Source organism: Camelus dromedarius, chromosome 3 (assembly GCF_036321535.1).
Source record: "Camelus dromedarius isolate mCamDro1 chromosome 3, mCamDro1.pat, whole genome shotgun sequence".
In the NCBI taxonomy this organism is placed as follows: Eukaryota; Metazoa; Chordata; class Mammalia; order Artiodactyla; family Camelidae; genus Camelus; species Camelus dromedarius.
The window spans coordinates 75,671,818-75,960,175 of NC_087438.1; the positions used below are offsets into that span (position 1 = coordinate 75,671,818).

Genomic DNA, 288,358 nt, shown 5'->3' on the forward strand with positions numbered 1-288,358 from the left:
ACAAATATAATGATATATTTCTGAACACTTGATGCCTTTTCAGACAGATGTAAATGTCTGTTCTGATGCCACCACTACCTGAAATCAGGTAGTATATCCTTCAAAATTGTTATTTTTGAAAATAATTTTGGCTATTATAGGTCTTTTGCATTTCCATATAAATTTTAAGACCAGCTTGTTATTTTCTATAAGAAAGCCTGATGGGATTTTTATAGAGATTGAATTGAATTATAGCTCAATTTAGGGAGAATTGTCGTTTTAAAAAATGTCTGGTCTTCCTGTTCTCTAATATGGTGTGTCTCTCAGTTTATATAAATCTTAACAGTTTTCTCTGAGCAATATTTTATAGTTTTCAGTGTACAGGTTTTACACTTTTTTTGTTAGAAATTTTCCTAAATTAAATCCTTTTGATGTTATTTTGAATGTAATTTTCTTGATTGGCCTTTTGGATTTTTCTTTCCTGTTATACAGAAATGTAATATGCACTGATGTTGTGTTTTAATTATCTTCTTAAATTTGGTAATGAGCTCTAGTGGATTTGGAGTGAATTCTTTAGAGTATTATGCATAAGGATCATGTTCCTTGCTAATAAAGACAGTTTTAGTTCTTCCTTTTCAAAATATGTGCCTACAATACATGATTTGACCTCTGAAACCTCCCCGTGTCATCTCTGTCCACTCTACTCTTCATTCGTTACTTTCTGGCCACACTGACCTTTATTTCTGAAAGGCTCATCTCCCCTGATTTCTGTCTTAGGGCATTTGCACATGTTATTCCTTTTTTCCTGCAACATTCTTCACCCAAATATTTCATGGTTGCCTCCCTTCATCATTTTCATCCTTTACATCTCAAGTCAAAAATAATCACTTCAAAGTTTTCTTCCCTGCCATCCTGAGAAAAACTCCCACCTCTGTAACTCTTCTGTATCATTCTGTCAACTATTTCATTCAGAACATTTACAACCCCACAATAATCTTTTTACACATATATTTTGTTTCCCAACCCTCAACTTGAATGTAATTTCCTTAAAGGTAGTGGCCTTGTCTGTCTTTTCCACTGCTCAGTTTCAGTGCTTAGGTTAGTGCCTGCCTCATAGTAAGTGTACTTGTTTTTTCTTTTTCTTTTTGCTGTATGATTCACAAAAGAAAGAGAAAACTGTAAAGTATGCAAACAAAAGCTAGTCAAGAGAGTGACTTTCCTATGTTAGTTATTGCTATAAAATGGACTGGAAATTATCACAGGGATTAACGGTTCTAAAGGGAAGAAAGGGCACTAAATAAAGGTAACTTGACACATTTTGATTATGTGTTGGAGCTTTGAAACACTACAGGATATAATAGTGTACTCATGCATGTCCAGGGGACTGTCTGTCACACCTTGGAGTTTGAGGAAGGAATGTTGAGTTACATCTGTGCAGGCTCTTTCTGTGAGTTAGTTTGGGAATTAAGAGTACAAACTCTTGATCTGGAAGTTTCTGTAAAGCCCAGATCAGCTCATGACCTATGGCCCTGTGACTTGATCTTTGCCCACTATCTCCTGGCTGCTCAGCCTGAAGCTCAGAGTATCACCATCGTGGGATAAGATGCTGCAGGGCTAATGGTGCTGACACAGAGCCGCAGGGACCACTCTGGCACACCGTAGCATCCATTGCTGGGCCAGCCAGATTATTTACTAGTTTCCTTGGTGTCATTGTCTTGACAAGTAACTCTGGGAATTCAGTGCATTTTTTCCCCTTCAGCTAGATGCCGCCAGAATATTTGACTCTCTGGATGTGTCAGGCAGGCTCTGTAATTAAATGGCTCAGCATTTCTGTTTGTCAGGGTGATATAAAATAAGGGGGAAAAACGTTTGCTTTGTGAAGCCCTGCCATAAAGCCTTCAGGAAGGATTATACATCATCAGGCCTTTGGCTCCCAAAGGAAAATGCTCTGAAAGACAAAACATCTTCAGTGTCAATTTTCAACCAGGAGAAAAGTGAATGAAATGAAGTTTGACATATGGAACAGTTTTCATAAGTTGTTTCAAATGTGAGTCACAGGAAAGTTCACTTTGAGGATATGGTGGAAGATCAGCTGAGATGCTTCTAATAACTTGAATGGAGCCCAGAGCCAACTTACCTTTCTGTGCTCACAGGCCCCGCCATGGACTACGCTCAGTCAGGGAGGGACAGGACCCATTAGTCGTTCGTAATTGCAGTTTGTACTTGTGTCTTACGGTTGCTTTTGTAGAGAGGGAGGCTGAAACTAGCTTGGAAAACAGTTAGGAAGACTGTCTCTTCCTTCATTTACCTAAGCCCATCACTTGAAAATAGTCCTTTCACCAAATACTTCCATCTACGCATAAGTTTTTTAAAAATCCTCCCACACCAGCAATTTTCATATATACAGCTAAAAATATATGAGATATAACCACCACAATTGCATCTTCCAGTTGTATTAGAAATTCAGCCTATAAAATTAACACTAACACACTGTGATGACACATAGTTACTGCACAAACCAAAGATTTAAGAAGAGTGTATTTCTTAGAAACTTTGATCATATATATACATGTTTGGGTGTTAAGAAGTTAATATGCTTAAGATGCAATCTCATAAAGTATCCATAGTTGGCTAGCCTCCATTCTAGATTAAGTATACAGCCTAGAAGAGTTATTTCCAATTCATTATTTAAGGGAATGAGGATTTTCTAAGCCTTTACCATGCATTTCTTTGTGTAGTTATCAACTAAACGAATACACCCTCTTCCTCATTGCCTTAATGCCCAGTTTCCTTAAACATATGGTAATATGTAGATTTATTTCTGTTGTCTTACAGTTCATGGAAAGTTAAACTAAAAGAGACCATAAACCAGAATAGTAGCTCTCACTCCTGACTCACAACCTCAGCAAAAGCGAAAAATGAGTGCATCAGTCTTACCTTGGAGAGGGATGGCTAGGAGCTGGAAAGGCAAAATTTCTTCTAATATGTTGGACATAAGAAAATAAAAGGGAAATTTTCATTTCCTATTTATGAACATCTGTCACTGTCCCCTCCCCCAATGTCTGAGCCATTACAGCAAGTACAGTAATGGACTGTACTTCCTTTCTGGATTGATGTCTTGTCAGCCTGAGATTCAGAGAGAATAGCTTGTCCTCTAGCAGAGACCAGCCTATCAAAGGGAGCAGCAAGAAACATGCAAACATGCAGAAGTGGATTGGTTTCTTCCCTGAGTTCCCTGCACTCCACTTCCTGGAGCTTTTCCTGTAGTATCTAGGGCAATTCTGTGTGAGAGCTTCTGTGGTTGTGTTTCAGCCTCCCACATGGCCCAAATGCCAATCCTTAGTGGATTTAAAACACCAGGCTCTTTAGTATTAGTCATGCTGATCAATTTTAATTGAAAAAGAGAAAGCACATGTTTTCCACAGTATGGCACAAGGTACATCCATTAAGAGAGCTGCTGATAGGGAGGCAAGAACAGAAGCAGTTCCTACATATTTCTCTCCTAAGAAGCTTTTCCCCTTTTGATGGAGTTTATATTCTGCAAAGAATAGGCATGGAGTGCTGAGGGAGAAGGGGGGTCACTTGTCTGCTGGCCACCCAGGTTGTGGACGTGAAGAGGATGCCACAGCCATATGAGGCTCCCTGGCGCACCCCTTAGGAGAAGTCAGGTTGTTGGACCACACCTTCCTTGTGCCTGTAAAGACTAAATGGCAGTGGTGGGATTTGAAGCCAGGTTTGCTTAGATCAGTCGTAGTTGTACAGGGTGACTGCTGAGCTTGAATCCTCTTTTCCTTCAGAATTACCTTGCAGTTTCTCCGGGAAATTTAATTCGTTCATGTGGCTTCTCTGGTAGAAAAAGAAAAAATTCTGATCAGCAGCTAATCATTTATCTAGACAGTTTCTTTCCAAATTCTCAGAGCTCTATCTAAAGTTTTTTTTTCCTCCTATGAATTTACTATTTAAAAATAAGCAAATGAATTTAAAAAAAATATAAGAATCCTCTCATCTTGAGTTTTGGTTTTGGTATTTGTAAAGCCCAACTATTTCTTTTGTTGTTGTTTTGCTTTAGTAACAACTTTGTTGATACATAATTCACACACAAGGAAATCTACTCTTTAAAAATGTACATTTCCGTGGTTTTTAGTATATTCACAGAGTTGTGTTAATCATCACTACTATCTAATTCTAGAACGTTTTCATCATCCTCCAAAGAAGTTCCATCCCATTAGCAGTCTCTCCCCATTTGTCTTACCCCCAGTCCCTGGCAACCACTAATATACTTTCTGACTGAATTCTGGACACTATATAAATTTAATCATAAAATTTGGGCCTTCTGTGTCTGGCTTCTGTCATATACTATATTTTCAAAGTTTATCCATATTGTAGCAGATATCAGTACTTCATTTCTTTCATATGACCAAATAATATTCCCTATATCACATTTTTATCCATTTTTCAGTTGATGGACATTTAGGTTGTTTCCATTTTTTGGATATTCTGGATAATATGAACATTTGTGTACAAGTTTTTTTATGGACATTTTCTTAGGTATATACCTAGAAATGGGATTCTGGGTCATCTAATTCTGTGTTTAAATTTTGCAGAAAATGCCAAACCATTTTCTGAAGTAACTGTACCATTTGCTATTTCAACCAATAATATATAAGGGTTTCAATTTCTTCACATCCTCATCAATATATTTATTGTTTATCTTCTTAATTATGGTCATACTAGTTACTAGTGGGTATGAAGAGGCATCTCATTGCAGTTTTGATTTGCAGTTCCCTAATGACTAATGATTTTGAGCATTTTTACTGAAGTATAGTTGATGTACAATATTATATAAGTTACAGGTGTACAACATAGTGATTCACAATTTTCAAAGGTTGTACTCCATTTATAGTTATAAAATATTGGCTATATTCTCTGTGTTGTACAATATATCCTTGTAGCTTATTTATTTATGCATAGTAGTTTATACCTCTTAATCCTCTACTCCTATCTTGCCCCTCCTGCCTTCCCATTCTATAAGTCCCTTTCTTTTTTGTTATATCCACTGGTTTATTTTATTTTTTTAGATTCCACATACAAGTGATATCATACAATATTTGTCTTTCTCTGTCTGACTTGCTTCACTTAGCATAAATACCCTCCAAGTCCATCCATGTTGTTGCAAATTGCAAAATTTCGTTCTTTTTTATGACTGAATAGTATTCCACTGTGTGTGTGCTTGTGTGCATGTATGCACGTGTGTATATCACATCTTCTTTAGCTATTCATCTTTTGGTGGACACTTAGGTTGCTCCCATATCTTAGCAGTTGTAAATAATTCTGCTATGAACGTTGGGGTGTAGTTTTGAACATCTTTTCATGTGCTTATTGGACATTTGTATATTTTTTGGGGAGAAACAACTATTAAATTATTTGCCCATTTTAAATTTGGATTATTTATCTTTATGTGGGGGTTGTCAAAATTATAAACTCTGAATAAAAGTGTCTTATCAGGTATATGACATGCAAATGTTTTCTCCCACTTCTTGGGCTGTCTTTTCACTTTCTTGATGGTGTTCTTTGAAGCGCAAAAGTTGTTGGTTTTTTTTAAGTTGAACTTACCTGTTTTTAATTTTGTTGCTTGTGATTTTAGTGTCTTATCTAAGAAAGCTTTTTTTAAATCCAAAATCACAAAGTTTACATTTATGTTTTTTCCTAAGAGTTTTTATAGTTTTAACTCTTCCACTTAGGTCTGTGATCCATTTTGAGTTAATTTCTCTATACGGTATCTGGTGGGAGTGTAATTTTGCTTGCTTGCTTTTTGCATATAGATATCTAGTAGATCCAGCATCATTTGTTAAAAGGATTATGCTTTCTCCACTGAATTGTGTTGATACCCTTGTCAAAAATCATTTGACCATAAAAGTAAGAGCTTATTTTTGGTATAAAACTATTTCTTACCCTCTTATCTTCCGAAAACATCTTGATTTTGGAGTTAAAAGTTCAACATGCCTATTCTGAAAATCGCAAACCACGTTCTCTGGACAAGACATTGTTTACTTCTGGCTCTCAAGTCTTATTAGTTTGGATTCTCCCAGAAGTAGATTCTAAGACCAGAATCTAAGTGTGAGTTGCTTACTTAGGAGGTGTAGGAAACCCTGGTTGACAGTGGAAAAGAGATACATACGTAGAGGAAAAGAAGATAGTAATGAATGTATTATTAAGTTATCCTCCAGAATGGACAACTGGAGCCCAATCTTAAGGGGAAACAGTAAGAAGTGACCAAAACACTCTTCTAAGTTACGCTACCTAAGACCTAAGGGACCTCTGGTATTTTATAAAACTCCTGATCGATGCTTCTGAAGGTGTTAGTTCTCTGGAGCTTCCAGCCTGTCTGCATACAAGAAGAGTGGCTCTCTGCAGTGATGAGTAAGGTTTTAGGCACAGAGATACGGGCAGTGGCAGTTAGAAGAGGCTGGGGCACACCAAACAGTAAAGTCAGAGGGATATGGGAAAGACATTTGCAGTGTCTGCTACATGACCAAAGGAGAGGTTTCCTTTCTCAGGGGGTGCTTAAAACTCAGGCGCTACCCAAACACCCTCAGCCTTTACCCCAAGCACCAGTTTCCGAAGGCAGCCAGAAGAAACCTGAAGCAAGAGAAAAATACCAAGATATTACACTTGTAGCAATATACCATTCAGAGCTGATATGCTGGAGAAAATAAAACTTAATTCAAATGCAATGCAGCAGGAGGGTAAACCACTTTTATATTTGAGGTTATTGTTTTAGTCAGGAGTCCGATTGCAAGCAGCAAAAACTAAATTTGCTTAAACAAAAGCTAACTCTATTGGCTCATATAATTGAACTATAGAGAAAGCAGGAGGCAGCTGGCCTTTGGGACATCTGGAACGAGGACCTCAGATACAATTATGATTCTCTGTCTTTACAATGTGGCTTTTTAAATCTTCAGCTCCTCTAAGCAGAAGGAACATGGTTTTCGGCTTCTCTTGGCCACTTCCTTTTAGCTACCCAATTGGAAAGAAATGGGCACTTCTCTGGCAACTACAATTTAAAACGTTGCCAGGGCGTGCCACAATTTGACTTGCTTGATAACATATCCTGTGCTAACCACTCTGTTCGGAAGGATGTTGCTCTGCCTTGGTTCATGATCACACCGTGTGGCCAGCCGTAAAGGCTGTTATTAGCGAAGAGATGTAAAGATGGGCAGTTGGAGCAAAGAACCAGTGATCTCTGGGTCCGGTTGGGGGAGTGCAGGGATGAGGGCAGAATCAAGGGCCACACAAAAACAAAAAGGAGATAAAAAAACTTCTTCTCGTCCCCTGAATCCTTTGTGTACTTCTGTAATGTTCCGTGAACCTCAGCTCATCGTGGGATATTATTTCAAGGGCTTATAGTGAAACTCCTTCTTCTTGCAATTCCCATCTTCCCTTGGACGTAACCTATCAAATCACTGCTCCTATAAGGTTACATCACGCTGTGGGATAGCTGATTTCTTTTATTGTATAATTGCAAGGAGGTAATAAAAAATCCAAACCAATCTTAGGTATTTTTCTCTTTTTTTAGTTCCTCTAATATTAGTTCATTAGAAAAAGAAAAAGAAGTTACAAATTTCAGCGCTGCCTAGTTACCTAGTTCAACTGTTTTAGAAATAAGTGAGTGATGTCAAATTTCAAATAATCAGTCTTCAGCAAAGATTAAAATGAGAAAGAGTTTTAAAATGCTTGGGAAGTACTGAAGTGCTTTCTGTATTGTTTCCAAATAATTATCACCATTTGTATCCCTGAGGAATCCCCCAGCCTTCAACAAGATCCACCAACCTTTTCTGGGAAGGGAGAGCTGGGGTTCTTTGCTTGTGTGGGAGCAGTGTCTTTAGGCAAGATAAGTAAGAACACTGAACAGCGGATGTGACAAACATAGCAAGTAGTTACATGCTAATTCAGGCTGTCACCTTTAATTAGGACTTGAGTTCTGCTGTCTTCCGTCTTTGGAAATAAGCACTCATGATCAAAGAGCTACCTTCTTTAAATAATTTAAATAGGTATCCATTCTCATTAAGGTAGATATTGAATATTGGATATGAAAATGACTGCTTCTCTTTTTTTTTAACCTTTAGATGTGATGGCTGGCACTTAATTGAATAGGTCCCTGTACAGAAGGAAAGGGCATCTGGCTGTGTCCCTCTTTAGGGCTGAGGATCAAGCACACAGTCCGTTGGAGGCCTTCTGTGATCCCAGCACCTCCCTGGGTTGGAGCAGGTGGGAGGGAGCCTCTTTCAGAGTCGCCTGGTGGGCTACCATACGGGTCTCAACAGCTGCCAGAGGGCAAGCCAATCTGGTTCTGCTCTTCTGAGAAGGAGATATTTCCCTCCCTGACCCAAAACAAGAGCGGACTGGAATGCAGCAAAGTGAGGAATCCTTAGACATATCCTCAAAATTTCATGAAAAGGTCCCTGCTCAAAAGATAAAGTATTCAGCCTATACAGAGACCTGAATGTAGCCCATGTCTACCACTAGGAGCAATAAGCCTGCCCTGTTCTGCCTTTTCAGGGTGGGTAAGCATGCTCGTAAGAAAAGTCTGGCGAAGAACCATTAGGCTGCAAGATTTCAGCCATCCCAGAATTCTTCTGAGTTCCCTCTAGCTTTCCGCTTCATTATATCATTTCCCCTCTCCTCTCTGCTGTCTTCCACCTTCTCCTTTCCTCCCCGATCCCCAGGCCAGTAGAATATAGGAGATGTCACCAACAAATCAACTCACAATTACATTGAGAAGAAAGTTAGAGAGACAGAGAGAAAGTGATGAAAGAGCGACTGGATAGCATAGAGCAGATTTCACTTAATTATGTTTCCTGTTTCCATAGGCCTACAGGCTTCCCCCCAGGCTTCTGGTGGGAAAAGCCATGCTATTTTCCTTCCTCCTCCTCCTCCTCCTTCTTTTTAAATCTTTACAGATCCTGGTTAAATTCACCAGTCCAAGGTTGATTTCATTTATCTAACATAACATTGAAATGGAAAGGACAGATGAAATTTCACTGCCACTCATTTTACAGATGGACTCCATTAATCAATAAAAATATCCATTAAAATCCATAAAAATCAATCTAGGATAACGCCCTTCGGTATGCGTATGAAAACCCGTCAGCATCCTGAGGCCCAGCTCCCACTCACTCTATCAGATTGGCATCTTGTCCCTTCTGTACTATATGCCTTGCTCAGTACCTCCTTGGGTCTACAAGTCAGACTCTTGCTCTGATCAACTTGTGGCCCACCCATCACCAGTTGGACTTTTGGAACTTCCTCTGAGATGGGCTTTGATCATTGTCTTCTGGCTTCATGCACTGAACATATGGGCTAGAGTCACTACATCTTTCAATCACAGGTTCCAAGTCCAGGTCACCTTCTTCATTTCCTTACTCGACTTTTACTTCCATAGCAGAAGGATCTTACACAAAGCAGGTGGAGACCATGTAAACAATAGTTTGGTTAAAGGAAAATAAAAATAAATAGAAGCCAAGACTCCTATGCAGTGATAGTTGAGATAGTGCACGGAGAACATGGATGGGGCAGGCAAAGACAGAGGATGGTCTACAGGGTGAAGATGAGCAAGGGGTTTTAGGGGTGACTGAGGGTGGCTGCTGTCACACCGAATGAGTCAGAGGGCAGTGTGAGCTTAATCATGATGGAGGAGAGCACTGCCAAAGAGATGATGGAAGAAGTCTCAAAGTAGAAGAGTGTTCAACATCAGAAACATTTTAAAAAGATTTTCCAGATATCTGGGAGGTTGGGATAAAGTATGATTGGGCTTGAGATTTTCCTAACACCAACAGAGACCAAACCAATATGTGGCTGAACAAAGAACTCATACATCCGTGGCCACAGGATGATGAGTTTGAAAACATTCTCTTTTGAAACAAACCCAAGACATTTGATAACTTGGGATGCAAAGTTTACGTAAAAATAAAAGTAAAGTTTGTTCTAACAATGGCATTGAATTCTGAAATGAAGCTCAGCAGCAATAAAAATTCAGCATCAGTTGCACACAAACATACTGCATGACTTTGCATTAGAATAAGCCTTTCAGGGGACTGGATGTACTATAAATTGAGCAAGAATCAGGCTCTTTTTGAAATGCTGATATCAGACAGGTATCAAGATTACCATGTTTCTCCTGGAGCTGAGGAAGACAGTGACAATAGAAACAAATGGGCCACTGGCCACTGCGAAGAAGCTCGGGTTCATCCTTTCCGTTGCCAGAGTGAAATTCATAATAAAATGCCAACAAAAGTAAAGATGAAGTCAGACGTGTCCCTAGCAGAGTAAGCATCTGCTAAGATGATCCTATCCCCCCAAAAACACTGACAATCCTGGTACATGTGTATATCTGTCAGGGAAGGATTCATCCTGTGAGGGAAAAGGACTGACTGGTGCAAAATCTGATCTCCTGTCCTTGCAGTAACTTTAAGAAATAAAAGATGACTGTGTCTTCCCTGACTGTTCCCACAGCCAACTGAGCTTTTTATGTCTAAACTGCTCTGTCTGTTCCTCACTTTCCTTGCTACCTCCCTCTCCCATATCCCATGACTATTACATCTCTGTGAAACATCAGAAGAGGAGAATGGAAACTGTAGGGTTTAAATGATACCATCTCTCTGCAGGAGATTCCTGCCCAATAGAAGAAATGATCAGTTATTTGGCTAAAAGAGTTTTTTCTAATCCTGAAATTGAGAAGGTTTGGGAGACATCATAGCCCGCCACCTCATACACTTTGTAGAGTGATCCTTTATTACTGGTCTCTGAGGATGGAGCAATCTTAGCTTGGTGTTGCATTCCAGCCCCAAATCAGATCTGCTGCACAGAGATTCTGAGCTGAATCCGTCATATCAGATGTTATTGCATTCTCTTTACACCCCACATGCTCTTTGGTCTCTGAGGAAACTTTTGCATTGGACAGGACCAAATGACGGGTGATGAGGCCAAGGAAGCATTGAGATATGCCCTTGGGAATGCCTCACCCCTACGACACAGGAAAGCCAAATTACCTCTGTGGATATCAAAACCTGGTTACATATAGTGTGACCAAACTTCCATCTACTCTGCTGGCCTCAAAACTCTGAATTCCTCTTAAAATACACTGTTTTGATCATGTGATATTTTAATAATAATGATCTTGGGTGATAATAATGTGGTAGCACAAAGACCATGTCCTTGACTAAAGCAGAGAATTTGAACGCTGGCAGTGCTCTCCTTTCTAAAGATTCAGCTGTCATTTTCATATTAACAGTTTCAAAGAACTGGCCACAATTCTCCCCAGCTCCACTAGAGCACACACACCATGGGCATTCATTGCCTCCGACAGGAGCTGGAACCCATGGAATGTCTTCCAGACACTGCTGTGCTTGAAGACCTTTTGCTTGTTTATTAGCTTGTGTATATGTAGCACTCGATGCTTGCTTTATTTTATTCCCTCTGTTTTGCAATAAACTGTCATAGCAGGGATGGCCTTTTTTTTTTTTTTTTTTTTTTTTTTTGCTGCGTTTCTTGTACGTATGCCCTGAGGCTAACGAGCACGGGCCCATCTGATGAATATGGTGAGATTACTGTGTCACATGCTGCTGGAGAAAGCCTGGTACATGCCTCTTAGCAAAGCAGTCTGAGGCTCCCGTATGATTGTGTGTGTGTGTGTGTGTGTGTGTGTGTGTGTGTGTCTGGGACAGAGAGAGAGAGAGGATGTATCTGTGGGATGTATCCTGCATTCATTCATTCATTCATTCATTCATTCATGCAACAGATATTTACTAAGCCAATACATCAGGTGCTAAGAATTAAAGGAGCAGGGGGAAAAAGTGACTATCCATGCCCTTATAGAGCTTATCATCTAATTGGAAAGAAAGATGTCACTCTATTAATAACAGATAAAAGATAGGCAGTATCATTTACTTAGGCAGTGGAAGGGAGATACAGTGTGCTAGAGAATGCTCACATCTTAGGTTAAATGATAATAATGAAACAAATTTGGTTCCAGGTTTTGGAAAGAAAAGTTTAAACTATGTGCTCAAGCATACCTAGGAATATTGTACACATTATATTTTCTTGATAGGAGTAGAATCTGTTGACTCAGTAAGAGTTAGATGAAATTGTTTTTGTCAGAGGAAGCACATGTCTGGATCATCAAGACATTTAAAGGTTAAGTCAAGATAAAAGTGTGCAAATGGTGCTGCTCTTATAATCACAACAGCAGAGGAATTGCTGAGGTGGGGATTGCAGGAGTTTGGGCTGGGGTAGACAAATACATCAAAGTGTGTGAAGGGCTTGGTGGATGGATGAAAGAAACATGCAGAGCTTGCAGGCATGAGGATAGATCGAGCTTGGTGCGTGTCACTGTGTCTGCTCCATAGGCATCATATGGCCTGGACATCACTAGACTAACTGGAGGAATGGTAAAGACCACACAGGGCCTCGTCTGCTCCACGGTCAGCCTTCTTGATGCTTCTGTAGGAGGAACTCCTGATACTGAGAGGTGGCAGAGGTCATTCTCCCAGTGGTGTTATTGAATGAGTTGGGGCCACCTGATGTTTCACTTGCTCTTCTGACCCCCAGCCTCCCAAAAGAGGACTGAGTCAGCACGCTGCGTGGCAGGAGAGGAATGGATACATAGATTCAGAAGCCAAAATCTTGATCAGTGAGCCAATGAGCAGAAATAACAGGACAAGTTGAAGAAGTCCATCACATTTTTAAAAGGAAACACATACGTGATTTTGTGGACTGAATACAATAGAGGTGGCAGTTCCCAGCATCTCAGGAATATGAAGTGCCGTCTTAGTTAGTTCAAGCTGCTTTAACAAAATACCACAGACTGGGTGGCTTAAACAACAGACATTTATTTCTCACACTCCTGGAGGCTGGGAAATCCAAGATCAAGGTGCCAGCTGATTCAGCTCTTGTGAGAACCTGCTTCCTGACTTGCATCTAACTGCCTTTTCACCGTGTCCGCACATAATGGAGAGAGACAGGGAGAGTTCTAGTCTTCCTTCCTCTTTTTATGAGGCCACTAGTCTGCCCTGTGGGCCCTACACGTGTGACCTCATCTAAACCTAATTACTTCCCTACGACCCCATCTCCAAATTAGGTGGCTTCAGCCTATGCATTTTGGGGGACACACCATTCTGTCCATAACAACTGCATTCAATACTTTCATTTCAATGACCTGACATGGAGTCACTCTGTCAGCATAATTATTGTATTTATGTATCTGTGTCTAGAAAAGACTGTTTGTTGACCCCCAATACCACATTTTTTTCTCTTTCAGTGACAGTGGAATACCTAATCTTTAGAGGTGAGCTGCTGAATTTCCACTTATCTGGTGATTTTCTAGATGGTTTTCTCTTATTGATTTCTAGTTAATTCTGTTACAGCCTAAGAACATACTTTGAGTAATTTCAACTCTTTAAATTTATTGAGGTTTGTTTACAGTGCAGAACACAGTCTATTTTGAGAAATGTTCCACATGTGCTTCAGAGAATGTGCATCCTGCTGTAATGGAGTGAAATGCTCTTGAAATGTTGATTAGGTGAAGTTGGTTGATAGTATTCTTCAGATCCTCTCTCTGTCCTCACTGATTCTCTTAACTCCTTGGTCTGTCAACTGCTGAAAGAGAAGTACTGAAGGATTTAACTGGGGTTCTGGATTTGTTTTTTTTTTCTTCTTTCAGAAGGATTTAACTGTGGTTCTGGATTTGTCTTTTTCCTCCTTTCAGTTTCATCAGATTTTGCCTCATCTATTTTGTAGCTTTGTTACTAGGTATATAAATATTCAATTCCCCTTGAAGTATTGACTTCTTTGTCATTATGTAATATATCTCTTGATTCTGGGTAATATTCTTTTCTCTGCTGCTATTAATATAGCTACTTGAGCTTTCCTTTTACCCTGTTTTTTATAACTAAAATTGACTTACCGGAGACAGCATATAATTATAACTTGCTTCTTTTAAATCCAGTGTAACATTTTTTAACTGTTAATTGGTGTTTTTAGGCAGTTTACACTTAATGTAATTATTGGTATGTTTGGATTAAAGACTACTATCCACCTACCTGTTTTTTATTTGTTACATCTGTTCTTTGTTCTTTTTCCTTCTTTTTCTGTCTTTTTAATTTTTAATATTTTGCTATTTTAACACCACTATTAGCTTATCATTTACACCCTTTTTAAATATTTTAGTGGTTGCCCTAGAATTTATGATATACATCAAATAATTTATTAACACTTCACAGTATTGAAAGGCCCTTACAATAATATATTCTCAATTCCTTCCTTTCATTTTGTGTGCTATTGTCATATATTTTACTTTTACATATGCTATAAACACATAGTATATTTTTATTTTTGCTTTAGGCTGCCATTTCTTTGTTATGACCAATTAAAAAATAAGACAGTGATCTTTATACTTAACTACATCTACTGTATTTCCAGTGCACTTTATTCCTTGGTGTAGACCTCAGTTCTGTTGGGTGTCACATTCCTTCCACCTGAAGAACTTCCTTCACATTTCTTTTAGTGTTAATCTTCTTGTCATCAATTCTCTCATTTTTTGTATGTTTCAGAAAAAATCTTTATTTCTTTTTTGCTTTTGAAAGATGTTTTCATGTAGAATTTAGATGTGGAATTCTGAGATGACAGGATGTTTTTTTTAGTTTCATCACTTGTCTCTCCATTTCCTTTTGGTTTGAATGGTTTTTCGTGAAAAGCCTATAATTATACATATTTTTTCCTTCAAAGGTAATGTATCTTTTATCTCTGGTCACCTTCAAGATTCTCTTTGTTTTTGGTTTTCAGCAATCTGAGTATAATGTGCCTTGGTGTTTGTTTGCCTCCTTTCTTATTTATTAGTTTTATTTTTGTATTCATCCTGCTTGTGGTTCCCTCAGCTAAATTTCTTGGATCTGTCATTTTGTGCCTGTCATTAATTTTGGGAAATTCTCAATTAGAAAATTCTCAGTATTTGTTTAAATATTTCTTGTGTTCTATCGCCACTTTTTGCTTTATGTTTCAGTTTGAGCAATTTATACTGACTCATGTTCAAGTTGACTGTTTCTTTCCTCAGCTGTAGTGAGTCTACCAATGAAACCACTGAAGGAGTTCTTTGTGACTCTTCTCATATCTAATAGTTCTGCTTATTTTTTATATTTTCTATCATTACTGAATCACTATTCTGATCTGTTCACTTTTTCCTCTAGAGCTTTTCCTGTATTGATGCTATTCATTTTAAATTCATTATTAGATATTTCCAACATCCATATCATATCTGAATCTAGTTCTGTTGGTTGCTTTGTCTCTTGACAGTGGGCTGTTTTTTTGTGTGTTTTTGTATGCCCCAGGATTTTTTGTTGAAAGATGGAGCTGGCCATCTTCTGTGGGACAGTAGAGTGTAAGGTATAAAAACGTTTAGGGCTGGAAATAGACGGATGTCTCCTTCTGCTAGGCTGATTGTGGTGCATGTCTCGTGTGTGGTGGGACTGGTGAGGTCGTTGTTATGCATTTAACTGGATTTTAGAGCTGTTGCTATGAGTACTCTCAGTATACGATAGGCTTTAAATCATCTAGGATTACTTTTTTTTTATATTGAAGTATAGTCAGTTACAATGTGTCCATTTCCGATGTACAGCAAAATGTCCTGGTCATCTATATATATACATGTATTCATTTTCATATTCTTTTTCATTAAAGATTATTACAAGATGTTGAATACAGTTCCCTGTGCTATACAGAAGAAATTTGTTTTTTTAATCTATTTTTATATATAGTGGTTAACATTTGCAAACCTCAAAATCCCAAATTTATCCCTTTGCACCCCCTTTCCCTGGTAACCATAAGATTGTTTACTATGTCTGCGAGTCTGTTTCTGTTTTGTAGATAAGTTCCATTAGTGTCCCTTTTTTTTTTTTTTTCTTTTTCTTTTTTAGATTCCACATATGAGTGATCTCGTATGATATTTTTCTTACTATTTCCGGCTTACTTCACTTAGAATGACAATCTCCAGGTCCATCCATGTTCCTGCAAATGGCATTTTATTCTTTTTTATGGCAGAGTAGTATTCTATTGTATAAATATAACCCTTCTTTATCCAGTCATTTGACATTTAGGTTACTTCCATGTCTTGGCTAGTGTATACAGTGCTGCAGTTTTCTCCTAGGGCAGTCTACACAGGCAATAGAAATAAAAGGAAAAATAAACAAATGGGACCTAATTAAACTTACAAGCTTTTGCACAGCAAAGGAAACCGTAAGTAAAACAAAATGACAACCTACAGAATGGGAGAAAATATTTGCAAATGATGTGACTGACAAAGGTTTAATTTCCAGAATATATAAACAGCTCATACAACTTAACAGAAAAAGAAACAACCCAATCCAAAAATGGGCAAACAAGCAATTCTTCAGTGAAAACATACAAATGGCCAGTAGGTACATGAAAAAATGCTCAAAATTGCTAGTCATCAGAGAAATGCAAATCAAAACTACAGTGAGGTATCACCTCACTCCAATCAGAATGGCCATCATTTAAAAAGTCCACAAAGGATAAATGCTGGAGAGGGTGTGGAGAAAAGGGAACCCTCCTACACTGCTGGTGGGAATGCAGTTTGGTGCAGCCATTATGGATTACTTTCTATTGAGCAAGTGGGCTGGTTCACCGGAGGGCTTTTCTTCAATGTCCCTCATACCCTCAATTTTAAGTCTTCCTTTTGTGCTGTGCTTCAGAAAGGGTCTCTCTGCATGTTCTTGCCCCTCTTGAAGCAGCAGATCACTGTTACTTGTTCCTCAATGCTTGTGAGGCTGGTGGGGGTTTGGGTGTGTGACACTTTCTGTTGTTTTTTGTTCAAGTCTCAGTCATACGGGCTCTGTGTTCCTGAGTCTTGTGGGAAGGTCTTTCTCAGTGATTCTACTCCACTCTCAGCTATAGGCCTGGGCCCAGTAAGTGTTTCCATCCTTCTTTCCAGTGTAAAAGCTTTTCCTTCCTTCCCTTCCTCCAGGATCAGTGGGTTTTTATCAGAGCCCTACGGGCCTCAAGTTTGGCTTCCCTCCCTGAGCTGTTTAAGCCTCTTGTTTCGTAGGAGGTATAGGGGAGGATGATCTGTGCTTGTCCTCCAGTGTCATTGCTGCTTCGGGCCTGCATCACAAGAAGCACATTTTAGGGTTCTTGCTGGTCTTTCCTGCGAGCATCTGATTCTTTGCAGAGCAGCCTGTGAGGAGTGCAAGTTCTCCCGTGTGTGTGTCCTCCTATATTCTTCTGCCAGCCTGCAGCTGGCCTTTAGCAATTCATTAAAATATTAAGTGGAAGTCGTACCTGTGACAGCATCTATCCCAGGTAAGCAAGTGCTGCTGCCCTCGCTCTTCTTCGATGTGCTTTTCTTAGATTTCAGTGTTAGTTAGTAATCATCAGTTCTCTGCTGGGCTCAAGAAAAGTTATGGATATTCAGATTCTTTGGCTTTTCTGCTGCTGCTGTGGCTGCTGTTGTTTTAAGTGCAGGGAGTGATGCTCGTTGTAACGTTCCACATCTTGAGCAGAAACTGAAAGCCCCAGAATTCACAATAGTTAGCTGTGCCCAGCTGGAATCAAGGCTCCATTTCCTGGCCTCTCTCATGGCTAGATCTGGCCAGTTGTGTATTATAAGAAAGCAGTGCAACTTCCAGCAAATATCATTAAAATGGGAGGGAGCCTGCTCTTCTCCTTGCTGTTCCCTGTTCTGCTGATTCAAATGCAGGCATGAGATCTGGAGCTGATGGAACCATCCCGCACCATGAAGTGAATTTAGGGAAAGAGGACACAGCTGGTAGCACTGCAGGATAGAAGAATCCTTACATAAGCACTGGGCTACCTATGTGAATATTCACCTGAGAGGGAAAAAATAAGTAAAGTAACTTCTAATGTGTTTAATTTACTGGGCATTGTCTTTCATTGCCAAACCTTATTCTAACTTACACATTGTATAAGCATTCGTATCAGTGATGACCAGTTGACATCAAGATGAGGCAAGTTTTCAGGTACCAATCTGCTGGCTAGCATAGCTGATGCAGTGGACTTGTCTCCCTCTCCATCCTCCCTCCTTTAGCATCCAGTACCTGACTTAGGGGCTTACATATCACTGGTGCTCAGAAAATATTCAACAGTGAAAAATGCAAGGATAGCATCTGACTGTGACTTCTCCAGACTACAAATCTCCCATGATATTTTTGCTGTATTCTTTTATATAATCATGATTTATAAGCACCTTTTCACCTGTACCATTTAACCCCAGTATCAATCTTTAGTCAGAGAGGTACATAATTAACAGAATGAATGATTTTCTTTTTCCTTTTGTTTTTCCCTCTCGGGGATGTAAGGAGAGCTGAAAAGCTAAGACCATGTCTGTAGGAGAGAGGAAAGTGAGGATGAGGGAAGTGAAAAATTCACAACTGAAAAAATGGCCTCTGATAACTAAGAAGTGGCTCCAAGTCATCTCCTGCAGTAACTCTTTTTAACTCTTTGATTCTGATTGAGTGTTGGGCCATAAAAGTGCTCTTGGAAGAAATATTTCCTTTTCTTCCCCAGAAAGCTCCTAGCTTCCAGCTATTTATATATCCCATGCTGAAGAGGAAAAGAGTAAGATAATTCTGCAGTCTGTTACTGGACCACAGAGCAGATGCTTGGCACTCCTACCAAGTAGCCAGATGTGCCCTGAGAGCACTGGTGTCATCTTGGGTGAACTCTGAGCTCCTCCAGACCAGAATCTATGCCATCTGTTTAAATTTCAAATGTCATATCATAAAGAACATAATATGTAAGACGTTTCTTACACCTCTAGCTGCTGTTACTGAAAAAATACCAGAAATTAATAACTTGAGGGATTTCACTGGAATTGAAGAAAACTGTACTGAGAAAAACATCTCTCATGTAAGAAGCAAAGAAAAGGCATGTTTCTCTTGTCTGTGTATTATTAGAACTCGTCTGCCCTCCTCAGCACATCAGCACTAATGATGCTGAAGTCCCTGAAAGATAATTGCCTTGAGTCATTTTCTAGCCACAGAGAAGGTAAGATTAATAAAGAACATTTGTTATAATTTTGCAACCAATTTATATAATGGAACTCATAATAAATAACCACATTTAACACAAGCATTTATCAAAGCCAATTTACACATCAATTTGTTCACTACATGTTAAACCAACCATTTATAAGAATAAGCTGGTTTCTTTTTGTGTCCCCTTTTCTCTCTATTCCAGTAAAAACATTGTTAGACATGGTAATTTTTTTTGGCTTTTATAGAAGCAACATTGATAGTGATATATGTTGACTTCTCAGCTGTTGCTACATGATGTATAATTTTGCATAGCATGTTGCTTCTGTCTGGACTAAGAGGAAATTATTGTTTTAAAAATATAAAACCACTATTGATAATCTGTTCTTCTCTCAGTAACTTGTCGCCTCAGGTGAATACAGGTCACCACACGAGATTTCCATGGACTGTCCCTTAATTATTTACAGAAAAGGGGACAGACAGGTGCAGTCTAGTGAATGAAATTCACAAATTATCTCCAAGCATCTTATTAAAACCATTTTCAAATTACCTTATTCCCAAGCTTTAACCAACATTATCACCTAGCCCTTTTTTTTTAAATTAAATTATAGTTGATTTACAATATTGTTTAAGTTTCAGGTGTACAACAACATAGTGATTCAGTTTTTTTTCCATGTTATATTCTATCCTAGGTTATTATAAGATACTGGGTACACTTCTCTGTGTTATGCAGTAAATCCTTGTTGCTTATCAGTTTTATGTGTAGTGGTTTATATTTGTTAATCCCATACTCCTAATTTGTCCCTCCCTCCCCTTCAGTAATCATAGTTTTGTTTTCTGCCTGTGAATCTTTCTGTTTTGTATATAGATTTTTTTTTTTTAGATTTCACATATAAGTGATATTATACTATATTTGTCTTTCTCTTATTTCACTAAGCGTAATATTCTCTAGGTCCATCTATGTTGCTGAAGATGGCAATATTTCATTCTTTTTTATGGCTAAGTATTCCACTGTATATATAAACCACATCTTAATCCAGTTGTCTATTGATGGACACTTGCATTGCTGCCATATCTTGGCTTTTGTAAATAGCACTGCTGTGAACATTGGGGTGCATGTATCTTTTCAAATTAGAGGGTTTTTTGTTTTTGTTTTTGTTTTTTTCTGGATATATACCCAGGAGTAGAATTTCTTATGGTACTTATCTTTTTAGTTTTTTAAGGAACCTCCATACTGTTTTTATAGTGGCTGTATCAATTTACATTCCTACTAACAGTGTATGAGGTTTCTCTTTTCCCCACATCTTCACCAACACTTGTTATTTGTAAACTTTTTGATGATGGCCATTCTGACAGGTGTGAAGTGATACCTCATCATGGTTTTGATGTACATTTCTCTAATAATTAGTGATGTTGAGCATCTTTTCAGGTGCCTGTTGGCCGTTTGTATGTCTTTGGAAAAATAGCTGTTCAACTCTTCTGCTCGTTTTTGATTGGGTTGATTGCTTTTTGTTATTGAGTTGTATGAGCTGTTTATATAGTTTGGAAATTAATCCCTTGTTTGTCACATCATTTGCAAATATTTTCTCCCACTCTGTAGGTTGTCTTTCCATTTTGTTTATGATTTCCATTGCTATGCAAAAGCTTTTAAGTTTAATTAGGTCCCATTTGTTTATTTTTGCTTTTATTTCACCTCGCCCTTTTATTTATCCACCAACTACTGCTAGGATAAGATGGCACTCACTCATGTGTATCCTAGGAAATGCTGCCTTACACAGTTACTAACAAAGCTCTGTAGAAAAAAAAAAATGGATCTTACACTGACACTGAAAAATTGAAGTCAGAATAGTTGCTAATATATTAACAACCTTCTACAAGAAAAGACCAAGGTCATAAATGGTTGGTGGTTACCACTGTTGTAGGCTGAATAATGCCCCCCTTAAGATGTCCGTATCATAATTCCAGGAGCCAATGAATATGTTTCCTTACATAGCAAAAGGGAACTGGTAGATGCAATTACAGTAAGGCTCTTAAGATGAGGAGATTATCCTAATTTATCTAAGTGGACCTAGTAGAATCACAAGGGTCTTTATGAGGAAGAGAGAGGATGGTCAGAGTTAGAGAAATGAAGATATGCTAATAGAAGGAGCAGTGGGAGTGATGCAGGGTCATGACTCGAGGAATGTATAGAAGCTAGAAAAGGCAAGAAAACAGATTTTCCCCTCAGGGCTTCAGAAGGAATGGAGTCCAGCAAACAACGTGATTCTATTCCCCTGAGACTGATTTTGGACTTCTCATTCCCAGCAGTATAAGATAATAAATTTGTGTTGTTTTGAGTCACTAAAATTTTGTAATTTGTTAAAATGGCAAGACACTAGTGCACCCATGAAGCCAGAATAAGCATTTATGAAAATTTCCTTATAGAACATAGAGACATCTTTTTAAGAAAAATGAAGAAAATAGAAAATTAAGAAATATTTACATTAGTGAAAAATTATTTGAAAAATGCAAAGATGACTTTGTATAACCAAGAGGTCATGTCAGTTTTTCTTTTGTATAATTCATGTTTCTTAATGGACAAAAATTTGCAAGAACACACACATAAAACAAAAGAATGCCCATCTGCAAAAGCAACCATACTATACTTGCATTCCCCTTGAACAAGGACTGTGTATCTTTGCTCAGATGTGCTGAATAGTCCTGTGATATCAGTCCATCAGGTAGAAACTTACGGAGGGATATAAAGGGTACTTGGGATCAAAGTCCCTGCTTGAAGAACATATTTGATGAGGTTTCTGGGAACTGATACTGTCATTATAAAGATGGCAGCCACACTAAGGGTAATATGTGATTGAACTCTCTTTCCTTCTACCCCTTGTTTTTCAACCTTGGAAATTTATTCATACCATGTATGTTACCATGTGTAAAGCCTAAATATTCAGTAAGTCTTCTCTGAATGACTCTGCTTTGGGAACATGCTTTCCTAAGAGATAAAATGCTAGCCTTTAAGAAACAGAATGCAATAAATTGTACTCTAATTTACAACCTGAATATGCCTTATAATGTCACATTTTGCCTTTTGCTTATCGCTCTGGCTCTCACAGTATGAAATACAGTTTACTTCTTGCCCTCTTTGCTAAGATTTTCATGTATGTTAGTCTTATTTCCTTCCAAAGAGGTCAAGTTCCTTAAAGATACAGACCATGTGTTCTGAGTCCTTAAGAATCCCTCTATAAACATATGATTTGTTAAAAATAGAGTATTTTATTTAAACCAAAGTTATCTCTGTGCTTTTGTCTGAGACAGGTCATTAATTGTTCTTTCAGGCTAATGATACTGAGGTTAAGTGGCTGAAACAAATACCATTTTCAGGATTAAGTTTCACAGGTTCTTTTTCTTCTGGATTTATATTAATTATTTTGACTTTATCTCTCAGAAAAGGATTTTACTGTATTAAACAATAACTAATTCTAAAAGTAAGTCTTATTCTCCCTTGAAAAGGAATGGATGTGTTTTGTTCTTGATCCTTATTTACATATTATTATGACATAAAACTGACGTGTTGGCTTCGGACACCTTTCTGGCACAGTAGCATCTGACCTCGCGTCACAGAGTCCAGAGGTCCGTGAAGGGGCTGTGTGCAGGTTCTGTAGGTGCCAGGACAGCTGCAGGCGTGAGGGTGTGAGCAGAAGCTACAGCTGGTGCCACAGAGCCCACAGCCTCCCTTGCTTCTTGCTCAGGACAGAACTGTCCAGGCCGCTTCACAGTCCGTGAGCCCTGATGCCCCACACCTGTTCCCCCGGTTAAGCTTGGTTGTGAGCTCTACGCTTAATGAGATTGCAAAACGTACAAGATGTGAGTCTCAGAATGTGTCCAGATACTGAAAAGGCCAGATCTGTGTATCCACGTGGCTACATTAAAGAAATCTGCAATAATTCCTTAATCTCTCTTCAGACCTTTAAATATGAGATTTCTTCCCAATACATATAAGTTCTCGAGTGAGCAATAGCTATAGTCACTAGGGTGTTGTCTGGGGACACAGCAAGGATATAAACTACCTACTTCACTGACCAGGAATAAATAAACGCATAAATCAGTCATAAAAATAGGAGCAAAAGCTGCGTGGTTCCCGTGTTGGCAGCTGGGATAGAGGCCTCGGCACGGCAGGAGCAGCGGCGTCTCTGTCGCCCATCGCGCAGGGTGAACATGGGTTTTATTTCCATAGGCTCGGACTAAAGATTGTTTCCTTAGCCCTCCAAGGATTCTGTGAACTACCTGCACCCTTTAATTAATCCCATTCTGCTTAATCTAGCAGCTTCCATGATCTGCCATGAAGACTCCTAACTAACACACCATTTAATCCAGGGGGAAAAAAGCTTACACAGCACAAAGAGAGGGAGGACCACTACAGGACCGCTACACCACTTCTTCTGAGCTCAGCCATTAATTCTGTTGTCAGCAGGAGTAAAGATACTTCCTGAGGAAGGGATAAAGCTGAGTTCTTGTAATATGAGCAGTGGTGACATGCAAATGAGAATACCTCTTCAGAGCATTTCACCTCCTGTTTGTTAACTTTGCTCCAAACCTGTTTAAAAACTTCTGTAAAATAAGCTTTAAAAAAAAAAAGCCTACAGAAAATATGCTTGATCTTTTTGGGAGACAATGAGGTCACAGAAAATCCAAAATATTTTTACTGACTGACTTTAAAAAAAAATGTTTATGATGGAATAGGATAGATTTTGTAAAGAAAATAAGGGGGCATGAAGAAGAGAAACGGTTACCTTAAGTCCCTTCTGTCTCAACCCCACTTAGAGCAATAAAACAACATATTACCCACAGATATTGCTTTCTCCTCTCAGGACTGACTTACGCTTTGCCAAAATTCCCTTTATTTGCCTCTTTTCTTGAGCATTACTCAGACTTCTCTGTGCTGTACAGGATGGCCATCCGTCTGCACGACGGTCCTTGTCGGCCTCAGGAACGCAGGCCACCCTCCAGCAGTTTGATATTCACAGCCAACCACTCATGGCTTCATCGCTGCCTCCTCCTTCAGGCCGTCCCAAAGATAATGCCCCTTGTGTGTCCAGGCCTTGTCAGGCCGTGTCCACTTCCATCTCAACACCCACTTTATCCCTCTTCCAGTGTCAGTTGGAACGCATTCCTGCTCATCTGAAAGGCAGCCCCATGCTGTCGTGCAGCTGTCTGCCCCTCCCCTCATTCCTCAGATTCCCCCCTTCCCTCTTCCTCACAGTTCGCTGGAGTGGGACGGCAGGCTCTGGAGCATTTCCATCAGCCCCTAAATCAGTCCATATCAACACATGAAACATAGTGTTCTTTTTGAGCAAGTGCAGACTCAAGACAAATTCCCTGGTCGCCCTTTCTGACCAGATGGCTACCCCAACGACCTTTCTAGATATTCTAAAGCCACTACGGAACTGTGTGCACACGCCCGATCTGAGAGTCAGTCTCTTCTTCCCAAACTCCCCACATTCGGTGACACTGACATTTGTTCAGTGCACCTTCACCAGATGGCTTTCTGTAAAAACCACTAAGTTGTGTACTTTGTTGGTGAGGAAGCAGGAACACACACAAGAAATAATCCTGACCTCAAGTCCCTGGCATGGCCCTCTACAAAGGGAAATCTTTTTTTTTTTTTAATTGAAGTACAGTCAGTTGCAATATGTCAGTTTCTGGTGTACTGCACAATGTCCCAGTCATGCATATACATACATATATTCATTTTCATATTCTTTTCCATTAAAAGTTATTACAAACTATTGAACATAGTTCCCTGTGGTATACAGAAGAAACTTTTTAAAATCTGTTTTTATATATAGTGGCTAACATTTGTAAATCTCAAACTCCCAAGTTTATCCTTTCCCATTCCCTTTCCCCAGTAACCATAAGATTGTTCACTGTGCAAGTCAGTTTGTGTTTTGTAGGTAAGTTCATTAGTGTCCTTTGCTTTCAGATTCCACATATGAGTGATATCATATGGTATTTTTCTTTCTTTTTCTGGCTTACTTCACTTAGAATGACAATCTCTAGGTCCATCCATGTTGCTGCAAATGGCATTGTTTTATTCTATTGTATAAGTGTACCACATCTTTATCCAGTCATCTGTGGATGGACACTTAGGTTGCTTCCATGTCTTGGCTACTGTAAATTGTGCTGCTATGAACATTGGGGTGCATGTATCTTTTCAAATTAGAGTTTACAAAGGAAAATCTTTTTATGTGCCTACGACTTGACTTCCTTAGCCCTGTGCTACCATATGTGTTTAAATGTTAACTGTCATATTTAGAACAATTCCCCACTCAACTGTCAGCTCTCACACATTCCACCTCAGGTCAGCATAGGTGAATGGAAAATGCACAGTTTGTAATCAGCCAACTTAAGATCAAATTCAGACAGTTCTACCTATAAAATGTGCAATATTAAACCAATAATTTAACATCTTTGTATCTCAGTTTTCTCAAATATAAAAGCAAAAGTGACATGTCATGATTTAGCTGACATTTTGATGTGAGAGTTAAAATTTAAATGAGCAATGAACATGTTACCTGCCACACTACCATGATATGCTCACATAAATATTATTTTTCTGTATTAATAAGAAATCAGATTTACTCGGAGCTGGGATATTTCACTTAGGTAATAGAAGCCTGGAAACATAGGGTTAATCATGATGAAAAACAGATCAAACACACATCCTGCTCAGTGCATCAACAAGGAAGTAAAGTCAAGCAAGCAAATTCTTCCACTTTCAGGTTGTATATTCCCGGTATTTAGATTAATTAGGCTTACTTTAAATATGGGCACGCAGGATGCCTGAGGTACAAGAAATGAACCGCTTTAAACAAATAAATACTGTAGTGGCATTGATTAGAATAAAAATTTCCAAGAAGTAGCAGAATCTACTTCCTTAGAAACACTTAGACCTATGTGGCATATCTTTTGAGAAGATCACTGTTTATCATACAGTTGATTTCGTGCTCTATTATTTTGTTTTCTCAATTATTTTAATCTGGCCCCCAAGTAAGACTGGATTGTTTCCTTCTTCTCTGTAATCATTAGTGTACAGGATTTACTCTGTCATTTCACCTCCCACTTCCAGTCCTTTTCCTAAAAGCACTGTATGTCAAAAACCACTTCTGCCTTAGTGTCTGGGAGACTCGTGTCACAGTAGAAAAATGCCCAGTCTGTCGCTGCCATTGGGTGCAAATGAGGCTGATATGTTTTAGAAACTACCTGTCCAAAGCCACTGTAGTTTGACTAATGGATCTGAACAGTGATGTCAATCTTACTCTCTTCTTTGAAGATGCTCAGTGGCAAAACAGTGGTTCATTTTTCTAGGGAATACGGGTAGTAAAATGCAGTTATCTAAAAGCAGTTTGACATGGATACAACATTCTTTTCTCAGCTTCGGGTACTCCAAGTTCTGGGAGGAATAAACTTCATAAATTTGGAGTATGAATATTTACTCTTTAAAAATGTGTTTCTAATATCTCTAATGAGATGATCAAACCACTTACTGACCCAGATATGACTCACTTGTCTGGCCTAGCCAAGTGCCTCAGAATGCCCTCCAGAGCTGTCAGCACCGGAAGAGTTTTCCTTTCTCTCTGCTTCTTCTCCATCTCTTGCTGAGCCCCTTAGGATCCACAGGCCACCCTCCGGGGGATTTATTCCATGACTGTATTGTCTTGCTCTAGTTTAGAGTTTATTTTGTTTGCCTACATGTTGTGCACAGTTAGTGTTTCACATGCCTGGAATCTCTATCAATGATTACAACCCGGCTTCTAGTACAGCCCAGGAACAGAATGCATACTTGTTTTCCTGGCCTGACCCAATGTTTTTTAAAATCAAATGAGTTGCCAGTAGATAATAAGCAGATGACTATACATTTAAGAGAAACAGCAATAATTCTCACTACTTTTTAAGAAATCAGGAATGTTGCCTCAGGTAAAGGGCATACGTCCTCCAGTCCCTGAGTCTTTGTGATCCTATTGCTTCCCTGAAAAAGAGGGTGAGTTTCAGTTGTCACTCATCCCTGCACTGGCCTTGGTGTTTGCCTTAAGAGTCCAGCAGCATGTCTCTGGACATATGTCTGTATGAGAGGTGGAAAGCTGAAGAGGAGCGGGCTAGCTTATTTCTTGGCAGAAGCGAGGGTGTATCGGGTGCCCCAGCCATTTGCATCATTGCTCAGCCCCTACGATGTTTCAGTTTGTAATCCCAGTTCTGAACCCTTCAGGACTTAGGACACCAGACTTGCCTTACTAATCCATCACTTTCTCCACATGGAAGGCTGCAGGTGCTGCTTGAGACTGCTTCCTCACTAAATCGTTTCCATCTTACTGCAGTCTCTACCCAAACCTCTACCTAAACAGCTCTTCCAGTACTTCAGTCTCAATAATAAAATAATGTTTGTGCTCTCAGGAAAGCAATGGCCTGCTAATGGAGTAGCTAATTACTCTTAAATTTACCTACCACCTCCCTCACTTGGTGCAGTTGTATGAGTTGGTTTCGTTAGTTGCAAACAACACAAACGAAGCCTGGGAAACTTAACTAAAAGGGGATGCATTAGAAGGGTCTGAGATGGTACTGTAATTTCTAAGAGGACTGAAGAGAACCAGGCCTTGGCAGAGTAGGAACAGTTACAGGTCAGGCGAGTTGGGTGACAGGAGTGAGTGACAGTTTTATCAACTTGCTGCTGACAAGTCACATCTATCCATTAACTCAAGACTCAAAGTTCAGATGTCCAGATGGCCTTAAGTGAATGACACTTGTCCCGAAGGAAGGTCAGTGTACCCTGATTGACAGTTACACCAAAACTACAAACAGAAGTGAAAGGTAACTTTGCAAAAGAAAATCCAAAGGCCTATGACCAGAAGAAAAAGAGAATGGTTGCCAAAAATACAGAAGCCCACTATGGGATCTGTTCAATGTAATCTAGCAGATCACTTCTGACGTCTTTAAATTCTGCAGTGCTTTGATATAAAGAAATACAAGATGACTCACTTCGTGCTTTTGACACATTCTCTACAGATTGCCTTCATCAATATAAAGGCACATACTGTCGACTCCTTACAAAGGTTGTGAGGCCCTTGTAAAAATAGAGAGGGGTCAGTCTTTGTATTTCAATACCAGAGAAAATTTTAAGTAATAAATCTCTTACACCGTGAGCAGAATTAGAAAGTCTACTTAGACTACCATAAGGTAGAGAAACAGATCTAAGTGTTAAAATAGTTTTGAGAGTTTTCCCCTATTGTGAATGGTCCTCTTTATCGTCACTCTCAGCTAGATAAAAGCTACTAATCTACGGTGGCCTGGAGATAGAGCAGTCATTTTCCCGTCAGGATTTTCTGGGATAACTGAGGATGCCCCATATTCTTATTTTGATCTGTGTAGCTTCAGCTATCCATAGATTGTCAGAAGCTAAAACGATTGCGTGGCAGAGAGCTGCCAGGGACCATTCATAGCTCAGGAGATTTAAAACTGATATCAGAGGATGTCTAGAGCTTGTGAGCTGCAGACCTGCTACAAAGACTTGTTAAAAGCAGAGGAATTATTTATGCCAGAGGGAAGAATTACAATAGGAACACATTGGGATTTGAGCTAATGCATTCAAAACTGAGTTGAATTTCATATGTTCTAGGAACCCCTATTTCTTAATATAATTCAAAAGCCTTTGAAAAACAGTAAACTGGAGATATTTAGTGTGCAGCTTGGGCCTGTCAGGGAGGGCTGAAGAGATCTCTAAGCTAATTTTCAGTCGTGTGTGGAGAGGGGAGTGAGGAGGGAAGGTGTGGGAACAGGGAAGGTGCTGATCAGGGCCCTGCTATACCTTTAGGAAAATTCTCTAACTGGGAGAGAGGAGAGGTAAAGAAGAATCAGGTACAAACCCAAACAGGGATGTGGCTTGTGGGCGAAGTGAAGGATTTTTCCATGAGGTTTCCTTCTGATTCAGCACTCTGAGCACAACCTCGCCTTTCTCTCCCCACCTCTATCTCCTGCACTCCCTGTGGGCCGCCGATCCTCCCTCACCCCTCCACTATCTTGCCATCTTTATATTTCAAACCTAGAACACAGCAAACTTTAATACATGAATTTAACTTTAGCATCTGAATTTGCTAGAGGCTTAACTTATAATATACCACAAAATCGTTTTTCTTTCTCTATTATCGTCCCAAATACTTTGCCTCCAACATGGCAGAGTGCCTTCCTTGCTTTCTGACTCTTCTCTGTCTTGTCATGACCTCCTCCCCTTGTCTCTATTTCTGTGTCTTGAGTGAAACAAGAGGGATAGGAGGTGGTAGAGAGGTGAAAGGTGGTGGAGTGAGAGAAACAATGTCTGATGCAGATTCCATGTCGGATTTATCTATGTCTATCTTAATTTCTCCTTGATTTAAAAAAAATTGCATTCTGAAGTGTCTTAATTCTTTCAGGAGAGATCTCAGCATGTGAGCTGTAGAGCTTATTCAGTTCGGGGGAACTTTTATGAATAATATAAAACTGGGAATACAAATTTAAGTTCAAAGGTGAACATTTAATTGGCTTCTACTTCCAGTTTATATGGAGAATAACAAAAAGCAAAATCCTTCCAAATCATAGTAAGAACAGCATCAACAAAGTGAATTAAGTAAATATCATTTTCCAAGGGGATAATGAAGACTACTAGATACCACAGAGGCTTGATGAACTGAATTCTAGGGAAGACAGGGCTGTCCAGTTGGACAGGGTAGCAGCTTCTCCACGTGGGCTGGTTCTCGGTCTGCCTGTGGGTGGGTGGAGATCTGGGCCTGCTGTAGATGAAGAAACTCTTCAGGAGCAAATCAAAAATGGCTGAGTTTAGATGATACTGAGATGGTAGATATATTTAAGCCTAAATGAGTTCAAACAAAAAATAGATTGCTCAGTCACATAAGTTTCCCTACTTAAATATTACCATGAAATCAGCCATGGCCGAGGGGCCATTAAGCAGAGAAAAATCCCATATTCTCTTGTTACTTAGATCCCAGAGGACTGCTGAAGTTGAATCCAAAAGTGAAACAACAGTATCTTAAATTGAAACTCAACCTTCTCCTAGCTCATATACGGGCCAGTAAAAAAAGGCAGTGGTGACACAGAAAAAACAGGGGTAGGGCTGATCAATCATCACCAAAGCTGTGCTGTAGCACCAGTACAGTTTGACTCTACAAAGATTCTGAACGCCAGCACCCTCACCTTAACTGCCAAACTGGGCAGTGATTTGCATCCTCTGGCACATTTTTATATTGTTATTTTATATGCAATATTCATAATATAATAAAACATTGTATGTGATAAAGTAGGAAAATACGTCTCATTACCAAGAGAAAAACATCAACATAAATAGACACTAGAATTAAGTTTCAGAACTTAACACATGAAAACTATGTTAACAAACTTACAGAGAAAGATGAATAAAATGATTAAAGAGATGAAATAAGATTTGAGAAGTGGAAATTCTAAAATAAAAAGAATCAAATTTCTAAAATTGAAATTTATAATACCTGAAAACAAAATTTCATTGTATGGGCATTAAAGCAAGTTGGACAGTATTGAAGAAAGACTCACTAAACTTAAAGACGGAAGATTTCTAACTGAAGGACACAGTGAAGAAAAAAGGTAGAAAAAATAAATAGAGCATTTGTAACTTCTGGGAATTATCAGGCTGTCTAATAGTATGCATTTGGAGTCCCAAAAGTAGAAAAATGAAAGAATGAGGCAGAAAACATGTTTTATCAATAGTGGCTAAGATTTTTAAAATTTTAACAAAAAAATATCAGTCTACAGATTGTAAAGCTTAACAAACTCCAAGTATCATGCCCCAGGTAGAATAAAGAAAACTGTATCAAGGCATTAGCATAGTCAACTTGTTGAAAGCCAAAAACAGAGACAGTCTTAAAGGAGAGAGGGAAAAACACATTATATACAAAGGAATAACTCTAAGAATAACGGATGACTTCTCCTCAGAAACACTGCGAGCCAAAAGATGGCAGCATGACTGGTTCATCCAAGTATTGGTAAAGACGTAGAGCAAACAGAATCCTCATACATCACTGGGGTAGGTGTAAAAATGATTCACCAACTATGGAAAATCTTTGAGTTTTTCTTGTATAGTCCAATTTTTATTTATCTGTGACCTAGACATTATACCAGTTATCTACCTGGAGAAATGAAAGTATCTGCCCACAAAATGATCAATAGGGGAATGGATAAATAAACCTTGATATGATCGTATAACATGTAGAGCAGAAACATGAGAAACTGAGTCATTTAAATAACTCACATAGGCCAGCTGAACCCCAGATGACCTTCAGCTACATGCACATGACAAAAGACTGGTTTCAAAGCACTGAGTTTTGGGATGATGTTATGCAACTTTATTTTAGCAATAGCTAACCGATAAACTCGGTAACAAAATGTTGCACTAACTTCATCTACTTGTACCTATCTTTTTATTAAGATCCATAATTCACCTTGTTGTTACTTTGCAAACAAACATGAAGTTGTAGGTGTTCTTCCAATAATGAACCTTTGTTTCACTAACATCCAGTTTATGCCCTGCTGTGATGTTCCTGTGTCTTCCTGCACACAAGTTTACTTGTTTTGGTGCCAAATCACAGTGCAGTCTTTTTGAAGACATTTTAACTAGCAGTGCAACTAAACTTGTACAGAGCCAACAGTGCACGTAAATGAAGAGAGGTTGGTGGTGAAGAGTTACGATCAAGTTTGTGCACGCACAGGCACAGACAACCATGCTTGGCTGATGGCCATTGTAAAGTCCCATCAATTATGGGAAAAATTCCAATTTCAAGGTGTTAAAATGTAAAATAAATGTGCTTCTTAAAATCAGTGGGAAATGGTACATCTCCAGTCACGACATTCACAGCCTGAGTTGCTAATGCTGGAGTTGGGTTTCTCTTTCTGGAAGAGGTTCGTTCTTTTCAAAATGCCAGATTTTAAGAAAAGCTTTAGACATAACCTCCTATGTCACTTCCATCCTTCCATCTGTTGAATAGCTTTTAGCTCCTGCTATGTATTCTTTCTCTGTCAGGGTTGGGACGGCCTCTAACTTTGGATGATTTTGCTCTCTAGTTGTAATTGAGGGTTTGGAATCAGTTTCTGGTGTACGTTGCCACCCATAGATGCAAGCAAGAAGTGCTCTTACTCTGGGCTTCAGATATGAGCAAATACTGCCCTGGTGCTCTGGCCAAGGTCTTCTTTACAGAGCAAGGAATTGATTGGGCTAAAGAGACGTGTCCACCTAAAGCCTAAGCGCCTTCCCCAAGTTTACTTGGCTTCAGGTACTGGGAGGGTGGCCCGTGTAGCTGATGTCTGCAACTCTTGGCCTGAGGAGTGGGCAAGGGTGTCTGTTTACAAGAGCATAGATAGAGCTGGATGATGCGGCTGACGAAATGCATGTGCATTAGGTCTCTTGCCATGCATGTCAGAGACAGATGGTAGGAAGAAAAGGTGCGGGTGAGAGGCTAGGGACACAGCCTACTTTCCCTGCCCCACCAGATTCCAGCATGGAACTCCATGCCAATTCTAAATTTGAGCCTTGCCTTCCAGTTCATTGCAAAGGTGTAGGTTTCAAACCAAAGGGATAATAAAAATAAAATCATAAATTAAAATTAAAAAACTTTTATTTAAATTTATTAGCTTGATTTGTATCATTTAAACGTTTATGCAGATGGCATATGGACCTTCGGTTGTCTTCTTCTGCCAAGTCCCACAAATACTAGGTGTAGGCATGCAGATTAGAAATACTGGAGGACTCCATAAATAGTGGAATAAAACACTCACACTACAGACTTGATTTACAAAAAAAATCAGCTTTTTAAAAATATACTTGATCTTCTGGGTTTCCCCTAACCCATATTCAGTTAGGTGGCAAAAGATGGAAGCTTTAGAATTTCCATGTGAAGGTGGGCGACTTAGTTTCTTTAGGCAGTGTTGACAAACAAATGTTTGATCACTCTCCTCACATTCCCTTTCAATAATAATAACAACAACGATGAAGACCTTTTTGAGGGCTATGTGTCAAGTGTTGTGTGAGGATTTTCAGTGTACAAACTCATTTAATCCTCAAAGTGAGGTGGGTATTATCATGACTCCATCTTGAGTGCAATTAAGATACAGAAAGGGTAGTTAACTTGTTCAAATTTGCACAGCTGGAAGGTAGAGAAATAAGAAATAAAAACCAAGGTAGACTGGCTTCAGAGTTCATATTCTTTCTTTATCATGGTGCGGTTCTGCTTGTCTCAGGTGGTATCTGTAGGTCCTGTTTCCTGGGACATTATATTAGCATCCTTCCTGAAACTCTCTCAGCCTACAGGAGCTTCCCCACCCCTAGCCTTCCGCACACAGGATAGAGGGTGAGACTCTGCGGTCTCAGTCCATCCGTCCAGCCACTTCCCTTGCAGATGCCACCCTGGATGAAAGGGATGAGGCGTTTTCCTGAAGGGCTGCGTCACCCGTGTCCTGCTGGTCTACCCCAGGGCAGCTTGTCCGGGTGCTCCCGGCTGTTTCCCTACCCCTCTTGGATGTTTATGTCAGGACACATCCCCAGAGAGGAAACAAGGACACATGTATTGGACCTCTCTTCATATCAGTGCTTCTCTTTTCTCTCTTCCAACTTTTCCAGAGTTCAGTGGTATGTCTACTTTCTTCATTTTTCTGTCAATAAGAGGCATCCCCTTTGTTTCCCCTTTTGATATGATATTCACCACCTCCTCCCTTTTTAGAATATAAATATATTTTTTAATTGTGGTAGAATACATGTAGCATAAAATTCACCATCTTAATCAGTTTTAAGTGTACTTTTCAGGAGTATTAAGTATATTCACATTGTTCAACCAATCTCAAGAATTTTTTCATCTTAAAAAACTAAAACACAGTAAACAGCAGCTCCCCATTTCTCCCTCCCCTCAGGCCCTGGCAACTACCATTCTACTTTTGTTTCTATAAATTCAATTACTTTTTTACCTCATATAAGTGGAATCATGTAGTATTTTTTTTTTTACTTTTTTAAATTGAAGTATAGTCAGTTTACAATGTTGTGTCAATTTCTGATGTACAGCACAATTCTTCAGTCATACATGAATATACACACATTTGTTTCATATTCTTTTTTGCCATAAGCTACTATAAGATATCAAATATAGTGCCCTGTGCTACACAGTATAAACTTGTTTATCTATTTTATATATACCAGTCAGTATCTGCAAATCTCAAACTCCCAATTTATCCCTTCCTTCCCCCTTCCCCCTGGTAACCATAAGTTTGTTTTCCATGTCAGTGAGTCTGTTTCTGTTTTAAAAATAAGTTCGTCTTCATTTTTTTTAGATTCCACTTATGAGTGATATCATATGGTATTTTTCTTTCTTTTTCTTTCTTTTTCTTTTTGTAACTGAGTTATTTCACTTGGAACAATATGCTTAAGATTCATCCATGTTGTAGCATATGACAGAATTCTCTTCCCTTTTAATGCTGAATACTATTCCATTGTATGTATAATCCACATTCATTTATTCATTTGTCAGTAGACACTTGGGTTGCTTCCACTTTTTGGCCATTGTGAATAATTCTGGTATAAATATGAGTGTGCCCCCTTCCCTCTGAGTACCATAATATTTAAATGATGATAAAGGTATATGATACATGGGGTGGGGTGATAAAATCCACAATCTATATCAGTTGAATACTTTCAAAACATTATTTCTGTTACATCTTGTGTCCCATCTCCTTCGTGCTTTGATATCAGAGCTCCTCAGAGCTTTGATCTCACAGACACAGAAATAAGTTGTCAAACACATCCACTCAGTTTTCAAGGATATTAGTTCATACATGAGAAAGATTGGTATTTGTCAATTCTTCCCACAGGGGAATATGATTTTAACATTAAAAACAGAAGTCAATAGAGGAACTAATTACTTTGGATGCTGGAGACATTGTTTTACACTACTTCTTACAGCAGGAAATAATTGGGAATTCAACCCTGAACAATCCCATCTCTTGAAAATACTGTTAGAGGAAAGCTACTGCCAAATCTAATCAAGCCTATTTTCCTTGCCTTTGATATGGCAGCTACAGAGTGAATGGAAACCACTGAAACACCTTCATGAACACGCTGTAAGAGTGCCCTATTTCAACTTCCACATCTCTGCTTGGGTTGAAGCTATCATGGCCATTGACAGGTCGAATATATGCTTCCCTTACTGAGAAGAAAAAATCAAGTCTGCTGTATCAGCTTAAGGGTGAAAATAAGTGGCCAAACTCTCTTTTTTGGACAGAGCAAAAATAACAGGGAGAACATCTTTCTGTAACATAAAGTTAGGTGTGTTTTTATTTACAATTCATCCTTTTCCAACAAAATGTTAACACAGCTGAGTAAATATTAAGACATTTTTGTTGTTTGATTTTTCTTTTCACAAGTTAGTTCTCAGACTTCCCATAAATCTCTAGATGTTTCCAGTGGAAAGACACTTAGGTCCATCCTTGTTTTATGTTGTAAGGAATCTAAAGTGTTGAGTTTAAGTTGAAGTCCTTTCAGCTCCTGAATCACAGTTTCATAATTTGTTAAGTACTTATCAAAGCATATTAAACTTTTGGTAAATTTAATATCTACTTCAAAAGGAAGAAATCACTACATTTTTAAATATAACTCTCAAAGCATTACAGATTAGGCTGAGTTATTTGTTTGTCTGATAGTCCCCCTACAATAATTTCCCATCACTCTCAGTAAAATTCCAAACCTGGAACCATGGCTGTCATAGTTCCACTTGATCTGGCTTGAATTTTCCTAATCTCATCTCCTTCCTATCCCTCTGGGGTCTATTCCTCTACAGCCTCCTGAACACTTGCTTTTCTTTGAACAGATTCAGTTCACCCCAATCACACCCAGATAGGATGCTACCCTGTAGTAATGTATTAACTCCAAAGATCTCAAATTCTTAAAACTTTTTAAAGGCTTTGTCTTCTTGGGTCCATCATTTTTATTAAGGGATTCAAGGGTGAAAGAGGACTTAATATCTTGAACATTGTTAATTATTTTTCTGAAGGGGGAAAAAAAAGCACTGTAAGTTTTCAAGCCAGTGAGTACATACTTCAACCAGAAGTGACACACATCATTCTCTTTCACAATTCATTGGTCATTTGCCATATGGCCCACCACAACACAACTGTGCCAGAAAAGTATAATGTTCCTGGAAGAGGGAAGAAGCATAAATACTTGGCAGAAAGAATAAAGGCTAAATAAAAAGTATGAATTACCCCAGGTACTTTGCATTTGCTGGAATCACTGCCTGGAACGCTCTTTCTGCAGAAAGTCAGATGGCTCCGTCTCTCTTCATTCCAATTTTTCTGAAATCCCTAGACAGATCATCCCTAATGACCCTTCCACCCTTCCTAAAACATTCCTTCCCTCGTCACTTTCTCTTTATCTGCTTTATTTTTATCCCTCACTTACCCCTATCGGAAACTACATTTTTGTTACTGGTTTATGCACACAGATACACATATTATTGTTTTTAATACGTTGAATGCTGTATTTTCTGTCATGTTCATTGATTCATTGATATATCCACAGTGCTTAAAAGAGTATCTGGAACTCAGCAGGTAGTTAATAAATATTAGTTGAATAAATGAGTGAATATATCAGATTGGAGAATAGCAGTTTAGACCATCTGTCTCTCCATCTATCTCTATGTGTTGGAACTTTCTGTTTCATATAAATGTTGCAAGGATTCAAATTTAGTTTCATGCAACATTTTAATATGAAGTTAGTTCCTGAAGTTTTATAAATCCACTTGGATCTTCTTCATGAGGCTCCCTCTACTGGTTATCTTGGGGCAGGGCAAAGATGAAGCTCAGTCTAGCTTAGTTTTTAAATTATCAAAATCTAGGAAATCAAGAGATCACTTAAACGTTAACTTGTTTCTTTGGGATAACGGCTTTGCAATACAGCTGCCTATCCCTCGCCCGACTGTCATTTCCAGGATGGCGTGTGACTTGTCTGGGGGAGGGAGGGATGGCCTGTGCAAGGCAGCAGAGGGAAGACTGTCCTTAAACCTTCCCAGTGTCCTCTGGATTCTCCCCGACCTCAACTGCAGAATGGATGAACTGCTGTGCTTTCTGCATTAATGTGCCCTGATGTCGATCTTATCCTCTCTGGCAATTGGGATATGTGTGCTAACACCGGAGACCTGGCTTCCCATCTCACCTCATGACTGCTTGAGTCATTGGAAATGGCTGCATCCAACACCTCTCCCTTCAGCTGACTGACTTACCAGTTCCCTCAGCAGTGCAGGAGTCAATGCTACTAACGTGAGGTGTGCAGGCTCCTTATCTATCTGGATGTGTATAACCACCCCCATCCCTTGAGATAAGGGGTGAGGGTATCAGGTACCTTTAAATCTGTTCCTTTTAACTCTTACTCTCCACACAGTCTCTGCTTAGAGTAGGTTGGACCTTTTCTTCAAGACCCTCCTTTCCTCTCCTCTAGGGCCATAAGTGATCCTAGTGATCATGCTGGAGCATATATTCTTTGGAAGGAATTCTATTACATGTGTCCTCTAGCCATTGCTTTTGATTAGGAGGCTTCTGATTGGAAAGCCACATGAAACATTCGAGCCGGAGATGAGCAGGATTCAATATATTTGTATAATATCGAAAATATGCCATTACTTGTAATAACCTTAAAAATTCATTTTCTAAAGGCTTTAGTGTGCTCACAAAAATAATTTATACGTAAGGAATAGATAAAACAGACTCTTTTAATGAACCTGAAGTCAGGTAACCTGTGAAGTGTTATGTTTTCTAGATAGTCAGGATGATGATTCTTTCTTGCAGCACTCCCCCCCACCCCGACTCCAGTATTATAAGTACTGGCTTTGATGTCAGTTTCAATGGAGCTAAACTACATTCTATTTTATTTTGTATGTGTTACGTACGCCGTGCAAGCCTTCTGAATGTATAATAGCCATGTAAAGCATTGCAACCTGAGCACAGCAGCGTGTGCGTGAAGGCATGCTCCCTCACTCCTGGTACACAAGCCAGCTTCTCTAAAAGTGAGCTCGTTATTTCTATAGAAAGACCTTAAGGATGCCTCAATATCATTTATTCATCCATTCAGTTATTCCAGAAACACGTGTTGAGAGCTTATTGTGGACTAGACACTGTTTTAAGTTCTGAGCAATACACCATTGAGTCAGTACAACAGTTTTGCTCTTAAGTTTAGTCTCATTCTGTTTGTCATCCTTGAGACTTGTCATTTTCAATCTTAACTAAACATGCTGACACAATGGCAGACGCACTGTAGTACAGTGCTTAAGAACACAGTCTGGGAGTCAGATAGGTCAGGTTCAAAAAGGCCTACTTACTAGCTGTGCAACTTTAAACAAATTAATTAACCTCTCTTAGTCTTAGTTCCTCATCTACAAGATGATAATGGTACACATGCCCAGAGTTGCAAAAAACATTATCATTAAATTAGAAGCATTACACAGTATTTAGACCATAGTAAGGCATCAGAGTTCAATATATTTGGCTTTTAATGTCATCATCATCATCATCATCATCATCATCGTCATCATCGTCATCATCGTCATCATCATCATCTGTCATCATCACCATCACCAAGTCCACTTGCCTGCCTATTGTTTTCTTCTTTAAAATTGTTGCCATGTTATTCATTTATCCAGAGTGATCTTAAGGAGGCAGGTGAACAGGAAATACACGCTTTAGGATCATAGGGAGAGGTAAGGAAATAACAAGACAGCCTATGTAAATACCTACTTCACTTCCCAAATGTTCTTTTGCCATCCCTAGAGGAAGAGACATGTCTGCATCTAGAACCCTGGCATTATTACTCAATTTCACTTTTCAATGGCTTTTTTTTGTCTGTTTTGTTTTGGGGGGGTTTTTTAGTATACATACATATTTTTTTATTGAAGTATAGTCAGTTTACAATGTTGTGTCAATTTCTGGTGTCCAGCATAATGCTTCAGTCATACATAAACATAGATATAGTCATTTTCATATTCTTCTTCACCGTAAGATACAAGATATTGAATATAGTTCCCCATGCTATACAGTATAAACTTGTTTTTATATATCAGTGACATGTTTTAAATAAAGCCATCAGTGCTCTTGTGAGGTAAGGTGGTAAAAATTCCACACATTGTATCGATGTAGAAGTGTTACAGACGTAAGAGTAGGAGCTGAGTTAAAATCCTAGGTTTGCCTTTTGAATTTGGGGGCTTTATAGCTAGCTGCAACTATTACCAAAATCCTTTTTAAAAACTGATATTCTCCAAGATTCAAACACTAAGTGACAAATACAACATGTCAGTGAAATAGACTCAGGGAATAGGGGAAACCCTCCATTTGTCTGAATTGAATGACTCTGCAAAGGATACAGAAATAGCACAACCAAAACCTTTCCCACTGGCTACACCCCCCTTCCCAGGCAAGATTTATTCTTACCAAACCACCACAACCATAACTATATGGAGGGATGAACACAGAGTAGCACTTATTCTGCACTCCTGAATGGTTATGAAAAACAGTCATGATTTCATATACATTTCATAAATTGTCAAACTTCTTAAGAACTTTAACTTTTCAATTCTTTTGAGAGCTCATCTCAAGCTGCACAATCAATTCAACTTTATACACTTCCATTTTTCCTTCTATACTTTTAGTATATATTCATAAATGGCATTATATGTTTGGACAGAGAGAACCTCAGAATGGTATCATGGTATCACAGGCAGAAGTCCAAGTTGGGGCCCTGAGGAATATTCCTGATTGCTTCTGTCTCACCAGATCTCTGAGGGACCGTGGTGTGGTGCTTAAGAGCCCACAGACCTTCATCCTTCAGTGACATTTTGGCACATTACATAACTTCTAAAAGCCTCCATTTCCTCATGATTCAACAGAAATAATTGTACCTATGTCATAGTTTTGTTGTATTGAATGAACTAATGAATATCTCACGGTTAGCTCAGTGAACTGCACGTGCTCAGTTTTCTCATCTCTAACAGAGCATTAGTTTATTAATTCTAAGATCTCTTCTAGCACCAACATCTTCTGAGCTACTTAACTCCTCCTACCTCCCATCCTCATGAGTCAGGGCTCTGTGTTGGCTGCAAGGGTTGTAATTGGCTTTCAAGTTCTTCTTCAAGGGACTTCAAACATTATTATTTGGTAACTAATGAATAACTAGGTTTAAGTTTTCTTTTCACCCTCCTCCCTAAACCAGGTGTGGGGAATGCTTGACAGTTGTTTAACTTAGTTGAAAGACATTTTCAGAGCATTATATTTCTCTTTCTTTGGCTTTTGGCCAGACTGGGCGTACAAGGAAGCTATCTATGGTCAGTCTTCCTGAGAATTTAGCATTTTTTAAAATTCAGTTTTTCAATGAAATAAAGCTAAGAGTGTCCTTAAAAAGAACCTAGAGTGTAAATAACCAAAGCATCACTGGATTTCTACTCCAACGACGATGTATTTTAAAAGTTGCTCTGGTGATGCTAAAATGCTTAACCTCTATCTTGCTCATTAATTCATAAGAGAATCTGCCTTTTCCAAAATAGTCAACTTGGGAGATTTCGCTAAAAGTTGGATACCACAAGGATCATCCAACTAAAAAATGCTTTGGAAAGGCATTTCTTTTTGTTTATTTTTGGCTTTCCAATGAAGCAAGAATAAAAAAATAACTAGGCACTAGGTATTATGTAAATAGGTCCCTTAGCTAGAATGATTGGAGGGAAAAGTCAGCTCAAATAACATTAAAGCCAAATTATCCTTGAAATCTATGTCACTATGAAAAATGCATGTAGCTCAAAAGTAACCAAATCATCAACAAAATTTGCAAAACTGTATAAATATATGAATTTATGTTATAGAAGATGATAATTTAAAATGAGTTTTGCTCTAAGTTTCCAAACACATATTGCATGTCAGAGAAAATGGCTGGAATTATTATAAGGAGACTTATAAGCACTTTGTCTCAAGTGGCCATCCCAAGGCTGGGAAGTGCAGTGTGGGCTGAATATATTACTAGGCATGCCTTTGCTATATAGGCATCGGCAGAGCAGGTTTTCATGACTTATCATTGTTTATATTTAGCCCATGGGGAAGGTGATAAATGCCATCGATTATTCACATACAAAACAAACAGGGCTGCTCTTGTTCATGTTGCCACTTCAGCAAATGGAGGCGTAAGAGGGAATAAAGAGGCTTCGTCAGATTGGGATGATGTTAATTGAGAGTCACCGGGTGACCAAAAGCGAGAGCTTACTGTGTGTGCAGCTGGACAAAATTTGAAAGCAACCCAAAAGCAGTCACTAAGAAATTCACTTTGAAATGTTGAAGTCAAGTTTATCGAAGTATAGAGCTGTTATTCTCAGCCAGGAGCGATTTTTGTTCCCCAGGGTACTTTTTGTCATCAGGACTCATAGGGGAGGACAAGGGGCGGGGCTGCAACTGGCATCTAGGGTTAGAGACCAGAAGTGCTGTTAAACAGCTTTAAATGCACAGAATTCCCACCCACTCATATTAAATAACTTATCCAGCCCAAAATATTGAAAGTGCTACTGTAGTAAAATGCTGCTATAGACCCTTGTGGTATAAACTTAGTGGGATGTGGTATAAACTTAGATGGGAAGAAGGAACTGTATTTACTAATTAAGCACTTTTAAGCAATATAAGAATTTATAGGTGACAGTTATTTTCTTTGGATTTTTCTAAATTGAAGTATAGTTGATTTACAATATTGTGTTAGTTTCAGGTATACAGCAAAGTGATTCAGTTTTTTATATGTGTGTGTGTGTGTATGTTTTAGATTATTTCCTATTGTAGCTTGTTACAAGATACTGAATATAGTTCCTTGTGCTATACAGTAGATCCATTTTGCTTATCTAGTTTATATATAGTAGTCTGTATCTGTTAATTCCATACTCCTAATTTACCCCTCCCCCTTCCCTTTCCACTTGATAGACATGTTTGTTTTCTATGTCCTTGAGTTTGCTTCTGTTTTATATATAAATTGGCATTTTTTTAGATTCCACATATCAGTGATATCATATAGTGTCTTTCTCTGACTTCACTAAGTATGATATTATCTAGGCCCATCCATGGTGCTGCAAATGACAATATTTCATCTTTTTTATGCTTGAGTAATATTCCATTGTATATATAATTGTATATCACTTCTTAAAGCCAGTCATCATTGATGGGCACTTGGGTTGTTTCCATGTAAATAGTGCTGCTACAAACACTGGGGAGCATGTGTCTTTTAGAATTAGAGTTTTTATCTTTTATGGATATATACCCAGCAGTGGGATCGCTGGATCATATGGTAGCTCTATTTTTAGTTTTTTAAGCAACCTCCATACTGTTTTCCATAGTGGATGCACCATTTTACATTCTCACCAACAGTGTGGGAGGGTATCCTTTTCTCCACACCTTTTCCAGCATTCATTATTTGTAGATTTTTTGATGATAACCTTTCTGACCAGTGTGAGGTGGTACCTCATTGTGGTTTTGATTTGCATTTCTCTAATAATTAGAAATGTTAAGCATCTTTTCATATGCCTACTGGCCATCTGTATGTCTTCTTTGGAGAAATGTCTATTTGGGTCTTCTGCCCATTTTTGATTGGGCTGTTTGTTTTTTGGATATTGAGTTACATGAGCTGTTTGTATATTTTGGATGTCAGCCCCTTGTCGGTTGCATCGTTAGCAAATATTTTCTCCCATTCCATAGGTTGTCTTTTTGTTGATGGTTTCCTTCACTGTGCAAAAGCTTTTAAGTTTGATTATGTTCCATTTGTTTATTTTTGCTTTTCTTTTACCTTGGGAGACTGATCTAAGGATATATTGCTATGGTTTCTGTCAGAGAATGTTTTGCTTATGTTCCCTGCTAGGAGTTTGTCATGTCTTATATTTAGGACTTCAAACCATTTTATTTTTGTATATGGTGTGAGGGAGTGTTCTAATTTCATTCATTTACCTGCAGCTGTCCAGCTTTCCCAACACTATTTGCCAAAGAGACTGTCTTTTCTCCATTATGTATGGTTCTTTTTTTCCCATTTTTCTTTCTGTCTGTTGTTCTGATTAGGTGATTTCCATTACTCTTTCTTCCAGATCACTTATTCGTTCTTCTGTGTCATTTAGTGTGCTGTTCATTGCTTCTAGACAGGTTTTTAATCTCAGCAATTGAGTTTTCTAAATTTGATTGGTTCCTTTTTATAGTTGCTAGTACCTTGTTACAGTGAACTGCATTTCTATTGATAATCTTAATTCCTTTAGCATTTTTATTACCTCCTTTTTGAACTCGGAATCTAGTAGACTGGTGAGGTCTGCTTCATTATTTGTTCTTTCAGGGGATTTCTTGTTCTTTTCAATAGTAGTTTCTCTGCTTTTTCATTTTTCTTCAGTTTCTCTTTATTAATGTAGGAGAAAAATTTATCTACTGTGGTCTTGAAGGAGTGTTTTTTGTGAAGTGTCCCTGTGTAGACGGTGTGAGTCTAGTATTTCTGGTGCGAAGGTTGGCTTTGGTATGGGTGCCAGCCTTGTCTTTCCTCGGAGTGTGCCAGCCGTTACCCACTGGTTGGGCATGTGATTGGTGCTGCAGTGTCCAGAGCCAACACCGGAAGTGGGCGGAGCCTCCTCTGCTCTGTGGCTGTCACTGTCCTGTCAGGGGTGGGGTCTGCTCCCCAGTTGTTGAAGTAAAAGCCCTGAGGATCAGGTTCAGTCAGGCTCCATTGCCCTTGAGAGCTTGCCCTACCCCAAAGGAGGTGACCACTGATGCAAGTGAGGCCTGTGTGGTCATAGTGAACCTCTGTGCCACCTGTGGTGCAGGTGTCTGCAGTTCTGCACAAAAGCAGCCCAAGGCTGTGTCCCTCTCTCCGCTGAGTTCATCCCAGTCCCAGTGCTAGGGTCTAGTGAGGAGCAGGCTGGGCTGGGGTGCTGTGCCTGCAGAAATCGCAGCGGCTGTGCTACTGTCTGGGACCTGGGCTTCCTCTGTGGCAGATCTCTCCCAGGATTTGTCCACCCCAGATCTGGCTCCACGCTGAAGTGTGAAGTGGTCAGAGCTGGAGTGTTCCTGCTGGGAAATGAACAGCTGCATAGTCCTGCCTGAGGCCTGTCCACCCAAGACTCAGTACCCAGCTGCTCTGTTTCTGTGGTGCTACTTGGTGCATACATTGACAGTTTCTGCCATGGCCGCCCTCTCCCCCCGCTATGTGTGCACTGACAGTGGGCTCTGCACTCTCCCCCACCCACCCACAACCCAGGCTCTCCAGTCTGTCTCCACACAGCTAGATTGAGTCTTCTCCCTGGGACTGTCTGCCTGAGATTCAGCACTCAGCCACTGTGTGCCCTTGTGGCACTACTGTGTGCACGCTCCAATGTCGGTTGGTTAGATCAGGCACCCCTGTGTGTGTGCTGACTCTGCAGTTTGGCCAGGATCACACCCCAGGCACCTCAGTCTGTCTCTGCACAGCTAGACTGATTCTCTGCCCTGATCTTGTGCCAGGCTGCGGTGTAGAGCAAGAGGGGCTGGGTGTTTGCCCCTCTGAATCGGGGAGTACGGTGAGGCATCGGTCTCTCCCGGCCTTGATTGTTAGCAACCAGCACACATGCACTCCTTGAGACTAGAGTCTAGACTTCTCTATCCCCTCCATCTGTCCCAGCAGATTCCCCAGGGGGCAAGGGTGCTCCCCAGCGCAGGGGTCTGCCCATGTGACCTTCTCTCCCTTACACATCCCTCCCAGTGGTGCCAGTCTTGCCTGATCCCTTTTTGTTTTATTTTTTTCTGTCCTACTGAGTTACGTAGAGGTCGTTCTTACAGCTTTGGTTGTCAGGAGATCTTCTGTCAGTCTCCAGCTGGTGTTCTTGAGAACTGGCCCACACGTAGAGGTGTCTTTGATGTGTTTGTGGCAGTGGGGTGAGCTCTGTGTTCTCCTACTCTGCCACTGTCATCCTTGTCCTCTTCGGATTTTTTGATTTGTAAACTTTTTTAAAATTAGAAAAATCACTTAAAATGAACTAGCAGACAGTTAAAATCTTATGTCCCAGAGGATTTTTTCCAGTAAGAACAGAAGTATCAACTACTTGAATTGTAATTGCTGACCATTGCTACAGAGTTTCTAAAATTGTCCTGAGTTACTTTTTAAATTGTCTATTACCTCTGCATACCCCTTTCCCCAAAATGCCTACTTACTAATGTCAAAATAAGGATATTTGTTTTGGGTATTTTCTTAAACTGTTTTTTCATCATGCCCCAGAACCCTTTGTGAATCTTTTGACTTTACTTTTTAAAATTACACTAAAAGAAGTGCTTATTTTTATGTTTCTGTTACTTAGAATTTACTATTTTTCTTTTCTCTTTCCTCCCCTAATATATGGCTTTTAATTTCTAATACCCTAGTGAAACTAGCTAAAATTCTTATAAATATTTCATTCGCAATAAGGTAAAAGGGCTGTGAGTTAGTTTGTGTGATAAAGAATTTGCTTTGGTGGTTGCTAGGGGAAATCCTTTCGAGAATTTATAATAAATGGATACAGGAAGACCTAGATTTGTTCTTTTAAAATAAAAGTAAGCAAAGAGCACAGAGTAGCATAGAAACGAGGTTTAGATAGGAAGAAATTCGGACCTGAGATAGGCTAACACTTCCAAATAGTAGACTCAGTTAAAGATGAATTAAGAGCTGCAAGAGCTGGAAAGGATAAATAGACGTGGAGTACCTCTCTCACTTTCCTTCTTCTCTTTCACTTAAAGTGGGACGACTAAGAAAATAAATGACTAAGGCTGAACAACATGAGAGGAGATGAAAAGAATCCACCTGGTGCCCAACCCAACCTGAGACTCATAGAACCCTTTGTGAATGTTGGGGTGAAATACTGAGAGTAAATTACAAAGGGTACCAGTTGAGTTTGTGTTAAATTGAGTACTTATTGAAAGAATTAAGGGTTAATTACAAAGATAAACTGTAGTAAAAGTGTCTTTCTAAGCCACTGACATTAAGTGTAAAAGGGAATGCATGCAGAAAAAGCAGAAAGGAGGGCCTAAAATGCAGAAGAGAAGAAGTGAGGGATAACTTTTATTGCTAGGTCTAGTATGTCTTAGGCATTGAGCTGCACACCTTTCCAGTTATTTAACGAGTGGGCTTCAGCTCCAAACTCACCCCTCGGCTCTCTGCCCTGTGAGCTGGGGACAGGCGCACTCCAGGGAGACTTCCAGGATGGTCAAGGAGGAGCTTGACTCTTCCTGTTGTCTCGCTCCTCCTGGTAGCCTGGTTTCAGCAACAGTTTGTTCCAGTGTCCTTTTTGCCCTGTGCTTCCACTTTATTGTGCCGCATCAGAGGTATCAGCAGGAGCTGGGCAGTGCCGCCCCTCAGAGGTCTGAGTCCCACTGCGGGGTGCCTCCTCCTCGCTTCCAGGTTCTGGCAATCCAACCCCCTCTCTCTGATCCTCTGGCCCTAGAGGTGGTAGCAGTTTCCTGTTTCTTTGTTATTTCTGTGTTCCCTTTTCATTTTCTTAGTTCTCTAACACCTTTAAAAACAAGTCCTTATACTAAATTCTCTGTTAAAATGACGTATTTCTGTTTTTCTGATTAGCTTCCGATAGCACTCTACATACATTGTAAATTACATATTTATTTTTTATAAACGAGTAACTGAAGCTCAGATAGATTCAGTAACATGCTAGCTGTTTCACAGTTGCCAGGAGGCACAGCCAGAATATGAACCCAGAGCTACAAGCCCCAGTCTGTGCTGATGCTCCAGGACATAGGAGGAAAACCATGATAGAAGTGTGCTGACAAATTTTAAGAATTTTAAAGGATAACTTAAGAATAAAAAAATTTAGAGAACAGTTTGAGAATAAATGTATCTATCTAGTTGATTAGTCAGAATCCTTATACCTTTATTCATACGCATATTCTTAAATTTACATATTCTTCATGTATTTATTCAAGGGTATACGTATATTCTTTTTTGGCTCCTTTCCAAATCTCCACTACTATGACACGTAAAGTATTATTTTTTTAAAAAGGTATTAATCCATAAGGAGAACAGATAATAGCACACTGGAAATACTAAGAAAATTGTGGAAGTTAGAAATTAGGTGAACAAGTGGGAACAGGAAAAAAAAAAAAAGCAGAACAGGAAAAAAATTTTAAAAGCTAAGTCTGCAGTGGGGAAGCCTTAAGACAGACCATTCCTTGCCTCATGATACCAGAATAGTTCTGAAATTGGAAGAATGTGAGTTTCTAAAGAGTGGTTCTGAAACAGTAGGATTTGTTAAAATTCTTACAAGTAGCAATTAGATCTCCAGAGTTCCTTCCCCACCACTATACAGCCCAGTGGTTCCATCTCTCTACAACCCAGAAGAAAGATGATGACTTTAAAAGGCAGTCAGGGTTTGGTAAGGCTGAGAATAGCACGGATGGAAGGGTGGTGGAAAATTGAGACCGCAGTGGGTAGAAGTGAGGGACTTCTGGGGGGACAGTAAATAGTTGATGGAGGAAGATTTTGGATGGAATCAGGTTGAGAGAAAAGGGATTAGCTGGCATTCTAGGGGAGACATTTCTTTTCACAAGTGAGGAAAGCAAAGATACATGAAGGTATTTGGCAAGCTACACTGGGAAATACTATTTCTGGGAACTTAACATATTCTTTGTATGAGGAGACAAGGATGAGTCAAAAGGTTTGGGAGGGCTGGCATAAAGTTGAATCAGCTCTATGGGGAATCAAAAGAGAAACACCCTTCTCTCCTCCCACTTTTCTACCATACGTTATTGTAATCTTAAAGAATGGTACTGTAAATTCACATAAGCTAGGTCAAAAACATGTGACCCAGGTGTCAAATTTAACCCAAAACTATGTGACTTTTAAAAAAACCAGTTGCTAACATTTTGAAATTTAGCAACTTTAAAAAAAAAAAAAAAAGATTGAGGTCTTTTTGAAAGACTGATGACCCTATAATACTGGACATACATTGTAGAGAGGAGCTGAGTGATGCCAGTTTCTTAGGTGGAGTAAGTACTGTATAGCCCCGTCACTAACTTATGGTACCTTTCAGACCTGGTAGTCATTTGAGTTTGACATCCTGAATGAGTACCTGTCTCTTGAGTGTCACCAAGTCACCTGTGCAAAATTGAGGTGTGGTTATCGTTTTTAGAAAGAGTGTAAGGCATCGTAAGAACCCCACCCCAATACTGTAACCCATGCGTTGAGAGTGTCAGAAGAAGTGCCTTTTAAAAAGTGACTCCTGCCTGGATGAACCCCTCCAGTAAGTGCTAGTTATACCTGCCAGGACCAGGCAAATCCATTCTCATAAACTCAACTGGCAAAGTAAAATCACTGTCACCCAGAAGGCTTCTTTGGTATCTGTTAAAGATTAACTCATTCTGAGATGACTGGCTTGTTCAGATTCATTTATATACAGAATTAATCAAATTCAACCTTCTGACACATGGTTTGATTTGGCACAGATTGGCTACGAAATACAAATCGAAGCAGGTGCCTTACTTACTTCATTTGTATACTAGCTATTATAGGAGTAGCCATTGATGCTCATTCCACTTTCAAGAAATAATTCTTATTTGTGACTCATTAATAATTTGCAATTAATTTCCATCTAACTGTCCAATGACTGTCAATGCTCTGAGAATCATTAAGTATGTGTATGATCACAAGTTAAGAGTCAATTAGGAAAAGCTCTAGCCATGTTATTGGAAAATGTTTAACTAGTAAAATACTTCACTCAAATGTTAAGTGCTGTTAATTTAGGACTGAGATCCGACTATTAAAGAAACTGCACCAGGATAAACTCCTCTGTAAGAAATGGCTTCCAGTTAATTAAGAATTTTTTCCTAACCTGAAGCTATCTTGGTCTCTTCCGTGCAGTGAATTTCTGGCATATAGATTCAGTTTTGAGGAGTCATTTTCTTTTCTAATGAAACTACTTCAGTCCTAGGAGGAAGCTCATAGGGTTTGGTTTGCTTATGCAGTTTCTCCTCTCTTCTCTTCATGATTTCTCTGAAGTGGGCTTTCTCCTGTAACTCTTTACGTTTACGTTCTTCCGCCTCACATATTGCATCTTCATTCTGTCGGATCTTTAGCTCTTCCTGCCACTGTTACAGGGAGAAAGCGTCATTTACATATGGTTTTCCCTGAAAAAACTATCAGTTTAGCTCTTCAAAATGCAGATCCTTATATCCAATTATTCTCTTAGTTTTTCGCACAGATATGCCTCAGGAATTTATCTACCGTACTGGAAAAGTATATAAGCCATCTATTAGAAAGGGTACAAGACCCACAAAAAACAGAATTCCTTCTTAGAATTTTTAATAATAATAAACCAACAATCCAAAACAAGAGATTAAATATCAAACAAAAACATAATAAAATCATCTTCACTTTAAAATTTCCAGTTAAACTTTAAAGACATAAGAAATACAAGTTACCTGCACTTACCTTGAGAACATTTCTACACACAATTACTCATATAAGTTTCACTTCTCAGAAGCCATTCTGACATGAAAACTCCAGAAAATTGAGGCAAAACATCAAGAACATTCCAGCATAGGCTGAAATTCATGCCTTCGCTTAGTCTTCAAGTTTTGATACTCACCTGTGACATACAATTTTTTCTAATATAATAAACTAAATAATAATGTCAATTGTTTGACAAAATTACTAATCTTATGTTATAGCATTAAAGCAGTAGTTGGTGTAATAATAACAGTATCTATAAACAAAGACACTAACCTTCCTTTTGTAAGCAATCTCCGTGTACCTCATGATATTGATCTTCACATTGTCAAAAGTCAACAGAGTATTAATTCTTAAGAACTCTCAGTGAAGTAGAATTCTTTGGTTTCCTCAACACCAAGCATTAGAGCAATAATGGGGCATCAGACTGTGAATGACCAGGAGGCAGTTCTTCCTCGTCTCCTCCTTTGTTAGAACTTGGCGTGGCTGGGATCCACCATAATGTTATGATCCCTCTTTTTCTTAGCCCCAGAAGAATGTAAGCTTTTCTTTCTCATTTTTGTCTCTATTGACTATGACAGATTCAATTTGGATAGAGCATTGTCTTGAACTTACTTTTATTTCCAATTATTATCATCAACTGTGGCAGCTAGGAGGATGCAGACATGCTTACAGTTGATGGGAAACAGAAGCACCATACTGCTCTGTTCAGCCCATTCACTCAGGGACCCGTCATCATGTGATGGAATACCAGCAGTGTAGGAGGTACCTTAATATCTGCTGAACAGTGAGGTATCTGCCCTATTCCTCCCATATCATGGCCATGATAAAATTCAACTGACTTAGCAGGACAGTTCAAACTGTAGCTGTGTGTATTTGTTTTTTGTTAATTCTACAGGTTCCACCTTCCCACCTCCATTCAGGTTAGGGATTATAAACTAAGAAATTGAGCAACTATGGAGAATTGACAGGAAAAGTGTTTTTGAAATCCAGAGATTTAGTTCTGTGTTGACACTCAGTCATTTACTAACTTTAAAATCTTGGACAAGTAACTAAATTGTAAACCTACATTCTTCTTATTGGTAAATGTTTTACAGCATTGTTGTGAGATTAAATTAACCAGTGTAAGAGCATTTTGTAAAGTGTGAGATGTAAGTAAAAAGCACTATAGCTACCTCAAAGGAAATGGTATATACATTAATACTTCTTAAAATTTGACATTCAGAGAAACTTCCATAAACCTTCCCAAATCAGTACTACCAAACTGCTAACTATTTGATCACGTGATTTGGATCCTATACATTCTCAAACATATTTTCAGAAAGGATTCCTTTACCTGTCTCTAGCTACACTACAAGCAGATTGATGGCAGTGTTACTTAGATACTGCTTGGACCCTTGGAAAGAGGAAAAGATGATGGTTTTTAGGAGCCATTTCCTGACCTCCTCTCTATCATTCAAAATTAAGGTCCTCTGCCTCTTTAGGCGGATGTGTTTACAAAGTGATTAAAGTCTTTCTAATCTTTCAAGGGTAAAAGGGTAAAAAGTGGAGTGGCAAGTCAAAAGATTGTTGTTCTGTTATTAAAACTACGCTCTGTGTGTGTGTGTATGTGTATACACATTGGTCACCTGCTATATTCTGTAATCTATTCTAGATAGTTTAGTTGAAGTGAATAGTAAAATAGATGCTGCAGTTATGAACCATTTAGAAGTTTTGATAATGCCCTGTACATATGATATACTGGTTTAGCAAACTTTATTAATGAATAAAGTAACAATACTATAGCTCTCATTTGGGATTCCAGGGTATCATTCAATCTCCAAACCCCAATTCTTGTGGCTATTACTGTATTGGCTTAAATATTAACTGTGTGATAAATAACTGTTTAATGGGGTCAATAAATAAAATAATAACATCTTTCTCAAACTATCACTAATTAAAAGGAATGTGAAAAAATAATCATGGGAATATAAACACAATTGACAAATAGTACTGAACTGTTGATAACAGTAATTTAAACACATTCTATGTGCTACTGAATCCATATTGCATTCAAATTAAAAACAGAAAGTAAGTACTTTCTCTCCTACTCCAGCTCTGCCCCTAAAAAGAAGTGGTCATAAAATGACTTGGCAAGAAACCACTGAGTAAACATAGCTCAACAGATTAACTTATGTTAAGTAAATGGCCTTGTATTGCCACTGCTTGTTTAACTCATACCAAGAACAAAATGATTAAAGTCTTACTAATATTTCAAGGGTAAAGAATGGTCACTGAAAATTGAGCCAAAAGATTTTTGTTCAGTTATTAAAACTACACTACAGAAGAAATCAGTGTTCAATATCAGATTCTTGTCATAAGAAATCAGTACTAATTCGGGGAACAGGATAAGGCTTGTAGTTTACAAATGACAGAAAGCCACATTTTCTGTAACCCAGCGGAGGCAGTGAGGGGTACAGATAGTACAGTGAGGCATAGTCAAGTTTAGCAATGCCCAGGCAGGGCTCTGCTTCTGAGTTCCCATGTGTTCTTGTTTTGTTCTCAGAACTACACTTTCTGATTCAAAATGCCTTTAAAGAACAAAGCTTTTGCTGCTCGTTTAAGAAAGTCACTTACGTGATGATCAATGATTCTTGCCAACTCTTTATCCGCCCTGGTGAAAAAATCTGGATATTGGAACAAGGGGAGTTCTGGCACAGAAGAATGTTCCCTTCAAAAGAGAACAAGAATGGATCCAATATTAGGTATAGATATTCTTTCTTCCTGGAATATAAAGATTTGCAAATCATCATCATTAAGCATTTTGATTCTATATTGTTGATAAATAAGGTCACATTGAATATAAATACATTGACAAGTATGGGGGCCTAGAACTTTGACATATCTTTTGAAGGACACAATCCAATGCACGACAGATGACAAAGCAGGAACAAAAACTGAGATTAAGAAAACAAATGACTCACTTGGGGAAAAGCACATAGACTGAGAAGGATGGAACCTAGAATATAGTTGAGGGAAGAGTAGGCAACTCATTTATTAACTCATTCATTCATTTGCTCATTTATTGCAAGATGAATGTTATTATAAGGACTGAGAGGGAAAAAAATGTTTTTTAACTTAGATACTGCAGTCCAGAAGTTCAAAGTTCACATAGGAGAGAGACATGTAAACAAACATCTACAGTACACTGGAAAAACTGCTGTAAAATAGTAAGATAGGGTTCTATGGAGTACAAAGGTGGGAGCTGGCATCATTTAACTTAGTCTGAGTGAGTAAGAGAAAATTTCCTGAATGGTTGTCCCAACTGGATGATTGTGGATTGAAGAAAAGGCACACTTAGGACATGTTCAGTTTCTTTAATATAGCAAAGATAAATGTACAGAGATATTTATAAATAGGTGCCCCCCCAAACCCAAAAAACAAAGAAATACCATTATTTATACATAGCTATGGTTTTTCAAGTCTTCAAGCTCTTCTGAGGACATGAAGTATGGAGTGAGCATCCCTTTAGGAGGTACTTCCCGGGAGCACGTGGATGCCCACATTCTTTAATCCTGTATCTCTGACCTAATCAGCTCATCAGGCAGTGGTTGCCAGGGGGACGGGGGGTGGGAAAATACTGCTCTTGTCTCAGGAAGACTACAGTAATCTTTGGAATTACCCAATGAGGGAAATATACTATATTTAAACAAACCACAAAACTGTGTCCTTATTTAGCAATTGAATGACTTGACCCTTTATCCCACTTTTTTTCTTTTGAGAGAAAGAAATTGAACACCCACAGACTTATTGGCTGGCATTTTCTCTAGCATACTTTATTTTCATTTGGGGGGTTCAGGATGGATATATGATCCTCAGAGATGTCAGGGATATATGACCTTTCACTGATTCCAAACTTAACTTGTTCCAAATAATTGTATATTTTTTTTTTTCCTTTTGGAAGTTTAAAGCTTCATTATTTAGCTACTGGAATACTCTTTAACCAACTTCCTTCCTCAAAGACTTTCTGAGCTCCACTGCAATTTCTTCTTTTTATTTCACCTTTATTGAGATACAACTGGCATATAAAACTGTATAAGTTTAAGGTGTACAACATAATAATTTAATATAGGTATATGTTACAAAATGATGACCACAGTAAGTCTAATTAATACCTTCATCACTTCACGTAACTACCAATTCTGTGTGTGTGTGTGTGTGTGTGTGTCTGATGAAAACATTGAAGATCTACTCTCTTGACAATGTTCAAGTATTTAATACAGTATTGTTGACTATAGTCACCATGCTATACATTAGATCCTCAGAACTTTACTGGAAGTTTGTACCCTTTGACCAACATGTCCCCCTTTCCTTTGCCTCAACCCCTGGCAACCACAAACCTACTCTGATTCTGAGTCCTGCTTTTTAAGATTCCATATATAAATGAAGTGATAGAATATTTGTCTTTCTCTGTCTGACTTAACTGACCAAGCATAATATTCTTTAGCTTTATCCACGTTGCTGCAAATAGCAATATTTCATTCCTTTTTATGGTTGAGTACTATTCTCTTGCATGTATGTCACATTTCTTTATCCATTCATTTGTTGATGGACACTTAGTTTGTTTCCATATCTTGGCTATTGTAAATGATACTGCAATAAACAAGAGGATGCAGTTATATTTTTGAGATACTTAATTTCATTTCCTTTGGTTTTATTCCCAGAAGTAGAATTGTTGGACCATATAGTAGTTCTGCTTTGAATTTTTGCAGAACCTCCATACTATTTTCCACAGTGGCTTCACCTATTTACATTTCCACCAACAGTGCACAAAGGTTCCCTTTTCTCCACATCCTTGCAAACACCGTCATTTGTTATCCTTTTGATAATAGCCATTATGACAGGTGTGAGGTAACATCTCATTGTGGTTTTGATTTGTATTTCCCTGATGATTAGTGATACTGAGCACTTTTTTTTGTACCTGTTGGCCATTTGTATGTCTTCTTTGGGAAATGTCTATTCAGGTCCTTTGCCCATTTTATATTTTAAATATTTGGATTTTTACTATTTATTGTTTACATATTTTAATATTAACTTCTTGTCACATAAATGGTTTGAGAATATTTTTTCCCATTCCATAGGTGGCCTTTTCCTGTTTGGACTGTTTCTTTTACTGTGCAGAAGCGTTTTAGTTTGTACTCACAAGTTGCTGATTTTTGCTTTTGTTGCCTGTGCTTTTGGTTTCAACTCCAAAAAAAATCACTGCTAAGACCAACGTCAAGATGCTTTTTTCCCTATGTTTTCCTCCAGAAGTTTTATAGTTTCAGTTCTTATATTTAAGTCTTTAATCCATTTCAAGTTAACTTTTGTGAGCGGTGTAAGACAGGGGTCAGATTTCAGTTTTCCCAGCACCAATTATTGAAGACATTATGCTTTCCCCAGTGAGTATTCTTGGCCCCCTTGTCAAATATTAGTTAACCATATATGCTTGAATTTATTTGTGGTCTCTTGATTCTGTTCCATTTTTCTATATGTCTGTTTTATGCCAGTACCATTCTGTTTTGATTACTTTCATTACTATAGCTTTGTTATATAGTTTGAAATTGGGAAGTGTAATGACTCCAGCTTTGTTCTCAGGATTGCTTTGACTAATTGAGGTCTTCTGTGATTTCATACAAACTTGGATTTCTATTTCTGTGAAATATGTCATTGAAATATTAATAGGGCTTACACTGAATCTTTAAATCACTTTAGGTAGTAGGGACATTTTACCAATATTAAAATCTTCTGATCCATGAGCAAAGATTATCTTTACATCTCTTCCTGTCTTCTTCAACTTCTTTCAATTCCTTACAGTTAACCAGTGTACAGAACCTTCACCTCCTTAAATTTATTCCTAAGAATTTTATTGTTTTTGATGATATTGTAAATGGGATTGTTTTCTTTAAGTTAGATCATTGTCAGTGCCTAGAAATGCAACTGATTTCTGAGTGTTGATTTTTTATCCTGCAACTTTACTCAATTCATGTATTAGTTTTAATAGCTGGTGGAGTATTTTGGATTTCCTATATGTAAAATCACGTCATTTTCAAAACAGTGACAATTTAAGTACTTCCTTTCTGACTGGAAAACATTAATTTCTTTCTATTGCCTAACTGCTCTCACTAGAACTTCCAGTACTATGTTGAGTACAAGCAGCAAAAAGGGGCAACTTTGCCTTATTTCTAATCTTAGAGGAGAAGCTTTCAAACTTTCACCATTGAGTATAATGTTAGCTTTGTTATGTTGAAATATGTTCCTTCTATACCCATTTCGTTGAGAATTCTTACCATGAAAATATAAAAAATTGAATTTTGTCAAATACTTTTTCTGCATCTACTGAGATGATCACATGGTTTTAATCTTTCATCCTATTAATGTGGTATATCGCATTTATTGATTTATGTATATTGAAACATCCTTGTATTCAAGGGATGAATTCCACTTGATCAAGGTATATGATCCTTTTACTTGCTAGGTTTTTAAAATTTTTATTTCTTAACTTTTAAATTAAAAATTTATTGAAGTATAGGTGATATATAATATTGTATTAGTAACAGGTGTATAATATAGTGATTCACAATTTTTAAAGGTCATACTCCATTTATACTTATTATAAAATATTGGCTACATGTCCTCTTCTGTATAATATATCCTTGTAGCTTATTTTATATATAATAGTTTGTACCTTGTAATTCCCTCCCCCACCTCTACCTTACCCTTTCTCCTTCCCTCTCCCTGCTGATAAATAGTAGTTTGTTCTGTACATCTGTGAGTCCATTTCTGTTTTGTTATATTCACTAGTTTGTTGCATTTTTTTAGATCCCACATGTAAGTGATATCATAAAGTATTTGACTTTCTCTGTGATTTATTTTGCTTAGTATAATATCCATCAGGTCCATCCATGCTGCAAATGGCAAATTTTCATTCTTTTTTATAGCTGAATAGTATTCCATAGTACATATATACTACATCTTTTTTATCCATCCATGTGTTGATGAACATTTAGGTGGCTTCTGTATCTTGGCAATTGTAAATAATGCTGCAAAAGCATTGGGATGCATGTATATTTTTGAATTTGTGTTTTGGGGTTTTTTTGTGTGTGTTTTTTTGTTTTTGGATACACCTAGGAGTGGAATTGCTGGGTCATATAGTTGTATTTTTAGTTTTTTGAGAAACCTCCATATTGTTTTCCACAGTTAACAGTATCAACTGACATTCCACATTGTAGCAGGGCTCCCATTCTCCACATGCCTGCCAACATTTGTTATTTGTGTTCTTTCTGATGATAGCCATTCCAACAGGTGTGAGATCATGTGTCATTGTGGTTTTGATTTGCATTTTCCAGATGATTAGGGCTGTTGAGCATCTTTTCTTGTGACTGTTGACCATCTGAATGTCCTTTTTGGAAAAATGTCTGTTCAGAGCTTCTCAATTTTTAATTGAATTTTTTTTTTGATGTTGAGTTGTATGAGCTATTTTATATATATTGCAGGTTAAACCCTTATCAGTCATACCATTTGCAAATATTTTCTCCCATTCAGTAGGTTGTCTTTTGATGAGCAAAATTTTTAAGTTTAAATAGGTCCCATTTATTAATTTTGCTTTTATTTCCTTTGCTTTAGGAGAAAGATACAAAAAGAAGTTACTGTAATTTATGTCAAAGACAGTTCTGCTTATGTTTTGCTCTAGGAAATTTATGGTTCCCAGTCTTACATTTAGGTCTTTAATCCACTTTGAGTTATTTTTGTATATGGCATTAGAGAGTGTTCTAACTTCATTCTTTTATATGAAGCTGTCTAGTTCTCCCAGCACCAATTATTGAAGAGACTGTCTTTTCTCCATTGTGTATACATGCCTCCTTTGTCATAGAATAATTACCATAAGTTTGTGGACATTTCTGTCCTATTTCATTGATCTATGTGTCTGGTTTTATGCCAGCACTGTACTGTTTTGATAACTGTCAGGGAGCCTGAGTCCTCCAGCTCTGTTCTCCTTTCTCAAGACTGTTTTGGCTCTTCGGGTTCTTCTGTGTTTCCATACACATTTTAAAATTATTTGTTCTAGTTCTGTCAAAAATGCCAATAGTATTTTGAGAGGGATTACACTGAATCTGTGTATTGCCTTGGGCAGTATGGCCATTTAAAAAATATTAATTCTTCCAATCCAAAAACATGGTTTATCTGTCCATCTGTTTGTGTTGACTTCAGTTTCTTTCATCAGTGTTTTGTAGTTTTCTGAGTACAGTTTTTTTCCCTCCTCAGGTGGGTTTATTCCTCAGTATTTAATTCTTTTTGATGTGATGATAAATGGAATTACTTCCTTAATTTCTCTTTCTGATACTTTGCTGTTAGTGTATAGACATGCAACAGACTTCTTTATGTTACTTTTGTGTTTTGTAACTTCACTGAATTCATTAATAAGCCCTAGTCATTTTCTGGTGGCATCTTTAGGATTCTCTATGTATAGTATCATGTCATCTGCAAACAGTGACAATTTTACTCCTTTCCTTCCAATTTAGATTCCTTTTATTTCTTTTTCTTCTCTGATTGCTATGACTAGGACTTCTAATACTGTGTTGAATAAAAGTGGCAAGAGTGGGCATCCTTATCTTGTTCTTGATCTTAGAGGAAGTACTTTCAGCTTTTCACCAGTGAATATGATGTTAGCTGTGGTCTTAATTTTGTCCATTCAGCTACTCTGTGTGTTTTGTTTGGAGCATTTAGTCCATTTACATTTAAGGTAATTATTGAGATGTATACTCTTATTACATTCAATACTGTGTTAAATAGAAGTGGCAAGAGTGGGCATCCCTGTCTTGTTCTTGATCTTAGAGGAAATACTTTCAGCTTTTCATGATTGAGTATGATGTTAGCTGTGGCTTTGTCATATATGGCTTTTAATATATTGAGGTATTTTTCCTCTATGCCCACTTTCTGGAGAGTTTTCAATATAAATGGATGCTGAATTTTATCAAAAGCTTTTTCTACATCTATTGAGATGAACATATGGGTTTTATTCTTAAATTTGTTAATGTGGTATATCACATTGATTTGCAGATACTGCAAAATTCTTGCATCCCTGGGACAAATCCCACTTGATCATGTTGTCTGAGCCTTTTAATGTATTGTTGGATTCAATTTGCTAATATTTTGTTGAGGATTTTTGTATCTCTATTCATCAGTGATACTGGCCTGTAATTTTCTTTTTTGTGTGTGATATCGTTATCTGGTTTTGGTATCAGGGTGAGGGTGGCCTCATAGAATGAATTCAGAAGTGTTTCCTCCTCTGCAATTTTTTTTGGAATAGTTTGAGAAAGATAGGGTGAAACTCTTCTCTAAATGTTAGGTAGAATTCTGTGAAGCCATCTGGTCCTGGACTTTTATTTGTTTGGAGTTTTTAAATTACCAATTCAATTTCATTACTGGTAATTAGTCTGCTCATATTTTCTGTTTCTTCCTGGTTCAATCTTGGGAGATTATGCCTTTCTAAGAATTTGTCCATTTCTTCTAGGTTGTCCATTTTATCAACACATACTTGTTCATAATAATCTCTTATGATTGTATTTTGTGATGTCAGTTATAGCTTCTTTTTCATTTCTGATTTTATTAATTTGGGCCCTCTCCCTTTTTTTTCATAACAAGTCTGGCTAAACATTTATGAATTTTGCCTATCTTTTCAAAGAACCAGTTTTTGCTTCATTTGTCTTCTCTATTATTTTCTTAGTCTCTGTTTCATTTATTTTTGCTCCAGTCTTTATGGTTTCTTCCTGAGGTATGCTTGGATGCATAATTTCCTACCTTTACTGTATGTTTCCATTTACCAATGAGCTTTTTCTTTTCATAATTTTCATGGTTCTAGCTGTCGTCCTTTCTTTTTTGTTCAAAAGTGTTTCTTTAACAATTGTTATAAAGCTGGTTTAGTGGTGCTGAACCCTTTTAACTTTTGCTTGTTAGAAAACCTTTTAATCTCTCCATCAGATTTGAATGAGAACCTTGCTGGGGAGAGTATTCTTGGTTGTAGTTTTTTTTTTCCCCTTTTATTACTTTAAATATATCATGCCAGTCTGTTCTGGCCTATTGAGCTTCTGCTAAAAATTCATCTGATAGCCTTATGGGAGTTCCCTGTATGTTATTTGTTACTTTTACCTTGCTGCTTTTAATATTCTCTCTTTACCTTTATTTTTTGCCATTTTAATTACAGTGTTTCTTGATGTGTTCCTCTTTGGATTAATTGTGTATTGGACTCTCTGTGCTTGCTGGAATTGGATCACCGTTTCCTTTCCCTGGTTAGGGAACTTTTCATTCTTCATCTCTGGTCATTCTTTATATTGTCTAACTCTTTGTTAAAAACTTCTAACTTCTTGCTCTGTGCATCCATCCTTCTCCCGAGTTCTTTGATCATCTTTACTATCACTACCCTGAAATCTTTCTTGAGTAGACTGCCTACCTCCAGTTCACTTAGTTCTTCTTCTGGGGTTTTATCTTGTTCCTTTATCTTTATCTTGAACATATTCCTCTGTCACCTCACTTTGGCTCAGTTGCTGTTTGTATTTTTAAGTATCTGGTAGGTTAGTTATATTTCCTGACCATAGAGAACTGGCCTTCTGCAGAAGATGTCCTGTGCATCCCAGCAGCACACACTCCTCTTTTACCTGACCTAGATGCTCTAGGGGTTCTCTCTATGAGGGCTACATGGGTCCTTCTGTTGTGGTGGGCTGATATGTGGGCAGTCTGGTAGGGTTGGTTGGTTCCTGGTCCAGTTGGTTGCCAGGCACAGCCTTGTGCAGAGGCTGCCAACCACTGGTTCATAGGGCTGGGTCACAAGACAGCTGGCTGTAAAACACCAGAGGGCAAGTGCTGGCTCACTGGTGAAGTGGGTGAAGTCAGGGTCCAGGAGACTCAGGGCTATTGCCTGCCCACGGTGGGTGAAGCCATGTCCTGGGGTTAGTACTGGACTACTGGTAGGTAGAGCTGGACCCTGGAATCTGGTTGAAGAGCCCAGAGATCTCAGAGCTGGTGTCAAATTGCTGTTGGGGGTGCTGCAGTTGGATGTGGAGTCTGGCACTGGTGCCTACAGGCTGTTGGGTAGGGCCAGGTGTTGGTGCTGATGAGCTAGATGGAGGATTCCACAATGGTGTCCACCAGCACCAATGTCCATATGGTAGAAGGAGCTCCTAAGAATGGCTGCTGCCAGTATGTCTGTCCTCAGGGTGAACTGCAGTTGCCTCCTCCTTCTCCAGAAGATTCTCCAAACCAGAAGGTAGATCTGCCCCAGGCTCCCATCAAACTACTGTTTTTGCGCTGGGTCCTGGAGTTTGTGTGATTTTGTGTGTGCCCTTTAAGAGTGAAGTCTTCATTTCCTCCAGTCCATTTGGACTCCTGAAATTAAGCCCCCTGACCTTCAAAGCCAAATGATCTGGGGGGCTCGTCTCCCAGGTGTAGGACCCACCTGCTGGGTAGCCCAACTTGGGGCTCAGAACTCACTCCTACGGGAGAACCTCTGCAAAGTAATTATTCTCTGGTTTGTGGATCACCCACACAGGGATATGGGATTTGACTATACTGCAAGTTCCCTCTTCCTATCCATCTTATTGTGATTTCTTCTTTATGTTTTCAGCTGTAGAAGATCTTTTCTGGTAGGTTCCAGTCTTTTTCATCAATGGTGGTTCTGCAAATATGATTTTGGCATGCTCACGAGGGGAAGTGAGCTCAGGGTCTTCCTACTCTGCCATCTTGGCCCAGTTCCTTTCACTCTGATGTTGAATTTGGTTTGCTAATATTTTGTTGAGAATTTTTGCATCTGTACTCATCAGGGTAAGTAGCCTGTACTTCTCTCTTCTTGTAGCATCCTTATGAGTTTGGTATCAGGGTAATGCTGGTGTCATAAAATGAGTTTGAGAATATTCTCTCCTTTTCAGTCTTTTAGAAGGGTTTAAGAAGGAATGGAATTAATTCTTAAAGTTTTGCTAGAATTTGCACCAATTTACATTCCCACTAACAGTGTACAAAAGGGTAAATTTTCTCCACATTCTTGGTAACATTTGTTATTTGTGTTGTTTTTGTTGATGGCCATTCTGGCAGGTGTGAGATGATGTCTCATTGTGATTTTGATTTGCATTTCCCTAATATTAGTGATGTTAAGCAACTTTTCATGTTCCTGTTGGCCATCTGCATCTCGTCTTTTGGAAAAATGTCTCTTCAATTCTTCTGCCCATATTTTCAATGGGTTGGTTGGTTGCTTGCTTGCTTTTTAATTGAAGTACAGTCGATTAAAAGTGTGAAAAAAAAATTTGTGTAGAATTAACCAGTGAAGTCATTTAGTCTTGGGATTTTCTTTGCTGGGAGTTTTTGATTTTTTGATTACTAATCCGTCACATTGCTTGTTATTCATCTGTTTAGATTTTATGTTTCTTCATGATTCATTCTTGGTAGGTTTAATGATTCTAGGGAATGTATCCATTTCTTCTAGTTTATCCAATTTGTTGGCATAATTGTTCATAGTAGCCTTTTATGATTCTTTGTATTTCTGTGCTATCTATCATAATGGCTTTTCTTATTTTATTTGAGTATTCTCTTTTTCTCCCCCCTTGGGAAATCTAGATAAAGATTTGTCAATTTTATCTCTTTCAAAAAGTAGCTCTTAGTTTCATTGATCTTTCCTAGTGTTTTCCCATCTCTGTTTCATCTATTTCTACTCTGATCTTTGTTATTTCCTTGCTTCTGCTAAATCTAGCCTTTTTGTTGTTTTTTTCTAGCTTGAACTATAAAGTTAGGTTGTTTGAGTTTTTTTTCTTAATATAGATGCTAATGACTATAACCTTTTGGAGATGCTTTTGCTGAATCATATAAATTTTGGTATGCTGTGTTTCCATTTTAATTTGTTTCAAGGCATTTAAAAACTTTTCATTTGATTTTTTTCATTTTTCATTCAGAAGAATGTTGTTTAATTTGTGAATTTCCAGTTTTTCTCTTGTTATTGATTTCTAGTTTTAATACACTGTTTTTAGAAAAGTACTTGGTAGGATTCCAATTCTCCTAAATTTGCTGAGACCTTTTTGTGGCCTAATATATGATCTATCCTGGAGAATGTTCCATGTGTACTTGAGAAAAACGTGTATTCTGTTTTTGTTGGTTGGAATGTTTATATAAAGTCCATTTGGTATAGAGTGTAATAAGTTCAGTGTTTCTTTTTATGTTCCAGAATGTTCTATCCATTGTTGAAAGTGAGATATTGAAGTTTCCTATTATTATTGTATGGTCAGTTTTTCCCTTCAGATCTGTTAGCATTTGCTTAATATATTTTGGCGTTCCAATGTTGGGTGCATGTATATTTACAATAGTTATATCCTTTTGATAAACTGACCCCTTTGTCATTATATAATGACCTTCTATGTCTCTTGTTACAGTTTTTGACTTAAAGTCTGTTTTTTTAAAAGTAAGTATAGCTATCCTTGTTTTCTTTTTTATTTCATTCCATGGAATATCTTTTTCTATTACTTTGAGTTTTTATATATCCTTAGAACTGAAGTGAGTCTCTTCTAAGCAGCATATGGTTAAGTCTTTTGTTGTTGTTGTTTAATCCACTCAACTACTCCATATTTTTTGATAGGAGAATTTAGTACATTTACTTTTAAAGCAACTATTTTGGGGTAGGTATGTTCTAATTCCGCCTTTTATTGTTCTTGGCTGCTTAGTAGTTCCTTTGCTCTTTTCCTCCCCTCTTGCTATCTTTCTTTGTGAATCAAGGCTTTTCTGTATTGGTATGCTTTGATTCACTTCTCTTGCTTTGTGGTTACCATGAGACTTGTATAAAACATCTTATTAATATAGTAGTCAATTTTAAGCTGATGACAACCTAACTTTGATTGCATATAAAGTTATATCTTAAATAGAACTATTAATACTTCTGTAGCATTTTTCCCAATTTCATTTTAATCCAGTATTCTTAAGAAACATGAATCATTCTGGAAACTAAAAGTTTCATATCCTTAGGGACACATTTAACCATAACTTTCACACTCAGAACCCCACCTGGGCAGATTTAATCTGTCATACATTTTTAAAGCAGGAGGTTAAAAAAATAAATAATTTTCTGGGCACACGAATGGAAAATTTTTATCTCAATTATGTTAATAATGAGATAAATAATGTTAATTTTCCATTTTGGAAGGGTGATTGGCTCAAGCAGCAAATCATAACTGAGTGTGCTTGGAACATTATTTTAATTTTCTTTTACCATAATTAGCTTGCCCAAATCATACAGCCTCAAGATCATAGCTTCCTGTAAGGAACAAGATTTAAAAGCACAGATATTTATTAAAAAGTTGTCCAAAGGGTTTAAAAAATAAAAAAAAAACTTACACCAAATAAATCTCCTTGGCTTATTTTAAGAAAGAATTGTTCTCAACTTGATTATTACCATTACCATTACTTGATCCCACATTAAAAATATCAATCTATTTAACTGCTATTGTTTTCTAGTTCCTGAATGTTAACACATTCTATGAATACAGTCTGCTCAGTGAGAGTTAAAAAATTGTTCTGCTCTCATCCTTCCAACATCTTCAGCCTGGGCAGTGATCCCATTTCTTCCTGGCATGAAGAACTGCCAGTCAAGAAGGCTCCAGGGTCCTTGGGCTTCTGCCATTCCCAGTGATCCCGTCTGTTTCAGACATCAGTTTCTACTGTTTCAGTCTCATTTTTCCTTGTCAGCCAGACTATTGATTTAGTGATTCCCATATACAGTGGCATGCTGGAAAGTTTCAGGTGTTGCTTTCACATTGACTAGAGCTTACCGAACAACTAAGGAACTCAAAGTCAAGGCTTTTTGAATTTTAACTTCTTTTCAATCAGTGAATTAAAATTTCATGGCATGTTCACGGAAACATTTCTTCATTTGCAGATACAAATTTTTGCAGTCCTGAGCCAAGGATGGTCCTCTGCTACCCTAGCATTGTAGATACATCTTCTACTTTATCTACAATCTCCTAAATCAATTCAGTCATTAGAGTCTAGAGTCTTTTCATTAATCTCATTTTAGACACTTATGGTTATCACAACAGGATTGTGATGTGATTGAAAGATGCCAAAAGACATAGTAAAAGGAAATTAAGTTCAAGGGCAGTTTGTAGAAACTTACGGATATGGTTTCACAAAGCAGGAGGAAATATAACATGCACCCAAGGCAGAGGTATAGTTCTAAGAAGACCTCTAAAACAAAACTGGAAGGGTAAATATGAGTTAGTGTACTTAGTGAGAATAGTTTCCTATAACTTAACTGAGCACTTGTATCAAGGAGCCCATTTAGGGACACAGGATGGATGGAGAACAAGTGATAACTTCTGTTTTGAGCATGTTGGATATAGGTATCTTCTTCATACACCAGCTGGAGCCTGTTAGGCCTGCTGTATCACTGTCATCCTGGGAATCCTCCTGGTTACTCTTCTCTGTTGGGAACAGTGTTTTCTGAACCCACTGTTTTCTACTTCTTTTTCTTGATTTATTCCTTCATTTGGGGAACGACTCTTAAAGAAGACATGATGAATAGAAAGTAAATAATTTGAAAATGTCTTTATTCTACCCTTACATTTAATAAATTGAGGCAGAGGTATATTCATATGTCATTTATTATCTGGACCATACTCGAGTTGAAGAACAGCATAGATTGAGATAAATTTTATATGAAACCTTATTACCTATTTTCCCAATGTTATAAACCAGATATATTTAAATACCAATGGACGTTTATGAGTCTAGAGTAGATCTTGTCCTGCAGTGCATTAAGGAATTACTCCACTGCCTTCTTGTGTCTGATGCTGGGTTTTGTGGCATCTGATGCCATCCTGATACTGAGGTACTTGTGTAGCCTGTTTTTCCTCTCAGGAGCTGAATTATTTAAGGTATGTATTGCTAATTTTCTTAATAGACAAATGCTGAAGTCAGAATTAACAAAACAAATGCTTATTTCTTTCTCACATAAAGTCGGATACAGTTCATCAGTACATCTGGTGACCCAGGAATTCAGGCTCTTTCCATCTTGTAATGCCACCATCTCAACATGTGGCTTTCAAGTTAACTTTGACAGAGGAAGAAAGACTTGGGAGGAAAGACACGAGTTTTTGATTGCTTTGGCTCAGAAGTGTCATATCACTTCTGCTCATGATACTTGGCAAAAAAATACATAATTCTAACCCCAGGGTTTCTAAACTTTGACCATATTGACATTTGGACTAGATACTACTATGCTGTGGCGTGTTGTCCTGTATATTGTAGGATATTCAGCAACATGCCTGGCTTTTGCCCACTAGATGGCAGTATCACCCCCGACTTAAACAGCCAAAAGTTATTAATATTGCCGAGAGGCAAAATCATTCCTGCTTAAGAACCACTAATCTAACTGCAAGGGTGTCCTGAGAAAAACAAAGAAATACATTAAATATTTTATGATTGTTAATGGTTCTCTGTTACAGGAAGTTTGAAGTTTCTGTTTTCCTTAGTTCTTCGATTTTCACAATGAATTATGTGGTAGACAGATTTCCAGGATGGCTCCCAATAGTCCCCACCTCCTAGTACTCATGCCTTGTGTATTTCTATCTTCTTAAGTATGGGCTGGCCCATGACTTTCTTCTGACCAACAGAATATGACAAAGGTAATGGGATATCATCATTTCCGTGATTAGGTGTGACTTCTGTCTTGTTAGCAAACACTCTCTCTTGCCTACTTGGCATTTATGCTTTGGTAAGCCAAGTTGCCATGCTGGAGAAGTCTACAAGGCAAGTGACTAAGGATGGTCTATGTCCAAAAGCCAGCAAGTTTTTGAAATTCTAGTCTAATAACCCACAAGGTTAAATCCTGCCTAATTTGTGAGTAATCTTGGAAGTGGACTCTTCCCCCAGTTTGCCTTCAGATGAGCCACTAGTCTTGGCCAACACCTTGATTGCAGCCTTGCGAGCAACTCTAAAGCAATGAGCCCAGGTAAGTTATGTCTGGAATCCTGACTCCATGAAACTGTGAGATGATAAATACATTTTTTTTGTTGTTGCTACATTTCATTTATTACATAGCAATGGATAACTAATACAAACTGCCTTTGGTAGGTCTTTTTAAATTTACTTTTCAGCACTGTTTGGGCCCCTTAAACGTATAAATGTGTCTTTAGTTCTTCAAATTAAAAAAAAAAAAATCACTGATAAGTAATTCCCCTTTGTCTTCTTTGTTTGCTCCTCCACTCCCAGGATTCCCTTTATTCAAATGTTAGGCCTCCAGAACTGTGCCTCTAATTTTCTTACCTTCTTGTTCCCATTTTATTCCTCTTTGTCTTTCCTCCTTCAACTTTATCTTCCAAACCTTCTGTTGAATTTTTAGCTTCCACTATTATCTTTTTAATTTCTGCAAACTTTTTCTCTTTCATATGATTCCTTTTTTATAGCTTCCCTTTTTCATGGATGGAAAATTTTTCATTTATTTCTCAGGATATAATTGTTATAGATTTTTTTTTAACTTTTCTTCTATCCTTCTGCACTGTTTCAGTTTTCTCTGAGTGACTTTTACATTTTATTTTGGTCCCTGTCTAGTGGGGTCTTTTTTCAAATATTTGGTATATCTTATATCTCTATTCATATTTTAACAGCTTTACTGAGGTACAGTTAGCAATAAAAGCTGCATCTGTTTTGGCATACACATACACCCATGGAACCACGATTATATTCAAGAAAATTAACATAACCCATCATTCTCCAAATTTCCCTCATACCCTCTTTCTCAATTTTTCATGTTTAATAGCAAACACAGTAAAAAGGCAAAGGGAAGCTAGGGGTAGGTTGCTGGGGGCTTGTTGGTTACTGGCCCTCATCATGGAGTATTGGGTAGTGCTTATAATAGTTACATGTTACTACAGATTACCCCTAAATTGGCAGCTTAAAACAACAAAATTCATTATCTCGCAGTTTTTCTGGGTCAGGAATTTGGGCCTGGCCTTTGGCTCAGGGTCTCTCGAAAGGCTGAAATCAAGGGGTTGGCAGAGGCTGCAGACATTTCACTGGGGGAGGATCTACTTTCAAGCTCATTCATGTGAGTCACAAGTCTCAGTCCTTGCTGGCTGTAGTTTCTTGCCACTCAAGCCTCGCGTTGGGACAACATGGCGGCTGACTTCCCTCAGAGCTAGTGAGAGAGAGTCTCCAGGACAGAAGCCACTGTCTCTTTGTAATCTAATCTTAGAAGTGGCATCCCCTCACTTCAGCCATATTCTATTCATTAAAAGTGAATCACAAAGTCCAGCCCACACTCAAAAAGAAGGGAGTACACAGGGCCTGAATATCTAGAAGCAGGGATCATTGGAGGCCTTCTTAGGGGCTACCTCGCACAATTATGGAGATATTTCCTTGGGGAACCCCCAAACATCAGTATCTATAGGTCTTTCCTTACATTCCAGACAGAGACATTGGACAGTCTCCTACTGGGGTGTGTCACTCTGGCTTCCAGGGAGAGGAGGAAAAGGGGGAAAGTGGAAGCAAAGGAGATGGAAAATAGGGGCTCTGAATTTGCACTGCATGAAGACATTACCTTCATTCAGTACAACATCCCTGCAGTCTTTGAAAGCTTTTAGGCAGTGAAATAGTATAATCAGAATTTTGTTTCAAAAGTATTACTCTGACAGTTGTGCAGATTGAACAAGAAATACTTAATGATGTGGGACCATTTCAAGAGTTATTGAAACAGAATAGTGACAGAGAATATGAAAGATTGGAAGAGTTATCTTACCAGAGGAGCAATTGATTGTCATGGCAACTATACAGATTTGGGAGTGGGCTAATGGGGAAGTATAAGATACCATGTCTTTTCTGCTTCTGAACTGTTGCTGGTTAGAGGACAGAATGGCATAGGACTTCAGGCTGGAGGCTAAACTACTGAGAATGCCTAAATATTAATATCCCACTACTGTTTTATTCCAGAAGTTCTCAACTATGATTTGTTGACATGCTAGCATGATTCCATAATCGTGAGGTATATTACAAATTGTTGTTAATAATAGCTAAGGACCAAACTCTGGAAATTATTCATACTTTTAAAATATTCTGGTGCTAGGTTTGCAGTATCCCTACAATAACACTCTTGTCCATTATAATACATTCTTGATTGGGATTTGATCAGTGGAGCATGCTGAAAAGTAGAACATAACCCAGAATCTGCAGGTATTATGAAGCAATCTTTAGTAATATAGGAGTCATTGGAACTGGATTTCAAAATGGAATTAGGGACCCACCAGTACTCTTCCAACAGAAATGGATGAAATGCTCACATGAAAGCAAACAGTCCTCATTCTGTAATGATTTGTTCCCAAGATTTTTGCCAACCATCAACACAAGTCCTGGTTCCTGTAGCACTTAGAAGGCCACTTTTCCCTTCCCCATATCGGGTCTCCCAAACATATAGTTAGTTTCTAGAGGTCATAAAAAGTACTTTTAAAATGATGGGCAGACATTATATTGTATCCTACAAAGATTACTTACTACAAGTGAAATTCTGCTGCGAGAGGAGGAGAATCTTGCCGATTTAGGAAGGGCCCTGTTTTCCAAACAGCCTGAGAATAGTAGCACTGTTTACAGATCTGAGATCCAGGAAGAATGGATAGAAAAATAATCTTTTCACATTCCAGTATAGCCACGTTAGATAAAAGCCTGCCAGACACTGGGAACCACACTAGGCATTATGGTTATCAGTGTGCTACCAAGCTGTGGATCTTAGGGCTTCCACTGTTGTGCACATGTACAGAGAGGGACACAAGGGCAATCTGTAAATCCTGTCTGTTGGCAATCACCAGTCCTACATGGAGCTCTCTTCAACCCATGGAAGGTATATGAGAACTTCCGAAAGAATCTCGGAATTATTGAAAGGCAACAAGAATGATACATCATCCCATATCCAGAAGAAAACAGGCTTAAATAAATTATTTGCTGCAGGAATCTGAAAGGAGACATAGAAAACTACTTGGCACTCAAAAGGATACAAGATCTAATATCTATAAAATAAGAGCTGAAAGTTGTAAGAATAGAAAAGTCAGAAAGAAAAAGTGTGAGATGAGGAGGAATGGTATGAAAACATAAAGTGCCACTGCAAAATACTGATACACAGAAAAAGCAGTTACAAAATGAAACAGATGTTATAAAAAAAATACATCAGTGTTATATAATTCACCAGCTAATTGGTTATTGTCAATTCAAGATTTCCAAAGGGGAAAATATAAAATGAAAATAGATAACTGAAGTGGAATAAATAAAATGTTATTCAACCCAAGAATTACCGATTTTAAAACTCAGAAAAATTGGAATATCTATTATTCAAAGATATGACCATGGAAAACTATTATGAAGCTGATAAATGGTCTAAGTATGTGTATTGAAGTGATTTTCCATAGTAGTTAAAAAAATAAAATTTTTGAGACTCAAGAAAAAAAAAATAAACTGCAAGGATAAAAGCAAAATTCTACAAATATTGAGACAGAAAAACAAGTAAATGTAAGTAAAACCAGCCTTGGATTTCTCCCCTGCAACATAAAAATGGCAGAAGAATTGATTTTGCTCCCCCAGATTTTTAATTATTAAGAATAAATTCCTCCTTTATACTTCCTATACTTTATACTTTCTGTAAAGTATTTAAATTAGGGGATTAATTATGGTGGGAACTCAATGTTTGGTAGTGCTTTTAACCAAAATAGAGAGCAAGAATGAGTAATAGTATTGAGAGAAAGCCATTAGACTCAAAACTCTTAGAGGACAATGATCTTTTAAGTCGTTCCAGAGACTGACATCTAGCCAAGGACTAGCCCTGAACATTGAATCAAACTAAACATAAATTTATTCTAAATAATTGTTTTAAACTTTGTTAGGAAAGTAACAAAAAATAGGTAAAAAATAGGATCTTGCTTAAAGAGCAAATAATATATTTAATAAATTTAATAGTATTATATAGATCCTAAACTACATTATAGTTTTAAAATATGAGAATGGAGTGAAAAGAAGTAAAAATGTGTCATACTCTCCCTTTTATATAGAGTGGGGAAATGATCAAAAGGAGGATATGATGCAAAACATTTTATTATTGATTTTGATCATCTTTGACAAAATTTTTTTGAGAAATGTGTAATTAGAATACATGCCTTACTAATCACTGGGGTAAATCAAAATAGGAATACAATTCTAAATTTAAAAAAAAACAGTAAAAACAGTCGTACAAAAACCACATATAAAACAAAGAGAGAAGACACATAAATTGTAATAAAAGTAAATGCCACTAATTCCCTAGAAGCCAAAGGACAAATTAAACTAAATATAGCTTACAAGAGACTGTTGAAACAAAATGATATTAAACTTAAAAGACAAAAGGAATGAAAATGATTTGTTAGGAAAAATCAAACATTAAAGTATCAGGAGTTGCACCACAATTTTCAGATAAAATAGAATTTCAGACAAAAATCATTAAACAGTTCTAAGAGGGTAATTTTATATCGACAAATGGTGCATTTGACAACTGATGCATTTTCCACTGACTACTTCCATATATTTAAAATAAATGAAAGGAAATATGCCAAATTCAACAGCAATTATTTCAAGGAGATATGATCATAGACGATTTGTACTTCCATAATACGTACTGTTGTGTTTTCATGTCCATAAAATTTTAGAATCAAAAGTGAATGAAGGAAAACCATCTATAGAATAAAAAATACGTAATTGGTTTTTAACCTCTAATTGTGAAATAAAAATGTTTCTTTGTTCTTAACACGTCGCTGAATATGCCTAAGTACCCCCTTTTAAAATTGCTCTGTTGTTTCTGAGGCACTTTTTCTTTTCAATTCTCCTCTTCCCTCTGTGGTTGTGCCTTCTTGAATTTTCCTCCCCTCTACCCATAGGGATTGTTCCACAGTCTTCTCTACTTGCTGTCACTTCGTTCATTGTAATGATGTAGATTCAATTACTGCCTTTCCCTGGGAGGTTTTTCCTACCTCCATACCCTTCTCCCACCTCTGCAGCTACTTGGTGGGCATCTTCACCTGAACATCTTTGTGACACCAAAAACTTGCTATATCTAAAACTGAAGTAGTTTTTTTCCTTCGTCATTAATTAAATGAATATTGATGGAGCACCTACTATGTGCTCATCTCTGTATGACGCTCTGGGATTACAAAGCAGATTCTTGCCTTCAAAAGGGTAATAATCTAATGAATCCTTCTAAAATGTGTCCCTCTTTGTTCTCTATTTTGGTAAATGCACTACTGTCTAGACTCAACATCTCTGGCTTATTGTACTTGGTTGGTTGGTTAGTTAGTTAGTTAGTGAGTTACTTTACTCTTCTCCCTCATTTGCTTCCCACATCCAAGTAACTGCTTGAAGCTGTGTTTTCAGTTTTCTGCCTAGTCTTCATCTCTACTGTCTACTCTCTGGTCATGTTTTATAACTCTCAACTGAACTTTTGAAACAGCCTCCTAAATTATCTTATTACCTCCAAATCTCTATACTTTGGTGCATCATATAACCTATTGCTAGTTCAGTCTTGCTGAAAAGTAGGTCTCTTGGATTCATCCTCACTCTTCCAGGTTTAGCACAAGTGCAGATAAATTGTGGAAATTAATCAAAATATTTAACAACTGAGTAACATGAGCACCAGCCAATCAGAACAGGCATCAGATAGCTCCTAACTGATCAGAACAAATGCTAGATGTAAGCAACCAAATACAACTATATCAGTGCTTTCCATCATTCCTGGGTCTACCCATCCCTACCCCATAGTCAGATGTGTTCTTGGGGCAGAGACTCCACTGTATTGTCTCAGACACACAGACCACATTTCCATTTCCATTAGTTCTCATCCATGGAGTAAATATGAACCTTTGGAGCTCAGTGAGTTAGGTGAATATGCCTCCCTCGATTATCCTCACACATACAAGTGACTCAGAGGACCCAGGGGAGGGTAAAACTGCAAAATGAAAGGAACCTAGGTCCTGAATGACCACAAAGTATGCCATCAGAGAAGAAACACCGTATTTGGCTGTGATGGGACAAGAAATAAACACTTACTGTGTTAAGCCACTGCTAACTCTGGATTTGTTTCTGGAGCTAGAATTACCCTATGATATCATTTTCTCCTCCACTTGCTTAGCACTCTGTAATTGTCTATAAGAGAAGCATTCAACCTGTAATTCATATGCTTTTTACTTACTCACCTACGTCTTCCCTTAAACTCAAAACTCCTTGAGAACTAGGACACTCCCCTTAATTTTATCTCTAGAACATAGCATATTTTCCTGAAGTTAAATACACCCTAAAATTATGCCTTTGAGATGTTGCTTTTGTGACTAAGTCCTGTTGTTTTATGATGTGTTCCAATAGCCCTAACACTTTGATGGTTCCTCACAGCATAAAAAGGGAAGTTGGGTGGGTTTTGCAGTGGCCCCATCATCTGGCCACAGCAGTCATATTTTACTTTATCTTGCACTTCTTCCTTGTTTAGTGTCTAAATCTTCCCTAGTCACTGGTTTTCAGAAATTTCCAAAATCCTCTGCTTCAATGAATTTGTTTATACTGTTTTTTTCACATAGAATTCTTTTTTTTTTTTCCCATGTGCAAAATCTATTTCCTTCTTAAGGCCTAACTTAAGTGACTTACTATCAATTAATTTCCTAATTCCTTCCAGCAAGAGGTTTTCTTCCCCTTCTAAGAACTCGTACAGTCCTTTACTTTCCTGACAATCTTAAGTATGAATAATAAATACTCTAAGTATTTATAAACAGCATTTATTGTACATTTGGTATTTTAAAAGCTCAGTAATGTAATATATTTCCAGGTATGAGATCTTTTTCTAAATACAAAAAGAACTATAATCATTATCTCCTTATAGTTCAGCAGTTTACTTAAGGGAAAATTTGTTTACAAGCAAGTGCTAAAATAGAGAAATTCCAATGGCTATTTTTGTTGACTCTGGCTAAAATAGCACAGCGTGTTCTAGCAAACTATCATAGACCCTTACTCAGTTTAGATTGCCTTTTTTTTTTTAACCTCTCACTTCTAAGTAGATCTGCCTACAGAATCTTGGCTTTAAGAAATAACCTGGTACAACCTTTAGAATTGTCTTAGGACAGCAATTGTGCATCTTGCCACAAAAATATTCAGTATACTTTAAAGAAATACAATAAAATATTGTTTGAAGTGATTTTATAGCAATCACTTCACATGGTAAACAAAGTACTAATTAGACATTAGGTGGGACAGAATGTATTTTGTACCACAGACAACTGGAGCAATTTTTGACTAGTTAGCTGGTTGAACTCTTCCACCCTCTTAGTTTCACCTCAGTGCCCTTCTCAGTTTTGAAAAGTACAGCACAGGACACTTTTATTTGCAGAACCCATCCAGATTGCTTAAATTTCCCTGGGATTGATTTTGCAGCATCTCAAGTACAGGGAGTAGTCGGTTCCGTGTGCACACAGAAAAACCTTGAATTGATTTAAAATGAACCAGGTCAGTGTAGATCAATTTAGGCCACGACAACCCATGAAGAGATGCAAATTAGGATTCTCCTACTGAGACTGAATTTAGATTCCTTCAAATCTTCTCTGAGCAAATTCTGAAAATGTGTCTTAAAAGGGACAGCTATAAAAATCTCAAGATTCCTGTAGCAATTTGAATAAAAGCAAATGGAGGAAAGGGCAGAGGATGAAAAGATATTTCAGCAAAGGAATTTCCCAGTATACAGCCTAGTGTTTTTATTTTCTGTATTAATCTATTTAGGAGGAAAGACATTTGTAAGAACAAATAGAGGAGCAATCTACAAATGACTTTATGCCAAATGAGCTTGTCAATCATAACTTCTCCTGCAAAAGTGATAAAGGGCAGTGTTCAATTCCAAATATAATGTAAAGCATTGTACCTGAATTCATGCATATACTCTTTTCAGTGTGTGAGGTGCTTAAAAGACAGCCTTTTAGTGAAGCACCTGGAAAATCAGAAAGTAATAGCTAATCCATGTAGCCACTGCACCAAAAACTAGAGCTGATTTTGAGGGTCACATTCCTATCACATAGTGATTGATGTCATGAGAAAATGCTGTGCGTTGTCAACAGTTTCATCTTAGAGTGTGGAAAATGACTTTACAACTTCTTTCCATCTACTTCCTTGCAGCACAAGGAGCTGTATCCTATAATGTGTTACCAAAGAGAAGTGGATTCCCCGTTCTGACGACCTCAGGAATAAGGTACCTGACCTTAAATCTCTACTGTTTAACTTTAGAACTATTAGGTAATAAGGTGCTCATTCAGAGCAAATTCACTGGCAGAATGTTTTCAGTTTGAGTGGAACTAGAGATTACCCAAGGTAAGGACATTAGCTGGCTCTGCCACTACCTACCTGGGTGTGATACAGCCTCTCGGGGCTTCAGTTCCCTTGTCTCAGCCTCTCATTTGAGCCTCTATTTCCTTGTCTGAACTAACTAAGTGGTGGTTTCCTCATCTGAGTTATTCATTGTAGTCAGCCTGCTCAATTCTTTTACCATTTCACTTCATAACAATCAAAGCTCAAGTTTAATTCTATAAGCCAAGAAATTAAGGCCAGTGTTATATAAAACATAAACTCCTTAGGCAGTGTGACATAGACTTCAGAACAAAGCGTATTACCAGGGCTAGAAACAGCAGTGTAAAATGATGGAAAAATCACTGAGAATAAAAAGCAATCCTAAATGTGTGTGGACCTAAAAACTGTGCTTGAGAATACATGAAGCAAAAAATAATGGAACTGAAAAGAGAAATAGACAAATCCATAATTTGGATTTGAAGTATATATACATAATATTTGGATACTTCAACAGTTCTCTTTCAGCAATTAATATAACAAGTAGACAGAAAATCAATAAGGGTATCAGAGCCTGAAACAGCCCTATCAGTCAACTTTGAGTAATTAACATTATAGAACATTCCAACTAACAGCAGAATATGAATTATTTTCAAGTACACATGGATTATTCACAAGATAGACAGTATTCTGAGCCATAAATTAAATCATAACATATTTAAGATAATAAAAATCGTAAGACATTTATTCTAAGACTGTAAACAAAAGCTTAAATTAGAAGAGTAACAAAGATATCTGGAAAAGCTCCAAATGCTAGGAATTGAACCATATACTTCTAAATAATGCATGAGTCAAAGAGGAAGTCACATAAGAAATTAGAAAATATTTTAAATTGAAAAAAATAAAAATAAAAACAAGATGTGTGGAATGCAGTTAAAGCAGTGCTTAGAGGGAAATGTCTAACATTAAATATTTATATTTGAAAGCAAAGAAAGTCTCAAATTGATGATCTGAGTTTCCACTTTAAGAAACTGATAAAAGAAAAGCGAATTAAGCCCTAAGAGGTAAAGTATAATAATATAGGCTCAGTAATCAATGAAATTAAAAGCAGATATGGTAACAGAGTAAATGGAAACCAAATGCTTGTTCTTTGCAAAGATCAGTAAAAATGATAAACCTCTAGCCACACTCACTAAACAAAAATTAAAACACAAATGGAAGATACAAATTAGTAACATCAGAGTGAAAATGGAAACCATTGCAGACCCTATAACCATTAAAAAGATAATAATAAAATATTACAATATAATGCCCATAAATTCAACAGCTTAGATGCAAAAGGCAAATTCTTTTAAAGGCACAAGCTATCAAAGTATATTCAAGAAGAAACGAATATAACATGACTACTCTAATAAATATAAAGGAATCGAATTCATAGTTAAATTCCTCCCAAGAAAGAAAATACCAAGCCCAATGAATTCTAATTAATTCTCCCAAACTTTTAAGGAAGAAATAATGCCCGTTCTGCACAAACTCTTCACAAAAGTAACACTTCCCAATTCCTATTACAGCTCTGTGGTGGTGAGCCTGGCTATGTCCCCCAACTCATGTGGGGTGCTTTTACTCCTTGGCACCCTCACGCCAGCTGAACCTGTGAATGTCTCTGCCATGCTGAGCCTCACTCACTCTTCATTTCTTTTACAGTTTTGATTTATGAATATGCTTTCTTGCTTTTTTGTATGACTATAAATTTTTAATTTTAAAACCTATTTTTATATCCCTCCTATGTGTTTAGAGCAGTTAGGGATGATGGCATGCTCTGGGGCTTAAAATATGAACTAACTGTAGCTTGCTTAGAAGTCTTATATGTAGAAGACTCAACATGAATATTTGCTTAACTGACTTGCATAAAGTTTCATCTAATATGAAACAATACAGTTACAGTCTACTGACTTCTTTTTTCCCCCTTTGTCTTATGTTTTGCATCCAATCAAAATTAGTATCTTTTTGAGGGTAATACAGTTAATTTAGGGGATGATCGTCAGTCCCCTTTGAGGAGACAAAACCACTTGATGGCATTCGCAGAAACTGATCTAGGCACATTTCTTTTCCAGCCTTGTTATTTTGTTTAAATACGTACCTGTAGGAAGTATTGATATTAAAGACCACACTTTATGCTATCGCCTTGGAAATCTCAACTTTCCCCTACTCTCAACTGTGTCAGTAGCATTTTTTTTCTCCTGATCAAGGTAGAACTCTCTTTAGACTACATGAACCAATTCTTATTTGCACTGAAGTTTTATTCTTTGATCCATTAGCAGGCTGAAGTCTCTTAAGGTCAAACGTGCAGAGAGCTTTAAAACACATAGCACTGAGTTTGATCTTAAAAATACAAAATCAAAGGTTTTTAAATCTTAGGAATAAGTCCTACCTTTGCCTGGTATTAGTGAGTTAAAAATATTACCAGCTTATGACTACCGGCCATTGATATTAAAAATAAGTAGCTGTGAAATGGGACTCCCAAATACTTCTCAGAGTACTTGATTTCTTAATGGTTTCTAAATACCACTTTCCACTAAAAGAAAACAAAGTTCCTTGAAGAAATGTTTGACTTTAGAATTGGGGCAGGAAAAATGTAAAATGAGAGCATTTTACAAAAGGTTGGGACGTATCAAAATGACACAGGAGCCTGACTGAAGGGACTCCCATTGGCAGTATATGAGACCAAGTAAGTCATGAGAAGAATAGATTAAAACTGATTGAAAAAATAAGAATCAATGAAACCACAGTGAAATAAGTAAACAAGGAAGAAGGGAAAGCATTTTTGGAAAAATGTTTACTCAAATGTAGTTGAAATGATAAAGGTAGAAAAATCACAATTTTGCAACCATCATAGTTATGCAAGAAATATCAATGGATTCTGAAACTAGTGGGTAAAAGTTTAATGAGAAATAAGACATTTAGATAGTATCAAAATATTTTCCCATAAATTAACTAATTACTAATGAATATAGCATAACTCTCTGGTGAAGAAAGACACTCTCTTAACCAAGAGATGAAAATCACTAATAATCGAATAAACTAATACCATCCTTGAGATGATACAGCGAGGAGACGAGGAAAACACATCACTGCTGTGCTATTCTTGTCGAAGATAAATAACCTGAATCTAATCATGAGGAAAAATTAAACTCAGGTTGAATTTGGTTTTTTAACAATATAATTTCCTGTAGTCTGTAAAACGGTAAGATAAAGAAACAAAGAATGGCTCCAGACGAAATGAGACAAGAGAGACGTGACAGTCAAATGCAATGTGTGATCAGGGACTGGATCCTGGATCTAGGGGGAAAAATAGCTATGAAAGAATTATCAGGACAGTTGGAAAAATCTGAATATGAACTTTGAATTATAAAATAACATATCAGTTTCAATTTCTTGATTTTGATAATTGTTCTATGTTTATATAATGGAATATTCTTGTTTGGGGAAATACACTGAAGTATTTAGGGATAAAGGGGCATGATGTCTGAAATTTACTCTCAAATGGTTTAATAAAAATGTGTATGTGTGCGAACAGACTGATGGATAAATAGATGGAGGTTGAATGATAAATGCAGCAAAATGCTAATAGTTTGTTATTCTGGAAAAAGGGTATATGGGGGCCCTTTGTACTACTCTTGTAGGTTTTTTTTTATATTTGAAATTATATCATTACAAAAATTTAACCCCCAAAATATTTGCACTAGATATTTTAAAAATTATCTTTAAGGTCACTTTGCCACTTAAGACACACATGCACACAAATGCTACTATACATACCATAATTGCATGTTTATTAGATATCTTAAACTTTGTATATCCCAAGCATGTTACTTTTGCCTGTTTAGTCCTATCTTTTCCTTTGATCTCATTCTAAATCTTTCTTATTTTAGTTAAATGACAAAATTCTTCCTGTTGCTGAGGTCACATACACAAGACTTACTCCTAAGACCCTTTCCCCCCAAGTTTTCTGCATCTCCAATTCATTAGTATGTACTGTTGTTCCTACTTTTTACACTCTTCTCTAACTCCAGGACTCCTTCCCTCTCCAGACCCACTGTTGCATTTCACCTGCTCTCCAGTCCTTCCCTCCCCCATGACCTCCCTGAATCTCCACTTGCCTCCATGTTCCCCATCCACTCTGGCCTTCCTTCTGCCCCTTACACAGGCCAGGGCCTGTGTGCTTGCTACCCAAAATCATCATCATCCAGGGACTCAACAGCTGTCTCTCTTAATCATCCAGGTCTCAGCTCAAACCTTTCCTCCTCTGAGAAGCCTTTCCTGGCCATCCTACAAAGGAAGGAAGTCACAGTCTGCCTAACTTTTCAGGCCATTACTTGAACTTTATTCATAGCACTTATCATACACTGAACTTTTGAGAATATAGCTATTTTTATCCCCCCATTAAAAGAGTCATAAAGAAGGGACATGCCTGTTCAGTCACTATCGGCAGAGTACTACAATGCCAGCCAAGTTGTAATGCCCAATAAATATTTATCAAACGAGTGAAAAATGAACATAAGCTACACAAGAAATACAGTCTTATAATGTTTCTACTAAATAATGATATCTCACTGTTCACTGCTTGAGTCAGCACCTTGAGACTGTTGATGCTGGCTGAAAAGTAAAGGAGAGAAGAGCAAGGGGCCAACTGCAAGACAGGGGGAGCCACCAAGTGACCGACTAAGTCTGGGATCTGGACTTACGCTGCTAGTTTGCTCAAAACGCCGTTAATTGGCAGGTGGCTGCAAACGGAAGAATGCCACAAATACAATGGATGCCTGGGAGTCTAGCTCTGCTAGCATATGGTATGACCTTTAAGCTCAAATGTATTCAGGTGTACCACAAAGCACCAGTCAGAGGATATACGATTCTCATATTTAAAAAACATCATCTTTATATAACAAGAAAAATCATTCCATACAAAAAGAACAAAAGACAAACTGAGATCATATGAATCACCACAGCATTTGGAAACACCTGGGAATGAAACTTATATATACCATGAACTTACTGTGTGTTATACATCATAAACCTACTATAAAATTCCTTGCTTCCAGATAACTAAACTGCAGATGTTTGCCCAGGACCTTGAGATGGCAAATGAAAAGCAGAGCGTGCTAATGCCTGCCCTGGTACCGCTCATGCAGGACGCCAGCCAAAGCCTGGGACTGGCTTCCCTAAGTCAGTAAGTACATCTTTATAAGCCTGAAGAAAACTGAGGCTATCTGACAAATCACACAAGAAAAGCACTACCAAAAGCCAAAGATTTTCAATGTAGATGCAGAGTGAAAAGCTGTCTTGTCTTTCTGAGACTGCATTAGCACACTGTCAAATGAATATACTAAGAGACAAAGACAGGGAAAACCAGGTCAAGAAGATCAGCCTGCTGGGGAAGCTGTCTTGATAAAATACTGTTATCAGTGAGGCATCAAACAGGAAGTTCCTCGGAGCTGTGGTTATGTCCAGCTTTCTATTTGTCACTGGGACCTCTACCTGACAAAGCTGTCACATTCAACTTCTGAAGCCATTCCATCAGTGTCGTCTGGGATTGGTGGTTAACATCAAAGACAAGGGTGGTCTGGAACCCCATCCCTTTACCCGCCCTGAAGTCAGGCTGCCTAATAGTTTAGATGGGCCCAGGTTCACTATCAGAGTCTGAACATACCAGAATATTATTTTCTTATTCTCCCTAGTGTACCATTAATTTAATTTAATTTAAGACTTCAATTTTAATCTTCTGTCTAGACTATCATCTTATTATTTTGGTACACAAACATTTAAATTGTGCTTTTGCAATCTGACAATTCTAAAAATTTAACACATGTATACAACCACTAATTTAGGACCTTGAACTATATAAACAAAAAAATGTGCCCAACCGTGTATCTACAAGTGTACTCATCACTGCATTGTTAATAAAAGTAAAACATTTGGAAACTAAATGACCAACAATAGAGAACCCATTAAATTAGCTATGACTCCTGTATGCAATATGTACTCAATACTATCTATTGATTACAAAAACTAAGAGTTCACTTATTGACTTTCCCCCTGAATACTTCCTGAGTATCTGCCATGCATCACCTTCTGCTCTAGTAGTGGAATACAGCAAAGAATAGGACAGAAGATCCCTGCTCTCATGACATTTTCATTATAGAGAGATTTAATGAGTTGGCAAAAAAAAACCCCAAAAACTTCACATTATATAAATAACTGAAGAGAGCAGATTACAAAATTATAAGTACAAACTAATCTCAAGTATGTAGAATAAAAAGCTATTTATTTACAATTTAAATACTGCTATTTGAATAGAAGGGCATTTGTGGAGAGACTGGGTATTGCCTGAGAAAACCCAGTAACTCCCCTTACAGACTCCCATGATTTTATTACCCCTGTACTTCTGAGACAGAGCGAGTTGTATCAATGCATGCAAGTAGATCACTCTCTAATATAACTCTTACAGACCAAATTTTTAAAAATAGATTAACAAAAATAGAATGCCATGATACTGACTTATAGAAAGAACTAATTTAGCAACATGATCTCTCCTTTTGTCAATCCCACACAGGAAATCAGTTTTTTGTTTGTTTGTTTTTGTTTTTTACATATGACTACAAAAGATCAGAGCAAAGGGAAATAGGTGAGAGCTGGTTTCTGCAATGCTCACTTTTCTCTTGTTCCACTGCTGATTGGCCTTGTAAATTTTACACATTATTTAGATGAGTTTATTCACTCAATAGAGTGAAATAACTTGACTGAATGGGGATCTTTTGGTATGTAACATGTATACATACATCTAGGTTTTTTAACATATAAGTATAGTTGATTTACAACATCGTGTTAGTTTCAGGTGTACAGCATAATGATTCAGTTATTCATATATATCTTCTTTTTCTGATTCTTTATCATTACAGGTTATTACAAGATAACAAATATAGTCCCCAGTGTGATACGGTAGGTCCTTGTTGTTTATCTCTTTTATATATAGTAGTGTGTATCTGCTAATCCCAAACTCCTAATTTATCCCTCTCCTCCACCTCTTTCCCTTTTGGTAACTAGAGGTTGTTTGTTTGTTTTTTTTTTTTAATCTCTGTGAGTCTATTTCTGGTTTGTAAAGAAGCTCGTTTATCAATTTTTTTTAGATTGCACATAGAAATGATATATTTTTCTTTCTCTGTCTGACTTATTTCACTTAATATGATTATCTCTAGGTCTGTCCATATTATGGCAAATGGCATTATTTCATTCTGTTTTAATGGCTATGTAATATTCCATTCTACATATATACCACATCTTCTTTATCCGTTCATCTGTTGATGGACATTTATGTTGCTTTTATGTCTTGGCTATTGTAAATAGTGCTGCTATGAATATTCGGGTGTATATATCTTTTCAATTTAAGAGTTTTGTCCAGATACATGCCCAGAAGTGGTACTGCTGAATCATATGGTAAGTCTATTTTTAGTTTTTTTTTAAGGAACCTCCATACTGTTTTCCATAGTGGCTGCACCGGTTTACATTCCCACCAATGGTGTAGGAGCATTCTCGTTTCTCCTCACCCTCTCGAGCATTTATTATTTGTAGACATTTTAATGATGGCCATTCTGACTGGTGTGAGGTGATACCTTATTGTGGTTTTGATTTGCATTTCTCTAATAATTAGTGATGTTGAACATCTTTTCATGTGCTGGTTGGCCATCTGTATGTCTTCTTTCAAGAAATGTCCATTTAAGTCTTCTCATTTTTTAATTGGGTTGTTTGTTTTTTTGATATTAAGCTGTTTGTATATTTGGGAAATTAATACCTTGTCGATCTCATTGTTTGCAAATATTTTCTCCCAATCCATATGTTGTCTTTTCATTTCACTTATGGTTTCCTTCTCTATGCAAAAGCTTTGAAGTTTAATTAGGTCTAACTGGCTTATTTGTGCTTTTATTTCCATTACTCTTGGAGATTGGGAAAAAAAATACTGCTGTGATTTATTTCAAAGAGTGTTCTGCCTATGTTTTGGTGTAAGAATTTTATGGTTTCCACTCTTAAATGTAGGTCTCCAATCCATTTTGAGTTTATTTTTGTATATGGTGTTAGAGAATGTTATTCTTTTACAGGTAGCTGTTTTTCCAGCACTATTTATTGAAGAGACTGTCTTTTCTCCATTGTATATTCTTGCCTCCTTTGTCATAGATTTATTGACCATAGTTCATGGGTTTATTTCTGGGCTCTCTATTCTGTTCGAGTCATCAATGGGTATGTTTTTGTGCCAGTACCATACTGTTTGGATTACTGTAGCTTTGTAGTATAGTCTGAAGTCAGGGCACATGATTCCTCAAATTCTGTTCTTTCTCAAGACCATTTTGGCTAGTTTGGGTCTTTTGGGCTTCCATACAAATTTTTTAATTATTTGTTCTAGTTCTGTGAAAAATGCTACTGGTATTTTGATAGGGATGGCATTGAATCCATAGATTGCCTTGGGTAGTATGGTCATTTTAATAATATAGAGTCTTCCAGTCCAAGAACATGGTTTACCTTTCTGTCTGTCTGTGTCACCTTCAATTTCTTTCATCAGTGTCTTACAGTTTTCAGAGTATCCGTTTTTTGCCTCCTTAGGTAGGTTTATTCCTAGGTATTTTATTCTTTTTGATGCAAGGGTAAAAGGGATTATTTCCTTTATTTCTCTTTCTGATACATTGTTGTTCATGTATAGAAATGCAACAGATTTCTGTATATTAACTTTGTATCCTGCAACTTTACCAAATTCATTGATAAGCGCTAGCAGTTTTCTCACAAGATCTTTAGGATTTTGTATGTACAGTATCATGTCATCTACAAACAGTGACAGTTTTACTTCTTCCTTTCCAATTTGGAATGTTAATTTTGGTGTGACATAATTGAACCCACAATAAATTACTGCCTTAAATAAATGTGTAACTTTAAATATAAATGTAAAAAAACCTAGTAATTAATGATATTCATTATGAACAAGGATATAATAATGTGAAATGAAACATTAGCAAATCTATTTGAATAATATACAAAACCCATAATATATCATAGTCATAAGGACATAAAACCAGGAATACACATCAAGCAATTTGATTTACCTATTTAACAGAATAAAGAAAAACCATTTACTGTTGATAGATGCATGAATGTATTTGATAAAATCCAAGATCTTTTCAAAATAAAGAAACTTAGTAAATTAGGAATAGGAGTCAGTTCTAAACTTAATAAAGATAATTTTTGAAACCCACAGCTAGTATTATGCTTAATGGTGATTTATTGACACCTCTATCTATTAGACTGGGAATGATTCTGGAAATGCACACTACCATAACTTCTATTCAACTATAAACTGGAGGTCCTGGCCAGTGTGATGAGAAGAGACAGGTACGTAAAACACCTAAGTGCTGGGATGGAGGAAAGAAAAAAACATTATTATCCTCAGTGACTTCTGGACATAGAAGTCTAAGAGATCTACAGATGAATTTTTAGACTTAATAGCTATATTTAGCTAGACTGCTGTATAGAGCATTAATGTACAAAAGCACTGTCATTTCTTTGTAATAAGAATAAATAACAAATGTATTGAAAACATAACATCTACAAAACATTAAAAAATCAAATGTCTAGAAATAATGCTAACAAAAAATATTTTAAGTCTTTTATACTGTATATTATCTGAAATTAAGGAACATCTCAGTAAATTCAGGCATACACTATGCTCATTCTGAAATTAACTCCCATATTCAACATTCATAAACTGATGCTAAGATTTGTGTGAAAATTAAAAGGGCCTAAGGAGCCTCAGGCATTGTTGAAGTAGAAGATCAAGTCTTTTAATCAAGATTTACTACACAGTTACAGAAATTAAGAGGATGATATTAAAGAGTAGAAGTAGACTGATGGAATGAAACACAGTCCAGAAAAATATCCACCTATAAAGTTATTTGATTTATGACAAAAGTGACCCTGTAGTGCATTGAGGAAAGGCTTTCTTTTTTCTTTTCAATAACTGGGTTGGATCCATTGGATATATAAAGAAGAAAAATTTCAATACTTGGGGCACCATTCACAAAATTCCACCCCTTACAGATTGTAGTTTTTAATATGAATGCTTCCTCCTAAGTAAGATGAAGTAACAGGCCTTTATTTATGCTCCTGTCTGAAAAACTGTTTTTTAAAACAGGAAAAAAAATATATGTGTATATCTACAGATAGAGAATTTTTAAAACATGGACATCAAACTGTGATGGACAGCAATCCCCAAAGATGGGAAACAGATGTGGTCCAAATGTCCTAACTTACTGTCCAGGGAAAGTCAGCAAATTGTGTACGAAGGGAGAATCCAGACAGAACTCAGCAATTTCCTGAATTGAGATGGAGTTGGTTGTCCAAGGGAGCCAAAGTGGTTAGAGGTTGTAAGGCAAGATAGCAGAGAGGAGAGAGGTTAATAGACACAGAACTCCGGAGATCTCCAGAGGGCCCCAGTCAGCTGAGTACTGATCAGCACATGCTTTTGAAGGCACTATTAAGATCTGGGAAAACAACTGCTGGAAAAAATTAGAGAAAACAATCCCCAGTGCTCATAGAGGACCAGAAACAGTCCACTTCCAGCCAAAGTGAAAATCCTTATATTTCATGAGTTAGAGTCCTTAGGATTTTGCCTTAGTGGTGGGATATAATTAGCCCTAGATTAAATGCAGCCCTGGTCTTGACTAACAAAGCTTAAAATTGAGACTCAAAAGGATCAAACTCTAAATAATTTAACTAGGTACCAGAGCAAGATTTAACAAGGTAAAATTCAATTTCAAATTTTAAAAAAAAAATTATGAGGCATGTAAACAAGCAGGAAAATATGTCCCATTCTGAGAAAAATCAATCAAAGCTGATGCAATCATGACATAGGTTATAGAATGAGCAGATAAGGATATTAAAATACTTATAACTGTATTCTATATATTCAACCCTGTGGAAGAAAGACTGAACATACTGCAGAGAAACCTGGAAAGTATAAAAAAGACCCAAATGAAGCTTCTAGAGATAAAAAGTAAAGTGCCTAATATGAAAAAGAAATTTTCTGGGATTAATGGGAGAACAAATATTTCAAAAGAAAATATTAGTAAACTTTAAGATATACCAATAGAAACTGAAAACTGAAACACAGGGGGGAAAAGACAGAATAAGATGAACAAAGGATTAGTACCCTAGAAAATTTCCAATGGCTAAATGTGCATATTGTTGGAATCTCCGAAGAAAAAGAGAAATAGGGGGAAACAAAAAAAAATGAAGAAATAATGGCCAGGTTTTTTTGAAGATTGCTTAAAACTACCAATCCAGAGATCTAATAAGCTCAACTAACCCTAAGCAAAGAAACATACAGAAAATTTCACCCAGGCATATCATAATAAAATTACTGCACAGAGGTGACAGAAAAAAAATTACAAGCAAAGAAAAAATATACAGTATGTACAAAGAGGCAAAGATAACAATAACAGATTTTACCTATAATTATATAGCACTAGCAAGACAGAAAATAATGGAAGACAGAAGACCATAGAGCAATATTGTTAATACTGAAATAAAAAAACCAGAAAACAAAACCCTATCAATATAGAACTCTTTACCCACAGAAAATCTCTTTAAAAATTTAAGGCAAAGTAAACACTTTTTCAAATTTATAAAAATTTAATGAATTCATTATCAGCAGGCTTGCATATTTTACATCATAAGAAACGTAAAAGGAAGTCCTTTAGGTAAAAGGAACAGGATGGCAGACAGAGATCTGGATTACACAAACACATGCAGAGGACCAGAAATTGAAGCCACCCGGGTAAGTGTAAAATGTTTCATTTTCATTTTATTTAAATCACTACAACAGCCTCTGCCTCCTTTCACTATCCCACCTGCATGGCGGGAACTGCAGCAAGTATTGATTGTGTTTCTTTTATGTAAATTCAGTATTTACAGTCAAAAATTGTAACATACGTTGGATGATTTACAGCCAGTGTAGAAGTAAAATTCATGACAAGAATAACACACAGGCCAGGATGGGATAAATAGAAGTTTAGTGTTCTTATACTACCATAAGCCCTGGAAAGTTGACTGTGTTACGCTGAAGATGTATACTGTGACCCATATAGCCATCCCATAAATTACATAATAAAGAGTAATAGCTAATAAGTCAACAAAGGACATAAAATCAATCATAGAACTGTTCAGTTAATTCAAAAGTAAGCACAAAAAGAACAAAAAGAAATAGAAAACAAATAGAAAGATGGTATAATTAAACCAAATCAAATAAATAACTCTATTCAATGTATATGGTCTGCACACCCCAATTCCATGGCAAAGATTGACAGATTGGCTAGAAAGAAAGACTCAAGTCCAAGCTGTCTACAAAAAACCTACCCCTAACCACAAGCAGGTTAAAAGTAGGACAGAAAACCATATGCCCTGCCAACACTAATCTTATAACCTGCTAACATTCATCAAAAGAATGCTGGAGTGGCTACATAAATGGCCAATTGTGGGGGCAGCCATAGCGAGGCTGCTTGTGACTTGGCACAAAGATCATGAGCCATCCTAACGTCTAGACAGAAGCCAGCATGAGACGGGGGGGGGGGGGGGGGTGACAGACATGAAGTCATCAACCATATTCTTTCTCTCCTTCCTTTCATTACTTCCCCTTCATGGCTGCACCTGCAGCAAGCAGTAATTGTGTTTTTATCTTTTGTTGTAACAAACATTATACGTGGGCTACTGTTTACAGAGTATTCATCCTGATGGGGCAGGATGCTCAGAAGAGAGGCGCAAGAGGCCATTTTCTCCACGGCCACATCTAGTCTGGCTGTACCCAGCCCGCTCTGTGGAACAATTACCCAAACAACAGAATGCTGGCTTTTCCCAGGTTATTACCTGTGTATAACATCTAACATGTACTCTTTCAACAGCAGAGAGAGAGGCTATTGTTACAATTTTTGTTGTAATTAAATTACTTTATCTTCTTGATTATCAGAAGGCCTAGTTATCAGATCAAAGGATGCATGAGAGCAAGTTTCTTAGAAGCAAGGTGTTTTTATTTAGAAAATGCATTTCAAGATGATGTGACCTTTTATTTTATAGCCTAAAATAAGACTGAAATTGTTAAAATGAAATTAGCTCGAGATAAAGAATTATTTTTCTCTAGAAGTGTTGTTGAGTAGATAAATGCTTTCATTATAGGCACTATTTCATTTAATCCTTTTGATGGAATACAAAAGGCAGACAGAATTACTCTTAATTTCATATAAAGAAACAGGCTCTGAGTAAACAGGTCCATTGCTTAAACACACATAGCTACTAAGTGACTGAACTAAAACTGGAACTGAAATTTTTCAATAACAAAATATTATTAATGCTGTATTTGCAGCTACCTCATGACATATGTTGCTAATGAATTTAACCTGAACAATTGACCTTTAAGTGAAAATTATTTTAAAAATTATAATCTCTCTAAATTTGAAGGAGAGTAATGAGAAAAATGTTGGCTTATTCAGTATTGACTTTAATGTCAGAACCAGGGTCTACATCTAACTGTCAAATTGACTATTTTATTTTTCCAGACATGTTAACCTAATTGAGTTGCCATCCATTAAATTTAATCAGAAGCACTGGGGAAAACATTTTTCATTCTTGTAAAGACTGAAATCACAATTCAGTGGCTCACTGTTTCAAACATATTTGTTCTAGTGTGGTATGTCTCCTGTTTTTCAAAATAATATAAAGTACCTCAAATTGTAATTACTTGTATCCTTAAAGGATTAATTTTGGCCAGGACTTGCATTTAACTCTATTAATAAATCAATTAGAATGCTTGTTGACCATTTATTTTTTAGATCAATGCAGATCAAGTTGGATATAACATAAGAACTACCGATTTAAAAGAGTAAGGAGATAATGAAGAAAAATTAACTTTAACAATGGAGAGTAATAAAATGATCAGTACCAGTATACAAACCATATAAAACATCATATTTTAGGTCTAAACTACAGAGCATGATCCAGGTGCTATAAGGTTTCTGAGTTGGAAAACTTTGGTGGGGGCAAGGATATCCAGGAAACAGTATGAACTCCAAAAATTACTATTCCAATGGACATTACTCAGGCAACAAGGCAAATAAGAGTATTTTATCCTTGGATAGAGAGATTCCTTGTAGAGGTCTGTCGACTGAAATAAATGCGCAGCCTAGAAGTTAAGAGTTATGTTTTATTTGGCAGGAGGAAGCCCAGATGACAGCCTCTCAGATCGCCCTGAGGGACTGCTCCGAAGAGGTAGGGGAGGAGCTAGGATATACAGGAGCTTTACAACAAAGACCAGGTAGTTGGAACAATAAAAGATTGCTTGCTATCTAAAGAAAACCAGGCATCTCAAGTTAAAGAATTTAGTGCTTTTCTATGTATGGGAGGAAGCAAACATTTGGGCTCACTGAATTCATTCCTTTGACACTTGTCAAAGCTATCTAGGGCCAGTATCCTGTCCTTTCTTATTCCGAGTCCCCTCAGAGTGCACCATTGTGAGTGGCTGCAGAGGCTGGGCTGCAGGCCTGTCCTCACTGGGGGGTGGCGGCAGCTGCTGCTGACTTGGTTTCAGCATTCTTTGTTTACTGATATGGTTGCAGTATTTTCATTCACATTGCAGTATTTTGGTTCATAGGTCCATTGTATGTCAAGATCCACTCTACTTCTCTGCTCACAATAAAGGGACTCCTCACAGGTAAGTCACTTAGTGAGATAAAATATTAGTCTAATAGTAGAGCACAGACTGGTTTTATTATCAGGATGAAAGATGATGATGGCTTGAACTTGGAATTAACAGTGGAGGTGGAGAAATAGGGATGTTTTCTAGTATATTTCATAAGCAGGGCTTATAAGAGTGCTCCCAAATTGAATGTAGTCCTGAGGAGAAGACTTGGAGAGGAAAAACAACATCTGTTATTTAGTTCTCTTGTTTATTTGACAAATGCAAGTTTCCTAGCTTCAAATAACAAAGACCTTCCTGTGTTTATTTCTTCATTTTCTCCCTCCATTTGGTTTACAATAAAACTGTTAATTACTATTAGCAGTTAAGACCAGAGACAAAGTTTTAAATATCTTGTAGCTAAGGAAGCTACAGAACAGAAAAGTCAGGATTTGGACTATACTTGAAAAGTGGAGAATAAAAAAGGAGGAAAGACTCAGCCAGTACAAGCCCTCTTCAGTCTGAAATATGTGACAAAATAAAATTCATAAAACCTAAAGTTAATTTTAAATAATTTTAATGTACTTGTAAAAATCAATATAGAAATGTTAAAAATAAATCTGTAGAAAAAAATTAAGATTGTTAGGAAATTAATTCCATTTCTGCTAACTTTTGCTGTGAATCTAAAACTGCTCTAAAAAATAGTGTTTTTAAAAAATTAATGTGACCCTGAATCTAAACAGTTTAAATTTTAAAAATTGCAAATAGAATAGGTAATAGATACTTTATGAAGGCTAGCTATTTTAAGTATTTATTATTTGGCAGGAACTATTTTAAATACTTAAAACTCTTAGTAATAATAACCCATTTTAAATACGTCCTTTAAAAAATTAAAAAACATTTTAAATACTGAAAAAGTGTTTTTAAATCATTTTAAAATGGTTTAAAAAGTAAAGAAAATAGTAAGATATGGAACATACTTCATGTTGGTTACTTAGCTTTTTGGGTCTCTCCCATTTATACATGTTATTAAACTTTGATTTTCTCCTGTTAATCTGTCTCATGTCATTTAATCCTTAGACTAGCCAGAAGAACCTAGGAAGGCTGAGGAAAATTTCTTCCTCTCCAAGAACTGGCGACAAGGATGGGATTCACCTTTACTGGTCGGATGCTACTTGCCCCAGGGATGCTGCAGGTAAGGGATCCTGAGACACCTGACAAAAGCTGGCAGAAGGTGAGAATTCTTACCATGTTAGTCTCCCGGATCTCTGCTTGCAGGGTATGTTGAAAATAAGAGTGTTAAGAGTCTTTTTTCTCTTCTCTAAATTTAGATTAGCAGGAGAACATATTTGTAGGGCTAGCTCTTAGACTCAGCAACTCTTAGGAAATTTGGCAGGGTACTCTTGGTTTGTTGCTCCTTTTCCTCCCAGAGACGTTAATGTTTCCCTTTGTCTCTGTCTACTGTATCATTTGTCATAAGAAGGAAATTCCATAGGGAAACATGCAGGCACAGATCTTAAAAGTCTGCTGTCTGAGCCAGCCCTGCAGACTGGTGAGTTTGTGGGCCTCAGAAGACCAGTTTGCTGTGGATTAACATAACAGAAGGTAAAAGCTATTGCTAAGGGATAGCATGGAAACCATAAATGCACCATGGGTGGGCAGAGATGGAGCATTTAAGGGTCATTAGGGCACTCCCCACCTCAAAAAGACACCCATGAAAGGATATGTTGGTCACAGAACAAATTAGATCACACTAGGTCACCCACCAACCTGAAGAAAATTTCCAATTAATGAGCTACTCTGTAAAGCAACACACAATCCCCAACCCCACAGGACACCCCTCTTAGGTATTAGTTTGGCTACAAGAAACCCAAGGCATAATTAAAACTGTTAATGTGTATGTAAGAAAAAACTAGATGCGGTTTTTCCCTTCTGTCTTGTTATGTGTCCTGAGGACTTGGCTTGTTGACCAATGAGAATACTCTCTCTGGTCTCCACCATCCAGAAGGTACACATACCAGTATGTATTTGCCTGTCGGTCAGATAGACTGGGATCCTAAGCTGAGTGACCTTTGGCTGTGCCAGGTCTCAGGGGTCGTCTCAGCCTTCATTGCTTCTGCCTGTCCACTGAGGGCCTTTACTTTCTTAGACTATCACTGGGTGTGAACTTTCTGGGTCTTGTGAGGGCTGCATCCTTTGCCCTCTCTTGTGGGGATGCCTCTCGCTCTTACTCATTTGAGTTCCTGTTAAGATCCTACTTGTCAATAGCCAGATGATGGAACTTTTGAATTGGAAAAACTTCTGAACTGGCAAAATTTTAGAGAATTCTCACCATAAACAATTTTACCGATTTTAATTGGTATGCAGAAGCCCCAAATGTCTTTTAAATTCCAAAATAACTTCACTTAGGGATTAGTTGGCATGGCTTTTGAAAAATTAAAGATATAAAAGTCACCTCTAACAAAAGACTGTAAGATTCACATGACTCCAACTGCTCTACTCTATCCTCTTTTATTTGAGAGCTCATTCTAGTACTCCTGTTTCAACTGCCTTTATGCTCTGAAGAGATGCTTAAACCACGGCTTTTCATAATGGAACCACCTGAGGCTATAACTGATCATCTTCAGGTCAAAGGCCAAACTAAGGGCCATAAGTAAACAACTTAAACCCAGGAAGGATTCTCAGAGTTTTTGTACATGGATTGCCTGTTGAAACTAGTAAATAGATAAGAAAATAAACTGAGGGGCCACAAGACCTGACAGACCATAGAGGTGATATGTAGAGCATGATAGGGGAAAAGGCTTTAAAAAAATTCCTAAGCTAAATGTGTCGAGTGGGAAAGAAAAACAAAGCAGCACAGGTGGATGCATATGTCAATCCTTTGATTTCATTTAGGTGGCAACCAGTTCTTTAGAATTAAAAACAGCCTATTTTGTGTTTTACAAATCTAAAGTACCAGATTTGTGGCTCCAGAAACAATTCAAAGCCCACCAATGTTTTTTTTACCATTCCCAAAACCTCCTCTATTTATCTTAAAAGTCTTAAAAGTTGTTTTTTTAATATGGCCTTAGGGGACCTAAAGTTCTGTTGTTGTTTTTTTTAAGAGGAACTTGCATTTCCCTCTCTTTGCCTTAGAGATGTAAATGTTCTACCATTTTCATTGTCTTCTCTACAACTCTTATCTTGGCCATCTCTTTAAAATGCAAGTTTTAGGAGGTTCCTTTTAGTTAGAAGAAAAAACAAAAAGGGGAAAGATCATTGGAACTTGACTTGTTAAGGATAAATAGAAATCTTCAGTGTATTCTCCACAGATACTAGTGGAAAAGGTTTAGCCATCTGAACATATGACCTTCACTTGTTTCAACTACTGAGAACCCAATTTGAATCTAACTTCCTTTGTGACTGGTTTTTGTATTGTCATACCTGATTCATGGCTGAAATGGGAGCTATGAGGTCTCTGTTTGCATCTGTTTCTGCTTTTATGTGTCTACATATGTGTTATAGATATGCAGTATTTTCTACCTTAAGGTGATATTAATAAAATTAACCTGTAAAAGAGCTCTATTTAGTTGGCTAAAAGAAAATTAAGCACTTACATAAATTATCAGAAATATGTAATAGAAACTAACCCAAATGAATTTCAGATTGAAATTCATTATCTGGGAAAATATTCAGTATTTAAGTTCGTTGACTTAATTAACATAGACATGTCTTTAGAGTTATCAGCATTAAGTATAACTCCTTTATTGTAACTAGGTTTACTGAAAGTCAAATAAGTTCATGTTATCTCAGTTATAAAATCTGTCAGCCAGAAAAATAGCTTGGGATGATGGCTGAGTTTGTTTAATGTCTCATGAATTTACCATAAATAATCTAAACATATTTGTTGCTAACAAGTGATTTAGATAGAAAAAAGTGGGATAAGACTAAAAATAACTTCCAAAATATTTTGGTAATTTAAAACTTTAGATTTTTGCCAAGTTAAGTTAAATGATGGGAATTCACTGAATGTCTAGATCATTGCCCAAATAAAATAAAATACTGAGACATTAATTGCTAAATAAGTCTAAGTTTACTTACTTTTGTCTTCTTATTATCAAAAAAACTAAGGATATTTGGGTTTATTAGAAATATGTCTTGTACACATTGTAAAAAATTATGCTATAAGGAAATATGTTTTTAGAAATTATGTATTCATAAGTTTGCCAATCAAACAATACTGGTATATGCTCTTGGATTGTTAGAATCAATATTGTTAAAATAGTCATACTGCCCAAGGCAATCTACAGCTTTAATGCGATCTCTATCAAATTACCCAGGACATTTTTCACAGAACTAGAATAAACAATCCTAAAATTTATATGGAATCATAAAAGACCCAGAATTGCCAAAGCAATATTGAGGAAAAAGAACAGAGCTGGAGGAATAACCCTCTCAGACTTCAGACAGTACTACAGAGGTATAGTAATCAAAAACAGCATGATATTGGCATAAAAACAGACTTATGGATCAATGTAACAGAATAGAATGCCCAGAAATAAATCCACAGACCTATGGTCAATTAATCTTTGACAAAGGAGGCAAGGATATACAATGCAAAAAAGACAGTCTCTTCAGCAAGTGGTCTTGGGATAACTGGACAGCTGCATGTAAATTAATGAAGTTAGAACACTCCCTCATACCATACACAAAAATAAACCCCAAATGGCTTGAAGACTTATATATAAGACAAGACACGATAAATCTCCTAGAAGAAAACATAGGCAAAACATTCCGACATAAATCTTAGCAGTGTTCTCCTAGGGCAGTCTACCAAGGCAACTGAAATAAGAGCAAAAATAAACAAATGGGACCTAATTAAATTTAAAAGCTTTTGCACACCAAAGGAAACCATAAGCAAAACAAAACAACAACCTACAGAATGAGAGAAAATATTTGCAAATGATGTGACTGACAGAGGCTTAATTTCCAGAATATATAACCAGCTCATACAACTTAATAACAAAAAAAAAACCAAAAACCCCAAAAAACCCAATCCAAAAAGGAGTAGTAGACCTAAACAAGCAATCCTCCAATGAAGACATACAAATGGCCAATAGACACATGAAAAAATGCTCAATATCACTAATTATCAGAGAAATGCAAATCAAAACTACAATGAGGTATCACCTCACACCAGTCAGAGTGTCCATTATTCAAAAGTCCACAAATGCTAAGTTCTGGAGAGGACGTGGAGAAAAGGGAACCCTCCTACACTGTTGGTGGGAATGTAGTTTAGCATAGCCATTATGGAAAACAGTATGCAGATTTCTCAAAAGACTAAAAACAGACCTACCATGTGACCCAGGAATCCCACTCCTGGGTATGTATCTGGAGGGAACTCTAATTCAAAAAGATACATGCACTGCAACGTTCATAGCAGCACTATATACAATAGCCAAGACATAGAAGCAACCTAAATGTCCATTGACAGGTGACTGGATAAAGAAGCTGTGGTATATTTATACAATGGAATACTACTCAGCCATAAAAAAGAATGAACCAATGCCATTTGCAGCAACATGGATGGACCTAGAGATCGTCATTCTAAGTGAAGTAAGCCAGAAAGATGAAAGAAAAATACCATATACTGTCACTAATATGTGGAAAGGAACGAAGGAAGGAAGGAAGGGAGAGACACAGAGAGAGAGAGAAAAGAAAAGGAAAGGGAAGAAAGAAAGGAAGGGAAGGGAAGGAAGGAAGGAAGACAGACAGACAGACAGACACTATGAACTCATCTACAAAACAGAAATAGACTTGCAGACATAGTAAACAATCTTATGGTTACTGGGGAAAGAGGGTGGGAAGGGATAAATTTGGGAGTTAGAGATTTACAAATGTTAACCACTATATATAAACATAGATTTTAAAAAGTTTCTTCTGTATACCACAGGGAACTATGTTCAATACCTTGTAATAACCTTTAATGGAAAAGAATATGAAAACAAATAAATGCACGTATATGCATGACTGGGACATTGTGCTGTACAACAGAAGTTGACACATTGTAAATGACTATACTTCAGTTTAAAAAATAATACTGGTATAACAGCAGCTTACAGTTGGTTATGACTTTGTTTTCACCAGAAATTAATATTTCTAAGACTTAATAATTCTAATTAATGTATGTAATTAAAACTACTAAAACTAATATAAGAAAGAATGGAAGTGCATTTTAAGAGAAAAGAACACTTTTGTCCCAAAAAGTTTAAAAAAGGAAGCTATGTAGGTTTGGAAAAAAAGAATATTGAGAAAAGAGTTATGCATGGTCAAGATGGCAAAGATTGGAATGAATTTAATTGAGTGAATGAATTTTAGTATCAAAAGTAAGGTGGTGAGAAGCTAGAATTTTTCTCTGTTGAGAGGACAAAGTTTTCTTGAACAATTTGATAACAATCTGCCTTTGATAACAGAGTGTAAAAGTTCCTTTACCTTTTAAGTCGTGTTTTGTAACTTTCTATCTTTGCCTTTGAAGTCTTTTGTCACTATAGTTGCATGGATAATTTAAGTGTTATTTCACAGTGACCTATGATCCTTTTTGACCACGTGCATTAAACCTGTTTGATATTTTTGACACAAAATCAAATTCTAAATGAAGTCTTACTGATATGGAAATAACTTTGAGGTTTTACAAAGGGTCCCTGGAACACTTCAAGATATTTATTTTCTCTCCCTACTAAAGATATGTTAACTAATTAGGTTTATCTGGTTAAATGTTATTGGAAGATTGTCAAATCTGTGATAACAGATTTTCTTAGGTTATATTGTATGAGTAAATGTTATAATATAAATGCTCTAGAAATTACATGGAATTTCTGAAATTCAGTTGTGTCCTGGTATAATGTTTTCAGGCATATTTCCAGTTATTTTCTTAAAATGTTATATGCCATAGATATAACCAAATTTCCTTGTCAACTGCCTTATATTCAGATCTTCAACCATGTCATCTGAAGTCTTTTGTCATTTACAGAGAGCTATTTATTTTACTTTAAGGGTTTTGCAAAAATGTTTCATCTTCAAGAAGATACAGAACTTTCTGATAAATATAGTCTGTGATAACTTTTAGAACATACCACTGAACTGGGTATAAAATTACAGAATCCAATGGAAAACCTGATGGCTTCATAAAGCTTCAGAGAAATAGAAGATAAAAGTCAACAAGAATTAGTTACATAGGACTGAAGGAACTAATGAATATGATTATAATTTTTATGAATTTTTGTCTATAACATTACTGGCTTCTTAATCTTTGTTTTCCATATATAAGAAAACCTTTCCTCTTAAGCTAACTATGATTTACAGCAATATGGTAAATTATACCTTTGTAAGCAGAATTCACACATTTCTTTTTCTCCCTACCTGATCCCTCCAGAATTCGGAAACTCTTGGGAAGTATTCTTATTTTCATGGCAGTATAGTTATTTACATAAGTTCACTAAGATTTACTCTCCTCGTAACAGGACACAATTGAAAACACTGGTTACATTACTAAAGCTTTGACTAGAATATCATATTTGAGAATGTGCATGGACTCAGATATGATCAGACACCTTTAAGGAACTAAAATTATCTTTATGAAAGAGCCAGAAATCCTCTTGAAAAAGGTGAGAAAGGAATATCACTTCCTGGAAGGTACAGGAACCTCAGTAAATTTGGGGGACATCAAGAAAAGGAATACATACGCCCACATCGATAGATACTACAGGTGAGTCTGATGACAAATTCTTGGTGTGGCTTCCTGGGCTCAAAAAGGCATTTAAAAGTTCAGTCTGGAGATTCTTCATGAAAAATTCGAGCAAAACAGATTCAATAAAAGCATAAACGGTCAGTTGCTATTTGTGCTGGACTTATGAAATTTTACAGGCTAAGTTTAATAAAACTAAACTTATTTTGCAAACAAATTAAGTCTCAATTTGGCCACCTTTGGTAGAAATGGAGGTGATCTTAGAAAAAACAATTGTGTTTCAGCAGAAACTTAATACACAGTTATGAATAGCAGATTGTAGTTCTGTTAATTGTCTTTGAGTTTCTCTTTTGTAAGAAACATTTACATTTCGAAGGAAAGTCTCCTTTGCTGAACCTGGAAGAGGAGGATGACCATATCTCTAAAAACTCTAATTGTGACTCACATACATCACAACTTTACTTTGTTTACTATGCTTTTCCTGGAACCTCACATAACTGACTCTCCCCAACCTCAACATCCTTCTTTGTCTTCGGCTGAGAATGCTATTTAAGGTAGGGACTTCAGCCATTTTGGTGAGTTACTCAGTTTTCTGGATCTTTCTCATGTATACATGTTCTAAACTTTTGTTTGACTTTCTGCTGTTTAAAAAAAATGTGTGAAATGGGAAAAATATAAAATGTAAAAATAGGCTGTTTTATTAAACTATACTGGAAAAGAAAATAACACAAAAATTGGGAGAAATAGGAAGCAAAAAATATGGTAAAATATGCAATCATTGTAAAAAGTGGTATTGCCAGTATTGATAAAAGATGGGGTAGAATTCAAGGCAATATTTACCAGTAATGCAAGGTAAATTTATAGTAAGAAAATTATCAATGTAAGTAGTGCCTTCTGAGGGCATACAAGTTCCCTATAAAGAAGGAACTACTAACTCTCCCCAGTTTAGATCCTTCCCTAGAGTCTTCTAGCATTGAACAAAACCAATCATGGTTTAGAAGAACCAAGACAAAAGTAATAAAGAAGCCAATTCCAGGAGAACAGCCAAGATAATGGAATAGAAAGCCCTGAAACTCACCTTTTCTAATGGACAACCAAATTAGAACCATTGATGAAAAATAAACAAGAACCTTCAAGAAAAGATCATCTACAGCTAAAGACACAAAGAAGGAACCAAAATAAGATTTTAAAAGTTAAGACTCACAATATAGTCAAGTCCCATAAACCGAGCAGAAACCCCAAACTGGAGAAACAGAGCTCATACAACTCAACATCAAAAAATCAGACAACCCAATTGAAAAATGGGGAGAAGACCTGAATAGACATACCACCTGCACTTGAAAAGATGCTCAACATCATTAATCATCAGAGAAGTGCAAATTAAAACCAAAATGAGATATCACCTCACACCTGTCAGAATGGCTATCATGAAAAAGGCCACAAATTACAACTGTTGGAGAGAATATCGAAAAAAGGGAACCCTGCTGCACTATTGGTGGGAATGTAAATTGGTGCAGCCACTCTGGAAAACGTTAAGGAGGTTTCTTAAAAAACAAACTAGAAGTACCATATGACCCAGCAATTCCACTCCCCAGTATATGTCCAAAAAAAAAGAAAACACTCATTCAAAAAGACACATGCACTCCAATATTCATAGAAGCATTATTTACAATTGATAGGATATGGAAAGTACACGGCCATCAACAGATGAGTGGATATAGAAGAGATGCACATGCACACACACACAGGAGAACACTACTCAGCCATAAAAAAGAACGGAATGTTGCCATTTACAACATGAATGGACTTGGAGGAAATTATACTAAGTGAAATAAGTCAGAGAAAGACAAATGCTTTATGATATACTTATATGTGGAATCTAAAAAATAAAACTGGTGAATATAACAAAAAAGAAACAGACTCCCAATTATAGAAAACAAAGTATTGGTTACCCATGGAGGGGGGGGCAAGATAAGAGTAGGAGCTTAAGAATTACAAATTATTATGTATAACATAAATAAGCTACAAGGATATATTGGACAACACAGAGAATATAGCCAATGTTTTGTAATAACTTTAAATGGAATACAACCTTTTAAAAATTGTAATCAGTATGTTGTACACCTGTAATTCACATGATATTGTACATCAACTATAATTCTATAAAATAATTTATAACTCTAATAAGTGAGAAATTTTATCATCTCAATATATTAAAAACATCAAATTATTCAGTCCCAAGATAAATGCGTTTTAAACTCTAATCAAACTATGAGGTGAGGAGGTCTTCTTTAACTTAGGAAACTATACTAGCCCAAAACCTGCAGCAGAAAATACAAACAGAGAGACTTTAGAAGAATCTCTTTTTGATTCAGAGAAAAAGGTAAAGATGCTCATTAGTACCACTTTTTTCCAAGATTACCTGGATACCCTAGTCTAGACACAAGTAAGAAGTAAGCACACAAATAGTACTGTTATTCACAGGTTCCATGATGCATACACAGACATTTAAGTGAATCTACAACCTATCGAGACTATTAAGAGTTTAAATTTTTTTATGGAAAACAAGAGCAACATAGAATGATCAATATTTTATGCAGTATCCAGCAAGAAGTGTTGTAAGAAATTTATATCATTTCATGAAGGATGAAAGGAAAGAAAAAGTAAATGAAATGAAAACAATCATGGAGATCACCAATATTCCCAGCTGATCAATAAATCCATTACAATTCAAATAAAATTTCCAACAAGACTATTTGTAGAATTGGACAGATTGATCCTAAAATCTATTCAAGCAAAGAATCCAAAATACATAAGACATGTTGTTCGTGAAGAACTAGAGAAGGGGATTTGTCCTGTTATACTCAAAGACTCATCATAAAGCTATAATCATTAAAGCAGTGAGTATTTCTGAAAGAAGCAGAAAAGCAAAGGACTGAGCAGATAAACAGACTGTATGAATCTAGAATGACAGACATAGCATTACAAATCTGTTCCAAAGAATAGACTATTCAATAAAATGATGCCAAGATGATTTGCATTCCTTTAAGGAAAAATGATAAAAATAGATCTCTTATACTATGCACAAAAATAAAATATTCCAGATGGGTTATATACCAAAATGTGAAAAACAAAACTGTGGAAATTTCTCAAGAAGATATAGGAGAATATTCTTAGGGTATCAAGATAGGGAAGGATTTTTTTTAATAAGATACACATGTGCAGAATATTTTAAGAAAATTATAAATCAAATACAGTAAACTTAAAAACTTAAAAATAGGCATTTGAATTTAAATTTTAAAAATCAAATAAATGAAAAAAATTCAAAAAGTAGGAAAAATGGCACAGTGTAATGATCAGCTATTTCACTGAAGAGGATTCGAAATAACCTATTAAGAGTTGCACAACTGAAGAAGGAGTAAGAGAATGCAAAGCAGAGCAACACTGGGACACCATTTCACACACTGAGAAACAAATTTTAATCTCTTTCAACTAACTTTTGGCAAAAAAAATTTGGAATAGCATGAATTTTTACATGTCATTCTATAAATTATACGATTACTTTATAAAACAATTTGGCAGTAGCTAGTAAAGCTTAATAACGCACATTTGTATGACTCAACAATTCCTTTTCTAGGTATGATCTTATTCTGGGAAGTTCTTAACTCATGTTCCCAAGGAAACATGAGCTAGAAAATTCATTCTAACATTGATTAGGATTCAGAAATTAAAAAGTTGGAATTACCTAATTGTCCATGTGTAACACAAGAGATGATTTCAGGTTTAGTCATATATTTGTATACTACACAGCAGTTAAAATGAATGAACTAGATCTATAACCATCAACATAGGTTGGTCTAAAATGTATAATGCTGGGGAAAAAAACAATTGCCACATTACCAAATTTCAAAAACACAATGTTGAGTAAAAAGGCATGTTGCAAATACATAGACATATTGGAAATATTTTAATAAAAATTTTAAACCCTAAAACAAAGGAAGTAGTTTGCTTATTGATATATTATACCTAGAATAATTATAGACATTTGTACATGAATGATACCCTGAAATATTATAGTGGTTACTTCTGCAGAAAGAAGGTAAATGGATGGAGGTGTCAGAATGGACTTGCAACTATATTTTTTTTGTTAAAAAACAGATAAAGAGAAAAAAAGAATATGAATAAAGAGAATAAAATGTGGAAAGAGTTCACATCTCTTCAATGTGGGTACCTGGCTGTGCACATCCTATTATTTTTGTTACTTGGTTCATGTTTGGCAATTTTTACATCTTTAATTATATTTAGACTTAAGACTTAAATGTGAATATAACCATATAAAGGTAAGAAGGCTATTCTAATTTCGACACCAAGGAAAATAATAAACATGGGATAATTATGATTCATTTGACCACAGAAAAATTGAAAATTAAATGTTTTATGGCTAACACGACAAAAAAAATTTAAATATACAGCTGACCCTTGAACAACATAGGTTTGAATTGCATGGATCCACTTACACATAGATTTTTTTTCAGCAGTAAATACAATACTACATGATTCTGCAGTTGGTTGAGTCCTCATATGCAGAACCGAGGATATGGAGGAACCATGTATGGGGAGTACTGACTATAAGTTATACCTGATTTTTGACATCCAGGAGGGTCAGTGCCCCTACCCCGCCTTGTTCAAGGGTCAAATGTAAATGATTATCAGGGGAATATAATATCAATACACGGGACAAAGTGTTAAAATTCTTAACATATCAAAAGAATTATGAATCAATTGAGAAAAGATACACAGATAGACTTTCTTTCTAAAAAAGGGCCAAAAAATGGTAAACTGTGGCCAATAAAATTAGAAAATAAAAACAGAGACAAATCAATTAGCAAAAACATTACACCCACAACTCAATAGTAACCAAAGATATGCCAATTATCACATTAAAATTAGAAAGCATCTAACCAAAAAAAGTTAATAATGTTGTGCATGAGAAGTTAATAATGCAGAGTGTGTGGGGAATGGCACATGATTCTCTACTGGTGGGAAGGATAAACTGGTAAAGGTTTCTGAGTGATGGTATAGAAGTACGACGTCAACAACTACTACAACACGTGTCCCTCTGACTACAAATCCATGCTTACACACTCTTATTCTAAGTAATAAGAAAAGATGTTCACTAATTACTCATTACAACAGTATTAACAGTATTTCAGCAAACACTAAACATGTATAAATTCAAGATAATATAAATGGCCAACAACAGGGAAATAGTTAAATCATATGGGTTATTTTGAAGTAATTACAAATGATGCTGCAGAAAAAAAAATTTGTTTACTATACATTGATGAGGAAAAAGCTGTAAAACTCTTACATGCTCTGTCAAATATAGTCCCATTTTGTATGTGTATAAACTTACGGTGTGTACAACTCATTATGCACATTTACTGGTGTCTCGTATATGGCTTACGTGTGGGTATTTGCACATACAATGTTGAAAGAGCAGAATTACACAGTGTATACGCAAGGTAACACTTCCACCTCCTCCAGGTTCTCCTTTCTAAGTGGTTTGTATTTGTTTCTAGTTGTTTCCTATATCTTGGATGAAATCTAGATCAGGCCAGATCTAGTTTACGATCACTGTAGAAAAATATTTTGTCACTTTTATTATAATTCAATTTGAATCATTAAAACATCCAGTCATGTGTAATGGACAAAATTCATTTTAGATTACTGTTTCTACACTTCTTTAGCTTGGAAACAGTGATATTGACAGAGGACATGAATGACTTCTTTTTTCTCAAAAACTCTTCTGCCTGTCATCCCTGACTTCTGATCTTCCCAGGGTAGGAGGGAAGGAATTTGGTGAAGTGGGGAGAAGTGAAGTCAGAAAGGATTTCCATTACCTAGGACTATTTTGATGTGGCATTGTTGCCCTCTGAGCCTAGCACATGTCATAAATATGTTTCCTGGAGATTCCCAAAAGGCAGCAACATTAATGTGAGCAGTGTCTCCTCTAGCTGGCCCTTACTTCTCCCTGCAGCTGTTGCCTTCCTGCATTCCACTATTCTGTCTGCTACTAATGTTTCTCACTCCTGAACAGCCCATATTTTGACCATGAAAAACCCTCAACTATTCTTTTGGCCTGACACATTTCAAAAGGTGCTGAGTATTTCACATGAGCCACTTCCCCTCACTATGACACCAAAGCACACCGCTCAGGTTTCTATGTATGGCTTCCTGCAAAGCTAGAGGCAAAGTAGACTCTCTCCTGAGAGGGAAGACACAGAGCACAGCCCTCTCCAAAGGAAATCTGTCCCTTAAACTCTTCATGAAAGAATGCTTATCATTTGCCTGTTGGCCATCCATATGGATATATGTCTTCATTGGAGAAATGTGTGTTTAGGTCTTCTGCCCACTTTTTGATTGTGTTGTTTGGTTTTTTGTTATTGAGTTGCATGAGCTGTTTGTATATTCTGGAATTTAAGTCCTAGTTAAAACTGCTCAATATTGCTAATTATCAGAGAAATGTAAAACCACGAGGTATTACCTCACACCAGTCAGAATGGCCATCATTCTTCTCCCCACTTCACCAAATTCCTTCCCTTCTACCTTGAGAAGATCAGAAGTCAGAGATGACAGGCAGAAGAGTTTTTGGAGAAAAAAGAAGTCATTAATGTCCTCTGTCATTATCACTGTTTCCAAGCTAAAGAAGTGTAGAAACATTAATCTAAAATGAATTTTGTCCATTACACAAATGATAAATGCTGGAGAGGGTGTGGAAAAAAGGGAACCCTCCTACATTGTAGATGGGAATGTAATTTGGTACAGCCACTATAGAAAACAGTAATGGAGAGTCTTAAAAACTAAAAATAGAGTTACCATATGATCCGGCAATCCTAGTCCTGGGCATATATCCAGAGAAAAGTCCAATTCAAAAAGATACATGCACCCTACTGTTCATAGCAGCACTGTTTACAATAGCCAAGATATTGAAGCAACCTAAATGTCCATCAACAGATGGATAAACAAGATGTGGTGTGTACGTGTGTGTATATGTATGTATATGTATACACACACACACACACAATAGAATACTACTCAGACATAAAAAGGAATGAAATAATGCCATTTTTCGACCTAGAGATTATCATACTAAGTGAAGTAAGCCAGAAAGAGAAAGGCAAATACTATATGGTATCACTTATATGTGGAATCAAAAATATGACACAAACTAACTTATTTGTGAAAAGGAAAATGACTCAGAGACATAGAAAACAAACTTACAGTTACCAAAGGGGAAAGAAAGAGGGTAGGGAAGGGATAAATAAGGAGTTTGGGATTAGCAGATACAAACTACTATATATATAAAATAGATAAACAACAAAGTCCTACGATACAGCACCATATTCAATATCTTATAATAACCTATAATGAAAAAGAATGTGTGTAGGTATATATACGTGTGTGTGTGTATATATATGACTTAATCACTATGTTGTACACCAGAAACTAGCACAACATTAAAAATCAACCATACTTCAATAAAAAAAATTTTTTTTTAACTAGAGGAAAAAAAGGAGGAATGCTTAGTAATGATTGTTGGCTAATGTAATCAAATGCTTCCTTTAGCAATTCATCACTAAGTCCTGCATGTAGTTCACTTTAGCATGTACATCCTTTTGGAGACTTGCTGAATCTGAGATACATATAGACGCATATTCACATTTATGTGGTTTTAACATACACACGTATTTAAGTGTACACTAAATGTTGGGAAGTTTATTTAACAAATGTTCTCACTAAGAAGTAGAATTACAGTGACTCTTCTGGTGTCTTTCTACTTACCTATATTCTCTCATTTTCCCATAAATATGTTACTTGGGTATTTTAAATTTTTCTTGTTAAGCTTAGAATATAGGTGTTTTTTGGTGCTAGGTAAAAGATTCCTAAAGATTGAGGACAAATTTATGCTCAGAGAACCACGCTGCAGAAAGTGAATAATATAAACACATCTCTCCTGGCTTGTGAACCCAAGCTACTGAGTATTTACAGTCTAGTTGGAACTAATGTCAAATGTTCATAGCTCTTCCTTTGCCTCTGAAACTCAGATAGGCAACTAGATAGATGTTTAATGAGAAAGTATGTACAAAACCCCACCTGGATTTCAAGACAGTATAATTTTATTTCCTCTCTATTTTCTGCTCAATGGTTTTGGCTGGTAGCCATGTAATAAAATCTTTCTTATCTGTTTGGCAGTCATATTTTAAGAGCCAGTTTTATGTACACTGAAGAATGATATTCCTAGGGTGTCTTTTGTCATAATTGAGAGTTTTCTCATCAGCAATAATCTCAGATATAAAATGTCTAAGTCACAGCTCTAAGTGAGTAAGTGACTTGCAGATTATTTCACGCATCCATCCATCCATCCAAGTATCCATTTATTTCCCTCATATTTATAGAGTGCCTAGGTCCTGTGCTAAGTCTGAAGTATAACACATACTTATATGAAACAAGGTCTCTTTTCTCAAGGAACTTATTCCTTGTAGGGAAGACAAAACCAAGGACTGAAGGAATTTAATACACATAGAAATACTTTATCAACGTAAGATTATAGCACAATGATATAGTAGGGGTTGTAGTCCAAGATTTAGAAGAATAAAAATGACAGAGCCCTGGGGGAAGGGTATAGCTCAGTGGTAAAGTGTGTACTTAGAATGCACGAGGTCCTGGGTTCAATCCCCAGCACCTCTGTCAAATCAATAAATCAACAAATAATGCGATTACCACCCCCCAATAACAAACCAAAAAAAATGAGTCCTTTCAACACATGATTTTTTTCGCACTTATTAAAAGATCATGTATTACTATGACTTTATTACTAACTTTCTAGCTACTGTTGTGCAACCCATTTCACCCCTCAATGCTTCAGTTTTCTTTTTATGTATAATATTAAAATTCAAAGGAAATCGTATTAGTATGTGTTATGCACTGAATTTTGTCACCAAAATTCATATATTGAAGCCCTAACCCCTAGAATTTCCCAATGTGACTGTATCTGGAGATAGAGGCTTTAAAGAGGTAAATGAAGTTGAAAGAGGTCATACAGGTGGGCCCTAATCCAATCTGACTGGTGTCCTTTTAGGAGAGAAAATGTGAACACACAAAGAGACATCAGACATAGAAGTCCATGGGAAGTCAGTTAGAAGACAATCATCTACAAGCCAAGGCGAGACACTTTAGGAGAAACCATACCTTGCTGACACCTTAACCTTGGACTTGTAGCCCAAGACTTGGACTGCCCCCCTAGTGTGTGGTATTTTGTTATGGCAGCCCTATGCAGTATGTGATCCTAAAAAATAGAGTTCATAATAAAAGTACCATAAAAATGGATTTGGGATTAATACAGAAGAAATATTAATGTAATGATTCCAGACCTTCTCGCACAAAGAATTGACACAGTGGACTGCCTGTGTTGTAATGAACAACCTAATGACAAGGGTATGACAACAGTAACGCAAGAGTACCCCGACTCCGCTAGCATCTCCCACATGGCATTCTCACCCCACCTTGGCCATTATGATTTTTTTTTTCCTTACTGGCCTGAGGGATATATGTGCTTGATGATTTGAATTTTTAGGAAAAATAATAGCTTTTTCAGTTAACTTACTTCTTGTATTTTGAAGATGAAGCTTTCAATTTTCAGATTTCTGGGACTTACAGCACCAAGAGAAAGAATGGTAACACAGATGGCCTTAGAAATACAAAATTCTCTTATTTTAAGATAGTCAACAAATAAAACAAAAAGATGTCTTTTCAGATCTACCTTTGGGAATTAACTGTAATAGTTTGGCTTCATTTTAAAAGCTGGAAAAAGTTCTCAAAGCAAATCTGAGTCCTCTTTCAAATGTTAAGGAACAGGTATTTCTAAATGAAACATAATATTCTAAACACATTCAGTGGAATGCATCCAACTATTTTGGCATTAATGTGTTTTCTAGAGAAGAAAACAAGCAATGAGTTTTCGTTTTCCATTGGGAATAATGCTTGGTTTCGCTTAGATGGTTGAGCTTCCATAAGAAACCCCAGCCTGTCTTTGCTGTACTGTAGCAGTCCTTAGAAACATGGAATGATGCCGTAGTCTAAGGGCATCACCTGCTATTCGATAATCATTACTCAAAGTAGCAAAGCTAGTTTTGTAAATGACTTAGTAAAGCATTCCCAGTTCAACTTTCTTTGTGTCATTGTGGTTTTTTGCTCAGATAATTATATGTAATTATTATGTTCTGTCTGTCAGCAAATTGAAATGTGGAACTATAATATTAACAAGATTATTACACAAACCTTTTGGGGTATGTCAGTCATACTGTCCTTCTATTGTTATATTAACTATTACATTCTTAAGAAAAACCAACCTCCAGCTGGTCAGAAATCTCTATTTCCCCTCAACCTGAAAGTTAAGTTTCCTGAAACATCTGTATTTTCTTTGATAAACTGCATTCAAGAACATAACAATTTCATAATGATGATAAACCACTGTCAATTTACTACATCAACATACATCAAATGAATTGATTAAATCTACATGCTCATTTTGTTTAACAGAAATACAATCACTGCAGTAAAACACTGGGGATTAATGTCTTCTACTCTGAAAAAAGTAAGTCTTGCCTTTGGCTTGGTATTTTATGAAGCAGCAGGAGACCATTATCCTGTGACAACATTTTATTTCATTGACATCTGAAATATTTTCTTAATATCCTTTACATTTATGTTCCATTCAGAATGAGGGGATTAGAATAGGTATTATTATAGTAGAAAGGCATTCATTATTACATTCTAAATAGCACTACCACGGCACATGTCTCAGCCATAAGAATCTCTTGGCGAGCATTGCATCTTTTATCCTTATGTATTCAAAGCAAAGCTGACTGTCTCCCATGCTATGAATTTTTCCTGTGTTAATCATCAACGTCGATACACTTTTGCTGCTATATAGTGCCCACTTCAATTTACATATTATGGAAATCAACCTGATAACTGAAATGTTAATGCAATATTAAAAAGAGAAAGTTTTCTAACTCTAAGCCAAAATAATAACCATAAATTCACATTCTTATTCCACTTTAAAACAGATTCCTTCCCTCGTTTCAAAACCACTGTCCTCAGCACTTTTCCACACACTGAATTCTAAGGATCTGCCTATGCGTGTAAAATACTGAACTACAATAATTATCCATATACCTCAAACTAAGAGAAACACAACTTCATCTGAAATGTCTAGGCAACTGAGGCCACTTTTTTGATTTGAGTTATCCAGAAAATGACTTCAGTTCTCTACCACGTTTTGCATGTGTATATACAGAAGCAGATACAAGGTAAATTAGACATAATATATAGATTTAGAGTGTTAAATGTGAAGTGGAAGACAGATATAAGACCTGTGAAAATTCACTTGCGGGCCTCAGTGTTGAAAGTCGGCATGCACAGCAAAGCAAGTTATCATAGTTTAAGATGTTAATATCATACGGCAACGTTTTGAATTTACTGAGCTTTAAAGGTGCAGAAGTTGCCTTGTTTGTGTTAGGTCACTGCTGTAACTACAATTCAGCTGGCTAATGAAATGGTAAACACTGTTTTGTCTATGCATTGTTATAGAAGTAGAAATGTTTTGATTAAGAGTACATGAAGATAATGGGCTTTTATTTTTTTTTTCTTCTTCTCTTTGTGCTTTAAGAATAAGGTAGTGAAAAGCCATGGATTGATATCCTTGGTTGAGACTTAAGTGTCAGTGAGTCTATGGTTAGGTCTACAAGACCATGCTAGAACTAGAAATTCTGGAAAAAACTGTTCATTGACTCCAAATATACCATGGCCAATCCATATGGCTTTATGACTTCCCCTTTCCCCTAAAATATCCAAGAACTCATGAGTCAGCAATTCCTTTAAAGCCTGAGGTATTTGTTTAACTGATTTTTTTTAATTAAAAATTGTTTTGCCTACCTGCTCCTGTCAAAATACATTTTGATATAACTTGCAATAGAGGTAGGAAAACATTTTCTTTTAGCCATATACTCTAAATATCTTTCCATGTCAAACCAATGAAATTATAACATGAAAATATAGAAAATAGTGCATATCATAATTATACAACTTGACGAATTATCACTAAGTGAATGCCTTCTATTAAACAATATCCATATCAAGAAATAAAACATCTAAACAACAGAAGACACTTCAGCCCCTTTCCTAGTCATTAATCCCTTCCCAAATATAACCTTTATTCCACACTGTAACACTGCAGATTAGTTATGATTCCTTTTGAACTTTCTATAACTGGCAGTATAAAGTACAGAAACTTTGTGTCTCAATTCTTTAACTCAGTATTATTTTGCATAATTGTATTCCTTTCACTTTTTTTCATTATATAGCATTTGATGACTAATGACTATACCACAGCATATTTGATCTACTCTCAGTACATATTTTGGATTTTTCCAGTTGTTCACTAATTTTTATGTAATAGTCTCTATTTCACACAGTTATTCATTTAATACATCAGTTTCAAAATATAGTTGTTCTGCCAGTATTTGCTAAGGTACTACTGAACACAACTCAATTTCTGTGTATACTGAAGTGCTCTATCCCAAAATTCAGTACTTTTTGGTAAAGGAGTCACCTAAATTTATAGCCACGTGTATTAGGCACGTATTATACAAATATTTAAATTGAACATAATTTTGAAATATATAATTCTTTTCAGCTGAGAAGAAAAATATATAATCCTAGTTCTTCTTCCCTAAATCTGTTCAATTAGTAGTATTAATACTAGTTCCTTTCCATATATTACTTTAAACTTTCATCCTAAAATGGCTACTTATTTTTTCTGTATTCTTTTTCTTTTAATTCTCAGTGACACTTATGGTTTGTTTTATATCCTATAAAAATAAAAATTGGAAGCTAAAGCTATTCAGCATTCCTCACATAAATAGCAATGAAAGAAAAAGAAAACGTCCATATTCTCCATGAAAGAAATCATCCCAGAGACTAAACAATGAATTACCAGTCTGTTTTTTTTTTAATACTCCATTCTTATTCGAATAGTCTACCAGCATATTTTTGTCATTCTTTATTTCTATCTAAATGCAAGCTTCTGAGCAACTCAACCTACTAGCGTGAAGAACTTAGAGGTACTTTTCCTCCAAAGAAGTTAGTGTGAGATAATGAAAATGACGAATAGTTGGAGAGTTCATTGTAAGCTACTGACCACACCGAAGTAGAAGGTTTAAGTTTTGTTTTGTTCACTTGTTTTTTGAGAGAGTACAATCTTATGGTTACTGGGGGAAAGTGGGTGGGAAGGGATAAATCTGGGAGTTTGAGGCTTGCAAATGTTAATCACGGTGTATAAAAATAGATAAAAAAACAAATTTCTTCTGCATAGCATATGGAACTATATTTAATATACTTATAATAACCTTTAACACAAAAGAATATGAAAATGAATATATATATATATATACATATATATATACATGACTGGGACATTATGCTGTACATCAGAAATTGACACATTGTAACTGACTGTACTTCAATAAAATAAATAAAATTTAAAAAAAAAAGAGAGTGCATGGGAAGAGATTCGTCCTGATTTCCGATTTTTCCTAAGGCCTATAATACTCTTACTGCAGTAGGAGTTGTTTCTCATTCCTTTTCTTTGGTATTAATGGGCTCTGCTTGAACTGCTTCTCTGGAGTATGGTACAAGGTGGTGGCGGGGGAGGCAGAAACTCAAAGAGGTTCCCATCTTACACCATAGGAAAGAGATATGGAGAGTGAGAGTAGAGAGGGTCAACTTTTCCTGTCATCACCAAAAATAGTTGTCTATTGAACTAAAAAATTTCATTTCCTACTTGTATTGTAAAATAAAAATAAGTATCAACCTATTTTACAAGAGCATATACCCTAAGAAGTATCTTTCTCTAGCACTGAAAACTAGTTAGTAGTGGCAGATTAATGAAGTTTATTTTGAATTCAAATTCCTGTTTCTTTGATTTATATTTGTTTTATACTTTAAATGAGAGTATTATATATCATTTTTTGTCTTATGTAACTAATTAATATGCATTTGCTGTTATCTTAATTACTAATAAGTAACTCACAGTTATCTGATAAAAACACCTGTTCTAAATGGGCACGTGGGAATCAACTTAAGCAACATTAACAGTGAATCTTAGACCTTGTATTTCTATGCAAAATTATACATTCTTCCTTCATGTGATTTCATCTGTGGCTTTAAAGTATAATACCAGTATCTGTTTCTAGAAATTCACTAGGACTTTCTATTTTACTTATGATGTAAGCTTTCCAGTGTTAAATCCATTATATTATATATGGATGATAAAATGAATTTCCAGATTATTGTTTCATTGAGAAGGCCACTATCATATAGGGAAAAGCAACAGAAGTCAGACAATCAAATTCCATTTTTAGACCTGTTACCATAAAGCTGAATATTTTTAGACAAAAAACACTTGTTTTTGGGCTATAGATTCTATATTTAAAATTAAGATATGACCAGTGGTCTATGATGATATCACTAAGAACAGTCTCTCTCCTCCCTCTTTCTTACCAAGTCCATGAAAATATATAATACGTCCACATGCATACATATACACACACAACAAATATATAATATTAGATCTGGAAAACAAAAGAGGGTGGATTTTGACCAGTTTATGAACTGTGAAAAGTAGACATTAACAGATTGAAGCAGAAAACCACAGCTCTAAATTATGAGAATATCTTTTCTATTTTCCCCCAGAAGATGGAACTTGCAGCAGGTGCTAGTGCATATGAAGAATGGACTTGGAAGCAATCCTCTGAATGATCCCTTGGAATTCTACATCTAGGTGCGTGACAATAATAGCACAAAACGGAAGAAAAAATGGAGCTATAGAAGAGCAAACTTTTGTATACTGTTGAAATTAAGTTGTGAACTAAATATGAACTAAATTTTTATGTTATATTAATTATAACCCCAGGGCACCCAATGAGAAAATAATTTTAACAAAAGAGTAAAAGAAATTCAAAGGGAATTAAAATAGTGCACTAGAAAAATATCTACTTAACACAAAAGGCAATAACAGAGGAACAAAAAAAGACAAGACATATAGAAAACATTGAAAAATGGCAGATGAAATTCCTACCTTATCAGTAATTGTATTAAATATAAATGGATCAAACATTCCAAACAAAGCCAAAGACTGAGAGAATACTTTTTAAAACATTGATCTGCTATCATAAGAGACATATTTTAGATTCAAAGACTTACACAAATTTAAAGAGATACACCATGCAAACAGCAGTCAAAATATACTAATATGAAATTAATAGATTTTTAAGATAAAAATGCTACTGGAGGAAAAAATGACCTTTAATAATCATAAAAATGTCAACCTATCAAGAAGATACAACAATTATGAACATACACAGCAAATAAGAGACCCTAAAATACATGAAGCAAAAGCTGACAACTGAAATGTGTAATAGTTCAATAGTAGAAGAAACTTCAATACCCCATCTTCTATAATACAAAAACAACTAGACAGGAGGACTTGACCAATACTATAAACCAAACAGTATAACAATGTCAAGAATAGGAGAACACCCGTTTTTCTCAAGTATACACAGACTGTTATGATAAATCATACGATTGGCCATAAAACAGGTCTCAATACATTACAAAAAAAGATTGAAATTATACAAAATATCTTCTTTACACACAGTGGAATGAAATTAGTTATCAGTAAAGGAGAAATTTGGGATATTCACTTATATGTAGACTTCACCAATACATTCATAAATAAGCAACTGGGATGAGAACAAATAATAAGGGAAATTGGAAAATACTTTGTGATGAATTAAAATTAAAATACAACCATACCAAAAAGATTTTTTAAAAAAGAAAAGTCTCAAATCAATAACCTAACCTTCTGTCTTACATGAAACTAAAAAAAGTAGAGCAAACCTAAAGCCAGGAGAAAGAAGGAAATAAAATTAGAGAGGAAATAAATGAAATAGAGAATAGAAAAACAATACAGAAAACTAGTAGAACCAAAAGCTGGCTCTTGGGAAGATCAACAAAAACGATTTTCCTTTGGCTATACTGACTGAGTAAAAAGAAAAAAGATGCAAAGTTTCAAAATCAAGATGAAAGAGAAGACATTACTACTGACCTTACAGAAATAAAAAAATTTACAAGGAAATACTATGAACCGTCATATGCCAATAAAACAGATAACCTGGTAGAAATGGACCTAGAAATCTCCAACTACTGAAAATGACAAGAAGAAAAGAAAATGTGAATAAACGTATATGACAAGGAGAGACTGAATTAGTAAAAACAGCAACAAAATCTTATAAAAATGCCTAGCACCAGATGGCTTTACTGATGAATTCTACCAAATGTTTACAGAAGAGTTAACATCAATATTTCATAAACTCTTTAAAAATGGAAAGGAACATTATTCTATGAGGCCGATATTATTCTCATGCCAAAACCACACAAAGAAATGACAATAAAAGAACATGACAGAACAATATCCCTAGTGAACACAGACATAAAATTCCCAAGCAAAACACTAGCAAATCAAATTCAGCAAAACACAAGTAAATGGAATATGAGAGCATTTAGAAAAATATAACATAATGACCAGTTTGCAGTTATGCCAGGAATGCTAGTGTTGTGTAAACATAAATAACAAATCAAAAAAGAAAAAAAATGATGATATTTCAATAGTGGAGAAAATACTTTGATAAAATTAAATAATTTTTCACAATAAGTCATAGTTAACTATGAATTAAAGATTGTTTTGTATTTTCAGAAATCATATTTACCAAAAACTTATAGCAACTATCATCCTAATGGTGAGAGTTTCAAAACAGTTCCATTAAATTTGGAAACAAGACACTACTACTGCTTCTATTCAAAATTTAATGTAGCATCTAAAAGTGCAGTGAGTCAAAACAAAAACAAATAAATCTCTAAGGGTCTGAAAGGAAAGTTTTAAAAATCTCATTAGTTATAAATTTCACAGAAAACACTATAGAGAGAGATATTATTGAGACAGTTTAGAAAATTGGCTAGGTATAAAATAGTTATAGCCAAACATATTTATTCCTATACACTTGTAACTATTAGGAGACATAATTTTTCTTTAAAAAAAATTTTAAAGCCACCACTTATTAGTTAGAAATAAAATAATATGATGTAAGAGTTTTGCCTCAAAATAATCTGGGGTTGGTGGAAAAGAATGGGTGGAATGATACATAACACAAGACTTACCATAATTAAGGGTTGTTGAGGCTAGAGCTTGTATAAAAGAGGATTAATTGTATCATTCTCTTACTTTTCTATATGTCAAATTTTTCACAATAAATGTTTATAAAAATATTCATAATGCTAAAAACATTCTAGAATTAAATCCAACAAAAGATGAAGTAATATTTAGACAGGAAATTCCAAAACTTTTTGAGAATTATTTGGAAAGCCCTAATTAAATGAAATGCTATAGTGTGTTCATAGAGGGGAAACTGAGTATCACAAAGGACAAGAATAGCCATTTCAGAAGAGGTTATCCAATAGAAATAAATATATAAAGATAAATTAAAATTAAACCCATTTAAAATTACTACAGTGAACTGTTCATCCAGTAGATTGCCCAAAATAAAGAAATCTGATAGTAGTAAGTGTTGGTGAGAATGTGAACCAGTGGGGAGTCTTACAACTACTGGTGAGAGTACAAATCAGTACAACCACTTGGGGAGCAGGGAGGGAAAGAGTATTATCTTGAAAATTACACATGCACATATCCTATGACCCAGCAATCCCTCTCCTAGTTATATCCCAGAAAAACAGTACCACATGTGCACCAGGAGCCAGTAAAAAACGTTCATAGCAGCTTTGTTTGCAATAACAAAAATTAAAAAGAAGAAATCCTGAAAGCTTATTGACAGAAACATTGAAAATTATATGATGGCATATTCCCACAATGAAAATACTATACTTCTGTGAAAATAAATGAATTACTGTAGTTACAAAAAACATGAGTGGATCCGTGAACTATAATATTGAACAAAAAATTAACCAGTCCTAAATACTACATATTGTAAGGAAATTTTTTATAAATCATAAAATCAAGCTAAATTATATTATGGAAACATATGCATGTTATAAATATTTTCACAAAAACAAGTGAAGGATAAATACAAAATTCAGGACAGTGGTGACCTGTGAGGTCAGGCAGGTGGATGGGACTGTGAATAAGAAGCACACATCATAATGCTTAGATTTGAAGTTATACAGGAGGCCCATGGATATTTAGTATTTTAATTAAACTTCATAACTTACACTTACATTGCACATTATTTTTTCACATATCAAATATTATATTTAAAATTTAAAGCTTAGAAAAGCTAAGGAATTTCAACGATCATAGCAAAAGTGACAGAGAGATCTGTGGTTTAAACTAGGTGAGGCTTATCTTATATAATGTCAACACACGTCTATCATCTATTCCACTGGTTCTCAAATTTGGATGCAAAATGAAACCACTTAAAGGGTTTTAAAGAATAGTGATATCTGGAGTTAACCTCTGCTCGAACTGGAATATGGCCTTGACATTAGGATTTTTAAATGTTCTCCCAGTTAATTCCACATGCAATAAAATACAAACACTGCTCGTATCAAATAATATTAATGCCCCAGAGATTATCTCATTTGGTTGAAAGAACAAAATAAAAATGCACATATTGATTAAATAAAAATTACATTTAGCCTAAATATCCTACCTTGTATGAAGGAAATGCTGAAATAAAAAATAAGGCTTTGCAGATACAAAAATATAATTTTCCAACTCAAAAATCTAGATGAGGCCAAAATATTTATTAGTATAACCATTATAGTAATAAATGCAATATAAAATTAAATAAAATACTTAACTCTGGGAAATAAATACATTGTTGAAATACTATGAGAATAAATAAAATGAACGTCATTAACTTAATGCCACATTTGTAACCATTATATTTACTAGCACCAAAGTAAAAGTGATGTGGTCTTTTTGGAAGAGTGATGACTCTTATTAAGTATCAACTGGAGGAAATAAATACTTGTTAAATTTTTAAAAAGGACAAATGCATGTTCTTTTTGCTAGTAAAGAAATAGTGAGTTGTAAGTATAATGTCAACAAAGATAAAAGAGAACTTAAACTTTTCAAGCACAGAGGGGGCTATCCTTTTGGCATTATTTTTCAAGTTAGATATGGTTATCTGAAACTTAATTCTGTGATTTTTTTAAAGTAAAATTGCACTCAAAACCACAAATATACAACAAAAAATTTTTTACACACAAACTGCTATTGGAAACTTGGAGGTTTTGCTTAAAACTTTTAATCATTTTGATAGTTTTATTTTGTAGTTCATTGTAGGAAGATTTTCATTCTTCATGTGCTAAAAATTAGGTGAGTATATTAAATTTACCTATAGTATACAATATTTAAGCTCTTTAGCAATTCAAAATGATAGTGAATGCAGTTTTATTTCATTAAAAAGAGCTACTTTTTTTGTATCAGGCTCTGAACAAAGAAGGTGCAAATAATTTTAATGAATTGCACTTATTAATATTGTTACTCATCTAGAGTTTTGGATTAGACAAGTGTACAAGCAAGTTTCATATATGCAAAGCTTTAGGTTTTTACTTAAGTGTTACACTTTTAGAAATTGATTTAGGATGCCATCATGTGGTATAATGACTATGTTCAAAAGGCAAATGTATACTGGAGTAGAATATATGTCTATTATAGCAGTGCTATAATGTTCTTAATAAAATTTAATTCCGCTTAAGAATTGATGAAAGAATAGGTAGTTCATATTATAGGATAAATTCTGTTCTTTCACAACCAGGATACCTTCTTGTCCATCAGGCTCATAGGGAAAATAGATGACTATAAAATCAAAATCTCATGAACAAAAGAGGCTGACATAATATTCCCCATTTCCAAATTTAAGTGATTGGATGAAGCCATCAGATAATCCCAATTTCAGAGAAAAGATATTTTTATCTGTTTGGCTCTAAAGAATATGATTCTATGTCACTCAGCCACCCTAAGAAAAAGAAAGAACACAGAGGAAGAAACAGAAAAAAATGCATCTTTTGATACTGAATAGAGAAGTAACTTGTCCTAAATCTATTGAGTGTAGTATCTTTGGTGGAAAGAGAAACATGTAAGTTTGGATTCCTGAGATCTGGCCATTAGCTTTCTGATTGATCATTTTTACCTCACAGGGCCTTAGTTTCGTCATCTATCAAATAAAAGGATTTGGACTGGATATCTCTCTGAGGTCCTCCAAATCAATAATCCTCCTACAATTTCACTTTCCCTCACACTTTTAAAAAGCTTATGTATCATTGCCAAAATACAGAAGCAACCTAAGTGTCCATCAACAGATGAATGGATAAAGCAGATGGGATATATATATGTACACACACACACACACACACACACACACACACACACACACACAGTGGACTACTACTCAGCCATAAAAAATGAAAATTTGCCATTTGCAGCAACATGAATGGACTTGGAAGGCATTATGCTAAGTTAGGTAAGTCAGATAAAGACAAATACTATATAATATCACTTATATGTGAAATCTAAAAAATACAACAAACTAGTGAATATAACAAAAAAAAAAAGAAGCAGACTCACAGACTCAGTCTGTCTTCTGTCCTGTCTGTGGTTACCAGGGGTGGGAGACTGGGAGGTACAAACTATTGGGTAAAAGACAGGCTCAAGGATGTATTGTACAATATGGGGAATATAGCCAATATTTTGTAATAACTATAAATGGAAAGTAACCTTTAAAAATTGTATACAAAATTGAAAATTAAAAAGAATAAAAAATAAGAAAAAAATCTTATGTATCAACACCAACCATAAATTGATAAAATAAAATTGAAAACCTAAAGAATAAACAAAGGAAAGACATTGGGAACTGAAGCACAACTCCCAGTGTACAAAGGTAGTAAAATTAAGTCATAAAATGTTTCCTAAGACTATAAACATATAGACTTCATATAAGGGGAAGATGAACAATGGCGACTGGAAGACTCAGCAGCTTTGTGTGGACATGAAACATGAATTGAGCATAAGAAAATGGGATCTGGGTAGACTTGCCTGGGGGAGCGTTCTAAGTGAGTGAGGGAGAATAAGCAAATGTAAGAAGAGCCAATCGTGGAAACAAGCAAGCAATTAAAGACACAAGCGCTGTGCACACTAATTGCTATGGATTGCATGTGTGTGTCCTCCCAAAATTCACATGTTGAAATCCCCAAGGGGATGGAATTTGCAGATGGACCTTCGAGAGGTGGTTAGATCACAAGGGCAGAGCCCTCATGAATGGGATGTGTTCTCTTAGCAAGAGGCCTGGTCCTTTCTGCCACGTGGGACACAGTGAGAACCCGGCTGGCTACGAAGCAGGAAGCAGGCCCTCACTAGTCATCGAATCTTCCAGCACCTGGATCTTGGGCTTTCCAGCTTCCAGAATCAAGAGAAATAAATGTTTGTTGTTTAAGCCACCCAGTCTCTATGGTATTCTGTCATAGCAGCCCAAACTAAGACACTAATCAAACATGTTTGACTTGACCTGAAGGATATTTTAATAATCAGGAAGTTTTATATAGAAATTCATGTTTTCAACTTCTCTTAGACGTGAAAGATCTGGCAACACTGGCCCATGGATCCCTGTATCATAACAGCCTGTAAGGTTGTTTTAGATAATGCATGCTTTCCTCAGTCTGCTTCATTCTCTCAAGCTCTCTAATGTTTCTGCATGCTGGCCTGCTTTACATATTTATGTTATTTTCCTAGGCCTGCAGGCGTTACTTTGTTGAGTATGCAACCCCTGGATACAGAGTCATATAAGTCACAGTGGAGGCAATAAGAACAAAGGACAGTTAGAAAATAAGTGAAGAGTGGGTACTTTTGGTGTTTAACAACAATTTAAATGTATCTATTTTATGAAACCTAAGTTAAAGACTCTTGAAATAAGCATGGGAAATTATGTAGGGTATAAATAAAATAAGGTATACCCACATCTGGAAGCTTTTATACTCCCTAATCTTATCAAATGAATTTCATATTAAAGCAAGAAGAAAACAATAATGTCTGCTTTACTCAATAAACTATTCCCTGTAGCCACATCATCTGATTCAACATAAGAATAAAGAAGCCAATGATGGAACTGATTTAAAAAAAAAAAAAAAGGGTGATCATCTCACAGCACAGAGTTTGTGCATATCAAGATCATATGACTTGCTAAGCCTTATGTGGCTCAGAACCTACTTCAGCTGTTTTCATAAGGGAGACTTAATATTCAAAAAAAATAATCATTTTTCCAATTCCAGTATTGGGAATAAGGCAGTAGTTTAATTTGAATTACTCTCCCAAAGGTGACAAACTGGATAAAACTTAAAAACCAATGATTTATAGGCACTAGAGAGCAACCAAAAGTAGGCAAACTGAAGGGAGTTCAACTTTTGAAAGAAGAGGAATGCAACTGGGTGACCAAAACATCATGAGGCTTCTCTTAAGGGCACACTCCAGTCTTCCCAGATTCAGAATAGCTAATGCTCAAGCAGAAACCTTTGGGTGTATTGCTTTAGGTGTCAGAGGATGGAGTTTGAGGCTCCAGAGTGGCTGGAAAATAACAGAGGAAATGCCAGGAACAGGGTACCATAAAGGACAAAACCAGAAAAGCTGTACATAAACCTCTCTCCAGTACTTGGATGACGTACGAACTGTATACAAAAATAAAAACTCTTAGGGGGGAGGGTATAGCTCAAGTGGTAGAGCATATGCTTAGCATGCACAAGGTCCTGGGTTCAATACCCAGTAACTCCTGTAAAAATAAATAAATAGACCTAATTAACCCCCCCATAAACAAACAAACAAACAAACAAACTCTTCAGAGGAAGTTGCCAGAATCCAGGGCCTCTACAATGTCCTTCCATTCTATATGAAGTGGTACAATACTGAGACACCGATACACTGAAGAGGCATATTATACCTTAAACAACCATTAAATAATGTGAAATAAAATAGGAGTGAGACCCAAAAAGGCCAATAGATGGTATAAAGTGGAATAATAAAACATATGTCATTAACCCAAAATAAGGCAGGAAAGGAAGACCAGAGAAGGGGAGGGCAAGATGTAGCACATAAGAAACAAATAGAAAAATTTGTAGCTTTAAATCTAACTATATCAATATTTTACATTAAATTTATTTTTTATGTAGTTTTTTAAATGTTTTTATTTTATTTTTTTGTTTTACCTTTGTAGGGAAGGTAATTAGGTTAATTTATTTTTAATGGAGGTACTGGGGATTGAACCCAGGACCTCGTGCATGCTAAGCATGCACTCTACCACTGAGCTATACCCTCCCCCCTACATTAAACTTAAATGGATGAAAGATTCCAATTAAAAGAAAAAGAATGTTGAACTAGAATTTTTTTTAAAAAGGACCTAACCATATGTTGTATATGAGAGATATATTTTAAGTTAAAAAACAGATAAGGTAAAAGGAAAAGAGTAGGGAAAATACAGACACATAAATCATGAAAAAGGTAAGCACTAAAAGAAAATAATGTGATATAATAATATCAGTGTAGATTTTCAGACAAGGGTAATTAACCAGAAGTAAAGAGGGATATTTCATAATATTAAAAGGGTCAATTCCTCAGGAAACATGAAAATGATAAATGTGTGTATGCTTAACAGGAGATTTAATCAACATAAAGCAAACTTTTACAATAAAATGGTGATATAGCCAAATCATCAAGTATACTTGGAGGTTTTTACACACCTCTCTCAATAGATAGAACTAAAAAGATAGTGAAAAAATTTAGTAAAGAAAAGGAAGATTCTAATTATATTACTAACGTCTTTGACCAAATTTGTCATTTATAGAACACTACACACAACTGCAAAATTTCTACTAGTTTCAAGAGCACCTGGAGCATTCTCTAATATGGATCAAGTGCTCAACCAAGTCTCATTAAATTTTTAAAAATTTAAATTTTACAAAGTGTGACCTCTGTTAACAATGGAATTAAATTTTATATGAATAAAAATGATAGTTATAAACTCTCCACATATTTGGAAATTAAAAAGCATAGTTCTAAATACCCATGATTCAAAGAAGAAATCACAAGAACAAGAAGAAAATACTTTGCAGTAAGTTATAATAAAAACGTAACACCTCATCTCAAACACAAATATAGAGGAAATTTGTAGCTTTTAAGACATTTCTTGGAAAAGAGTTTTTAAAATCAAGGATCGAAGTTTCCACCTTAAAAGGCTAAAAAAAAAAAAAAGAGACAAAGTAAATAGAAGGAAGGAAAAATAAAAGAGAAAATAGACAATAATCTAAGAAAAACGCAACAACTAGGGGATTATGACACCAAATAGGCACAAAGAGTACTTCGAAGGACAAAGGGTAGGCTAGAGTACAAACTATATTTAACCTTGAGGACAGCAGACTCAAGCCCCATCAAGGGGCTGAAAAGGCCACATGCGGAGCTGAAACTTCCAGATAAATGATGCTGTGACAATGTAAGGATTTCTAGACATATAAATAGTTCTTTCACAGTGCAAACAACTTTGACCACTTTTCTAAATCCTTATCAACTGGTCAAAATGCAAGATATGGAATGTGTGCTTTGTTTGCAAATCTTTCTTCATCTGTTTTATAGAAATATGCATTTTATTTCTGGAATAAATTTACTCATTGTACCCTACTTAATTCCCCCTAAAGAAGGAGACATTCTTCCCACTGTTTCCAGGGTCTCAAATGCACAAATGGGTGTGATAAGTCACCCCAAACACCTTTTACTTGCTTACAATGGAACAGAAAAGCAACTACCTTCTGTTGTCCTCTGCTGCCTCAAATAAAAATGCTGAAGAAGCACTTGAGCTAAAAATAAATCATAATTAAAGCATTAAACTCTTTGAAGATAAAATATTGACATCTAATTAATTAGCTTCTGTTTGTAAAGGTATTGCGAGAGAAAAGCAGAATGTAAATACTAATTAGTCTTAGTATAATTAACCACGGTACTCCTTTATCCTTGCGATGTTACAGAACCCTGAAGAGGGAATTATGAAGACATTTTAAGTATAATCAAGGACAAAAACTTTTGAGTGCCTCCATTACAAAGTTATAGGATAACTTTCAAGAGAGAAGTTTATTTCAGGCAGGTGTAGCCTTAGGATGAATGTAGCACAGGAATTCTCATGGTGGATGTAATTTAGGGAAAGAAAGGCCTTCCAGATCCCAAACAGCCCCTCATGACTTGGCTCTATTCCTGGAATTTTCCCCATTAAAAATTCATTCTGTAGGGTCAATAGCTTTGGGGCCTCCATGAAATTTTCAGTAAGTGTTGGAAAGAAAAAGCCCCATAAGACATTGTAAACTAACATCTCAAAAATCACTTGTTGGAGCTAACAAAATACCTAAGAGGTGGTTGTGGGAAATGAGCACCATCAGGATGGGAAAAGAGAGCTACCATATTTAACCAACTGGCTTAGGTCTAATCTGCACCGAGACTGTTGTAGGGAAGTAAATTTTGTTTAATTCAGTTCTGTTTTTAACAGAGGTGTACTGAATTATTCTACAGCTAGTAGAATAGTCTGAGAGCTGAAGTATAAAAAGTATAATATAAAATAACCTTTAGAAGTGAAATCACTATCAAAATAGGAATTTTCCTTGCTTATTGCTTGAAATGTGATACAGAAGAGATGACTGCCACAGCAGTGCACGATGTAATGTCACTGTCAGCATGGCGAGCATCACAGGTGGAAACACATAAAAGGGTCTAGGATGTAAATTATTTCCAATTTTTTTGGTTTGTATGTATGTATATATATGTGTGTTTTATTTTGCTTTTGCTATAAACTCCCTACAGAGTGTGTACATGTATGATTTTTAAACAAATTAAATGCATGCAGATATCTACATTAAAGCAAAATACCTAAAATTAAAGACCAATTTCCAGAGTCTGACCTTTCAGGTTTATCATAATTTAAAAATATCAGATCGTTTCATAAATACTATTCTATCTTATCGTTATTCCAATTCCACTGAATGAATTGATCAAATGTTGCCCTCATCAGGCCAGAAATGGTTTACCAGCGAATTTCTGCAGTCACCAGGGGCTGAAACCATAGCCGAATAATACAGCTATACATGCAAACTGAAATCCTAGTCAGTGATTGGGAGGAATAGGTCCCAACAATGGAATTTTCAATAGACATTGAGTATAAACCTAAGTCATTTTCAAGACCAGTTATAAACCTTGAAAAGAAGATAAAAGGAGCAGGAGAAATGTCAGTTTGATTCAGCCTTCGCCTTCAGACCATAATCTGTTCTCAGAGTAAACTGGCTTTGTTACTCCTCTGGTTAAAACCTTCCAATGACTCTCCTTTGCACTAGAATAAAACTGGAATTCCTTATCTGGACTTACAGCCCTGTAAGGTCTGGCCTCAATGACAACTTCACCTCCTCCCACTGTCCCCGAACTCACTACTCTGCAGCCACACTGACCACCTTTAGTTACCACACCTGGTGAGTCCTTTCCTTTCTCTGGGTTTTGCGCTCACCGCGCCCTCTGCCTATACTCTTTCACAAGGCAAGATATAAAAGTGACTTTAGATGGTGCCATTTTAATTGTTGTGGACTTTTAAACTAGTTTTCATCTTATATGGACAGTTTACTATCCTCTATTAAAACTTTACTTTGAGATGCAGAGCTACAGAAGACCAATCAGAAAAAAAAAAAAATAGAGCACATTTTAATACAGATTTTTGAGCAGAGGAAAAATGCTTCCTTGTAAGTTTGAAATGCTGGACTTTCAAAAAGAGATGTTGATGCCGGGGTAGGGGAGAACACAGCTGTACCATCGAAGACAATAGAAAAACTGCCACATAAATATGAGTAGGCACTAATTTTCATTCAAGAATTTCCAAAGATTTTACCTCAAGAAACTTAAGAAAATTTTAGTCACTTTCTGTCCATGTGCCCTTAGAAAAGAGTCTGTTTCAACCATTAGAGTTGAAAATTCTCTCTATGAAAACTATGGAAGCTTTTCAAATATGGAAGAAACAATAGGTCTGTGGTACACCCAGATGCTCTCGAACAGGCATGCTTAGAGTCACATAATTACCGAAAAACCATTCTCTTTGTTATTCCACTAAAGTGTTTGAGCAGGGGGAGGGAAGTGATAATGAGGAACCCAAAAATGAGAGGTGGAAAGACCCACTTGGTGCGACAATGCTGCCTACTTGCATGATCAGATCAGACTTGACTGTCCTTATCATTAAAATACAGAAGATGCTTTTTGTCCTGGGCTGGTTTCACCCTCAATGACTCCCTGATGGTAACTTGTTTCCTCCCAAAACAGTGCCAACCATAGTAACTTGTGGTGGTCCCAGTTACACAAAAGGACTAGAAGTGCACTTTCTATCACACCTTACAGACACCAGTGGATATTAAATTGACCGATTTTTTCTCACCAACGTTATATTGTTGTGGTGGTGGTGGTTTTGGTTCCGGTACAAGCCTGTTTTTCCCTCAGATTGCTGCCTAGTTATTTAAAATATCGACTTAAACTTGAAAATAATAATATATTTTATGATCAGTTTTACCCCTCATCATTTTAGTTGCCGATAGAATCTAAACACAAGTGGTCTAAGAAAGCAGTATTAAGGGTGACTGTCCACACACTGGAGGGAAAGTATGCGGGTTACCCCTCTGTTGTGACTCACCAAGACAGCAAACAGGATCATTCATGTCCTAAAGGGAAGTTCAGGGGTCTGAACTGCCCACTTTGGCCGTCAGCGTCAATCAAAGTCACCGCCCTCTTGTCCAGTTCTCATTCATGCAGTAACATAGAGCCACAATTAAAAGGGAGAGATACGGAACGGCTTTCTGACAGTGAGGCTTGCTCAGCAACAGAGCACGTGAACACAGAACAATCTCCATTTCCAACAACCCGAGTCACCGTTAGGTTAGAGGCATCCCTGACTGTCGAAAGGAGAGAACGAAAGTGCCTTCTTGAGAGCTCTTTTAGCGCTTCCGTTTCTTTAAGTATATTCTTTCCTAAACATAGAGTGTTCTGTCTGTATATCCTCCCCCCAAATAATTATATGCTGTTCTTTCATATCTTCCAGCTGAGTGACCCGCACCTGCGGGCCTATCACTTTTACTCCTGAGTATGTCTGCCCTAGTGGCAACCAAACTCGGAAACAGAAGGCTAAAGGGACTGCTTCCTGAGCAGGAGTGAAAGGTTTTACAGTAACACTACTGCTCACCATTCCAATCTGGGCCAGTGCCGACGGATAATCTAGCATCACGAATTTAGAGATTTTCCTGACGTTGGGATTATCAATAGAGTAGTTTGAACGGAGCAGGAAAGGGGGAAGAGGGAACTTGTGTACAATTTTATTCGACTTTTTCTTTTCTCTGCATGCACTTGTCACATCCTCTCTCCCTGCTGGATATCAGTATGCTTAACATGTGGTTGATCTTTTGGCTAGCTGTGTTTAGACGTCTGTGTGACAGCAAAGTGCTCTGTGATGACTGAGGACAGCTGGGGGGAACTGAGAGGTGTTGGGAGCTTCTGAAAGGAAGCAGAGCGCCTTGCTGGTAGACTCAAGACGCCCAGGCCCATTCAGCTGCTTCTGCTGCTGCTCCCGCACCTCCTCCACCTGCACCGCCCCTGCTGTGATCCACTGAGATGCTGAAAATAAAGCTGGGAAGCAGGCAGCCTGGGTTAATCCAAATCACATGTGACTAAAATGCCTCAGAGGCCAATATGATGCAGATATTTAAAAAGAGGCGCTGGACCTTGTTCCCAGGGGGGATGAATGACCCTGTCTGAGCCCATGTGTCCCGTCCCAGCTCCTCTCTCCAAACCAGATCTGGTGCTGTCAGGTGCGCTGTCTGAGTGCCAAATGGAATTCACTGTTTACTGTCCTTCCCATATTTTATCTGTGAACAGAGGGTGAACATTATAAGAGAAAGACCCAGAGGCATTTGGGAATTTGTGAGGATGAGTATGTCAAATCTTTTCTAAATGCTTGGCCTTTAGTGGGGGGCTCCTGAACCTCACTGCTGGCTGCCACCTGTGCTATTTATAGTTCAGCAAGAAAAGAAGCTGGTGAAAGTATTACATGCGACATTTTTTTTTTTCCTATGATTCACTTATCACAAGCTCTCCATGCTAGATGTCACTATGGTGGTTGATCTGTCAGCCAGCTGGGTGACAATACTGGTTTGCTTGTATAAATGGTTTAGTAAAATTGCAATGTTAAAGATAGGCTTTTTCCTTTAACTAGCTTGATGTAGTTAAGGAAAAAACAAAAAATAGAAACAGAAAGGGGACCATCCGACATTAGTTCTAGTTCGACAAGACTCAGGTTAGTGAACTATAGCAGAGAATTTAATGACGTTATCACTTCAGGTATGATGGATGCTTAGCAATTACTGATCTTATATTACAGTGACAGAGCTGGCTTCAAAAGTGGGAGCTGTTTGGAATGACAAATGGATCTGACAATTTATTAAAGATAGGAGACATGATTAGTGTTGGCTATAGATGTATCCTTTTAAGAAGGAAGTGGAAGATGAAAGAAAAAAGAAATGGAAAGGGAATTTATAAGGTGAAAATTAAGTTTAGGGAAGAAAAATATATGCAGCACACACCCAATTTATAAACAAAGGCAGGAATTCTACAAACGTAGCAGTAAGGCAGTTTGGAGATAATGAAGACATGCATGCAACAGATGTGTCACACAGTTTTCACACATTCATGGCACCATCTCTCATTCTCCTGATTGAATCCTGCATCACGCCCTCCTTGCAGTCATGGCTCTCCCCCCCGGGGGTCCCACACTGCAGGACAGCAGGGGCCTATTCGGAGGCCTCTGATTTCACTGCAGTCCTTGGCATGAACACTTTCACAGTCTGGTTAACTTGTTTGGGCTGAGTTTCATCTTCTCCAGTGAAAACGGAGGACATGAAATGTGGGACCTAAAAGTGTATGGGGAGAACTGAATCTCCTAATTGTGTATCTTTGAGCATTGTTTACTGGATAAACCGAGAGAAAAGACACACTGTGCTGTTGCTAATGACGTAAGTATAGCATTAACGCATCTTATCTTTAAAAAAAAATTGGAAAGACACAAAAATTTGAAAAAGCCTGTAAGCCTATGAAGTAAACAGAAAGTCCACTAAGATTTTCTTCCAAGTGGTAATCTACCTTCATAATTTCTTGGTATTTTGATACATGCAAATATTTCATCAGCAGACAGAAATCCATTTCTGCTGTGTGTACACAGATACACATATTATAGACTGTATTACTGCCCTTCCTGACCACTGCACCTTCTCTACGAGCTTAGAAAGCTCCGTGCATTGGTTTGGCACTTCACTTTTTTTTTCATTAGGTGGGGACTGCAAGGTCTTTGGAAGTTACATCATATATCGACAACTCCGCAGTTCTCTTCTCGCCTCACTTACACTGATTGTGTAGTGAGCAGAAAGTGCTGCTCAGAGGTTCTCAAAGAGGGAGACTCTGTCACTGCGTGGGTACATTATTTTGGAAATTCTCCCTTATCGATCCTTGAAATCAACAGCTCCATATACTCAAAATTTTTTTAAGTATACTATATAGTAATTAGTATATCACAATTTTTCATAGATTTTTCTCAAGTTGTTCTAAATTCTGGATTTTCTCCAACCTCCCTGGCTATACCTGAGGTTTGGTTTGCTGTTTATTTTGCTATCACCCTTTTCCTTCCAGAAAATAATGGTGGTATTCCTCAAAATTCCACCCCAGGTCTGCCTCTCTTCTCATGTGAAGTGCTTTACCAAAGCAGTGTTGCTTATGCCCATGACATTAGTCATCACTCTCGTTCGGTGACTGAGCCTAGACTTTGTTCCTGAATAACACAGCTGTGAAACTCACTGCCTACTTGACCTCTCCACTTAAAGAACTCACAGCACTACTTCAAATTCAGCATCTGCCCCTACCCCCAACCACACCTTATTCTCCCTGATCACTCCATGTGTCAGTGAATCGCACCACTCTGACAAATTGCTCAACCTGGAAAAGACATTTTCCTCCCCACACCTCTTGTCACTGTCCCCAGTCTAATCATCAACAAATTCTATTGCTTTTCCTTCCAAATCTTACGCAAATCCATCTGCCTCCTTTCCATTTCTATTGCTGCCAATCTTGCACATCTATACTGCAATCGCATTCTATGTGCTTTCCCAACAGAACGAAGTCAGCGATGGCAACAGTGAAAATCATGATATATAATAATAATTAAAGTATTATATTGATCAATAATACAGCAACATATTTATTATATAACATGTATAATTATACTACCATGTGTTTATTAATACAATAATAATAAACACCTTTGTGCTTACTCTGTGCCTGGTACCATAAGTACTTTTAGTTGACTGCTTCATTGATTTCTCATAAGCACCCAACAAGAAAACTGCCATCATTACCCCATTTTATAGACAAAGACATTTAAGATTTTGAGCAGTTAAGTGACCTACCCAAGGTTCATCACAACCATGATCATATCACAACCTCCAACACATACCACACACAATCACCACTCCTCACTCCACCACATAACACACATTCAATGCCTTCTTGTGGCTTCTAAGATAAAGTTGAAAACTCTGACCAATTCTCCAGCTTCATTCCCCTGTGGGAAGTGACCCAGCTACAGCACTATTCTCGTAGCTCCTCAAATGTTTCATGATTTATTGCACCAGGGGGAGCTTTGCACACCCTGTGCCCCTCTGCTTAGCATTAGTTATTCAATAATCATTTATTAAATGCCTAAAATAGGTCAGGCATTAAATTGTATTGAATAAATGAATATATGAAGAAACAGAAAACTATGGGTGTGGAGCCCCAAATGTCTTCATGGTGGAAAATTGATATTCTGGGGGCACAAGCAGCAGTTCAGAGCAAGAGATAGTTAATTACCCTTTTAAGCATGGTTTACTTGTCTTTGTATTCCTTGTGCCTAACACAGTGCCTGCAAAGAGAGGCGTATAGTTAATGCTTACTGAAGGAATACACTGCCTGTACTAGGAGTTGTTTTCTCTCTACCTTTTAAATCCATACCAAGAGACAGCCCAGGAAGGCCTGGTTAGTTGGGGAGCAACATTTGCTCTGACAGGTGGACATAAAGCACCTGCCCTGGGTACTAAGGTTTTCAGATTCATTCGCCTGATCAAGTACTTGATCCTATCAAGGGGACATTTAGAAATAGGGAGAGATTAAGCCCTTTAACTGATTGACTTCATATTTTCTGAGAACCTAGAAAGCGGGGAGACGATTTCAATTTGATTAATGTCATATCCAGTTTACATTCTAATTAAGGCAGGTAATAAACACTTGTCAACCACTGCAAGTGCATTTCATCACAAGCCAAACAACATTGCTCTTTTCTTTGAAAAAGCAAAGTGAATATGAAATACAAAACACACAAAAAAATGGAGATTTTGTTTTTGTTTTCTGTTGCACAACTTTTGCCTTCCCATAGAGCTGTCATTCTTATTCTAGTTGATCTGTATTCGAAACATAGAACGTTTTTACATCTCACTCCATTTATTTTAAAACCTGTGCCATTTTTAAGATTCTGCATCATGTTATTTACTGTGAGTAGAGAACTCCTAGGGTTCATGATTGTGTTGAAGCCAGACACCTGTCTTATAAGCATAAAGCCACTGCAGTGAAAGTGGCAGCTTAAGCTATGGCCCCGTTGATGATACCTAAAATTCCTGTTCAGACCAAGACTCCACTGGAAAGGCAGGAGAGGAGAGGAGACAATATTAAGAAAGATGGGGACTGATCACACATAAACTAAGTTGCGTACTGGAGGTGGGTGTATATTAAGCACAGTTCTCTCACTGGCCATTGGACTTCACTTCCAATACCACTTCAACCTCTAGAAGTTTTAACACGTTAAATGACTGATCTAACCAATGATTATCTAACCAACAGTTTAATAATAAAATATTGCACAAAGGTTCCAAAAATAGGAGCCCATCTCTGAAAATTCAATCAGGTTTTCTCTCTCTCTTCAAGTGAAAATTATGATCAGCCATGTTAACAATCAACATTCCAAGCTTTACTCTTCCATAATGGGTCAGGACACCACACCCTCGAAATGCATGTGTGACATAGAACCAGGACTGAATTGCATTCTAATTCAGTAACTAGAAACAAGAAGGGAAGAAAACATAACTAAGAAGGAAATCATCATGAAAGTGTATGTTCTCTTTGAAATGCTGCTAGTAGCAATCATGACTTAGAACAAAAAAGGAAAAGATGGGGCACAAAAATGTAAATTTTCCACTTATTATTTATCACAATTTTATTAAGTTAAGAAATAAATATTATACTGTGAAGAAAATAAATATTTTAGAAAATCTACTAAATTATAGAACAAAAGGAAAAGGAACTAACATGTCCAGGCTCCTTACCTACATTTTTTGACTCTAACCTCAGGACTGAGAGGGATGTACGACTTTTACATTTTTAAAGATTAGCCTAAGGCTCAAAGAAGTTAAGTCACTTACTCTAAATCAATCAGACAAAAAAGCTATAAGATAAACATACTTGATATTCTGTAAAGGAGGCATGAACTTTTTTTCCTGCATGAAACAGAACAAATAGGTGTGTTTAAGGCATTTTATTTAAGAATCCTTTGGAACTCTCCTTTTTAAAATTTCTCTTTCTAAATATACACATGCACACATATAACATATAATATGTGTATTTTATATGTAATATATACATCTATTTATATATTAGCCATATATTTTCTGTATTATATATGTATATTTAAATATATATGTTATATATTATATTTTTTTGCTCCATTGGCTTTAGCCAAAATCATACTAAATGCAAAGTGCCTCTTCCTTGATATAGATTTCCAATACTAACTAGAGAGATACAGGGCTCAGGAAAAAAAAAAATGTTTCTTAATCAAAATCAAGATACAAAAATTGAAAATAATACTTATAAAAAAAAAAAAACCTGTTCTTTATGACTTGAAGATAAGTTTTTTAACAACTGCTCAAGGCTGAGCCATCAGATGAAGTTCACATGAGAGGAAAGAAATCAGCACAGCAGACTCTGGAGTCAGAATGCATTCAAGTTCAAACACTAGCACTTAATGGCTGTCAACTCTTGGGCAAATTACCGAACCTGTCAGTATTAAGATCTACAAAAGGCAGATTTTATAGATACATAAAATCTATAAAGTTGATAAAATAATCACATCTACATCTAAGTGTAGTGCTTGTTTATAAAATGCACTCATGCAGGGTGACAAACACTGGAGATTCATCTTGACTTGCCTGGCAACCTGCTGGCTAGAACTAGGAGTCCGAAGAGTCTCCCATTTTGTAAACCCAACTCTCCAAGGAGCCCAGTGGCCTCTGACTACAACTAGTAGGAACGTCCCAAGGGCTCCAAGTCCTGAGCATCTGGCATTTATTTCTAGCTTCCCCATCCAGCTGATGCTCAACCTCAGATGACTTGGCAACTGAGCTCAAAATGTTTATTTCTTCCTTGAGAAGGCAGTTTTCACCCTTACATTACAAGAAGGTTGAATAGCAGTCAGGCAGTGTGTCGTCCCTCAAAATGCAAACCCCAGTTTACTATGTAATTGCTTCCTCAGATTTCAGCATTCCTCTCAATGAGATAACGAGAAATGGAGACCACATGCCTCTTTCTGCTCACCATTAGTCTCTCCAGTAAAGCCTTATCTCATGGAATGTGGTGCCTACCTTTTCCCATCTTGTCTCCATTTAGTAAATGGTAGCTACTCCTAGTTCCACTACCTTGGAATTTGCTCCTTTTGTAAAGGAGGCTGCAGAGGAGATGCAGTAGCCTTCAGGACAATCACCCTGTTTATGAAGTCAGCTATGTGAAACGTCCTGCCTGAATGGCAACAGATGTTCTCTGTCCATTCTCATAGTTTACCTGCACTCTCTTCTAGGCGCTGGCCTTATAAACCAAGTTTTCTGACATAGCATTTTTTTGAGCAAATTAATCCTAATCAGAGATAAAGTTTTAAGTTAATATTCCCCTAGTCTTTATATGTGTGCAAATAATTAGTTGTGTATGAGTTTTTAGAAATTCAAGGCATAAGCTTAGAAAATACACTTACAAGAAAACCCCAGAAGCCAAGAAGTACAGATGTGGCAACTGGTTTCTGAAAATTCGATATTTAGAGTTCTGAATTCTCAGCCTTAAGGTAAATTTAAGATAGTCTTACTGACAGAGAAAAGGATAAAACTGTACTTTGAAGAAGTATTCTGTGCCTGGTTTTTTGGTTGCAGCTTTTATGATATAGTAAAGAAACATAATGATTTTTTCATTTAAAAAAAAATGCTGAGAGGCAAAAAGGAGCATGTATCCAACAGTATGTCTCCCTCACTTAAAGCAAAACCCCAGAAATTCAATACACAGAAGCAAAGTAATGAATTATCTTTTGAAAAAATTTATAAAGGAAAGAAGTCAAATCTGCAAGTCATTCAGAGCAAAATATATGTTTCTAAACATATAAAAGAAAGAACTCCTGATTTCAAAGAATTTTATAGGCTAAAAACACAAGTGAGGAAAAATATTTTGGGAAAAAAATTATAGATCATGAGATGTAGCAGATGCTTCATCAATAAAGAAGCTCCAATTTTCTCCTTACTAGTAAATTTTCAGATTTTCACATGGAAATAGTGAATAGTTTTAGTGCCCCAAGGCAATAAAGAAACATATTATCTTAAACTTCTTGTCTTTTTACCTCTTAAATGTGCCCTGTCTTCCATAGGAGTCCTTAAATGTTTGCCTGCTTGCCATCTTACGCATTGCTATTTGGACAACATAAAATGGAGATTTCTAGGAATACTTGATGAGGAACTGCTGATATGACCCTAACTCAAGAAGATCTTTAAAAGGTGGAAAAAGGTGAGGCAGACTGTCGGCTTTAAATTATGTCTTTGCGCTTTACCTATAGGACTTCAACATACTCAAATATTCATTAATTGCATTAATTCCACTCTGTGGACCTGGAAGTGGGAGGAGGTGGAGAAATGCCAAAAGGGACGGGCTACAGGACTGGTAACTAGATGGAGAATCAAGCAAATGGGAGAAACAACATTTCCCACAGTTAAATGTTCAGTGAGCCACAGCCATTTTTTCAGTGCATAGCTTAGGGTTAAACTTGTTCCTCAACAACTTTTTTCAAAGCTGGTCTGTCTGTTACACCTAATAGACAGTAGGGACTGTTCAAGCAGGCCTGAACTAGTCTCAGTCTTGATGTCACTGACCTATAGCCCTACTCCACTCATGTCTGTTGTACCCAAAGATTAGTTCATCCATGACTGGAGCTGGCAATATGCACAACTCCGGGGGGCACTGTGCCCATGCATCACAGCATGCAGGATGCAATGGGAGAGGTACCCTGTGAGAGGTACCCTGTGCTACCCTGAGGGGCTTCTGCTAGAGGGAGCTCAGGCTGATGTGTTGCAGCTGCTCTCTCGTTAGAACCAGAGACTCTCAGTGTAATTTCCAGACACTGTAATGAGCTATGGAAAAAACGGATAAGGAGATAACATTTTTTCAAACATCAGTGATGAATGATACTCATTTACGTAATGAACAGTAGGCTCTGATGAGAGGTCTCATTTACGAATCCTTCAAAGCCTACAGGACTCTATGGGTCTTAACCGCACCCACACCTCTTTTGTCTCCTTCTCTGACCCATATATTCTCTTCCCCATCCCCAAACCCCGTCCATGTGTACTTCCCATTTTCAGTATGTCTCTCCCCTTACTTACACCTTCTCCCGTTCCTTTTGATCTCTTATCTTTCTTTCTGCTCCTAACTTTCATTTCTCTGCTCTGCTATTTTAAGCATCAACACTATGTCTCCTTGTCTTTATCCTCCTTGGTCTTTCCTTTCTTTGTCCCAGGGGGCACCATTCATCCCCACCTGCCTTTTGACTATTTACATTTTCCCCTGCTTCTACTTTCATCTCCTTTTGCCAATACCCAGTTTCTTCTATTTTTCTAGTTTCTTTTTCACTATTTTTCCTTTAACTGACCATGATGAGAAACCAAAGCACACTTGTACAGTGTCCTCCCTGTGGTCCCAGGTTAATGTTTCTTTGGTGCCTGTGGTCCTTGAGAAGGTACAGAAGACATTGGGGATTCAAAAGCAAATCTCAAAACCCCTAACACTTAAAGCTGGCCTTTTCATTGTACCTTGAACATATTGCAATTTTGTAAGTATTTATGATATATGCTGAAGAATATTTTTAATAATATTTATTTCTGGACTGCACAGGAGACTACTAAAGTGTATTCTTCATGTTTCTTAACCTCAAATATATATATTTTCTTCACTGGTTTTTAAATTCTTGGAAAAAATGCTTAAACTTAAAACTCATCTCAATATGTGTCTTCTTTTCTCTTAACTATTTGTGTACAGAAGAGGAAAGCCTGCCTCCCGGCCTTGTCCCACCCAATTACTACACCTACAGTAAAGTCTGCCTTTGGGCAGCAACAGTCACATGATTATGGAACTCAAACAATGATTTAGGCAAATACTAAGAAAATTTCCCAAATAATTTACTGTTTTCTTCAAGAAAATAGAAAATGAACCACAAAACAGAAGGAAGAAAAGAAGTAACAGACTCACAGACACAGGAACAAAAATACACGAGTTAGAATCCAAAAGCTGGTTCATTGGAAAAAAAAAAAAACATAAAATAGATTAAATACCAAATAAACTAATTAAGGAGAAAAAAAGGGACAAAATGCAAACACACAAAGTAAGAATTGGTTAAACGGGGAAGTAACCACAGAAACAGAGAATGAAAGGAATCTTAGGACACGATTTTGTTGAACAATGGCCAAATAAATTTTGAAAAATGGGATAAAATACCTAATACTGAAGAAAGCATAATTTGTTAAAATTGAATTAAAAAGATGTATGGGAAACAGTGTGGAGATTCATTAAAAAACTAAAAACAGATTTACCATATGATCCAGCAATCCCACTCCTAGGCATATACCCAGAGAAAACCCTAATTCAAAAAGATACATGCACCCCAATGTTAATAGCAGCCAATAGCCAAATCATGGAAGCAACCTAAATGTCCACTGACAGACAACTGGATAAAGAAGTTGTGGTGTATTTATACAATGGAATACTTCTCAGCCGTGAAAAAAAATGAAGTAATGCCATTTGCAACAGCATGGATAAATCAAGAGATTATCATACTAAAAGAAGTAAGTCAGACAGAAGAAGACAAATATATGATATCACTTATATGTTGAATCTGGAAAAATAATGACACAAATGAACTTATATACAAAACAGAAACAGACTCATAAACAGAAAACAAACATAGGTAACCCAAGGGGAAGGGGTAGAGGAGGGATAAATTAGAAGTTTGGAATCAGCAGATATAAACTACTATGTACAAAACAGATAAATAATAAGGTCCTACTGTATAGCACAGGCAATGATATTCAGTATCTTATAATAACTTATAATGAAAAAGAATATATACAAATGTATACTTGAATCACTACACTGTACACCAGAGACAAATACCACACTGTAAATCAACCATGCTTCAATTTAAAAAGAGAGAGAGAGGAAGATCTAAAGGGACTGATATTCAGGACAGACACTCCAGAGACTCTTATGGCAGGGGCCTCAAAGAATAAGAACTGAACCTAGCTGTACATGCACATTATGGCTGAACAGCAGCCTTTTGAAGAGCCATATAAAATAGGAGAATCTGACAAAGAACTACCCATAGAAGAGCCATAAGGTACTGATGGTTTAAGAGGAATTTCCACCAAAGCTTAAAAGATAGATAATTCTGAAGTACTGAAATTATTCTAGTACATAGAAAAAGAAAAAGAAATGGGCATTTAGTGTTTTATAAAGATAACATTTAAAATCAGTTAAAATGTTGAAGGAAAATAGATGATTTAACAAATATTGTTGGAAAAACTGAATAGCCATCTGGATTGACACCTCACACTACACACCAAAAAGAATTTCAAATGGACCAGTGACTAATATGTTCAAAATGAATCATTAAAACTACTAGGAGAAATGTGACAACATTTTAATCTTAAAATTAAAAGACCTTTTTAAACAGATGAAAACAAATCCACAAACCATACTGTGACATGGAGAGAAAATTAAAAACAGACTTATAATTTCTTGTATTTATGTTTTATACACTCTGGAAGGATACACAAGCAATAATTATAGGGAGAGAAGGGAGTAAACTAGGCTAATGTAAGTCAGTATGAGACACAGGCTTTCATTTACTTAAACAATAATTTGTATTATGTAATAATACCTATTTTAAGCATGAAGAAACTTTCTGAAAAGGGAATACTTCCTCATGATAAAATATCTAGAGGGTGGTAGAGCCAAAATTTAAATTAAAAAAAAGAGAAACTAATTGAACAACTATATGGCAATAAATTGGACAACTTGGAAAAAATGGACAAGTTTCTACAAACATACAGTACACCAAAACTGAATCAAGAAGAAACAGATATGAATGGACCAATTGCTAGAAATAAAATAGAATTAGCAATAAAAAACCTCCCTGCAAACAAAAGTCCAGGACCACATGGCTTCACTGGGGAATTCTATCAAATATACAAAGAAAAGCTCATACCAATCCTTCTCAAACTCTTCCAACAGACAGAAGAGGAGGCAATACTCCCAAACTCATTGTATGAAGCCACCACCACTCTGATACCAAAGCTAGATAAAGACACTATCAGAAAAGAAAACTACAGGCCAATATTGTTGATGAAGACAGATGCAAAAATCCTCAACAAAATATTAGCAAACATAATCAAAAAACACATAAAAAAGATCATACACCATGATCAAGTTGGATTCATCCCAGGGACACAAGAATGCTTCAACATACACAAATCAATCAACATGATAAAACACATCAACAAGAGAAAGGACAAATATCACATGATCATATCAATCAATAGATGCAGAAAAAGCATTTCATAAACTTCAACACCCATTTAAGGTTAAAAAAACTCTAAACAAAGTGGGTACATATGAAACATATCTCAACATAATAAAAATTATTTATAATGAAGATAAGCCAGCATAATACTTAATGGTGAAAAGTTGAAAACCTTCCTGCTAAAATCTGGAACAAGATAAGGATGCCCACTCTCACCACTTTTATTCAATAAAGTATTGTAGGCCCTAGGCATAGAAATTGAACAAGAAAAAGAAATAAAAGGGATCCAAATTGGAAGAAAAGAGGAAAATTGTCTTATATGTAGATATCATGATATTATATATAGAAAACCCTACAGGCTCCACACAAGTACTACTAGAAGTGAAAAAAGAATTTGGCAAGGTAGCAGGATGCAAGATTAACACACAGAAATCAGCTGCATATTTTTGCAATAACACTGAAATATCAGAAAAGAAAAGAAAAGAAACAATCATTTTTTAAAGTTGTATCCAAAATAATAAAATACTATCAATAAACCTGACCAAGGAAGTGAAAGTGTTATACATGGAAAACTACAAAACATTGACCAAAGAAATTAAAGATGACTTAAAAAAATGGAAAGATATTCCATGCTTTTGGACTGGAGAATTATTATTGTTAAAATGGCCATACTACACAAAGAAAGCTACAGATTTAATGTGATCCCTACCAAATTACCCAGGATACTTATCACAGAACTGGAACAAATAATCCTAAAATTTGTATGGAAAAACAAAGACCCAGAATTGCCAAAGCAGTATTGAAGAAAAAGGATGAAGCTGGAGGGATAACCCTCCTAGACTTCAGACAATACTACAGAGCTACAGGACTCAAAACAGCATGGTGTTCATACAAAAATATACATATGAATCAATGAAACAGAACAGACAGCCCAGAAATAAACCCACAAACTTTTGGTCAATTAATATTTGACAAAGGAAGCAAGAACATACAATGCATTAATGACAGTCTCCTCAACAAATGGTATTGGGATAACTGGACAGCTGCATGTAAATGAATGAAGTTAGAATACTCCATCACACCATACACAAAAATGAACTCAAAATGGCTTAAAGACTTAAATATCAGACTATAAACCTCTTAAAAGAAAACATAGGCATACATTATCTGAGATAAACCTCAGCAAAGTTCTCTTAGGGCAGTCTACCCAAGCTATAGAAATAAATGCACAAATAAATAAATGGGACCTAATTAAACTTACAAGCTTCTGAAGAGCTAATGAAACCATAAGCAAAACAAATGGCAACCTGCGGAATGGGAGAAAATATTTGCAAAAGAAGAGACCCACAAAGGGCTTAATTTCCAGAATATATAAACATCTCATACAACTTAGTAAGAAAAAAACAAACAACCCAATACAAAAATGGGCAGTAAAGCTAAAAACACAATTCTCCAATGAAGACATACAAGTGGCCAATAGGCACATGAAAAAATACTCATTATCGCTAATTATCACAGAAATGCAAATCAAAGCTACAATGAGGTACATCTCACAAGTCAGAATGGCCATCATTCAAAAGTTCACAAACAATAAATGCCAGAGAGGTTGTTGGGAAAAGGGAAACCTCCTACACTGTTGGTGAAAACTACGTTTCACCAGCTATATTCATTACATACGTTATGGAAGACAGTATGGAGATTCCTGAAAAAACTAAAAACAGACTTACCTTATGATCCAGCAATCCCACTCCTGGGCATATATCCAGAGGGAATCTTAATTCAAAAATATACATACACCCAAATGTTCATAGCAGCACTATTTACAATAGCCAAAACATGGAAACAACCTAAATCCAATGACAGATGACTGGATAAAGAAGCTATGGTATATTTATACAAGAGAATACTACTCAGCAATAAAAGAGAATAAAATAATGCCATGTGCTATAACATGGATGGACCCGGAGATTCTCATTCTAAGTGAAGTAAGCCAGAAAGAGAAGGAAAAATACCATATGATATCATTCATATGTGGAATCTTAAAAAAAAGTCAAACTTATTTACAAAACAGAAGCAGATTCAGACACATACAAAACAAACTTATGGTTACCAGGGGGAAAGGGGGAAGGAAGGGATAAATTGGGATATTGAGATTCACAGATATTAACTTACATATATATCTATAAAATAGATCAGCAACAAGCTTATACTGTATAGCACAGGGAAGTATATTCAATATATTGTAGTAACATGGTGAAAAAGAATATGAAAACAAATAGATGTATGTTCATGTGTGATTGAAGCACTGTGCTGTACACCAGAAATTGACACAACATTGTAAATTGATTATACTTCAATATAAATATATATCCATAAAAAAAGCACAAATAAACAAATGGAACCTAATTAAGCTTATAAGCTTTGCACAGCAAAGGAAACCATAAGCAAAACAAACCATATGGAATGGGAGGAAATATTTGCAAAAGATGAGACTGACAAGGGCAGTTTTCCAGAATATGTGAACACCTCATACAACTTAATAAGAAAAAGACAAACAACCTAATCCAAAAATGGGCAGTAGGCCTAAACAGGCAATTCTCCAATGAAGACATACAAATGGCCAATAGGCACATGAAAACATGCTCGTTATTGCTAATTATCACAGAAATGCAAATCAAAGCTACAATAGGTATATCTCACAACAGTCAGAATGGCCATCATTCAAAAGTTCACAAACAATAAATGCTGGAGAGGTTGTGGGGAAAAGGGGAACCTCCTACACTGTTGGTGGGAATGTAGTTTGCTGCAGCTACGTTTGTTACATACGTTATGGAAAACAGTATGGAGATTCCTGAAAAAACTAAAAATAGACTTACCTTATGATCCAGCAATCCCATTCCTGGGCCTATATTCAGAGGGAACCTTAATTCAAAAATATACATACACCCAAATGTTCATAGCAGCACTATTTACAATAGCCAAGACATGGAAACAACCTAAATGTCCATCGACACATGAATGGATAAAGAAGCTGTGGTATATTTATACAATGGAATACTATTCAGCCATAAAGAGAGAGTAAAATAATGCCAATTGCAGCAACATGCATGGACCTGGAGATTGTCATTTTAAGTGAAGTAAGCCAGAAAGAGAAAGAAAAATACCATACGGTATCACTTATATGTGGAATCTAAACTAATAAAAAAAAAAAAAAAGACAAACTTATTCACAAAACAGAAACAGACTCACAGACATAGGAAACAAAACTTATGGTTACCAGGGAGGAGGTGGTGAGAAGGGATTAGTTGGGAGTTTGAGATTCATAGTTACTAATATACATAAAATATATGAACAACAAGTTCAAACTATATAGCATGGGGAATTCAATATCTTGTAGTAACTTATGGTGAAAATGAATATATATATATGTTCATGTGTGACTGAAGCGTTGTGCTGTAAACCAGAAATTGACACAAAATTGTGACCTGACTATACTTCAATAAAAATACATATGTACAAAAAAAAAGTGAATAGTGCTTCACTTTTACCTTATAGTAAAACGTAGAACTCGCTTCTTCGTGGAATCCTGCTTTTTATTCAGATATTTCATCGGGTCCCGTTTTCTCAATGGTTTTTCCAGAGGAAGGACACAGGCATCAGGGGAGGGGAAGAAGAGTTTGGAGAGCACGTTGGCAATTCTCCATCCTATGTATTTGGAGAAATTTTCACCCCCTACACTTGATAAATCTTTTGTCCTGTAACTTGTGAAAGGATCAGTTGGGTCATTTATCTCGGCCTGTGTATAGAAAAGCAAAAAGAACCAGTTGAATAAGAATTAGATGAGAGAAAAAGTAATGTATTATTAAACAAAAGTTAAAATGTATCTTTATTTTCTTTGGCTAGTATTACATTATTCTTATTAAATAAAAACAAGCTTTAAAAGAAATAAATGCAACTTCCCAAAGGATTTTAAATATTATATCAAGAAATTTCATTGAAATAAACAATTAGGCATGAAGGAGATCAGTCTTGAAATTTAAAAAATTTAATGATACAATTTTTATTTTAAATTTGTATACTTTCTACAGAACCTCATAATCATTGATAATATTTACTTAGGAAGAAATCAAGCAATCAGTTAAAGTAATATAGATGTTTCAGTAAGTCAGAATTTCATTTCTCTGTGCATAATCTAAATTCTCCTTGAAGTCAGCAAAAAGTTTCTATAGAACAAAATTTGAGTTAAGTAAAACACAAAAAAGGCTTTATATTTAACTTTCATTGAAGATGTCCTAGGATTTAGATTTAGGTTGAACTGAATATGTCCTAATATAAAAAAAAAAGCTAACAAAAAATTCCACGATATTTAAGCAACTTTTATTCAGGAAACAGCAATTTTCTGAATTTTCCTATTTATATTCAATAATGCCCATGACTGATTCTTAATTATGTCTTCTTTTGAAAGGACTAGAGGAATATTTTCCTTCGGCAGGAATCAGTAATAAATGAAGATGTAAGTTTCAAACTGTCACATGTTACACTTTTTTTTAACTGTTGAGAATGTGTTAGTGTTAAAAATTCCCTTTCTCATAAATTAGTTGGGCACGGGCTCCTTTCATTTAAGTTTTTATAGTTTTATTTAATATTAGCCATCTTCAGGCAGCTCATTACCAGTCACTCAGGATTTATTTTAAATGTTTATAGATCCTATGGTAGAAAATGAAGGAATAAAAAATGTTTTTGTGAAGATGAACATCTAACTTAACGTCTTTAGAATTCCAAAATCTGGTTTGGCTCAATGAAATTACTGTTTAAAGACTGACAATTGCATTATCTAGACAAAATTATAGTGCAAAAAAATGAGATCGATTTTATGATAAAGACTGAAAAAACAAAGGGTAAAGCAATGACGAATATAGCAAAATGCAGATAAGTAAATGTGGAATTATTATGAAGGTATGAGAAAGAATAACATGCAAAGAACATCTTTAAAAAGGATAAGGTGAAATTCATGCAAATATACATGCATCAAAAAATGAAAAGGCCCAAAATAGCCTCGAAATGCTAGAAAATTAATATTGAAAATTTAGAAGAGAGCTCTATTTTTACTATTTCAGAAAAAGAGTTTTATCACTAGCCCTGATTGAACTATATCTATTCTTAAAATTTATTTGATTTCAATTATCTCTGGATGTTGGAACTAGTACATAATTATATTTATATTATTCTCAGTTTTATATCTCACTTATTAACTAGGTCTAATCATGGAACAAGCATTCAGTTTGAAACAAGAAATTAAATTGTGCCTAGGACATGTTGTACCTATCAGGATTTTTAGGACATTATTTAATCGCTCAAAGTTTATCTGCTCATCTATAAAATGGTAATCACAATACCTAGGCTGTTTATTCTACATAGTTTTCCTGGATTTTTTTTTCCATAAAAAAGGTACTTCAAACACAATATAGTATATAGTATTGCTTCAAACACAATATAATAGTATATAGTATTGCTTCAAACACAATATAATAGTATATAGTATTGCACAAACATATGAGTATGAGCTCTTCAAAGCTGAGAGTGATGAATGAATAGATGGGTGGGTAAACAAATGAGTGGACCAACAAAAACAATGTCTTCTCATGACCTAATTTCTCGTAAAATACATTGCTTCCAGGAGACCTGCATTATAGAATCCTGAGGTTCTTCATGCTGACTCATTTAGCTACTTTTTGCTTTCTCCTTCACATACTGGATAGGTTGTAGATCCAGATGCCAACTCTCTCAAGTAAGAGAATGAAGGCATTCCCACATTTTTCCCACTGGTTTCTTGGTTGAAAGCCCAGGTTAATTTTCCTCCCCCAAAGATGTCTAAGGCATTCAAGTTACAGAAATGTAGTTTCAAATATGGGTCCAATGAATATCTGCATTATCCAAAAAGGTTTTGTTTGTTTTCTTGCAGGAAAAAAGCCAGGAAAGCATAGGGGATTTGCAGTTAGAAAGATTTGCAATCAGTCTGGCTATTCTACTTACTAATTAAAAATGCAAACTTGAAAAATTTAGTTAACCTTCCAGGCCTATGTTTTCTGTTTAGTTTGGTCCCATCATTTTTTGTTGTGATATAGAGATAATAATAACCACCTCTAAGAGTTTGTGATGGTTCACTGAGACAACAAAGGATGATCTGTCTCACAACAGTGAGAAACTCAACAGGTTTTCAGCTCCTTTCAGGGTGACCCTAAGACAGTCACCAACACCCAGGCTTTTGCACCCTTCCCCTCCACCAACCTAGAGAAAACTTGATCCAACATTTTCACACTGAAAACAAATTTGTTACACTGTCACTTTCATATTTGCAAATTTATCAAACAGGATTATGATTATACTTCTGCAGTCAACCCTTTTCTAAAGAGTCTTCCTTCTCTTAAAACTATTATCTTATGTTATAATTCAGAGACTATGAATTTATTTCTGCCAATGATGCATAAATATAAATCAATACTTCTTGGAAGTAAACTTACCCAAAATATTAATAACCATTGTTTACAACAGATTCCAAATTACTACTATTTAGCTTGCCCATAAACATTATCTCAAATTCCATATTTAAACATTATTTGGAAATTTACATTTTTATGATGTGTCCATATTTTTAGCAATCTTCATTAGGCTTTAAAATTCAGGATTTTTCTTATTGCTTTGTTGAAACTTGACACTTTTATTAAGAAACAAATGCTGATTTTTGTATATCTAGGTTAATTTTTACTCAGTAAGTATTAAAATTGGAAAATCAGTATCCTTAAGAATATTTATCTCACACATATATTCTAGCCACATGCAGGGGCAGATACCTGCCCTTCTGTCTTTATATTGGGCATAATTATGGTAAAAACCAGGACTCATGTAGGTTGGCAAGAAGATGGATAAGTCAGAACAGGGAATACTCAAGGAATAATGATGTAGTAGCAACACAGAAGAAAATAAACTCTTCAGAGTTCTGAATTTTCCATCAACAATTAGGGGAATGTACCAAACACACCAAAATTTAAACTAACACACACTACTCTTGACAAGAGAGAATAATAGAGAAATAGGATACTAAGCCATTACAGCACAGTTTGCATAAAATTTTGTTTTTATCTCTTGCTCTGTCTCCCTTTTTGGTCTCCACCTGTCCTTAAGTAATCTTAGAGCTGGGAGCATTTAAACTGTTTGTAAAAAAAATAATAATAATAATTTTTTTCTTCAAACTTCAAAATTTAAATATAAATGATTCAGTGGTGGTCTCAAAAGATTACTTCCAAAGCAGGAGCAGCAATACTCATAACAGACAAAATGGGCTTTAAAACAAAGCCATAAAGAAAGATAAAAGACACTACATAATGATCAAAGGAGCTATACAAGATGACGATATTATATTCATTAACATATATGCATCCAATACAGGAGCACCTAAATATACAAAACAAATGCTAACAGACATAAAAGGAGAAACTGATATGAATATGATAATAGTAGGAGACTTCAACACCCTACTAACATCATTGGACAGGTCTTCCAGACAGAAAACCAGTAAGACAATGGATATACTAAATGACACAATAGAACAGTTGGGCTTGGTTGATATTTTTAGGACATTATATCCCCCCAAAATAGAATATACGTTCTTTTCAAGTGCGCACGGAACATTATCTAGGATAGACCACATACTTGGGCACAAAAGAAGCCTCAACAAATTTAAGATGACAGAAATTATTTCAAGTATCTTCTCTGACCACAATGACATGAAACTGAAAATCAACCACAGGAAAACAAATGAGAAAAAAAAAGACAGCATGGAGATAAAACAGCATGCTACTAAAAAACCAGTGGGTCAATGATGAAATCAAAGAAGAAGTTAAAAAATACCTTGAGACTAATGAAAATGAAAACACAACCACACAAAGTCTATGGGATGCAGCAAACACAGTGCTAAGAAGGAAGTTCATACCAATATAGGCCTTACTCAAAAAACAGGAACAATCTCAAATAAACAACCTAACCTACCACCTAAAAGAAGTAGAAAAAGAAAAACAAACAAAACCTAACATCAGCAGAAGGAAAGAAATAATGAAGATCAGGAAGGAAATAAATAAAATAGAGATTAAAAAAAATAGAAAAAATCAATTAAACCAGAACCTGGTTATTTGAAAGAGTAAACAAAATTGACAGACCTCTGGCCAGGATCACCAAGAAAAGAGAGGACAAAAATAAACAAAATAGAAAGGAAAATGTAGAAATTACAATCAACCAGGAATACAAAAAAATCATAAGAGAACATTATGAACTATATGGCAAGAAATTGGACAACTTGGAATAAAAGGACAAGCTTCTAGAACATACAGTTCACCAAAACTGAAGAAATAGATGATTTGAACAGACCAATCACTAGAAGTAAAATAGAATCAGCAATTAAAAAACCTCCTTGCAAACAAAAGTCCAGGACCACATGGCTTCACTAGAGAATTCTATCAAACACACAAAGAAGAGCTCTACTGATCCTTCTCAAACTCTTCCAAAAGATTGAAGAGAAGGGAATACTCCCAAATTCACTCTATGAAGCCACCACCACCCTGATACCAAAGCAAGAAAAAAATACTACCAGAAAAGAAAAATACAGGCCAATATTGTTGATGAACATAGCAAACAAAATCCAACAACACATAAAAAATATCATACACCATGATCAAGTTGGGTTCATTCCAGGGACACAAGGATGTTTCAACATACACAAAACAATCAATGTGATACACCACATAAACAAGAGAAAGGACAAATGTCACATGATCATATCAATCAACAGATGTAGAAAAAGCATTTGATAAAATTCAACACCTATTTATGATAAAAACTCTAACCAAAGTGGGTATAGAGGGAACATACCTCTACATAATAAAAGCTATTTATGACAAACCTACAGCCATAATACTCAACAGTGAAAAGTTGAAAGCCTTTCTGCTAGAATCTGGACCAAGACAAAGATGCCCACTCTCACCACTTCTATTTAATATATCGGAAGTCCTAAGCATAGAAATTAAATGAGAAAAAGAAATAAAAGAGAACCAAATTTGCAGATAAGAGGTAAAACTGTCATTATATGTGAATGTCATGATAACATATATAGAAAACCCCAAAGGCTCCACACAAAAACTACTAGAGCTGATAAATCGGCAAGATAGCAGGATATAAGATTAACATACAGAAATCAGATACATTTCTTTACACTAACAATGAAATATCAGAAAGGAAAGGAAAGAAACAATTCTTTTAGAAATTGCATCCAATGCAATAAAATACTTAGGAATAAATCTGACCAAGGAAGTGATAGCCTTTTACGTGGAAAACTACAAAACACTGACCAAGGAAATTAAAGATGACTTAAAGAAATGAAAAGATATCTCATGTTCTTGGACTGGAAGGATCAGTATCATTGAAATGGCCATACTGCCCAAGGCAATCTACAGATTTAACACGATCCCTATCAAATTGCCCAGGATATTTTTCACAGAACTAGAACAAATAATCCTAAAATTTATGTGGAAAAACAAAGACCCAGAATTGCCAAAGTAATATTGAAGAACAAGAATGAAGCTGTAGGAATAACCCTCCCAGACTTCAGACAATACTACAGAGCTACAGTAATCAAAACAGCATGTTGTTGGTACTAAAACATACATATGAATCAATGAAACAGAACAGACAGCCCAGAAATAAACCCACAAACTTTTGGTCAATTAATCTTTGACGAAGGAGGCAAGCACATACTATGGAGTAAAGACAGTCTCTTCAGCAAATAGTGTTGGGATAACTGGACAACTGCATGTAAATCAATTAATTTAGAATACTCCATCACACCATACACAAAAATAAACTCAAAATGGCTTAAAGACTTAAATATCAGACTATAAACCTCTTAAAAGAAAAAATAGGCAAAACATTATCTGACATAAATCTCAGCAATGTTCTCCTAGGGCAGTCTACCCAGGCAATAGATATAAAAGCAAAAATAAACAAATGGGACCTAATTAAACTTATAAGCTTTTGCACAACAATGGAAATCATAAGCAAAACAAAATAGCAACCTATGGAATCGGAGAAAATATTTGCAAAAGAAGAGACTGACAAGGTCTTAATTTCCAGAATATATAAACACCTCATACAACTTAGTAAGAAAAAAACAAACAATCCAATCCAAAAATGGGCAGAAGACCTCAACCTATGATTCTCCAATGAAGACATGCAAATGGGCAACAGGCACATGAAAAAATGCTCAATATCACTAATTATCAGAGAAATGCAAATCAAAACTACAATGAGGTATCACTTCATACCAGTCAGAATGGCCATCATTCAAAACTTCACAAATGATAAATGCTGGAGAGAGTGTGGAGAAAAGGGAACCCTCCTACATGCTGATGGGAATGTAGTTTGGTGTAGCCATTATGGAAAACAATACAGAGATTCCTCAAAAGACTAAAAATAGACATATCATATGATCCAGTAACCCCACTACTGGGCATATATCCAGAGGGAACCTCAATTCAAGAAGATACATGCACCCCAGTGTTAATAGCAGCACTATTTATAATAGCCAAGACATGGAAACAATCTAAATGTCCATCAACAGATGGCTGGATAAAGAAGCTGTAGTATATTTATACAATGGAATACTACTCAGACATAAAAATAATAAAATAACACCACTTGCAGCAACGTAGATGGACCTGGAGAATGCCATTCTAAGTGAAGTAAGCCAGAAAGAGAAAGAAAAATACCGTATGATATCACTTACATGTGGAATCTTAAAAAAAAAAAAAAGGCAAAATGATCTTATTTACATAACAGAAACAGACTCACAGACATAGGAAACAAACTTATGGTTACCAGAGGTAAAGGGGGTAGGAAGGGATAAATTGGGAGTTTGAATTTGCAGACAGTAACAAATACATATATATATGTAAAATAGATAAACAAGCTTATATGGTATAGCACAGGGAATTATATTCAATATCTTGTAGTAACTTATGGTGAAAAATAATATGAAAATGAATATATGTATCTTCATGTATGACTGAAGCATTATGCTGCACATTGTAACCTGACTATACTTCAATAAAAATATATCAATGAAAAAACTAACATAAAATAAAATAGATAAGCAAGTTCAAACTGTTAGCACAGGGAACTATATTCAATATCTTATAGTAAGTTATGGGGGACAAGGATATGAAAACGAATATATGTATGTTCATGTATGACTGAAGCATTATACTGTACACCAGAAATTCACACATTGTAAACTGACTGTACTTCAGTAAAAATATATATATACAAAAATAATTTTTTCCTAAAGGAGATATAAATCCCACAAAGAAGGACAGCATTAACTCCTTGCTACTAAAATAATGCTCTTTATACCATTGTTATTGTCATTACCTGGGAGCATGTTCTAGAGAATTTCAGGTCCTAATCCTGTATATATGTGTTACAGTTTAAGAAGGACTGATGTAGTAGATTTAAAAAAGGACTAGATGGGAATATTCATTTTCCCACCTTACTGTGTGTTTTTGTATAAGTTACTTATTCTCTCTGGGCATGTTTCTTTATTCCTAAAATGAGTTGATAATAATACTCTCCAGGTTACTGTAAAAATTAAACACAAAAATTGAATATATTTTCTAGAATAATGCTTATTACACAACATTCTTCAATGCAAGTTAGTTCCTTGTTTGTATTTAATTTTGGAAACAGGATGACATGGAAATGGCAGAGTCTCTGGAAGAAGTTCACTCATAGGTCCATCCACCGCCAGCAACTTATTTTAATCTTGTTTAGACTCAGATCCCCCATCTATGTGAATGATGATGGTGGTAGGAGAGTTCGGGGCTTAGATGGTTAATATATGTAAGATACTTAGCACAGTGATGGGTACATTGTAAAAACTCTACAAATATTTTTATTTTCTTAAAATAATGTATCTGTTATATTGGAATTCTATTGATAAATATTTAAAGAAACCATACTCTTCCAAAAATATACCTCCCTTTCCACATTCAAGGATTTCTATTTATGTCAAAAGAAGAGCCATATGTAGAGGAGGAGAAAAAAAGAGATACTGAGAGAATAGGGTCCAATAGTGTTGTTTGTTCTCTTTTGCTGCTTTATAGAGTACATTAAAAGTAGGGAAATGGCATTAAGAATTAAAACAAATTTTATTTTACAGATCTTACCATGAAATGTTAACCACCAAGTGCTTTACCTAATGAGTCAAAGGTGCTCTGAATAAAGTCACATATTCATTTTAGCTGTACATATTTCCTTTTGATATTTTAGGTCATATACCAGATGGCAGAAAGCATTTATACATGATGACTCTTCCTAGATGTGCCAACATATGCTGCTGAATTGCCTATACAGAAGAGCCTTGCTCATTGCAAGTCTCCCTGGAAGTATTTCAAACAAAGCACATCAATTAACATTTGTTTATTATGCCACTGTGAGTATATGACAGTTCTTGATTTCTTTCCCAAATACTCAGGCAACAGTTGGGTTTATATTGAATTTGTCAGATGAAGGGCTCTTGTTTAGGGATCTATTTAGAAATGTTTTTCATTTCAAATATGCTATTAAATATCTCACCTCTTGTCTAACCTCCACTGAGCATGACATTTTATGAACAGATATAAAAAGAATTATAGAGTGTTATTATGGATTTAAAAAACATACAAGACACAAGAGTACATAATAGTTAGTAAAAGATTTACCAGTGATGTAGATAAATTGAAGTATAAAAATTAGTTTATTAAATTCAATCATTTATCATATGAATTGCATATTTAAGTATAAAAAGAGAAAATCTCTCTTACCTCCATAAATATACAAGTATAGTCAATCCTTATGAAATAAATCCTTCTTACTCTAATGTACAGTAGCTTATAGTTAAGGCTATAGTTCACTCTGTGTAGGTAATGTGATGATTTTCCTTTTATGAGGAAAGGTTTTGGAAGCACGGTGTTAGGAAGAAAAGGATAACAAAGTTTGTTATAATCATATTCATTTTCATTAACTAAAATAAGAGTGGAATACATATTTTTATTTCAGATCAAAGTATCTGAGGCATGTCTTCAGCATATAGATTTTTTTGAGATGTTCTCTATACACACTAAGCAGTGAGGCAGCATATAAAGACAGAGAGTTTTTACCACTTGTAAAAGAAAACTTCTATTTTATACCATAGAACTTGTTCCCCAAAGAGGTATTACAGGCCAATAATATATGTGGTTCAATGGAATGTGGGAATTAGTAAGTTATTAAGGAAAACTAGATGTTTAAGAATAAATAACTAAACTTTGTAATTTTAATACTGTAAATAAATGTTGTTATGATATGGCCAAAAAAAAAAAAAAAAGGAAAGGAAAGAAAGCCTTGATTTTATTATGCTCATGTCTTACTGTAAAATTAAACATATTTGTAAAGATAAATTATATAGAAAGTGCTCAGACTATGCCAGACAAGAAAGTACAATTTTAATAAATTCAAAATATTGACTCTAACACATTACACCTATAGACCAAATGTGCTCATTCTTTTGAAATTATCTTGCTTGGTCTTACTCATATATGTGACTTAGTTGTTTAACTTATTCTATGGTACTATTATTAATGTGCTAAAGAAGGCAGCTTCTAAAATCTGAAATAAATATGAGTATCATTTTCTGCAGAGATATTAGGCATAACAGGTAGTTTCAGCTGCAGAATTTATGAAAGTTAGAAGATCACACAGGAATAACAGAAGAACAGAGCTATAAGAACAGGGATGACAGAGAAAAACTGAAAACTGCACAGATGTTAATCACTTTGGTTTTTTGAATAACTAGCTGTGGAGAATTAAAAGAGTTAGTTTAGATGTTATTTTTCCTGAACCTAATACAGACATGTTATTATGTAACTTGACATTAAAAATATGTTAATAATAAATTAGAAGAAAAAAAAAAAAACCTTAGACCAAAGTCATATAAATGATGCAAGGAAAAACATTAGCCAGGACAAGAATAAACAAAGCAATTGACTAAACACCTAACTTTGTCATATCTATAACAATATACAATTCTTGGCCAACAAAACTATCTTTCAAACTGAATAAAAACCTTCTGTCAGTGAAAACTGACAGAATTAACCACCAGCTGATGCTCATGAAAAGAATATGGAAGAATTTTCTTAGAGGAGAAGAAAAATAATCCTGTATGGAACTGGTCAGTGATTCAAAAAGGAAGAGTAAGGATAAGAACAAGTAATATGTCAGTAAATCTAAAGAATATTGAGTGAATAAAACAATACTGTTATCTATAAACACACACACACACACACATACAAATACATTCAAATAAACACACACAATTAAAGTGCTCAACAGGAAAATTGCATAAATAAAGAGAAATAAAGGGAGTTAAAATATCATAAGACCACTTTATGTCCCAGAAAATATAAAACCTCTGTATTAGAATTCAATAATAAGAGATTCATTTTGCAACATTAGGGGTAATGAATAAAAGAATGTGTGACCACCAAATAAACAAACAAGGGGGATGAGATGAATAGTACAATAAAAATATCTTCCTGAAAAAGGCACAAATTGAGATTTTCTTTGAAAAAAGGGAGAGAGAACAACCAGAAAACAAGTAACAAAATGGCAGTAAGTACATAACTATCAATCACTTCAAATGTCAGTAGACTAAATAAATGTTTTAATCATAAAACATAGGATGGCTGACTGTATTAAAACAAACAAAAAAAAGACCTATCTACATGCAGCCTACAAGACTCACCATAGAGCTAAAGACACACACGGACTGAAATGAGGTGATTAAAAATATATTCTATGCAAACAGAACTGAAAAGAAAGCTAGGGTAGCAATACTCATATCAGATACAGTAAACTTTAAAGTCAAAGCCTATAATAAAAGACAAAAAGTGTATTATATAATGATAAAGGAATCAGTGCAAGAAGATATTAACATTTGTAAACATATATGTACCTAATGTAGGAGCACCTAAACTATAAAGCAAATATTAACATATATAAACAGAGAAACTGACTATTACACAGTAATAGTAATAGATTTTAACTCCCCACTTATGTCAATGGACAGATCATCCAGAAAGAAAATCAATTAAAAAAAAAAAAAAAGTAGTGGTGTTAACTGACACATTAGACCAGTTGAACTTAATACATATCTACAGGACGTCCCATTCAAAAAGAGCAGAATACATACTGGATTCAAGTGTACATGGAAAGTTCTCCAGGAGAGATCACATACTTCGCCATAAAACAAATCTCAACTAATTTTAGAGGACAGAAATTATATCAAGTATCTTTTCTGACAACAACCGTGTGGAACTATGTATCAATTACAGGAAGAAAATGGGATAACCACAAACACGTGGAAACTAAGCAGCATGATACTTTAAAAAAAAAAACAAAAAACACCGGGTCAAAGAAATCAAAGAGTAAATCAGAAAAAAGACAAATTAAAATGAAAATTTTACAAAATCTATGGGACAGAGCAAAAGCAATTTAAGTGAAGCTTAAGCAGTTTAAGCTCTTTCACCATTTCAATTTAACACAGCAATGGAAGTCCTAGCCACGGCAATCAGACAAGAAGTGAAAAGACATCTCAAATTGGAAGGGAAAATGTAAACCTGTCACTATTTGCAGATGGCACAATACTATATATAGAAAACCCTAAAGACTCCAGCAAAAAAAAAAACAATTAGAATAAGTGAATTAATTAAAGTTGCAGGCTACAAGATTAATATACAGAAATATGTTGCTTTTCTATAAACTGATAATGAACTATCAGAAAGAGAAAGCAAGAAAACAATCCCATTTAAAATTACATCAAAAAGAATAAAATATCCAGGAATAAACTTTTTTATCATTTAAAATTTTATTTTTATTGAAGTGTAGTTGATTTACAATGCTAGTTTCAGGTGTACAGCAAAGCATTTCAGTTATACATATACATACATATGTATACATATATGTTCAGATTCTTTTCCATTATAGCTTATTACAAGAAACTGAATATAGTTTCCTGTGCTATACAGTATGTCCTTGTTGTTTATCTATTTTAGATATAGTAGTGTGTAGGAGGTGAAAGATCTATACTCTGAAAACTATAAGACATTAATAAGGGAAATTGAAGATGATACAAATACATGGAAAGATATCCTGTGTTCATGGATTAGAGGAATTAATATTGTTAAAATTTCCATACTACCCAAAACAATCTACAGATTTAATGAAATACCTATCAAAATACCAATGATATTTTTCATAAAACTAGAACAAGTAATTGTAAAATTTGTACAGAACCCCTAAAGATCCCAAAGAGTCAAAGAAATCTTAGGAAAAAAGAACGAAGCTGAAGGTATCATGCTCCCTGACTTTAGACTATACTACAAAGCCACAGTAATCAAACAATGTGGTAATGGCCAAAAAAAAAAAAACAAAAAAAACCCAGATATGTAGATCCTTGGAAAAGAAAAGAGTCCAGAAAGAAACCCATGCACATATGGTTAATCAGTCTATAGCAAAAGCATCAAAAAATATACAATGGAGAAAAGACATCCTCCTCAAGAAGAGGTGTTCAGAACACTGGACAGGTACATGTAGAAGAATGAAATTAGAACATTTTCTTATACTATATACAAAATATGGACTTTAGTCAAAATGGACTAAAAATGTAAAATGCAAGACTGGAAACCATAAAACTCCTAGAAGAAAACATAGGCAGTACAGTCTTTGATGTAAGTCTTAGCAATAATTTTTTTGACCTGTCTCCTCAAGCAAGAGAAACAAAAGCAAAAAAAAAACAAATGGAGCTAATTAAACTTAAATGCTTTGCCCAGTGAAGAAAACCATCAACAAAATGAAAAGACAAACTACAGAATGGGAGAGGATATTTGCAAATAGTATTTCTGCTAATGGGTTAATATCTAAAATATATGAAGAGCTCACACAAGTCAGTATCAAAAAAACAAACAATGCAATTAAAAAGTGGACAGAACCCAGGAATCCCACTCCTGGGCATATATCCAGAAGGAACCCTACTTCAGGATGACACCTGCACCCCAATGTTCATAGCAGCACTATTTACAATAGCCAAGACATGGAGACAGCATAAATATCCATTAATGGATGACTGGATAAAGAAGAGGTGGTATATTTATACAACGGAATACTATTCAGCCATAAAAACTGACAACATAATGCCATTTGCAGCAACATGGATGCTCCTGGAGAATGTCATTCTAAGTGAAGTAAACCAGAAAGAGAAAAAGAAAAATACCATATGAGATTGTTCATATGTGGAATCTAAAAAAAAAAAAAAACACACACACACACAAAGCATAAATACAAAACAGAAATAGACTCATAGACATAGAATACAAACTTGTGGTTGCCAAGGGGGCAGAAGGTGGGAAAGGATAGACTGGGATTTCAAAATTGTAGAATAGATAAAGTAGATTATACTGTATAGCACAGGGAAATATATACAAGATCTTATGGTAGCTCATGGAGAAAAAAAGGTGACAATGAATATACATATGTTCACGTATAACTGAAAAATTGTGCACTACACTGGAATTTGATACAACATTGTAAAATGATTATAAATCAATAAAAAATGTTAAAAAAAAAAAAGTGGGCAGAAGACCTGAATAGACATTTCTCCAAAGAAGACATACAGACAGCCAAGAGGCCATGAAAAGATGCTCAACATCACTAATTAGCAGGGAAATTCAAACCAAAGCCAAAATGAGATATCACCTCACATGGGTCAGAATGGCTATCAACAAAAGGACAACACATTAGGAATGGTGAGGAAGTAGATAAAAAAGAACCCTAGTACACTGTTAGTGAGAATGTAAATTGGTACAGTCATCATGAAAAGTAATATGGAAAATTTTAATAATAAAATTAAAAGAACTACCATATGATCCAGTAATTTCATTCCTGGGTGTATATTTGAAAAGAACAAAAACACTGATTCACTGATTCAAAAAGATACATGTACCCCAATGTTCATAGCAACATTATTTAAAATAGCCAAGATGTGGAAGCAAACTGCCCATCAACAGATGAATGGATAAAAAAGTTGTGAAATAAACATATTAGATTTTATATATATATAAAACACACACACATATATATATAATGGAATATTACTCAGCCATGGAAAAGAATGAAATTTTGCCATTTGCAACAACATGGTTGGACCTGGAAGGTATTATGTTTAGTGAAATAAGTCAGACAGAGAAAGACAAATACTGTATGTTTACACTTACATGTGGAATCTAAAAATGGAAACTAATGATTGAATATAACAAAACAGAAACAAACTCATAGACACAGCAAATAAATTAGTGGCCACCAGTGAGAAGAGGGGTGGGGGGCAGTGCAAGATAGGGGAAAGGGATTAAGAGGTACAATATATTAGGTATAAAATAAATAACATACAGGATGCAATATATAGCACAAGGAATATGGCCAATATTTTATAATAACTTTAATGCAACATAATTATATAAATATTGAATCACTATGTTGTGCACCTGAAGCTAATATAAGATTGCAAGTCAACTACACTTCAATAAAAAAGACTGGAATTAAAAGGGAGGAAAAAATTAAAAGAAAGCAAAGTAAAGGAGGTAAAACAGAATAGTAAATAATAAGATGTAGTAGTAAACATAAATATATTCTAATGATATTAAATGCAAATAGAATAAGGGTTCAAATGTAAAGTCAATAATTTTCAGGTTAAAAAAACTGTTTCTCTAAAGATACATACATATAAGGATTCAGAGAGCTTGAAATTTAAAAAAACGAGATACTCCATGCAAATACTAAACAAAAGACGCCAGATAAAAGAAAGATACAGTGGTTATAAAAAAGATAGTTTTTATAAAGAAGAACATTTCATGATGATGTGAGTATTATGCCAGAGCACAGCAGAATTAAACTAGAAATCAGCACTCATTACCATAATAACAGAATCTCCATATATGAAGCCATTAAGCTATAAACATCAATAACCAATGGTTCAAAATAGAAGTAATAGGTATCAATATCAAGAGAATCAAAATTTGTTTTTCAAAACACAAAGTTCATAAACCCTTGGCATATAGACTAAAAAGAGAACAAAGCAAAGAGCATCATGACAGGTTCTAAAGGCATTAAAAATATCACAGAATGATATTGTGAGCAAGTTTATATCTTTTAAAATGCAGATGAAATGGAAAATTCCTAGGGGGAAAAAAAACAACCAAAACTGATGTGATGAAAAGTAAAGTCTAGGAAGGCAAATAACTGAAAAATTATTCCACAATTAAAAATCTTTCTATCAGAATCCATGACCAAATGGCTTCACTCGGGAATTCTACGAAATTATTACGGAAGCAATTATGACAATGCTACAAAGTTCTTCCAAAGAATAGATAAAAAGAGATAATCATTTCCAAAATCATTTCATTAGTTCAATATAACTTTGATTTAAAACCTTACATTATAAGAAAACATTATAAGAAAAACATCATGGGTAAATATCCTAAGCAAAATAATATCAAAGCAAATATTGCCGTATTAAAAAGGCTATTACATCATCAAGTATTTTTATTCCAGGTATGCAATGATTACTCAACATAAGAAAATCAAACAATGTAATCTACCACAGTATCCATGGGCAAGTTACTTCACCTTTCAAAAAGTTTAACTTCCCTTATTTAAAGTTTCAATTTCTTCATCAGTAAAATCAAGACTGTAAAAACTCATACATGATACGGTCTTTTTGAGGATTAAATAATTAATGCATGTAAAGTGCTTAGCACATGGCACACAGCAAAATGCCACACAAATCTTAGCTATAATTATTAGTGCCTTTTAAAAAATGATAAATATGAAAAAAAATGAACATTCATATTGAACAACGCAGTAGATTAAAATCTCATTTATGTAGTTCTCAATCCGAAAACTTCTATGCAGAAAAATCACCCCAAAACTTAGAGGCTTAACACAACGGTTTATTTAGTCCATATTGCCAGGGTCAGCCATTTGAGCTGGGCACAGCAGAATGGGTCTTCTGGTTTCATTCGTGCATCTGTGATCAGTGGGTTGGGTCAGATAGTGACTAACCAGTCTTGGGAGGGGGCCGTGGAACCACTAGGATGGCTTGCCTCTGTGCCACATTGTCTCTCACTGTTCACCTGATTAACTTGGGCTTATTCATATATCATTACAGGGTCCCAAGGGAACAAGAGAGGGCAGGCCCCAATGTGTAAGCATTTTTCAAATCTTTAGTGTTGTTGAAATCAGGTCACAAGGTTAAGACTAGAATTTGAATGTGGCAGGAATGATGCAAGGATGTGATATAAGGAGCCTTGAATAAATTGGAGACAATGACTCTAACAGTGTCTCCCAATTTCCAAAGCAGTAATTCATTTTTAAAAAATAGGAAATTATACACATGATTTTTAGCCAACATAAATTGCCAAACCATTAAAATCCAGTAGGAATGAACAATTTCTCCTAAAACTGATTCCTTCACTTAGCATCTCCAGTTTTATAAAACTATTCCTAAGTCTCTGAGACCTTAGCTTGATGATCCAAACATACCTCTCAAATTTAGCACCTACTACTGCCCAACCCAAACCTTCTCCTCAACTAGGTAAAGCCAACCAAAGGCTTTCTCTTAAACTGTTCTTATTTATGTTTGGCTCATGCCATTTCCTTATCTAAAAGATGCTCTCTCTGACCCTGCTCCTTTGAATCATTTCATGTAACTCATCATTTAAATTTCCAGCTCAAATACTACTTATAGATGAGAATAATTTATTCCCCATTGATATAAGAAAAAAGTTAAACCAAACATTTATCTGAGCTCCCATTTTGTGCCATGAACTTTCGTGGGGCCAGTCATGTATATAATGTTCTATTTGTATTGCTCCTTATGTTTCTGAAGAATGTGTCTATTGGATGAGACAGTAAAATTGCATAAAGGTCATTTTTTGGATATCCTTGCTTCATCCATAGAATTCAGTATGGCAAAATAGATTTATTAAGTATTCATATTTGCTTCATTTATTTTACCGTTTTTGGTGAAAACATTTACATAATTTCTCACTTTATATACTTGTAGTATCTTAATGTTAAGTAAGGGAACTCATACTAAATGAAGTGATATTTCAAAGTCACCAACTAGATACTTTATCATTTATATCCATTTATATCATTATATTATTTACATCATCAGTAATCCAAATGTGTCTATCTCTCTCTAGCTAAGTTTTATATAAAACAGGTCTAGAGTAAGTTGTATCTTTCAGTTAATCTATCTAATGCAAATTAACTTATTTTTATATTAAATGTCTACTATGCCTAGATTAATATAACTGCTTTTTAAAATTTCTTAGATTTTTCTCCGAGGAAAACTTGCCTTTCCCATACATCTACTATTTAAAATGAATGAAAGCTTCCCTTGGAAGTCTTCTCACTAAGCACTGAAAACTAATTAGCACATCTAGTGGTTATGCTTTTGTTTATTCCTTTATTCTTACAATTCAGGCTGACTGCTTGAATAATAAGGTCTTCACTTGGATCTAGCATTTAAAAAATATTTGCTGTGTCTGATTAACAGACTTATGAATTTCAAATGTAATTATCTATAGATATTTACCAAAATTTTGAAGAAAGAAGCTATCTTATACCAAATGATTAGCCTTGAAAACAGGAATATAAATAGAATTCTAATTATAGAAATGACAGATTTGAGTTGGCTTACAGTATAATCAATTTGAGCTATAAAGTGGCATAAAAATTGATATAAAACCAGAGAATAATACAAATAATTGAAAGAATCATGGAAAAAAAGGAAAAAATAAGACTAGATGAAATGAATACATATCATCCTCTATTTCTCTTAGAAAGTGGCAAAAATTTTGCCTCCTATTTTTTAAGCTCCAGCAAGCTGCTTATACAAAACCGGTAAGTTTCAGAAAGCACATGAGACTAAGGAGGATTTATTTCCTAAAACTCAGTAAAAAGAATATTGGGTGATACAGTGGTCATCACTATAATAGATACTAATAGATAATAATTGTTTTTCTTTTTTTGCCATGTTCCTCAATCTAAAACCAAGGACAAAGCTAAAGCAAGTTTCATGAAAGCAGTTCCATGAAATCCAAAACAATGTAGTTTAAGTGGGCAGCAATCTGTATTTTTCCACGAAAAAAAAATATATATATACATGTTAGAAATCTAGAGAAAAGGATGTACTGCCTGTTTTTAGGTAGTCCCTCCATAAAGATCATTACCCCAAACCAGAAATGATTCGAAAACAAGTTTAAAGATTTGTTTCCTACTAAGGGTCTGGAGTATAGATATTCTGTGTTGCAATAATGGCCCATCCATATGCTTGGATGATCAATTAAGCAGGGTGAGTCATTATTTGCTCTTCTTGTTAACATTAATTCATATACATAATTATTACTGAAAAACTGGACATTAAGATTGTTAGGATAATTGCATTTGTGAAAGCTAGAAAAAACCAGAAACTTTCAGGGACGAAAAAAAAAAAGTATAATTTAGGATAACAAATTAACCTGGCTCAAAATAAGACAAAGAGAAGAAAAAAAACTACCTGATGGAGTTTTGAAATATCATAGGATACTCCATAGAAAATCATATTTGCATTTTATGAAGAATGGATAGCTAATTTCATAATGATTTTCTTTGAAAATATATATATATATATATGTATATATTCAAATAGAACTAGAAAAACCAAGAATTTGTAAAATACATTTTTAACTTTAAAGAAAAAGACATTAGATTTAGCGAATCCAGATTTGCAATTTATACTGTAACATTAGAAAGAAAAATTCACAAATAAGATAATAACTTGTTATTCATATTGAGACACTACTAATAAGAAAGCTGGAAAATCAGGCATTGACCCAGGCTAACCCAGGCAAATTGGAACGCGTAAGCAGCCTACTTAGAGATGTCTCTCGAAGGCACAAGCTCAAACCAGAACAATTACTCTTCCCGAAAACCAACTCCTTTCAAGCTGCTTAATCAGAAGACTGCCAACCCTGTAATCTTTAACTAAAAATAGGTCAGTATTAAAATTAAAAAAAAAAAAAATGTTCTCAACTGTGAATCACTGATACTCACAGCATACGGGCATTCCTTTTTCCTTAGAGAGAAAGGACAAATGCTTCCTAATGAGAGAAGTACCAATGTATTGCCCAGTGTTTTCTCTTACCTGAGCAATATTAACTGCATTATGGATTCTCCCATCTTTCTCATGATCCCTTATTTTCTGTAATATTTGCCATATTTTGTTTCCAAGTCCATCTTGCTCCTTATCTCCCCGAAGTTCCCATGACATTTTCACCAGATTATACACTAAGCCATAGTATCCAGTCCATTTCACTTGATCACCTGTTTAAAAAAAGGAAGATTCTTTGAGAAGATATCATTTTATTCATCTTACTAATGTATGGTTTTGAGGGAAAAAATTTTTGATTTTACTAATATTTTAAAGTTTTAAATTCAGAGGTTTGGAATTTTTTTTTTTACCCTTCACTACTTTTACTATTTTAATTTTAAAAGATCTCAGAGATCATTTTAAAATTTCTAGCCATATAAAAAGATGAACTACACCTAACTAGTATTACATCTCATAAACTTAAAAGTGAAAAAGGTAAACTGTAAACTATGCATTATAAACAAATTTTTGGAATTCAAATAAAGAGATGAATTTGTTCAAGGCAATATGAACACTTAAACCACCATGGTAAATTTTTACACTAAATCAGAGACACAGGAGACACTGGCTGTCATTAAGAAAAATGATCAAACTGTGAAACATAGCATTTGAAGTAAGAAGAAAGCTTTGAAAATAATGTGAAAAAAAAAAAAAAGAAGATAATGTGAAAAGCAGACAAAAATTACTGATATAATTATAAGCTGGAAGATTTTCTTAAATAATAGAGGCATAAATCAATTGAAATAGAGGAAAAGGAGTAATGAATCCAGAAGAGATTTTTTTAAGGTCTAATACACTTCTAAAAATTATATACCAATTAGAAATTTAAATAAATTATCAAGTTCCACTTTTAAAATGAGTGTTTTCCTTACAGAAGAGAGAAAGATGTTTCTCTTTACTCTTTATCTTAATTATTTCTTACTTAGATGGTATATTGCAATGCTATTCAAGAAAAGAGAAGTCTAATTTAGGTCATGATGAGATAAATAAATTTGGAGAATGAAATAATACAGGTATCAAAGGGTATGTGAACTTAAGTTAGCGAAAGAGCAACATGAGGGTACTGAGTATATGTGAAGTGGGTAAGAGGAGCCAGAGGAAGAGAAGGTTCAGAAAGGGAGATGGAAGGCTATCCTGGTGAAAGCCTGTGTGACACTGGAACTCGGCGATGCCCTTCTTAAATAAAGATATAAGCACAATCTGAAAAATCACAATCTTCATCTTTTCCTAATTCAATCTGGGTTTCACAATCCAGGCGAATAATAATTGTAATTGCTATGATAACTAGAATACTTGGGGATACTGACTATGTGCCCTTATTCTAGTTGCGCCTCAGTACAACCCTGCTATGAAGACCATATCATACTTAGAATAGAAGAGAGCTTCTACTGAATATGAGCTTCAACTTGATTAGAAATTCCCCTAGCATCATACTGCTGATGAGTAAATGTCAGGTAGAAGTTGGCATAATCTTACCCCATGAAGCACAGGCCTCTCAAATTCAGATAAGCACTTCTCCTCATTGACAGCTGAATGGATAAAGATGTGATGTGATGTGATGTGATGTGATGTGATGTGATGTGATGTGATGTGTGTGTAAAATGGAATATTACTCAGCCATAAAGAGAATGAAATAATGCCATTTACAGAAATATGGATGGACCTAGAGATCATTATATTAAGTGAAGTAAGTCAAACAGAGAAAGACAAATGTATGATATCAGACAAGTCCTTTTCCTTACAATCCCCACCTTCTATTCCATTTATAGGAAAGGAAAATAGATTAGAAGACAGAAAAGAAAGTCTGTACACAGTTAAGAAATGGGAGGAGGAAGGCATATGTCCACCTTCCACACTTTCTATCTGAAGTTGACACTTGAGAAGAGAAAATATAAGCTGCAAATATGATGCTACAGTTAAGCAGCAAATTCTTTTGAAAATATAATTTTCCCCTCACAAAAATTTTACCAGTTAAAATTGGTGCACTGAAATAGCTGAAATTATACATAGGAAGTGACATCACCAAGATGGTGGAATGGGAAGTTGCCAGCCCTCATCTCCTCACAGAAAGAAACAATGTGGCAGACATCCAAGAACAAAAGTGCCTTTGGCAGGGACCTTGGGATCCAGCTAGTAGGTTGTAAAATATCAGTGGAATCCAAGACTCAAGAGAGTCATTTTGAGAAGGCAGGCTGGACCCAGGTGGCCAGCCTGTTAACAGTGATGTGGCTCCAGTTGTGGACCTAGAAGCACCCCTGTCCCCCTGTGAACTTGGCTCCAGCCCTGCTTGTCCACAGTCTTGCCACCATCCACATCCACCAGAGGACCCATGCCTACTGGTGTCCTGAGTAACAGGCCCACTGGCTGAGGACCTGACCTGTGGACCCTGAAGCAGCTCTATGACGCAGTTTTAGCCTCACTCCACCATGGTCCTGAGGCAGGTCTGCCCACCCAGGAACCCAACCATTGACCTAGCAGAAGCATGCACAGGGACCTGCTGGGAGCCAGATCTATTTGTATCCCTGATAACAGGCCTGAGATCTGCAGACCTGGCAGTGGTCCCATGACCAAGCTCTAGCCCTGCTCCACCACGGTCCTGGAGGTGGTCCCATCTGCTCAGGGACTCAGCAGGCATCATGCCCACTCAGGCCCTCAATAACAGGCCCACCGATTCCCAGCAGAGAGGTAACTGTAAGAAGAGAGAAAGGAGAGGGTGATAGGGTGGATCTCAAACTGAGCTGAGGTGGAGAGTTCATGTGAGAAAAGGATAAGGTAAAATAACTAAGGATAAATGAGGTCAAATTAAATGGTAGGTATTTGAGCAAAAGAGTAACATTATCTCTGTTCAATGAAATATTGGGTCTATTCAAGCAATAAACTGGGAAACCAATATGGAAGTTTTATGAGGTAATCTAGATCTCCTGTGCTGAGCAGCAGAAGATGGGAGAGTAAAGGACAAAGCTAAGACACTGTAGAGAAATCTCATAAGACTTCTCTGCTATGGAGGAGGAGGAAGGAGGAGGAAGGAGTGAAGTTGAAAGCAAAGTACATCTTCAAGCTCAGGAAACTGAAACAATAATAAAATTACATGCAGAAGTGAGATTATGTAGAAAAGCCAGTTTGGGGAGAAAGGAGATAAATAAATGTGGCATGATAGTGGCTGAAGAGAATCTGATTTTCAGTGTCCTGTAGCATGCTGTAAAAATAGAGCTCTAATTCCAGTAAAATAGCAGAAGTGTAACTATGAATTTATGAGTCATTAGCAGAAAAATATGGCCACAACTCAATATGAGTAGAGAAATAAAAAAGGAGTTTTTGAACAATTTGATAAATAAAGCATACTGTGGGTTTTAACCCATTTATAAATTTATTTGTAAACTCCCAAATTCTTTACATTAAAAAGAATGATTGACAAAAGTACATACAAACTACCTTCCTTCATATGTTTTAAATGATCATTTGTTGAGGAGCAGTATTTTAAGACTATAGTCATTGAACTGAATGAGGTTTGTTTTTAGAGTCTACAAGACCAATAGACCAGTGATGAACCCATAAAATATATTCTGATAACTATGTTCTCAAAACTCAAATACTTTAATAAATCTCATTGATGACTTTAAAAGTGAGCTGTTCACCTGTCGATTTAAAGTACAGTGAAGTATTACTTACAGATATTTGTAGGGAGAGTCTATTACATCCAGTTGACTGACAGTTAATGAAGAAAAAAAACCTTATAAAGACAGATGGGTTGTGTTGTAACTGTCATAAAAAGTAGAATGCACTCAAATATGCATGTCTGGACATTTGCTGAGAAGCATGCCTGCTCTGAAACTTCTCATCCAAGGACCGGGCTGTAGCATAAGACACTCTTCTGTTCTGCTTTGAGTGACCCTGTGGCAGCTATCAAAGATGTTACTTTAAATATACTGAGAGAAAATGTGTCTGTCTGCAGCTAAGCAGACAGTATCCTAGGAAATAACAAAAGTGAACCAAAACAAAATCCTTAAAAAATCTTGAAAGTTTACTGAGAAATTATGCCACTTGAAAACTAATATTATGATCCTTTCTTTTTAACAATGCTTTACTTTAGTGTTTGAACTCCCTGGAAGCCTTTCATTGCCAGTCTAGATATTTATATTTCACATATTCAGCGAATGTGAAATATGAATATTTCTACTTATATGAATAAGCATAAATAAATACAGCCTTTACAATTTTTACAAATATAATTTGGCACCATAGGATCAAATGTATCACTGAAAGGTAACCTGAATGTAAGATGTAGTTTAATAAAACATTGTCTTTAAAAAATGCCATGTAGCATGGAAGGAGCTAGATCAATGCCAAGAAACCAGGGAAAGAACCAGTCAGTAAGCCAGGCATTTGTTGAATAAATATGTACTGAGTCAATGCCACGTGCCAACCACTGTTCTATATACCAAAGAAAAAAACAATCTTACTGTTCTTGGGACACAATTCTAGTGGAGAAAGACAGATAATAAGAAAGTAAACCGAAAAATATCAGTACTCAAATAATAAAAGATGGTAAAGTGACCAACAATGACTAGGAAAAGAAAACTACTACAAAGCAAAGAAAGACCTCCATGAGGATACAGTATTCAAGCTAAAATCTGATGGATTAAAAAAAAAGTTCACCATTCAAGGAGCTGAGGAAAAGTGTTCCCACCAGAAGAGATGGAAAATGCAAAGGCTATGGACCTGGAATAGCTTGAAAGTTCAGAGAAGCAGAGAAAGGATAAAATGGTTGGAGTGCAAGATACTGAGGGTCCAGAGGACAAGATAATGCATGTCTTCTGCAGAGGCACACTCTGAATGATCATGGCCAATTTGTGGGCCACGGAAAGGACTCTGGGTTTTCTTCTTAGTATAATAAAAAGCTAACAGAATATTTAAATATGGAAAGGAATTTACCCATTTCATGTTTTAAAAAATATTTTTGGCTTCTTTGTAGAAAATGGGACCGTAAGGAAGACTGGAAGATTTTTAGCTTTTTGCAGTTAATCTAGAAGCAGTGACGACATCATAGGCTTGGGAGTTGTACAGTAAAGTTGTACAATGGTCTTTGCCCTTGGCTTCTGGGAAGTCAGCTCTTAGGTCTCAGAATATCCTGTCTGATAAGAATGTTTTTGTTTACCTGGGAACCTTAAGCCTTGGTATCAATTTTGCCTTTGAAAAGGCCAGAGACTGAGGTCAGCCAAGTGTATGTAACTGAACCCCAGTAAAAATTCTGGATACTAAAGCTTGGTGCCCTTCCACAGGGACAATACTCTGCATATTGTCACACATTGTTTCTAGGAGAAGTAAATGCTCTCCACACAATTCCACTGGGAGAAAACGGTGGAGAGCCCTGTGCACCTCTTCTTTGGCTAATTTTAATCCTTTCACTGTAATAAACCACAATCATGAGTAAGGTGGCTCTGCTGAGCTCTGAGTTCATCTACAAATTATGGAACCTGAGGGCTGTCCTGGGGATCCCCAAACTCCCAGGCAGTTTCAGAAGTAAGGGTAGCCTTGGGGACTCCCGAATGTGATAGGAGTTAACAGTAGAGATAGAGATGGGTAGAAAATTTGGGGATATATTTTGGATGCATAACAGAATAAATAGGAATTCTAGGGTGCTTTATATTTTCAGTGTTATAATAATAATGATGATTTATCTATCACTATACACACATATATATTTAAATAATGATCAAAGAGTTATTTTATATAATCAAATTTGATCATTACACATTTTAAACAAATATCCAACAGAATAAACCAAAGACCAGACTACTACTAATATGCCCATTTTCTGCTGCAGGTATGACAGAAAACAAAAAACAAAAGCAAGTCAGTTGATCATTTTAATATTTAGTGTGTGGCAGTTAATTGAAATGTGATGGCAAGGATGCCAAAATGTTGACAAATATTTAAGGAAATGATTAGAATCTGTCTTGAATTTTATAATTTTCTCCCATGACCAATTATGAAAATCTGTTAATTAAAAATAATTATCTTCTGGAGTTATAACTAGAACCAAAGAAGAAAGTAGTTCACTTGCTTTTCAAGAACAAAAATGATTTATGTAAATAAATATCAGACTTCTGCTTCTTGGATTTATTTTAAATTTCATAGAATTAAATTAATACCACCAAGACATAGGGACTATCTCTATGGAAGTAGTTAATCCTGTAGGTTTTTGCATCCAAAGGCAACAAAAAAAGAAAAAAAATTCTTCGGAAATTAAAAAAAAGAATAACAATATTTATAAGCTTATTAACATGCAAAAACTCTTTCTAAAAGCCATTGAAAGGGCCAGAGACTTTTGGCCCTTCTTTTGAACCTTCTGAAGAAACTAAGATTCTGAGAGAGAGAACAGGTTTCCTACCACCACCCACAACTTGACAGCTGAGCTGAGACTTCTCCCAAATTTCTAACATCAAGGCCAGTCCAATAAACATTTCTTCATCTACAGCAGAACAACGTCTTCTTCCCTAAATCTTTCACTCTTCACTCCATGTGGAGACCTTCTACTACTCCTTCCAATAGGTAGCTACTTTGGATGTCTTTAATGAATTCACTGTTTGCCCAAAACCTTAACAAATACCTGAACCAAACACTGAATTACTGTGTTGGATTAAATCAGTGATTTCTGTGCCCATGAACATATTATCAGGTTACTCTGGATGGATGTGAGAGGTGAAGAAGAAAGAGACTCTAGAGTAATATATTCATTTCTGAACCAGATTAAATGACAGAAAAAAATCAACCTGAAGCACGCTGGAGGATCTTAATGTAATTCTGACTCGTGTAACAAAGGAAGTTACAAGTACCTACTGAGTTATTTTCATCAATGTATACACATTTGCTTCTTAATTAATTCAAATAGGAAGTCAAAATCTATCTTATTTTTTTCTCCATTGCTAAGGTATATTATTATAAACCTTGATTTGTTAAATGGCACATTGAAATATACTTTAGCACCATAAATACTTTAAGAAATATTGCATGATTTCTAGTTCATGGATCTTTTTCCCACTATGTTGAGCCACAGATTGGATCAAATTGGATACATCTTTGTATTTATGCTTCAAAAATGCGAGGAATGTTTCCATGAGATTCTTAGCACCCTTATTTGGGTAGATTAATACTTCTACAGGTCAGAGGCTTTTGAGTGAAAAGTCCAGCTTGTCATTTTAGCCTATCACAGTCAAAAGGAATAGTAGCAACCTTATCAGGGAATAAAGAGGAGACAGTAGGAATCTTTCAGTTTAAATATGTACAGACCTAAATGAAGATTCAATTGTGGGAAAGAGAGCAAACTACATGAGAAGAATAATAATATTTTGGGAGCTTTACGAAGATTCTGTCAATGCTTTACATTTGGAGCATGAAGTCTCACCTGTACAATTAATAACTTTGTCCTACAGTCCCTACAGATTAAGCAAGGAAGAAAATGGTTAGATTCTTCCATGTTTTTTAGGTATAAAATAATCAGATCACAAAATATAGCTCCAATCCAAGGTTTGTGAAATGGAAGTACAACTGGGCAGTCACAGAATATGTGACCAGAGGGACTCTTTGATATTTAAAATCTCCAGTTCTTCTCACACATGTCGGACAGAAACTATTTCCTCCCCTGCGACAGCTCAGCCAAAGGTGGCAGTACATTAAAGGGAGGAAGGAGTGCCTGCAGCTGTTTCTCACCCCACCCCGTGCCGTCTCTGAGGTCCCAGGCTCAGGACCAGTTTTCTGGCAATATGTCCAGTTCAAACTCCAGTCCCCTACCTTGAAGTATTAATGTAAAAAAGAAAGAGGAAAAGTATCCTGCGGCATTCTGGAGACTTGACCAAGTGATTACGAACTAGACTGTATAGACATTTTCTAAGAGAAAGTTTGTAGCTTTGGGCAACTATATTTGAAGTTCCAGATGATGGATTTACAGGCTAATCACAAGGGAAGGCAGCCAGTGAAGAGAAGGAAATAGGCCAAGTTCAGATTTAGTCTTGGTCCAACTGTGACCATATATGTTCTCAAGCCACTGAAAATGAGGATGGCAAGTGATGCTTTCTTTTATTAGGATCTCTATTTCTTACATGTAAATATGTTTCCCAAATTTTACTGGTATTTTAACATTTTCTCATTCTTTTCTGCACAAATATTGTACATTTTTATGTAGTTATCTTCCAATTGTGTCTTTTATGATTTGTGATTTTTCTGTTTTGTTTCTGAAACACTTTCCTGCTTGAAAATTAGAAAAGTACTGTGCTATATTTTCTTCTGGTTATTTTTAAAGTTTTAATTTATGGGGAAGTTATTTTCTAAATGTATTATGTGTGGTTATGCTATGTGGCACTCAAATTTTAAAAAGCTACATGTATAGTTATTTATCAAAACAGAATGTATTGATAATCCATTCTTTCCCATCTTACCAAATGTCAACATAGACATATTTCCATGCACATATTTCCATACACAAATACACAGACACACACATACTTACACAAATGTATACCAAGATTTTCTTTACATCCAAAACATTCTTGATGCAAATCAGACACAGAGCCAAAAGCCAGAGATGCTTAGCAACAATTCCATTAAAGATAGAGCACAGTAATACAAAGTAGTTCAGCAAGGAAAGACTTTCACATCCTGTTGGTAGACAAATTTAGCAAAAATAGTGTCATAAGCCACTTACAGATAAAACTTGTCATTCCTAAAAATTTTTAAGTTTAAATTTACCAAACCTATTGTCCAAAGCTCAGAAGCAGTAGGATCAGGTCTAATGTTATAACATTCCTAAAAGAATAAAGTAACTGAGCTTCAGTGATATTTTTTCCAAAAGCCAATCAAAAAAAATTAAGAACTTGGAGCAAGTGAAAAAGCAAAACAATCTCAGTGGCTGACCAAGGAGGTGAAAGACTTATACATGGAGAACTACAAAACATTGATTAAGGAAATTAAAGATGACTTAAAGAATGGAAAGATATCCCATGCTCTTGGGTTGGAAGAATCAATATTGTTAAAATGGCCATAAGGTCGAAGGCAATCTACAGATTTAATGCAATCCCTATCAAATTACCCAGGACATTTTTCACAGAACTAGGACAAAGAATCCTAAAATTTATATGGAATTACAAAAGACACAGAATTGCCAAAGCAATATTGAAGAAAAAGAATAAAGCTGGAGGAATAACCCTCCCAGACTTCAGACAATACTACAGAGCTACAGTAATCAAGACAGCATGGTACTGAAATAAAAACAGACATATGGAACAATGGAACAGAATAGAGAGCCCAGAAATAAACCTACAGACCTATGGTCACTTAACCTTTGACAAAGGAGGCAAGAATATACAATGGAGAAAAGACAGTCTCTTCAGCAAGTGGTGTTGGGAAAATTGGACAGCTGCATGTAAATCAATGAAGTTATAATATTCCCTCACACTATACATAAACAAATTCAAAATGTCTTAAAGACTTAAACGTAACACAAGACATGATAAACCTCCTAGAAGAAAACATAGGCAAAACAATCTCTGACATAAATCTTAGCAATGCTCTTCCCGGGCAGTCTATCCAAGCAATAGAAATAAAAGTAAAAATTAACAAATGGGACCTAATTAAATTTCTAAGCTTTTGCACAGCAAAGGAAGCCATAAGCAAAACAAAACAGCAACCTACAAAAGGGGAGGAAGTATTTGCAAATGATGCGACTGACAAAGGCTTAATTTCCAGAATATATAACAACTCATACAACTTAATAACAACAACAACAAAAAAACCCAATCCAAAAATGGGCAGAAGCCCTAAACAAGAAACTCTCCAATGAAGACATGCAAATGGCCAATAGGCACATGAATAAATGCTCATTATTGCTAATTATCACAGAAATGCAAATCAAAATAGGGTATCACCTCACACCAGTCAGAATGGCCATCATTCAAAACTCCATGAACGATTAATGCTGGAGAGGGTATGTAGAAAAGGGAACCCTCCTACAATGCTGGTGGGAACCTAATTTGGTGCAGCCATTATGGAAAACAGTATGGAGATTCCTCAAAAAACTAAAAATAGACTTACCATATGATTCATCAATCCCACTTCTGGGTATATGTCCAGAGAGAACTCTAATTTGAAAAGATACATGCATCTCAATGTTCATAGCAGTACTATATACAATAGCCAAGACATGAAAACAACCTAAATGTCCATTGACAGATGACTGGATAAAGCAGCTGTGGTATATTTATACAATGGAATACTACTCAGCCATAAAAAATATAATAATGCCATTTGCAGCAACATGGGTGGACCTAGAGATCATCATTCTAAGTGAAGTAAGCCAGAAAGAGAAAAAAAATACCATATGAGATCACTCATATGTGGAACCTAAAAGAAAAAAAAAGGACACTATGAACTCATCTACAAAACAAATTTGCAAACATAGTATACAATCTTATGGTTACCAGGGAAATTGGGGGGGGGGGATAAATTTGGGAGTTTGCAATTTGCAAATTTTAGCCACTATATATAAAAATAGATTAAAAAAACAAGTTTTTTCTGTGTAGCACAGGGAACTATATTCAATATTTATAATAACTTTAATGGAAAAGAATATGAAAACAAATCTATGTATGTATATGCATGACTGGGACATTGTGCTATGCACCAAAAATTGACACAATGGAACTGAATATATTTCAATAAAAAACAAACTCCAAAGAAAACATACAAATGATCAACTATATGAAAAAAAAAAATTCAACATGACTAATTACCAGGGAAATGTGTATCAAAACCACTATGAGGTATCACTTTACACTATCTGGTTGGCTATCATGAAAAAAAAGAGACAATAAGAGTTGGCAAGGAGTGGAGAATTTGGAACACTTGCATACTGTTGGTGGGTATGTTAAATGGTGAGATCACTATGAAAAATGTTATAAAGGTTGCTTAAAATATGTAAAGCAGAATTATCATATCATCTAGCAATCCCATTTCTGGATATTTATCCAAAAGAATGGAAATCAGGATCTTGAAAGGACATTGTCATTCTCATGTTTGTTGCAGCACTCTCCACAACAGCCAAGATGTGAAACAACCTAAATGTTCATCAACAGATTAATGGATGAAGAAAATGTTATATATACATAAGATGGAACGTACACAACCTTAAGAAGAAGAAAATCCTGAAACATGTAACAATGTGGATAAACCTCAGGATGTTATGCTAAACGAAGTAAGCCAATGACAAAAAATGAATACTACATGATTCCACTAATATGAGGGTCTAAAATAGTCAAATTAATAGAATTAGAGAGTAGAGTAGAATGTAGTTTCCAGGGGCTGAAGCGGAGAGTGAATTAGGGAGTTACTATTTCAAAGGGCATAAAGTTTCATCTGAGGAAGATGAATACATTTTAGAGATCTGTTGTACAACTCTGCAATCAAAGTCAACAGTACTATAAAATAAAATTTTTAAAAAGAAAAAACAATCTCAATGGTAAAATTGTACAGTTATCATAAAAAGAGAAATTGAAAGTATGGTATTAGACGAGTGTAACTCAAGTAATTGAGTATCCAAAAAAAAACCTCATCAGTTTTAAATGATAACAAGGACAGAAATTATCAATTTTAGAGGATCAACGTAAAGGGACTTCGTATTTATTAAGAATATATATACTACATATTTAGGTCAAAACAAAAATAGCACAAAAGATATCAGGTGGATATAAAAAATATATAATTTACAGGGTTTTGACCAACGATGTGAAACAAACTAATTTTCAGCTTTCATAAATATCAAGCAAACACAAAACCCTTTTCATGTTGCATATCCTATCAAACAAGATAGTAAATTCAGAATGAGTAGATACTGACTATTCAAAATTGCTAACATTGTGACTATTAAACTTATAGATGATAAAATGCTTTACTAAGTTGTGTTAGTATGTTGCGCTGTTGGCACAAATTTGCCATCTTTTCTACTTCTCAAAAGAATTATCAGATAGTTCTACCTGCCATATCCTGTCCCCTCCTAAAAAATCGAATCCTATTTTGTACCTAGATCCTGAGAATGAATTCTCATAGGCCATCATGAATGCCTCCCTTTTCACCAGACATTGACTTTTTCAGCCTTCCTTGTAGCTAGTGGTGACCAGTGTATCCACTCCTGACAATGCCACATAAGGGCTAGTCTTCTGGAGTGCTTCCTGGGAAATCTTTTATTTTATAATAAAGTGGACAGACTCTAGAAGAAAGTTAGTATCATCCCTTCTCTTTCTTCTTGCTTTGAAATGCTATGTGTGCCTGTGATGTCTACAGCCCAAAGCCATCTTTTAACAACGAGGCAACAAGCCTGGGAATGAAAATCCAACACCCTGAGCAGTCACAGTAGAAAGATGTATAAAGATGGAAACAGACAGGATCTTGACGACATCTTTGAGCAATGAAATTCCATTTGTCATTAAGCAAGATAATAAAACCATAGTTTACATACTGATAAATGATATTTGTTTACCCCAGTCTAATGCAAACACTAGATGAATGGGGAAGGAATGAAATTACGATGACATACGTGCTGTCCAAGCATTGGGCTATTAAAGAAACCTGGCACCACATGATAGAAATTGTTAAGAAAAAATTGCTACCCACCAAACTACCCAGCAAATTTCTACCCTTAGATGTGTCAATCAGTAAAGTATCTGAAAGAGAGATGAGTGAGACAGATAAATGCCAACTCCAAATTCTAAAGTGAGAGCGACAGATAAAGGAAGAAACCTAAAACATTACTAAAGTTGGAGTGTGTTAAATGTCCCAGAGTAGAGTAAAACAAAAAGTAGTGATGTAATCATTTTTAAAATAGATTTAGACACTTCCTTGATAGTGTTCAGGACAATGTGGTGACTCTGGTGACCTACATCCTGAAACAATGAATGTCAGCAGTTAACATAGCCTTCTGTATTGCTGCTGGGAAGAGGGGTTTTCAAATTTTGGAATCATTATTTATCTAACTCTGAAAACAATGATCCTCTGTGGTTTGAGGATAAAAATTAAAACCATTATGAGTACTTATTTCCATTTTGCAGCCTAAGTAAGAAGTTTTTGAAATGCAGCTTCCTATTAGAAACTCTTTTGCCCCTTAAATTTGGCTGTGTACTAACATTCAGCAAGATACTTTCTCCAATAGGTATGAACGATACTGAAATTCCTTTAAAAGAAACATTTTGCTGTATGCTTTGCATTGTGGTGTGTTGTTCAAGAATTTATTCATCTTTTTTTAAATTTCATGGTTTGCTTGTTTTCAGTGTTCACTAAAATGCAGAACCAGTATTTGCTTTCAATTTACTTCATAATTTCTAGCAGAATATGACTGCATCTCCAATTTTTATGATTTCCTATTGATTCTAGCATATAATGTAATCTAACTGCATATACAAAATAATAGGTTTAATTGTACAGGGCTACTTTAAAATCATTTTTAGTATATGCTTATATGATGAAACTAATATTTCAAAAATAGTCCTTATAAAATTAAGACATCTCATATACTAGTACATCATATAATCAAGAAATATAGCAAATGGTGAATACCATATTCACAGATACAAATACAGATAGATGGATATTTTTATATTCTGTTATGAAAATCTATTAATCTTGATAGGCTAATAGATTATTTCACTAGTGTAATACAGATAGAATTATTGTTATTTTATGGTTAAGAAACTGCTTATTATTTTTTCTATGTTTTCTTGAGTATTTCCATCCAGATTGTCTATAGAACTAACCTGTGAAACTCCATTCTTCTAAAATTTTATTGGAATCACATTTAACTTACAGATTAATTTAGGGAGAATCTACATCTTTATAATACCGAGGTTCATATTCATTTACTTCAAGTCCTCTTCTATGCCATTAAAGTTTTATGAGTTTTATTTTTTATAAAGCACACATTCCTTGGAATTTTGCTGTTTTAATGCTGTTGTCAATGGGTTGCTGTTTGTGTGCTGTTTTTCTGTTTAGTTATTGCTGGTATGGAGGAAAGTTATGGACAGTAATGTATGTTTCTTGTAACTAGCCACTTTAATTGGGGCTAACACTGTTTTCATACTCCTGGATATTCAAAACACACATTCAGATTACCCACAAATGCTTTTCCAATATTATACCTACTTTTTTCCCTTTTTCTTGTCTTACCATATTAACTAGAACACCCAGAGTATGATAAATTATCAGCAAATAATGCAGAAATTCTGGCCATGTGTTTTTTAATCAGTTCCACTTCGGTATCTATTCAGATATCATATTTCCTTAGATTTGGATTTCCTAATAATCTATTCTCCTTGAATTCCCAGAATAAACACTACTAATCTGGTACATTATTTTTTTTAACATGTTGCTGGCTTTGATCTATTAGTATTTTATTTATGATTTGTACATATATATTCATTCATAAGATAGAGTGGTCTATTTTTAGTATTCTCATCACCAAGTTTGGGAACTGGGAGTAAATATATTTTGAATTATAGAGACTATCCCCCAAATTTTCCTAATATAATATTATGAGTTCAATTTGCCCAGCACACTCTAATCACATACCTAATGCAAGCTTCATTTTGAGTGTGTACGTGCATTCAGCTGTGTAAAGATAACAGTGACCTGTGGCAACACATCAAGAACATTTTTATATTGATTAAAAAACACATGGCTGTTTTATAAAAGAAAACAAAACAGGATTAAAACTAGAACTATAAGGATGCTTTCTTAAATTGGTGAGTATTTATTAAACCAAAATCAGTATCATCCTTAAGAATGAAAAACTGAAGTAAAATTGTATTAAAAGTAAATATTCCTAGTATTAATATTTTAATTAATATTAGTATTTTGTATTAATATTTTATTAGTTTTCCCTGAAAGCTGGTTATAAGGATATCCAGAATAAATCATATTTAATGACAAAATCTGGGGCCAGCAATCACTTTAATACTTCCAGGAGGAAAAGATATATTCATTATGATTCAGAAATCATTTCAGTAATAATTCTATTAAATTACTCAACTCTAGTTACAACTGTTTTTGCTAACTATAATTACCCTCAATGCACTGAAAGGTTTTTCTCAGCTGACAGGCTGGCAGATATTTACCTTAATTCAATAACAAATGTGTTAGAATGCTTATTGGATGTAAAGAACAATGTTAGTATGTACGAGGTTATGAGTTGCTAGTATCTAAGGTAGTTCAACCTGTCGGTGGGGTAGAATTAGATTTTATAAGAGCTAAAGCTTATCTAACTTCAAAGCCTTCTTTTTCACAACCCATTTTAAAATTTTTATTTTGCAGAGTTTAAAAAGACATTTTTTTTTTCATGAAAAGATATTTCAAGTGTCCTTCCTAGGACTTTAGAAGGGTCATGGGTGGTGAAAGGTCCTGGAAATTAAATGTTATTCATTTCTCTCTAAATAAAACTCTGCTTGTAGGGAAATTAAAGAATACTCTTCTACAGATAAGTTGATGATATTTTTGAGGTAGGAATCCATAATTATCACAGCAAGGTCTGTCTTCAGTGAACTAAGAGAATCCCAAATGCTCAAAATAAGAGTAAAATGTGTTTACTTAGCAAGTCTAGATAGTCTGATGTCCAAGTGAATTTTCCTCACATGAAAGTTTTCTCAAGTGCTACTAAAAGCTCCCAATGCTTTAAAAAGAAATACGGGTTCATGATAAAATCAAAGGTATTTCATATTGCATATACCAAACTTTAGATTCCAGAACCAAAGATCCATTCAGATAGGCTGGTTTCCATAACGGTCTACTAAATTTTGTATTGTTTTAGCGCCCACCATCCTTATTTCCTGCCTCCATCTTCTTCCTTTCTCCAAATTCTGACTTAAGCAAAATACATTCTTCAAACTAAAGACTGAGTTTTACTTTCTCTAACCAAACCATACCTGTGTTTATCCAAAGCTGTTTTTAAATTTCTTTGGTTCTCCATAGGTCATTAATACAGAATGAGGTATTAAAAGGATGTTCATACTCCCATTATAATGAGTAAACAAATGGGTGACTCCTCTCTTCTGGACTGAGAAGAACTGGTTGTAAATTTTTTTTTAGAATAATGAGGATAATTGAAGCACTTAAATACACAATGTACAAAGGTGGTGTTCAATGACAATTTTGAATTGAAAATGTCATCTTATAGTAAAATCTCATTACAGTGTCCATTTCCTTTCCTTCGTCCACTCATATATTCAGCATTTGCTTATTGAGTGCCTACTCTGAGCAAGGCAATGTGTAAGCTAATGTAGTGATGTAATAAAGACTAAAATACAAATACTCCCTGATCTATAGAAAACAAAATTTGGTAACATAATCTTTGCACAGATTCCAAGTTTCTTCACAGTATCTATTATCCCCTTCTTCCTTCAAAAGATGAATCACAATTTTTAGCATGGCTCATTGACACTTAGCTAAAAACAAACAAGCAAAAAACAAACAAAACCCCCCCTATGTGGCCATATGATTCTAGCCAATAGGTTTACAGCTGTAAAGCTACATGATACTCTGTCTATACCAAGACTTAGTAGAAAATAGATATTATTATTCTTCCCTTCTACTCAGAATGGCAGCAAAAAAATAAACCTGCCTCCCTGACAACTTTTTAAGTCTTCATACCAAACTGGATTTATTTTATGTAGGAGAGAAATAAAATTTTATTTTGTTTAATCTAATGTATTTTTATTTCATGTAGCCAAATCTACTTTAACAAAAAGATACTTAAAAAATATTAAAACTACAAGCTATACTTTGGTAAAGTCCATTAGAGAGGTACAAAAGAAAGTTGGAAAGGCCCTGGGCCCTCAGGGATATTTCTGAGCCACTGAATTAACCAACCCTAAACCCTGTGTCTCTTGGAAGGAGGTATGAGTTGCACAGATGGCCTGTGATCCACTCACTCCCTTTACTGGGAAGCAACCTTGAGAGAAAAAGTCAAGGTTTGTGGCTCAGGTTAATCTCTTTGTCAAGGGGACCTTCAGGTAAATAGACTAGTGACATTTACCAGGAGGAAGAGATTGTATCTACAGAGTGCCCTCAGGATAGCCCTGGCTAAGGGATCACTGTAAATAAACCTGAAATCTATAGACTGATGAGGCATAGCACCCTGGAGAAAGTTATGTAACATTTACAACTTTCCAGAAGAATAGAGATATTTAAAAGCCATTTTGACTTGGGTCTTCTGTGACTTGCAGTCTAAGCCTTTCTAAAAATACAAATCTTAACCAAATGAATTGATATCAGAAGCTCCACTTATTGGATATAACCTGTCTTAACTGCCTGAACACCATTTCATTTTAGAAAAATATAATTTCATTTGAAAGACCTGCAGAATGTCCAATAATTTTTACATAATAATGAAATTAATAACTATGTTGATCACCTAAAGATACTGAAAACTCCATTAAGAGTCAAAGGAAAACACTGATTCTTAAGAAAACATCTCTTCACTGAACAGTGAGGCAAATAGGTTCCAAACAAAGGAACAAGAAAAAGTTCCAGAAATGAACCCTAATGAGACAGCACTATATGATTTACCTGACAGAGAACTGAAAATAACTTTTGTAAAGATGTTCATCAAGGTTAAGAGAACAATGCATGAACAAAGGACTTAAATATACAAATGGTCAACAGATATACCAAAAAAATACCCAACGTCAAGAATCACCAGAGAAATGCAAATCAAAACCACAATGAGGTATTATCTCACACTTGTCAGGATGGCCATTACCTAAAAAAATAAATACAAGAAATGTTCAGTAAGATGGGCAGGAACCGGAACCCCTGCGCATTACTGCAGGGGCTGTAACATGGTGCAGCTGTATGTAAGACAGTTTGGAGGTTCCTCATAAAGTTAAAAATACAATTTCCATAGGACCCAGCAATCCCATTTCTGGCTATATATCCAAAAGAATTGAAATAAGGAACTCAAAGAGACATTAGCCCCTGTGTTCCCTGCAGCACTGCTCCCAATAACCAAGATGTAGAAACAATCTAAATGTTCACGAAGAGAGGAGTGGATAAAGAAATTGTCGTATAGACCAGCAAAGGAATGCTCTTCAGCCTTAAAACTGAAGGAAGTTTTGCCACATGCAACAACACATATAAACCCTTCAACATTATGCTAAGCGAAACAGGTCAGTAACAGAAAGATAAATACTACAGGACTACACTTAAATGAGGTATCTACAGTAGTCATTTTCATAAAATCAAACAGTGGAATTGGGGTTTCCAGGAGGCAAGGGAAGGGAGAAATGGGGAGGTACTAACCAACAGGCATAAAGTTTCAATCAAACAAGATGAATAAGCCCTAGAAATCTGTTGTACCACACTGTACACGTAAAATTTTAAGAAGGTAGGTCTCATGTTAAGTGCTCTTCCCACAATAAAGTGAAATAAAATAATTTTTTTAAAAAAGACACATAAACAGATACATTTGGTTAACCTTCTTACATATGTGTAATATAATCAGCACTATACTTTTAGATCTGTCAACATACAGGACTGTGAATCATAAGGACTGCCTGAATTGTAGTCTATGACTAACGTGTATGTGGATTATTAAAGGAGTTAAATATTTTCCATGTATAAAAACACAACCTTATTACTGAACATTTTTCTGAATAACCTTCACCAAGGTAAGAAGTACACTGAAGATTTAATAGGGTATCATTAAAAGTTTCAATTGGTTCTAAGATTCCAATTAACTTTCATTTACTTTTTAAAAAGGAAATATTACTCTGTGCTAATGTTTTTTCCTAAGTTAAAATGAATCAAAATGAAGCATGTGAGGTTATTTTACAACTGTGACATATATTTCATTCACTGCTATCATTGTAGAACCAGTTTAAGAAAATAATTCTCAACAAAAGAGTGAAAGGAAAATGTCATATTTACTTTTTCTGTTCATAGTCAATAATGAAGGGAAAAATACTTGGGTCCTATCTGTCTTCACATCACACTTTAACATTGGGATAAATTACTACAAATTCAGACAAAATTGACAACACTGCAACCTTCCAGAAAACTGAAGGTAATTATAAACCATGCTAAAAACATGTTTTCCACTCATTACAAAGTTACCACAGGAACTTGGCAGTAAGCAGAGAGATGGGAGATGATGGGGGAGAGGAGGCGAGGAGAAAAAGAACCGAAGCAATTATCTTCCAACATTTGAAGGGCTTGCATGTGGGGCACGGAGTAGACTTCTTAATTGTCTCCAGGAGGGAAAACTTAAGCAAAAGTTTGGAATACGTGGAAAGACAGATTTCACCGTAATATACATAATGTTTCAGTGTTTTAAGTGGAATGACCTGCTTTGGCAGACAGGGAGCTCCACATCTCTGCTGACTTTGGAGCCAAAGATGGCTGTGCACTATTTGCCTAGAAGAGATTTGTGCCCTGGATGAGAACTACATTAGTGACACGATTTTTACTATTGTGTGATACTTGGTTCTATCATTCATTATTTATGTCTTATATGAGACATGTGAAATCAGTGTCTGTTAATTTCTCACTGAAAGAGTTCAAGTTCTATTTTCACGGCATGGATTTTAGATAATCCAGACTTGTTAAAAATCTACTGTTTTATCACTATGAAAACCAAAGTAGGAACCCAGAAGGTATATACTGTACAACACAAGGCTGTGTTTCCCTCTTTGTAATGTTACCTAGAAACTGTCCGCTGCATGCACTGACTGGCTGGATGCACAAAGCCCTGCAACGGGTAGAAGTATGCTCCTCTGATGAGGACGTTTTACCACCTTGCTTACTGTGAAATTTATGGGCTAGGTTTTCTCAAACACAACATCAGAAGTGGTTTAATAATATAGATTCCTGGAATCCACTTATAGGATTTTGGATCCAAAGCTCTAGAACAAGGCCCAGGAATTTATGCTGGAAATAAGGACCTCTCCACTTTAATACAGAGTCTGAAAATGCTTTTATAAGCAATGCTGTAGGACAATGACTGTCAGAGAGAATTTCTCAATTATCTTTTTTATATTCTTCAATGTGCAAATGGGCAAGTTTTTTTTTTTTAATTTCATTCAAAAGGTAAAATAGTTAGCTCAACACAATGAGGTAGTTATTAGTGAAGACTTTGAGGCCAGACTACCTAGGTTAAGTCTCAGATGTACCATTTACTGACTAAATCTCCTTGGACAAATACACTTTTAGTGGCTCAGTTTTCGCACCTATAAAATGGGGATAATGTGAACATCTATGATGTAGTCTTGTAATGATTAATAAGTTAGGTGATGCATGTTGCATGCCTAGAATAGTGTTTGATACACAGTAAGAGCTTAATAAATATTAACCTACTTTCCACTACTACCTATTTCTCAAAATCAGCATTTCAACAGGGATCAAGTAAAAATTCCGTATAAGTAAATTAACTTTTATCACCTCCCCTCATATTTTTCCAGTTCAAAATTGTCTTTTCTAGGTACTATGCTGCAAAGCCTGTTTTCCAATAACAATTTACTTAGGCACTTTAGGATATTCAGACCTGCCTATAGCTCAACACCATTGGGAGGTGTATTAGCCGGCTTGGGCTGCCTTGACAAAGCACCACAGACTGGATATCTTAAACAAAAGAAATGTACTTCCCCGCTGTTCTAGAGAATGGGATGTCTAAAACCAAGGTGTCATCTGATTGTGTATATGGTGAGGGCTCTCTTTCTGGCTTTTAGATGGCAGTCTTCTCACTCTGTCCTCACTTGGTGGAGAGTAAGCTATCTGGTGTCTTTCTAATAAGAATACGAATTCTATCATATCATGGCCCACTGTCATGATCTCATTTAAGTACCTCCTTGCAGGCCCTATCTCAAGATTTAGTCACAATGGGAGTTATGGTTTCAACATATGAATTTTGAGGGTGGAAGGACACAATTCAGTCCATGGCAGCAGGTGTGCAGGATGGTCCTCTGTGAAAGGAATACTGCAAGTCAGACACTTTGAGTCTCAACCGGATGTTAAATGCACAGCTGGTATTTATAAGCATATATAGAAATTTCTATTCAGTCCAAAAGACCAAAACTCAACACTTCCATCACTGGCCAGAGAGCTCACTCTAGAATTAATAGACACTGACTCTATGGACAGTGTGTCTGACACAGTATCTCAGAATGAAAAAGGTACATGCTAAGTAGCCATCCATTCCTATAAATGCTTCAAGTTCTCATCCCATACCAGAGAAGCTCACCAGGAAATTATCTTCATGAAAGTTATTACTTTAGTTTCCTATAACGTTGCCTTCACAAAACTATGATTTGAATTGTTTCTTTATATTAAGGGCTTTATATAAAAATGGGCCATAAACAATCTACAGATTTAATGCAATCCCTATCCAATTACCCAGGACATATTTCACAGAACTAGAAAAAATCATAATAAAATTCATATGGAACCATCAAAGACCTAGAATTGCCAAAGCATTACTGAAGAGAAAGAAAGAGGCCGGAGGAATAACTCTCCCAGACTTCACACAATACTATAGAGTTACAGTCATCAAGACAGCATGGTATTGGTACCAAAACAGACATATAGACCAATGGAACAGAATAGAGAGCCCAGAAATGAACCCACAAACTTTTGGTCAACTCATCTTTGACAAAGGAGGCAAGAATATACATTGGAATAAAGACAGTCTCTTCAGCAAATGGTGCTGGGAAAACTGGACAGCAGCATGTAAAACAATGAAGCTACAACACTCCCTTACACCATATACAAAAATCAACTCAAAATGGATTAAAGACTTAAACATAAGACAAGATACAATAAACCTCCTAGAGGAAAACATAGGCAAAACATCTGACATACATCTCAAAAATTTTCTCCTAGAAGAAATAAAAGCAAGAATAAACAAATGGGACCTAATGAAACTTACAAGCTTCTGCACAGCAAAGGAAACCAGAAATAAAGCAAGAAGAAAACCTACGGAATGGGAGAAAATTTTTGCAAGTGAAACCGACAAAGGCTTGATCTCCAGAATATATAAGCAGCTCATACGACTCAATAAGAAAAAAATAAACAATCCAATCCAAAAATGGGCAGAAGACCTAAACAAGCAATTCTCCAAGGAAGACATACAAATGATCAAAAAGCACATGAAAAAATGCTCAATATCACTAATCATCAGAGAGATGCAAATCAAAACTACAATGAGGTATCACCTCACACCAGTCAGAATGGCCGTCATTCAAAAATCCACAAATGACAAATGCTGGAGAGGCTGTGGAGAAAGGGGAACCCTCCTACACTGCTGGTGGGAATGCAGTTTGGTGCAGCCACTATGGAAAACAGTGTGGAGATTCCTCAAAAGACTAGGAATAGACTTACCATATGACCCAGGAATCCCACTCCTGGGCTTGTATCCAGAAGGAAATCTACTTCAGGATGACACCTGCACCCCAATGTTCACAGCAGCACTATTTACAATAGCCAAAACATGGAAACAGCCTAAATGTCCATCAACAGGTGACTGGATAAAGAAGATGTGGTATATTTATACAATGGAATACTACTCAGCCATAAAAACCGACAACATAATGCCATTTGCAGCAACATGGATGCTCCTGGAGAATGTCATTCTAAGTGAAGTAAGCCAGAAAGAGAAAGAAAAATACCATATGAGTTCGCTCATATGTGGAATCTAAAAAACAAAAACAAAAACAAACAAACAAACAAAAACAAAGCGTAAATACAGGACAGAAATAGACTCACAGAGAATACAGACTTGTGGTTACCAGGGGGGTGGAGGGTGGGAAGGGATAGACTGGGATTTCAAAATTGTAGAATAGACTACACTGTATAGCACAGGGAAATATACACAAAATGTTATGATAACTCACAGAGAAAAAAATGTGACAATGAGTGTGTATATGTCCATGAATAACTGAAAAATTGTGCTGAACACTGGAATTTGAAACAAAATTGTAAAATGATTATAAATCAATAAAAAATGTTAAAAAAAAAAATGGGCCATAAAGACACTGTTTGACTCATTCATAAAAGGCTACTGATACCATTTTAAAATGTTTTTCAGAGTCATTTACATCTTTATAGGCAAATAAAATTGGTTCCCCAGCAGACAAAATGTACACAGGAATAAGTGTTAGGAAAAAGCCCTTCCTCACTGAAGTTTTTCTCATTATAACGACATTAATTACATTAGTAACCATAACATCTACGAACATTTATTGGAACTTTACTATGCACGAGGTACTATTCCAAGCGTTTTTATGTTTCCATTGTTTTTTCCTACACGGAGTCCTATGATATAAATAGTATTCTTATCTTAATTATCAGGCAAAGGAATCAAGTCAGCAAGAATAAATAATTTAACCTACAATTTCAAAATACAAGTGACAGAACAAAATATACAAATCCATATGACTCCAAAACTGGTTCTTTCACTCTAAACAAAAAAAATGTACTTGCTTGAAGGGTAAAATTATAAGAAAAAAAAATTTCAATTAAGTATAAGGAGGCACTCCAGGTTCTGTATATCACTTTCCCAAAAGACAGACCTGTCCTCTCCAGCAATCATGTTGGCAAGGCCTGCACTACTTTTGAAGCCATCTCTTTTCAGAGGTCTTAAAGGAGTGGTAGGTATTCTCAATGATCATGCATCCAGGACAACCCAGACAAAAGACCAGTGATGCTACAAAGAATCAAGTTATGATGAATCACATCAACAAAACTTTGAAGCCCTATCACTTGGTAAAATATTTGACTCTGCGTACGTACAGTCATGTCAAGTAATGGCTTTTCAAAATGGTAGTGTCTGATAACAAAGGCCAAAAACCCAGCACGGACATGAGGAGGAGACCAAAGTTTATGTCCACAGGAGGTACATTCTCTAGTTCTGACAGAGAAGAAGAAAACCGTAGAATTTTCACACATTCTTGAGAGGTCCTTAACAAAACAATCATCAGATGATCAACTTACTTTAAACATTTCCCACAAGAAATCACAAAGATGCTGTAAGTATTGAGAGTTTCAGAATACTCAGAATTATTAATGAGATGGATGACACTAGGATTATTTATGGCTTGTACAAGAAGTTTGATGTCAGAGAAAATGTACTGACTTCTGACAGCAGAGGAGGCAACTTTGATATGTCTATCCTCCTTATTGAAGATCAAACTTTTACAGGTGTTTCACAGCTGGAAACATCTATTTTCCCACTTTGGTTGAAAAAATAAAGACAAAATACTGTTTAATTATTTCATTCCTGAGTTCAAGTACAAGCATAGGAAGGACGTCAGGGATAGCAAAAATATCCACCCATCGCCTCTGTACCACTTGTGAATGTTCAAAGGGCGTCTCCTTCCAGAACTCAGTCTGTTAGAAATTGCCTTCTACCTGTTATAATACCATCAAAAGAATAAAATGCTGCCACCGTGTGATCTGTGGAGAGGGCTCTTTGATCCATAACATTATCCAGTGGTTGGTACAATGAAATTCAGAAACTCCTACAGCATTTATTCAATAAGTAATCAAAAATATCAACCTTAATGAGACTATCACTTATACTCCAGGTATCTGGGTAGCTAGCTCACGTAGGGACACACACCAGGATCTCTTGTTTCTTGAAGATCACATTTTTCTGTTGGTGTCGAATTCATACCAAGCAGAAACAAGTGTGCTCATTCAGATTTATAAAGATAAGAAAGATAAGAAAACAATAGCCAAGGATGACTAGAGCTTGACAAGTCCAAGCTCAAAGATAGTTCGCTATAATGTGTAGCACTGCTCAGAAGAAAGCTCACATAAATGGCAACAAAACTCTCAAGAGGTCTGCTGTTGACAGAGGGAAAAATGATAGGGAAAGTGAAAAATATTTGAGCTGGGAAGGTTTGGGGGTTGTTGTTCAGTAGGTTGAGCAATATAATGCTGCAGATAATAAGCAGAAAAGCAAACGTCTCTTTCAAGAAGTCACCCAAATTCTGTGCCTGTGTTATCAAAGTCTAGTCTTCAGAAGATGAGAAACTTCAAAGAAGGATCAACAATAAGCAAATGAATACACTGAAATCATCAACTGGCTGGGAAAAAAGAATCAGACTGCTGAGAAGGAAAGAAAATGTGAGTATCCACAGAAAGATGCAACCTCATCATCGTGAGGTTTTATCAGCACTCAGGGGTCATGGCCAGAGGAAGGATAAGAGGTTTCTAAGAGTAAAAATCCTCCACGTGGAAGAACATCTTCTGAACCATCACTGAAGAGAGCACTGAAAGAAGAGAGAAAACCAATTCTACACACCTAGACAGAAAAAAATTGGAGGCCCCAAATTTTTATATGAATCTGTCTATGGCAGGTTAAAAAGCCTATGTTGAGCTGCTATATAGAAACACTTCTGACCATTCTGAATATTTAAGAGTGTCAATAGCCAAAGAAGAGAACACCTCTTCACTTTATCTGTACTATAAACATGGGAGAAATACAATTTGCCTACTAATGACTGAAGATCTACTTAAAATTGGAACTAATAGTGGGGAGGGCACTCAGTGGTAGAGGGCAGGCTTATATGCATGAGGTCCTGGGTTCCATCCCCAGCACCGCCATTTTTTAAAAAAAAATGACACTAATAAAAAATAAACACATTCTTCTTGAAACGTGGGGAAAATTCAAGCAAACTGCACTTTGAAATGATAGGTTCCAATCTACTGATTAAACCAAAAGTATACTGAAAGTAATTTTTAAACAGTGAGCCAGTTTTGAGGAATGAAATTAAAATCTACGACCAAAGTCTTACTATTTAAAATTATATTCAAGCATAATTTACCCCAGATCAGTGAATTATGGTCCAAAGGAAAGGCAGTATTCTTGCCTCCTTCCATACTCTCAAATAATCTTGCAACTATATTTGAAATTCAATAATTCATTTAATTACATAATAAATCCACTGTCATCACTGCACACCTACTATGTGCTAACTACTATGCTGGAGTGCTGGGTTAATACAAATAAAATTCAGACATGATTCTCCAGTCTCAATTATCTCATAACTTAATGGAAGTGAGAGTCACACACATAACAGACTATAGTAACTTATAGACCACAATGATATTCATAAAGAAGAGTTGTTGTCACCCTAAAGGGACATCTTTGAATTAATATTGTCCCCAAAGTGCCCTTTTAAAAACAAAAGTATTTTACTGTCATAACCCCCATAAACAATAGTAGCGAGACCTTTGGTCTTGAGACACAAGATAGTACATTTCAGTGGAGTACAAGATTATACTGTATAGCACAGGGAAATATATGCAAGATCTTATGGTAGCTCACGGAGAAAGGAATGTGATGATGAATATATATATATGTTCATGTATAATTGAAAAATTGTGCTCTACACTGGAATTTGACACAACATTGTAAAATGATTATAAATCAATAAAAAATGTTAAAAAGAAAAAAAAGAAAAAAAGATGTGAAATGTGAGGAATGTACCACAATATTTGAGTGACTGAAGAGAAATGCTCTGGAGATGGGGGGAGAAGAGAAACAGGAAATGCCTAGAGGAGATGGAGAAGACGGATGACAAGGCTTTACGAGGAAATGAATAAAACAAACTTTATATACATTTCATAAGTTTTCCTAAGTTCCTCTCTTGTTTTCAAGGAATATAATTTGAATCATAAATCAACTGACTCTAGTTTACATTTCAGTTGTTTTTAAATTGTTGATCACAATTTTCCATGGTATAAAACAGACCTCCCAAATTTGCAGAAAAGTCCTACTGAATTTAAAATTATTTCCCACCTAGAAATGTTAACTTGTCGTAAAAGGCTCATTGTATAGAGAGATATCTTAAAAATATTTCTCAAGTAGAAAAATAATTTACTTACAATTATCCGATGTTTTTGAAGAGAAATATTCCAAAAGACCTAAAATACTTGTTTCCTTCAGTTCTGGCAGTTCTTCTGATTTTTCTGTGAATAAAATATCTTGTGAACTTTCACAGTCACAGAAGCCAATGAAAGCAGTTTTTTGCAAATCAGAAGTGGCAGCATACAAGCAGATTTCTGCAAGAATTGTTGTGTATATGTAGACAACATTCCAGGCCCAGGAAAAACTGTCGACCTTGCAGCTTTCTTCCTAAAATGAGAAAATAGCTATTAGAAAATCAAAACATGCTCCTTCATAATGAGGAACTATACACCGTACTTATCTATCTTCAAATTTTATGGAGTTGTTAAAAGACCATAACCAACAAACATTTCTAAAATGCACTCATTAAGAACAAGTCTCCATAGATAAATTACATAAAACCTAGTTCAAAGAATAAAAAATAAACATAGCTAAAAAGTATACAAGGAACAACTTTTCAATTTCCTTAGTAATCAATGAAATGTAAATTAATCTAATGAGATACTATTTTTCATTTCATATTGTAAAAGAACCTTTTTTATATAAAGCTCAATTCCTGTGTGTGTACTTTTATACATTATTTTCACAGAAAACCAAGAATATTATGTCTTCTGGAGAGGAATTTGGACAGCTGTCCTAAGAATATTACAAGAAAGTTCATAGTCTGTCACTCAATAATTTAATTTTATAAATCTATTCTAAAGAAATAGTCATAAATGCAGATAAAGATTTTATGTATGAGAATACCAGTTTAACATTATTTTTAATTAACTGTAAATTGGAAACAAGCTCAATCTGCAACAGAGAAATGGTTAAATCTCATCCCCCTTGAAATGTAAACCTTAATATGTAGTGACAATGAAAAAATTTTTAAATAGGAAGCTAAACCATGTATGAATACATGACCTCAAGTTTATCAATGAAATTTAAACCCCTTTTGTGTGTGTGTGCATGTGCATGTGAGTCTAATCTAGTTCTCTATCTCTATCTACATCTATATCTATCTGTTTATACTGGGACATATGGTAAATATGCATTTACTTTTATATTTAATTAAAATTATCATTACAAAGTTATGCTCATTATAAGCTCTAATATGATATACAGTTAAAGTAGTGGCAAAAATAAAAACTGCTTCCACTTAGGTGTTTTTGCACACCTAAATTAACAATATGCTGTTACCTGATTCAGAACAGACATAATGCTTGAAAGAAAATCTCTCATTAGGTCCATTAAAGCTTTCAAGCAGGCCATGTTTAATTTGGCAGCCTCCCCAAGGACCAACAAAGCCAGTGCTGACTCCAACCTGGAAATTTTATGAACAAAACAAACGCTTTAATGTAAAATAATAATAAATGATTTTTTAAGGAAAAAAGTAATAGGCCAGAAGAAATGACTATCCTGGTTTACCAGATAAATTTACTTTCAATAAAGACTCGTATTGGTCAATCCTTCATTATGATACAAGTTTACTGAAAAGGGCCACATTTCGGCAAGATGTTTGAGTTCAGAGCAGTGTTCTGACAAAACTCTAAGAGTAATAAATATTACAAATGATCTCATTTCTTCGTGGATCCTGTATAACAAGCAATCAAGCGCTCTGGCTCCAGTGTCCTCAAAATCTCACAATAGGTTTTGATTCTTAACCTTCTGCAACTGATTCCAATGGGTAAAATTCAAGAGAGTGTTTTCTTCTCAAAAGAGAACAAATTTTTTAAAAATGACATTCCTAAATACTCTCAAAGTTCACCGTTACTTGATTTTTACAAAAATGCAATTTCTCAAAATAAACTTATTAGCCATAAATGTACATACATTCTAAGACTTTCAGGAAACTATACATTTAGTGGTACTGTTACCCAATTGAAAGAGATGTAGTTCGAAGCGAACTGATAATAATGCAAATATAAAATTGCCTCTACCTAGAGCTACATATTGCCTTGATTTCTAAGTCACTATTAAGTTTAAAAGTTAGTACATTTTCAAATTATATTTGAATTTCACAGCTGTGATGTTTCAGGCCAGTAAGTCATGTTAATCATCATCTTCAAAAGAAACACCTCTAACAATAAAAAAAAAAAAAAAACAGAAAAAAAGAATTCTTCATATTTGAATGGAGCTTTACAGAGCTCACGTAAATTATCTCTTGGATCTAAACCACAATTCTTGACATGTTCAAGAACTTTTTACATCTTTTTTCAATATCAGAAAACTAAGACAAATAGATCTGGGCGATTTGTTCAAGTTCATTTTTAAGCCAGGTTAACTAATAACTGGTCTTCTCCCATGTGTGGGTATTTCCTATTTTTCAATTTTGCTTTTAGAAACTATTATTTAAGTACATTAATATTTAATCTTAGTAGTACAACATTGCCTGTTGCCTCCCTAATATCATGTGTCTCCTTTTCAGAACTAATGGCAAAGTGCTCGGTTAACATTGCCTCAAGATGGAAGCTCTCTGTATCTTGATGGGGCAGTGATTACACGGGTGTATGCATTTGTCAAAGATCATAGCTCTGTATACATAAAATCTGTGAATTTTACTGGATGTCAATTAGACCACAATAGAAATTTTTTTAGAATATTAACTCCCCTGACTCCCTTGAAGTTCAGCCATAAATATAGATTTGGTCAATGAGATATAAATGGAAGTATATTATGAAATCCTTCCATATAATCTGTTTTTTTTCTCATTAAGAAAAAAGATTAAATTTAGGTTAACAGGAGCTGTTTTCTCCTTTGCTCATCCTTTTCCTCCTGCTTGGAATGAATACATGATACCAGAGGGTCGAGCAGCTATCCTGCAACAATGAGGATAGAAGTCACTTACTAAGAAAAGGAAGCTAGAAGAAGCTTGGATCTTGAGGATTCCCTTAAGCATCTGCATCGGTAGTGCAGGCACTGCTTGCTATATGCAATAAATAAAGCCCAGTTTGGTAATCCAATGCTTTTGTCAGGTGACTGTTACATACAGAAGAATTAAATCTTAACTGATATACTTAAATGATGTTTACAAGCATGAAATTTAGAGTCAGAAAAATGAGAGATGGAATCTAAGCTCTGCCACTAACTAGATAGGTAACAAAGGGCAATTTGCATACCTTATCTAAATCTTACGCCACCATCTATAACGTAAATACAGCAAAACCTACTTTTCGGAGACTATTGTGAGATTTAAATGAAAACATATAAAATGGCTGGATTCAAAAGGTTGAACTGAACTGAATTACAAAAACGTTATTATTTCAAAGTCAATGGATATGAGTTCAATAACCTTTTTTATCTAAGATGGTGTCTGAAGAAAAAGGTCTAGATGCTCTCTGAGGTGAATAACTAGTCATCCATTCCCCAGAGTACTCATCACCCATACTTCACAAGGTCAAGTAAAGGAAAGGACAGTCTTAGAGTTCACAAAACTTTTTCCTTGAATATACCTAACAGTCATTAGGTCTTGTGCCTTCTGTTCTCTTTTAAGTCTGGAAGATTGTCACTGACCTAGGGCACTCTCACTGAAATGTGAATTGAAAAAGATCCATCAGTGTCAGCCCCCTATCGAGAAAAATGCTTCACCAGAAACACACTAACACGCTATTTTCTATCAGTGCTGCTGATTTCAAATTTTTCTATAAAGGAAAATGCCTTTGCCAAAAATAGAAGCATCAATACTTACAAAATGAAGTTTGTTAAAAATCAAAACTGAAAATCAATGCATGTAAGAAAGAAGTTTTCAAACTGGATTAGGTCAGAAGTTTTAATACAGTGCTAGCTTCTTTGTAAACTCATCGTAGTACACCAAGTCTCAATTACCAGTACATTGACTTGGTTTTACAAGCTTTGAAATCAAACACGTATAAAGTAATTTACAAGTACTTTAGACATCCCCCTAATTATGTGAATAAAGAAACTAAGGCAGAGGTTTACTGGCTTGTCTAAAATAACATAGTTGCTTGGCTCAGTTTACTTTTCTGCTTTTCTTTTTTTAAACTGTTAAAATTAATGTCAATCACTGCACACCTAAACAGTACCAGACATGGATTTGCATCTCAGTTAGCAAGATTCCGGTTCAGTGTTTCTTCTACACTAATAATAGCCAGGGATTTCATAAAAAGCTGTCTGTCTTCAAACTACCTTGTAAAAAAGTTAGAAACATCAGCATTCAAAACAGTTTTCCTAGGTTCTTCTTACTGTTTCCCTTATGACTAATTATTTTAAAAGAATTAGAATGTCTCTAAGTTGCAACCTTTGCACAGAGTTATTTGAAACGTTCAATAGATATTTCAGAAAACAATGTCAAAAATCCACACAACCTTGAGACTGACAATGAAAAGAGACATCAGTAACTCAGAGAATTTCCACAAACCATAAAATCGGTGGAGCTGGATTAAGAACAGCAAGAAGGAATACCCACACGCCACTTAATGAAACACAGCAGCCTTGTTCCCCAAAAGAAAGAAGAAAAAAAATTAAAGAAAAAAAAATGATCTTTCCTGCCTACCATGTCTTTCACAGAAACAAGAAAAGTGCAGCCAGTCCTTTACTTTGAGGTGCTCAGTTTGTAGGGAGCCAGAGTGTTATCCCTGTGCCTTTTTAACCTCATTTCTCCATACTGGTCCACAGATGGCAACTTCCAGATGACGGAACAGTGCTTGTGGGGATACGTGTGTAGAAGGAAGCGGGGGAAGAGGAGTGCTACACTGGGAACACTGGAGTGCACTTTCTCCTCCAAGGGCAAACAGCGAAGAGCAGGGAGAAAGCAGAAACGTTCCTGACGATATGGCATGTTGAGAGTTGTAGCTTTTAACAACTCTGTCATTTACACTATGAACACAAACCTTTTATTTTAAATATATCAAGCTTTAATAAATTCTTCCTAGCTCTGAGATAAGTAAAATAGAAAATGGAGGAGGGAACCCTACATGAGACCAACAAAAAAATACATTACAGCAAGGGCTAAGGAGCATATCAGTCTGAATACTGAGAGTATTGTACCTCTGAAAATGACTTCTTACAGGAACCAGAAGACATTTTTACAAGATTCTTCAGCATCTTTAATAAAGCCCAGGATAAAGATGTGACACAAAAAGCCTTAATGCTGAGATGAAAGGTAGCATAATAAGAAAACAAGAGATTGCAATGAAATTAAAATGACAAAAAACACAATTTAAATCCTTAACAAAAGGAGTTAACTGCAAAAATGACATTAGAAGGGAGCAAACTTGAAAAATTCTTCAGTAATTTAGAGGAAGATAACGACTGGCAAACTGAAACCCATGACTAATTCCTATTGAAACAACAAAACATAAATCAAGAAAAAAAAAATCTGTAGTACCATAAAAAATCAGAAAGAAACTTTAAGGACTTTAAAGTTATGAAGAAAATAGAATTCAAATGAAGGGAAACCTTTCCAATGCCAAGAAGTTTGATTTAAAATGTAACACAGGCATATATGGGTTTTCCATCAGAAGAAAAAACCTAAGCACAGGCAGGCAGGCAGGAGTTGGGAACACATGTCAACAGTAAGTAATCAGTGGAAATCCTTCACGAAGTGTAGGCCAGTAGACACAGCATTTGTCCACAGCTTCACATAGTCGGGGCTTCTAAGTGGAGGATTTGTCCCAACAGCTTCCTAAGAAAGTCACTGAGACATAAGAGGACACCATCTACCCTCTGGCTACCAAATTACAAAAGTGCTTCTAAAAAATGCCGGATTGAAGAGAAAACAGGAAAAAAAAAAAAAAAAAGGCAGACTGCTTTTGAGCATCTCAAAATAATTAAAAGGTAGGAAACAACATAGCAACATTTAGAGACTTAAAGAGGAAATTAAAAAAAAAAACAAAAAACTGAGCACAGAAGCCTATTCCCAGACAATGTCCATTATACTTTTTAGGGGGAAAAAATGGTAACAAATGTTCTCAGCCAAGGATTGTGTGTAGTCACAGCCTCACCTAATGAAATAGGTCACTCAGAAATTCACTCAAGCCAACCAAGAAATGAACAGCATTTAACAACTTAAAAAATGGAAATCCTAGTGCTAAACAGCTGACAGTGAGTGGGAAAAAGAGATCCACTTTAATAAGTCAAAATTTTATAAATCTGATTCAAAAATTAAACATAAATACATAAATCACTCCTTAAGGAGACGACAGAATGTCTTAAACAATGATCTCACATAATGTTATCAGCAACTGAAGATTATATTAACAGGCTAGGAAGGGGAGGATTGGTATGAATAAATTAGGCTCAATCTTCATTACACATGGAGAAGAGGGCAGTCAGAATTTCTTTCCTAATTTTGACCATTTAAGAAAACTAGTTCAAAGAATACATTTCTCTTGCCAAAGCCCAATTTCTGAGACTCAGAAGGGACGGACTACATGAAAATCTAATCTTCAGCATGTCTGCTTTCTCCTGTGTGGAAGATTTCATTCTGGGAGCATTGGGGAAGGTGGTGGGGAAGAAGGAAGGGATGGAGTGTGGACTAGCGATGGAGGTACAAGTGGTCATTAATCATCTTCTTCCCTCCAGCCCAACAGACACTGGGTCTGCCTGTATGACTCGGTGGTGGTAATTAATCCCAGTAATCTTTCTATCTTCGTTTTTGCTCTTCTTTTTTTTTTAATCATGGCAAGTTAAGAGACCCAGATTGGAGCTGCAACCCTGTGGCATGTAGAAACAGTTCCTCTTAAATAATTTTAAGCTGGAGAACAGTATAATCATATTTATGTTGTAACCCTGGCAGCAGAGAATGACAGATTATTGAGGAGGAAACATAAGGCAAAGAGAACAGCTAATAAGCTACAAGAGTCACAAGACAGTAAGGGCCCAAACTAAGGTGGTGACAGTGAGAGCAGGGGGACAGTTCTGAAATGTAGTAGTCAGGGTGTCCAATTCGGTTAACTTAAGGAGAGGACATGTGTCAGGTACTGAGACAGAAATTCAGTAGGTAGAAGTCTGGGGAAAAAAGTTAATTTGGATCTGAACTAGCAGGAGATTCAGAGCATAAACAGTGTGTTCATATTACTGAGCTTATTTAAATCTCTCAACAGCTCGTTGAGATGGTTACTATCTCCATTTAAGTGCTGAATACTGTTCTTAGAGGCCATGTGACTCAATCAAAATTGGACAGGTAGCAAGAGATAACATTCAAACTCAAGTCTTCTGATTTGAGGTTGAATTTTTTTTTCCACTGCACCATAAGGTAGCAAAGCATCGACTATGTATTTACCCTTGACAGACTAAGGGTTATATTTAACTCAGAGGATCGAAGGATCAAGAGAAATCCAGGAAATGCATCAGAAGACTGAGGACCTACACTGACATCTCAGCCCATGAAGAATGAGGAAGATTACTGATGAAAACTTTTGTTTGAACAGTTTTGGTTAGACTCACGTGAACATTCTAATTCCTAGGGTTCAGGGACATAGACACTGTGGATGTCATTGATGTGACCAGAAGTAAAGGCCTTGCTGCCCATAAAAGCAGTGCCTCTTTGTTCAATTTATTTTGATGCAAACACAAACACTATGTCTGGAAAACACTTGCCATGGCGGTATAATATTAAATTGTCAAGCTTTTTTGGAATACATTCATGGAGCGATTAAATCAGCTATTTTGCTTTGGAAGATATAATTTTATATGTTATACTGCTCTACTGAAATGCCATACTGCATTTCTCAGCAGTCTTCATTGGCTAATAATTCAATTATAAACACAATTCATTATTTTCACGTTAGATTAGAAAGCCTTTTGCGCTGGCTTGATCTATCTCCCCAGAGCAAATGGGGCAGTTTATAAAAGGCCAAACCACAGGGTGGAGCATCGAGAGTATGAAGCATCATATAAAATTTAACCATATTAAATGGAAATCTGCCTTACAGCAAGCTGCTTGTCTGCAGCACAAGGCAGCTAAACTTTCAAGATAAAGGCTGGTGTATGATACAGGGAGGGGCTCATGTATTCTCATTTTCTCTACTTTTTTGCCGTGTTTTATAATTTATTGTTCTTAGTGCATTTCCTCTCCTCAGTTTTCTCTCTGTCCCCCATCAAGCAGAGGTTGCTCTAATTCTGTGAGTCCTTCCTTGGGTCTTTTCACGGCTCCTGGAGTTGCTCTTTTCCAGCCTCTGCTGAAACCACTTGCTTCTGCTTCTTTTCCTTTTGTGTGCATGACCTTTATAAAGGGGGTTATAAGAAGTCAAGTAGGGATATACCTGATATCTGCTGATGGTAGCAACAGAAATGGGCAGAGGAGAACCACTAACTAGCAAGGGCCCAAGCAATTTTGGCCACTATTAATGAAATTTCCTTTGATCAATCAGTTGAATGGTCTCTCTCTGCATTTTAAATCTCTGAACATTTTTCCATCATGTGGTACTTTACTGACATGCACAGGAAATGAAATTGCTCACTATATTATTCTTATTAATAGTCACCAGGCATTGAATTTCAGGTACTAAACCAAAGGTATCTTCTACCAAGTGTCACAATTCTAAAGCTATCTGGTCCAGTAAATCCTAATGAAGTCTTAATTTACCAACAGGATCTGATGCCTCACTATTTCTGTTTCATTCTAAATACATTTAGATCATTTTGAAAATTTTTCACTCCCAATCTTAAGAATATGTAAGACCACTATTAAAGTTGCCCCAAAAATGAAAAAGCATTTCTCATTTGATTTTGATAATTACATCATAGTATGTTTGGTTTGGTCTGAAATAATGACTTCTTAAAAGCTGTATAGGCTAACACATAATTAACTTAAATACTTTGTAAGAAGAAAAGCTAATTTTTTAATAGTTGGTATAATGTTATCACTATAACCAACAGAAAATTTGACTAATGGAGAAGTTAGTCCAATTGAGAACTTAAAAAAGACATTAATTTTTTTAATGTCAATGGTTTATTTTTGTTTACTAGAGTCATCATTTTGAAAAAGATTAAATTCTTTTCTTAAAAAAACAGTAATTGTAAGAAATATAGGGAGGTGTCAAGAAGGAGGAGTAGAGAGACTCATAGCTTGCCCTCTCCCACAAATACACCAAGAATTAATCTACAAGCAAAACTGAATCACACGGAACACCTACTGAACTCTGGCAGAGTATCTCTCACTTTGAAACCAGGAGGATTCTAACAAAATTCAGTAAGAAAAAAAGGGGGGGGGGGAGAAAAAAGAAAAAAATCAGTGCAGGTACAGTCGTGCACGGAGGGAGCAGCAAAGGAAGAAAGGCACCTTCATGCTGGAAGGCCCCCTCTCCAGCCAAGAGGTCAAGAGGGATGGAAGCGGAGCTTCCGAGGCTCAGAGGAAAAAGTGACAGCACTTGGCAGACAGAACTAAGATAAACTGGCACAGAGGCTCCCTGTGATCCCCAGCTCTAGACGCGAGCTGGCAGGGACAGGCCAGGACTGGCTGCTGGAGACCTGTATGAGCCCAGGGAGAGGGCTGGGGCCCACTACACAGAGGCAGCCTCGGGGGACTAGAGGGAGGTGTGAGCTCTGGCCTGGGGTATGGGTGGAACAGAACAGCCTAGGAAACCCATAAAAAAGCACCACTGCTGGTGTGCTTGGGGGGAAGGGGCACAACACAGCCGCCCTATAGCCCCTGTCTCTGCTTGGCTCCAATGTCGGTATGTTCTCAAGAGAAGAGCGGTGGGGCTCGGTCATAGCTGTTGCTGCTGCATGGAGGTGGGAATGAAAGCTGAATCCACACCCAGTGGCCCTGCAACTTCACAGGCAGAACTGAGATTTGTTTACAGCCCCAGGCAGAGAGAGTAGATTTGCTCTTTCTGGACCCTTTGTGGATCTGCACCTCTGGGAAGAACAGGCAGTGAGTGGAGTTTTGGTGCATAGCGGGCACAAGCACAGTTATTTACAACAGGCCAGCATACCATACTGTACTCGGCGGCAGGCCTGGGGTCTGAGCTGACCCTGTGGCACACCACAGATTAACGTGTGTTCCTGCTCCCTACAGTGGGTCCCAGCACCTGACATTGGCAGATCTGTGCTGGTGGTTCCTGGGGCCCAGAACCTGAGGGACACCAGAGTGGGCAGCCAACATGCCCACAGCTAAGGCAGGGACAAAGGCAGCATCAACAAAGAGTACTTTCTAAGCCCGCATAACACGTGACAGACATCACCACAGAGGGCACCTCCCAGTGGACATCTCAGAGGTATATTCAGCAACTCTGCTTCCCAGCTGAAGTGATCCAACCTGCCTACCACACTCCGTGGCTCAGAAACAGGTCTAGAAGCCTCTATTCCAGCAACGGGAGTAGACCCAAGCCCCTGTCAAGGCTGTAACAACTACAGAACAAAAAAGGAGGCCCCGCTCAACAACAACCATCAGGGCAGGCTCTGATCACCACACCAACCGTACCCCCAGTCAAAGGGATAACAGCCAACACACACAGCAGACAAGACATGGCAACCATCCATACTAAGAACAGCCCTTGCAACAAAACTACTAGACACACACCATCTACACAGGAACACTCCCACTTTAAATAAACACAAGCAAAAAATGAAACAGCCCTTCAAGAACACAGTAGAAAACTGATACTCCTAAATCCATACAGCCCAAGAAATATAAGTAAAATAAAGAAGCACAGGAACCACTCCCAATTAAAGGAACAAGAGAAGTCCCCTGAAAGAATGAACAATGAGATAGACCTTGACAGCCTATAGATCATGACTTCAAAAAGGGGGTGATAGAAGCACTGAAGGAAATAAGAGAGACAGAATAGTAAAAAAAGGAAATAGAAATTATAAAGAGGAGCCAATTAAGAACAGAAAACTCAATGGCTGAGGTAAGAGCTGAGCTAAAGGCAATCAAAAGCAGACTAGATAATGCAGAGGAATGAATAAGTGACTTAGAAGACAGGATAACAGAAGTCACCCAGTCAGAACAGCAGATAGAAAAGCAAGTAAAAGCCAATGAGAGCAATATAAGGGACCTATGGGATAATATAAAATGTGCCAACCTACACATAATAGGGGTCCCAGAAGAAGAAAAAGAAAAGGGGATTGAAAAGGTACTCAAAGAAATCATTACTGAAAACTTTCCAAACTTAAAGAAGGAAACAGATTTCCAAGTATAGGAAGCACAGAGGCTCCCAAACAAGAAGACTCTAAATAGACCTATACCAAGACATATTATAATTCAGATGGCCAAAGTTAAAGAAATGATTTTAAAGACAGCAAGAGAAAAACAAAGAGGTACAGGGGAACCCCCATAAGGCTTCCAGCTGATTTCTCTTCACAAACACTGCAGGCCAGAAGGAGTGGAAAGATCTATTCAAAGTCCAAATGAGAAAAGGCTGCAACCTAGAATACTCTATCTGGCAAGACTATCCTTTAGAGTGGGAGGAGAGATCAAGAATTTCACAGACAAGGAAAAACTAAGAGTTCAGCAACACTAAATCTATCCTAAAAGAAATATAGAAATGTCTACTCTAAATAGAAAAGCAGCAGGAAGCTATAGAAATGAGAAAACCGTAACTGGAAATGTGATAACTATAATGAGTAGCTAGAGGATAAACATGAAGATGTTTTAAAAAAAAATCAAAATCATCAAAATCATAAAAGGTGGGAGAGAGGAGCAAGAAAATACAGATTTCTCTCTCTTTTTTTTTCTTTCCCTTCATTCTTTTTAGGATGTGTTTGAGCCTACAAGACTATCAGTCTAAAGCAAACAGATAAAGTAAGGCATTAACGCACTTGAAACACAGGGTAACCACAAATTAAAAGCATACAATAGAGTCACAAAAACCAAAAAGAAACCAAACTAATACAAAAGATTATCAAACCAGAAAAATACCATATGATATCACTTATATGTGGAATCCAGAAAAAAGACAAACGACCTTACTTACAAAATAGAAAGAGACTCACAGACATAGAAAATCAAGCTTATGGTTGGGGTGTGGGTGGAGGGATAAGTTGGGAGTTCAAGATTTGCAGATACTACTATATATAAAATAGATAAACAACAAGTTCATACTGTATAGCACAGGGAACTATATTCAATTATCTTGTAGTAACTCATGGTGAAAAAGAATATGAAAACAAATATATGTATGTTCATATATGACTGAAGCATTATACTGCACACCAGAAATTGACACAACATTGTACATCAACTATACTTCAATTAAAAATATATTTAGAAGAAGTATAATCAAAACTATTTGGCAGTGCTCTTTTAAACAATTACTTTTTCCTTTCTATTAGAAACAGTCACTGTGTTTCACTATTTCTTTTTCAATTTATCCTTCTGTTCATTCAGCATTATCTTCACTCTGACTTCCCCTCCCACACTTGATTTCCACAATGTACTCCCAGAAAAAGAGAAGCCAGGATTCAATGACAAGATGCCTCAAAGCAGTTACCTCCTTAATAATGCAGCCAGAATGACAGTGGGATGTTGTACTGAGAGAGTGCTACACTCATCCTGGCAATTTGGTCCCAGTCACTAGTAAGACTAATAAACTTGGCCCCAGTTTCTCCATTTGTAAAGTAAGAATAGCCTTGTATTATCTCCAACAACCCTAAATCTATAAAATACTAAATTTAAAAAAAAAAAACTATCTTAAACAGAAATAACTGAAAATTAAATCAATGTTGATGCAATATAGTAAAACCAAAAATTGGTTAAAGAAACAATTCCTTAACGTTCAGAATTAGATACTCTTAATCAGCCATTTTTACTATCTCAGCACTTATCTAAATGTGTTTATTTGGTAATTAGAGTATTTCAAAAATAAATATGACAAAGTAACACGATACTTACTTTTACATGTTAAAATATAATTTGTTATTTTTAAATCAAGTTAGTCTTCCAAGAGTCTTTCAAGAACTAGTTTTTCTAGTTGTTTGTCCTTTTGAAAACTAAATTGTATATCCAAATCCCCTACAACTTATTTTCTATAAGTTGTCTGAAAGAATCCATAGCTTTCAGAATACCCTAATTTTGCACCAATGAGAATCTCTAATTTTTGTTGTACTTAGCTGCTCTGTATTAACATATATTTATTAAAATTATATTCTGTATTGACATAATATATTTTATTTGCATTATGGTTTTCCTATTTAAGGATACTATCCTTAGTTTTTAAAGGTAAAAGAATTATAATCTCTGTTAACTGCAACACTGAGTAGGTTTCTCCCATCAGACCCTGAGACAGAATAAGTTCTTGATTAACTGTCTTCTAAACCAGGCAATGTCTAGGAAATTAGGCAAGCTCTAAGCCATTCTCCAGAAATCTTTACTTGGTCTAGAATCCCCATAACTTCCCAATGAAAGTGGGAAAACAGCTTTAATTCATAAGGAATGCACCAGATTCTTAGAATTTAGATATACTAATTGGTTGGTGCAGAATGGGTGCCAGAGCTTTAAAAACTAGAATTTTAAGAAAAACTATCACAATTGGATTTGCAACTTGCTATGGCATGACAGATTATTATTACTGTTAGTGGAAAAGGAATTCAAATCTCTGACTGTCCTCAAAGATTGGAAAGAAATACCTTCCGATCAATTTCCTCAGAAATACTCCTTTAAAACTCTTTTTTCCTCCATTGAACCCATGCCCTCCTTTGTAGTAGTTTAAGATTTCTTTTTCCCCTTTTCAAATTAACGTACGTACAGGAGGAAAGTAACACTTATCAGTCAAGATTCATTTTTGTTATACTTTACAAGTAAGGCATAAAGAAAGAGCATCTTAGCATATTTCCTCCAAGGATAATAAACTGTACTTCAGTGGTGTTTAACAACTTGGAAAACAAAAGGATGTTTTAAATGTAGGAATGAACTTCTTATCAGTAACAAATTTCCTTTAATAGAGACAATCACTGCAATATGCTCCTCTAGTCAAAAAAAAAAAAAAAGATAAGAACAATTTATTGATGAAATGAACTAATACAAAATATATAAATTGCCCTTGCCTTTGGAACTGAGATTATAAATTTTTTTCATAGTCAACTAAGGTGTGATTAACATTTAAGTACAAAGGTTATTTAACATTTAAACACAAAGGTTTCTCCAGGAGTTATTTTGGATTTATAGGATCCCTCTTACCAGCATTTTTTTTGAAGCTGTGTTTTATGAAAGATGAGATGTTCAAGCACCTTATTCAACTGAGGACTATTCTCCTGAACACAAGACCAGGCAGCAACACAGTGCCAGAGCAGGTGGGTAATTTCATATTGTTTCTGATTAAGTTGCAAATGTTCCTGGAATTCAAATATTAAAATATATCTGAGAAAGAGTTCCTTGACTTGAATAAACTTAAGAATATATTTTAAATGTGTATTTTCTTCTACTTCATGTTATGCCAAGTGGAGTGATTTACTCAAATACATTTCTGTAAGTATACATAGTTAACCTGAACCTAGTGTCTTCATATATTGTCACATGGATGCCTTGTATTCAATGACATTAGTTCTACAGCAGGACAAAAATTCTGTATCCTGTATGGGACAACTACTACATACAACTGTGCTTCTTAAAACCTATATGACTTAGTTCTCCCTGACACCCAGGGGAGAGGATGGGGAGAGTCTGACTAATGATCAAACAGCAAATTAGGTTTTAAAATGTGGATTTTCATGTAAGGACCAAAATATTGCCTAGCTGGACATGATCAATGTCTGCTCAGTAACTATTCTAAAACCTTAACAATTCAGAAAACAAATGGGCTATTTATCTGTTTTTTCCTTAGAATGCTTCCTAATAGTTGCATAGATTTAATTGGTCTACTAAAATAATTTGTACAAAGAAACTTGATTTTTAGACAATGATAACATAGCACTAGCATTGCATTTTAGTCAACCGTAAAAGTTCAAATGCACATCCTATGATGTATACTCAAATTACTAACTTAGCTGATATTTTATTCTTTTATGCTCAAAAGAAACACTTAGATTCCAAAAGACTCCATAATTTTCATTTTTTATACAAAATTACATCAAGACTACAATTTAAACAAGATTTTCATGTTGCGTACTTTTAGAAGGCCACAAGCTCATAAATTTGAAACTAAGACATTTTAATTTCTAGTAAACTGTTAAGTCCCACAGATGTGTACTCATCTACCTTATGTCAGGAACTCAGATGCTGGAAATAAAGGCAGGAGTAGATAAAGTTTCTACACAAGGCTACTGACTTAGGGGAACAATCTCCAGAAAGGCAAATGGAAATGAGTCGGTGTTTGGAATGTTAGAATACTGCACAGAAAAGCTTTATTTGAAAATAATGTAAGACATCAGAATGAGACATGCAGACTTCAGTAGATGCACATATTTCATCCGAATAACTCTATTTTCTGCTTTGTGGTAGAGTCTCCATCCAAAATAGAACCCATATAAATGAAATTATTTTCTCAAATTGCTCTAGAAGCCTCGGCCTGGATGCCTGACATCCCTCCTGGCGCAAACATTCTGAATACATATATACATAGATATGTTTTGAAACCTGCGGATGCCTTGACTAACTAATTTAAGACAATCAGCACTTCTTTTTCCCTTCCAATCATGTACACTGCATGACTACATAGACTATTCCGTTAGGTCAAAAATTCTCATTAACAAACTGATGCACCTTCACCAGAGAAAACTCCCAAAAGCATTTGGCGAAGAAACGATCAGGATTTAGATAATGAACAAGATTTAAGTTTTCTTTCCAGTTTTATATGATACTATTTTTACTTATCATTGAAAAAGAAATAAAGCAGCCTCTGATTTCCCAAACTGATTTGATATCAACATTATTACAAACTGGTCAGGCGCTTACAGCCAGGTCATTTTGTTCTCCTGTTGGATATAAACTCACACAATGTCAACCTCAGGCAATACTACTCTGAGCCTGTGATAAATAAAGCCACTTGATTTTTTCCTAAGCACAGACAAAAAGTCACTGAGCCACCTACAAAATCTCAATCAGAAATGCCCCTTCTTTCTGACAGCATCAAATCTAGAGAGAACCCCTGCTTCTTTAAAGCCTCCCCCAAATCACTCAACTTAAGTCCAACTCCTATAAAGATTAATTCTAGCACCCTCTGACTGTGAAATTACAGACTTCCCGGAATGTGTGCTCTCTCTCTACCACAAATAATAAAGCCCATTTGCCCAGCTGCGCACATGCTCCCAAAGGGCATCAGCATCCTTAAGAGCACACGAACCTGACGCACCTGGGAATTTTCCAGATAAGTGAGGCTTATGTCTCACCCTTAAATATCTCAAGCATGTGCCCGGAAATCTTGCCAAAGTTTCTTGCCTGCTTTTTTATTTTTGCAAAAGAAAAAAATATATTTGCCAAACTAGAATGAATTAATAGAATGGTGATGATAATGTGATTTAATGCCACCATCATGTACCTCATCAGTGTAGTAGACCAACAGGGAACAATGCTCTGAGAGATCCTGGGTGGTGTAGAGTTCTCTGCCTTTACACTAAATCAGTCCCACTCATCTGAAAACTCTTAACTGTAGTACAAAAATAATATATACTTAGAATATTTATAAAACTTGACAGTTATTTTTATTTTCAGGCTAATGACAAAAATTGTGCTTACATATTTATGTCTTTATTTTTACTAGTTCATTATTATTGTAGTTTTAAGAAGTTATCAGTCTGTAGAGGGGAGGGTATAGCTCAGTGATAGAGTGTGTGTTTAGCATGCATGAGGTCCTGAGTTCAATCCCCAGTCCCTCCATTTAAAAAAAAAGTTACCAGTTTGGGATGCTTTGGAGTTTTTTTTGTTTTGTTTTGTTTTTAAGTGTAGGGGGATCTTTTACCCTCTACACAGATACACAGATAGTTTGAAAAATACTAAGCACTGCATTAAATGACTCCCAGAGAACTAGAACTTTTTTCTCCTCTTCGTCTTTTTTTTTTTTTTTTTTTTTTCGGTTCTATGATCGCTTCCTATAGTTCTTTCACCTCCCCTACTTGCTGGACCCTGTACATAGAGGGCAAGGGGAGACCTGAGGAAGAGGCAGACCACTCCTGATTGGCAGGTGGCAGGTTTAATAAGCATGGAAACTTACATAGGAGCCTTGTCTTGGGCAGCAGCAAGATCTCCACACCTGCCCACCAGAATCTTAAAGTTTATGTAGAGTCTTTATCTGGGTTCAGTCATATTTACCACTCAGATGGTCTCAGCAACACATAACTCTCTCAAGGTTAAGTCCTTGGAACTGGTTCTCACTGTGGGGGATGGTGGGCAGAGCACAGATTCCAAAGATGGAAAGCCCACCTACTGAAGTGTTGCTAATCTGCTCTTGGCTGAGAATTCAGATAACCATATCAGCTTGAATTTTGTGCAAATTTGAGTACAAAAGCTCTAAGCATCTGGCCAGGCTCTTTTTTATTAAAAACAAAATTCTAAAGCATGTACTCTATTATGGCTGCTCAAAGACAGCTTTTTGAGTTTCAAGCTTGTTTTCAATTATTTGGGGATGGCTGGCATTGCCATGAAAGGACCTCTCAATACAAATGTGTTACCTGAATAACAAGACATGAATCATAGCGTAATGCTGCTAATTTCAAAGAACTTGTGTCTCAGTCCAACCCAATTCCTAGTAACCATTTACAATAATAGTACAGCAAAAAAAAAAAAACAAATGACCCAAATTTTGATAATGCCTTTGGCTTACTGAGTACTTAACTCACTAGAAGATAAGATTGCTAATACATCTGAATGTAAACTCTGTCTATGTTTCCCAATTTTCAGAAAACTATTTGTACTTTAGGGTGAATGCAACTATTTAGTAAATGGTCTACAGCATTTCAGGTGAGTTTGACTCCACCTTCTCCAAAGAACTATGTTGTTATTATCATGTGACAACTGTGCTTAGCAAATTCAGCTGAGCAAAGGACAGAATGGAAAACTCAATCCAATGTCCTGGCTCTGCAATCCAGAGAGCCAATTAAAGTGTATCATTTGTCATGATCAAAAAGCACATGAAAAAATGCTCAATATCACTAATTATCAGAGAAATGCAAATCAAAACTACAATGAGGTATCACCTCACACCAGTCAGAATGGCCGTCATTCAAAAATCCACAAATGACAAATGCTGGAGAGGCTGTGGAGAAAGGGGAACCCTCCTACACTGCTGGTGGGAATGCAGTTTGGTGCAGCCACTATGGAAAACAGTGTGGAGATTCCTCAAAAGACTAGGAATAGACTTACCATATGACCCAGGAATCCCACTCCTGGGCTTGTATCCAGAAGGAAATCTACTTCAGGATGACACCTGCACCCCAATGTTCACAGCAGCACTATTTACAATAGCCAAAACATGGAAACAGCCTAAATGTCCATCAACAGGTGACTGGATAAAGAAGATGTGGTATATTTATACAATGGAATACTACTCAGCCATAAAAACCGACAACATAATGCCATTTGCAGCAACATGGATGCTCCTGGAGAATGTCATTCTAAGTGAAGTAAGCCAGAAAGAGAAAGAAAAATACCATATGAGATCGCTCATATGTGGAATCTAAAAAACAAAAACAAAAACAAACAAACAAACAAAAACAAAGCGTAAATACAGGACAGAAATAGACTCACAGAGAATACAGACTTGTGGTTACCAGGGGGGTGGAGGGTGGGAAGGGATAGACTGGGATTTCAAAATTGTAGAATAGACTACACTGTATAGCACAGGGAAATATACACAAAATGTTATGATAACTCACAGAGAAAAAAATGTGACAATGAGTGTGTATATGTCCATGAATAACTGAAAAATTGTGCTGAACACTGGAATTTGACACAACATTGTAAAATGATTATAAATCAATAAAAAATGTTAAAAAAAAAAAAGTGTATCATTTGTCAAAGTCGATGGAAACCCTGTGTCCAGTTCAGCTTGAAAGGACATTAAAAGTAGAAATGGGTTCCAGCATCAGGGAAAGGCAATTTCCTATTCTTATATAGAAACAACACCCATATCGTGTGTATCCTAATGTCTATATCCCACAGAATTCCTTTTATTTTATTTTCAACCATTTTAAAGCAGTACTTTGAAAACAAATAATTACGTTTTTACTCCAGTGCTTATAAATGTATTCAAAATATTTTACAGTGGTCAAAATATGCTATTATGGACATTTTAGCATTACTGGAGAATAAGAGCTGTAGGAATAAAGCCACAAATCCTCTGCTATAGCATACTAACAGTAAAGTAGGGAGAGAGGATAAATACAGATGTATCTTTTATATCCCCAGTTTCCTCCCTTTTTTCTCCTTTCTTCTTCCAGAAATTAAGAGAGATGGGTATTGAATGGGCAAATACTCTACTGAACTGGGGAAACTGGCTTAAGATTAAGCCATACTGGAAAAACTGGCTGAAACTGGGGAACAATGTTGAACTATGCCATCAAGCCCTGAATCAGTTAGCTGAACCAGCAACTTCGAGGAGCACTGTGGCTACACTATGTTTTATATTCTGTGTATTATAAGGTAATGGGAGGAGAAAAGGGAGGGCAATAAATCTGATAGGCTAAAACCTGTTATAATCCCTTCATAAAATCTCTAGTATAGAGCTAAACAGAAAAGATTCAAACTGTGCCCTTTGTTCTAAAAGGTGGAAAAAGCACAAAGAATTAGTGAGTGACATAGCATTCTAAGCAGACACATTCTTTTCATGTGCTGACATTTTCGCCCCTTCTGGTTCAGACCAAGCTGGACAGCAGTCACCTTCCATTTCCTTGCTGTGGATGTGCAGCAAGAGCAACAAAAACAGACTGACTCGTAAGGAGAAGCAGAATCAACATCAAAGACAGCCTGCCTCACAACCTAAGTCATGTTGCCAAGATTTCAGAGTATCTTACTTGTTTAAAAGAAACACTCAAATCATCAGTACATTAAGTTAGGCGCAATTAACTACATAGTTAAGCACAATTAGTCAGCATAGTCGTATCCTTAGATGAAAATTGTTGTATTTAACTGCCTAAGCTAAAGTGAGTTCCTAAGTATATTTTTCAATAATCATTATTTGTGTTTGCATGGCTCTTAATAATTTACAAGGTACATGTTTTTACAATCTCCACAACAACCCTGTAGATTAGTCAGGGAGAATATGACGATGATTATGGTGGTGGTGGTGATGTCTTTTTTAAAAGTAAGTGCAAATGGGGATTTGCAGAGCTTAATGGACCTCCTCTGAATCACACAGTCACTTGGTGAGCAGGTTTTTCCTCTTTGTAAGTCAGTACTTTTTCTGTTGCTCAATATCTTAGGGTGTATATTTACTGATAAAACTTTTTTTAAGCTTTAAAATAACATCCTTTTTAATTATATAATTGGACAGATAGTTTTCTCCAATGTTGATCACCAATATCTGAGTTAGAAATTAAGATTTTTCATATACTAGGGATTCATTTAATGCCTCAATTTGGAACCATTTTAAAAAATCAGTTGATTTTAATAGTATATTAAATATTATTACATATGAATTACGGAAGCATAAAAATATTACACTTGCTCTCATTAATAGCCTGCACTTTACACATTCTTCCTTTAATAAAGATGTAGTATCATTAAATGTCCATTTAGAAGTCAGTCTAAACTGTGTTGAAATTTTCAATTAACCAGCTGAGACAGAATCTGTAAGGAAGAAGGTACTATGGCAGTAGCAGTTGGGCATCAATATGATCTTACTATCTACTGTCCAGGAAAGGTGCATAAGGCTGCATGACTTTATAGTGTCTGTGCTGTTCACTCCTCCCGCATTCTAAGTTCATCTTCATCAATGTTACTGAATCAGCAAGCGTGATTAATCATAATAATCTGATTCATCGTGCACTAGGATATACTCACCATCTCAGAATCTATGTTCTTAGATTTGTCCTTATTTTCCACAGGGCTAAAAATTAATTCAGAAGGGAGTTCTCTTCTACATATAATTTTCATGATATTCAGAATGCATTGCACATTTGAAAAGATGTTTGGATACTTGCAATATAATTCTCCAGAGAAACAAAGTGCTGTCGTAAGAAAAAACAATTTGTGAGAAATATATCATTAATATTTGCATTGTGTTTCAGTTGTCTTTTAGTTATTAAAATATAATTAAATTCAGTACTTAGAGGCTGAAACTGCTGCACATGTTCCTTTCTACTGAAGATTAATAATGTTATGTGTGACCCCTGGTGGTAAAATGGAAAACTACAAGGTAAATAATTCACACATAAGCATTTATATAATTCAGAACAGCAATTGCATAATGGTTGAATGCCCAATTAAATATAGTCACTGCACAACAATCCTTGGAAACTTCCAGTTGAAAATAAGTTAAGTTAGAATATATTACTCTATTTATAACAGATAATGTGAAATTGTAATCAGTATCATTGTTTTTAACCCAACATTCTCGTTTCTTTTCAAGATGTTGTTGATAATTCTTAAACGTATATAGTTTAACCATAGCAATAATTAACATCATTCAACATAAGACTATCTCATATTTAACAGAACTATTTTTGTGCTGTTGTTTTTTACAAACTTTTAAACAATCTTTGGGTTTCAGGCCATTGACACAGTGGAAAGATTAGTAATAACCACTCTCCTACTGGATGGCTGTACTGATAGGTAGCAGTAGCTGACAGCCTCAGGTAGGATCAGCCTGTTGACGGAGATGTAGCCTAAGGAAGGCTCTACTTAACAGTACTTGAAAAGATGGCAAAATCTGAGGATTTTATCCTTATATAAAACAAAGAAGTTGGTGTTCTTGAGATCTCAACAATAACAAGCTAATGTGAGAACTTGAGGTTTTATTTAAATCATTTTGCAAAATTTATTTGCCACTGAATATTTGATGAATCACTATGCTGAACATTGTGAGGAGTTAAACAAAATTTCTAACAATGATGAAATCAAAACAAGTGATATGATAGACAGAAGTTCCTATTCTGCCAATCTACAGCTTCGTCTTGGTTTTGTAACAAAACTTTTATCCAAAACACTCCACTCTTTCCTTCTACACCCTCCTCCCTGACTTTTCCCATCAAATATTATCCCCTTTCTTGTATCGTGAGTCTCTTCATCTCTTACCCCACAACATATTAATCTTCTCTTCTTTTGACCTTGTTTTTTCATCCAATTGACGTATTTCTCCTTCCTTTCATAGCTAAGCTTTTTTAAAATAGTTCACCATCTCTATCTTACTCTTAAATGTTTTCTTTATTCTTTGTTTATCTTCACTCTGAACTGTGCTTCCCCTGGGGAATGCTCCCAAGAACAGTGACTTTCTGACTACAGAAACCCACCACCACTTTCAGATCTCCTGTTAATACTTCTACAGCTCTTGAGAATGTTGATTTTCCTGAATCTCCCCTGTTTGAATTTCTATATCATCACTCCCTCCTATTTCCCTTAATCCTCCTTTACTGATTGATGCCTATCACTCCAATAATCTATTAAATGTTTATGTTCCTCAAGAATCTACCCCTAGAATAACTCTCTCCTCACCACCACCTCTCATTCCCAGGTTAGCTCATGCACGGTAACACGGGTGGGTGACTGGCAAACCATCCATGTTAACAGCCATGTGGTAAGTGAGCCCCAGGCTTCCCTTATTTTCCTACTTTCAACCACTGGCTGGTTATATACACCTGAGTCAACTTCAAAATTCAGTATGTCCCCATGTTTCTCCAAAATGTTGTCAGTTTAGAGCACCATTATCTTGACCTTAGTAGTCAGTATGTAGAACTTAAGATTCCTCCTGAATTTCTCACTTTCCCTTATATATAGCTTAGGTCCAACTGATCACCAGGTCCAGTGTTTTTTTTTTTTTTTTTTCAATCTCCTAAACATTTTTCAAAACTCTTTATCCATTCTCATTTCAGTATTCATATCCTTAACTTCTCTTGCCTATGTCATAGCTAATTGAACCCCTGGTCCACTCTCTCCTTACTGCAGTGCAGCTTCTCCATTGCCACCAGTGTTAACCTTACTACCATATGATTTTTGACTTTCTTGAAATCCATTGAGGTCAATAGTATTACAGATGAGAAAACTGAGACATGGACAAGGTCATACGCTTAGTTAAGTAGGAAGTTTAAAAGTAAAACCCACACAGTCTGGCCCCGAACCTGTGCTCTTCAACACTGCACCTATTATCTTACAAGAAAAATAAAATACAGCTTATGCTCTGTATCATCAGAGTCTGAGCTTCTCAAAATATAACATAAAACATTTCTAAGTATAGAAAATAAAAGATAGTCTACCGTATAAATATGGTTGAAACCTAAGTAAATGTTGTTTAAAACTTCCCAGGTGACCATAAAGGAAATATATAAAAATTCGTAAGAAGACCAAATAGCCAATCTGTCAAGAGAGAAAGAGAAAAGCATTTTTATGTTATATCAATAAATATTAAAAACCATACGGAAAATAAACCATTTTATTATTACATTTGGTTTTGATGAGACCATTTCAAATTCACTTGAGATTATGTGCCTTTGAAATAACTGTAACACACTTATACCTAGGCTGAAATACTGGTTCAGCAAAAAAAAAAAATTATAAATCATCTCTACATTATATATAATGACCAAAACTGAATGCTATTTTCTTCTATGTCCTTAAGAATATTTTTCGAATTGCAAGTCATGCCCCTTAAGTGAGTCATGAAATCAACTGAGAGGAAGTTTTTAAGTAAAACAAAAGAGAAAATATTATAGTACATCACAGTTTCTTGTTTCAGTATACAAATGAATGTGTATCATGTGTGCTGGGTTGCAATACAAAACATTATTTCCTTCAATAGGTCTCAGTCAAAACAGTTTGAAAACATTGCTTTAGTTTTGTGAAATATTCTGTCTGTGCATAGTATGCTGTACTAATACCCTGATCTCCTCAGGAAAACACAAACACATACATAGACATCATTACTAAATACACACTTTAATATTTTACTTCTGAAGTTTAAAATACACGTATAGCTAAAACTGTTTAATACAGACTACAAAAAATGAAATATCTGCAAAAATAAATGATATGTAAGATTTCACAGAAAACGAGAAAAAAAACACAAACTATAGAAATAAATGAAACATATGCCTAAATTGCTGAATCATAAGATTATGGAAAAGGGCCATGTAACAACAAAAACTATTACTACATCACTATCAGGATATACATATATCTAAATCCTCTTAAAAATGATGCTGGGCATTATTACATCTACATGTAAAAAAGTTAATAAATAAATAATACAATTCTGCCAAGTCTTAGTGCTTTACCCAAGACTATTAAGCAAATAATTGGCACTCCTGGACTTTGAACCCAGGACTGTGCATATTGCATCATAAGTCTTAAACTTTCTATTATGGCAGTGATTTCCCAATATTTTTATCACAAATTTCTATCATTAAAATAAATTCTGAAAATACACCATCAATATTTGTAAATGTATCCATAAATTATAAGCATGCACCATTCATAGACTTAAAAATGAAAATAAAATGTTTATGTCATGCCAAGGGATCTCTTCATGCAGACCTCTCTGACACAATGCTATGCTTCTCCAAGAGACTCAAGCTAAATGAGAAGGAAATGGAGAGCAACAGACCATTTAAGAGAATACTGCAATAGTCTAAAAGAGAATATTAAAGTCAGAAATGCCCACTGTTATAGACAATGAATGAGAAATTCATCAGAAGAATTTAAGATTTTGCAAGGGACTGGAGAAGGATATTGAAAGCAATATTAAGTAACGTTTAAAAATTTAATGTGGAACACAACAGCATAATACATGAACAACATATCAGTTTGAGTAACTGCTGCATCAGACCCCAATATGGTTGTAAGTTTCACCTGATCCAGACGTGAAACTCTATATAACTATGGTTGGAAAAAATGGTTTTAGAAGCTTGTTCATCTGTAATGTTCTGCAAAGCCAGATTTTTACTGAAAAACCTGCCGTCCCATATCTGAGGAATTCTGGGACTTTCTATGCATCTTTCCTCACGTCTTATTTGTGTGTATACTCTCTCTGTAGCCTGACAACTTAAGCTTTGCCTCCTAGACTGAATTTCTACTTGTCAGTTTCCTTCTCTGCTCATTTTCTTTTTCCTTATTCTTTATTCTCTCTTCTTTCCCTTCTCTTTGCATTTCTTCTCTTTATTTCTCCAAGTCAGTTATCTAACTGTGTAATAGAAATGCTGAATAACATTTAGTATGTGTTACATTTTAATAGTTGGTTGTGTGTTTCATGTTCTTTTACAGAAGCTTGAAGAACACAGCTTGTATTGCTATCTAAAATGTATCAAACTACTGTTCCTTATACGTTAATCTTATACATCAGTGAGTAGCCTTCAACAGTTAAGACTCTATGCTCAGAGGTAAATAATGAGGAAAGAAGGCACACAAAATCTGAAAGTACATAATATAAAGAATCAGACATTTCTGGCTCTTCCCAGCACCAAGCTATATACTTTGTCAAAGGAGGAACAAAATGGTGTATATGAAGGCGGGTAATGCCTCTGTGGCAACAGCCTTCAATACAGCGTTCTGCCAAAAACAAGAAAAGAAAGGGACGTTTCCAACTAACTGTCAGATAAAAAATGAAAATTCTACAAAGGCAAGAAGGATAACTGAAATGGCTTCTTGCCGAAAATCAGAGGTACTTACGAAGCATGCCTATTTCCACTAGCTAATTTATATTGTCTAGAACAATAAAAAGTAAGCATTAAAGTTAGGAAATCTGAAAACCGAGGTAAATGTGTGGAATCATGGCTGAGAGTCCACTGGACTCTGGGTTTCAAAGTTTTCTCTGTTGAGACCTTGCATAATTCACTTAAACTCTCTAGGCCTGTTTGTAGAATGGTGGATAAAATAGCAGCATCTGCCTTTTAGGATTATTGTGAAGATGAAATAAGTTGATATGTCTAACACATCTAAAGCACTCGTTATTGTGCAAGGCACATAGTCAAGTGCCAAGTGTTTACAGCTGCTAGAAGAAAGTTCCAGAGGAGAAGATATAGGAATTTTTTTTAAATATAGGCATGGGGTATATAAATTATAAGTAATGTGTGCAACAGCTAAAACTTTACTTTATAGCCATTTTTATTGCTAGTAGAAATATAAAGGTGAGAAATGGGAGAAGGTCACCAAAGGAGTTGAAAAGGAGAAAAAAGCCAGACTTGCTCATGTTCTATGCTCTTCTACTCCATTGTTTTTCCATTATAAAAGACATATACATAGATACACGTATTTTCATGTATTATATATACACACACATATATATCTTTTAAAATCCAAAAATAATTATATAATCTTTTCTACGTCTCCATAATGAAGTGTGGGAAATAAAGAAAGAAGAAAGATGGAAAAGACATTTTAATCGTACCTGTCTCTGCCCTCAGTGCTTCTATGCAAAGCCTCAGTTCTCTGCATGTTCAAGTTCTGTTACGTGCTTTCTGTATCTTTTACCCGCAAACATGTCAGGAAGGAACTAGACTTGATCTATAAGGTCAGAAATACATTATCTTCCCAAAATGCCCTGGCTCATGAATATTTTCCTGCCTGTTTTACAACAGTTCATAATCAAAATTAAATCAGAAAAAAAAATTTTTGCAAATACACTATATATGTGAGTGTGTGTGTGTGTGTGTGTGTGTGTGTGTATTCTTAAAGAAACCCTTCTTCTAGCTTTGCTTTTCTTTGCAATAAAACCACTAGTTAAGCTGACTTTCTTTGACTAATAATAAATTTTGCAGCAGGCAACCATGATCATCACAGGGAGTGGAACTATATAACTTCCAGGATCTTATGAATATGAGCTATGTGAAGATGGTTTCCCATCTTATGGCTCTAAAATGACATAGAATACTGAGAGAACAACTCATCTTCTCAAATCAGGCAACAATTTAAGAGTATCAGTGAGCATTTCCCATCTGACCTTGGAAGTCATTTTTAAATGGAAAAGCGGCATTTAGAAATCCTTAAAATAGAGAGGAGAAAAGCTATATATACCCAGCAGTAAGTATAAACTTGATTTTTAATTTAATGTTATTTTCTTACATAGTTGGTGAAATTATATTTTAATCAAACTATCTCCATTTGGATATCAAGCAATTATGTAGTATCCACACTTAGAGGAGATTAAAATAAACTACCAAACAAGAGAATATTCCATAATAAAACCAAATGGCCTACTTAGATCCTAAAACAGATGTCATGTGGCTAGATGTAATATATGTAATAATTAAAACACATTAAAGATACTTTAAAACCTACCTTTGCTAGCTTTATTTCAACTGAGTATAAGTACGTCCTTCGGAATGCATCACAACAGAGTCTATATAAAACTGACTCCGCAACAAAAAATAAGGCAGGCAGATGATCATAATCAAAGGAAGCATGGTCCAGGGAAGCATAAAGCATATTTAAAGCTTCTGAAATATTAAAAAGTAGAAATCCCATAATTTGTAAATCATGCTGTTTACTACATACTACAATTAAGTCTCATAATTATTTACTCAGTCACCAAGACCACATTATGGTTTTAGAATATTCACAAACTCTTTGACATCCCTCCCATCAAAAGGTGAAGTCTATACCCACTTCCCCTTGAACCTGAGCAGACCCTGTGACTGCTTCAATCACGAGAACATGGAAGAAGGGACACTACATGACTTCCAAGGTTAGATCAGAAAAGACAGTACAGCTGCCCCCTCAATCTCTTCGTCAGGATACTAGCTAGCTTTGGAATTCTAAACTGCCAGGTAGGAAATTCAGCTACGCAGAAGTCACTAAGCTGGAGAGAATACAGAGTTGGGGGAAGGGAGATGGGGCAGGAGAGAGAGGAATGCCTGAGGAGCTCCAGCTGTTCTGGCCAACACAAAATAGATCACCAGGCCATATATACAATGGTGGGGAAATGGAACAGAAGTGGATGACAGAAGACAGTGCTCAAGGTAAGCGCTATAAAAGTAGAATGGAAGGCTAGAAAATCAAGGCAGAGGAAATAGGGGCCAATGGAGCTGCACAAAGAAGAATATAGAGCTAAGGTCCTGGAGAAAATTGTACCTCAAGTCATTACAGGCATTCCTTGTTTTATTGCACTTGGATTTATTGTGCTTTGCAGATAGTGCATTTTTTTTTTTTTTTTTTACAAATTGAAAGTTTGTGGCAACTCTGCGTTAGTAAGTCTGTAAGTGCCATTTTTCCAACAGCATTTTTTTTTTTAACTCGGGTCTGTGCATATTTTAGATATAATGCTATTTGCACACTTGATAGACTACAGTATAGTGTAAACAACTTTTTGATTCAATATTTTATTTAATAGTTACATTTCACGATAATATTTGTAAGTGTATATAAATATATACACATAGAGCAACACATTATTCATTCAGTAATCATTCACATAGTTTCTGAAATGAACTAAGCACTATGAAAGCTGTTGTTACCAGTTACTCCTGGTAGATCCTGGGTACTTCAGTTTAAATGTAACTTTTATATGCACTGAGAAACAAAAAAATTCATGTGACTTGCTTTATTGCAGTATTTGCTTTTTTAAGGTGGTCTGGAACCAAACCCACAATACCTCCAAGGTGTGAGTGTACAAAGAGTTCCAGGAGCTGCTATGAACAACTGAGGTTTAGTTGACAAAGAAGAGCAAGTGGCTGCACGCTGCTGGTAAGCCAAGATGGTTTACATCAGTATCACATAAACATTTCATTGGGTCAGGCTGGGGACAGCACTGTGAAGAAGTGCCATAAAGCCAAGTTAAATGCAAAGTCATCCCTACCCGTCCTGTTGCTTGAAAGCTCCCAGACAGCACTACAAAAGCCAACTTACACGGAGAAATACTCTCTGACCTCGTGGTTAATATTCTAAAACTCACTTCAAAAGGCATTCCCATAAAATTTGGGATAATGATAGAAGGAATTTTACTTCTTTAAAAATAATGTGTTTTAATTTCTTTTTGAGATTGGTTGAAGGGTGGTTTGAAAGGAGACACAGGAATGAGAAGTGATAAATGAAAAGGTAATGAGTAAAATGGCTGTTTAAAATAAGTGAAAAACAAATGGCCATTTGGTTAATGTTTTACGAGAAAGAATTATAAAATGAGGAAACAAGTTTCTCTAAAGTATAGTGCCTATTGTAATTGAAAATCACTAAATGACATTTTATATTCCTTTTTAATTAGTTACTAATTTTAGAAAAAGGCAATAAAGACTCTGCTGAGCCACTCTTTTTAAAACAATTTTGTAATTAAAAAGTTGAGCAGTCAAATTCATAAATTCAAAACTACAAAAGGAACTTTCATAATGAAACACTATCAGATATTTCAATAGAGAAAGGCAAATTTTCCTTGGCTCCTGCACAATTTTTAAATATCGAAGCTCTCAAATTATGCGTTCACTGCTAATCTAGAAAACACTTAGGGGAACTAAGATGAGTTTAGAGCACATACCATCTTGGATTTCTCCTTTGCACTGAGCCAGATATACTACTTCAGTCCATGCGGTAGGAAGATGCACATGCCTCCCAGTGCCTAAGGTTTTGAGACCCAATTTCCTCTGTTACAGGGAAGCATGAAGGAGGTAAACAAAATATACACCTTTTAAAATTTAATATATGTTTATTTTTATTATTTATATTTTACTTATCAATTGTTACCATTTATTTTTATTATTGATTCATTGAAAATATAATTAAGAGAGAATGCCAAAGTCATTTTATCACACTGATGCTCTTTAAGGTTTACAGTTTGGCTTTTATTATTTCTATTTTCTGACATTTTATGTAAACTGTATTAGCGTTAAAATGTAGAGAATGTTAATATTTTCAGTAGTATCATTAGTCATTTGCTGAAAATTCTCACTCTTTACTTTCTAGGGATTACTTCTATTTCATTTGCCAACACAAGAATGAATCTCTGATTTTAGAAGGAAAAGTTTATTGAAGAAATGTGATTTAACAGAAATTAGCTTGATGCCAGTTTGCTGGAAACTCCAGCTACTTCACCGTGGATGGACTGAATTTAATGAACATAAGAGATAAAGACTGTCCCCGCCTCACCTTAATGGACCCACTCCTGGGGCTGCCCCAGGGAGCAGTCGGCCCAGTGAAGAGAAGCTCACAGATATATGTACCTGCTGGCAACTATCTGCATGCATAAAGTGTATTCTTTTTTCTAATCAACTTTTTCATGGATTAAAAAAAAAGCTTTTTATATGGGCAACCATAAACCAAGTAACTAGGAAGTAACAACCACACTTTTAACAGGATGGCTTCCATGTGCAGCAACATGGATGGACCTAGAGATTACCATATTACGAGAAGAAAGTCAGACACAGAAAGACAAATATCATGATATCACTTATATATGGAATCTGAAAAAAAAAATCATACAAGTGAACTTATTTACAAACCAGAAATAGACTCACAGACACAGAAAACAAACTATGGTTAATAAAAGGGGAAAGGATACGTTAGAAGTTTGGGATTAACATATACACACTACCACATATAAAAGAGATATACAACAGGTCCTACAGTATAGCACAGGTAAATATATTCAATATCTTATAACAACCTATAATGAAAAAGAATCTGGAAAATAATATATATATGTATGTATAACTAAATCACTTTGCTGTATACATGAAACTAACACAACATTGTAAATCAATTATACTTCAGTAAGGTATCGAATTTTGGGGAAAAAGTTCAAACAAAAATTAAGGCTTAATTAAGGCTTCAGTTTTGTGCAGTTATTTCATTGATTGTTTATTATTAAAACACAATCTTATGTATATTATTTCTCTGCCAAAACTGGATCTAATGAAGAAAAAGTAAAATAAGGACTTATTTCACTTCATCTTCTGTTTTCATGTGTTTGAAAATTTGGGAATTAATGAGATATTCTTAAAGAAAGTTTTGTTGTTTTTTTTTTTTTAACTTAGGTGAATAGTTTGTTACCGAGAAAGAACAGACTACTCCGTGCATTTAGAGTGAACGTTGAGGAGAGCTTTCTTTCCTCTTTGGGACACATGACCTATCAGTTAACTTTTATTTAGAAAACAGTAGAATTTTCATTATCAAAAATTTATGTACCAGCTTTGCATATTTTGCTGTGGGCTCTTCGACTAGTGGCTACAGCCATATGAAGAATCTTCACTCAAAAAGCCATTCGACACTGGATTACTTGGTTATAAGCTTTAACTTTAATTTGCATTAGTATTTTAAACTCTGCCTACTTTTAATTAAAGAAAGGAGTATTCTTATTTTTTTCTTTCAGTATTTTAGAACATGTAATCATCCAACTACAAGAGAAAGTTCACATACTAAGTAACCAAACAGCATACCATTACTGGGGGGAGGGTATAGCTTAAGTGGCAGAGCACATGCTTAGCATGAACAAGGTCCTGGGTTCAATCCCCAGTACCTCCTCTAAAAAAAATAAAAAATAAAAAATAAAAAAAATAAGTATACCTAATAAACTCCCCCTAAAAATAATAGTAAAACCAAAAGAAAGAAAAGAAAAAATTTTTTTTAAATAGTATACCATTACCTTACATCTGACAATGTGTTTTCTAGCTATGTCCAACAATTCTTCCTCCTCTTTTGGATTTTTTGTTTCGTTGAATCTCAAGATGAATTCTTCTGTGATTGAAAATGGTGACCTAAACGAAAATAATAGTAATAATAATAATTATAGCTATCAGTTACAAATTTTAATTAATCAACTTCCAGTGGCTAAGTCTACCTATTTTCTTAAAAAGTACTTTACCTTAATAAGAATGTTTCTCACAAACATATCAGTAAAATTACGTGTGTGTATACACATATATACATACACATGCCTCCTAGATTGATCTTTTAATATTCTTGGATTGAGAAACATAATTCTCGTAACATCAAAGAACTTTGTAGCCTCTGAAAAAAAAAGTTTCTGAAGTAGCTGCCAGAAGTCTTGTTGGTATAGGCCTTATTCACAAGTAAAATCCAGCATTTCTTCAATATGTTGAAAATTGACTTATCTCCTCACATGTATTAGTGTTGGTTCAATTTAAGCTAAACCATTATTCCTTCCGTGCAAGTGGAATCAGTCCAACCGTGGCTGAAGTAACGTGGGCAGGAGAGGAAAGATGTATGTAGTAAGGTCAGAGAGGTGACAAGGAGTCAGATTGATTCTGGATGAGATGGGAAGCTATCACAGGGTTTTGATAAGAGGAGGGGCATAATTCTAGTTAAGTTTTAACAAGATCATTCCGATGCTGTGTTAAGAATTGGAGTCAGGGTGGGGAGGGGGTAGCTAGGAGGACAGCACACATAAAATTAGGTGAAGGGTCATTTGGCTTGGATCAGGATTACAACAATGTAATTAAAGAGACGGGTTTGAATAATGGATATACTTTGACATTAGCTCCAACCAGACTGCCTAATGAATTAGAAATTAGGCATTAGAGGGAAAAAAAAAAAAGGAGCCATGATTGAACCAAGTAACTGGAAGGATGGAACTGATACTTATCGAGATAGGGAAGGTTGCTACAAGAGCAGATATGGGGTGAGGATAAAGAGTAAGTTCAGTTGGCCATGTTCTGTTTGAGATGGCCACGGCCATCCAAGTGGAGATGTAGAACAGGCAGTTAGATGTGAGTTTCAATTTCAGGGGAAAGATATACATTTTGAGTAATTAGCACACATATGGTAAAGTCTTGTGAATGGAACGGATCCAGCAGGGAAAGTACAGAGACAGTAGACAAGTATTTCAAAGAGAAGTGAGAAAAACATGTTGAGGGTGTATGCAAGAGAATGAGTAAGTGATTACAGTGACATACCACAGAGCTTAAAAATGGGCCTGGGATCCAAGGTGACATCGGGGGAATAATGAACAGGTAGTAGAATCAATGAGTTGTTTATGTGTTCAAATAATTGTTGGAGTCATGCTATTCATAGGAGTGATCTGAGAGAATAAAACACATTTTTTCAACAACTTACTATATTCAGGATTTACTGAATTAGTTACTGTGTGGGATATAGGAAAAAAAAATGAATAAAAATCAGATTTTGCCCCTGAGGAACTCACAGTCCTACTGGGAAGACAGATATATATAAAAAGTAATCACAATGCCACAGAATCACAGAACAAGGAGAGATAATGGCATGGTGCCCTAAAAACTAGAGCCAAACATAAATATTCCAGTAAAGAACAACTAATGGAATGAGCAACTCTTTAACTGCTGCCCTAAGTGACTGCACATATTCAGTCACTAGATCTGTGAGTACTCACTGACTAACTCCTACGTATCAGGCACTAAGCCTGGGACTGGGATACAGTGGGGAAAGGAACACACAACCTTGCCGTCGTGGAGCTTATAGTAGAAGAGCGGAAGAGCCGAGGTGTTAGAACTCACAGTCTGCTAGAATCGGGCATCTGAAGTAAGTAACTTCACTCCTGACTTTCTGTTCCCTATTTCACTCCTCCTTTTGGAGACATCTGCTTAGACAGATATGGTAAAAGTTGGCTGAAAACTCTCAATAGTCATCAGAGGTGATACATCTTTGATCGACATGGACCTACTCTGCCTGAAGAGTCCAAATCAACTTTAATCCTCCCATCAGTACAGAGTGTCATGGGAATTAGGATAAAGTGGACTCTTGATCCATTTAATTTTTTATAAATTTCATTAGAAATTAGATGTTTTTTAAAAAGTATTAACATAGCAGTGCTGTTTATAACAGACTATACATTCAGGGGTACCTCCAGACACTACTGCCTCCAATTCTACCCAGCAGCAACAGTCCAGATTAATGGGTCAGTGCAAAATTTTGTGTACCTTTCTTGATACTCACAAACATAAAACAACCTGTGTACACTCGTTTTAGTAAATGCAACCAGGTATACAACACTATAGCATGCTTTCTTCATTAAACTTATCAGATATTCCTCAAGTTCAACTAACCCTAATATGCAGGAGTATGGATGTACACAACAAATACAATAATTCCTTTATTAACTGACATATCTCATTACTCCCAGTTTAATTCTAGCCACTCTAACTGATGCTGTAATTTTTAAAAATCCTTGTACATAGGCCTGATATTCAGTAGATGAACACTACTTTGATTTATCAATCTCCACACTGTGTTGACAGCTGAGTATTTTGATTATTGTCTCTGCTTGTAAATATATCTAAAGACATCCTAAGAGAATAAAAAGGCAAAACTTCAAATAACAGACCATTTTTTCAACACATAGAACTGACAAAGGGCTCATATCCATAATATATCCAGAATATATACAGAATTCCAAAAACAACAGAAATCTAAAGAGGCTTAAACAGGTAATTGACAAAAGAAATCCAAGTGGCCAATAACTAGATGAAATGATGATTAACATCATTAAAAGAGAAATCCAAATTAAAACCATCTCATTTAAGCAGATTTCCCCACCACCAACCACAGAAACCCCTCAGACATATCAAACACACACTCTCTCACACACACACACACAATATCCAAGGGTTTCAAATACAAATTAAAAATATTTTTTCTGAAATTAGGTATTTTATCTCAGCTTTTATATAGGCTCCGAGCAAAATGCATTTATATCATTTTATTTCTAAAGCAGGGTAAAGCCTCAGGATGAAAATAATATCTAATTGAATTTCTATGCTTAGAATATATTTTATAAATAATTTCAGTTTTATCAATTATTTTTCAATATGGATTGTGGCCTGTGATGAATTATTAAAAACATGGAAAGCTAATGCTTTTTAGCTTTCTGTATAGAGACTGAGTACATTAATTGGTCTCCCACAGGTCATGTCAATAAATATTTAATGGGAAATATAGTTCTTTTAACTATTTATTGTCCATCACAAATAGAGGTTGTTACACAAATTAATGCTTCATTAATGATAAACAACCCATAATAAGAAGCAAAAGGAAACTTGAAAAAATAAATACAGGCATTTGAAAGGAAAATATATCTTAGCTTCACACATTCCAATTTATTCAAAATATCAAAAGATTTCACAAAGAAAAATGCAATCTACTGTAAGTGTGAAATTGCAGTCCTATGAAACAGGTAGTGAATAAAGGTCATTATGCCAATTTCATATGAAGGGAATATACTAAAGTCTTCTGACTGTGGGGATACCCAATCCGGGCGACTCTTTATTTACATTGTCTGTAATTCAAAACTTTTTTTAAGCTGACGATTCATTTGTTCAGTAAACATTTAATGAAAGCCTCCCACATACAAGATATTTGCTAGATGCAATGAGGGCTAAGAGAGGAGTCAGGCCTGCTCATAGGAAGTTCCCAATTTAGGAGGGAAGTGAGACATGTCACAAGTGATTAAATATAATGGAAACACACTGAAAAAAAAAAAAAAAAAAAGGAAATAAAATCCTCTGGGGCACTCCGAAGTAGAGATCATGATTCCAACACTGGCTAGTGCTATAATCTTTGCTTAATCATTTAATCTGTGTGAGCTATCATTTTCCATCTGTGGAAAGGAAGACAAAAGCTTGTAGAATTCTGATAAGCATTAAGCTGGAACACATCGTCGAGTTCCTGGCATACACTCAGCACTGGATAACTATTAGTTACAAGCATTATTGTTTTTGGTTAAAGATTCAGAAAAAGCTTCTTTGCAGAAATGGCACTTGAGCTGTACCTTGACGTACAGACAGGAACTGGACTATGACAGAAAGGCAGTCATCCTTTCAAACTCTTGTCTGTGTCTTCCTGGTCACAGGATCACCACCTAGTGCCTTTCTTTCCCAGTCTTTCTGGCAGCAGGGTATGACCACATGGCCAAACCAGAGGGTTGTGAGCAGATATAATATATGCAAATCTCAGGTCACCTCTAACTTAAAGACAGGCCAGTTCTCCTAGAATGAGACCTTTTTTTTCCTTTCCAGCAGACTGGAACACAAATATGGTGTTGAATAGGCTTTGATTAGGCAGATGAGTATAACGATGAGATAATGAGGATCCTGAGTTTCTCACTGACCCTAAAAACACAGCCTTCTTGTCAGCCTAGACCTGCTGGATTCAAAAGTCCCTTAAATACACTTCCATCTTGCTTAATCCACCGAAATTAGAGTCCTCTTTTTATAGTTGCTTCAAATTTACCCTATCAAGTAGAAATAAAGAAAAAGAATAGTTTTAACCTAGCACAGAGTGACAGAATGCTTAAAATCAAGATTGGAAATAAAGATAGAAATGTTAGGTTAAGATAAACACAAATGGCATTGAGTAGCAGTCTGTGGCAGACTTACAGTTGCCTACATCAATTTCTCTTCTTTTCTTACTAAAAGATTCTTTCTTGTAGTTAGGTATGCACAAATGTCTAGGTTTCAGCCAGTAAAATAAGTAAAATTCAGATAGTTCTGAGGAGTCTCCTGAAAAATCATACAAACCCTTCTTCAGTCCTTCCTCTATTCTGCTGCATGAAGCATGACTGTGATCGCTGGAGCTTCAGCAGCCATGATAGACCATGAAATGCCCTTAAGAGTAAGCTGCGTGCAGAAGGTAGCCAGTTAAAAGGAATCTCAATCCTGGATCTTCATACCAGTTCTGGACTGACTACATTCAGAAAAATAAACTTCTCTTTTGTTTAGCTGTCATTGCTATTTTAGATTCTCTTACTTACAGTGGGTACTAATTAAATATTATATACAGACTTTTGAGTTTTATTTGATAAATAAGAGGGAATTATTCAGCTGAAGAGTGATGAGATTACAGCTGTGCTTTAGGATGACCAAACTGAAAGTCCTATGTTTAATGGTTTGGAGTGAGAAGTGACTATTAGTAAACAGTGGGGCAACTATTTCAACAACTTAGGTAAGAAATAAAAGTCTGGACTGCAGTTTGGGCCATAATAATGATAAAGAGTGAGTGAATGTAAGAGATTAGGTAGAAGCTAAATCAATAGGGCTTAATGACTAATGGGATGTGAGAAAACAAACTGTGAGGGCAGATATAGAGATCATCTTAAGGTTTTGAGACAATCAATTAGTAGCAGAAGTTGGCATCAAGACAATTAGATGGAGGAATGTGGGGAGATGATTCTTGCCATTCTGGCCATACTATGATTTATCTGTGAGACAACCAACTAGAGAGGTCTATACTCCAAGCAAACTTGTGAGGCAGGCATTAAGAAGCAGAAAAGATCTAGAAATAAAGATTTCAGATTTACCTACACACTCAAAGCCATGAAATGCCAAGAGGAAGAGTACGGAGAAAAAAGAGTCAAGGGAGATCTTTGGAGGCAAGAGAGAAATAGCAATAAATATAATAAGAAATTCAGGAAAGTACTGCAACGAAATTCAAATGTATGTACAATTGGGGTGTAAACTCTTTCTCTGAGAATTGTTCATGGTCCCTGCCGAGCCAGTGGGTCTAACTTCTATATTAACACCATATGACTCTATCCTCCCTTGCCCCCACCATGGCTGACTGGGTCACAACAGACATCTGACTAGGCCAATCCAATCTTCCCTCCAGGGATTTTTAATTAGCTGATACATTACTTAGTCGATGTTAGAGATGTTAGAGCTGAAAGTTCATGTATAGCCAAGCAGTGCCTTTGCTGAAATGTCATTCAAGACAAAAAATACCCCAAAGCAGAGAACTAAGTAGTGTAGCCCTACTGGTGTAGCCCTGATCAACATTTGTTGGATGGTTTACTGATGTATAGCCAGAGTTTGCGGTCTAGTATAGATATAGACTACATCTGTTGACTATTTTATCGCCAATGTCTCTTACAGAAAATACAGTAAGTACTGAATGAACAAATGAGGCCTGATTATACCTTCTGCTCTCAGGTTCCACAAGACAGCCCTACATCCTTCCATTACACTTTTTTTTTGCTTGAGTTAAGCTGAATGTGTGCTTGTTCCATGCAAAGAAACAATCCTAGACTGATATACCAAAGAACAGATTGAAGACGATGATCTAAATGCACATCTTGCAGAGATAGCAAGACTATGGACACTGAAAGTATCATTAGAGTTAATGTTTAGAAAGTCAGTGGAGATCTTTAAAGTAGTTTCACAAGATAAATAAAAACAGAATCCAGATTTCATAGTGTAATAAATACATGGATTAAAAATTAATCTGGCTATACTTTTGTTCAGTTTGGCATATGGGAAGGTGAAAAAAGTGAACTGAAATAGATAGAAATCTTGAGTATCAACCAACCTGGTTGGTACTTCCTAAAAACCAGAAGTACCAACACAATTACAGAATGATCTATTTGAATAAAAAGAATGAAGCTGGAGGAATAACCCTCCCAGACTTCAGACAATACTACAGAGCTACAGTAATCAAATCATCATGGTACTGGCATAAAAAAAGACATATGGATCAATGGAATAGAATAGAGAGCTCAGAAATAAACCAAAAGATCTATGGTAAATCTTTGACAATGGAAGCAAGAATATACAATGGAAAAGAAAGTCTCTTCAGCAAGTGGTGTTGGGAAAACACAATAGAAACATGTAAATCAATGAAGTTAGAATACTCTATCACACCATTCACAAAAATAAACTCAAAACAGCTTAAAGACCTTAAATATAAGACAAGACATGATAAACCAACATCCTAGAAGAAAACATAGGCAAAACATTCTCTGACATATATCACCAATGTTCTCCTATGGCTGTCTACCCAGGCAACAGAAATAAAAGCAAAAATAAACAAATGAGATCTAATTAAATTTACACGTTTTGCACAGCAAACGAAACCAGAAGCAAAACAAAAAGACAACGTACAGAATGGGAGAAAATATTTGCAAATGATGTGACTGACAAAGGCTTCATTTCCAGAATATATAAACAGCTCATACAACTTAACAACAACAAACCCAATACAAAAATGGGCAGACAACCTCAACAAGCAGTTCTCCAATGAAGACATTCAAATGACCAATAGGCACATGAGAAAATGTTCAATATCATTAATTATCAAAGAAATGCAAATCAAAACTACAATGAGATATCACCTCACACCTGTCAGAATGGCCATCATCACAAAGAACACAACAAATGCCAGTAAGGATGTGTAGAAAGGGCAGCCCTCGTTTATGGTAATGTAAATTAGTGCAGCCACTGTGGAAAACAGTATGGAGGTTCCTCAAGAAGCTAAAAATAGAACTACCCTATGATGCAGCAATTCTATTCCTGGGTATACATCTGAAGAAAATGAAAACACTAATTTTAAAAGATACATGCACCCCAATGTTCATTGACAGCATTTACAGAGCCAAGACATGAAAACAACCTTAGTGTCCAACAATAGATGAACGGATAAGGAAGATGTGGTATATACATATAATGGAATACTACTCAGCCATAAAAATGAATTTGCAACATGGATGGACCTGGAGGTTATTACTCTAAGTGAAATAAGTCAGACAGAGAAAAACAAACACCATACATTATCACTTATAATTGGGGTGTAAAAAATAAAACAAAAAAAATATTTAAAAAACACAGAAACAGACTCACAGATATAGAGAACTAGTGGTTACCAGTGGGGAAAAGGAAGAGGGGAGGGACATGATAGGGGTAGGATATTAAGAGGTACAAACTACTATGTATAAAATAAGCTACAAGGATATATTGTACAGCACAGGAAATATAGCCAATATTTTATAACTTTAAATTTTGAATCAGGTTGTACACCTGAAACTAATACAATATTGTAAATAACTCAAACCTCAATAAAAAAAAAAACTTCTAAATAAAAATAATACGAAAGGTATCACTGAAGAACAAATTCGGAAAACCTATCAAATTGACTATTAAATTTTATCACTAAAGCAGTGTGGCATTATTGTAAAAAGGGACAAATAGGCCAGTGAAACAGAATACAGAGCCCACACTTGATTTATTCAATAGTTGTACTAGAGAAGTAAGTGGAGAAGGATGTTCTTTTTGATACATGGTGTTGATCAGTTTGGTATGCACAACAGTGTTTAACACCATTAACAAAAATCACTTCCATATGTATTAAATAAAAAACAAAACAATAAGATTTTTTTAAATAATGTATAATATTATCTACATGATCTTGTGGTGGAGAGAGATTTTTTTTAACCAAAATACAAAAATCACGAATCATTGAAGACTGAGAATTGGTAAGTCCTCTTCAGTAAATAGTATACCCAACAATTCCATTCCTAGGTATGTACTTTAGGATATGGAATGGAAAATATAATTTTACATTGTTTAATATTAAAGTAGAAAAAATTAAGGATATGATATATACCACAATTATTGTAGTTGGGAGGATGTGGTCAAAGAGCTTCAAGTTTCTCTGCTCATCTATTCTTTTTTTTTAATAGATATATATATTTTTTTGAAGTATAGTAGTCAGTTTACAATGTTGTGTCAGTTTCTAGTGTACAGCATAATGCTTCAGTCATACATGATCTATTCTTTATTAAAGAGAAATAATTGAAACAAACATGTCAACATGTAAGTTTTATTATGTATTCTATTAAGTTTTTCATTTTTAAGTTCTTAAAAATTTCTCAAAATCACATTCAATACTTAAATTATCAACAAATTTTAATCCAGTAACTTCATTTCAGAAACTTTATCCCAAGTAAATAATTTGAAATGCAGAAAAACATTCTATCATTGCTAAATCTGAAACAGCAAAGGGCTAATAACTAAAATGCTTCACATTGCAGAAGTTATTAAATACTTTTTCTTACACATTTCATGGATTATCATGGCAACCTAAAAGGCCTTGAAGTTACAGAAAAACGCCTAATTTAAAGAAAAAACAATTCAAGATTTAAAAATATATGATTACAAAGAATGAAGCCATTTATTTAAAAAATAGTAAACCTTCACATTCTTATCCTTAGTTACAGAACTATGAGTGATTTTTTTTCACTGTTCACAATTTTCTGCCCTTTCTAAATTCTACAATATATAAGGTGCACTACTTTAATAATATAAAATTTTTTCAAACTTACTTTGATTTTTCATGGTAAGAGGAAGGTATTACTCCAGATTTATTCATCACAGGTGATTTGTTAACAGGCATATTCCCAGATCATAAACCTGAAGAGAAATATTATATTTTATATTAAAATACAAATGTACTCAGTGTCAAATAATATATTTCATATGAATTCATGTTTATGGGGAAAAGGGTGGCAATAAGGAAAATCAGGCTTAAGGATAAAATTACATTACAAAAGAATTTAAATTTAGATTTAGATTCAAACTGTCAGACCTAGGAGTCCAACCCAACTTGGAATTGAAAAACCCTCTTATTTCTACTATAGTACTATTATAAACTTATCCTTTTGTATCATATTCACTCTTTGTAATACTTTAGCAGTTTTATCAGCAAAACTATTTGAAGAATAGCATAGCATATTAATTAAGAGGATACAACCAGACTGATTTACTTAACTGTGCTTGTTTCCTCACCTGCACAATGGGAATAGTACCTCCTTATTAGAGTTGTTATAAGAAATAAACAGGTCAAAATACATAGATTGCTTAGACTAGAGCCTGGAATAGAGGAAACTATGTAAGTACTTACCATCATTATTAGGTTACTATGCTTTCTGGTTTTATATGTTTTTTTATGGGTGGCAGGAATATGAGTGATTTTTTTTTTAATTTCTGTATTTTTACTTTAATTTTTATATAGTTTTTCAAGGTTACTTTCCATTTACAGTTAATGCAAAATATTGGCTATATTCCTCAGGCTGTGCAATACATCCTTGAGACTATCTTATACCCAGGGTCTGCAATAGTTTCCCACTCCCCCCCTCCCTACGTTATCCCTAACCCCTCTCCCCACTGGTAACCACTAGTTTTTTTCTCTGTATCTGTGAGTCTGCTTCTTTCTTCGTCATATTCACTAGTTTGTTGTATTTTTTAAATTCCACATAAGTGATATCATTCAGTATTTATATTTTTCTAATTTATAATTTCACTTAACATAATGCCTTCCAAGTCCCTCCATATTGCTGCAAATGACAAAGTTTTGTTCTTCTTTATGGCTGAGTAGTATTCCAGTGTGTGTGTGTGTGTGTGTGTGTGTGTGTGTGTGTCTGTGTCTGTGTCTGTGTGTCTGTGTGTGTGTGTGTGTGTGTGTGTCTGTGTGTCCACACACCATATCTTCTTTATCCATTCATCTATTGATGGGCACTTGGGTTGCTTCCGTGTCTTGGCAATTGTAAATAATGCTGCAATGAACACTAAGGTGCATGTATCTTTTCAAATAGTGTTTTTAATTTTTTCAAATATATACCCAGGAGTAGAACTGCTAGATCATATGATATCTCTATTCTTAGGTTTTTGAGAAACTTCCATACTGTTTTCCACAGTGGCTGCAGCAACTTACAGGCAGCCAACAGTGTACAAAGGTTCCCTTTTCTCCACATCCTTGCCAACATTTGTTGTGTTCCTTTTGATGATGGCCATTCTGACAGGTGTGAAGTGGTATCTCACTGATTTTGATTTGCACTTCCCTTATGACTAATGATTTCGAGCATCTTTTCATGTGCCTGTGTGGCCATCTGCATTTCCCCTAAAAAAGTCTACCTCAACATAACAAAGGCCATATATGACAAATCCACAGCTAACATCATATTCAATGGTGAAAAGCTAAAAGCATTACCTCTAAGATGAGGAACAAAACAAGAATGCCCATTCTCGCCAATTTTGTTCAACATAGTTTTGAAATCCTAGCCACAGCAATCAGAGAAAAAAAAATAAAATGAATCCAAACTGGAAAGAAAGAAGTAAAACTTTTACTGTTTTTAGATGACATGAAACTATACACAGAAAATCCTCAAGATTGCACCAGAAAACTACTAGAGCTCATCAATGAATTTGGTAAAGTTGCAGGATACAAAATTAATACACAGAAATCTGTTGCATTTCTGTACACTAACTACAAACAATCAGACAGAGAAATTAAGGAAACAACCCATTTACCATCCCATCAAAAAGAATAAAATACCTTGGATTAAATCTTTCTAAAGAGGCAAAAACCTGTTCTCTGAAAACTCTGAAACACTGATAAAAGAAACTTAAGATGACACAAATGGAAATATATACTGTGTTCTTGGATTGGGGAAGAATCCATATTGTTAAAATAACCATACTACCCAAGGCATCTACAGATTCATTGCAATCCCTAACAAAATACCAATGGCATTGTGCACAGAACTAGAGCAAATGATTTTAAAATCATGTGTATGGAAACACAAAAGACCCAGAACAGCCAAAAACAACCTTGAGAAAGAAGAACTGAATTGAAGGAATCAAACTCCCTGACTTCAGATCATACTACAAAGCTACAGTAATCAAAACAGTATGGTACTGGAACAAAAACAAACACATAGATCAGTGGAACAGAACAAATAGCCCAGAAATAAACCCACACGCTTTTGATCAATTAATCTATGACAATGAAGACAGAAATATACAATGAAGAAAAGACAGTCTCTTCAATAAGTTGTGCTGGGAAAACTAAACCACTACATGTAAAAGAATGAAATCAGAACATTCTCTAACATCATGTAAAAAATAAACTCAAAATGGACTAAAGACCTGAATGTAATACCAGATATTATAAAACTCCTAGAGGAAAACGTACACAAAACACTTTGACATAAATCAGGGCAACATGTTTTTGGATCCATCTCCTAAAGCAAGGGAAATAAAAGCAAAAATAAACAAATGGGACCTAATTAAATGTAAAAGCTTTCCTGAACAGCACAGGAAACCATCAACAAAATGAAAAGACAAACTACTGAATGGGACAAAATAATTGCAAATAGTTTGACCGATAAAGGATAAATATCCAACATATATAAACACCTCATACAACTCATCAAAAAAACAAAACCCGATTAAAAAATGGGCGATAGACTTTTTTTCTATGCTTTGTTTTTTAAAGTGACTTGTAAATTTCTTTTTATGTCTCCTGTCTTTTTGTTATTTAGATTGTTTTCTCTGCTTGCCTTCACATCCAGATTTATTTCCCTCTTAAAGTGTATCTGAGCATACTTTACACATGTATGGCAAAAACTAGGACATACTATTTGTGTTTAGTAGTCAAACACAAACTAAAGTAATGAAATGGGAAGTCAGATTTATATTGAATTATTCTGCATTTCATTTGTAAGATAGCTAATTTTTAAAACTGATCATTGCATCACTCAAGTTTCTGGCAGGAAACAGATGGCACCCTCAAATGGGTAACTGAACAGACTTTCCAAAGATGTGGTCAGATTTATTCAAGTAAAAAATAATAATAATAAATTAAAAAAAAAAAAAAAACCCAAGATGGTGCTGCCATTCTCAAGTGCTGGCAAGAAGAGGGTGAACTGTTACCACTCTCAGGACTGAAGGGAAGAGGGACCCAGAAAGAACAGAGAAGTGGTGCTTAATAAGAATCTTCAGCCTTTGGTGGAGAGATGCAACTGGTCTGAGGCTGCCTGCTAAGAAGGAGCCCAGAAAATAGGAAATGTGATCTCACGCTCCTCCTGCACTCAACTCCAATTATCTATCTGTGCTTCCCATTAGCTAAATCAAACTAGAAGGACATAAAATGCAAGGCAGAATGGAGAAGGATGGAAGGAGGATCTGGAGGGACAATAGGAAAATATCCAGCAAAATGGATTATCAACACAAAACGTCATTATCTTTTGCTATTAGTTATAGCAAAGACTGCTTCTAATAATCTATATCCTTTAGAATACAGAGCAAACGTATTAAGGCAGCAGCTGTAATGAGCTATAAACAGGGCTGTCGTTCAGAGTTGCCCTAATTTTAATATAAAATACAAGTTATTTCCAAGTAGGATTAATATATTCAGGAGTTCATTTTTTTTTTTAACAGTTAACATCATCACATTGGATATTTCCACCTTAAAAGGCACTTAGGAAAATGACTACAAACAATTATTAATGGATGCATGATAAAGTACATGGAAGCACAGAATAATAAAGAAGTAGAAATATTCAAGAGTTAATCTGATAAATCTATTAACAAATGTTGCAAATTTGACAAGTATTTATTGTGAATCAGACAAAATTATGAAGATACATGTTTAAGTAGGCTAGGTAGACAAAGTCTGCAAAAGACCAAAGGAACCCCATCACTCATAAAACATTATGTATTTCAGAATGGAGCTTGGAAATAAAATTCGAGTCAGACATACTCTTGAGATAAATTAATTTAAAATGTTTAATGTCAGATGAATAGAAAGGAAAAAGCACAGGCCACCCAGAGAGAAAAATAATAGAAGAGAAGGAGAATTAAAGGCAAATGGGTCTTTATATGTTTGTGTTAGTTATACTGGCCTAGAGCTTTTAGCTGTTTCCTGATATGTGACACAAGACTGACAACAATTATTCCTATTTTTTTTTATTGCAAGAGGTTAGAGACTATTTTAGAACTTCTCTCTTGATCACTGAACCTACTATCCAAAGATTCCTCACATCTGTGGGTAAAAGTGGTAGGTATTTGCACCATCTGCTCAACATGCAAGTTCCATAACACCCTGCTGATGAGACTTCCCCAGGATGGATGGGTAGAAAATGTCAAACTGCTGTAAAAGACAAGCTTACTCTGGATTTCTGGCTTATTTTGGTAGTAACAGTGCTTAAGCAACACTAGTTTATGAACCACTATTTGAATATTATTGGGATATACCAGAGAGACAATACAACTCCCTAATGTATTTTTAGTTAGGATTGCTTTTGGCTAAGAGTAAAAGAAACAGTAGCCAAATAATCTAAAGTTTCCAGAAAAAAGAGATCAATGTCTTCAGAAATGTCTCCCACAGAGATGCTGGAATTAAACCCTTAGTCGGGTAAATAAAGGAAGTAAGATTTAAAACAACTTCCTTTCTCCCCTCAAAAAAAACCTCAAAAAAATAGAATCTCAAAGTGTTACCAACTTTCACAAAATGTTTAGTCTTTTCATAAGAATATTCTTCATCAAACTCTCAGTACAGTCCAAAACCTGAAGTTATCCTCAAGGAATTGGTTACTACTAACACTGTAGGCGCAGCAGGGAGTTTTGCATTGTATTAATATAACTAGAGTCACGCATATTAATCATTAGTCAAGTTAATTTTCAGCTTTCAATACACTATTTGATAAAGTTTTTTTGAACCAGTTATCAAAACCTGCAAGAGGAATCATTTGTACCATTTTTATGCGTCCTCAGAACAGTCACATATAGTGATTTGACTAGTGAATTGTACAGAAAGAGGCAAACAGTGGCTTATCTCATGCTCTTCAGTAACCGTATGAGACAGGCTGGGACCTGGGACCCTATACTGGAGTGCCTGCACCTGGACAAACCAAGTCTCCTCGAGCAACAGAATACGGAGAAACTACAAGGGACTAAAAATAACTGCAAGCACCCACAGCTGGGGCACTTATGAACCGTAAGATACAAAAGGCCACAAATCAACTGCCATTTCTGGGATGCCAAGAGCAAAGGCAAGGTTCTGTGCATGACACCTGTGCGTAGCACCACCTGGGGGTGTGCAGACCACCTAAGCCACCCCTCTGCTCTGACCCATGGATCTGCCCCTATCCTCACCCCATTTAAGGAACCATCCCGCCCTCCTTGGGTAATGAGCAAGGATACCTGTTTCTTGTTTTTGCTCCCTAGTGCTGCCTGAATTCTTCCCCTGGCCTCTTATCAATTTCTATTGATTAGAGTCCAAGGACCAGAGCCAGTAACACAAAGACCACTTTAAAACAGGAATAGAAAATTAACATGAAGCCAAAGCTTTTCATTTTTCTCCTATCAAATACAAAATTCATTTCTTTTACTCTGCTGGGAAATCACAACAATTAAATGTAAAGAGATTAAAGTAGACTTGTTAAATTAGATTATTTCACATTGACATCATTGTCAAGAAATAGTCATCATTTTCCCTGAATCAGCAAAAGGTGATGCAAATATAAAAATAAGCTGTTTTATAAGTTAAATAGATCTTTAAGATTTAAATATCCTTTTATTCTTTATAGTACCCAAAAATGCAGGGTACTGACTGAATTTGTGGATTGAAATGGACACAAAATCTTAAGTAAATAAAACTGATCTTAAAGACTGGATACTCTCTTTTATAAAGTCTCCCCTCAAATTCTGAAATAAAAGGCAAAATTCTTCATTATTTTTGACATCAGCTATTTCTAAGATCCGGCTCTTCGTTTGCTCTATTTCTTGGCACACACAGCATCCCACTATAGAGTATGGTCTGCAATAACTCACATTTTCTCTATCACCTTAACAGAGATCATTTACAATAATTTAAATAGATTCCAAAGATTTACCTTGCATATTTATCTGAAGTGGGAAAATAAACAGCTTGATGTTACCTTATACTTCTATCAGACACGATTTTTATATTAAATGTTATTTACCCTCAAATTTATCCCAGTGCACAAAACAGTATCTGGGATCTAGTTTCTGTTACCTCAACACTGAGATAATCTTTCTAAGGCTGACAATGATCTCCAGGTGGGCAATTCTTGATCCCTCTAGTTACTGACTCTGTCTACCATCCCTTCTAGAAATAAATGTCTTTCTCATTAATCACGACACTCCTCCCTTGGCTTGTCTCCCTGCCTCTGTGAAGTCCCCCATCAGACTCCTGTGTGGTATACGGGTTAAGTGTACAAAGGCAGGAATCAACAGCTTACTGTAAATTCTGGCTCCAGCACACATTACATCTACATCATTGTGCAAATTAATTTCCAGATGCCTCAGTATACTCATCTATAAATATAAATATAAAGGTATCTCCTGTTAGTGAGTTCTTATTACCCAAGTGGAGAATATAACTCATCACTATTTGTTCTTTGTGTAATACTCTTAACTAATCACACAAATGCATTAAGTAATGAACACTTTTGATATAAATATACCATGTAATTAATGCATCACAGTGTATGGATAGAATTGATCATTGTTAAATCTCGGTTAAAAGTAAGTGGGGATTTATCTACTAGCCTTCCAACTTTCCTGCATGATTGAAGTTTTTACAATAAAATGTATTAAAGTATTGATTCACAATTACAGATTTAATCAATTTTCTCAGCATTTAACTAAAAATCACAAGACCACCATACATAATATATAGTATATGATATATATCAGGTTTCTCTAAGTGGTAATAGACCAAAAAAAGACATAATATCTAATTTTACAAAACGAAAAGAATAACCTGAACACTTAAACAAAAACTGCTTTTAAAATGGCTAATACAATTATTTAGTTTGTTATTTTCTTTTATTCTTATGTTCATTCTTTCCCCCCAGGTTACCTTTCTAAGGTATTCCATAATGTTACTATCTTAAATTCTTTTAGAGTTTCAACAATCTTATCAGATCCTAAACAAAAAGGGATAAATTTTTACAAAATCCAAGGTTACAGGATCTGGGTCAGTACAGGAAAATAAATTTGTAGGGAAATCTCACCTATTAACATAGCTGCAAAAATTCTAAATAAAACATAAGGAAACCAAATCCAACAATACCAATAAAAATAATTCTTTATAACTTAGAAAGGTTAGCCTCAGAAGAGCAAAGATAATTTAATACTATAAAATCTATTATTATAGAGCATAACACTGATGGCTTTAAAGCAAAAAAGTAGAAAATATTTTACACATGCCAAAGAATAATTCAGTTAAACTCAGTTTCCATTCATGATTATAAAAATGAACAAAAATTCTACAAGCTAGGATTAGTAGTTTACTCAATTTAAGTACCTAGGAGAAAGGAAAAGAAATGTGATAATTAACAAGCAAAATTTAGATTTATCTGAAAAGCCAGTAACAATGTAAGGATATCCATATTATTGCCACTATCCAAGATTCTGTAGGTAAACCTAGCCAACAAAAATATTTTAAAAAAAGGAAAAAAGGGACAGTATGTTTATTTGAAAAATATCTACATAAAAATCTCAGAATAATCTGCACATACAAAATATGTATTACATTCAACTACAAGTTTTATGAATAAACAATACAGCAAAATTAGTGACATGGGTTTCAATTCCAGAAAAGATGACTAACATAGGCTTTGGGTCCTGTCTTTAAAAGCAGCTTTGTAGAGCTAAGAAGGAAACTTGAAATCCAAGAAATTATAAGGCAAGAATCTATGAGCTAAGCTCCCGTGGGAAAGGAAAGGCTGTTATGCATTGGTGTGCATATGGGTAGAGAAAGAGGTAGCTAACCAGTGTGGCTCTGAGAAAATCAATTAGTAAAAAGTAGTTTGAGTTATGCCTTCTTAACTATAAGTCAAGGAGGCAACAAAAAGAAAATTAGCAAAGGTACAGAAGCTTTAAACAATATAATATGATGGACACAAAGAATTCTGCATTCAACCAGAAAACTGCATTTTTCTCAAGCACCAAGTATGATTTCTAGAAATTCTAGACTGAAGTAAGTCTTCAATTACAAACAGTAGGTAATCTACATGAGTAGATTATAGTCCTGACATCAAAACAGTTAAATTAGAGAACTATAATAAAAAAATAAATTAACATTCCATACACTGGGAAATAAAAAAACCTAATACTAAGTCAACTGTGGATCAAAAAAGAAATAATGATGGAATTTCACAAATATTTAAAACTAAATGATAGTAAAGACATACCTATAAAAACTCATGAGGTGCAACAAAAGCACTTCAGAGGAAATGTTAAACCCTTATATCTAACAAACAAAAGCTAAAATTAATTAGCTAACGTAAGATAAAAGAAAAGTATCAGCCATACTCCCAAAAAACCGGAAGTAAAGAGAATTTTTAAGAACAGAAATTAATGATTTGCAGAATAAAATGTGAGAAGGGAAATCAACAAAGCCAATATGCTCAAAATTATTAAACTTCAAAAAATTCAAATTAGAACCACAATTAAATTCTATTTCACTGTAACTAGTATGGCTAACATTTTCTTAAAAACTGACAGTACCAGCTTTTGTAAGGTGTGAAGCAATGGAACATTTATAAGTTACAGAAAGGAGTGAAAATAAGCTATAGCCACTTTGGAAATCTACTTGCACCTTAGGAAGTTAATCATATACCTGTCTCTCAACCCAGAAATTTCATTCCAAAAGAAACAAAAACAGTATTTCAAAAGGACATGTACAAGAATGTTTACAGTAATCGTTATTCATAATAGTCCCAAGCTGGAAACAACCCAAACATCCATCAGTATGAGAATGAATAGACAAATTGTGTTATGTTTATATAACAGGATTCTTGTCAGTAATTAAAAAGCAAACTAACGCTACATGCAACAAAAATAATACATTGAGTGAAAAATATTATGCTGAATGAAAGAAGCCAAACACAAAGGGGAACATACTACACAATTCCATATACAGGAAGTTAAGGAACAGGCAAAACTATTACATGATGAAGACTATGGTGGGGCAGGGCTAGAGTAGGGATTACAATGGAAATGTTAAATTCTGGGGTTGGTAACGTGGGTGCATGTATGTATCAAAACTCAAGGTAGCAGACTGCATTTTCAAAATGGTACAGTATCTCCCATACAGTATATCATTCTGCAATGTGACCTTGTCACTCCTCACAAGAGATGGAACCTAATTCACTCTCCCCATGAATCTGGGCTTAATTAAGGGACTTGCTTGATTAACAGAGTATGGCAGAAGTAATACAAAGCTAAGCCATGAAAAAAAAAAAGCCTCACAGTCTCCTGAAGTCTCCTGGAATGTTCTCTCAGAGTCCAGCCACCATGCTAAAGGCCAGCATCGCACGGAAAGCCACGTGTAAGTGCTTGGGTTAATAGCTCTACCTGACCACCCAGCCAGGCTTCCTAGTGACACCAAACAGCAACTGCCAGCAATGGAAGTGAGCTATTTTGGATGTTCAACCCAGTCATGGCTGCAGAAGACTAGAGCCTCAGCTGACATCTAATTGAAATCACAATCGAGAACACCAGTAATTACCCAGCTGTGTACAATCAACTCCACAACCACAACCAACCCCAATAAAAATAAGATTAAGAGAATATATTGTATTAGAATTAGATTTAGTGACATAACAGAACTAAAAATGACAGCAGCTCAGACAAGATAAACCTTTTTTTTAAAACATCAGAAATACACGTCTAAGTCCAAAACTAGACAATTTAGTTTATTTGTCACCTTCAATCATAAAAAAAACTAAGGCTCCATGTAAATCACCCTTTCATGGTTGTTGTCAGGCCTTACCCTGCTGCAGGCTGTTTACCAGCTCAACCAGCATCAAAGCACTGGGGAGGCACTATTGGTCACTAAATGCTATTGACTCCTTTCTTCAAAGCAGCTGTTAAGTCTCCTTTTCATCCCTTCCTCCATTCTCCTAAATCAGGACACCGTTACTTTTTCCCTAGATTAATACAGTGACTTCTTATCTTCCAGTCTCCAGCTCTCTCTCCCTCTACTCTGCTCTCACCTTTTACATGACTGCCTAAGTAACCACTCCAAACATACATTTCCCGATGATTTCATTCTCCCCCCAGCCCCACTGCTGTCGAACACAAACACAGGGAGGCCAAACAAACCAAAAACTTCGGAGGAGCGTGGAGCAGAGAAGGGTTTATTGCAAAGGCCTTAAGGGGAAGGAGCAGCTCGTCTGAAAAGGCTGAACTCCCCTAAATAGTAATTGCTTGCATCTGCTCTCTGGGACTCAGAGAAGGTCCAGGAGACTCAAAGCTTTTTTCCTACAAACAAGAAATGGGGGACACAGAAAGGCTTTTTTGTACTCAGGAGGGTCCCACAGGGTCCTGCTTAGTTTCAGCATGAGGGCAAAGGTGAGGAAATATAAAGCCATGCCCCTTTTGGAAAAAGTTAAAAGACTAAAGATGTTTAGTTTGTAAAAGACAAGTATGGGCGATGGGGTATCATTAATGCATCTTAAGTATGAAATCTTTATACGTATTTTTAAGAACTCCTCTCCCATTTGGGTTGTACTTCTTTAATCTGAGGAGAGATGTATACATTTTTTTTCCCTTTCTTTCTTCCCTGAATTTCTCCAAGGCAGAAAGCTGGAACTGCCTGCAATCACTGGCTTTTTCCTGACTTAAAAAGACAACAAACAAACAAAAAGTTCATTGAAGAAATGAGCCTGGGCGCCCTGTAGAGAGGACTCAAACTCCTGGGATTGTGGAAGTGTCACTGGAAAGAGACCCACACCTGTACAGGGGCTAACCTACTTTCTTTTCCACAGCATGATCAGTTCATCAATGCCCACAGCTCTACTGGTTTAACAGAAACTAAAGGTGAGGGCCACTTTTAAGCAAAACCGCGGAACCAGTGCAAGCCAGAAAGGCCTAAGACAGCAGCAATCAACTGACCTGAACGAGTTCCAGCCTGACCAGGAGGGCAGCACCTGCCCAAATGAGACCCAAACCAACTGAAAGTTGCCTTTGTCTCATTACCGTGCTAAGTCTCCTCCCAGAGGAGGCACTTGCACTTTGATTGGCACAATTAATGCCACATGCAAAGGGAGCCCAAAAGCTTGCCCATGCGCCGGGGCTGCTTCTGCAACTCACCAAAGGTAGGCCAAAACAGAGGGGACCATATAGATACAAAATGTGTCCTAATGCCCCGCAGTGCCCCTCCAGTGCTTTGTTGATACAGAAGCACCCAAGACCTTTGTATAAGCCCAGGACAGAGGCAGGCCTAGTCAAAACTAAGACTGAATATTCAACCAGCCAAGCAGAGCAAAGGCTTGGAGGGTACATAGTCAATTTAAAGTAAGTAGAGTATTTTCTGCACATGTAAGTCCATCAACTATGACTCATAACTACTTCATGTTTTTAACTTTGTAGCAGTAAACCAAGTAATGGATATTTTTCCAAAATCATAAATGTAAATATAATCCATAATTAATATGAAATAGCAATATTCAAAATACTGAAAACTGCAGTGTTTAAAGTATTCACCTATGATTTAGAAAGCCCAGGACAATGAAAAGTCCCACTAGAGTTTAAATATGAACTATTTCCATTCATTTCGTATTAATCACTTATTTAGTCAGGAAAATTGCAATCAGCTGATACTTAAATGGTAGTTTTGTTCTGACTTGGTTAGGTATCTTAAATCTCTTTTACTCACTGAATCGATTTCAATCTAAAATGGAACCAGAGAATCTCACACTTGCCCTCAGGAAAACAAAACCTAAGAACTCCAAAACTGATTTCCTATAAATGTCTGACTTACAGAAATCCGGGATTTATCTCCTGACCAGTAAGTATCTACCAGGAATCTCTTCCCATCCTTAAGTCAGTGAACTTACTGACCAGACTCTGGCTGGACTTCTCCCTCTTTGGACCTCCTCTGCTTAAATACAGCCCACCCCAAACCCTCAACGGACTCACCTGTGGCTTGCTGTGGTTTGTTTCCCAAACTGCAATTCCTCTGCTATTCCCAAATAAATTCAATTTCTGATAATTCCAGCTTGCCTCAGTTTACCTCTTTATTTAGTTTTGACACCCACCATAGGAAGCCATTTGGCTTTGATGCAAACTACTCATGTGATGAATGGTTTGTGAAGGAATTGCAGAAATGGATGTAATTGTCCATGAATTCTTTTATTGGATTTCTCTTATGTGCCAGTGCTTTATGTTTACAATACTCAACAGAAAATATGGCCTGGCATACAGCAGGTGCTCAATGAAAGTTTTTTATTATTAAAAAAATACAGTATGAAATAAACTATATACACAAATACACATACATATGAACTAGAAATAAAAGGGTTTTTTTTGTTTTTTTTTTTTTACTGTTTTTGACCATTTTCAACACTACCAAATGGTACTCACACTGTTCATTTTAAGCAGCTGTCATTTAGGAAATTCAATTTGGTTCAGTTTTCACAAAAATAAAAGTTCCAATGATGTTTGAGGTCCCCCTGTTTGCGAGACACAAAGACAAAATACGGTCTCTTAAAAAATCTAGAGAAAAAGGACTGGCCTGTAAAACAACATTATAGTATTTCAAGACAGTGAACTCCAATACAGGACTCCAGGTGATATGCGGGGAGGTGCCCAAGAAAAATATTTCATCAAAAAAGACAGTCTATAAATAAATGTATGACAGCATCTAGCAAATAATCAAATTTAAATTTAAGTATGAATTAGATACATTCCATATCTATCTTGCATAGACCCAGAATTTTGTGTAAGTTTTTAATATTAATCCCTAGTATTTTTTTTTAAGCTCCAGTAAAAACAAGGTTGGAAAGGTATACTTTAAAAGAATTTCTGAGAACGAGACAATATTAAAATTATAATAAGCCTTCGTGTAGATAACACACACCAGGGAATACAAGATTTAGACCGCTACCTTAAGGAAGGAGCAAAGGTTAGTTGATCAAAGACAACCAAAAAGATAGAATCCATTCAGCTATATTGTTCAGATAAGGTAAATAAGGGAATCCCACCATCGCCTTACCCACTCCTAGAAACTTTTCCTTATAGGTAACTTGTACCCTTTTCTCAAGATTAATTGTTTTAAAAATGCTTTTATTTCACACCCTCAAGGACCCTCCCCTGCCCCCACCCCCACACTTCTCCAAAAGTTTTTGAAGTACAAATGAGTCTGCGGGGCCAGGGGCAGGAGGGTGGAGAAGGGGCAGAGAAGGGAGCCGCAATTTCACCAAGTATAGAAGGACTTGAAAACGATCCAGCGAGGCAAGCGGCATACTGAATTAAGGAATTACGGGTTACCCGAGAAACAAGAAAGCCCTAGCCCAGAAGAAAATAAAAGAATTCTCCTACTGATAGCAATGAGAAAGTTCCCCCACCTCTTTTAGTCTCTCAAGCAAAATGCTAGTTCCCTACTGAATAAAACTGGTGGCTGATCCCGCACCTTCTCCCTCATGCCCCTGCAGGAGTGTTTCCACGAGACCGCCTAGATTCTTAGGAGAAACCTGCATGGCGGGCCTGGGCTCGGGGCGCGAGTAGTAAACGCTTCTTCAAATAGCCAGAGCTACGAAACCCTAAGGTAGACCACTCGGTGCTCCCATTTGTGGGGCTCTGTAGGGCTCCGGGTTGCCCCGGCATGGTGAGTGTGGCAATAACCTCAGCTCTCAAGTCATCAGAACCAAGACCCAGTAGTCACTCACCGCGGGGCTCGGGTCGCTGCGGACTGGTACTGGTTGCTAAGCACGCTGTGGGCGTGGCCCTAAGGAGCCGGAAGGTTGCTCTCTTTAGAGTCTCCTGACCCGGGCTTAGCCAATCAGGACCTTCCACCTTGCCCTCTCCGCCCTCAACACAGCTGTGTTCACTTTCGAACGAATACAAGTAATAATGTGTGAAAGAACTTTATTAGCTTTAAAATAGTCATAATGCACATGGTTATGATTTGTTTTAAATATTGTGCATACGTTGGATATCCGGCCAGCAGCCGCGGCAAGCGCAGTAGCAGTGCTTCAGTGTCTCCTCAGTGTCTAAATGCCTCCTCCAAAGCCTCGCGCCCCACCACCCTAACGGCGAAATAAAATTTGAATTAAAAATTAAAATGAAACCAGTATGCACGCTATTCAAAGGTACCTATATCTTTTACTCAAATTGCTGTTCTAAAGCCCCTTTGACAAAGAACTCCAGGCCCGCCAGCGTCCCCCACAATTAGGATAACGGATAAACAAAGCATCCAGGGTGTTCTATATGTTCTAACTACAAGGGGGCGAATTTAAACCAAAAAACAATGCGTAATTCTAAAGGATTTAAATTAGGTAATTTTATGGTAGTATCCAATAAAATTACTTAATTTAAATCCTTACAAAATTTGTGTCTACTAACGGGCGAGCAAATTCAAATATTCTACAAATGTTCACAAAGGTTTTACTGAAAGCAGTCCTGATTAAATTCAAAGTTAATACGCAGGGATTGTCCAGGTGAAATAAATTGCCTTAAAAAAATTGAGAACTTCAAAAGAGAATTTAAGTTTGATGAAATGTATCAATCCTGAATTATTTCTATTCATAATAAGCACCAAATAGCCTTTTAATTTTTTTTACTACACTTTGATATTTAAAACAGAAATTATTGGTCCAAATGCGTAGAATGTACCAAGAGTGAACTCTAATATAAACTATGGATTAAATTACAACTCTGATTGGAGATGTTCATAATGTGGGAAGCTATCCATTGGGAGGAGGGGTGGGTGTAAATGGGAAATCTCTCTACCCTCCTCTTAATTTTGCTGTGAACCTAGAACTGCTCTAAAAATAGCAATAATAAAGACTTCAAAAATAATTTATTTTTAAATAATAGGGATTTTTTTAAAAAGAAATTACAATATCTGATCCCAGGCTTCTCTGAAACACATCCCTTCTAATCACTAAATTGAGGGTAAGAACAAAAGTGAAATTGAGAGAGACTATCAAAGATATTTCTTAGAAAGCAGATTCTAGAATGTCAACACACATAGAAAGCATTTCAAAAGGACAGAAAATATTAAAAATATTAAAGGATTATTAGGGAGGAAAACCACTGTGATCCAAAAAAGAAAAAAAGACTTGAGACAGCAAATCAAGAGTACCATTATATTTTAAACAAAATGAATATGTAAAGACTGCTGCACTTAAAAATAGCTTGGTGGGCTTCTTTTTTAAAATTTATTTCAAAAGGAAAAATGTTAAAACCATAAAAAATACAAACTGTTAAACAGGTAAATCTGAAAGGAATAGAAAGCAGGTTGTTTAAAAAAAAATCTTCATCATAATAAAAACAACAAATCAGTTGATTCTACAAAGCATTTAGAGAAAAAAGTAGCTACCCAAGAATTCTGTAGGGAAGATAACTAAAGGACATTCACAATTCTTCTACTTTACTTACACTTTAAGATTAAACCATTCAAAATAAACCAATCAAAGGACAGATCACTTAGACTTTAATCAAAATTAACTAAAAAAATATTAAAGTTGGAAAGAACTGATGTTGAGCCCTAAAATAAAATGAACCTAAACAATTTAATTTTTCCTTGGCCACAAAATGAAATGGCCAAAAAATATTTCAAAAAAGATGATATATCTATAGTTTAAATAATCCAAGTTAAAATAATGAAGTGTATAGAAAGCAGTGAGACATCTACCAACTTTTACAAAGGAGTATAAAATAAAGATGTTCCACTATTGTGGGCTGGGGGAATTTAGCTAGACCCTCAATTCACACTATACACGAAACAATGGATCTCAACAGATAGAAATATATAACATGTTTTTGGAAGAGAACACACTTAGAGGCATAAATATAGACCTAAGCAAATAGAAAACCATGAATTCTTAGAGAAAATATTTCATAGAACAACAACAACAAAAAAACTAACCTCTTAGGGTTACCATACAAATTTTATGTGAGGACACTTCAAATCTCAAAGTGTGTGTGTGTGTGTGTGTATGTCTCTGTGTGTCTGTGTGTGTTTTAGGACAGTGAGGAGGAAGAATGAAATGATTTTAAAGTTCATCTGAAAAAATTAATAGCAGGATAGCAAAAACATTATGAAGAAGACAAGCACAGGAGGGCTTACTACATATTAAAACTTAACTGTGCAAACTGTTTATTGGTCCACATATATACTTTAAAAATAAAATATTTTAAGTATCTTCAGATTCCATCCTTGAAAATGGTAGTTGCATCACAGTACCTAATACAGTGACTGGAACATAGTAGGTGCTTAATAAATAGTGCTGGGTGAATTCTTGAACAGAAGAGGATAGTTTGATTTTATCCTACAAGCTGAATTCATTCAGTGTCAGAATTTCTAAGTAAGGCATTAATATAAATGAATGACCTGCTTGTTCTATATCTTTGTTTAGCAAGTCTTCTCATTCTATGTCAACCCTTAAAAACTGTCAAAATAGTCTATTTTTCATTTATATTTTGACTCAAGTCTAAGTGAATAAAGATTGGACCCAAAGATATTTATTAAACTATTTCATGATTATAAATATTTCTATCATATGATTCCTTTCAAGAAAACTCTCCTTCATATCTATTTACTAAGAAAAGAAGTAAAACAGTTAATCTATATCATTCTATTAATGATTGTATGAAAATGTTTCTAATTATTAATTTTTGATAATTAAAATATATTCTACCTATTGTTATATAATGGTTTAATTTTGGTGATTTTAAAATATCAACACAAATTGTTTGATAATCCTCCCTTCTAAAGATGAAGCCAAATCCCTACCCCTTGAATATTGGGTTGGATTTAGTGACTTACTTATAGAGGATAGAATGTGGTAGGAGTGATAAGGTGTGATTAGGTCATAAAAGACAGCGTGTCTTCATCTTTGCTCTCTCGCTTGGATCATTTGCCCTGTAAGGAGCCAGCTGTCTTGCTATGAGAACACTGAAGAAACTCTGTAGAGAAACCCATGTGGCAAAGTGTTGAGATCTCCTGATGACAAACCAGCAAGAATTCCACAATTAGCTGAGCAAGTTATCTTAGAAGTGGATCCTCTAGTCCCAGTCAAGCCCAGCCAAGTCTAAAATGACTGTACCCCAAGTTGAAGTCTTGACTGCAACTTCCTGGGAAACCTTGAGCCAGAACCACTAATCTAGGCCACCCTCAAATTCTTGAACTACAGAAACTATGAGATAATAAATGTTTTAAGCTGCTTGATTTGGGGGTAATTTGTTAGGCCAAAACAGATAACTAATACAAATATTATAGTTACTCTCATAAAACACATGTTGGACATTTTTTTTAAATGTTAGAATTTCATGTTTTAATTTCTGTGTTGTGACTTTCTCAAATTAGTTTGAAACTATACTCTCTGGACCATTTCAGCATCATTCTTTTAGAAAGAGTTTGAAGAACTATAGGATGGCAGGACCTTGATAGTGCTCTAGAGACTATTGATTAAATGCCATGAACAGATTTAGTAATCTACAAAGAACTTTATTGCTGTATCCCATAATTAAATCTATTAACTTTTCTGAAGTAATTTTTCTTCTGAGCCAAAAAAAACCCTATCTTAGAACAATGAAAATGCAAAGTAAACAAACAAACAAAAAACAACTCATGGGAAAACCTACACCCAGACATAACATATATCCTTTTATTGTGTAGCTTTTATTTTTACAAAAGTGAAACGCTGTGCATGTTTTTAATTTAACATGGACATATTCATTTGTCATTTAATATCTATTTTTAATGTAATCTTTAAACATGCTGACTCTAGCTCTTCCCACCTTCTTCACCACTACCACTCAATTAAATTACTACCACATCTTATCTCAGCAGCTTGTAATCACCTACCAAGTCTACCAAGTAAAGGAGACTTTCACTTTTGCCCCATACAGAAGCCAGGTTGATCCTTCTAGAACATCATTAGGATCACCTCACTCTACTCTTAAACACAACTAGATTTTGCCCATCACCAACAAAGCTCTGTAAAATGTGGTTCCTACCCTCCTTTCAGCTCTCAGTGAGCCCCTTGCTCGCTGGCTACCTAGCTTGTCATCAGGACCTTATACTTAGTTCTACCATGAAAATTCTTCTCCTAGATGAGTCATACTTCATTTAGGTCTGTTTAAAGATCACTTACTCAGAGAGGACTTCCTTGACCACCCAATCTAAAACCTCTGTCTCTATCACTTAATTTTTAAAATATAATACATGTCATTATGACATTGCATTATATATTTGTTTCCAACAATGCTGGGACTTTATCTGGTATATTTACACCCTATCTTCATTGCTTAGAATAGTATCTGGCACAGGTGGGTGTTCAATAAATATAATTTGATTAAAGGACCATTTGGATGTACTATTTTAATTAATAATTAATGAATAATAATTGCTTTTTAGAATCCTGACAATCCTATTAGGATCAATTCTATCATGAACATGTGCATTAGTAAATATTTACACCTTATATTTGTTTCCTTAGATTTAAGTCAAAAGATACGATCATTTTTATGGTTTTTGATACATACTGCCGAAGAGCCCTCCATCAAAAACCTGTTATATTTTTGCATCACTCCAAAAATGAGAGTTACTTTTTTCTCACTTTGCATAATAATGTACATTCCCCTTTTAAACACTATCATTTTTATAGAGAAAAATTTGGTTATTATTCAAATTTGCCATTCTTCAATTACTAGGGGGCAGACATTTGTTCATATAACTGATCCATTTGCATTTCTTTTTTAATAAACTGCCTTTTCATGTCCTTTGCTCATATTTCTACTGATTTTCCCTTACTGGTAAGAGCTTTTTTTTTTTTTTTTTTTTTTTACAATAAAGTGATCCATGGTCCAAACTATGTTAAAATGTCATTTTCCCAGTTGCTGATTTGTCTTTAAATTTTGATTACTATGTTTTTAGTTTTTTGGTTAACACGTAGAAATTTAAATTTTATATGGTCAAATTGATTAGTCTTTCCCTACATGGCTTCTGACTTTGCTGTCAGTTTTAGAAAGTTTAAATATACTATTTGAAAAATACTCACCTATTATTTTCTTCCAGTATTCAATCTTTAAAAACTAAACAAAAATTATATTACAGCAGAATTGCATTTGGGAGTAAGGTGTGAGGTGGGGCTGTTATTGTTTCCTTTCCTTAACTAGCTACCCAGTTGTTCTATTAATTCATCATTTCTCCACTAGTGTGGATGTAAAATTGTGAGATGCCATTGTTTTTATATGAAAACACACACAACACAAAGGCCTTTTTCTCCTTCTTTTAACAAACAATTAAGTTTTGGACCTGAGCCATCCCATTCCTAAGCAACACAGAAATATGCTTATTGCCATGTCCAGTAACTTGATTATTAGTTATCCAGTAATTCGGTATTAATACTCAAGTAACACAAGATACACTTAATAAGGGAACGACTCAATACGTGTGCCCAACCTACATTACAACTAAATTAAAAAATGCCATCCCATTCAAGACGAAGTTGATTATTACTTTAAAGTTCGCTTCGAAGTTTGAGAATAGTCCGTCAGGGTTCTCTTCCTAAAGCCCTCAGAATCCTGGCGCCCAGTGGGGAAGAAAGGACACAGGAAGAACCCATGTTAGGCTCCACCAGATCTAGGGGGAGAAATGCTGCCTGGAGAGCCCATGGAGCTGATAAAAACAGGTAGTAGGGGGCTCTCTTCAGAAGTCTTCAAAAAAATTTCAACTAGGGCCTCGATTTTGAACGATATCGTTTGGGATTTAAATTCCCTGCGCGATTTAGATGCACCGGGGCGGGGAGGGGAGAAGCTACAGAAAACTATAGTTGTTCTGTGGCCTCAGAAAAGCAAAATGCTTAATTCCTAAATTCTGGAGAGTAGTTTATATTGGGGGAGATGCGGGAAGGAGGAAAAGGGTACAGGAGGGGAAGGGGAGGGTTTTCTCCTGCGACGTTTTTTCCGAACGCTTGCTCTAGCCGTCCAAAGTACTTCGGGTTCACTGGGCCGAACCAGATCTCTCGATAGATTTTACCCAAAAGGCTAAGTGCGGAAGGCAAAGGTAGATGTAACGTTAGGGACACGCCGAAACTCTAACCTCTAACAGCTCCTTCGCAGCAGGCGGGGTACTAGCCCAACGAGGGAATAAAAGACCTAGGTCTAGGGCCTTTGTGTGGGGCCAGGCACTTCTGGCCGAGATCTGGTTTCTGGCGTCAGCTCCACCCCCGCGTTATCTCCGTCTAGGAAATACCTTTGTTCGACCTCCACCCATTCAGGCCACACCTCTCATACCAATTCCTTTACATCTCTTTGGTACTGTGCTCTACTAACCTCACACTTTCCTACCTCCTCCCTAAGGGCAACAGTTACAAGGGTTACTGCCGCGTCTCCCTAGCAACCGTGTCTCTAATGGCCGCCGGAAGAGCCTACGATCACGTGCCCAGTGGATTTCCGGGTTTGCAACGTGAGTTCCGGTTGTCAGAATTTCCCCAGACGCGGCGAGTGCTGAGGAAGAGCTGTGCGGCCCGAGGTCGCCGTGGCCCCAGTGGTGGTGGGCTCCGGGTGGGCTCGCTCCATCCTGCCCCGTCTGCGATGCATCCGCGGCGCCCCGACGGATTCGATGGCTTAGGCTATCGGGGTGGCGCCCGGGATGAGCAGGGCTTTGGTGGCGCTTTCCCTGCAAGGTCTTTCAGCTCCGCGTCGGACCTGAGCCACTGGGTGACCACTCCCCCAGACATCCCGGGTAGCCGCAATTTGCACTGGGGCGAGAAGAGCCCGCCCTACGGCGTGCCCGACACCTCCACCCTGCTCGAGGGCCCCGCGGAGGAACCCTTTCCCGGCAGCAGCGGCGGCGGCAGCAGCAGCGTGCCCGGCCAGAGCAGCGGTGAGGGACGTGGGGCGCGAGGGGAGGCCGGGCGGAGTGCTGCGGGAGCCGCCGGGTCCTGCAGACCCCGGAAGCCGCGCGGAGGGTCCCGCCTCCCGGCCTCTCGGCCTATCGCGCGCCACACCCTCTGCCCTCCTTTAGTCCTCTGCCTCTCCGGCGGGCCTCCTCCCTCTTCCTCACACGAATGTTCTCTCCGGGATCACCTCCAAAAACGACACCTGCCTTAGCTGTGGGCTGCGCGGTAGGAATTTGGGAGGGTATTACATCCCATGACCTCAATCAAGAAAAAAGGAAATAGGATTGTTTACTGGGAATCATGGGAAAAAACACCTAACTGACTGGCAGCTCTATTTCCTTGATTTAAAATTAATCGATGGTGCCTTTGTGTTGTGGAAAGAGGCTTTTTTCCAGCATAGGTAGTCTTGCTCTTAAACCTGTCTCTACCACTCTTAAAAGCTGACTTTCTTGAAGTCTGTAATCTCTGTTTTCTCACCTTTAAGGTGTATATAAAAATAACTCAAGGTTTTATAAGTGTTAAATGAAATGAGGTGTGAGTGGTGCCTAGTACAGTAAGGAGTATAAAGATGGCTAAAAATACTCCTTTCTTTCTTTCCATTTCCCATTTAATCCTAGTGGTTGTGTCTGTTTTCTAGATCCCCAAAGTATTCCTGTGTTTTCCCACCACCTGCTTTCCTTTTCCTGACCTAAACTCCACTTAAGAGTAAAAGACACTGGGACATTTTCAAGATAAGACTTTGGAATCGAGACAGTTATTTTCTGTAGGGTGTCAGAAGACCTGTGTTTTAACTGCGACACTGTGACCTAGGTGTTCTCAACATCTGTATTCATAAAATGGAAGTAATGACTGCCTCTTCTCACTCTCCTGAAATTGTTAGAATAATAGATTATATCGTTTAATATTATGTATATTCTAGACACAAATTTTATCCTCATTTCTTTGATTTTTGACTCGGAAGTACAATAATATTTATTTGATTTGGGTTACTGGGAGGAATAGACTTTCAATATCATCGAGTGAGGATAGATGGAGGAGGATCAGTGACTTAACTCAGTGTCACACAGTTTTTTTCACTCTGGCTAGTTTTGTTTTTTTTTTCTATAGGTCCCAGAAGGATTCCTGGAAAGTTATAAATTAAATAATTCAGAGTGCATGTACGGTTGCTACACACAGTTACCTTCTTAGGCAGTAAAGGTGATGTTTTTAATTTTTTCATAATCTATGCTTGGATGGTTACAATGAGGAGGAGCTCTTAATAACCAGGGTTATATGGGGGATTTTACAGCAGTTAAGAGGCTGGTGAATGTTAAGTTTTCAAGGAGGATGGAAGCGGAGGTTTACAATAGTAAACCTTATCTTCTGGAAAATGTCAGTGGTATATTCTGTTAATACTAGGAGATGGCTCGTACACACACAAAAAAAGGAAGAGCTGAAAGGAGGAAAGTATCTTAATTGGGCTAAAGAAGCCTCTATCTGGCTTATACATTTTTCAAGGCAAGGGTGAACCAAATGGTTTCTCCAGAGACTGTTTACATGGCCTTGTTCTGACTGTCAAGAAATAGTGAGGGCATTACTTCATTCAGAAGAGCAGAGATGAGACAGAGGGACTGGAGAAGAGAGGAGAGAGAGAAAAGAGGATGAGAAAAAGTACCCCTTGTGAATACTGTATTATAGCTGAAATTTAATGTCTAGTGTCCTGGAGTTGTGATATTTCACCATTATGATTTTGAGCTTTTTAGTCAAGGAGAAGAAAAAATGTTTCTGTTTTGACATATGCATAGCAATTTTTCCAGCTGTAAACTCTTCTAATAAGGCTAGAGATATGCCATCAGCAGTAGCACATTATGTACACAGTAGCCTACCACAGAGACCTAACTAAGCAGCTACTATTAAAGTATTTGGGGAGAAAAAGAAGAGAGCCTTATTTACCCATTTCGATTACCCTAAGTGCTCTTTCAATTTAGTAATTTTCTTCTTTTCTTTTTGCTTGCAACTATTGGCTTAACATAGATGATCTCCACCAGCAACAGTGAATGACTAATTTTACAACATGGGAGATAAAGGTGGTACAAGTATCAGTCAGAGCCTTCTCTAGAAAAAATTGTATGGAAGTTGAAAACTGGGAGCCTTCAGATTCTACCTGCAAATGTGTTTGATTTGATCCTTGCAACATTTTAACACTTTTAAAAATAGTTGCCGATATCTTAAAATTGGAAGATACTATATAAAAATGAGACCATCTCTTTAGAAAAATCACAGCTTTGAAACACTGGGCTTACAGTCCCGTGTCGCAACAATGAACTGGAGCTGAAAAGCAACTGTACCTTTAGAAGGTCTACACCTTGCAGCTTGCCACAAGCCCTGATAGAACCCTTCACTCATTCAAATGGACTCCCTAGCCCCTATCAGAATGTGACTTTGGGACATGAAGTTTAAATGAGTATCATGTTAATAAAAGAAAATTTTTTGTTATTTTTACAGTAAGTCTAAATACTGGTTATGAGTAATCTTATTCCTTCTATTTTAGAACAGTTGAATAGATTTGCTGGATTTGGTATTGGACTTGCAAGGTAATGTTTTATGAAAAAATTTTTAATTCACTCTCTTATTTAAAGTTTTTTCTTTAATTTCTATAATTTATAACATTCAGTGACTAGTATTGTTTCCTTTAGATGGATTCTTTGAAACAGTAGATTAAATATTGAAAAATACTTGGCAGAACAAAATTATTAAAATCTATAATTTGATTTTTCCCAGTAAGGATAAAGAATAGTCATTTAATTTTATAATCACTAAATAATTTTGTAAGGAATATTTTAAGAACTTGTATCTATCCAAAGAATAAAATAAAATACAATCTTGTCTTACCCTCCAAAAAAAGTAGTTGTGTATTGAAACTTTTTCCTGAACATTCAAACTATAACAAGATATTTAGCAACATAGCATCTAGGTTTCACTTACATGGTCATTAAAATCCCTATAACTTAAGTGCAAAGTATGTCAAAACCAAAATTTATAGAACGGAGTTCATGAAGGGCAGATGACTCTTCTGATAGGAATATTGTTTCAGACATCCTCTGAAAGAAGGGGAAAGGGGCATTTAAATTGTTTAGGAAATGAGTTTTCTATATCAGGCATGCAAGATGTAGTTTCATCTTTACACTGTACATATTATTATCTATTGTTTCCTTTGCTTACCAGTTTGCAAATCTGGCTTTAGTTTTTTTCATGTTGAATCTTGTTATTGGCAGAATGATTTGCAAACATGTCCAGACATTTGAAAAGCTATTTTTTGCTTTTAAGAATAATGCATGATTCTTGAAGAATAAATTCAGATACATACGCATTGTAAATTAAATTAAATACGTTGTAAATATAAATTATTATTTTTTAGTCTTTTTACAGAAAATGTACTGGCCCATCCTTGCATTGTTCTACGCCGCCAATGTCAGGTAAATACACTTTCTATGATTTTCTAAAAAGTAATCCTAACCCTGATTTGAAGTACAGACCTCAGATAAGTGTCTGAAACCATGTAACCATTATTCCATGTGAAGTGTACCAAAATCTGTATCAGTTCTCAAATTTTTTTGGTTTTTGGAAGCCCTTAAGTCTTAAAAACTATTGAAGTCTCCAAAGAACTATTGTTTATATGGATTAAATCTGTCAGTATTTGCCACTTCAGAAACCAAAATTGGGAAATTTTTAATATGTTTCTTTAATTCATTAAAATAATAAACTCATTAGACACTAATGTAAATAATATTTTTATGAAAAATCTCTATTACCTTTTTGAAAATATCTTTCATGTCTAGTATAATAGAAGACAGCCAGATTTTCACATCTGCTGTAGCCAGTCTGTTGCAACACATTGTTTTTGAAAGTAACAAGAAAGTCTGGCCTTAAATACATACCCATTTAAAGATGGGAGTATTTTATATCTTTTTCAGATAATTGGCAGATACTCTTCTTTGATACCACACCAAAACTCAATAAGTGATAATTTCTTAAAGGTTCTTTGCAATGTGAAATCTGAAACCACATCAATTAACTTTTTATACTCTGTTACATTAAAATCTATTGATCTATACTAAAAAAATAAAAAAAAAAAGAGGACAGTAATTAACTGATCTACAAAATAGAAACAGACTTATACAGACATAGTAACAATCTTATGGTTATGGGGGGAAAGGGGTGGGAAGGGATAAATTTGGGAGTCTGAGATTTGCAAATGTTAACCACTATATATAAAAATAGATAAAAAACAAATTTCTCCTGTATAGCACAGGGAACTATATTCAATATCTTGAATGAAAAAGAATATGAAAGTGAATATATGTATATATATGTATGACTGGGACATTATGCTGTACACAAGAAATTGACACACTATAACTGACTATACTTAAATTAAAAAAGAAAAGAAAAGAAAAAAAAATCTATTTATCTATACTGCATGTTGAATAGATTTTTTTTACCCATGCATGATTCTGTTATATCATGCATTGATTAATTGAAAAATATTTATTTACTGAGTTATATATAGATCTTCTAAATGTTATTTCATTTGATTTTATATTATCAAAAAATACCATCATTAAAACCACTACCAATCTCACCAGAAAAGTGCTTGAGTATTTCTAGGTTTTGGTTGGATATGTTTTCCAGAATTCTCATTTTTGCTTCTAAGCTCAAGTTTATCATTGGCAACAAATACTAATGTATTTTTTCAGTGAACAAGCCCACTTTGTTCATTATTTAAAAACATGTTTGTCCCAAGTGTGAATAACTATAGTCTGTTATTGTTTCCAGAAGAAATAGTGTTGCATGAAAAAAGTGGCTAGTTCAGCTTACAACCCCATCAGACAAGTTCTTTTCCTTATGATGCTATCTTCACTATGCAAATAAGAAAGATGATGTGTAGTCAAGAGTCAAGATTTTATAAAATTAATATATTTTACAGCTTCACCAAGGGCATTCTTTAGGGAAAGTGGCTTTTTCCTCTTTACAAGTGAGTCAGATGAAGAACAAAATAAGTACAAAAATGTGGTTTGGCACCACTGCCTTGATTCATGCTACAGAGTTAGCAATTTTACCCACCATTGCTTTTGCACTATTACTGAAAATGTCAGCACAGTGAAAAAGGCAAACGATGCCCTAGAATCAAGAAAATGATTTTGAACTAGTCGACCCCCTGAAAGGGTAATGAGGCCCTTGAAGGCCAGTGAGCCACACTGTGGCAGAAAGCTCCTATAACAGAACTTCTTAGAAAACTGAGTTAGAAAAGATACAAATGATTACAAATTATGCTGTTTATGTTTAGCACCAAAAAGTAAGCATATAGAAAGAAATAGCTATTTAAATAGCATGAACAGTGTATGCTCCCTAGAACAGTGATTTCAGACATACATTTTACATTGTAATCCAATGTATGCATTTATATGAGTAACTTAAAAAAACATTTTATGAAATAATACTTTCAGAATGTAGGACGCATTCTGATACTTTCTTCTTTATTATGGCACTTAATAAGTATTAGTTCTGACCCCCTTTACTGATTTCATAATTTACCAACTGTTTATAGCTTCTTATTGCTTGCCCTTGGGAGACACAAATTTGCTATTCCCTGAGTTCTTTGTGTTTCCTGTGTGTCGCATGAGCATTTTGCCACAGTGAATGTAATTCTACGGTTTAAGGAAACATAAATACCAAACCAGAAGGCCCTCTTTGTTGTCAGTTCTACATTACTGCGTATATTGTGCATTAGTCTTCACGGCTGCATTTGTATAACCAGACGTGCTGTACTACTAAGTTATTTAAAGCACTTCCAGGGTAATTTTGTTTATGTGTATTTTATGCTGACTTTCGAATTTAACTCTTGTTTATGCTATGACTCCACCTAATATCCTTCATGCCTTGTTATTCCTTGAGAAGACAATAACAGAATATAATCATGAAATATCTTTTTTACAGGTAAATTACCATGCTCGGCATTATCATCTCACTCCATTTACAGTCATCAATATTATGTACAGCTTCAACAAAACTCAGGTGAGAACTCACCTATACATTTTATTAAAGTTATTTATTTTATAATATAAATACCATTTGGCCTTAGTTGTAATTAAAGCAATAATAATTCTTTTTAATTTAGTTATTAAAAATATTGTAATAAACTATTTGTACTCTTGTCCTAAAACTTAACATGGTACCGACATCTTTTTGATGCCACTGAATAATCAGTAAATTCACACCTTTACCAAAATTAATTAAATATTAGGGATATTTAATCTATATTAGAAATACATAATTGGAGTGTTCATTTTGGCCTAAATGTAGACTACCTGTCAGATATTAAAATAATGATCGAAATTAGTTTAGTTGTGGTTCTCTGCTAAAATGTCTGTTAGACTAATGCCTTACTGGAAAATTTCAGTAAACATTCAATGTCAAGTTTTATTAAGACCTTTTTTGTGTTTCTTATTTAGGCATTAACAGAAATAACAAATTTTGTTCATTTTAGGGTCTAAGAGCCCTTTGGAAAGGAATGGGAAGTACATTTATTGTCCAGGGAGTCACACTTGGAGCAGAAGGAATAATCAGTGAATTCACACCTTTACCAAGGTACCTTTTTGGCATTTGCTCAATATTAGCTTCATATTAAAAATATGACAGAATATGATAATTTCTAAAACTATCTTGATTTTGAAAACTTTTCTGAAGTAGCAACAGAGGAGGAGAGACAGAGAATGAAGTTAATTAATTATATCTTATTGAATTAGTGTGTGTTAAGACTATGCTTCCCAGTCTAGTGTCTTTGAGATATGTCTTTCTGCTCCTGCTTCTGTGTGTCAGCAGCTATCAGCTAGGGAACAAACATGAGTGTGTACGCGGTTCCTGTTCTTTAAGTGGCTAGTTTGGTGAAGGAGACACTAGTAAGCAAATTTTAGTACATTGTGATTAGTGCTATAATTAAACAAACCCATTTCTGAGTCCAAAGGACACTGTGTGGAGTTAGTTATTGACAGAGATTTCAAAAGAGAACTGAAATCTGAGTTAGATCTTGAATTATGAATAGGAATTAACTTGGAAGAGAACGCGAGCAGGTAGAGGTGACAGCATGCCCAAGTCTATGAAAGTTGGAAGGTTTGGGTTTGGAAGTGTCTTATGCTTGGAATACTGGGCAGTATTCAGTAGAACAGCACAGAAAGAGGCTGAGGTGCTAGACTGAAGCATGATTCTGCCTTTGTAAGTGACTTAAGCTTTATTGTCTATGGAGTTGGGAATTTAAGGGATCTTTTTTGTTTTTTGTTTTCCTTCAATATATGGGTTCTTTGATCAAGGATATACTCAAGTGACAGTGTTATTTAAAAAAAAAAATGGACTGGTAGAGACAGAGACTTGTGAAGAACTGCTGTAGTAATCTAGGCCAGGCTGAGAAGGCTCTGAACTACGGAACAGAACAGAAGAAAGGAGCTTGATAGACATTTCTGAAGTATAATTGATAATTGGTGATAGATTGGGAATGGGGTTACGGGAGATTTAATTATCAGCAGTGACAGATTTCTAGATTGGAACTGAGTTGGAGAATGCATACAAAAAGAGTAAGCTGGAGTGGGAAAGAAGGTAAGGAATGCAACTTTCAATAAACAAAGTTTGAGATTCTTGTGAGACATGTAGGGGGACATGTCTAGTAACTGGTTGGAACCTGCTTCAGAGTCTTGGAGAAAATTTGAAGCTGGAGGCATAGCTCTGAATGTTGTGGCACAAAAGTAGCAGTTGAAGAATGAGGATGGATGAATTTCTCTAAGGAGAAAGTGTAGACTCAGTGACAGAGAGTGGACCAAGGACAGAATCCTGGGCAGTGTTTGAGTGCACATGAGAGTGTGTGTGCTTGGTAGGAGAGGCAGTTGAGGAGAGTGGTAAGAGATGTTCACAAAACAAATTGAAATAGCAGTCAGCTATAGGACAGTAGTGTCCTAGAAGCCAGGAGAAGAGAATTAGAATTGTAGATTCTTTTGGACAAGAGGGTAGATAAATAGGGGATATTTGCTGCTGGACCTGTTTTCTCTCTGAAACAGGATATGAGTTCATTAGGTGAAAGAAGGATAAGACTGGGGTCAAAGCAGAAAAGTATGAGAACAACAGTAGACGTTTGGGACAGTCACAACTGTGCATAACAGAAGGGGAACCTTACAAAGAAAGTATGAAAAGAATGTGAATAGATAAGGTTGGAGATCATAAATTTGTTTAGGTGCTAATTGGCAGGACTTTGTGATTTCCTGTATCAACAAGAAATCCCAGGGATGGAGTTAAAGACTTTGAATGGTTTGTTAATCCATAATTGGCCCCGGGGGGGTAAATTTTTGGGGTTGACAAGGAAGCGAGGTAGTTGAAGGTGCAGCCAGTAGTGTCTCCATCTTGGGATTCAGTCTTTGTAGGGAAGGAAAGGCAGAATAGACTAATATCCAGCTTTTTGCCGGTGTGATTGATTTCAAAGGACTGCATAGCCTTGAAATTCCTTTAACATAGCTTTGCTAAATGTTACAAACAAAACAAAAAACATTCAGTCTGCTAAAAGTTTCCCCTCTCATACTTAAGAAATCTGAATTTCTGCCCTTGGCTAACTTTATTCACCCCATTGCTTTTTATATCACAGGATAAAGTCAAAAGATAGTATTTGTCATCAAATGTTCTTGAAGTTCTCGCACAAACACAAAATTCTATAAAAATTTAACAAAATTCAGGAATTTCTATATAGAAGTGTAAAGAATTCTGTATTTGCAGTCAGAACACTATAGGTCCTGGTCAAACCACTTTTTAGTTGTGGGACCTTAGGCAAGTAACATCATTTCTCTAAAGCAGAGATGAAGTAGTAACTTTAACTTCAGGTTGAAGGAAAGGGGTAAGAGAAATGGGAATGGGAAAGCACAGAATTTTATTAAATTTTACTATCTCACTTTCTTACCCTATAGACATACAGACATATCTCTCATACCTCAAAGGGTGTGTATTATCTCTTGGTCGTTTTTCATCTTATTAAAGAAGACGCAAAAGGTTATCTTTCTTGTATTCTCTTTGGATGAATTCTGGCAATAAAGCTTACTCATTAATTCACTGATTTATTTACCTGATGTTTCCTGAGTACTTACTATGTGCTAAGTCCTGTGCTGGAAATCAGGTATACAATGAGGAGAAGCAGTAAAAGGTACCTGTGGCCATGAAGCTTAGGATCTAATGTAAGGAACATACATTAAGGAAAATACTTCCTCTAATGAGTAAATAATTACAAGTTGAGATTTGTTCTGTAAAGTAAAAGAATATGGTTCTCTGAGAGTATTAGAGGGTTAGGAATAATGTCACTAACAAAATGACACATAAGTTGAGATCTGAATGGCGATCAGGAGACACAGGCCACTTTGGGCAAAGACAGTTGTAGGGGGGTTTGCAGGGGGCAACATGGATTGCTCAGGGAAAGCTCATATGGCTGGAGCGCAGAGCAGGATGGAGAGCAGTGAAAAAGTAAGATCCTGTCTCTGCTTGGCCTTGTAGGTCACTTTAAGAATATTGAAGAGTCAATGACATGATCAGATTTATGTTTTTAAAGGGTCATTGTCACTAGAGGTGAAAAGATTGCAGGAAGACCAAGTACATAAAAGGATATGTGTTCATAAGCTGTAATCTAAGTGATCTTTTGGGATAGATGTAAATGGATAATTTTGAGATATATTTAGGTAAAATTGGTGGAACTTGGTGATGGATTAGGGGTGGTGAGTGATAGGCAAGGAGGAGTCAAGGGTGACTTTTAGGATTTTGGCTTATGTAACTGGATGTCATAGGAAGCCATTCTCTGAAGTACAGTGTAAACATTTTTTTAAATTCTAACCTCCTTGGGCAGGTTTGACCTCTCTTGGGGGAAAACATAGGCACAGCAAACAAGGCAGGAAAGCAGTAACCCAGAGCCCTTCACAGAAGTTAACTCCATGAGGAGGACGGGCTCGAGGACCTCCTAGACAGAGGGTCTCCGGTTGCTCGGTGACCACTAGGTGCAACAGGTGAGGCAGTGTGGGCTCGCTAGTGCTTAGCGTTCTTATACTGATTACGGTCACATCTGCGGGAAACAGCAAGTCTGTAGTGCTTACTAGGTCACCAAGCTTATACTTTCTCAGTAGTATTAAAAAAACATGTATGTAACCCAGGATCATCATCTGCGACCTCTTTATCTGCTGCCCAGACCCCTCCCAAATCCTTCCCCAAACCTGCCCCCGGGCAGAGTAAGGTGGACTTTGTGTTGCTCAACCCTGAAGTACCCTTTCTTTTCATGCAGTATTTCTCATATCGTTAACACAAGGAGCACCTCTAACCAAGGCTTCCTGTGTCATTCAGTCCCTCACAGAACCCATCTGGCTGAACTCCAACTTAGTTTGACTCCTCTTACATTTGTAGCTGTACCAGTATAAACATTTTACTGTTTTCTCCTCATGTTGTCTGTTTTTCCTGATGCCTCCTCTGAATTCACTGACTTTAAACACATTCTATTTCAAATGCAGTGAAATCTTTCTCCAATTCAATAGACTTCCTTTCTGATGAACAGTTCTCAATTAGCGAACACTAAAAGAGTCTAAGAGTAGGAAAGATAAATCCTAAGTTTGGTTTTGGACCAGTTCCTTTTTAGGTACTTTGTCACATCCAGGTGGAAATGTCAGTTGACAGATGATATATAAGGGTGATACAGAGGGAAGTCTAAACTGAAGATAGTAGATTTGGGAAGTTCTGAAGCATCATCTTGGATGAGATTACTTAGAGAAGGAGTATCACATACAAAGTAAGACAAGAAAAGGGCTTGAGGAACTCCAGAATAAGTTTCTGGGTTAAGAAAAAATGCCTCTGCAAAGGAGTCAGAAGTAGAGACCAGAGGAGAGCAAACCCGGACACGTGTGGGCCAGTGGAGTACAGGGGCAGGAGCGCTGCAGCGGGAGGGAGGAACACGCGTGCCTGATGGCTGCTGAAAGGCCAGATTAGGTACAGACCCAGAAACGTCCATTGGATTTAGTGACATGGAGGTCATGGAAACCAGGAGAAGAGTTGTTTTGGTAGAATAAGAGGGAAGAAGCCAATCTGGAGTGGGTTCAGAGGTGAGTGGGATGTTAGGACACAGAAATAGCAAGTTTAGAAAGTTGGCTGTGAAAAGGAGCTGGAATATGAGGTGTTTCGGTTAGGTTGAGGGAAGATGTTTTCTTTTTTAAGAGGGAGGCTATTTGAGCATGGGAAAATAAGAGGCACTGGAAAGTGAAGACTGCATAAAGAGTTACTTAAAAATTCTGTTGCTTCTATATATTGATTATACATGTGAATATGTGTTAGTCTGTCAAATGGAAAACTATAAAAAGCAAGTCGCTTCTCTTAATTTTGTTGCCCATTTGAAGGGCAGCTTTAGCTTGTAAAAATAGTGAATTAAATATATTTACATATTTTGGCATTGTAATGAAATATAAAAGAAGTTTAATCGCAAGAAGGTTTTTACACTACCCTCTTTCCTGAACCATTTATATGTGCTAATTTAAATTTCTAGAGTTGTGGCCCATTTTGTAAAGGAGTAGAGAGCAGGTACAAGGAAAAGTGTCTTAGGCTTTTTTAATACTTAATTTTAAATTTCTTTTTTCACTCTTTTTACCCTAATAATCATAATGATCTTAAGAATTGGCAGTAGTAATCAGTATTGAAAGGAGAGTTGGTCCAGTCCTTACAGAACCACAGGTCACAGACCGATCTCTCCGTAATGTTAACAACAGTTTCAAAATTAATGCCATGATAACCTGTGGTAACCCTTTCTGAGGCCATAGTAATTAGAATAATAGCAGTGCCAGATGACTTACAAACCATTTAGCATATTTTGTTTTATAATAATAAAGTCACTGTCAGTAAGTTAGGTGGCTTAATTTTTCATCTGGATCATTAAATGTTATTCCAGCTATATTTTTCTGTAGTTGTGTTCAGGCCTGATATAGTATTCTGGTATTAATTTAATCAGGATGACCCAGAACACTCTCAAAAGGTCTTATAAATCTGAGGTGATTGTTCTGTTGGCTGAAAGTTTCTCTGCAGACTTTTCAGTCTCCTAGAAACATGTAGAAAAGTTCACATACCACCCATGCTCTAAGTGTACTGAATTTCCTTTTCGAACACTTACATTATTAGTGATTCATTTTCTTCACCTTTTTAATATAAAATATATTTATTCCTTTACCTCTTCATGCTTGTCATATTTACTCATTTCAAATAGAAAATGTTTTTCTCGGGTACCTGCCGTGGCCGTGGTACAGTGGGCGCCAGTGTCATCGGGGAGCTGGTGGCAGCCGGTCTCCCCTTGATTGCACACTCCTTCTCCTTTTCTCTGTTACTCTGCCTTTCTCCTTCCCCTCTCTTCCATGCCCTCTGTCTGCCCTTTCATTTTTTTCTGCATCCTTACTTTCCCTTTTCCTCTCCATTTTCTTTTCTCCTTTTCGACTTTCCTCTTCGTATAACTGTCTCCCTTTTTGTCCTTCATTCAGCTTGCCTCTCTTCTTTTTCTTCTCTTTTTATGGTTTCCAGAAGTCATCTAAATAGCAGAAAGCTCACAGTCCTAGACCTTGGCTCCTGACCTGGCATTTTCCCTGTCTCCTTTGACATATCTCTCTGATCTTTTTGACCTTCACTTTTCTCATAAGTAAAAGAAATACAACAATACGTGCTCTGCGTATCTCCCAGGATTCCTTCCTGTATCAAGTGAGATGAGAGGCAGGCAGGTTGAGTACAGAGTCATAGAGACCAGGGTTTAGACCCATTTCCACCACTAACTAGTTGCATGGCTTTGGGTAAGTTATGAACCTCTCTGAGCCTATTTCCTTATCTATGAAAAGGGGTAATGGGGTCATTGTGAGGGTTAGAAGTAATTCATGCAAAGCACTTTGCACAATGCCTGGCATACGGTAGGACCTCAAAAAGATAACAGAATCTAATAAAGGTTACAGAAGTAATGTCATCATAATAAGTAAAAGCACTTTGGAAATTAGGTGCTACACAAATGTGTATGTCATTCTGCATTACAGTTACTTAATTTTGTTCTGTTTTTTTTTTTAATTCTCATTCTTACATACATTTTAAAACTTTTTTCTTCCTTTATCCTGTTTTTTTTTTTTCTCTTTCCCTTTCCCATCCATTCTGTTTTCCTCAGTCTGTCATTTTTGCATCTCCTCCTCTAATGTCTCATGTTCATTGTTATAATCAGTTGTAACTCTTCCTCCCCTATCAGCCCCATCTGTCAGCTCATACAGAAGACCTTGTATATTTTTTCTTTTCATCCCATTAAAATTGTTCGGTGGGTGTCCCGAAAGAAAAATGTTCACCATTAGAATGTATTTCTCCTGCAGATTAAAAAAATATTTTTAATTGGTTACCTTTTTGAAACTTGGGCTAATTCAAGATGTTTTAAATAACATGGCTTTTGTTTTATTTAAATTTATTTTTTAGGGAGATTTCACATAAATGGAATCCTAAACAAATAGGAGAACACCTTCTACTGAAATCGTAAGTATCAAAAGCAGCATTTATATTGAAATTTTCCATCAGTTTTCATAGTGTTAGAAATGAAAAAAATCTTATTAAATAAATGTACTGAAGGAAAGTAGAGCAATGAAATATTTGTGGGACTAGAACTTCACAAGAAAAGTAACAAAGAGTTAAGGAATAAAATCCTGAAATGTATATTATCTTTTAAATAATCTTTCTAATTTGAAAGGCTGAAATCACAACCTGATTTTTCAAAGGTCTTCAACTTGTTGAACCCAAATTGCCAGGAAAATTATGATTATTATGCTATTATTTTATTAGTAAGCAGACATACATACAAATTTATCTGTATGGTGATGAGCAAACTCAAAACCTTAGTGTCATTACAGTGTAGACTTAAAGGCACGTAGTGACATTACAACACTGACCATTTTTGTAGATTAGAATTTTACTCTTCACTTTTTAATTTTTTTTGAAGATTGTGAATTGGAAACCCCCCAGCTTGCTGGCTCCCTCTGTGGGACATTCCAGCACATTATAACTTAGTGATGTTCCATTCACCTTGAAAACCACTACTTGCCAGGACCTGGCCCATAGGGTTAGGTAAGTCCCACCTTGATATTATTTTAAATAACTATATTTTGCAGGCTTGCAAAGTTGTAATATTACTATGTCTAAATAGTGACAATAGGAAGCAACTTTGCAAAGCTGTACAATATTGTTTTTTAATAATAAAAGGGGACTTCACTCACCATTGGAAACTGGCCTAGCTCTGCTGGGTGGGAAATCTGGGAATGGATAATGGTAATAGATAGGACAATAGAACAGTAGACTTGTTCAGAGATCACTGAAAAGGAGAGCAATGGAACGGATCCCTCTTCCTAATTTTACGTATCAGATTTATAGGCTATATTAGCTATACGCAGGTAGATGCCCAAACATGAATCATAGACAAGCCTACATTTTACTGGTTTAAAATAAAATTATTTTCTTTGCAGGCTGTCCCTGTGTTACTATTAATACTTAATTTTTCATCTTTAATTGTTGAGTTAATAAGCATCTTATGTTACAGGTCTCTGATGTATCTTTAGGCTATAGGTATTAATAGTTAAAAACCTTAAAATATTATTTATACTTGAATATAAATTATGTTGATATTAAAGTAGATATTTTAAAAGTTAGTGTAAGCATCTTGTTTCAGTATACTGATAAGTTTGTTTTAATTTCTACAGACTAACTTATATAGTGGCAATGCCTTTTTATTCAGCAAGTCTAATTGAAACAGTACAGGTGAGCTATTTTTTATTGTCATTTTTTTAATTAAAACTGTTTTAGAATATCCAATATATTGCATATGTCTGATAGAGTAACAAAAATTTAACACAGCATCCTTTTAAACTTTTCATCTCGCAGATACCACATATATATCAAAGATTGTATACCAGGCACATTGCTGGTATGTCTTATTTCCTTTGCAAATTTACTTCACACTTCTACTTTCCATTCTTTTTATCCCTTACATAGGCTGCTATATTCTTCATTTAGAAATCTCAGAACCCAATCTATGACTTGCTCTGAATACAAAAAATCTATGGGGATTTTTTTCAACTTTTTAAGACCCTCATATAACTCAAATGATTATGGCTTATAGGACAGTAAATTACTAATTACCTGAGTATAAAACATGATGGATAATAATCCTAACAGTGAGAAGGTAGTCTCCATAGGTAGTTTACTAACAGCGTTCTTTTTAAATACTCCTTTTAAGGAACATTTGATTTTATGCTGTGTTAAGTGTACAAAGCTAAAGCAATCTCCCACTGGCATTTTAAATTGTTTTACTATTTCTAACCACATGGTGGCGCTTCGAGTATACTGAATTAAGACACTTTCTCACCTCACCATTCCAATATTTAAACCTGTGAGATAGTTTAACTTTACCTATACACAAAATCCAGCTAGTTGTCTCCCACCTGTCTTATGTCTTCAACATCAGATCCTCTAGCATATTTTTATCTTCATTGTGTATGAGCTTCCTCTGTCTACAAAAACCTCACTGGATCAGCCTTTCCTCTTCTAATTACTCTTTTCCACTTAATTGCTTTTCTGGCCCCAACATTGATTTTTTTATGTATTTATTTTTTAGAATTATTAACTGAAGTTAATGTCTTGTGACCCAAATATTCTTCCCTATCTCCTTGCATTTGGCAATGTGAAATGATATAATCTTTAGATGGGGCTGCAGTTTACATACCACTCTGTGAGATAGTCTGATTTTACAGAAAAGGAAAAAAACTAGCAGGAAGTTTGTTATTTAAGGGAAAAAAAAAAAAAACCTAAACAGCATGTTTTATGGGGGGAAGCAAGTTTTAGCTTTAGCAGACCCATATCAGAATCACATTTCTCTACTTAGATCTGTGACTTTAAGCAGATGTCTTATTCTTTCTAAGTTTTCTCATCCAAAAAATGGTCTTAACTGAATTATAAAAATTAAATGAGTCATTTATGTAAAGTGCCCAGCTCACTCTCTGTTAGTTGTTTGTTTGTTTTAAAAACTCAGTATCCACCCCGAGTGGATAATTTTTTCCTGCTTCAGGTTCCACCTACTAGCTGCCTCCTTCTTACTCCATTTGTCTGATTTTCTAGTACTTTTTTTTTCCTTCTTCAATTTTACTCTCTTGAACATCTTCCTTTTCTTTTAATAATCTCTTTACCATCTCTTCTCCTGTGCTCCAAAGGCACAGTCCTTGACCCTCTATGTTTTTTATCCCATATTAACTATCCTGGAGAACTCATTTACTCTCATGACTCCTTTTAACTCTAATCTTTATATGAATTTTAAAAATTAGGAAAGTCTTGATTTTTGTATTTCTTTCATCCTTCATAACCAGTCAGTCATCATGCCTTCTCAGTTCTAACTTAAGTGAGTATGAGATCATCTGCCTCTCCCACTGAGAGGCCATCATTCTCATCCCTTCTTGTTATATTAGCACATTAGCTTCTTTCTTCCAGCTTCAGTGTTTTTTGCCCAACTGGGGAGCTCAGAAGTCTTTGAGAACAGTCTTTCCCTTGAGAAATACACATTCATACATAGATCTAAAGAACACCTCCTGAAGCCTTTAAGTCTGAACTTCCTAGTGATCTGCCATCTTCACCAAAAGTCCTCGTTCTAGCCCCTGCATTGTAAAGTCCATTCTGCATTCTCGTGCAAGATTAGCGTCCCTAAGTTGCAAGGCTTATATCCTTCTGCAGATTAAGGATCCATATTCCCTAAGATCAATTTCAGACTTCTCAGTGTAGTATTAAATCAGGATTTTTATTGCCTTTACCTTTTCAGCTAATCTTCCTTAACTGCTAATCTTAAAAAATTATTTTAAAAGTTTTAAATTTTAAAATGTATTGAGTGCTAACCTATATCAGGCACTGTTGTAGACCCTGGGGATACCACACCAAACAAAAATACTCTGCCCTCATAGCACTTATATTCCTTCAGGGAAGACAGATATAAACAAGATAAATATAAAGTATACTTCACGATGCTAAGTGCTAGAGAGAACAAAAGTAAAACAAGGAAATTAAATAAGATGTAGGGAGGATCAGTTACTATTTTTTTTTAAGATCAAGAAAGTCCACACTGAGAAGTAAAGGGCATTTGAGGAAAGATCTGAACATAAGAACTACATCAATATTTGGGAGAAGAACATTCTAAGCAGAGAGAAAGGAAGTGCAGAGGCCCTGAGGTGGGATTGTACCTTACGTGTTTGAAGAGCAAAAAGGAGGCTGATATAGCTGAAACTGACTAAGCAAGGGAGAAACAGAGGAAATGAAGTCTGAGAGGTTAGAGGAGAGGAGATCCTACAAGACATTGAAGATCATTGTAATAATTTGGCCTTTACTTTGAGGGAGATGGAAAGTCTCTGTGGGTTTGAGCAGCAGTGATCTAACTTATGTCTTTATTAGGATCTCTTTTGGCTGCTGTATTAAAAATAGACTAGAGTGGCAAGGGGGCCAGAGGTCAGTGAATGAATTAGGTAACGTGAGTTCATTTTAGTCTTGTGGCTTTAAATATACTCTATGTACTGAAAACCCTCCAGCTCAGACCTTTTCTTTGTAGTCTAGAATGTAAACTCCACTTAACATTTCTGAACTCTTGATCTTCTCGCCCCAAATTGCTACCCTAGCAGCACTGCCCAACTCAGAAACAGCACTGCTGCTCCTCCACTTCCTCTGGCCAACAGCCTTGAGGTCATCCTTGACCTCTCTCTTTTATACTCCCAACCCAATCCACAAGTAATTCCTGTTGGCTGTAATTTTAGGATATATGCACAGCTGAAGCATTTTATTTTCATTGCTACCTGCTAGTCCAGTCCACTTTTGTATCTTTTCTGGAGTGTGTAATAACTTTTTTAACTGGTTTCTTAGCGTCTGCTTTTATCCTTCTCTGCACAACAGTCAGTGTGACATAAATTATATCTTGTCCATCTCACACTTAAAACCAACTGGCTGTTCCCATCTGACTAGAGGCCAGAGTCTGCACAGTGGCGTGGTCTGGCCCCTGACCACCTTTCTAACTTCGTTTTATGCTCTTCTCTTCAGTCATTGCTGCAGCCAAATTGGCCTCTTAGCTGTTCCTTTTCTGCCTGTCCATGACTCTGTAACCCGTATCAAACTTAATTATGTATATCCCCAGAATTGTAAAGAGGTAGAGATGCTGCAGGTGATAATGACTGACATTTACTGAGTGCCTTCTGGGTACCAGGCCTTTTTGCATTTAGTGCCCCCAGCAACTCTGGCCATAAAAGGTAGGTAGTATTAATCCTGTTTCCATAGAATGGTAAACTGACACTTAGAAGGAGTCAGCTAACCTGCCTTGGTCACAGAACCAAGGCAAGTGCATGACAGAGGCAGGGTTTAAACACACGCTTAAGAGCTCTCAGCACTGTGCTGCCTCTTTAGTGCCATGTGGTTACTGCTTTTCAAAATGAGTTCTCAGGAGCTTCTTGAGGGTGAGGAAACCAGGGAGGTCCCCTCCACATTCTTCCGCTGTTTCCCTTCCCCAATAAGAATAGGTCCCAGCTTCACTGCTACCTGTTTTGTGAAGTTTTATTTAAAAAAAATGATCTAATGCCAGGATACCATTCGAAGTTTGCCAACCATTGACGTTTTTCCGCTCTAGTCAGTCTATTAGGATTTAAAAGGGACCTAAAAAGAATCCTCCTTTGGGGCAGAATAAGCAAACGTTAACCTTTCCTTGTCTCATCACCTTCATTTCAGAGTGAGATAATTCGAGACAATGCTGGAATTCTGGAATGCGTTAAAGAAGGGATTGGGAGAGTGATAGGCATGGGAGTGCCTCACAGCAAGCGGCTGCTCCCGCTGCTTTCCCTGGTCTTCCCGACGGTGCTGCACGGGGTTCTTCATTACATCATCAGCTCCATCATTCAGAAGATTGTCCTGCTAGTTCTAAAGAGAAAGGCTTACAATAGCCATCTAGCTGAGAGCACCAGCCCGGTGCAGAGTATGTTGGATGCTTATTTTCCAGAGCTTATTGCTAACTTTGCTGCCAGTCTTTGCTCTGATGTGATACTTTACCCACTGGAAACAGTTTTGCACCGCCTTCACATACAAGGAACACGCACAATAATTGACAATACAGACCTTGGCTATGAAGTGCTTCCAATTAATACACAGTATGAAGGAATGAGAGACTGTATGAATACCATAAGGCAGGAGGAAGGAATGCTTGGCTTTTATAAAGGGTTTGGTGCTGTTGTAATACAGTACACGCTGCACGCAGCTGTTTTACAGATTACCAAAATTATTTACTCTACACTTCTTCAAAATAGTGTTTGAAATTTAGACTCCTGGTTAGTCTAAAAGACATCGTCTGGATACTTCCTTACGAAATTATGAAGGATATGAGTGAAATACTGGGGGTGGGAAATGGTTTAGAAAGTAAAACTGGTAGCCCACACTCATTATATTGACTCTTCACTTTTTAAAAAAGGCATAGGTATATATTTTGGATTCCAAGTATTCCAAATTTGAAAACAATAAAAATAACACTCATGAATTAAATTCTGGCTAGTGTAGCCCTCATGCTGAACTAAAAATGATGTTGGGAAGAAGCAAAAATTTGTCAGCAAACTGAAAACAAAAGTTCACACAGATGAATTTATTTCATCTGACTTTAATATTTATTACATGTTTATTTTGCCTTCTAGACTGATACTGGTATGCCATTCCTAATATAGCGTGTAGTGGCAGGTCATAGTTTACCTTTAAGCAAATAAATTATGTTATCAGTGATAAAGACAAGAAGGGTTAGATTTGGCAGTCTGTAAGCAGGAACTGAGAGTTTTAAATTGCATTGTCCCTGAATAACTTTAATGGCTGTACATTTATTATATAAAGCCACTTATATGCATACATATAACTTGGAATTTCCTTCATCCCTACAAATTTTCCACTCTTAGATCAGGTTACTGCATAAAATGAAGTCATGTACCTTCTGCTTCAATATCAGGATCAAACATGAAAAGCCAAGGTACCCAAATGATTTAAGGCAAACAGCATATTTGTCCATATCCAAACCCGCCATTTCAGTGCCAGCAACTTAAAATTCATCATAGGTTTATAAAGTTTGATTTGCTTACCTAGTTTTATGAATCATCAGGCTTTTAGAGCCACTCTTAACAGAGATAGAATGCAAAATAATCATGGCAACTATTCCTGTTTCCACATTTACAAACTGTATATTAAAGGGAATGTCACTTGCCTTTCATTTTTGAATGACTTGTCTTAGAGGAGACACGATTAAAATTCACCTGGGAATTTGTGCCTCTTGCCTTCCGTATAGTCATCGTTGAATAATGGCTTCAATTTTTACTTTCTTGTAGTTTTTGTTTATAGTTTAATTCTCGTAACTAGATACACGTAAAGGAAAAAGCAGGATTATCCTTATCACCTTTTATTTAAATTTGCTTGGATGCATCCTGAAGAAAAATAGAAACCTTAAAGGAAGTTTGTCCTTTCTTTTTATGGATGAGAAAAAGAAGTACGTTTCAAGAAGTAATAAGCAAAAAAGTTGTTAATCACTTTAATAAAAAAAAAATTCTGTCTGTTCCTGAATTGAAGTTGGTGGGTGAGACTCTGTATAGTGAAATGATACGGATTTGACTGATCCATCATTAAACGTTTTGAAGTTTCATTTCCTTACGTGAGTCATCACTTTTACTAGGAAGCATTTAGCACGCTGAAGTACAGTGACTTTGCACTGATGTTGTCCAACCTAGATTGCATACAAATGGAGATCAGTTTCACTTGCTAAATGTCAGTGAGATGGTTACTTTTTGTGATTAATAATATTGGAACCAAAAAATGATATCCAAAAAGCATAAAACAGTATATATGTACCAACTCTCTATACTGTCTAGTGTGTTTTTTTTTAATTACTAAAACACCTAAGTTTTCCATTTTTAAATTCCACCAAGAGGTGAAGAATAAAATCAAATGTTATATTTTACAGTTATTCTTTCAGACTATGGTTTACTTTGTCCAATTTATGACATTTGAATTGTTTTCATTTCTTTTTTAATTACTAAGTAAATTTTTAGATATTTATATGTCCAACTTCCTAAAAGCATTTCATTTTTATTATAATCAAAGAAGATGGTTTCAGACCAGAGTAAACTTCTGAAAATTTCTAGAACAGAATTTGAATGGGATCAAGTATCTACTAGTGAAAATCTGTGGGGTCCTTTATCCAGCTAAAAATTAGATATTTCAGGATGATTTGATAGAACATAAGTTGCCATGAAGATTCAGTGATACAAATCTGTCTCAATATGGAATCATTACAAGACTGATAGGCTGAACCATACAAGTAGGTTGGTCTTATTTTCTGTCTCTTTGGAGAAAGAATACAAATTAATGTTAAAACTAAAATGGAAATGCGGCAAGTAAAACACTAATTTTTTAGTGCCATTCAAAATGAGTTGAAATACTAAAAATCCTTAAAATTCAAGCACTTAAATGCTAGCCAAATATGTTACCACTGAATTTAGAAAGCAGTAAGTGAAACAAACATTGGCATACTCTTTCCCTTTTTAAAATTGCTCTATTTCCTTAGCATATCGGTGCCAAAATCAAATATCCATGGGCTACATTTCCTAAGATAATAATAGTTCCAAATATTTTTAACTCATTATGATTAATAGTATCATGAATAAGATTCTATTAAAATGTTCTCCAGTACCCATAACCCTCTTACATAAGCCAGATTTTGGCCATAGAGCTGAAGTATAATGTGCTTGCCTTACATTATAGGGCTTCTTGAGTCAGATAGTCTGAAAGCAAAGGAATTAAAAACTGAAACACCTGGTAAATGTTAATTTACTATATTAAGTGAATTTATGAATTGATATACTAAATCATGTTTATAAATCTCCCTTGAGACACTCTTCTCTATTTTATGGTTTCTTGAAAAATAATCTCTAGGTTTAAACAATTAAAGCCTCCAAACTCCAGCACTAGATGTTGTAAAGATGAAATAGTGAGAACAAACTAATTTCAAAATGACTATGGATTGTGGGGTTTGATAACTTAGCCGGTGTTCTCAGAAAGAAAACTGGAGAGGTGAGAGGTCTTGCTCACTTTTGCACATGTGCCTGACCACTCACGGCTTTCCTTGCAGCACTGGCTTTGTTACAACTGCACAAAGCATTCACTTTACTGACTGGACAAAAATGCTTCAGTATTTCTGTACATTCATATATCTGCTCACAAAATACAACACACTGCTTTGATACTTGGTTTTTCAACTGAGATTGTGGAGGATGTTTGCCCCCAGTTTGCTTACTCGATCTTCTGGAACACAAAAGACTACTCTGCCAGTTCTTGAAAAGATAGCCAGATGTGAATTAATTATTTTCAATAATATATAAGCAAATAAAACCCCCTTGGTAACAATTCACATTGCACTAGAATTTAAGTGATACTTAACTTTGGCATTTCTGCTTTCTCTTCTCTTTCAATTTCAATATATTTCTCTCTTCTCCCTTTCCCTTTCCCCCTCTTATGTAAACTGGATATACAATATCTTTCTCTTGAGTCATTAAGTATCATTGATATGCTACCAAGTTGTATAATAGAGTAACAAAAACTTGTGATTTGACAATGAATCTTAAACAATTACCTCAGCTAGAAGAGGTGTTTTGTCTGTATGTGTTTTTTTTTTAAGTTGTTTTTGTCTCACTGGTATTTTAAATGTTTTCAGTAAATGTGTAATACAAAAAGGTTCAATAAATTGTTGAAGTAAAATCAGTATTTTTTTCTTAAGCTAGAAAACTACTCGGGCTGGTGGTGTAGGGGTTCAGAATATACCACCCCCCAAATATGCCATGTTGGCATATTGATTATTTTGAATTAAAGGTGCTTGAGAAACAGCTGGTACAGAAAGACACTCTGACCCTCTTTTGTTCCCGTAAAAGCAGGCAATAAATCTCCCCTGTGACAGGGACCATCCCTGTACCAGAAGAGGGAGTTTAGGGCTGATGAGTCCATAAATAAACCTTGTCACTTCTTCACCACTACCCCAACCACAAACCCCTCTGCCTGTCAATTCTTCATAAATTTACTGTCTCTTTGTATAAAAGATATAAAAGCTTCCAGCTCTGGTCACTACTTTGAGTCTCATTTTATGGGGCTCCCATACATACAAAACTAAATTTTTCTCCTGTTACTCTGTCTCATGTCAATTAAGTAATTAGATCAGCCAAAGAGCCTAGAAAGGAAGAGAACATTTTGCTACACCTACAATGGAAAAGAAAAGTTACATTTTTGTAGGTAGAAATGAAGCTCAAGAAAAATGTATGTGTTAAACTTTTTTGCCCATCATTTTAAAAATCCTTCTGAGGTAACTGTGATGTGACTCACAAAACAAGTAACATATTTCCTTATATAAGGTTTCCTGTATATTGTCTCTGGTAAAAGTCTTACAAGTCCCATATTTGATCCTCACAAAAGTCCTCAGGTATCTTTTGAGTAGTGCTGTTTAGGGAGGAAATAGATACAGGTAGTGGTGGACACTGTAAGATGATCAGAAAAACCCGCAGCCACTGAGGGCTAAGAATTACAATTGGGACTTGCAAGAAACTGCCTAAAGACTGGTAAGAAAAGCCAGGGAGATGGTTTCTTTGGAAAGTTAGGGCATTCAAAAGTGGTCATATATACCGGGGAAATTAGAAAGTCACTCATGCCCAGGACAGGGCGCGTGCTCAAAAGAGAACTGAAAAGACCCTAAACTTTCACTAGCGGATGATCTGTAAACCCAGTGTAAGCAGGAAGTGAAGGGCGAGGCAGGGTTGTAAAGAGCCTGGCTAAGGATTAGAGGGTATCCCAATACACAGCCGATCCGCCGAGGAGCAACAAACTAAACATAAAGCCAAAAATCAAACCAAGGTCTGGTAATCCAGTTCAGTGCTCCCCTACAATGGTACCTCCCGGAGTCAGGAACAGATGGTCTAATATTACCTGCTCCTTAGGGGAACCATGACTAACATTTACTGAGTACTTAGTATCACGCCCACATCATTAAGAACTTAAATGCACTACAGCGACTTTGTGAATGAAGTAGGTACTGAAAATATTCTCATTCCTCTTCAGCAGGAACTGAAGCTAGGAGTTTAAGAACTTTGCTCAAGATCATCCAATTAGTACAGAGCATACCTCAGATTTGACTCAGGCCCTGCTCAATTCCAGGCTGGTCACCAGGCCGAAGTTTGCCTTGCTTTAAATAATGACCTTCAACAAAAGAAGTGAAGGTCACCACTGTTCTTACTCACTAATGAACTGCTTCTCACTAATTGCTTCCATGGCTCCACCATGGAAGGCTCCTGAGAGCTCTCTGCTAGGTCTTTCCAGTCTTCACCATTTCCCTCCCTTCTCCAGGATGCAAACAACGTCTCTTTCTTTGAGTTTTCAAAGCCTTTTAATTCTTCCTTGTAACATGCAGACTTTCTACATTGTGGTTATCTGTGAGCATCTCTTAAATTCTCTAATTTTACGCTAGAGATCATGTTTTCTCCCCACTCCCACAACACATGGACATAGACATAAATTATAGACACAGTAGACGCTAGATATAAAATTGAGTACCTAATCTTGTCTATGTATTTTGAAACTTATTCCCTTTTAGTTTAGAATTTCAACACTGAGAGCGACCTTTGGAAATCACCTTGACTAAACCCCTTATTTCAAAATTTATACATGAATCCTAGAGGTGTTTGGTGATTTTACTAAGGTGACAGAATAACAGAGTCGGTGCCGCAACCCACATCTTCCCACTCCCACCCAGGCCAGTCTCTCTCCCACATCGCCCTGCCTCTTATCATTCATTCATCTCTGGCTCCCTCCTTCCCATATACATATCTGCACAAACATACACCTGAAACTCTCTGAGCTCGGTGGTACTTGATAGACCCTATTTTCAAAAAAGAAACCTACATGTACATCCCTTATTTCATCTGTTATTTTTTTGCTCCATCTTTTGTCTTTTTTACTGACTCCAGTTTCTAATCCTGCCCTTAGAATTTTCCTGACTCCGTTCTAAGGTATTGCTTTTTCATACCGGGTGCATATCCTCTACAACAACTTGCCAGTGTGTCTCTTCAGCCCACACTTGTCCTCTGAGCTCCAGACCCACATCTCTAATTATTTCATACCTATTGGCACTTGTGTTCCCCACTGTTGCCTCAAATTCAATACACAGAAAGCTAAATTTATTATCTTTTGCAAGCTGGCTCTTTGTTTTCAGTAATGTTAACATTTTCCCAATCATATGCAATCAATTTGTAATTATCTTCAATTTCACCCCAGATATTTCATAGTCAATCAATTATTAAAACTAAAACAATGAATATGCCTTAGAGCCTGGAAAACCTGGCTTTGAACTCTGGTTCCATGGCATATTAATATACTCTCTGAGCCTTGGTTTCCTCGCCTTCTGTGAAATGAGACTAAGGCCTACCTCACTGAAGGCTAAATGACACAGTGTCTGTAGATAACCATCAGGATTGAAGTTTTCCCCTTTCCAATCTCCTTTCTACCACTGGGGTTTTTCTCACTGCCTCACATATGAGTAATGGGTTTTCTCTAGAGCCTCACCTTTTAACAATTCGGCAGACTAAGAGAAGTTACTCAAGTATCATTTTAGTAACATCGCTTCCCTGCTCAGTTGCTTTCATCAACCACCTAATGCCCATAACACTAAGCTGCTGCTCCCCTTCCATTGCTCACAACTTTCCAAAGCCTTGCTCTCTCCTTGGGCTTCGGACCCCTCACTGCCATCCTGTGTTACCTCAGCACTCTTGCCACTCTTGTTCCTGTCTTTGCATCCTTGTTCAACTTTTGCTCCACTGAGATCGTATCCTGTCACTCAAGTCCTAAATTACTCAAAGGGCCAAAGTTCATTGAGCATATTTTATATGCTAAGTGCCCTGACACAGCAGGAGTTAGGAATAAGACACCATCACACGCACGAGGAACTTCCAGCCAAGCTTCCTCAAGCTACTCCCATCCACATCTATCTTTCCTTCTCTGAAGTCTCAGAAATAATTGCCTTTATTATAACTCTGGCAGGTATCATGGGTTTCTTACTTAATAATTATGTTTATTATTGTTTCAACAAGACTATAATCTCCATCATAATAATGGCTAAATTTTATTGAGCGCTGGATATCTGCCAAACACTGTATTAAAGGCTTTACAAATATTATTTATAAATTTAACAAACATTATTTCATTTAATCCTTACTGAGACCCCATGAGGGTTATCCTCCTTATTTTATTTTATATATTATTATATAATTATTATATTATAATAACATAATGTAATATCATAATAACAATGATATCAATATAACTGTTCATAATATTAATGCACCATTATATGTTATTATCTCATTTTAAGAGAAAACTGAAGCTTAAAAATGTTCATAACTTGGTGAAAGTCACATACTTACGAGATCTATGACTCTTATTACCTCCCAAGCAGCCTTCTCAAGATTAGGGATAAATTTACCCGCTGCAGAATCTAGCTTCAGAATCTAGTACAATTCTTGGTACACAGAAGTATTCAAAAATACAAATTGTATTTATCACAAGCAGGTAGCTTGTTAATATTATAATTTTACAATGTAGAACAGGCCCTTCTGACAATCAGTGTCATATCTAGAAAAACAAGTTCAGAACTCCTATAATGCTAGCCTGAAATCAAGCCCTGTTTTGAGGAATGGTTCACAGCCTCAGAGCAAACCTAGACTTTTAAGACTAGGAGTTTCTCTCTAACCCCAAATTAGATTCTACTGGAACCTGGTTGAAACTAGTTTTAAACAAAAATATAACGTGTGCTAAACAAAGCCTATTTCTGGCTGCTGTAAAATCTTACTCTGATCTAACCTGTTGATAGAGGAAAATTTTCCATGCCTCCCTCCAACCAGTGCCCAGGGAAAATATGTGTTTGAAATAGCGACTTCTTTAATTACTGATCTAGTCACAAGATTCCTGCATCCAACAATGGAAACATAGGGCCCAAGCACATTTTATTTCTTTAAAAAGCCCTATGATATCCCTTAGCTGGTGAGCAGATGACTTCTCTGGGCTAGGCGAAGAAGTTCTGAGCCAGGCAGAAAAGAATTTCTATGGCCTGGAAAACATAAACTTGGCATGATCAAGCTTTGAATAAAAAAAGAGGTCCATTCTCATTTACAAAGTTTGCTATAATTTCTAACAAAAAATCCACAACACTGACATCATTCCCAACCATTTATAAACCATAGGGAAGGCCCTTTAGGTTCATGGGCGCAATTCCAACATGGGTTCCTACACCAAACAATTCTTGGACACCAGCAGAGCATCCAAGAATTCAACTCAATTCTGATGCTATACACCTGGTAACTGCGTCTGATTCCACAGGTTAAGAGTTTAATCCTACAAGACTGCTCCCACACCAACACACACACAACACACACACACAACACACACACACACACACACAGCCTTCAGATGCCAGTTGAAAACCCAGGTTATTACCTGTATTGCCCCACTAGCTACAGATTCCCAAGACCTCCTTGGGTTCGATTAATTTGCAAGAGCAGCTCACAGAACTCAGAGAAACATTTTACTTACTAGATCACAGGTTTAATGTAAAAGGATATAACTCAGGAACAGCCAGATGAAAAAGATGCACAGGACGAGGTATATGGGAAGGACATGGAGCTTCCACGCTCTCTCTGGGTGCACCACTCTCCTAGCACCTCCATGTTCACCAACCCAGAAGTTCTCTGAACCCATCCTTTTGAAATTTTATGGAGGCTTTATTTCATAGTCGTGACTGATTGATTAAATCATTGCCCGATGGTAACTGATTCAATCCCAGCCCCTCTCCCCTCCTCAAAGGTTGGGGGAATGGGACTGTAAATTCCAATCTTTCCATCAGTTGGTTGGGTCTCCTGGCAACCAGACCCCAACCTTAAGTCACCTCATTAACATAACAAAAGACACGTTAAATGTTCTTATCCCCTAGGAAATACCAAGGGTTTTTAGGAGCTGTGTGTCAGAAACAGGGACAAAGACCAAATACAGACTTCTTATTATATATAAATCACGACATCACAGATGGCAAGTGGAAAAACTGTTACATAACTTTGGATGTAGCATTTTCTTGAATGAGATCCTACAGCTAAATTACGTTCTTTCCAAGGACATCAAAAAGGCTCTATTCATGATGGCTCTGTAAAATATCTATCCTCACTTAAAATAAAATTGGAATTTTACAGTGACATACGTGTATATACACAGTATAGCCAAAGAGGGCAAAATCTGATAATTCTGCTGTTCTTTGTTTTTTATTGAATCATTTATCTTTAAAAGATAAGGTACTATATACCCCAAACATTGTAAATCAACTATACTTCAATTAAAAAAATTAAAAGTCAAAGAAAAAAGTTAAGTCAAAAGACAAGCCACAGACTGGGAGAAAATATTTGCTAAACATGTATCTGATTAAGAACTTGTATTCAAAATATACAAAGAACTCTTTAAAAAGTCAATAATATGAAAATAAACAACCCAGTTAAAAAATGGGCAAAAGATCTGAACAGACACCCAGACATCTCACTAAAAAAGATATGCAGATGGCAAATAAGCATGTGAAAAGATGCTGAACATCATATGGCATTAGATATTGCAAATTCAAACAACAACGTGGTACTGCTACATACCTATTTGAATGGTTAAAATCCAAAACGTAACACCAAATGCTGATGAGAATGTGGCACAATAAGAACTCTCATTCATTGCTGGTGGGAATGCAAAATGTTATAGCCACTTTGGAAGACAGTTTGATGGTTTTTTTACAATACTAAACAGACTAAAACTATGGTCTTAATGATACAATCAAGCAATCATGCTCCTAGGTATTTACTCAATTGAGTTGAATTGTACACAAAAGCCTGCACACAAATGTTTTTACTCGCTTTATTCAAAATTGCCCAAAATTGGAAGCAATGGACATGCCCTTTACTAAGTGAATGGATAAACAAACTGTGGTATATCCATATAATGGAATATAATTCAGTGATAAAAAGAAATGAGCTATTAGACCACAAAAAGACATAGAGGAAGCTTAAATGTTTTTTGCTAAGTGAAAGAAGCCAGTCTGAAGAGGCTACATACTGTATTATTGCCACTATGTGACTTCCTAAAAAAAGCAAACCTATAGAGACACTTAAAAGATCAGAGGTTGCCGGCGGGAGGGAGAGGGGGTGGTTGCGGTGAGGAATGAATAGATGAAGCACGGAGGACTTTTAGGGCAGAAAAACTATTCTGTATGATACTGTAATGATGGACATGATATTTGTATTTGTCTAAACCTACAGACTATATAACAGAAAAGCAGAATTTTAATGTGAAGTAAGGACTTTAGTAATTAGTGATGCATAAATATTGGTGTATTAACTGTAGCAAATGTTCCACACCAATGCAAGATGTTAATAGTGGAAACTGTGGCAGGGAGGTGGGGGAGTATAGGGAAACTCTCTGTACTACTTGCTCAATTTTTCTGTAAATCTAAAATGTCATTTGAAAAAAAGTCTCAATTAAAAAAAAAGTTTCCTTTACTCCCTCAACATGCTTCCTCCAATGTTAACTTCTTATATAACCATAGCAAAATGAACAGAAACATAAAATGAATACTGGAAATACATTATTAACTAAAGTAGACTTTATTTTAATCCCACCATTTTTTCCCACTAATATCCTTTTCTTGTTCCAGGATATTATCCACAGTCTCACACTGCATTTAATTATAAAACTTCTACAGTTTTATTTTTAATTTTTCCATGGCCTTAATACTTTTGAAGGGTACTGATCAGTTATTTTGTAGTTTGTTTCTCATTTGGATTTGTCTTAGATTTTTTCAGGCTTGAAATGAGTTTATAATTTTTGGTAGAGCACCTTGCTTCTTATGAAGGGATTTATAATATGGCTGTGTATTGTTACTGGTGATGTTAAGCTTCATTACTTGATTAAGATGGTATCTGCTGAGTTTCTCTCCTGTAAAGTTACCATCTTTTCCCTTGTAGCTAATACAAGCATCTTGAAAAAGATACTTTGAAACTGTGAAAATTCTATTTATCCTCAAATTTTTACTCACCAATTTTAGTATTCACTGATATATCTTGCCTGCAAAAGTTATTACTGTTATGTGCACCTAGTGGTAATTCTCTATGTCTATGTTTTCTTTTAAATTTGTTAATTGGAAAATTAATTGATTGATTGATACCAGAATAAACGTGTGTATAGAAAAGCACATTTAGTTGCTGAGTCAAAATTCACAAAAAGAGATGAAATTCATGAGTATCTATGTAACAAATAGCAAACACCTTTATAAAATCAAAAGTACTCAAGATGCCAAGAAACAGATATAACCTAGGACAGGAAATTTTAATATGCCGTTCTTGGCATAAGACAGATAAAACAGACAAAAGTAAGTATTGATATTAAAGATCTAAACAACATAAATATTCAGGTAGCTTTCATGGGTACACACCTCATGTTACATCCTGACACCACAGAGCAGATCGTCTTCTCAGTGCACCATTGGAACAAAATATATTAATCAAAAGCTCACAAAAACTGATCATATACAAGGTTACAAAGCCAATTTTATTAAATTTGACAAATTAGAAATATTATTAAGCAGTACTTTCCAACCACGATGCAACAAAACTAGAAATTATTTAAAAAAAAATTTTTTTAAGTCCCTCTCACCTGAAAATTAATACAATTTTCTCCTAAATAGCTCTTAGGTGAAAGAGGATAAAAACTTAAATAATGATAACAAATACTACATATTCAGTAGAATCTATTCTGTTTAGTAGAATCCATAGAATCTACTAGATATGTTTAAAACAGTGATCAGAGGAAAATCCATAGAACTTTAACACTTTTATAAATAAAATCAAAGAATTAAAGTAAATTAATTAAATTCCAAAGCTAGAAAATGTAAACAAAAAGAAAGCATAAAAGAGATATAATAATGAAAAAAGCAGAATTAATGAAGTAGAGGAAAAAAAGGATTTGACATAATTTTGAAAAGATTAACAAAATAGACTATGAGATAATTTGATCAAGAAGCAAAAGAAGAAGCACAGATATACAAAATAAGAAATACCAGAGACAAACACTGAAACAGAGGAAACTTTAGAAAGTATGAGGCCACTCTGCAGAGCTCTGTGCAAATACATTTGAAAAATTACATAAACTGAATAACTTACTAGAGAAATACAGACTAACAAAAGCAATACTATTTGAAAATGAAAGCTTAAATAGACTAATTTTAGTAAAAGAAATTGAAAAGTTATCAAGGAACTATCCCACAGAAGCAAAGGCCAGATGGGTTTCACAAGAGAATTCTAAGAAAAGCTCAGACCAGGATTAATCTCAATGCTTCATACATTGTTGCAGAGCAATAAAAATGAAGGAAAATTACCTAATTATTTTTGTATAGCAAATATAACTGAACACAATATACAGCATAAAAAACATTACAAATCAATATCAATTATGAATATTGATGCAAAATGCTAAATAAAATATTAGCTAAGAGGATACAATACCACATTAAAGAAGTAACACACCAAGACTGGGTGGGATTTATTGCATGAATGCAAGATAGGTTCACTATTAGAAAATCATTAACATAATGCACCATATTAATAGATCTAAGGAATAAAATGTTCAGTAATCTCCATAGCTCTTGAAAAACTGTTTGACAAAAATCAATACTCATTTCTGACTGAAAAAATCAGAAAAACAGGGAATTGATGGATATTCTCTAACCATGAGTAAATAAATAAACCTAAGTTAAACTTAATGAATAAACCCTAAAGACATTTCCATTCAGATTAAGACCAAAGCAAAAACATCCATAATCTTTATTCTACATTGCACTGGTGTTATTAGCCAATACAATTAGACAAGAGAATCAATTAAGCACATAAAAATCAGTTAAATCTAAAATGACCTCCATGTGCAGAAAATACTTTTGTATTCCTAGAAAACTGTAGCACACCAATAAAACTTATTCAAAGAATCCAGTAAGGTATCAGTAAGATATTCAGTTAGATACAAAATTGATAAATAGAAATTAATAACCTTAACATATACAAATAATAACCAGCTACAGGAGTTAATGGTAGAGAGAAAAAGTCCCTCTTTCAACAGCAACAAAAATTAAATACTTAAAAAAAAATTAACAAAAAATATGCAAAAGCCATATAAGTTAAAGAAAAATTTTAAACTATTTCTAAAAGACATAAAGGTACATTTTTTTAAAAAATGGAATGACATTTCCTATTTTTGGAAAGGATGACTCAACATCATAAAGATATCAGTTCTTCCTTAGTAATTTATAACGTTGATGTAATCCTAATAAAAATGCCTATAAGATTTTACGGAGCTAGACAACTCATTACTACGGCTCATATGGAAAAGCAAATATGCAAGCCAGGACAAACTGAAGCAGAAAAACTATAAGGGACACCTAGTCTTACTACACACTAAAGTATATTATAAAAAGTCTCTGTAACTAAAGCAGTGTAGGACCAAAGCATGAGCAGACAAACGAAAAAAAACCAGAATAGAATATCAAGTCCAGAAATAGACCCAAGTGCATTTGAAAATTTAGTTTGATAAAGGTGGCATCTCGAATCACTTTATCTTTAAATAAAATGTGCTAGGAAAGAGGTTTGCTGCTTGGAAAAAGACAAAATTAAGTACATAACCTCAGATCATACACAACAGTAAATTCTAAATGAGTCAGAATTTAAGAGAAAAAAATAAAAGGTACAAACAAACAGGATAAATATGAAAAGAAAACACAGATGAATTCCTCTATAACCTCGGTGTAGAAAAGGTTTTCTAACTAGGATTGAAAATTGAGAGACCATAAAGTATAAGGTTCAGTCCATAACAAAATAAAGGTGGGTTCTAATTGAGATGGAGGCAATCACTTGACACATCCACTTAAATTACATAATAATATGTACTCCACACTCCACATAATAATAATGCATAATTTATCAGTACATTAACAAAATCTATCTTTCCATTTATAATCCATAGACTATCATAAAATGAATCTTTTGGTGAGGATATAACCAAAATATCTTGCTTTCCAGGAACAGTAATGATGAAGCAGTATCACTGTTGCAAGCTGTGAGGTCTGTTTCCAGTGGTGGCACCATAGGATCACTGCTGAAGCGATGGCATGATATGGCTTGTGTGTTAGTCCCTGCTGCATGTCCCCAGAGCCTGGCTCCCTGGCTCACCCAGATATGCCACAAAGTATTTAGCATGATTTAATATGTTCTTTTTTTGATTAAACTACTTAAAGTTACCTTCGCCCAAATAACCCCCACAAAACTTGTAATGAATTAAAGTCAAAGTTATCCCAAGTGACTAAGTGGGCCATTATGCATTACAAAAGCCCAAATCAAATGCATATCGATCTTAACAGCCACTGACACCGCAAGACCATTCATCAGAGGTAGCATAAACTCTGCCGCTCTTTGGCACCACCTCCAACCTTTTGTACTTATGCTAATGGACATGGAGGTGGTGGAGTGTGGGTGGGGGAAAAAACAAAACACTTGTAAAACAACATAAACCCACATCTACCTGAAGAATGTCAAAAAGATGACTTGCTCTTAAGTAAGTTATGTTCCCAAACTATAAAGAGTTACCACTTAAAATCGCAAATTACTGCTACAATAACCTCTTATCTTCTGATGCTCCTAGGTTGGGTCTCAGAAAGCCAATTATAGGACTCTGGGCTTCTGAAGCTGCTTGAGGAGCTCCTTTTGTCTGTAAAACCTCATGAGCTTATCTACTGAGCCCCGTAAGAATGTTTTGTGGGAGTCTTTCCTGGCAAGTCAAACCATTTACTAGCATGGGAACTCTGCCAGAAAATGATGATAAAGGTTTCTTCCCTGACTGAACTACAAAAACAGGATTGAGCAGACAATAGGGGTAAAGGTAGATGGTATTCCTACCTACTTTTGGACACTTGGAATTGTTTTATTCCTTATGAGTCAGTCTTTGACAGCAACACACAGTGATGTTTTAAAACTCTCAGTAAGCAGAAAATCCTCCGAGATTCTGGCAATTGGTTGACCAGCTGTCATTGCTTTTCTTGCTTTGGGTTTTCCCTTTCTTTTATTTCTCTGGTACGTTTTTAAACAGGAAATTGGGAGAGGCTTTATTGTAGGTGTCTTCCTCAATCAGCAAAGCATATTCAAGATTTAAAATTACACCTCACCTGACATCTCTAACCACAGAAACAAAAAGAACTAAATGCTCCTCTGCTTGAGGAGAGAGGCCAGAGAAAGAAAACCAAGCAGACATTTAGAAACACTAGAAGACAGAAAATGACTGCATGATTTCTCATCTAGGACGTGTACTGGCTCATGAGATATACACAAGAATCAAATTTTCCTGCAGCAGTGCTGTGAAGGAAAAGCCCAGATGGACTAACAAGCTAAGTCACAAATCTAAGTGTGATAAGTGTCGGTTTACTGATATAAATTCTGCCGGGCTAACTCGTAAATCTGAAGTTTAGTGTCAGTTTACTGGCCTAACAAGCTAACTCGTAAATCCAAGCTCAACAAGTGTCAGTAACGTGATCTGTTCCGAATTGATAAGCTCCAGTGTACTGATTCCTTGCTTTTTGCTGTTTGAACCTTATTGGCTAATAGCCCCATACTTGTAATTAACCCTATAAAACCTCATGTGCACGTCTTGGAGGTGCTCAGAGCTTCGGAGCAGAAGCCCCTCTGAGCCCGCCGGCGTAATAAATGTGAGTACTCCAACCCTCCGAGTGGTGCTTGTTTCTTGGCTGGCCTGTCATTTCCGTAACAGTGCAATGAAGAAATGGCTGTAATTGGAGAGAGAAAATCAAAAAGAAAAAAAGTGAAGTGACAGCAACATCAGTAGGAAAGAAATTATAAAGAAAACAAAAGGAAACAGCTTCCTTGACAGTAGAAAGAATCCAGTTCAAACATTTATCAGGCACCTGATAACAGCAAAGAAATGGGCTGAATGCCAAGAGTTCTAAAATGACTAAGATCTGCTTTTTTTTGTAACTGTTACATTTTGTGGAGAACCCACTATGCACCACCACCTTGCACACATTTTCTTACATTGTCACCATTTTTTCTCTTGTTTGGTATAACTGTCTCTATTCTATCAAAGAGGAAATTGAACCTCAAGTGTTCAACTTTCCCAAGGATACAACAGTAGTAAAAGATAAAGCTGGAATTCAAAAACTACATTTGTCTAATCCAAATTCATTTTCTTTCCAGTATACCATGCAAGCTTCCCAAAGTTGGGAATCAGACAAGTTTATAAATAATGCGAGAAGCAATCATGGGGATAGCCGGAAAGAAACTAAGAGAAAAACTAACGTGGTCAGGATACCTGATGGAAACACCAGTGTTAGCATATATAGTATTTCAGTATTACCTTAGTCCTACTGAGACATAATCAATAACTGATACTTATAATGATAATTTCAAAACATCAAAAAAGCTCAGTTTTGTTTTATATCCTCTAATTTCTAAGGAATAAATTATAAGATACATTTTAGAACTTCCTGTAGAATTTCTTCAACTTCCTCACATCCCACCTACAAACATATTTAAGTTTGTCACCTTTCTTATTTCTTCTCTTGAAAAAATTCTGGCCTCATTCATTCCTTCATTCAGTAAATATTTACTGAGTCCATGTCAGGGTCTATGCTAGATTCTAGGGAGAAAATGAATAATAAAAAGAAGATTCCTGCCTAGATGGACTCATATTCAAGAAGTGGGCATAGTTAATAAATATTCATATTATATCATTTATATTATATAAAATATATCATATATGTACTTACACATGATATATAATTATATGTAAACATGTATGGTATATATTATATATGTTTTGTATATACAATTTTGTATATAAATTATATTTTTTATATATGATCTATTATTATACGATACTTAAATAGTTCAACTTTAAGTAGTTTAATCAGAAAAAGGATATATTAAATTATGCTAAATACTTTGTGGCATATCTGGGTGAGCCAGGCTCTGAGGACACATAGCAGGGACTAACACACAAGCCACATCATGCCATCACTTCAGCAGTGATCCTATGGTGCCACACTGGAAACAGACCTCACAGCTTGCAACAGTGATACTGCTCAACCATTACTGTTCCTGGAAAGCAAGATATTTTGGTTATATCCTCACCAAAAGATGCATTTTATGATAGTCTATGGATTATAAATGGAAAGATAGATTTTGTTAATGTACTGATAAATTATGCATTATTATTATGTGGAGTGTGGAGTACATATTATTATGTAATTTAAGTGGATGTGTCAAGTGATTGCCTCTATCTCAATTAGAACCCACCTTTGTTTTGTTATGGACTGAACTGTGCCCCCTAAAGTTCATGGCTGAAAGCCCTAACTCCAGTGCCTTAGAATGTGACTGTATTTGGAGTAGGGTTTTTAAAGAGGTAATTAAGTTAAAAGGAAGCCACTGGGGGTGGACCCTTATCTAGTCTGACTATTGTCTTTATAAGGGGGTTAAGAGGTACAAACTATTATGTATAAAATAAATAAGCTGCAAGGATACATTGTACAACACAAGGAATATAGCTAATATTTTATAATAAACTATAAATGGAATATAACCTTTTAAAAATTGTGAATCACTATGTTGTACATCTATGGCTTATATAATACTGTACATCAAATATACTTCAATTTAAAAAATAAAAAAAGAATTTGACAAATTTAGTTTAATTTGTGTTCTGTGTGTTTACAAATTAAACAAGTATGTTAACAATTTTTTAAAAATCCATGACCTATGGAAATCCAAACAAAATGATAATTAACTGTCACTAATTTCCCCATGGTATAAGTTTGAGAAAGTATGCAAGGACATTTAGTCTACATTGTTTTATGCATAATTTATTAATCTTCTCTCTTCTCATAAGAAGTAAGACTACTTCGTGATTTACATGGCTCTGCTAAGGAGTGCAGAACTGGGGCTTTTCTGAGCATCCACTATAACAGGGTAAGAAAACTATGGACCAGGTGCCTGTTTTCATAAATGAACTTTTAACAGAACACAGTGAAATCCACTCACTTACATATTGCCTATCGCTACTTTTGTGCAACAACAGCAGATCTGAATAGTTGCTACAGAGATCCTACTACCAGGCATAAGAACATCTACTATCTGATCCTTTAACAAAAAGATTGCCAACCTCTACTACACAACAATCTTCTTTGCCACGCAACTCATGAAGATATTTTTTCCCAAAGATAGTTCTTACCTTAAGCTGCTGCCGGCAATTAAGATGCAAATTTTGCTTTGTTTCGTATGGACACAGAATATACATATCTGTGTCAAATAGCATTCCCAGTCCCCTCTCAGTTGCCCTGCTGTTTAGAACATGAGGTGAGGTCCAGCAGAATGGGGTAGTAATAAACAATGTTTATTAATTGTACAAATAAAATAAGGAACTATATGGATTACCCATTTTTCAGAGAAATGAGAAGAAAAATGTTTAATCAGAGATATTGTCTATGACACAGCTATGATATGTCATAAACATATCTTAATGAAAGATGACAAAAAATGGTATGGAAGTATTTATTAAGATGTTTCTCCCAAAGATAATGCTGGTTTCATTGTAAGGGTTTAAACTGCTAGTACATATTAAGAATGATCAGTTTTTTTCAAGGAAATATAACAGAATCACATTTAGATCCTATTAGACTTAAAAGCTTTGCACAGCAAAGGAAACCACCAACAAAATGAAAAAACAACCTACTAAATGGAATAAAATATTTGCTAATGATATAACTGGTAACAAGTTAATATACAAAATACATAGACAACTCAACAGAAAAAAAGGCAATTAAAAAATGAGCAGAAGACTTGAATAGACATTTTTCCAAAGAAGACATT

At 35.9% G+C, this 288,358-nt stretch overlaps 2 protein-coding genes across 11 annotated transcripts; one reads left to right on the forward strand and one right to left on the reverse strand.

The window, feature by feature from the left end:
- Positions 1–3,762: 3,762 nt before the first annotated feature.
- On the reverse strand, positions 3,763–243,064 carry TMEM232 (transmembrane protein 232). Its single transcript, XM_031448791.2, has 16 exons — positions 243,030–243,064; positions 241,726–241,814; positions 228,870–228,957; positions 219,435–219,546; positions 217,332–217,437; positions 215,147–215,304; positions 211,132–211,231; positions 208,724–208,890; positions 201,971–202,125; positions 189,088–189,211; positions 187,884–188,133; positions 160,965–161,143; positions 141,151–141,398; positions 52,186–52,279; positions 48,953–49,208; positions 3,763–3,825 (listed from the first exon to the last, which is right to left on the reverse strand). Exons 3-15 carry the CDS (start codon positions 228,938–228,940, stop codon positions 49,002–49,004), a joined length of 1,971 nt encoding a protein of 656 aa, XP_031304651.2. The 5' UTR covers positions 228,941–228,957; positions 241,726–241,814; positions 243,030–243,064; the 3' UTR covers positions 3,763–3,825; positions 48,953–49,001.
- Positions 243,065–249,789: 6,725 nt separating this feature from the next.
- SLC25A46 (solute carrier family 25 member 46) lies at positions 249,790–271,189 on the forward strand. 10 transcript variants are annotated; one of them, XM_064483038.1, is made up of 9 exons: positions 250,060–250,198; positions 252,228–252,280; positions 252,745–252,787; positions 253,612–253,669; positions 256,191–256,268; positions 256,741–256,841; positions 263,727–263,783; positions 264,998–265,055; positions 269,040–271,189. In XM_064483038.1, the coding sequence occupies exons 2-9, from the start codon at positions 252,268–252,270 to the stop codon at positions 269,616–269,618; spliced, it is 987 nt and encodes a 328-aa protein (XP_064339108.1). In that variant the 5' UTR covers positions 250,060–250,198; positions 252,228–252,267; the 3' UTR covers positions 269,619–271,189. The 10 variants fall into 10 exon arrangements, with proteins under 10 accessions (XP_031304652.1, XP_064339108.1, XP_064339097.1 ...); XM_064483024.1 differs by adding an exon at positions 251,322–251,411 and having other exon boundaries at positions 250,063–250,198; positions 252,228–252,787; XM_064483033.1 differs by lacking the exon at positions 250,060–250,198 and adding exons at positions 250,222–250,439; positions 251,322–251,411 and having other exon boundaries at positions 252,228–252,787.
- Positions 271,190–288,358: the final 17,169 nt, after the last annotated feature.

Excerpts from the sequence above, each read along its gene's own strand:
- TMEM232 (XM_031448791.2), bottom strand. The coding sequence starts at position 228,940 with ATGCCTGTTAACAAATCACCTGTGATGAATAAATCTGGAGTAATACCT. Across the intron at positions 215,305-217,331 it reads CAAAGGAGAAATCCAAGATG|AAGCTTTAAATATGCTTTAT; the intron begins GTATGTGCTCTA and ends TTAATATTTCAG. Across the intron at positions 211,232-215,146 it reads TTGAAATAAAGCTAGCAAAG|ATTGGCTATTTGGTCTTCTT; the intron begins GTAGGTTTTAAA and ends CTCTCTTGACAG.
- SLC25A46 (XM_031448792.2), top strand. The coding sequence starts at position 249,907 with ATGCATCCGCGGCGCCCCGACGGATTCGATGGCTTAGGCTATCGGGGT. Across the intron at positions 256,842-263,726 it reads GAATTCACACCTTTACCAAG|GGAGATTTCACATAAATGGA; the intron begins GTACCTTTTTGG and ends TTTATTTTTTAG. Across the intron at positions 263,784-264,997 it reads GAACACCTTCTACTGAAATC|ACTAACTTATATAGTGGCAA; the intron begins GTAAGTATCAAA and ends TAATTTCTACAG.